Here is a 235,504-nt window from a genome sequence, read left to right as displayed (position 1 = left end):
GCTCTTAAAACATGATTTTTCTTGCTTTAAGTTTTGAAAATTCAGTCAGTAATTCTTTTAGATCCAGTTTTCCAGCTATTTCATGCTCTATTGACATTGTGGCAAGTCCAACAAGTCTCTCTTGCACCATTGTTGAACACGGATATGTTTTTATCAATTTTATCTTTGAGAAGCTATGTTCCCCACTAGCTACGGAAACTGGCAAAGTTAAAGAATGCGTAGAGCTATAAAAATGTTTGGAAAACTGTCTGTGAGTTTATTTTCACAAACAAACTTCAGTACTTCTTCAGGAGTGGAATGTTTCTTAAATCATCTTGAAAAAGCCTGAAGCTCACTACACAAATCTATAGCATCAATGTCTTTTGAATTTTCATGAGTCAATGCTGACTCCAGTTTTATACAAAATTCTCTTATCTGTTTTGCTGTTTTCTTTTGCAAGCTGTGGATCTCCTATAGAAAGCCAAATACTGACTCTCGCTGCTGCATCTGTTAAAATCTTTCATCAACCGAGTGAATAGCAGTATCAAGGACTGTGAAGTAGAAACTCACTTTGAACCTTTGTTTTGGGTTCTGAATGGGTGTGTCCCATCCTTCATACGAAAACTGTTGTTTCTTTTGCCGAATGCGAACTGGCTCTGGTTCAAATTCTGTTGGAAAGTCTATTTCTGCAGCAAGCTCAAGAGAATCTACCAGTGTTCTTTCGAACCCTTCATCACGTCTGAATTCCTCCAGAATATTTTTAGTTTGCTGAAGTTTTTGAATAGCAGAAGGTATGTTCAAGTTCTTTTCCTGAAGCTGCTTACTAGTGATGTTAATCTCGAAAAGGATATTATACCACAAAATGAGTGACGTCACAAATTTGAACTTGGAAAGGCCATTTGCAAGACCTTCTGCATCTGAACGTGCCGTATTGCCAGATGAGCCAGTAAAGTTAGTATCATTAGAAATTTCAATTAGGGCATCATGAATGTTTCCAAGTTCATAGAAAAGAGGCTTCAAAGCATCAATGCGACTCTCCCATCTTGTCTGACTAAGTGGTTTCATAGTTAGACAATTCACATGGCGAGTCAGAATCTCCCAACGGCATGTTGAGCTTGAGAAAAACACGTAAGCACGTTACACCAGGTCAAAGAAACCGCTTGCCTCCAAACAGCATCTAGCACAGGGGTGGGCAAACTTTTTGGCCCGAGGGCCAGATCTGGGTGGGGAAATTACTCAAATGCCATTCAAAATTACATTAGTAAAAGTTAATTTGCTTAACTCATTTGTCACCAAAATTGCACAAGTCCCCCTTCCTTACTGCAGAGTGTACGTCAGAAGTTTTTTGATAATAAATATGACAGACTAGAGACTATAAATTCTGGGAGACTGTGCCTAAAGGAATAAATGACTGCTGCACAGTTCTTAGAATTCATCTGAATCACTGACAAACACCTTCCCTACAGGCGCACTGGTTGCCAGTAGTGGCTGACAATGGGCTGAGGCGAGAACATGCAAGGAATTGAAAATATATTGTATTATCTCAACTAATGATAACAGGGAAAGATAAAACATTTTATAAACTTGTCATTTTACTTTTATATGACCACACAGCAAGCTTCATAAGGTGTTATTTAACAGCATCATTGAATAGATCCAGAAGCTAAACATTGAGCTTAAAGAAAAGGAGTACTTGTGGCACCTTAGAAACTAACCAATTTATTTGAGCATAAGCTTTCGTGAGCTGCAGCTCACTTCACCGGATGCATCCGATGAAGTGAGCTGTAGCTCATGAATGAAAGCTTATGCTCAAATAAATTGGTTAGTCTCTAAGGTGCCACAAGTACTCCTTTTCTTTTTGCGAATACAGACTAACACGGCTGCTACTCTGAAACCTGACATTGAGCTTAGCAACTATTTTCATGTGGCATTTTATGAATGAGTTAACATATACATGTGAATGCGAAAAGTACCTTAAAACTGACGAGTCTTGTAGTTTGAGAAAGTTGAAGGATTTGGGGTTAGCATCACATTAAAAACAAAAGTAACAACAAAATCCTGCTTCTTGATGTGGACTTTGCACATTAAGAGGTAGGCAGGCTGAGTGCTTAAAAATTATTTAATGCATGGAATCTGATGGCCGTTAACATTACATCATTCTCCTTTTAAATGTAAGCAGTATTGAAATGGGGTCCTGTGTAACCTTTAACTCCCATTTGGCCAGGAGCCAATAGCTGGAGAGTTCGATTTCATATTTGATCTGAAAGAGGAGCAGCACCTCTCCTTCAGTGCAAGCATTAGCGTTTTACCATGGAGTTGAAATCCACAGCCATTCTGCTCTGAAGGCATTGTGCCAGCAACTCTGCAACTTGAGCTCTCTTACTATTGACCTTAACAATAAGATGGCCCTTTAAAATAGCCGGCTACTCATCCTCAAGAAATGTATTTAAAGGATTTATTTTAGCCTGATTATTGCTCTGGCTTGGCTGTTACAGGAGTTTTCACCTTTCAAAGACTTTCTTTTACTATCACTACATTCTCTAAAACAGCAGCTTCCCCTATGCAGCTGCAGAGTTTTATTGTCGCCTTTCCTTACGGGCTTTTTAAGAAATCCTTTTTCTTCCAAACTGGTAAATGTGTTTTTCTCTTTCAGCAGAGCGCTGCTGAGTTTGAAACTGCAAGTACTAGAGGAAATGAGAGGTTGTCATCTTTTCAACTGCTCTGATGTGGGCAGATTAGTCTCCTCTTAAAGAAACAGCCACATTCCTGCTAAAATAGAAGCGTCAGACCAGCAGATGAAAATATCCAGGAGCCCCAAATTACCTGAATACAGTAATGATTTTGAAGAGACTCTTGTTCTTGTTTTTTTGTGAACTATAGTAAATGTCAAAAATAGTAATAATTACTTTTACATCCGCTCATCAGAATATAAAATTCTCCTGTGGATAATTAGGAATCATAATAATAATACCTTTGCATTGCTAACCTGGAGTTTAGAGTGAATGCCATTTTTAAAATGACAGTATCATCCTGTGGATAATTAGGAACGGGATGAGCCGTGTCTGGATCCAGAGTCACATTCACTAAGGTGGAGAGAGAGAATCAGAGCGTTAGGGGCAGAACTCAGCCCAGCGGGAAGTTTGGACCATTTCTCACACTCCCCAGCAGCCCTGTTCAGCTGGGACAGGCCTGGATCCCAGGGAGCTCCAGGGCACTGACTGATTCCTCAGTTTCACTCCCAGAAACTGATCAGTAGAGAGAAATGGAGGAAAGAGACTGAATCTGCAGGCAGGGGAGTTGAGAGGAGGTCAGAAACAGATTTAACCCACTTGGAAATCCTCCTCCCCACAGTTGGTCCTCCCTGCCTTGTCCTGGGTGAAGAGGGGAAGACATGGCATTGGCAGGGCCAATCAGAGGCAGGGCCAGGAGGGCCATTTGGCCTGGGCCTCAAGCTCAAAAGGAGCCTCAAATTTAGACAATTGTTAATTTTTTGAAATTTGATAAGTTTCACAACTTGTGCAAAGGAAATCCTTTCTTCAAATTAGTTGTTTTGAAATTCCAAGTAACATTCCACAAGATGAAAAGGAGTACTTGTGGCACCTTAGAGACTAACCAATTTATTTGAGCATGAGCTTTCGTGCTCAAATAAATTGGTTAGTCTCTAAGGTGCCACAAGTACTCCTTTTCTTTTTGTGAATACAGACTAACACAGCTGTTACTCTGAAACCTGATTCCACAAGATGCTGATCATCATGCTTTCCCGACTCGTTTGCTGACAAAATCTTTTTATTATGGCTAAGGGCCTCAAAAGCTGGAAGTGGGCCGGGCCTCTCTGGACCTCTGAGAGGGCCTGGGCATTGGGGAGGAGCCGCTCCAGGCCAAAGACTAAGAAGGAGGATGTGGCATTGTGTGAGGTAGCCTCTCCCCAGGCCAGAGAGAAGAGAGGCAGTGGCTGCATGAGAGGGAAATCTATTCCCCAACTCATGAAGACGTGAACAGCATGAAGAGAAAGGTCAAAAAAAGCCCGGCCCAAGGGAAAGGGAGGGGGATGCTGGAGAAGAACCATGGGCAGACTCCCTCACTCTACTCGTTCCTCTGGATTTAATACCCAACAGGCATGTGAAAGCCTCACAGAATCCCTGGGCAGAGTTAAGGGTGCCTGGATGCTGGACAATGAAAATGTTTCTGTTCCTCGTCGTGGGCATGAACTGAGCAATGCGGTTGGTGTCAGGATTGTTTATGTGACCGCAGCTGGGGGTCTCCTCAGTGCATGATGTGTTTCTTGTTAGAAGGGTCTGTTTGACTTGTTACTTTATCTACATGTTCATGACGATGTTTCCATGGGAATTTTCTCTTCCTATAAAGAAAATCTCCCTCTGGAGTCTCACCACGTCTGTGTGATCTGACGAGCTCCTTTTTCTCTCCAATTCAGCTGGTGGGACGTCTGGCAGGTGGGAGGGAGGCAGAGAGAGAAGATGAGATTTCATGCTTTCGTGTTTGTAATGACATCCCCACTCTTAACTGACATATTGTCTTGGCAAATCCCAAAGAGGCCTGTCTTCCTCGCAGACCGAGCATCAGCCAGATCAATCTGTAGCTTAGTTCTTAACCTGGCCCGGTTGGATATTCAGTTTATGTCCGTCAGTGGTGATTATATCACACCGCCAAAGGTTTTGATGACCATGTGATCCCTGCAGTAAACATGCTTGGGAATTCCTTGATCTTCCAGCCTAATAATATGTAGCTACTAAGAAAGCCACCAAAACCAAACCAGTGCTCATGGAGGTGATTATTGGATTCAGCTTTAAATATCCTTAAATATTTTCACTGATATAACAGTGTTTTATTTATGAGCCAGAAAAAGACAGAGAGGGACAGACACATTCAGAGAACTTTAATAAATATCTGGGACTCATCTGGGCTGAGATAAGGTGTTTGGGTGCTGGTTGGTGACAGTGTTTTTGGTTACTAGTGTCTTTTAGTTTTTATTCACGTTTCTTTAATGAAGATGTTTCCAAGAGAATTTTCTCTTAATTTAAATATAAACATCCCCTGAAACCTCACCCTTCATATGTGATGCCACATGCCAGAGATCTCCCACTATTCTTCTCCACTTCACATGGCAGAGGGTCTGGAGAGAATAAAAGGATCAATGAGATTTCATTCTGTGACATTTACAATGGTATAATCACCATTAACTGATATAATAATGTTCTATTTATTACAGAGGAATGAATGCACATTACACTCAGATGTTTCTGAAGAGGAGAGATACAAATTAAGCTGAGCCCTTGCACTTCTGTTTCCTCTTTCATTCAGATACCGCAAAGCTGCTGAATCAGCAGCCACTAAACCTCACAGCCATCTTAAGAAAGACTCTCTGTAGGAGGTTTCAGAGTAGCAGCCATGTTAGTCTGTACCAGCAAAAAGAAGGAGAAATACTTGTGGCACATTAGAGACTAACAAATTTATTTGAGCATAAGCTTTCGTGGGTTTTAGCCCACGAAAGCTTATGCTCAAATAAATTTGTTAGTCTCTAAGGTGCCACAAGTACTTCTCGTTCTTTTCTCTGTAGGAGAGATTTCCTGTTACCTCATCCTCCCCTGCCCCTCCACCCCCAGTTTGTTTCTCTTATCCTCCCATTGCAGCGTCTCCTAAGTGTAAGCGGGGGAACGGTCCCGCTATTGTGCAGAACTTTCCTGGCTTATCCACTACCCCGGTGAAATGGGCTAGCCAAAGGATCTGTGTCCTTGCTCCCACTTCCTTTACCCAGATGCCTGCCTGACCTCGATGGCTCCCCTTCCACTCTCCTGTGTGGCAGAATCCTCGTAACCCCACCAAGGCTGCACCCAGGATTCCTGGGGGGCTCCACCCCAAACTTTGTCGTGGTAACTTAGGGCAGGGGCCAGTGGGAGCCGCAATTGGCCGAACCTGCGGACACGGCAGGTAAACAAACCAGTCTGGCGTGCCAAGGGCTTTCCCTGAACAAGCAGCGGACCGGCTTTGAGAACCACTGTCTTATATGACCCATGTTGCATAAAACATATTTTAGTTACACCATAATCATATAATAATAACATTTCTATGAAGAATGCGGGGTGCAGTGTCACTATTAGTATTTCCAACCGATCACTTATTCCGGGACAGAACGTTGTTTGGTGTCCGGTCAGAACTCAGGATTCCTTAATGCTATTCTATTCTCTAACTTCTCTTTTCGGCCTCAGACTGAGTCTTGTCCACACGGAGAGTCAGGGCTTCAATCTTCTGATGTTACAGTCATGAAGAATGAGGTTCACCCTCTACCCCAGTTTCGCACTGCAAAGGTATTGTTCATATTATTCCTAACTGTCCACAGGGGAATGTTTATTCTGGTGACATAATGTAGAAGGTGATGATTATTTGTGACATTTACTACAGTTCACCCAAAAGCAAGAGCCAGTCTCTTCACAATCACTCCTGTATTCAGGTCATTTGGAGCCCCAGAAACTTTGACTCTTCCGGGCCGGCCAGTTCTGTCTCAGCAGCCACGTGGCTGTTTCTTTAAGAGGAGATTCTCAGATCCCACCCGGGGTTGCTGCCATTTCCGAGTCCCTCTGTTACTTTCGCTTTCACACTCAGTAGATGCTGCCGGCGGACAGTACGTTTATCCCTGTGGAACAAGAACAGGATTCTTTAAACACAATAAAATCAAAACCCAACCCTGCTAGAAAAGGCTGTGATCAAACGGCAGCTATTTGATACCCAGAAGTAGCTGGGCATCTTGATGAAATGAAATAACTTATAGTTTGAGGACTATCTCGGCAAAGCCTGAGGCTTTCAGAAGGACAGACCGCCCCCTACGCGCCATGAACCGTCTCCGGAGGATCAATCCGGTAGGTGAACTCTGGCTGCTTGACTCCATAACAGTCAGGGCTCTGTCTTGGGCAGATTGGTAATAACACAAAGACTTGAGAATCCCGTGAGAATTTGTTTTGCTCTTTATGGGAACGGTACCGCATGTGTGCGTTGAGAATGAGATGCCCTCCAATCCATTTCAGGTCGGTTTCCTAGCCCTGCCGGGTTTGTACAGTACAGGCACTAGGTAATTCCTTTCCTCTGTTCCTGTGTTTCACCAAGGATCCTGGGCCCAATCCAGTTTTTAGGGTCGTTAAGGGGAGATTTGTAACAAAGGAACTTCCTGTATTTAGAATAGAGGAAGAAACGTGGCGCTGCAAACTCAGCAGCAATCAGTAAAGTTTCCTGGCCTGCTTGTTGTCGGTAGTTTTCGAGCTGTCTGTGGGGCTGAGTCCTTTTGCTTCTGATGTTTTAAAGGAAAAAACGTCCAGTTTTGCCCAGAATCAATGGAAAGAAATTACTTTATTCATTTTGAGATCAGTGGGAATTAAGCATGTGCCTAAAGTGAAGCACCCTTTGAAATGTGCTGAATAGGAACGGACTTAATGACTGAATCTGGGCCAGAGTCTTTAATGCAATTAGACAATGAGGGGATGTCACCACTTGTAGCTTGGTACTGGTCTTCTGTATGCGTGTCAAGGGATCCACAACAACCAGAGTGATCAGTTTGTACACATTGCATTGTTGTCCTGTGATAACTTAATGTTGCCTCCTGTCTTTGTGGCCACAGAGCTGTAGAAGGGTGGCTCGCAGGGGTGATTTTATGGTCCTGTGTTTAGGGAAGACTTGATGGCATAATGGCAAGAAAGGCCCACGTTACAAACTGTGAGACAGGTTATTCCCTGTGTGAAAAGCTGTCAGCGGGGAGAATTCATGAGGGTATCTCTGGGCACGATTATAAAAAGGGGGATTATTTTTTTCACCCCAAAAATTGCGTGATTTTTGTTTGATTGACTTGAAATGTTTATGGAACTTTCCATTGAAAAAAAAACAGCTTGAAATAATTTGGAAAAAAAATGAATGGACACAAACACTTTGATTTTGGGGGAGTGGGTTTCGGGACTTTCCCATTTTCTCGCCCTCACTCTCATTTTTTAAAAGAAATGATGCATGAGAAACATAACAGTAATAAAAAATCTTTTCATTCCTTTTAGTCTGAACTTGTTTGAAATCTACTCGAAATAACATTCATTTTGAATTTTTTTTTTTAAATCAATCACAAGAAAGCTTTTGTGGTTATTTCTGCATTGTTCTGAACGCCATTTTTTCATTTATTGTTTAATGAAATATATTGAAATATATTCAAGTGGTGTCAATTCTCTCATAATTTTGTCTTGAGTCTTGAAATATTTGATATTTTCCTTAAAACCCCAGCTGTTCTTGTCCTGTGATTATGAGAGAATTTCAGTTTTAATGTTTAAAGAAAGTTTCTAGCCCTTGTGATTGCAGAAAAAAGCTAGAGAATATGACCTGAGTGTGACCTAAAATCTCAGATACCAAAAGGCAACTTTAAAAAAAACCCACATGTATTTTTTTGTGTGTGTGGAACAGTAGAGATCCATGAGCGAGGGGATCTCCTCCATGAGCAGAGATCTGGATTTTGTTACATGTTTTGTACAGTGCCTCGCTCAAAGGGGTCCTGATCAGTGACTGGTGCCTACATGCTTTGGCAATAAAAACAAACTATCATAACGTGTTCTGTTCCTATATATTTCCCACCTGCTATGTTTTTTATGTTCAGTGTATTCAACTTTACCTATTACATTCGCTAATTGTTTCCCATGATGGGAACAGAAAAATCTGTGTCTGGGGGGGGGGGCGTTATGGGATTGTTGTGAAGAAAAAATTCTAAAGCTGTCATTCTAATCACAAGAAGGAAATATGCTGACACCTACTATTTTAGGGTCAGATTATTTAAACCTCTCAGTATTGGTCTAACCTTGCTGCCCCTGTTAGTCATTTCAAGTTTTCCCATTAACTTCAGTGGGGCAGAATTAGGCCAGTACTCAATGATTTTCAAAATCCTGCCCTTAATTATCTTAATTCATATTCAGGGGAGTTCCTTCTCTCTCTCTCTCTCTCTCTCTCTTTTTTTTTCCCTGGGTCATGGGACATTAATATCATTTTACACTGATCTGCTCTTTTTTGTGCAGACAATGGGACGACTGCTGTCACTGCATAATATGCAAACGAGTTCACATAACAATGCATTTATCCCTATTTTTATTAAATGTGTCCTTTGCAATTTTCTGTTCCTCAAACTCTAATATCCAGCTTGTCCTAATCACTGCAGCCTACTCATTAAGTTATACTGTTGTTGTGTTCTTTTTATTCTTCCTGTTGTCTGGATGACATTTCAGTGAAGATAAAGGTTCTCTCGTTCTGCCACAGCTCCGGATTCATCTCCTCTCTGCCTGGTTTTATTATTTATTTTCTACCTGTTTATGTTCAGAAGTTGGAAACAGGTAGGAATCCTCAAGGCCTCTGCTGCTTCCTATAGGTTTTTGTTTAGGCCCCAGGCCTGCAGTGCCTTACAAATGGGCTGAGCTTTATGCACTGCGAGCAGTCCCATTGAAGTCAATGGAAGTAATCCCAGTGTGTAAATGTAAGCACAGAGCAGGAGCGGGCCCTTACTTGTTGTTCTTTAGCTGTGTTTCTGTTGTTGCTGGACTACTTGATCTGACCTTGGGGTAATTTGCAGTCTGCTTGTTCATCCATGTCTTTTGTAAAAATTGCCAAGAGGGCCCAGCTCATTGGATGGATGTTCTTTTACTGCGGGTAATACAAACCTAAACCATTAAAATGATTAGGTTTTATATTTATAAAAAGAGCCCATCACTCTCTCTTTAGTTGCAAATGCAAAGGTGAAGGGACCAGGAGCAGGTTGGTTGGTTGGTTGGTTATGTTTGGTTTGTTTTATAAACACCTTCCTGCCTCCCTAAGCCTTCAGGACTAATAACTCCCCAACACACTTTATCTCAGTTACATCCTCTTCCGTCCATTCCCTTCCCGACAGAGAATGGACTCTAGATGTGCCAGACCAATGGGGTGTTGCAGTGCTGAAGATCCTTCACTGAAAGCTTCCCACCACCATTCTTCTCCCACTAAAACCAGTGAGAGTGTAAGACTGAGCATCCCAGCTGCTCTCTGCCACCCTTGTATCACATCAGGAGAGAGGTGGTCGCTTGGTCCTAAACCATTCGGTGCTTCTTGTGTCAAAAACCAAACACCTTGAATTGCACCAGATATATACTGGGAGCCAGAGCAGATCCCAGCGCTAGGGTCACAGAATCCTGTTTGAAGAGCACAGACAAGGAAACAGGAGATGACAGTCTGCAGGAACTGCCAACTAGTCCTCAGGTGATAACGGGATTCCCACACTGCAAACCTGAGCACCGAAAGCTGGCAAGGCCCTGAGGTGCTGATCCAAATCCCATTGAAATCACTGGGATTCTTTCCATTGACGTCAGCAGGATTGGGATCAGGTTCCCAGCCACTTAAAAGATCCTCCACTTTCCCTAGTTTACCCGGCCTAATCCTACTCTCTAGGCAGAGCACGCTACTGCCAGTGGCAGCAGAATTGAGGGGGCAGATGTAAAATATTTTTTCTCTTTGAATGACTTTTCTTTTGTGTCCTGGTCAGGGCCGGATTTAGGGACAGGTGACTGCCTGGGGTGCCCGGCTTGGGGGGTGCCAGGCTCAGGGTGCTGTTTTTGTTGGTAGCGATAAAAGGGAAAATAGAATTTTTGAAGTATAATGCCCCTAATTGTGGCCCTGTTAACATTCTAAGTCTGTCACCTGCTGTCACACTGTTCAATACTTGTCCACCCAGTGTTGGTGCGCAGTTCAATTTCTTGATGTTAGTACATTTCGGTTATTCTTAAAACTAAGAAGTTTCTGTAAGATTTACAGATCCTAGTCTGCAAATGTATCATCTTATGTGAGAGAGAGAAATCGTGCATCAAAGTCATGAAATGAGCTACAAATGTGATTAAAAAATAAAGTATTTAAAGGTTTAACAAATGGAGGGGGGGGGTGTCAAAGATGCTCCTTACCTGAGGCGTCATTTGATGTGGGGCCAGCCCTGGTCCTGGTACTTCTAACAATGCAGGTTTCAGAGTAGCAGCCATGTTCGTCTGTATCCGCAAAAAGAACAGGAGGACTTGTGGCACGTTAGAGACTAACGAATTTATTTGAGCATAAGCTTTTGTAAGCTACAGCTCACTTCATCGGAACTGCCCCCCCCCCCGAACCTCCATCCCATCCAACCACCCCCTGTCCCCTGACTGCCCCCTGGGACCTCCTGGGACTGGTAATGATGGTTTGCCTGTTGAGTTTTGCAAGGCCTTTTGGACCCTTTTTGGGACTGACTTGCTCCAGGTTTTTCAGGAGAGCATCAGGGAGATGATATTACCACTTAGTTGTTGTCGAACAATTCTCACCCTTTTGCTTAAGAAGGGGTACCTTGGGGAGGGAAAGGATTGGAGATCTGTGTTCCTGTGTTGATCCAACTATAAACTTTTCTCAAAGGCCTTGGCCAACGGATTGAAAACTGTGATTGGGTTGTGTCATAAATATAAAGGGAAGGGTAAACCCCTTTGAAATCCCTCCTGGCCAGGGGAAAGCTCCTCTCACCTGTAAAGGGTTAAGAAGCTAAAGGTAACCTCGCTGGCACCTGACCAAAATGACCAATGAGGAGACAAGATACTTTCAAAAGCTGGGAGGAGGGAGAGAAACAAAGGGTCTGTGTCTGTCTGTAGTCGTCTTGGCCAGGGACAGAACAGGAATGGAGTCTTAGAACTTTTAGTAAGTAATCTAGCTAGGTATGTGTTAGATTATGATTTCTTTAAATGGCTGAGAAAAGAATTGTGCTGAATAGAATAACTATTTCTGTCTGTGTATCTTTTTTGTAACTTAAGGTTTTGCCTAGAGGGGTTCTCTATGTTTTTGAATCTAATTACCCTGTAAGATATCTACCATCCTGATTTTACAGGGGGGATTTCTTTATTTCTATTTTCTTCTATTTTTTATTAAAAGTCTTCTTGTAAAACACTGAATGCTTTTTCATTGTTCTCAGATCCAAGGGTTTGGGTCTGTGGTCACCTATGCAAATTGGTGAGGCTTTTTATCCAACATTTCCCAGGAAAGGGGGGGTGCAAGTGTTGGGAGGATTGTTCATTGTTCTTAAGATCCAAGGGTCTGGGTCTGTAGTCACCTAGGCAAATTGGTGAGGCTTTTTACCAAACCTTGTCCAGGAAGTGGGGTGCAAGGTTTTGGGAAGTATTTTGGGGGGAAGGACGCGTCCAAACAGCTCTTCCCCAGTAACCAGTATTAGTTTGGTGGTGGTAGCGGCCAGTCCAAGGATAACGGATGTAATATTTTGTACCTTGGGGAAGTTTTGACCTAAGCTGGTAAAGATAAGCTTAGGAGGTTTTTCATGCAGGTCCCCACATCTGTACCCTAGAGTTCAGAGTGGGGGAGGAACCGTGACAGGTTGGTTGTGCATCATGACCAGACCCATTGTATCTTCAATAGGTCCACTTTTAACAATCTTTGCCTATTGTGGGATGTAGAATGTTATTGAAAGTTACCTAGAAACAGAGAAATGCAATTAAGTTGAGTGCTGCAGGGTTTTGTTTTGTTTTGCCAATAATGTATCCTGTTCATAGTTTTCCATTTTCTCTGTATCCAGGTTGCCTTAAATCATTGTGACTGTGTTTACACTCAATCCATTTTTTTGGTTATTTTATCCCCTCTCACCTTGCCTGCGACCCCCCCCTGCCCCCGAGCCAGGCCCCCAGCAGGATCCGGGTTTGTCTGGACTGTGGCCGGGGGCAGGTGACATTTATCGATGCTGGTGCCGAGGCCCCAATCTTCACTTTCCTGCCAGGCTCCGTCCCTGGGGAGAGAATCCGACCCTGGCTTGGGGTGGGGCCAGGATCCCGGCTCAGCCTGTGTCCCTGAGGCACCAGTGGGGGATATCCCACCAGGGACCCTGAAATCAGACTCTTTCGCCTCAGACACCCACCAGTCTCTCTGACTCTGGAGGATTCCTATCTTCCTACAGACTTTCTACCCTGTGGTATCTATGGCTGTGTAGGCTCTGTGGAGTCTCTGGACTATCAAACCATATAGAGCAGGGAGTGATGGGTGTAGAGAAGCCAATCTCATTGCTTTAAGGATTTTGTAGCCTTTTTGTCTCTCTCCGCTATGGTCCGATAGGACTCTGACCATCCAGGCTCAAACAGTTTCATTGAATAAGTTAGAGTGATTGGAGGGAAAGGAATGAAAAAATGGGCTTCTTTAGTAAGTCATCCAGTCTCTGTGACCCTGCAGGACTCCCATCTGCTCAGTCCCCATCTCTATGGCCCCTGGGTACTCCACCTCCTCCCTCCCTCCCTGCAGCCCCAGGGATGGGAGGGGGGAAGAAGCCCTGGAGCTGCAGGAGGGGCAGAGGGGTCCTGAGGGGCAGAGGTGGGGGTTGGGCAGGGGGTAACACTAACAGCCGGTCTGGGGACAGGCAGATGTCGGGGTGGCAGGGACACCACATGAATCAATCAGGGTTTGGGGGGTTGGGGAGAAGCTGGAAGCTCTGCAGCAGAAGGGAACATTTTGTACAAATCTCTCTTTGGGGTCTCCCAGCCAGAGCTCCTGCCAAAGAGGCACAAGTCACTGTCCTGAAGAGCTGGCAAATTTGTAATTGTCACACAGATGGGATGGGCGGGGGTGCAGAGAGACCAAAAACCATTATATAACAGGTTTTTTAAATCATTTTTGGTCAGTCTCATGATATTTTAAAACTCCTGAGGTTGGCAGCCCTGGGGGAGATAGGGAGATAGGGTGGGTTTAACCAGAGGGAATTAGAAGAAGCAAGAAGGAAAAATGTGAATGAAAATAAAACAAGAATAAAAGGAGAGTCCTGGAGAAATGTTAGAAAACAGAAATGAAAAGAGTGATGGGAAAATATCCCTGACAGGGGTTCAGAAGAGGGGAAGGGATAAAATCGGGAAGGGGGGGGAATGGAGAAGCCAAAAGGAAAGATCTGTGGGAGGGAGGAGAGGAGAGTGGGAGAGACACAGGAAAATAAACAGGGGTAGTAAGTGAAGGCTAGAAAAATGCTGAGTAGAAAAGGGTGGTGTGAAGGAAAAGGGAGAAGGAAAGGGAACATGAGTGGGACAGAGAGATTTATGACCTGTTACTGTATGCATCCGATGAAGTGAGCTGTAGCTCACAAAAGCTTATGCTCAAATAAATTGGTTAGTCTCCAAGGTGCCACAAGTCCTCCTTTTCTTTTTGCGAATACAGACTAACACGGCTGCTACTCTGAAACCTGAAAATGAGACTGTAACTCATTAATTCCCTGTATTAATTCCTGGACATTGGTGCTATTTTTGTGCCATTAAGGAAACTGTTCTAGGAGCTGGGGATCTCCTTGCCATACGCTGTCATTATTAAAGCTCCTTCTCTGCTCCTTTTACTTCCCTGTTACTTCCTGTAAATAAAAGATTAAAAACGATTTGTTTTGTCTTGTTCCACTTTGCAGCTTTTGGGGGCAGTCCTGGTAGGGTGACCAGACAGCAAGTGTGAAAAATGGGGATGGGGGTAATAGGAGCCTATATACGAAAAAGACCCAAAAATCAGGACTATCCCTATAAAATCGGGACATGTGGTCACCCTAAGTCCTGGGGTTTGCTTCCTGACTTAGATTTGTCCCCCTAGCCTCCCCCTGGAATATCGTGGCTCTAGGATGAGAGTTTGGGTTTTACTGGGATGTCACTCTCCAGCCTGTGCTCTGTCTCTGTCCTGTACACCCCCATGTCAATGAGGAATTGCTCAGCTGTGCTCTGCGGAGAGGAGACTGGTTGCACAGGGGACAATCCGTGAAGGGACTCAGGTGTTACAATGCTGAGATCACAGGGCCTAGTTTTTAGGCAGGTAAAAAATCACAGGAACAGCCCTGTGACCCGCAAAGCTGAGTTAGGGGCCTAAACTCCCTGTACAATGCATGGGCATCACAGGCACCTTAAAGTGCGATTCACAAAAGCCAACTCAATAGGCAGGGACCAGATGGGAACCTAGCATAGGGTACTCCGGTCTATCCTTTCACCTGGGTAGGCCCACCTTTTTGATAGATGGTCCCTTACACCAAAAATCACCCCAATATTCAGGTTATGCCTAGTCCCAAAGGACTAGTCACTTTCCCATATTTCATACAGCATCACACAACTGACCTGGGGTGACACTTTATGGTATTCTTAACACCAACAGTATAAAATTGCAAGGAATCTGACCAGATATGCTGTGTGAGGTATCTGCAAAAAAGTTATAATTTCCCAAGTAGGATAATCTTGTTTATAAGTTTGCATCAGCTTTGTATTGGGAGTTATAGATATGTAGGATATATCTGTATTTCCCAACTTGTGCTGTGTTTCCGGGTAACACCCTCAGACAGATTGGCGTCAGCACTGCCTAGCCTGTTGATGGTCCATCAAGGGACATTGGCTGTACAATAAACCCATTGAAAGACCAGGGACTACGCCTGATAAGTCAGCGAGCCATGTAGGGTCATGTACTGTGAAGCTTGTATTTGGGACAAAGGAAGTACAAGCCTCGTGGCAAAAGAACTTTATTAAGGTGATGTTAAAATAAAAAGAAAACGGTACAGAGTTTAAGCATCGATGTTTCTGGTTATCAGGGAATAACGTACAGATTATCAAGGGGTGCGAAGTTCGGTTATGCCACATTTATTGTAAATATAATAAAAAATATAAACACACACTGCTATGTCACTACTTATTCCTTACTTATCTCTATATACATTCATACAAGTTCTGCATAGCAGTTATAGTTACCAGCCTAGAAGTTGCCAGGTAGCCTGTACACGAGAGTGGAGCCGAGTCCGTGTCAGATGCGCATCCGATGCTCCTGGAGGGTGGCGGCAGAACCAGAGACTCAAAGTTCTCCGTTCTTAGAGTCCATTTTTATTGGAATTTATTCTATGCCAGTCCATGGAAATTGCTTTGTCATATTGTTAGTCATGACGGCTCCAGGACGGCTGTCAGGTGCTCATCAGCCTTCTTCATCCATTGAATCGGTCGGGTAGATTCCAGTTTGCCCTCCAGGGTTTCTCTGGTTGTTTCCACCTGGCGCTTTCTTTGGCTGATTGATACCGAATTCCTAGGCTGGCACTTCCCTGATTATTCAAAACCAATCATTCATTCACATACATTCTTTACTTTTAATAAAAAGACATTGATCATTTCACTGAGTATTGTTATTTATTTGAGACTCCCTGTCTTTTAACATTCCTGATACAAACGATAGAGCGTGGGAGTCTCTATGTGATATTTCTATGAGCGCCGCACCAATTAACGGCTTTCCGCGGTTGTTGTTACAAAATGTGTCAATCTCCAGTAAAAGGTATCAGTTTACAAAGACTCAATTGAGCAGAAGCAATTGAGAGAGTAAAGTCAATTAAGTAGTTTACCTTCATAAGCGTCATCTCAGTTACAAGCAAGGGAAAGTATCAACTCAGAGAGAGTAGAGTCAATTGAGCGGTTTAGGTTTGCAAGCGCCAATCTTAATCACAAAGTATGGCTTAGAGTTAATTAACAGCTCACAGGGTACTTAGAGTCATTTGACAGTTTGCAAGCTTTAACACAGACACCATCAGCAGCTATGGAGAGCTGCAAATTAATATTGCAGAATTACAATTATTTCAAATAAGAGAATTACAATTATGATAACAATTAGTCCAAATAGGGGAATTACAAATATTAAAAATATGCTGACATCATCTCCATTTTGTCTTCATTCCTGCTTCTTATCTCTGGAGCAACTTTGCTACAAACCAAGTTCTGAACAAAGGACTGAACGACCCATTTAAGCTGTGCATGTGGTCCAGAGGGACTTTCAAGCCAGAAAACTCACCAATATTGCTAAGAATGTGATATATGGATGTAAACAGGGTCCACGCTGCCGCCTTGGGTATTCAGCCCCTTGGCCCCCCTCTTCACTGAGTCAGGGACACTTCAATCCGATGCAACACCCATGCTCTTTATTCTTGACAGGTTTCCCACTGCCAGTTCCCACCTATACACAGGCTTCACAGCTACTTTTCCTACAGGCCTGCCTGGCCACGGCCACGGCCACAGCCCTGGCCCCTCTTCTCTGGCTTCCTCCCAGCCTTTATAGCTCTAGGCTAATGAGGAGGGCATGTGTTGCCAGTTACCCAGGCAGGCACAGGGCTATCACCAAGCCCCAATCCATTCCCCTTGACTGGGGCTGGAGTGGCAGAAGCTGATGAAGGGGTTCCCAACCAGCACCCTGCCCCAGTGGACTTTGAAGTATTTGGGTGCTTAACAAGTGTCGTCTTGTTTTTTCTTTTTCTTTTTAGTTTTAGACACTAAAAGATTGGCTGGCAGTGAGGTATTATGGGTGACATCCAAACTCATATTGAACTGGTAATGTGGCTGGCTCTTTGGGGTCAGAAGAACATTAATAAGTTCTCTCTGTACTAGACCTTGCGGCTGATTGGGAACCAGGGAACTGGAATGCAGTAAAGAGGCTGTATGATTCCTTTTTTGTTGCTTTGTGATAATCAGTGTGGGGGATGAGAAGCATAGTTTGTGACTCTTGGGGAGTTGAACTTCAGTGTTACACACTAGTCCTGTGAGTATTTGCTCTCCTTTTTGCAGCCTGTTCTGACCATGGTATTTCCAGTGTGGGCTACCCCAGGCATCCCAGGTCACAAGTTGTACCTCAGATCTCGCACCAAAGACAACACTTGTAGCCAATCCTATAGTAAATGATCTGAGGATTTATGAACTAAGAAAAGAAATTTGAGCATTTTTTACAAGGTTAAAGCAGGTAAACATGAGAGCACAAATGCATCTAACAGAAGCTGCTGTAATATACAAGCTCCATATATCCTTCAGGGCTAACCCAGGCCAAGCCCTGGGGAACTCTTGCTTATGCTTAGAAATTACTCAAAGACTTTAAGGCCAAAAGTGACCATCATGATCATCCAGTCTGATCAGGAATCTCTCTCTCTCTCTAAGGATGGGACAAAATCAGACTTCTAAAGGAAACACATTTTCAATTTTAAGGCAATGGTTGTTCTAACTCCGTAATATGAAAGAGGTCACTTAATAATGTATTTATTCCTTTTTTATTTACTGTGTCCTCTTTAATGCTTGACTTTAATGATTTAATGTTAATTGGTGTTATGCTCACTATGATACTTTTCTTTCCTCCTTCTTCCTATTGTCTAGATCAAGTGACAGTGAAGAAGATGAAGATTCTCTTATTCTGCCACAGCTCCCGAGCCAGCTCCCCTCTCCCTGGTTTTATTGTTTTCTTCCTTACTTGTTATGTTCACAAGATGGAATCAGGTAGGAATCCGCCCTGTGTCTGCTGTTTCGTAGAGGATTTATTTAAGCCCCTGAAGTGTCTTAACAACATGCTTAACTCAAAGTCAGTGGAACTACTCACAATGTGTAAATTTAAACACACAGCAAGATCAGTGTAAGTGGGGAAATGGTCCTGCTATTGTGGGGAACTTTCCTGGCTTCTACACGACCCCGGTGAAATGGGCTAGCGAAAGGATCCGAGTCCTCGCTCCCACTCCCTTCACCCACAGGCCTGCCTGACCTCGAGGGCTCCACTTCCACTCTCCTGTGTGGCAGAGTCCTCATAACCCCAACAAAGCTGAGCCCAGGATTCTGGTGGGGGGGGGCTTGACCCCCAACCTTGTTGTGGTCACTTAGGGCAGGGGCTAGGGTGTCCCTACTCTGGGGGGCTCTCTCTGCACTGGACACTTCCCTGACCCACTGATCATTACATACAGTTTAAAGCAAATACAATTTGTTAGACAGCAATCAATTTTAAAAAACATAAGGAAAAATGGGAAAGGTTAAAGGAAAGCACATAACCCTGCTCTGTGGCAGGGAACATCACAACCAGCCGTCTCTGGAATGGAAGGGACGTTCACAATCTGTTCCTCACACGTCCCAGACCCCCTTCTCAGGCCCGGCTGTGCTGCAGGGATGCTGCGGGTTGGACACTTGCTCTGGCGGCAGCCACACACCTTCAGGCTCTAGGTGGCAAGACCCTTCTTCCCAGCATCTGGCCATCCCCAATGGGGTTATGACCCCTCTCCCAGTCTGGCCTGCAGGGACCCTTGACTGATGGGGTCTCCCTGCATGGGCCCTCTGCCCAGGGTCCCCTCTTCCCCTGCTGGCACTAGCTGCTCACTGCACCCGACTCCAGACTACACGAGCCCCCAGCTTCATTCTCCTCTGTGCTGTTGCTGCTCTGCCTCCAACCCCCTGGGCTGCTTCTCTGGATTCTCTGGCTCTGGTTGCTGAAGCTCTCCTCCCAGGACAGGTCTGCTCTGCGGGCTGCTTCTGTGACTCTGCCCCCAGCACTGACCTGCTCCCTGGGCTGGTTCTCTGGCTCCCCAGGTCAGCTTGGGCCCCTGCTCTCTCCTTAGCTCAGCCCCACTCTGTCTGTCCAAGGCGATTTCAGCTCACACGGAGGATGGGACCCCCTTGGCCACCTGACTCGCTCCTTAGCCTGCCCGCCCTGTCAGTCAGGCTGACCTGGAGCATTGGCCTTTCCCCATTGCTCCTGGGGACTGTCAGTGTCAGGGTCCTGATTTCCCATCGACCCTTCCCTTCCTTTTGATACTGGGAGCTAGCCAACCAAAAACCCTCACTGAGTTTTAGTAATGGGCCAACAATCCTCTTACATTCCCCCTTGCTAAAATTCTGCCACTACAACCACAATATTCACACCGGTACATCCAGGCCCCATGTTTGCAACGTGCTGTATACCAGCATCATGTCATATAAAAATTAACAAAAGAACATTCAACATATTTAACATTCTATGTCTACTTCTTCCTACTATATAGGATAATTTTCATTAAAACACTACATAGAACCAATAACAGAATTATCTCTAAATTTAACAGGCAGTACACCCTTAGTAGTTCTCTGGGACCTTCTTCAGACTGATGGTTCATTACCAACAATTTCTATTTCTCTGTCTCCAGGTAACACCAGGTCAATTTGAGGGATCTGGCCATTCTCGTTAGGGTTTGGGTTTGCCCACTCTGTTCCCCTCAATATTCAGTTTGTGGGACTAGAACCATCCCCCAGCTGATTTCAGTCTCCTCAGGGCACACTGACCTATGCCTCCTGTGCTCCCCGACTGGACTAAGAAGGCAATGTTCTAGCTGGTCCCTATGCACTACACTTTCAGGACCTCCTCATTCAGGCCGGATGGCGTAAACTGGCAGCTCAGGATTGTTCTGAGCAACTACAATGTGGGGATTCGACTCCCACTTCTGTATTTTATTAAGCCTTCGGTATCTATGGTTACGGACTGGTGCACAGTCACCAGGTCTGATGAGAGCTCCATTGTACTTGCGATCAAAAGTCCTTTTCCTACTTTGGGCTGTGTCTTTAGTTGTGCCGAGAGCAGCTTCGCCAGCTGTCTTTGGGCTGTCATGGACACCTTTGACCCAGTCATGGAAATTGGTCACCTCAGCCTTAGAAAAGAGTTCTTGATGCTTCTCTGGCAACGCCCTTAAGTTAGCCACTTGTGCAAGAACCAGCCCCTTGAGCGCTGCTTGAACTGGAACTGGCAGTCTCCCACCACATCTTTCCTGAGTAAGGGTAACTTGTTCTCCCTTCTCCCTCCTTGTCACCTGCAACTCATTTCCATTCTCCTCAAATCTTGCCTTCACCTGAGGGATCACCTCCTCGGGCTGGTGTACCTCTGCTGTTCCGTTCCGAGGATTCAACTCCAGAGCCTTCACGCTTGAGTTTAGAAGACTCACGGGTACTCTTCCTTTGATGGCACTAGTCAGAACATTAGCTGACTGGACTCCATGAGGTAGGCATGACCCAGATGTAGGCTCTACCAGCATTCGATATTTGTTGAACCCAGCAGCATTCATCAAGGATCTTCCATCTCCAAGGAGGGAATAGTGGTCTTCCCTTTTCTGCCCACTTTAACATTTCCAATCTGCATTGTGGGGACCAGGGAATGATTCTGCCTCTCCACTGGAGCCAGTAGTCTACTCAGAACAGCATTCTTCGTAGAGTGCTCATGACGGTTCATCCTCCTGGTTCCTTCTCCTGGCAAGAGCAGCTCCTTCAGCTCACTCATGTTCATTCCTAGAATCCCTGGGTCTCCTTCTTCCATATGGCTCTCTTCAGAGGCTTTGTCTTTCAGGATGAAGATGCATTTCCCTGGCAGTGTCTGGCCCATGTACTCTATGTCTGCTTCGAGGCACCCCACCACTGGGATTGCCAGTCCATTAACTGCTGTTAGACGTACAAACCTTGTGCTGTGCATAGTCAGCTCTTTGTCCTTCAAATATTTTTCAAAATGCGACTCAGAAATGGTGGTGACTTCTGAGCCAGCATCTAACAAACATCTGGTCTTCACTCCTACTGTACATACTTCAGCAGCTAGACAGTCTCCAAATACTCACTTAAAGAAGTCGCTAGATATGCTGGCACTGCCCACATTCCCCTCAATACTGTATGCAGAGTGATTTTCCATGAAGGACAGGTCTAGGAATCCTTCTGCCACTGTTTGGCCTTCTACTGTAGATGGACCATTCGCTCCTGGTGCCACATTGGTTTCGAGTGCCTGGGACTCTGCTCTCCTTCTCAGTGGACATTCTTGGCTAGTATGCCCTGGCTTTTCACAAATGTAACAGGTGTACCTTCCCAGCTCGTCCTTCAGTGGGGATCTTCGGGATCCCGATGTCCTTGGATATTTTGGCATACTAATGGGATTTTTTTCTTTCATCAACTCAGTCATCTCTTGCAGCATCTCCTCCTGTTGGACGGCTAGTTTTTGGATACCTTCACTTAAACTTCCCAATGTTAATTGTGTTTTGGGGCAGGACCTTTTCCCCATTAGTTGCATTCACTTCTTGTACAGGGGTTTGGCATGAGTTCATGGAACTTCTTACCAGGCTCTTCCTTAAACCTCCTTTTCATTTCACGGCGGAGGGAATCATCCCGGAGCCCCAGCACCAATTGCTCCTTTAGGACCAACTTGTCAAGGTTCTTGCCGCTCCACTTTGCTCATTCTCTCCTGGAGATCATATGCATATGCCCAGACAGTTTCACCAGGCTCCTGCTTTCACTCAAAGAACTCCTTTAGTCGGGTTCCAACCGTATCTGAGTGTGATGTGGTATGGAATATGGGTGACCATTTAAAATATCATTGACACCAATATTACAAAATCACAATAAATCATATACAAGATATGCCATGTAAGGCATCAGTAGCAATGTTATGGTTTGCTAAATATGATCATCATGTTTACAGGTGTGTATCATCTTTGTATCATAAGCTATAGATATGTGTGGTATATTTGTGTCTCAAAATTGTGCTGTGCATCTGGGTGACACTCCCAGGCAGACCAGCATCAGCACTATCCAGCCTGCTTGATGGCCCATCAAGGGCAATAAGCTGTACAATGAACCATTGAGAGAAGCCAGGGGCTCTGCCTATGAGTCAGCAGGACATGTAGGGATATGCCTGTGGACAGGGGACTCCAAATACCTTTCCATGCCCATGTGCTGGGAGCTTGTGTTTGGGACAATGGATGTACAAGCCACATGGCAAAGGATATAAAAAGGCAGCTATATCTTCTCCGTTTTGTCTTCAATCCTGATTCTCACCTCTGGAGTAAATTCTCTATAAACGGATGCTTTGAACAAAGGACTGATAGACCCATCCAAGGTGTGGATGTGTTCCAGAGGGACTTTACAAGCTAGCGAACTCACCAGTGTTGCTAAAAACCTTATATGTGGAGTATGTATGTATGTATCTGATTGCTTTCACCATTTAACAACTCTCTTCTCTTTCGTTTCTTTTCTTTTCTAATAAAACCTTTAATTTTAGATACTAAAGGATTCATAGAATCATAGAATATCAGGGTTGGAAGGGACCCCTGAAGGTCATCTAGTCCAACCCCCTGCTCGAAGCAGGGCCAATTCCCAGTTAAATCATCCCAGCCAGGGCTTTGTCAAGCCTGACCTTAAAAACCTCTAAGGAAGGAGATTCTACCACCTCCCTAGGTAACGCATTCCAGTGTTTCACCACCCTCTTAGTGAAAAAGGTTTTCCTAATATCCAATCTAAACCTCCCCCACTGCAACTTGAGACCATTACTCCTCGTTCTGTCATCTGCTACCATTGAGAACAATCTAGAGCCATCCTCTTTGGAATCCCCTTTCAGGTAGTTGAAAGCAGCTATCAAATCCCCCCCTCATTCTTCTCTTCTGCAGGCTAAACAATCCCAGCTCCCTCAGCCTCTCCTCATAAGTCATGTGTTCTAGACCCCTAATCATTTTTGTTGCCCTTCGCTGGACTCTCTCCAATTTATCCACATCCTTCTTGTAGTGTGGGGCCCAAAACTGGACACAGTACTCCAGATGAGGCCTCACCAATGTCGAATAGAGGGGAACGATCACGTCCCTCGATCTGCTTGCTATGCCCCTACTTATACATCCCAAAATGCCATTGGCCTTCTTGGCAACAAGGGCACACTGCTGACTCATATCCAGCTTCTCGTCCACTGTCACCCCTAGGTCCTTTTCCGCAGAAAAAGCCCCCTTTTATTGGCTGGCAGCGTGGTCTTTTGGGTAAGATTCAAACGAGTATTGATCTGGTAAGGTGGCTGGTCTTTTGCGGGAATCAGAAGAACATTTTGTAAAGTGAACAGAGTTTTAAGTAACTTCTCACTGTACTGAACCTGTTCACTGATTGGGAGCCAGAGACTGGAATGCAGTAAAGGGGGCTGTGATTTTTTTTTTTTTAGCTTCTTGATAACCAGTGTGGGGGATCAGGAACAGTGTTTTTTGACTGGTTGGTGAATCTAATTATAATGTAAACCACTGCTTTTGGGGAGAATCTGCTCTCCGTTTTGCAGCCTGCCCTGCCCTTGGCATTTCCAGTGTGGGCTGCCCTAGGCACCTTGGGTCACACTGAACATCCTACTTTACATGCTTGCATCCTCTGTGACCCAATCCTTTCTCAAACACCAAGGGAGCCTGGCCTGAAGCTGAAGAGATTTTTGGCTCAGTGAGGCCAAGGCAAAAACCGAGTCCCAGAGTTGGAGACTCTTTACTGAAAATGTCCCAGCCATGACTCAGGCCCACTAAAATCAGCAGGAGGGGGGCAGAGGAGGAAAATTGTGTCATAGAAGGTGAGAGGTGATGTCCAAAGAGGCTGGATCCTAAAACACAAGGGTGATATCCGAAGAGATCTCTATTGACTTCAGTGGAGTCAGGTTTTCATCTTTTCATCCTTCTCATATTAAAACCAACAATGAGAATTACATCAGAAATAAAGTGAAAGCCGGAAGAGATCACAGAGCTCAGGTACACAGTGTATATACTCTGGTCACCCTGCCTGTTCATAGGGCACTAAAATGGTTCTATGGCATATCAAATTAATATAAAGGGAGTTATCAGTGACACCCGTACCTGAGCTGGCCTGCCACTTTCTACTATAAATGCCTTTTTCGTTTGCTTGTAACTTTGTCAAAGTTCAAATATTCAGGTTGAAAATCTGCATGCCAGGTGTCTGCCTCACGCTGAATTTTGGAAAGTTTGAACGTATTGAATCAGTCATTAATATATTTTTTTCCCCGTCTAAGCTTGTTCTCTTTTTGCTTTGGTGTATTTCACAGCCCAATTCAGCGTGACCGGTCCTGGTCACCCTGTCACTGCCATTGTGGGTGAGGCCATTGTGTTACCCTGTCACCTGTCCCCCAGGATGAGCGCTGAGAACATGGAGGTGAGATGGTTCCGATCTAAGTTCACTTCAGTTGTGCACCTGTTCCAGCATGGGAAGGATCAATATGGGCAGCAGATGCCAGAATATCGTGGAAGGACGGAGCTTTTGAAAACTGGCATCACGGATGGGAATGTTTCCTTGCAGATTGTTAATATCAGAAGCTCAGATGAAGGACAATACAACTGTTTTGTTCAAGATGGTCCTTTTGATGAAGAAGCCATATTGGAACTGAAGGTAGCAGGTCAGCGGCTCTTGTCTGTATTATCTCAGCCTGGGCTGCAGTTTTTGTTCTTTTCTACTGCAACAACTGTGACTAGCAACTTCTGAATTATTTCAGAGTAACACAGTGTGACTAGATTTCAGCACACGACCACATTCAGACACTTTGGAAAATATGCTGAAAACTTTCCCAACATTTTATTAAAGACATTTTCAGAATGGTCAAGAGACTTCCTTGCCCAAAAGATGTTCTTGATTGACTTCAAAAGGAGGGAGAGAAAGGAGGGAAAAGACTTTTCTAGGCAAATATAGGCGTGGTTTACACTAGAAAAGTAGGTCAGCTTAACTATGTCACTCAGGGATTTGAAAAATACACGCCCCATGAGCGACAAAACTAAGCTGACGTAAGTCCCCATGCAGGTAGGGCTGGGTCAACAGAAGAATTCTTCTGTCAACCTAGCTCCTGCCTCTCAGAGAGGGGTATTACCTGGGACACCAGGAGAAGTCCTGCCCTTGGTGGAAGTAGTGTCTACACCAGGGGTGGGCAAACTACGGCCCACGGGCCACATCCGGCCTGCAAGCCCGTCCTGCCCGGCCCCTGAGCTCCCAGCTGGGGAGGCTAGCCCCTCCCCCCTCCCCTGCTGTCCCCCCTCCCTTGGAGCCACGCGGCCACGCAGGCAGCTCTGGGGGGCGGGGCGGCGCGCTCCAATCGGGCCGCGCGATTCCCAGACATGCTGCTCTGAGCAGCGGGGTAAGGGCAGGGCCGGCTCCAGGCACCAGGGTTCCAGGCAGGTGCCTGGGGCGGCTGTTAGAAAGGGGCGGCGCTGTTCCCCTGGCGGCGGCAATTCGGCCTTCTGACATGGTCACTAGTGGTGGTTATTTAGGGGTGTAGTCAAAATCAGTTGCAGCTTTCTCATTGGCTGAGGCCTCATAAAGGTGGGGTGGGGGGGGGAGGAAGAAGTTATGTATTTACCGCTAGCAGATGAGGCCGAGCGTTTGTCCCCTGCTGCTCTGACACAGGAACCATGGAGCCAGTTAGATTTATTTATTTATTTTAAAAGAGAACAAACAAAATGTTTGTCCAATATACTAAAAAATGTCTTTTTGAAAAATTCATATCCCATTAGGTATTTAAATGAAGTGGCCAGATTTCCAAAGGTGTTCAATGCTCCCTTGCTCTTGGGTGGAGAGGACAATATCTCTCACTTATTCAGTGAAATTATTTTAAATATTTGTTCACATGTTTTCCTGTGTCCATGCGTATTGGGAATTCTGAAATTCCAGTGTTCATTTATCCCTTCTGTATGAGCAAGTGATCTCGAGTGGGAGTAATAGATCCACAATGTATCACTCATCCTTTTAACTTTTAAGTTACCCCATTGGTTTATCACACATTTATGTAATTTTCCTCTAGGTTTGGGCTCCAATCCTCTCATCTCTGTGGAGAGTCAGCAGGATGGAGGGATCCGGATGGTTTGTCAATCGGCTGGTTGGTATCCAGAGCCCAAGGTTCTATGGCGAGATCTCAGTGGGCAAGAATTACCATCGCTCTCTGAAGCAAAATCCCTCGGGGATAGTGGCCTGTTTGAAACAGAAAATTCTATTATTATAAAAGAACGTTCAAACCAGAACCTGTCCTGTTGGATCAGGAACACCGTTCTCAATCAAGAAAAGGAATCAACGGTTTATATAGCAGGTCAGTTACCAGCTAAACCCACACACTGAAATCCCCTCCATCAGAAACAAAACAAACCATAGGAAACAAAGAACTGAAGCATGTGTGGTGCATATTTTACAACCTACCTAAAAACAAAGAAGTTCAGAAACTGGAACCTTAACAGGGTCACAACTCGGGCAATCTGATTGCCTTAATTTTGCACATTCAGAGTTATCAGAGTTTTGGATTTCATGTAAATTTAATCTTAACTCTGATACTCCTGAAACTCTTTCTTTAAAAAAAAAGAGAGAGAGACTGATTTTTGAGAAGAAATATTCACCAAACCTTGAAAGAGTTTGTTCCTAAAAACTTAACTTCCCCTCAGTGATTTTTTTGAATGTAGCAATTTTTATACTATGGTTTGTTTGCTACCTTTTCTATAAGTGAAATGCCACCAAATGATGTGGGCTTGTTTCTGTTGACATTCAGTGGGACTTGTGCTCATAACTCACTTTGCCTTTGTCTACACACAAAAGCTGCCCTGATTATCTCCTGAGTTATTGATGAAACCCCTTGTTTGAATGCTCTTATTTCAGATTGAATGTCCTACATATTTAGCGTAAGTCAGTTCCTTACTGATTTATACTAAATGGATAAAGGACACTATTAAGCTGATTGACAAAACCTTAAATTGTAAATCAGTTTAGTTAAATTGGGGCAATCCTCTTACATGGTCAGCTGTGGAACCAATGTAAGAATGACTGAATGAGTTATACCAATTTCACGAAACCAGTGCACAAACCCTGTGTGGAGAAGGCCTTAGGCATGTTTGAAATGCCCACCCTGGCTAGATGATGTAAATGCTGTAAACACAAGAACAGCAAAAGAAGATGAATCAATTTGTAGCACTTAATGTTTGGTTTAATTGCAATTATGATTCATTGAAATAATTGGGGAAATGATTAGTGATGCACCAAAATATTCTAATGACTTCTGCAATTTCTGAATGTTGCTGGCATAATTCCAAATAATTCCAATAAACAAAAAAATTGTTTGCTGGCATAATTCCACTGAAGTCAATGCAGTTTTGTGAGCAGAGAATTTGCCCCTGAACTCAATAAAGCTCTGAATAGCATGAATCAAACCAGGCCTGTTCATTCACTGGTTAATCAGTGCTAAAGCTGTGTTGGTTGGAGTAATTTTTAAAATCAGGTCTTGGTCTTTTGTGCAGCATTGGGGGGTCATGTTTTCACTCTTATCTCACATACGTCCTGCTGGGGACTATTTATGTATTTACGTGCAATACGAAAAACATTAGTTTTGTCCCTGCTTCCAAACTAATGCAAATCCTGGTGGGGTGTATTTTTCAGATTCCTTTTTCCCGAGGGTGAATCCATGGATGGTGGCTCTGAGTGTGATTCTCCTGGTTTTGTTTGGTTTCATTGGCCTCACTGTTTATCTATTTAAAATAAAAGGTAAATGTCACAGGGGAAAATTTAGAAGAAAATTTCTTGTTAATTTCACTAATAAATGGAAAAAGGGAAGAATGAAATTTTACACTGGGCCAAGCAGGGGAAGCACGGACCTACCCTGTGCTTCCCTCAGCAGCACAGGGAAGAAAATGTTACTAAGATTCCCATTTGCTCTAGGGGGCAGTGATCTTCATCAGCCCTTTACAGGCACAGAATATTTCTCCCCCAGAACTGCCTCAGTTAAGCTGAATGGAGCACTTGGGGAAGATTGATCCAAAACCTTCTCCACTCCTCACTCTTTTCTGCCCACTTTCCACCCAACTGTGCAGTTATTCCTCCTCAGTCCCCATGGACTTTGGGAATTAGTTAATGTCTTTTTCCCTCCTCTGATAAGTAAATATTTTGTACAGAGTTGGGTCCCCATAAAGATTGTGTGTTGTTTTATTTTGGGAGCAGTTGTCTGTGATTTCATTTACTGTTAAAAAGAAATTGGAATGAGACAAAGCCTGGCAAATTTCATCCCAATAGATAATATTAAAAAAATATACACAGTAGAAAAGAGGGTTCTGAATAGACATGAGCTCCGAGCCTTAACCTGAGTTCTGACTATGGTGAGAAACAAGAAGTCAGAGATGGAGAAGGGAAACCTTTTTCTCCTGGTGTAGAGAACATGAAACCCCTCAAAGGCTCATGAATTGTATAATCACTGTGCAACTTTCACTAAATGCAGACAACTGTATAACCAAGGCAAAAATGCTCCTAATAATTTATATTTATTTCTGTTTATTTTTAATGGAACGGGGTGTAGAAATCTGTAAATGTTGTGCTCTTTCCTCCAACAAGTAAAACTTTTGTCCAAATTTGTCTCTTCATAAGGGTATTTCTTTGTTTATCTGTGAATTTTTGGGGTGGAGTTTTTTTAACCAGAAAAAGATGAAAGCCCAGATACTGCGTCACTAACATCAGTTAGATCTTTGCCATTGACTTCAATGAGTGGAGGATTAAGCACTGAAAGCACAAGTCATATCGTTAAAAAATAATGGTGATAATTTGAGGGCCAGAAATTCCAGTCTGCATCCGCAGAGCTCCCAGCACAGCCAATGGGAATGTGAGAGAGAATACAAGGAAGCAGGATTGGGCTCTAATGGCTAGATTTTTAAAGGTATTTGGTCAGTTAACTCTCACTGAAATCAATGAGAGATAGGCTTCTCAATGCCTTGAAAAATCAGACCCTAATTCCATAAGAAATTCAAACCTTTCAGAATTGTAAATCCTTGAAAATAGTCAGTTACTGTTGGACACTGAACTCTAGTGTGGCCACATGGTTAGTAAAACATGAATGAAATGTTTGGTATTTAGGGGCCAGGCGTTCATATCATGAAAACACTCCTTGAAATCCCCATTAACTGGAAATCTTCTTAAATAACTTGTATTTACATCTGTTTGCTTTATTTCATTTCTTCAGGGAAACATCTTGGAGAAATCAGTAAGTTCAATTTTTCTCCACATAGAACCTTTTCCATTAAGTTGTTTGCTGTTTATTATTTATGATGATAATTATTAAACAGAGATCAATTTGAAAATCACATGAAATATCAGGGATAATATTTTGATAATTATTCAGTATGTGGGTAAGAGGAAATCAGAAAGAAAATGTTCTTTGAAATGTATCTTCTCTGAGGGTGAAATCCACATGGTGCTGGAGGCACCATGACATGGGGGACCAGAAAGACTCTGTGCCCTCAAATGTCCTCTTGCCTCATCTGACAAGTAAATAATTGGGTCCAATGTGGATCTTGTGTGTAATTATATTGGAGGAGGAGTTGTTCATTTTTTCATTTAATGTTAAAAGGAAACTAGGATGAGATTAAGCCTGATCAATTTCACCCCAACTGGTAATATGAAAAGTGAGGCACGATGTTCAACTTTCACAAAACTCAGACAACCGTATATCCATGAGAAAAATGCTCCAAACAATAATTTATATATATATTTTTTTTTTACGGAAACGTGATACAGAAATCAGTAAGTGTTGTGCCCTTTTCTCCAACAAAAAAAGTCGTACAAATTTGTCTCCTCATGTTTTATTTTTTAAATGAGAAAAACATGAATGCCCTGATGCTGCACCAAGAACATCAGTTAGAGCTGTGCCTTTGATTTCAACGAGTGTAGGATCCAACACTAAATGCACAAGTCACATCACTAAAAGAATAATGTTGATAATTTTAGGGCCCAATATTACATTCCGTGCACACCTAAAGCTCCCAGCAAAGTGAATGGGAACATGTAATATGCAAGGAAGCGGGAATGGACTCTAAGGGTAGCTTTTTAAAGGTATTTGGACACCTAATGCCAATTGAAATCAGTGGAAGTTAGAAACCTAAATACCTTTAAAAATCTGGCCCTAATTCCCTTGGGAATTCAAAACTTTCAGAACTGTAAATCCATGCAGATAATCAGTTATTTTTTAATACTTTACTCTAGTGTAGACACAAAATGAGCCCAAATGTCCACACCCCAATTTTACAGGCCCCCAGCCCATGTCTTGTGAGCCTAGTTAGCTGCCATGGGTCAATTGGGGGTATTCAGCTGCTGTGTAGCCACACCCTATGGGGCTTCGCAGGTGCTCCGTGCCCTGCCTGTGGGTTGGAAAGAGACTCTTCTCCCCAGATCTGAGTAGTTTCCCTGCCCATTGCCTGGATCAATGGGTTTGAGAGGAACAGGCTGCATGATGGGAGGCTGCAGTTGATTCCATGGGTGTTTATTTGTTTCTGATTCTGTGTTACCTAGATCAGTGGCTCTCAAAGTTTTTTACTGGTGACCCCTTTCACATAGCAAGTCTCTGAGTGCGTCCCCCCCTAATAAATTAAAAACATTTTTTTATATATTTAACAACATTATAAATGACTGAGGTAAAGGGGGGTTTGGGGTGGAGGTTGACAGATTATGACCCCCCCCCCATGTAAAAACCTCGTGACTCTGACGGGTCCCGACCTCCAGTTTGAGAACCCCTGTCCTAGATGATCTTCAAAGAGAAGTTAGTAAGTGTTTCTATTTCGCGAATGCAGCCTTTTCCGTGGTGTTGAAACTATCTCTGGATCTATCGATCTCTCACCCTTGTGCCAGGTGGAGTCGGCAGCACCAAGGACTGGGTTCAATGTCAGGGGTTCCTCTTAGCAATACAAAACAGAAAACCCTTAAGAAGAACCCACTCAATAATCTGGGCAAATTTAACTCCTGAGCCTTTTTAAGGCTCTACAATGGCCCCTTTAAGGATTATAGCGGCACAGCCATACCCCTGCAGCTGCCCTGCAATGGACTCTCCCGTGTAGCCGCTCTATGCCGACCTCCCACCAGCATAATTTAACCCCCCCCAACGAGCGACAGTAGCTATGTCGGTGGGAGAGTGTCTCCCGCCAACATAGCACTGTCCACACCGGTGCTTTTGTCAGTGAAACTTTTGTCAGTTGGGGGCCTGCTTTCTTCATTCCCTGACTGACAAAAGTTTTACCTACAAAAGTGCTAGTGTAGACACAGGATAAGAGACAAAACTTCCCACTCACCCACCCTGAGTGTAACAAAAGAAAACTTTTATTACAAGGCAAAGGGAACCCAGCATTGTTTTGGGGAAACACCACAGCCATGATTCGAAAGCATGTTACCCTAAGCAAACCCCCACCCCACAGTACATTGGGCAGTGTCCTTTGCCTCAGTTTCCCACCTTGCTGTGTGAAAATCCAATGAGTGAATGACCTGTAACATGCCACTCCCCTCTCCCGCCACTGCAGCCCACTCACAGGTGGTTGTTCTTAATCAGCCAAGACCCAGAGTTCAGAGGTGCCCTCACATGGATTCACCTCCCACCCCTGAAAGGTGTGTGTGGGGTGTGGGGGGCATTGAGCAACACGTCCGCTGCTGCTTCCACCTCTGCAACTGGCTTGCTGCTGCTGCTGTCGCTGTCACCACTGGCCATAGGTGCCGACAGCCCCGGAGCACCCATGGGGAAAAGTTTGTGGGTGCTCTGTACGCACCCACAGCCAAGCTTCCCCCTCCCACCAGCGCATCTCACCCATTGATGGCCTCGCTGACCAACTCTTCCCCCTCCCTCCCAGTGCCTGCTGCAAAACAGCTGTTTCACGGCACTCAGAATTCTCTAGGAAGAAGGGGGAGGAGCGGGGATGCGGCACGCTTGGGGGAGGAGGCGGGGAAAAGGCGAGGTGGGGACGGGGTCTTCGGGAAGGGAGTGGAATGAGGTGGGGCGGGGGCGGAGCAGGGGTGGGGACTTGGGGAAGGGGTGGAATGGGGGGTGGAGCAGGGGTGGGAAGAGGTGGGGTAGGGGTTTGGGGGAAGGGGTGGAGTGGGGGCGAGGCCTGGGGTGGAGCAGGGGGTCGAGCACCCACCGGCCAGAGGGGAAGTCGGCACCTAGGCCCCTGGCTGCTCACTGCCTCCCATCCCTGAAAAAGGGTGAGGGACATCGAGCAACGCCTCTGCTGCCACTCCTGCCTCTGGAACTGGCTTGCGGCGGCTGCTGTCTCTGCCCCGCTGGCTGATGCCTCTGCCGCGGGTTCTGCTGGTTTCTCTGCTGCTGTTCCCTCTGCCACCGCTCAGCTCCACTGGGGTTACCACGGCTGCTGCTGGCCACCCACTGCCACTTCCGCAATGGCGCCTTCTGAGGTTCCCCGACCTGCCCAGGGGCTCCAGCAGGCCGTGTCTCCTGCTGCGTCTCCATGCTGTTCCCTGCAGCCCTGTCCCCACACCAGGTCTGCGACTTGGCCCCAGGCCTGCTCATCACTAGTTTCAGCTCTTGCAAACACTGAACTGAAACAAGGGCTCTCCATGGAGTCTAATCAGCTCTGGCTTTCAACACAGGAAAGGGGAGGGGAGGGTGAAATGGTACCTAGGGCTCTCGAAGGGGAATTCACAGCATCAGGCAGGAACACCTGTCCCCACCCGTTCTGATTTTCACTGGGCTTTGGCATCTCTGCCCCCTGCTTAGCCAGTGAGTTTTAATTCAGGGTGTGACTGTTGTTAAGGAAAAGTTAGCACATGTGACCCCATTTTGCTTTGGGGCCCACCATTGTCTAAAAGCAAGCACATCATGCACCAGGAGGAGTGTGTCTCCTGCATTCCTGTAAAAATCCTCCTCCTTGTCTCCAGCCTGCCTTGACTCCTGGTATCTGTTTTTTTGTCAGTCCCTAACTCCCTATCTCCTGGCCTTTGATGTGAGGCCTCCCAACCTGATAATAAAAGTTACTGATGCATGGCTTTAGGACCATACTGTGTAATTAACATGCTGGTATAGCACGAGGAATGCACCAAGCAGGGATAGGTGGTAGATAAGAAAAGGGTTTGTTTATTGGCTAAGGTTTCCGATGCACGAGGGCAACGAGGGCAACGTGCTTTGCTAAAAAGTATATAACCTTTGTATAATCTGTATTCAGGGTCCCCTCCTGGCTAGCAGGGGGGCACCACGCTCGAGCGTAATAAACTTAGTGTTTTTTGGGAACTCTGCAGTTGTGGACTTTGTTTATGTGCCTCAGCCTAGATTCGAACTGTGCGTGTCCTATCAGGTATAATTCGCAGCATTGGTGTGCGTGTCCTACCAGGTGTAATTCGCAGCAGTTGTGTGCGTGTCCTATCAGGTGTAATTCGTAGCATTGGTGTGCGTGTCCTACAAGGTGTAATTCGTAACACTGTGACATACCCAGGGTACAATCCAGAGTAATGGGTAGCTGTGTCAGTCCCACCCTGCAACCTGGGTGCCCTATACAACACTCTGCCTCTGTAGCCTCCTACCCGGTGGCTCACAAACAGCCTCCAGTGGGGCTGGATTCTTTAATTGATTTGCCATTTAACACTGAGGCCTTAGACTGGCATCAGAAGGGGACTGGGAGCCAGTGAAGGGACTGGAACATGGGCCTGATGGGTTCACTGTGGCCTAAGCCCTGGAGAAGGCGGCAGCTGCATTAGGTACCAGCTGGAGCCTTCACACTCAGCTGTAGATTCAGTGATCGACAGTAACCCGGCCTGGCGGTGGCAGAGGCAGGGATCACTGTGGCCAGATTCTTGCCCCCAGGATGGTGCAGCGTTTCCCAGTGAGCTGAGATGTTTAGACACTGATGCTACCTGGTTACCTAGGCCTAGTGAAGGGTCACATAGGACCTGAGTCTTTGCACCTCGACTTTGGTGAATGTGGGGCTGTACAAATTGACTGGAATGAAGGGGAGAGTCTTATCTAGTTCTACAAAATGTGTCTCTGCTTCTGAATCACTTTGCTCTTGCCTGGGTTCAGCTTAAGCCAGCTGCTCGTCATTCCAGAGCCCTGGTGTTCCTGCATTTGTAAATCCTTGAAAATAGTCAGTTACTGTTGGACACTTAACTCTAGTATGGCCACATGGTCAGTAAAACATGAATGAAATGTTTGGTATTTAGGGGCCAGGCGTTCATATCATCAAAACACTCCTTTAAATCTCCATTAACTGGAAATCTTCTTAAATAACTTGTATTTACGTCTGTTTCCTTCATTTCATTTCTTTCTTTAGGGAAACATCTTGGAGAAATCAGTACATTCAATTTTTCTCCACATAGAACCTTTTCCATTAAGTTGTTTGCTGTTTTATTATTTATGATGATCATTATTAAAGAGAGATCAATTTGAATATGAAATATCAGGGATAATGTATTGATAATTATTCAGTATGTGGGTAAGAGAAAATCAGAAAGAAAATGTTCTTTGAAATGTATCTTCTCTGAGGGTGAAATCCACATGGTGCTGGAGGCACCATGACATGGGGGACCAGGAGGACTCTGTGCCCTCAAATGTCCTCTTGCCTCATCTGACAAGTAAATAATTTGGTCCAATGTGGATCTTGTGTGTAATTATATTGGAGGAGGAGTTGTTCATTTTTTCATTTAATGTTAAAAGGAAATTGGGATGAGATTAACCCTGATCAATTTCACCCCAAGTAGTAATATGAAAAGTGAGGCACGATGTTCAACTTTCACAAAACTCAGACAACCGTATATCCATGAGAAAAATGCTCCTAACAATAATTTATATTTATTTCTGTTTTTTAGGGAAACGTGATACAAAAATCAGTAAGTGTTGTGCCCTTTTCTCCAACAAGGAAAACTTTGTACTAATTTGTTTACTCGTGTTTTATTTTTTAAAGGAGAAAAACATGAATGCCCTGATGCTGCACCACTAACATCACTTAGAGCTGTGCCTTTGATTTCAACGAGTGTAGGATCCAACACTAAATGCACAAGTCACATCACTAGAAGAATAATGTTGATAATTTTAGGGCCCAATATTACATTCCGTGCGCATCTAACGCTCCCAGCAAAGTGAATGGGAACATGTAATATGCAAGGAAGCGGGAATGGGCTCTAAGGGTAGCTTTTTAAAGGTATTTGGACACCTAATGCCAACTGAAATCAGTGGGAGTTAGGAACCTAAATACCTTTAAAAATCTGGCCCTAATTCCCTAGGGAATTCAAAACTTTCAGAACTGTAAATCCATGCAGATAATGAGTTATTTTTTGATACTTTACTCCAGTGTAGACACAAAATGAGCCCAAATGTCCACACCCCAATTTTCCAGGCCCCCAGCCCATGTCTTGTGAGCCTAGTTAGCTGCCATGGGTCAGTTGGGGGTATTCAGCTGCTGTGTAGCCACACTCTATGGGGCTTCGCAGGTGCTCCGTGTCCTGCCCGTGGGTTGGAAAGGGACTCTTCTCCCCAGACCTCAGGAGTTTCCCTGCCCATTGCCTGGACCAATGGGTTTGAGAGGGACAGGCTGCATGATGGGAGGCTGGGGTTGATTCCATCCTAGAAGAGATGCACTTAATTAGTGTGTATTTGTTTCTTTTTCTTTGTTACCTAGATGATCTTCAACGTGAACTTGGTGAGTGTTTCTATTACTCAAATGCAGCCTTTTCCGTGCTATTGAAACTATCTCTGGATCTCTCGATCTCTCACCCTTCTGCCAGGTGGAGTCGGCAGCACCAAGGACTGGGTGCAGTGTGAAGGGTTCCTCTTAGCAATACAAAGCAGAAAAACCTTAAGACCCCACCCAATAATCTGGGCAAATTTCACTCCTGAGCCTCTATAATGGCCCCTTTAAGGCTTATAGCGGCACAGCCGTACCACTGCAGCCTCCCTGCAATGGGCTCTCCCATGTAGCCGCTCTATGCTGACCTCCCACCAGCATAATTTAATCACCCCCAAAGAGCGACAGTAGCTATGTCGGTGGGAGAGTGTTTCCCGCCAACATAGCACTGTCCACACCGGTGCTTTTGTCGGTGAAACTTTTGTCAGTCAGGGACATGCTAGTGTAGATACAGGGTAAGAGACAAAACTTCCCACTCACCCACCCTGAGTATAACAAAAGAAAACTTTTATTACAAGGCAAAGGGAACCCAGCATTGTTTTGGGGAAACACCACAGCCATGATTCAAAAGCATGTGACCCTAAGCAAACACCGCTGGGCACAGTACATTGGTCAGTGTCCTTTGCCTCAGTTTCCCACCTTGCCGTGTGAAAATCCAATGAGCGAATGACCTGTAACACACCACTCCCCTCTCCTGCCGCTGCAGCCCACTCACAGGTGGTTGTTCTTAATCAGCCAAGACCCAGAGTTCAGAGGTGCCCTCACATGAATTCACCTCCCACCTCTGAAAGGCATCTGTGTGTGTGTGTGTGTGTGTGTGTGTGTGTGTGTGGTGCTGGGGGGGACATTGAGCAAGGTGTCTGCTGCTGCCTGCACCTCTGCAACTGGCTTGCTGCTGCTGCTCTTGCTGTCACCACTGGGCATAGGTGCCGACAGCCCTGGAGCACCCACAAGGAAAAATTAGCAGGTGCTCTGCACCCACCCACAGCCAAGCTCCCCCCTCCCCCCAGTGCCCAGTGGCGGCCTCGCTGACCAACTCTTCCCCTTCCCTCCCAGTGCCTCCCACCTGCCGCAAAACAGCTGTTTCACGGCACTCAGGATGCTTTGGGAAGGAAGGGGAGGAGCGGGGATGTGACATGCTTTGGAGGGAGGAGGGGAAGAGGCAGGGTGGGGCTGGGGATTTCAGGAAGGGGGCGGAATGAGGTGGGGTGGGGGCGGAGCAGGGGCCTCTGTAGCCTCCTACCTGGATGGCTCACAAACAGCCTCCACTGGGGCTGGATTCTTTAATTGATTTGCAGATTAAAACCAAGGCCTTAGACTGGCATCAGAAGGGGACTGGGAGCCAGTGAAGGGATTGGAACATGGGCCTGATGGGTTCACTGTGGCCTAAGCCCTGGAGAAGGCCGGCAGCTGCATTCGGTACCAGCTGGAGCCTTCACACTCAGCTGTAGATTCAGTGATCGAGAGTAACCCGGCCTGGCGGTGGCAGAGGCAGGGATCACTGGCCAGACTCTTGCCCCCAGGAAGAGGCAGAGTTTCCTAGGGCAGATTGGTGGGTAGCGATTGATATATCGGGGGGTCAATTTATCCCATCTAGTGTAGACACGATACATTAATCCCCGAGCGCTCTCCCGTCAACTCCAGTTCTCCACTGCCACGAGAGGCGCAAGCGGAGTCGATGGGGGAGCAGCAGCGATCGACTCGCCACCGTGAGGACGCCGAAGTAAGTCGACCTGAATACGTCAACTTCAGCTACGCTATTCCTGTAGCTGAAGTTGTGCATCTTAGGTCGATCTCCCCCCCTTCCCACCACAGTGTAGACCTGGGCCTAGTGAGCTGGGATGTTTAGACACTGATGCTACCTGGTCACCTAGTCTTTGCACCTCGACTTTGGTGAACGGGGGCTGTACAGATTCAATGAAATGAAGGGCAGAGTCTCATCTCGTTCTTCAAAATGTGTCCCTGCTTCTCATTCACTTTGCTCTTGCCCGGGTTCAGCTTAAGCCAGCTGCTCTTCATCCCAGAGCCCTGGTGTTCCTGCATTCGCTCAGCTGAGTTCTCATCCCTCTCTCTGTGTTTGGTTTCAGACTGGAGAAGAAACATCGTCTGCCTAGGTAACTACAGCTCCTATTGCATCGATATCCAAAGCTTCCCTGCCCTGAGACTTCCAGTCCCCTTTTGTCATACAGTTAACATTTTACACTAGCTCTTTGGGGCAGGGATGGCTCTGTACTAAGGTGAAAAGACTCAAAAGTTTGTCTGGCCAACATTGTGATTTTGGGTGCCCAAGGAGCTCTTTTGTGCCCACTGGAAGCTCAGAGGATTCTCAGCGAGATGCTGTTAGAGTCCCTGATGGGGCTGGAGGCTCAGGGAGGGAGGGGTGGACAAAGGGCTTGGCCAGGGCCATTAATGTCTAGGCTGCTCATTTCAATTTTCAGAAGCCCTAACAGGGTTGCATGTGCCCAGACAGCTGCTGTTGCCGCTCTAGCCGTGGCACAGGTACATGGCAGCCAGCAGGGCTTAGCACATTCACTGCACACAGACCCCCATAGGTCACACACAGAGATACTGAGACCCCATCACACACTGACTGCAACCCCCCAGACACACGGCAGGATCCAAGCTGCATGACAAGCCAGTAAGGGCACAGAGAGAGCCAGTGTGCGCTCTGGAATTCCTTGGGGAAGATGGGGCAGGAGAGGAGTGGTATGGGGAGGGGTGAGGTTAGGGAGTGGGAGAGGAATAGAGGGATGCACAGGGGATTTCGGGAATGGTCCCTGTGAGGAATGATTCTTCTTCCAGGGGCCACAGCTGAGGTTGGCTAGTCAAGTCCAGTGAAGGCTGTGAGGCGGTTCAGAGGGACCTCTCTCCTGCCAAGTTGTGTGAAAGGAAAACCTGGTGGGATACGAAGTGCCCTGGTGATAAATGAACATATCATGGAGGGAAAAAATTGAACAACTCGTTCACATTACAGGGTTTGAAAATAAGTGCATCAGCAGCTCAGGGCTTGGCCACACTGGCAGCTGTAGAGCGTTTTGGGTTAAACCAGCCTTCGGAGAGCGCAGTAGGGGAAGCGCCGCAGTCTGTCCACACTGAGAGCTGACAGCGCAGGGGCGTGGCCACATTGGCGGCAGCATTGGGAGCGGTGCATTATGGGCAGCGATCCCAGCATTCAAGTGGCTGCAGCGTGCTTTTCAAATGGGCGTGGGGTGGGGTGGAGTGTGTTGTGTGTATGTGGGGGGAGAGAGAGTGGGTTTTGGGGTGCTGAGAGTGTGTCAGCACGCTGTCTGTAAGTTCAGACCCCGCCTCTCTCTCCAGTTACTCAAAGCAAACAGTAGCTGTTTCTCCGAGCTGATAAGCAGCCGGGCCTCCAAAATGGAGCATTGAAAGGGCCACTTCCGCATTCCAGCCGGAGTTTACAACAAAGACAAGAGCGGTCACTTCAGTTAATGGGATGATGGGACGTTTCCGGAGGCCAATCAGAGCGCTGTAACGTTACTCCTCGTCCACACTGACGCTGCAGAGTCTCACCCAATACGCAGCAAACCTTATCCCTGCCGGGGAGGTGGAGGACCAGCCGCGCTCTAGCCAGGGAGTCGGAGCGCTCTTCGTGCCTTGCCAGTGTGGACGGGGAGTGAGGGAGAGCGCTCTGGGCGGCTCTATTGCGCTGTAACGTGCAGGTGTAGCCAAGGCCTCAGTCATGCAACCTGGAATTCACTGTGGCCAGCTTGACAAAACCCTCTGCTCACTGCACAGCTCTGGGGAAAAGGTCAAACAAAATCTGAGAATCCATAAAAGGGGGATGGTGAACAACATGGAGATATTATACAGCCGTTATAGAAATCAGTGTTTTGCCCTCATCGGGAGTACTGTGTTGTGTACTTCTCACCCCACCTCAGAAAGGGTACCGAAGAAGAAAAGGGGGCTCAGAGAAAGGCAATGAGAATCAGCACGAGGAGAGATTGAGAAAACAGGGGATTTTTACCTTTAAAAGAGAGGAGCAAGAGGGGACATGATACAAGTACAGAATATTGCACAACCCCCCTGAACAGAAGATGATTTAAGTTGAAATGTAAAACACTTGGGAGTTAGGAAATGCTAGTTTTATGCTGCCCTGTACGCCCTTAATTCTCACCCCTTGTGCATCCATCCTGGGCAGTGAAAGAATGAGGCAGGGGTCCTGTGGCAAAAACAGTGTGTGATCATGGAATTGGAGATTGTATCATAAAACACACACACGGGACACCGGCTAATGGGCCAACCCCAGGGACACAATATGTTGCCAGAGAACAGCAGGGTAGCGGGAGTGGAGAAAGGAGCTTTACAGGTAATAACAGCAGAGCTGAAAGGAAGCCGATACGCCCTGTTACGGCCCTACTGGCAAGCCGCAGCGGTGAGTTATATGGGCTCGTGGCTCCAGCAATATTGAGGGCCCGGCTCCACCAATGTTCGGGGCCAGGTCTCCCCCTGGCCCCACCCCGTCCCTGTGCCCCCTCCGAGTGTCCCCTGTTCCCCCCTTGTTGCCCCCCTTGCACCTCCCTGGGCCCCAGAGCAGAGTGTCCCTGTCTCTCCCCTGCAGCTCCTTGCTACCTCCCTGCATCATCTGCTGCCGCAGGGTCCTAGTGCCCCCATTTCAAGAGTGGCAGGGCAGGCTGCCCTTCCCCTGCCCTTCCTGCTCAGACCCTTTCATTTCCCGGCTGGACCCTCCACCAGCACAGGCCCTCCCTGCCCCCAGTCACCGCTCCTGCTCCACGCTGGGCAAGGGCTGAGTGAGTGAGGGGTGTGTGTGTCTGTTAATATGTGTCTGCTGAGTTAGTCTGGTCTTTGCCAGATTCAGATGGGAAGATGAACTCGTGCTCCTTCTCCCCCAGCACTCCCCTTGCTCTCACGTAGGCTGAGGGTGCAGGGATGGGAGGCATCTATTCTCTCCCCATAGCAATGCTCTCTCTCATCTGGGAATGTGGGGTTTAAGATGGGAAACTGCAGGGAGAGGTGAGGCGTGTCAGTGAGCACTCAGGAGAGGGAGCTCAGTTTCTCACCACTCTGTGGGGCCCCCCATGAAACCTGGGTCTCTAGTCCCCTCCCTGGAGAGATGTGGAGCAGGACAGGAAAGAGCCTGAGTCCCAGACCTGGCTCAAGTGACCCTTTGGCTGCATGGCTGGTCCACCTCTGCCAGGGGCGTGACTCTCCGCTGCACTGTGCTGACCTCTCAGAGCTGCTCCCCATTCAGAGCTGAGGGGTAAATCCTGGAGGAAGGAGATTCCCTGAGTCACTCCCCAGCTGGGGCAGATTCTGTCACTGACCCCATCAAACCCTCCCCCAGGGCCGAGCTCTGCCCCTCACACTCTGATTCTCTCTCCCCAGCGAATGTGACTCTGGATCCAGACACGGCTCATCCCATCCTCGTCCTGTCTGAGGGTGGGAAAAGTGTGAGATGTGGAGACACAGAGGAGGATCTGCCCAACAACCCTGAGAGATTTGACTATTGGGAATGTGTGCTGGGCTGTGAGGGATTCACCGCGGGGAGACATTGCTGGGAGGTGGAGGTGGGGGGTGAGGGATCCTGGGCCGTGGGGGTGGTCAGAGAGTCTGTGGGGAGGAAGGGAGGGATCAGCCTTAGCCCTGAGGGGGGGATCTGGGCAGTGGAGCGGTGGCGGGATCAGTTCCGGGCTCTCACCACCCCTGAAACCCCCCTGCCCCTGAGCCGGGCCCCCAGCAGGATCTGGGTTTGTCTGGACTGTGACCGGGGGCAGGTGACATTTATCGATGCTGGTGCCGAGGCCCCGATCTTCACTTTCCCGCCGGGCTCCGTCCCTGGGGAGAGAATCCGCCCCTGGCTCTGGGTGTGGCCGGGATCCCGGCTCCGACTGCGTCCCTGAGACCCACAGCAGAGGGGGGAACCGGAAATCAGCCTCTCTAGCCTCACGGCTCCTAGTCTCTATGACCTTGGAGGACTCCCATCTACCCAGCCCCTGGCTCCTCATCTCTATGACCCCTGGAAGCTCCTCCCCCTCCCTCCCTGCAGCCCCAGGAGGCAGAGGGGGAGGGGGAGGAACCCCTGGGGCTGCAGGAGGGGCAGAGGGGCCCTGAGGGGCAGAGGCGGGGGCTGGGCAGGGGGCAGAACTAACAGCCGGGCTGGGGGCAGGCAGGGGGGCAGGGACCCAGCATGAATCAATCAGGGTTTTGGGAGAAGCTGGAAGCTCTGCAGCAGCTGGGAGTATTTTGTGCAGATCGGTGGGATTAGATCTCGCTGGGGCAGCAAGAGGGGAAGGCAGAAAATCAGGGGAAAGAAGGGAGCAGCCAAGGGGGATGATCTGTGGGGGGGAGGAGAGTGGGAAAGACACAGGAAAATAAACAGGGATCACAAGTGAGGGCTAGAAAAATGCTGAGTAGAGAAGGAGAGTATGAAAGAAAAGGGAGAAGGAAAGGGAACCTGAGAGGGACAGAGGGATTTATGATGTGTTACTGAAAGTGAGACTGTAACTCATTAATTTCCTATATTAATTCCTGGGCATTGGTGCTATTTTAGTGCCATTAAGCAAACTGCTCTGAGTAGCTGTGGATCTCCTTACAATATGCTGTGGTCATTAAACTCTGTCTTAGCTCCTTTTCCTTTCCTGCTTTCCACCTACTTATTGTAAAATAAAAACATTACAAACCATTCTTGTTTCCTTCACCTTCATGTCCCAGCCGTAATTATTGTGGGCAGCTCAAGAACGTGAGGTCCAACCTCAGGGCAGTTACAAAGCAGGGCACAAACCCCCCACTGGTTGTCTGTTTTGTATTTAGATTTCACTCACCAGGTATCAACCGTGAACCCCTCAAGCACTAAAACAGCCTTAACACGGGTGGTGGGTGAAGCTTCCCCTGGGGGAGGCTAGTTCCCTGTCCCACCTCTTGCACCCCCATTCCACCCCCGTGCCCCCCCAGGCCCTGTCCCCACTTCACTGCAGGCCCTGCCCAGCCACCACCATTCACTGCATCACTCTCCTGCCCATGTGAGGGCAGCGTTGATAAGGGATGCGGCAAGGGGGGAGGGCTCTTGACGGGGAGGAGGGGTGAGGAAGGATGCGGAGCAGGTTGGGGGTCTTGCGGGCAGGGGATGGGTGAGAGGAGGGACACGGCAACGTGGGGATCTCACGGGGCGATGGAGTAGAGGAGGGACATGAGTGAGGTATGGGGAGTCTCACGGGCAAGGAGATGGAGGAGAGGAGGGACACAGTGAGTGATGGGTAGAGGCATCTTGTGGGTAGGGGGGTGGATGAGAGGAGGGACAGGGTGCGCTGGGCAGTCTTGCAGGCAGGGTGGAGGAGAGGAGGGACACAGTGACCCGTGGGCTGGGAGATCTTGCAGGGGCTGGGGGATGAGGAGGGATGGGGCAAGTGGCAGTTGGGGGGGGGATTTTGTTGGGGGGGTGAAGGAAAGGAGGGTCATGGAGAGCAGTGGGGGAAGGATCTCACAGGGGATGGGGTGGAGGTGAGGAGGCACACTGAGCAGTGGGCAGGCATTTCACGGGGGGGGTGAGGAAGTATGTGGTGAGTGGCAGGCGGGGGGGGCGGTCTCGCGGGGCTGAGGAGGGATGTGGCAGGCAGGGCCCTCTGAATGAGACACCCATGTGGAAAGTTGGGGGTAGTTAATTCAGATAGGAAAGCAAGACGTGATATGGATAGTATCAGAAACCACCACTGGTAGCTAAACCCGATGGCTAAATTTGATGGGGCTGTTTTTCACACAACCCCTGGCAAAGAGCTATGAAAATTTTGTGGGCGGGGGAACCAAGGTTGGAGGGGCACCAGCAAACGATACCCCTGTTTGGAAGGGAAAAAAAGTAAACTTGTGAGAATGAAGGACAGCGAAGGCTTTGAAATAGGGTGGCCACCACTGAGGTACAAAAAATCAGGATGTCCTCAGGCCATAAGCCTGGCAGTATCTACTGATCACCTTACACATGTCCCAGGGCAGCTACCTCCAAAAAGCATATGCTTCAGTGTTCACAGAATGGGAGGATTAGTTACAGACATTAGGTTTATTATTTTTAATTAAAAGGTATAAAAACTTCATAACATTGGAAGTCCAAAATGGTATTAATTGTCATAGGAACATAAAGCCATTTCAGGTATATGGAACCTTTCAGAGCAGTAACAGTCAATCAATGGTTGCAATTTCAGCTTGCAAGCTACAGCCTGGTATCCAGAAACATAATGTAACCATGTCCTTAGCTGTATTCAGTGCAATTGTCATTGATACCAGTGTCATGTGTGTCTAGATAGCCAAATACATATCACCAGTGTTACCGACTCTTGCCATTTTACCATGAGGGTGGCAGTATTTGGTGTTTTTATTCTGAAAGCACAAGCTTCTGGAATCAAATGATTGCTTGAGAATCACAGTTTTCACTAAGTATACCAATAAAAAATTTTAACTTGCGGTTTTGGAAAAAAAGTGAAAATGTGAATCTAATGCACCCCTAAAGGCTCAGAAACAAAAAATGAAAAGAACCCCAAACTTACTTGGTTTTAAATCATAATTCTTTGAGGCATGATGTACCATATGATTTCTTGGGGTTATCACTACTGTATATCTATGTTTAGTTAAAATTACAGTAGAAATTTGCCTCTGAGAGAGATTTCATACAAGAGTGTGTTATTAGGTTGACCCGAGTGGATGGCTGATGTTGAAGGCCCTGCGCACTGTTCTAGTTGAGAGCAGAATTTGATGATGAGTCTGGTATCTTTCATACAATCTAGTGTATTTACAAAGTATGTAGGAAGTTCTGTTTCCATTGTCTAAGGAGGCACCAAACCATCCCACCCATCCAAAAAAAACCTCAGAAATCTTCCTTTGCTCACTGCTCCAAACTCTATCAGTCAACTTGTGACTGGGTGCGCGTGTGGACACACACACACACAACACAAAAATTCCAGAGTGGCCTCGGGTCTTCTCTTTGCTATTGTGTCTTGCTCTCATGTGTAACCGTTAACCTGGACAAAGGGAAGCTGCTACATTCATCCGTTTAAGGGGCTTTAAACCAACAATAGGCCAGTGCCCTTAGTGAACACGGGCGAAGTAAGTCAATTGTGAACCAGGTAGCACAAGGACATACCTCTACACAGTCTTACCCAAAGTGATGGTGAACTAAGAACAATGAGAGTAATAAAATAAATAATTAAAAGGGGTGAAACTGCATTTACCGGGGATTAGATAAAAGGGAGAGCAACACAAGCCATCAAACACTGCTCAGGGGATTCTGTGCCCCTGCGTAGGCACAGAATTCATGTGCCATCCAGAATTTTCTTTTTCTCTGCAGAAAATACATTCTGCCAGAGACGTGCTGCAGTTACACCTTTCACCCACCAAGGGCCACTGGGGGGGGGGGCAAGTGGGCAATTGCCTAGGGGCCCAGGAGATTTCAAAGGGCCTGGGGACCCTGGCTGCCACCACTGCGGTGGTCCTGGTAGCGGTGGCTGGGATCTCCAGGGTGTTTGAAATCACCCAGGCGTGCTGCAGGGCTCCTACGCACACAGGCTGGATGGGTGCAGTGGCAGATTAGGGGGAGGAGAAGCTCCAGACCCCAGCAGGCGCTGCGCTGGGCAGGGTGGGGATAAAGGAGAAACCCCGGACCTAAATTCCCTCTCAGCTACGCCCCTTCCCTGACCCCCACCAAGCCTAGCCCAGACCCCGGGGACAGATGCCCCCGGCCGAGCCACTGGAGATGCTGTGACCATGGAGAGGCACCTCTCAAGTGGCCCCAAGCTGCTTCGGTGAGAGAGGGCTGAGGGTAGTACCCGGGGCAGCCAGCACCCCAAACCCTTCATCACCAGCCTGACCCCTAACCCCACATGCACAGCCAGAGCCCTCACCTGCCCCGCACTCGAACCCTATGCCCCAGCCCTGAGCCCCCCTGAGACCGCTTGGCCCCAGCCCTACCACACACCTCCATATTGGTGCACATAACAAAAGTCATTCCGCACATGGACATAAAAAATTACAGGGAACACTGCCACGGACCCCGGCAGAAGCCGCGCAGGGTGGGTGGGAGAAGCCCTGGACCCTGGGAGAAGACGTGGGGCTGAAGCCCCCAGTTCAGGACCCCCAGATGCCCTAGCGGCAGAAGCTGCAGGGCTAAAGCCCTGACCCCCATCTATGCGGAGCTGGCCTGAGTCCCTCACTCTCCCGTGCCCCCTGCAGGGAGCTGGCTCTCACTCTCAGACTGTGGAGTAATTCAGCCCAAATCTACTCACCTTGGTATCGCCATTTCTCCCATCACCACACAGCCATGAATGGATTCAGCCTAGGAGGCAGGGTCAGCATTAGCCCCATGTGGCAGGTGGGATCGAGGACACCCAGAGGTGAAGTGAATTGCAGCCTTGGGAAACAACGGAGAGGGGCTGCCGCCGAATTGCCGCCGGGGCTGCTGCCGGAGTGCCGCCCCTTCAGCAGGGCCACCCCAGCCACCAGCTTGCTTTGCTGCGCCTGGTTCACGGCAGGGAGGTTGTTGGTTGGGGGGGGGCGGGCGTTGTGGTTTGAGGGGGGGATAGCAGTACCTGCAGCAGGGCAGCATCGATTTAACCTGCCCTTGCCCTGCTGGCCTGGCAGTTGCAGTGCACCGGGGCGGGGGGGCTGTTGTGGGGCAGCTGGGGTCGGGGGGACACACAGGCTGTGTGGGGGAGGGGCAGGCGGAGGCTGCAGCAGGGTTTGCGCGAGTTGGGGGGGTTGGCACAGCTGGGCTGGGGGTGGCTCGACTGGGCTGGTGGGGGGAGGGGAGTGGCACCCACTGCCCTGTGCTAATTATTGGTCAGTCTTTGGTTATCTGGGGTGCACCAGCCTGGGAGGGGGTGTCTGCTGGGGATCTGCTCTGGGTGTGTACTGGCTGCACCTCGGGTCGGCTCCCCTGCTTTTTTTTTCTGTTTCTTTTTTTAAAAAAATATTAAAAGTTCTGCTCGGTGTGTTGGCCTGTCTTTCTCTTAGTGTTGGTTGGTGGGTCCTGGTGGGCACACTGGACTGGTGGTATCGTGTGGGGGGGAGGGGGTAAGAGGGGCAAAGGGGACACTGGCTGTGTGGGTTTCTGGCGGGGCACAGAGAGGTGTTGCTTCAGGGGGTCCCCAGAGTGTATGGGGGGAGGGATTTGAATGCAGAATGAGTAGGGGGTGCTGGTATATACAGTGTGTGGGGGTGTATGGTGGAGGCCTTAGCATGGACAGTGTGTGTGTGTGTGGGGGGGGGTGTTGCATGGGGCCCAGAGTGGGGTGGAGGCGTGGGGGTCTGGCTCTGGCATTGTGGGGGCCCTGGCTGGGGCAGTTGGGGGGCAAGGCTTTTGTTTTTTGTTTTTATTTGGATTTTTTTCACCATCAGTGCTGGTACAGCACCCCCACCCCCAGCCTGCCCCTCTTTTCCTGATCTTACGAAAGTGAAAGTAACCTTGTCCCACTGCCCAGAGAGAGGGAGCCATGGCTGCAGAGAGCCCCGTGGAAAGTCTCCAGGAGGAAGCGACATGTCCCGTCTGTCTGGAGTATTTCACAGACCCTGTCACTCTGGAGTGTGGGCACAATCTCTGCCGAGCCTGCATCGCCCAGTGCTGGGAGGGACCCGACACAGCCGCCTCCTGCCCTCAGTGCAGAGAAACTGTGCAACAGAGAAACCTCAGGCCCAACAGGCAGCTGGCAAATGTAGAAATAGCCAAAGGGGCTGACTTTTCAGGCAGCGAAAGGGGGCAGGGTGTGTGGGGAACACCAGGAGGCTCTGAAACTGTTCTGTGAAGAGGATCAAACCCCCATCTGTGTGGTGTGCGACAGATCCCAAGTGCACAGAGCTCACATGGTGGTTCCTACAGAGGAAGCTGCCCAGGAGTACAAGGTAGGGAGTTGCTGTCAAATTTAATGGTAATAACTTTGGTTACAAGGTTCATTTCACCGGAAGTTGCCTGTTGCAAGTGTATCTGCATCATTCAGCTCTCCAAAGCCTTCACTGAATGGGAGATACTACTGAAAAATAGATGATCTGGGAGAGTGGCAAGAAGGGCAAAAAATACTCTTTCAAGATACCTGACATGGGAGACTTTTATCTAAGAAGCGGAATCCTTATTAAAACCAGCTTCCCCTGGTGAAATAAGGGAACTTTTTTATCATAGGTGCCGACCGCGTGGGTCCTGCTGTCAGGCCCTGCTGATCAGTGCCTCTCCGTGCCTCCCGCCTGTCAAGCTCAGCTGTGGGGGCTATTGAGGGGAGAGGAGGAGGAGTAAGCATTGGCACCCTCCGGGGATGGGGCAGAATGGGGTGAGTAGAATTGGGGTGGGGCCTTGGGAAAAGGGGTGGAGTCGGGGTGGGGCCTGGGCAGAGCCAGGTGTCAAGTCCCCTCCCCCCAGCACATTGGAAAATTGCTTTTTACAGAACAGAAGCGGTTAAATGATCAGTGAGGCTTGACTCACAAGAGCTGCAGGCCGGTCTATGTGAGAATGCTGCCTTCAGGCTGGAGATGGGGAAGTTACAAGCTGTTGATCTTGTTCCTGATTTGTATCATAGAACTTATTATTAGTTTTATTTGGATCACAGCAGTCCCCACAGCCCCCAAATGAGATCTGGGCCCTGCATAAAACACAATGAGGGACAATGCCCACCTTGAACAGGTTGCAGACGAAGTAGACAAGAGGTGGGGAAGGGAAACTGAGGCACAGAGAGGGCAGTGACTTGTCCAAGGTCATGCAGTAGGTCAGTGGCAGAATTGGGAATACAACCAAGATATCCAAGGTCCAGTCCAGTGCCCAAACTGCTCGACCAGCCTGCCACCCCACAACAGCACTGAGCAGTGATGAAGCGCGGCCATTAGGAAGGAAAGACTCTTTGACAAACATCCCAGGCCCAGCAGGGAGATGAGGTTTCTCATTGGGATGAAGGGGTTAAACTCAGATGCCGGCACAGGAGGTGACTGTGCTAAATAATGCAGGGACCTTCCCCCCCCCCCCCCCAGCACCTTGAATCCACACACAAAAGGGCTCCAGACAGCTCAGGGGTTCATGTCATTTACCACTGGGATTACACTGGATTGCAGCAAAACTAACCCCTGGGCTGTGCTGACCTGGGTCAGTCTGACCTGTTCTGCGGTGTACATGGGCAAGGACCAACCACAGCGGTTCCATGAGTCCCACAGTGCAGCATCTTCAAATCTCTCAGGATCCACTGCTTCGGTGATCTTTCTAGGGACTGGGACTGTAGATACCTACCCGGAAGGCATTGCTGCTGAGAGTGTTCAGGACAGCACTAGGGCAAAGCCCAACCATTCTTACAACAAATCAGCCTGTCTAATGGGGCTTGGCCCTAATGCTTCTTAGACCACGTCTGTCCAACCAGTGCAATCCCCAGGGCTTCAGGGCAGGAATTCAATGGGGACTTGGCTCCTGAGAAAATCCCAGCCCATAATTTGAGACTGATGTTTTCAGTCTGGAATACCAGGATTTCAGGGCACATTGCCCCTCAATCAATTGCTTATAACATTTTCAACGAGCGGGTGAATTAAATTATATATTTTAGTTTTCTTTTTTTAATACCCCATGGAACCCCTCAGTCCCCACTCCCACAGCAGCAGGATTTATAACATGGCCTCTCTGGTCCCCCACCATTATTTCTGAGGCCAATCACTGTTGGGGGACTTGACACATTGTTCCATCACGTACACAAATGCTTACGAGCCAGATTAGAGGTCAGAGCTCCAAGGTTCTGTGCCTGGCTCTGTTGTGCAGTGGTGCTAACCAGATCATATCTATTTTATGCATTCAACCCAAAGGCAGTAGGAATGAGTGGCTAGCACCTGGGTTTTCCATATTGGAGAGCTGGGTTCTTTTCCCAGTTCCACCTGAAGTGACCTTGTGCAGCCTCTCAAATACTTTGTAATCAGGGGGAGAAAGTGTCTGATACTTCTCTGCTATCTCAGGCAGGGGATCTCGTGTTGTATTTGTGACACGAGTTGTGATGTGCATGGAAATATAAAGAACAAAAAAGAGAGGTGACATTTGAAGTCAAGGCTTCTAATGCTGACTTTGCTGCATGTTTGCTGGCAGAAGAGTCACACGTGTGTCTGTGAATACCTGTCTCCTTTTGAAGCACGACAGCAAAAGCAATGGAAATCAGGGAAAATAGTGAATTTTCCACTAATCCAGTAATTTGGGAGCTCTGCTGGCCACATGATGCTGATCTTCCTTCTTGCCAGTTGGGAACTTGTAATTCAAAGGCAATTACAGTGTGCAAAATGCATTGCCTATGTGACTCTGACAGACCAGCTCAGAGCAGAGCAATAGTTCACTTGTGTCCGAATATCAAAGAAGGGTTAAGTGTATCAATGTGTATTCAGGCCAATTCACTGGTGCAGACAGAGATCAAACCAGAGATGTTAAGTGTATTGTTTTTACTTGTCTAAATCTTGTTGTTTATTATTACATTACCTTTCCATTCTGTAGGCCTTGGTAATTAGATTAACACACACTTCAGTTTAGGGTTGTGTTAAGATGAGAAGATGTCTGATGTGGAAACTTCATGAAAACTAATAAAGGCTGTTTGTTGTTATCTTACATGTAGATTGCATATACCCCTGTAATTACATTTCCATTGTATATTTCTTTGCAACTAAATAACCCATTAAATGTAGATGAAACCTTGTGGGATACAAATAAAGAAGCGGCCACCTTCCCTGCCAGGGGTGAACCCTGCAGAGCTGTGACCTAGACTTTGAAAACCGCTGATTTAAATCATGTCTCTTCAGATCCCCACCACACCACTTCAGCTCTGGGAATAATTGTTGGGCTGTGTGTGGGCCAGCTGCTGGAGGGAACATGACACAGGCTGTGCTAATGGCTTAGACCAGTGTTTGCCAGTCATCAGCAGAACATTTGCGATCAGGGCTCTGGTCTCCTGTTGCTGGCTCTGGTGTGGTGTAACCGTTAGCAACAGGTGAACCAATGAACAGATACTTGACACTTTCAGCCAAGGCCGTGGGGCTGAGTAGCTAAGACCTGGGATTCCATTTGGAGACCCTGATTCTGTTCCCCATTTTGACTTCAGTGACCTTGTGCGACTTCTGTTCACTTATTAGCAAAATGGGCTGCAAAGGTGTCCAATCCTAGGTTGCCTTCTAGGTCTGTGAATAGGAGGTCATGGTCAGTCATAAGGGCTGGGAGGTGCCTGCAAACACAAACAACACTCCAAGAAAAGGAGGACTTGTGGCACCTTAGAGACTAACCAATTTATTTAACCAATAGTCTCTAAGGTGCCACAAATACTCCTTTTCTTTTTGCGAATACAGACTAACACGGCTGTTACTCTGAAACCACACTCAGTAGAAGTGGGATGATTTGTACTCATGGCCTCTAGCTTGTTTCACTTTCCCCCAACCCTCGTTTTGTGTGTGTGTGTCCTTGTTGGAGAGTATTCCCACTCTCCCATCCCGCTGTTACACTAAACAGTCTGGGAACTGTCTCATTGGCACAGTCAGCTGCAAGTGACATGGGATGAGGGATTCATCTCTCCAACTTCCACCTCAGCCCCTGGAGGCCACTTCTGTTGGCCAAAAATAACTGCATGTCACATGTATCTGATTGAAGACTGCAATTCTCAGGCAATACGTTCACCAGCAACAAAAACCCAGCAGCAGTGGGATCCTCCCCCTGAGCCCATGCACCAGAGCTGACAGCATCTGGATGCCATGAAGCAGCAAGGCTGGTTAGAAGCAAGTTTACAACCATGTAACCAGTTTGCCTTACACAGGGGTAACAATGTATCTCATCACAATGTGAGTAAGGATCTGTAACAACATTGTATCTGGTTGCTCAGGAAGTAACCAGCTGCTTCCCCAGGATGCCTCTGCCCAGCACGCCTTTCCCATCGCAGCTGCAGCTCCTGTTCTGGCTCCAGAAGGCCACTCCCCAGATTCCCTCTTGATCCTGATCTCAGATCCACTCTGCTATAAAAGAGTTCTGGCTGCAGGGCCCAGCCACATGAAACAGCAGCAGTATGAAGGCGAGTGACTGATGGCTACAGATCTCCAGACATGCATTCCCCAGCAAAACAAGGAGCAATGACAGCCTTCCCCTTAAGGAAAATAATTTCAGCTCACACCATCCAGCTGCAAGAACATACAAATTCCACAGTGTAGTGCATTAAATAGTGCAACATTGTATCCAACTTTACAGCAGCCCTGGTAACAAGCCACATCTCTGGCAAGCTCTCCTTTCTCACCTCAGCTGGATTTCCATTTCTGGCTGGTGCATGTCCTCTCCACACTGGGCAATAAACTTACACTGGGGTGCAAGGCTGGGGAGCTGGGGGATATTGGCTGGTGTCTTTCTCTGTGTGATGTGTGAGTGGCTCTGGGAGAATTCAGGCAATCCAGCTGGGTGTGGGGCTCCACCTACTGTTGAGCTGAGTGACGACAGCTCCCAATGGGGTTTACTGCTTCAAAGCATTGTGAGAGACAGCCCAGGCTGGAGACGTAAGGGGCCACAGTGGTACCCCGGATCCAGTTTGCACGCGGGGGATCCTGTCACAAGGGGAGCACTATGTCTGCTGACCAGTCAGAACTTAGAACTAACAACTTACACAGTTTGGTCCCTGTTTGATTTGTACCTGAGAACAGAGAGAGGTTGGGCTTTAACCTTGGACCTTACAGCAATAAAGACGCTCCCTTCACCATAAACTCCAGTGTAGCGTACAAGGGCTGTTTATTACAGAAGTAATTAAAAGGGGAGTTTTCATTTGGCACAGCAGATGAAAAATATAATGGTTATTATGATTGTATTAAACAGGGCCGGATTAGCTTTTTGTGGGCCCGGCGCCAAACATATTTGTGGGGCGCCCTGGGGAATGAAGGGGCCAGGGGCAAGAGCACAGCGGGCAGGGTGCATTTGATTTAAATCATGATTTAAATCACTAGTCAGGAAGTCTCGATTTAATCATGGTTTTCTATATAAATGTGCATTCTTGTTTGTTGTTACAACCTTAATACATATTCTTCACAACTCAGAGATCGATGTAGGTTTCATTTTTAGAAGGTACACACTATACATTTTTAAACAGTGATTTATTTTGAAAACTTTTCGGATTAGTTTTACAGCTATATTAGAAAATGAATGATTGGTTATTTCATTTACCAAAGGTAATTGAAGCAGATATTTATTGTCATTGGGAGGTGAACGATCTCCAATTCAACAGGTTAATCATTAATAATTGGAGGATTTTCTTGCCTGGCTGTATTAGGAGGAGAACATCACCAGACAGACATTTAAATTGTTTTATTTAACGAAAACAACGTTAAGTATTCTGGATTTTTTTCTTCAACAGCAAACATATAATATTTTAACAAAAAAGCATATGTCCCTCACTTCTCACATTTATCTCCAGACTTCTTCTCCTTGTCCAGATCTATTCTGCCCCCAACAGTCTTCTAGTCATTGAACTTTTTGAAACTTTGCACTTTTAGAGAGAGGTACAAAGGGATTGACTCCATGTACACAAATTTGCAAAGGGACAATAGAGGTGAGGTCAGTTATTTCTCACCTTTACATATTATTTATTTATTTTAAAACATTTTTGCTGTTAACAAGCATGTTACCTCTGGAGACCCAAATCCGCAGTCTGAGAACTGAAAAATTAAGCATCTCTGATGGTGTCTTCTAGACTGAGCACTGAGTCCCATTGGGTAGATGGAAAGATTAACCTAAATAATCTATAGAGAAACCTGTGGAACCCCATAAGATTGGGTCCCTAATCCATCAACTATTAGAACTCATTTACAAAACTTTTCTCAAACATTACATGAATATATTGTCTCATACTATAGAAATATAATGTATCATCCCTATTCTATGATAGGTTATAGCTCAAAGATATCTCATCTTTAGATAGGTTTTTTTCTCAAAAAGCATTTTCTCAAAAAAATCCAATTTAAATGAAAAAATCCAATTTTTTAATTTTTTTTAAAAATCATTGATTGTTATCTACCCTGACAGCGAGACACAGTGGGGTTGGAAGGATTGGTCCCCAGCTGGAAGGAGGCAGGGGCCAGGGGCAAGAGCACAGGGAGGCATGTGTGTGGGGGGAAGGATTGGTCCCCAGCTGGAAGGAGGCAGGGGCCAGGGGCAAGAGCACAGGGGGGCATGTGGGGGGGGGAGGATTGGTCCCCAGCTGGAGCGAGGCAGGGACCAGGGGCAAGAGCCCAGGGGGGCATGTGGGGGGTGGAAGAATTGGTCCCCAGCTGGAGGGAGGCAGTGGCCAGGGGCAAGAGCCCAGGGGGGCATGTGGTGGGGGGGGAGAGGATTGGTCCCCAGCTGGAGCGAGGCAGGGACCAGGGGCAAGAGCCCAGGGGGGCATGTGGGGGGGGGGGAAAGATTGGTCCACAGCTGGAGGGAGGCAGGGGCCAGGGGCAAGAGCACAGGGGGGCATGTGGGGGGGGGGGAGAAGATTGGTCCCCAGCTGGAGCGAGGCAGGGACCAGGGGCAAGAGCCCAGGGGGGCATGTGGGGGGGGGAAAGATTGGTCCCCAGCTGGAGCGAGGCAGGGACCAGGGGCAAGACCAGCACAGTGGGGCAGGGGGGGAGGATTAGTCCCTGCTGACTGGAGCGGGGCAGGGCCTGGGGCAAAAGCACAGCGGGGCGGGAGCTAGGGTTGGTCCCTGGAGCGAGGGAGGTGCCAGGAGTAAACTGCAGGCGCAGCAGGGCTGGGGAGGGGTAAACAGGATCCCCCCCCGCCCACTTTCTCCCTGGTCCTAGCGCTCCTCTCCGGCCCCCCACAGGCTGCTTGCCAGTGACGGGCGGGGGGGGGGGGATGAGAGGAGCCCTCAGCCGCCAGCGGAGAGCAGGAGCGAGTGGGCGGGGTGGGGGGCGGAGGAGAAGCCCCGGGGCCGGTCCTAGGGGAAGGGGCTGGAGAGCGGAGCCGGCGCCGCGGCCGCTGGGCTGCAGCAGAAGTGGAGCGACCGAGGGGCCCCTGATGCGTGTGAACCCAGCGCCGTCAGAAATCCGGTCCCGCATGTAGCAGGTCTCGCGGAGCAGGGAGCCGAGTCTCTGCGAAATTCTCACGGGGCTTCCGCCAAACTGGGGCCCTTGGGTAGATCTGAGTCAAGACGGGACCCCTGGGTGGACTTCTCCGGGAGAGGATCCTTCACCCCAAAGGGCAATGTGGGGGTGAAGGGACGGAAACCCCCCCCGTGCCCCTCCCTTTCCTACTTTCGCTTTCTAGCGCGGTGGAGGCATCGAGAGAGACACATCTCGCTTCAGTGTCTTGACAAAAAAGAGACACCGTTTTGGCAGACATTTGGAAGCAAAGCCTGGGATCCAGCTCCTTGTCTCTGTCATTTCTCCTCACTTAATTTGTCCTCACTGAAATCATCACTGAAAATGTAAACCCCCCAGAGGAGAATGGATGAGGATTGTAGAAAACCTGGAGATGCCAGGGAGAGCTCAAAACTGTTCCAAAGCTGATTTCCAGGGGTCATCAGGTAGGTGAGCTTCTGTCACTTGAGTACTCTCTCCACTGCTCTTAGATATCTCCTAGGAGACATTTAGTCTTTGAGTGAATAAATAGCTGCAAAATGATCCAGTAATCCCAGATAAATGTATCTGACTCTGAATATAAACTTTGCTTTTGAACTATATATTCCAAATTTTATCTGAGCTATTTTGTTTCCTCCCCTTTCATTGGAATTTAACATCAGACTATTGTGGCTATTTGATGTAAGAATTTTTTGTCTTTCCTCTTTATATTTTATTCAGGAAAACTGGACCTGATCCTGCTCTCAATGCATTCAAAGGGAGTCTGGCTATGAATTAACTTATTGTAGATTTCTGTTTTGAAAAGTAAGTTACAAACGCTTGCAAATCCAACTTTATGGGCAGCCTCTTTCTATGTTACCTCGGATACTTGATAATTCTGTTTATGGGACTGAATCATTTTGCCTCTGATATGTTGAAAGAAAAGAAATGGGTAAAAAACAAACAAAAACAAAGAATCTTTCTGTCTCACACACAAACACACATGCATCCGATGAAGTGAGCTGTAGCCCATGAAAGCTTATGCTCAAATAAATTGGTTAGTCTCTAAGGTGCCACAAGTCCTCCTTTTCTTTTTGCGAATACAGACTAACATGGCTGCTTCTCTGAAACCTGACAAACACACAGTTTCTCATTCCTTAAAACTTTTTTCTCCATTGACGGAATTACTACCAACTTCTACACCGATCTGACTTTTTTAATGTGGATTTTGTAGGGATGGGACAAATTCAGACTCATAAAGGAAACACATATTCCGTTTATTTAAATGGCTGTTCTAACTACATAATATGAAAAAGTTCACTTAATAATGCATTTATTCCTTTCTTATTTAATGTGTCCTCTTTAATGTTTGACTTTAATGATTTCCTGTTAGTCTCAGTGTTATGTTCACTAAGATGAGTTTTCTTTCCTCCTTCTTCCCGTTGTCTAGATCAAGTTACAGTGCAGATGAAGGTTCTCTCATCCTGCCACAGCTCCCGAGCCAGCTCCCTTCTCCCTGGGTTTATCATTTGCTTCCTTACCTGTTCTGTTCACAGGATGGGATCAGGTAGGAATTCGCCCCGTGGCTGCTGTTTCTTAGAGAATTTATTTAGGCTCCTGAAGTGTCTGAACAACATGCTCCACTCAAAGTCAATGTAACTACTCCCAGTGTGTAAATGTAACCACGCAGCAAGATCAGCACCTTCATTATCCATTGTTTGCTCTCATTCTGTTGCTGCTGCGGGGTTATTTTATTTGCTCCTGGGATAGGGCTCAGGTCTGTTTCTTCACACGAGTCTCTTGAAAAGGTTGTCAAGGATACCCAGAGCATTGACTGGACACCTGTTGAAGAGTTTAACAATAACAAGAATAATTCATAAAGTACATAAATTATCTTAGAGGATCTGAGATATACCAGAGATCGGAGCCATAGTTAGAGCCCCACATGTGCACAAAAATGTAATAAGAACTAGAATATTTGAGAGAGGCTGGGGACAGGTATTAATACCTGATGGTGTGGGCCCCTGGTGAGGGCCCTACATGACAATTGCACCGCCTCCTGTCTCCACTGTGGAATATCAGAGCTAGTTTTGATTCCACTAGGAGTCTATTTGGGGGAGGGAGCTCAGTGGTTTGAGCATTGGGCTGCTAAACCCAGGGTTGTGAGTTTAATCCATGAGGGGGCCATTTAGGGATCTGGGGCAAAAATTGGAGATTGGTCCCCCTTTGAGCAGGGGGTTGGACTAGATGACCTCCTGAGGTCCCTTCCAACCCTGATATTCTATGTCATGTGACTTTTTTTATTGGACCTGTTAGCTAAAACATATATGTTAGGTGTGGTATACACCACCTTATTATTAGGTATTATATGCACAGTAATTCTCTCTTTACATATGGTGTTGGGAAATTAACGGAATGTATTATGCTCTTCTAACAATTCTGTTCACCCACATCAAATATCCCACCAAACTTTGCTAAAGTTAAGTTAGTGTTCAGAATAGAACATCGGAAGCCTATCAAAGCCAAGAGACATGAATGGCATGTCCTAGCAGTGGCTGGGATGTACGTCTACTCCCACCTGGTTTGGAATGTTCTGTCCCAAACAGCAATAAGGAACGTACAGAACAAGATTAAGAAATGGGGAGTTGGATGGGGTGATGGATAAAGTGCTTTTTCACTTGCGAACACCCCTGGTATAAATATAAGTGGTTTTGGTGGTGTATTTTTGAAGCACAATTTCTGTGTAAGGTGAGCACACTGCAAGGTAAGGATTGCTTTCCAGAAGGAGGATATGTATGTCTCCTTTTCACAGTGTACTGATTTGTCCTTAGGCAATACATTTGGCAAGGTTTGGTTAATTGGTCTCTTGATCATATGAAGTATTGAACCACAATAGTACAACAATTGCCTAGAGCAACAGGCCTAGATCTAAGGAGCACCGTGGTGAAAGAACACCAGATATGGCCCACCAACCCTCCCCTTGTTCCTGGTGAGGACCAGCAAATCTCATGCCAATGTCAGTAAGCGTGTCAATTTGAGAGCACTTAGAAAAAGAGGCTACTTGAATAGCTTGTCTCAACTATACGCCGAGCACGTCCATTCCCAGTTCTCTGCCTCACCAAGGTGGTTGTTGTTGTTATTGCTGTCCCGGTGCATTTTCCAGCAAAATTCACAGTGATTGGACCCCCTGACCCTGTCGCTGCCATCCTGGGTCAGGAAGCTGTGTTACCCTGTCACCTGTCCCCCCGGATGAGCGCTGCAAACATGGAGGTGAGATGGTTCCGACCTGAATTTGTATCCTTTGTGCACCTGTACCGTGATGGGAAGGATCAGTATGAAGGGCAGATGCCAGAGTATGAGGGAAGGACAGAGCTTTTGAAAGCCGGACTCACAGATGGAAATGTTCCCTTGAGGATTCTCAATATCAGACCCTCTGATGAAGGACAATACCACTGCTTTGTTCAAGATGGTACTTTTTATGAAGAAACCGTATTGGAACTGCAGGTAGCAGGTCAGTAACTTGCGTCAGTTTTAACTGTGTGTGGTCTGCAGGCTTTGTTCTTTTCTATTACACCAGCTGTGACTCCTTGCTTGTGAAATATTTTGCAATAACACAGTGTATCTAACTTTCAGCAAACAGCCACTTTCATACTTGGGAAAATATGCTGAAAACTTTCCCAACGTGTTATTAAACACATTTTCAGGATGGGCAAGGCACTTTCTTGCCCAGTCTTGATTGACTCCCAAAGGGGTCTTTAATTAAGAGGGAAAGGCCTTCTGGACACATAAAGCCTTCCAATTGCTCTGCAGTCATTTCTAGGGTGTGTGGCTAAGGTGGGGCTGCCAGACTTTTATGGCCTTCTTATGGGTTGGTTGTTATGTAGGGGTGTAGTTAAAATCAAATGCAGCCTTATTTGCTGAGACTCTATAGTGGTGATGGTGGTGATGGGGAGCTACATATTAACCACTCTTAGACAAGACTGAGTATTCATTTATCCCTTCATTTATCCAGTATTCATTTATCCCTTCTCCTGACTACCCCCGTGAACAAGTGCTTTCTAGTGTGAGTAAGGGATCCACAAACTGTCCCTCATCCTTTCTGCTTTATAAATTAATTCATGGAATTGACACCTTTATGTGTTTTCCCCTTAGGTCTGGGCTCTGCTCCTCTCATCTCTGTGGAGGGTCACCAGGATGGAGGGATCCGGGTGGTTTGTCGATCAGCTGGCTGGTACCCAGAGCCTGAGGTGCTGTGGAAAGATTTCAATGGGCAGCGTTTACCATCACTCTCTGAAACAAAATCCCGTGGCGATAACAACCTGTTTGAAACAGAAACTGCTCTCATTGTAACAGAACATTCAAACCAAAACTTGTCCTGTTGCATCACGAACACCGTTCTCAATCAAGACAAGGAATCAGCCGTTTATATAGCAGGTCAGTCACCATCCAAACCCCACACTGAACTCACCACCACCAGAAACCAAACAAAACATAGGAAGAAAAGAACGGAAACATCTGTGGTGGATATTTCAGAATACACGTACAAACACAGAAAATAGGAGACTGGTATATTTACGGGATCACAGTTTAGGTAATTTGATTCCCTTAGTTGTGAGTATTCAGAAAATCAAAGTTTGGGATTTCATGTAAATTTAATGTGAAGTCTGACTTTCCTGATACTAGCCTGCACACATGTATGCACACACACAAAAATCTTCCAGCATTTTTTAGGAGAAATTTTCACTCAATCCACTGACACAATATGATCCTGCAACCTTAACTTCACCTCAGTGATTTTTTTGAATGTGGTAAGTTTTGTCATGTGGCTTCTTTGTGATCTTGTTGCTGCACCAACTCATTGTTCATTGCTTGTTGTGGGAAACATCACCTACGTCATGTGATGTTGTTTCTAATGACATTCAGTTGGACTTGTGCTTCTTACATCACTTTGGTCAAGATCCACAAATGGACTCATTTTACCCTCGTGTAGTGGTGCGGTGGTCGTCCCTCCCGCTCTGGATTGGAGGGAGGCCACACCGCCTCACTATACCACTGGCATTGCTGCCTCGTCTCAGGGGAAATTAGCAAACCGATGTTAGCATCCCAACCGGTGTAATGGGGCTGAACACCAAATAGTCAAGGGGTTCTGGCCCTTAGGCAGGAACAGGGCCTCCCTGGAGTGTGTATGCTCTGGCCCTTAGGCAGGGGCCAGAGCAAACCCAGCGATCTACACATTTTTGTGTAGTGTACACATGGCCATTCTTTCACTCTTGTCTTGCACAAATCCTGCTGGGCACCATTTATGTATTTGTATGAAATAAAAACATCTGACTGTAATCAGCCAAATTAAGACAAGTTCTGGTGTTTTGTTTTTCAGATCTCTTTTTCCCGAGGGTGAATCCCTTGATGATGACTTTGAGTGTGATCCTGGTGGTTTTGTTTGCTTTCATTGGCCTCACTGTTTATCTCTTTAAAATGAAAGGTAAATATCAGAGGAAGAAAAATACTGTAAATAAAGATTTTGTTCGAATAAATAAATTAGAGCAATTTAGGAATTTAATATTAAAAGAAGGTGTGATCTGCTGACCTTGTCCTGTATAAAGAAGAAGAATGCATGTGAATTTGTTGATAGAGGGTAGTGGGGAGGGCTGTGGGGGGGAGAGCGGAAGAGGACTGTGTGTGTAGGGGATGGGGAGTAGAATAGGAGAGAGGAGAGTCTTGGGCAATAGAACTGAGTCAGAGAATCGGATCATAGCAGATACATCTGTGTTCTGCTTGGTCCTTCATCTCCCTCTGCTGCTAGTTCTCAGGAGATTACCACTGTCTGTCTCTGGTCCCACTTGAGAGAAGGTTCTGCAAAGCCTAGCCTCTCATATTTGTCCTTCAAATCTCTTTTCTGCTAATAAAGTGTAGTGCACCTGGACATTACAGTGAGAGGCCCTGTAGAAATGTCCTTGTGGTAAATCAGTAAAGAAACACATTTCTTCCTCAGTGAGGAAATTAAAAAATCATACCCACTGTCACATAACTCAGGCACAGCTGTCCTTAACCTGCTGAACTTCATCCATAAAGAATATCTGCCTGATTTCCAAATCAATCAGACTTCCTTCCTAATGAATTGTGTACCTATAGGAAGTCGTCTTCAAACACTTTTAATGAAGCAAGGAGATGATATTAATTTACATTTATTTCTGTACTTTTCAGCGAAACTTACTGAAGAAGTTGGTAAGTTTCAATTTCCCTTTTTTCCACAAATACAGACTTTGACCAAGTTACACAATTGCATATACGCTTGTTGGTTTCTCGGATTTATTTTTATTTCTGTGTGTTTGCTGGGTGGGGGAGGGTTAGTATGTGTAACAGCTTGGACCATTTCAGGGCCTGTTTGGATGTTTCCAAAGACCCTTTCCCCTTAAAAGTCCTTTGAATTAGGGGGTTAGGTCAGCATAGCTACGTGTACGAGGAGTGTAAGTTTTCAATGCAAACCAGCCTCAGTCTCAGAGTCTTTGAGAAGAATCTATAGAGATCTGGCTTGTCAATGAAGGTGTGCTGAAATGGGAATTTTCTGCATTACTTTAATGAACTTTTTGTGCCTCAGTTTCCTCTAATGTGACATTACTATCCATTGGGGTAAAAGGACTGTTTGCTCTCAGGGCAGGCTAGAAGACATAAGTCTGGGTGCTGCTTAGTTGTCTGGGCCTTAGACCACATATCGATGGAGCATCTGAGAAAATAATGGCAAGTCCAGTCACCAGCGAGTGTAGCATCGATCAAGTGAATTCATGACAGAAGTTTAAGAACAGCTGAACCCCATGACAGGATTTATCTTCAGCCGCTCCTGCTGCAGTCAGCTTGTACCCAGGGTCATGCATGGGGGGGAGGGGGGTCAAGCAGAGGCACGGGGCCCCAAATAATCATCGAGGGCACAGAGCTTCTACAACCCCAGGGCTGCAGAGGCAGGGAAGAGTGACCTGCTGCCAGGGCCAGGGCGGAGGCAAGGTAAAGCGAACTCCTGCTGGTGTGGGGGAAAGAGCAAGCTCCTGTGTGGGAGGGAAGAGTGCTCTGCCAAGGTGGGCATAGGGGAAAGAGCAAAGTCCTTCCCTGGCCAGAACAGTGAGGGGAGCGAGCTCCAGGGATGGGTACAGAATGTGCCCCTCCAAAAGGGGTCAAATTTAAATTTCTGCACACATCCCTGTTTGTACCTGGTCTGAAGGGCCCTTGTGAGTGGCAGAGGGTCACACGTTCTCTTCCTCCCAGTGGTTCTGTTGCAGAAATCAGCTCCTCTGAGTTCCAGCAGCCTTTTTGCTGGTTGCGGCCCCCTTCCTGTGACAACCTCTCTCTTTTGAGATCATTTCCTCCAAGTGGAGCAGGCCCTGCAGGAATGAGGCCACTTGAGCCCAGAGGCGTTTTCGTCTTTTCCTGACTAGGATGGGGCTGTGCCCCAGGACAGGGTGTGTTAAACAAGTTTAATAAAATTTGGGGTAAGTCTAAATTAGATAAACTTTCCCTTTTGATGGGGAAGCAATAGAAACAAGGAAGTTGAGTTAAAATAATCACCCAGCCTTAACTTTGTATTGATGATAATGAGAAATAACACATAAGGCAAGAAAAGCTTATAAAAAAATTTATAACATATTTCTGTTTATGTTTTAGTGAAACGAGATCTAGAAATTGGTAAGTGTCATTTTCTTCCTTCTGAGAAGAAATTTTTTGTACACAATTGGATCCCCCTATAGGAGCGTGATAGGGTCATCGGTGGGTTATGTGACCTAGTGGTTAGCACACTTAGTGCCCCCTCCCAGTGGGCAGATCTTGCAGTCCTGGCCCTCTTGAATCAGAAGGGCAGGGAGGTGGGCAGTGGAAGGGGAGCCTGGGCCCACCCACTCTTCTGGGCTCTGAGCCAGGGCCTTAGGAGGGTCAACAGTGTCTGGTCCGCAAAGTTGTCTTCCGAGTTACCCTCCCTGGGTCACTTCCAACCAACTGCTGGTCTCCCCCCCGGTTCCAATCCAAGATAAGGTGAAAAGAAAAAGAAAAGGCAATGAAACCATCAGCCCTGATGGGGCTAAGTATACGGTCAGTCCTTTGTCAGGAGCCTTCAGGGCAGGTCTGTCCTCCTCCCCAGCCTCTCCCGTCTGAGCTGGGTTGCTCCCTTTCCAGCCCTCTCTCCAATTGAAGCATGCTCTGCAGGGCTGGATGGGTGGGGCTACCTGGGCCCAGTACTGTCCTTTCACCACGTGAGACGCAGTGTGGGGTTTGTATACTCCCTCGCCCACCCTCCCTCTCAGACCCTGGGCTGGGGTGTCCTGGGGCCAGTTCATGTCCCCACCGTCCTGTGAAAAAGAAGTCCACGCTTTTACCACCCGAAAGCTGTATGGCTTCATTGAGTGAAGCCACTGAATAATGCCTGGATTATGGCCTGTCATTGAGCGCAGCCAGTGGATTGGTGCACGGTCAGTTACTAGGTAGAAGGGCTAACCCTACAAGTAAGGGCATCAATGGCTCATTTCACCTCCAGGGCCTCCTTCTTGATGACTGATTAGGCTACCTCCTGTGGAAATAGCTTCCTGCTGGGATAGAGAACAGGATGTTCCTCTTCTCCCAATGCCTGACATGGGTGCAGTGTCCTTAACCTGGTCTGTCAACTGGGCAGCCATGGTAGCAAAGTTTGGGATGAACCGTCAATAGTATCCTGCTAATCCCATAAACCACCGGACTTGCTACTTTGTGAAAGGGAGGGGGCAGCCCACTAAGAATTTTGTACCAAAGGTCGTATCTCCCCCTCCCCCACCCCGCCCCCCACTCCCCTGACATCCTACCCTAGGTAAGTGACTTCTTGGGTGGGCAGCTGACACTTGGTTGGGTTGGCCGTCAAACCCGCCTCTTTGAGAGCCCCAGATACCGCAGGGACATGCTCCATACGCTCGTCCCAGCTCTCCCTGCAGATGATGATATTGTCCGTGTAGGTGGCCGTGTCGGATCCCTGCAGCCGCAGCACTCTGTCCATTGGCTGCTGGAAAGTGGCAGCGGCCCCATGTCGTCCCAAGGGCATGGTTCTAAACTGCTGTACTCCATCATCGGCAGATTGTTTAATTGTTGTGGAGTTGTTTGCTTTTACATTTACCCTTTTTATTTATTTTTGCATTATTAAACCTGGTTTTTTTTGGTTGCTTACTTGTTTTTTATGATTATTCTCATGGGGGGAGGTAATATGAATTTATAAAATGGGGGAAATGACTAACCTGGATCAGTTTCACGCAAAAAGCTAATTTGATTAACTGGTAAGCAATAGAGTAATTGGGTTTGTTTAGTTCGGAGAAGAGAAGGCTGAGGGGGGACGGGATAACAGTTTTCAAGTACATCAAAGGTTGTTACAAGGAGGAGGGAAGTAAATTGTTGTCATTAACCTCTGAGGATAGGAGAAGAAGCAGGGGCTTAAATTGCCATGAGGAAGGTTTAGGTTAGACATTAGGAAAAACTTCCTAACTGGCAGAGTAAGTAATAAATGGAATAAAGGAGGATGTGGAATCTCCATGTTTGGAGACTTTTAAGAGCAGGTTAGACAAACACCTGTCGGGGATGGTCTAGATAATATTTAGTCCTGCCACGAATGCAGGGGATTAGACTTCCAGTCCTAGGATTCTATGATTCTAACAGAATCACAGAGTTTATGAGCAGAAGGGACGACCAGATCATCTAGTCTGACCTCCTTAAGAGGCAGCGGAGTAGAAAAAAATTCTAAGCCTTATTTATCACATTGATGATAATGAGAAATAAAACATAAGAAAAGGGAAACACCTAACAAACAATTTGTGTATTTCTGCTTCATTTTTAGGCAAACGAAATATAGAAATTGGTAAGTGTCATTATCCTTCCTCTGACAAGAAATTTTTTGTATGAAATTGGATCCTCATGTGGGAGTTTGTTTAATTGTTGTGGAGTTGTTTGATTTTCAATTGAACATTTACAATTCAGTTGCAACATTTAACCTGTTTTTGTTTGTCTGCGTGTTTGTTTTTTTATTTATTATTATTTTTTGGTGGAGGGAGGTTACAGTAACATGATAAAATGTGGGAAGGAGGCACTAAATTGGAGAGATTTCACACCAAAATTTAATTTGAAAAACTGATAAACAATAGAGTCACAGAGTTTAAGACCAGAAGGAACCACTTGTCCCTCTCTTGTCTGACGTCCTGAAGAAGAGAAATAAAACCTAAGAAAAGGGAAACGCCTAACAAATGTATATATTATTTCTCTTTAATTTTTAGACCTACGAGATAAAGAAATAAGTAAGTGTCATTCTCCTTCCTCTGACAAGAAACTTTTTGTACCAGTTTGGATCCTCATGTGGAAGTTTGTTTTCAAATGGAACTTTCAAAATTGTTGCAATATGAAATCTTTTATGTTTGTTTGCTTGCTTTTTATTATTACTAGAATTATTTTGGGGGCAGACAGGGGTTTGTTTTGTAATGTAACTTTAATCAATGTGGGGAAAGACTAAACTGAATGAATTTCACAGCAAAAGCTAATATGAAAAATTGATAAGCCATAGAATCATAGAGTCACACAGTTTAAGAACAGAAGAAATGACTGGATCCTCTAATCTGACCTCCTCCAGCGGAGATTGAATAGAAAAAAATATCTCTCAGCCTTAATTTTCATATTGATGAGAAAGCGAAATAAAACATAAGAAGAGGGGAAGTCCTAACAAACAATATGTGTCTGTCGGTTTGATTTTCAGGCAAAAGAGATACAGAAATTGGTAAGTGTCATTATCCTTTCTCTGACAAGAAAATTTTAATACCAAATTGGATCCTCATGTGGGAGCTGGTTTAATTGTGGTGGGGTTGTGTGCTTTTAAATTTAACTTTTACAATTTTGTTGCAATATTAAACTTTTTTTTTGTTTGCTTACTTGCTTTTTATTATTATTCTTTTGTAGGGGGTATTGTAACTTAACAAAATGTAGGGAAAGACTAAACTGGATAAATTTCTTGCAAAAAGTTAATATGAGAAATTGATGATCAATAGAGTCATAGAGTAACAGAGTTTAAGACCAGAAGGGACCACTGGGTCCTCTAGTCTGACATTTTGAGGATGAGTTTGATGTCTTTCAGCCTTCACAGTCATATTGGTGATAAAGAAAACTGAAAAATAAGAAAAGGGAAATGCTGAACAAAAATATGTATTTATTTCTGTTTAATTTTTAGACCTACGAGATAAAGAAATAAGTAAGTATCATTGTCCTTGCTCTGACAAGAACGTTTTTAAATGTAACTTTTAAAGTTCTTGCAATATGAAACCTTTTGTTTGTTTGCTTGTTGCTTTATTATGAATGATTTATTATTAATTATTATTATTTTATTATTATTATTATTCTTTTGGGGAAGAATGGCGGGTTGTTTTGTAATGTAACTCTATACTATCTGGGGAAAGACTAAAGTGGATAAATTTCACACCAATGAAAAACTGAGAAGGAATTAATTATAGAGTCACAGAGTTTAAAACGAGAAAGGGCCACTGGATCCTCTCACCTTACTGTCCTGAAGAGGAGGTTGAATAGAAACAATCTCTCAGCCTTAACATTAGTATTGATGATAAAGAGAAATAAAATATAAGTAAAGGGACACTTCTAACAAACAATATGTGTATTTCTGTTTAATTTTTAGACAAACGAGATATAGAAATTGGTAAGTGTCATTGTCCTTCCTCAGACAAGCATTTATTTATTTTTGGTATCAAATTGGATCCTCATGTGGGAGCTTGTTTCATTGTTGTAGAGTTGTTCAATTTTAAATTTAACGTTTACACTTTTGTTGCAATATGACATCTTTTGGTTTCTCTCCTTTCTTTTTATTATTATTCTGGGAAGGGTTACTGTAATTCTGTAAAATATGGGGTAATGGTAAATTGGAGAGATTTCACACCAAAAGCTATTTTGAAAAACTGATAATAGAGTCACATAGAGTCACAGAGTTTACCAGAAGGGACCACTGGGCCCTCTAGTCTGACATTTTGAGGATGAGTTTGATGTCTTTCAGCCTTCACTGTCATATTAGTGATAAAGAAAGCTAAAAAATAAGAAAAGGGAAATGCCGAACAAAAATATGTATTTATTTCTGTTTAATTTTTAGCCATACGAGATAAAGAAATAAGTAAGTATCATTGTCTTTGCTCTGACAAGAAAGTTTTTGTAACAAAATTCGATCTTTGTGTGGCAGTTTGTTTAATTGTGGTGGAGATGTTTGCTTTTAAATTTAATTTTTAAAGTTGTTGCCATTGGAAACCCTTTTTTGTTTGTTTGCTTTTTTACTGTCATTCCTTTGGGGGATGTGGGTGGTTGCTTTTTCATGTAACTTTATAAAATATGGGGAAAGACTAAACTGGATGAATTTCACACCAAAAGCTAATTTGACAAATTGGTAAGCAATACAGTAGTAAAGTGGGTAGTGGCCAAAAAAATATGGCCCGGGAGGAATTGTCAGAAGGCTCTGGTGAACTATCAGCCCCTGAGATGATTAACCTCCCTCCACACTGCAAAGTGTGGGACCTAACCAACCTGAAATAAAGTGGACCCTGGGCAATAGCCTGTACCCAAAGTCTTGCCAGCTAGCCTGGGTGTAAAACACCACCAAACTTGAGTCAGAGTTTTTGGGCTTGCACAAGTAACAGTTTGGGGAAGCAGACAAGTAAGATCCTGGGCTAACTCTGCAGTGAAGATCCACCCTGGGAGAGAGACACTCATGCAACCTAATGGAGGTTCTGATGCTTTACATTTTAGTATATGTCTGGAAGAACTTTCTTTTTCCCCTCAGTGTATTAGTTTGTACAATATTGAATCATGCAATACGTGTTCAGATCCGCTCTCATCTCTAATTATGTGGCTGGTTTTAGGGTGGAGAAGATCTGTGGCACCTATAGAAGAAGGTAATTTAAGATCATATTTTATCAATGTCCAAATATCTGTTCCCATGAGGCAATGTGCCCCTTTTTTCCTCGAATGTGGGGGTTGATGTGATCGTTCAGGGCAGACCTCCCCAGCACCCTGCATTTCACTGCGCATCATGAGGCAGGGTTTGTGCCTATGTCCTACCACACCATACTGAATCGACATCATATCGCATCTGCTCTTCCTTCCCCTCCACTGCCAGCATGTGCGCTGCACGCTGCAGAGATCTGTGACAGCAGCTCCTACTCATTGTACAGATCCAGTCCACAGCCACTTCTCCAGGGGGAGTTTGTTTAATCTTCCTGTGCTGATGGCTGATCTCCAGTGTCTCCCTGTTTCTTCCTTCATCTTTTTCCCATTGAAGAAAGCCAGGAGCTCTGCAGTGACCCCACACTGATGGGGTGAGCAGGGACTGTGTCTGTGTGAGACCCTTGCTCCAGCCTCAAGCCTTGATCACAGAGAAGGATTCCCTTGGATCCATTATAAAGATGTAGGAAGCTCCTGTGATCAGAGCTGTGAGCTTGTCTCTTTTCTCTTCTCTCTATCAACCATGACCCAGGTATGCTCCTGTCTCTGGTAAACAGGACGTCACTTCAGTCTCCACATCACTGGCATGACCCTCTCCTTATTTCCACCTGCCACCTGTTCCACACATCCTCCTAGTGGCGGATTAGCCACTGGGCTAACAGGGCCTGTGCCCAGGGGCCCCAGCCAATTGGGCGGCCCCAGAAAAATGGACGCCTCTGGGCCCCAACCTGTTCTGCCTGCCCAGCAGTCCTGCCGAGGAGCAGGGTCAGAGCTCAAGGGCTTGCCCCACTCCACCCACCTGGCACTTCAGCCGGGGAGGGAAGTTGGGGGTGCAGGGGCTTGCCCTGCTATCCGGCTGGAGCGCCAGGTGGGCGGAGTGTGGCAAGCCCCTGTGCCCTGACCCCATTTCCCTGGAAGAAGCGCAGGGGGGGATGGCGGACTTCAGGGAGAAGAGGTCGGGAGAAGCCCCCACTTGCTCTGGCCCAGGGCCTCACAAAACCCTAGTTTGCCCCTGCTCCCCCCACACGCATTGCTTCTGCCTCGTTCCACCATGAACCCCCTTCAGTGGTGCTGACCCCTCCCTCCCCCAGGCTACTGGACCTTTGTGCTGTGATTGCTGCTGAGCAGCGACATTCTGGGCAGGTTCAGTCCTGGTACCGTGTGGCCTGTTGCTGTCCGAGCTGTGACATTTCAGAGCAGGCCGGGTGCAGTGGGGAGGCCCCACAGCAAAGTCCAGCACAGGGGGAGCTGGGCCACAGTGAGATTGAAGATGGGGTGCGGGGAGGCTCTGCCAATGTTCACTGAGTTGTACCATCTGCTGGGGCTGCCAGAGTCTCTTGTCCCCTCCCTGGGGAGAGGTGGGCGCAGGAGGGGAAAGATCCTTTCACTCCATCACGGACCCGTCTCTGCATTGGGGAGGGAGCTTCCCTCTGGGGTTTAAAGCTGGTTCTTGCCTCCTCTGTTCCCTCCTCAATAAAAACTTCTGACACCTTCCTGGCTGTGTCTCTGCCGCTGGGAATGGAGCAGCCCCAGCAGAGGGAGCTGGCAGCTGAAGAGAAAAAGACTGAGGAAGTGCAGTGACATCCCTGCTCAGTCTTAGGAGCCCAGGTCAGAGGCAGCTCCCTGGGATCCAGGCCTGTCCCAGCCAGAATAGGGCTGCTGGGGAGTGTGAGAAATGGTCCCAGCCTCCCCCAGGGCTGAGCTCTGCCCCTAACGCTCTGATTCTCTCTCTTCCTAGTGAATGTGACGCTGGATCCAGACACGGCTCAGTCCCAACTCGTCCTGTCTGAGGATGGGAAAAGTGTGAGATGGGGAGACACATGGCAGAATCTGCCCGACAACCCTGAGAGATTTGATTCTCGGGCCTGTGTGCTGGGCTGTGAGGGATTCACCGCGGAGACACATTGCTGGGAGGTGGAGGTGGGGGATGGGGAACTCTGGGCTGTGGGGGTGGCCAGAGAGTCTGTGAGGAGGAAGGGATGGATCAGCCTTAGCCCTGAGCAGGGGATCTGGGCTGTGGGGCAGTGCGGGGGGCAGTTCCGGGCTCTCACCTCCCCTGAGGCCCCTCTGCCCCTGAGCCAGGTCCCCAGCAGGATCCGGGTTTGTCTGGACTGTGACCGGTGGCAGGTGACATTTAGTGATGCTGGTGATGGGGCCCCGATCTTCACTTTCCCACCAGGCTCCATCCCTCGGGAGAGAATCCGACCCTGGTTCTGGTTGGGGGTGGGGGGATCAAGGCTCAGCTTATGTCCCTGAGACAGCGGGTGGAATATCCCACTGGGGGCCCCAAAATCAGCCTTTCTATCCTCGCATGCCCTAGTCTTTATGACCATAGAGGACTTCTGGCTACCCAACCCTCTGGCTCCACATCTCTATGACCCCTAGAATCTCCTCCCTGCCCTCCCTGCAGCCTCAGGGATGGGAGGGGGAGGAAGAAGAGCCCCTTGGAGCTGCCAGAGGGCCCTGAGAGGCAGATGTGGGGGCTGGGCAGGAGGTAGAATGAACAATCGGGTTGGGGACAGGCAGAGGTGAGGGTGGTACAGAATTAATCAATCAGGGTTTTGGGAGAAGCTGGAAGCTCTGCAGCAGCAGGGAGCGTTTTGTACAGATCTGTGTCCTTAGATCTCATTGGGGCAGCAGGAGGAGAAGGGATAAAATCAGGGGAAAGAATGGAGCAGCCAAGGGGGATGATCTGTGGGAGGGAGGAGAGGAGAGTGGGAGAGGAAAATAAACAGGTATCACAAGTGAGGGCTAGAAAAATGCTGAGTAGAAAAAGAGACAATGAAGGAACAGGGAGAAGGAAAGGGAATGTGAGAGGGACACCTACAAGATCTCTGTCAAGCTTTTTTACAACTACAATACCCACCTGCGGAAGTGAAGAAACAGATTGATAGAGCCAGAAGAGTTCCCAGAAGTCACCTACAACAGGACAGGCCTAACAAAGAAAATAACAGAATGCCACTAGCCGTCACCTTCAGCCCCCAACTAAAACCCCTCCCACGCATTATTAAGGATCTACAACCTATCCTGAAGGATGACCCAACACTCTCACAAATCTTGGGAGACAGGCCAGTCCTTGCCTACAGACAGCCCCGCAACCTGAAGCAAATACTCACCAACAACCACATACCACACAACAGAACCACTAGCCCAGGAACCTATCCTTGCAACAAAGCCCGTTGCCAACTGTGCCCACATATCTATTCAGGGGACACCATCACAGGGCCTAATAACATCAGCCACACTATCAGAGGCTCGTTCACCTGCACATCCACCAATGTGATATATGCCATCATGTGCCAGCAATGCCCCTCTGCCATGTACATTGGTCAAACTGGACAGTCTCTATGTAAAAGAATAAATGGACACAAATCAGATGTCAAGAATTATAACATTCATAAACCAGTCGGAGAACACTTCAATCTCTCTGGTCACGCAATCACAGACATGAAGGTCGCTATCTTACAACAAAAAAACTTCAAATCCAGACTCCAGCGAGAAACTGCTGAATTGGAATTCATTTGCAAATTGGATACTATTAATTTAGGCTTAAATAAAGACTGGGAGTGGCTAAGTCATTATGCAAGGTAGCCTATTTCCCCTTGTTTTTTCCTACCCCCCCCCCCGCCAGACGTTCTGGTTAAACTTGGATTTAAACTTGGAGAGTGGTTAGTTTGGATGAGCTATTGCCAGCAGGAGAGTGAGTTTATATGTGTGTGTGTGTGTTCCGAGGGGGGGTGAGAAAGCCTGGATCTGTGCTGGAAATGACCCACCTTGATTACCATGCACATTGTAGGGAGAGTGGTCACTTTGGATGAGCTATTACCAGCAGGAGAGTGAGTTTGTGTGTGTATGGGGGTGGGGGGGGGGTGAGAAAACCTGGATCTATGCTGGAAATGGCCCACCTTGATTATCATGCACATTGTATGGAGAGTGGTCACTTTGGATAAGCGATTACCAGCAGGAGATTGAGTTTGTGTGTGTGGTTTTTGGAGGGGGGTGAGGGGGTGAGAGAACCTGGATTTGTGCAGGAAATGGCCCACCTTGATTATCATACACATTGTGAAGAGAGTGGTCACTTTGGATGGGCTATTACCAGCAGTGGGGGGCGGGGGGGCGGAGGGTGAGAAAACCTGGATTTGTGCATCTCAAATAAATTGGTTCATCTCTAAGGTGCCACAAATACTCCTTTTCTTTTTACCTTAACTCTGTATTTCTTGGTTTTCAGAAGTTTGAGTTTTGTTGAACTCAGACCAGGTGGGGGAGATAAAATCTTTTACGGGACCAACTCCTGTTGTTGAGAGAGAGGAGCTTTGGAGCTACACCGAGTTCTTCTTTAGGTCTGTGTTGCTGGAAAGCTTGTCTCTTTCCCCAACAGAAGTTGATCCAGTAAAAGATCAAACATCCTCCACCTTGTCTCTCTCATAGACCGGGGGCCAGCAGGCGGCCACAACAGAGCAAATCACTTCTGATGACCTTGCTGTTTTGGAAGGTCATGATCGTCAGTGGGAAACTGTCACTTTATGTTAACAAAAGGGGATTTGTTGTTGGTTGGGGGGGCGGGGGGGTTGCCATTTAGTTTATGATATTCAGCAAAAGCTTTTCTCTTTTTGAAATCCGGACTGGGCTGAGAGTCCGCTGTTCAGGTGACCCAGTTACCTGAATCCAGGCCTGATTTCAGAGAGAATCTGCTTCCTGCTTTTGCTGAATCTAATAAACTAAATAGAAAAAAAAACCAACCAAAAACAACAATCCCCCCCGCAACAACAAACCCCCTTTATGTTAAATTTTAACACAAAGTTCCGGTCCCCCCCCCCCCACTGGCGGCCCCGCGGGACTGGGGCTGTGTCTTTCAGAGAAGACTCTCCCCTCCCCCGCGGGACAGGGGTTGGACTGAGGCAATTTCCAGTTTTACTTTCACTGTCCCCGGGCGAAGGCTGCGAGCCCAGTGCACGTTTATCGATCGGAACAAACCCCCGTTTCTGTTCACAACCTTCCCCGGAGAATCCCCGAGACAAAACTGCAGCTCCTCGATCGCCAGAGTGAGCTGAGCCGCCTCCGTGACCGACGGGAACAGTCACCGAGCATGGGACTGTCCCAGCCAGAGGAGCCAAGTCTGGCCACACCCGGGAGATGTTAAACTTCTCAGAAGACCCAACCAGGTGGGTTAATTTTGCTCCAGAAGGACTGTTTCTAACGTCTAATGCACCAGCCTTATTGCTGGGACAGATTATTCAAAACACAAGGAGTAAATAATCCTGTGAGAATTTGTTTCTCTCTTTCTGGGAACTTGACAGTACGTCTACGTTCAAAGTGAGGGACTGTCACATACATTGCGGATTGTTTTCACAGCAGTGTAACACGAGACTTTTACAGCTTGTTGAATTTGTCATGTCTTTGTTTTGCTGAATTTTATTCAAGAGCAGTGGGCCCAAGACTGTTCTTGGGGGAGATCTGTAACTTCCTCTATTTTGAATACAGAAAATTTCCTGCACCAAACCCAGCGGCCATCAGTCTAGTTTTCTGCCTCTGCTGACATGGCAGTTTCCCACTCTTGGCCCCATGTCCGCCACCAGCCTCAGCCCCTTGACCCCTGTCTGTGTCCCTGCACCCCTGGAGACACAGCCCTGGTCCCAGCCCCAGCTCTGAGGGGAGGGGGTGGAGGCCATGGAGAGAGGTAAGGGGGGCATGAGGTGAAAAGTGTGGGGGCAGTTTCACTGGCTTTCAGCACCCACACTTTAAAAACTGTTCAAGTGCCACTGCAGACAACACAAGACAACACACGAATCTTTCTCTCTCTCACACACACACTTTCTCATTCCTTAAAACTTTTTTCTCCATTGATGGAATTACTGCCAACTTCTCCACTGTTCTGACTTTCTTTTTTTAATGTGGATTTTGTAGAGATGGGAAAAAATCAGGCCCATAAAGGAAACACACTTTCCATTTTAATGCAATGGCTGTTCTCACTCCAAATATGAGGGAGTTCACTTAACAATGCATTTGTCCCTTTTTTATTCACTGTGCCTTCTTTAATGTTTGACTTTTTAATAATTTAATGTTAGTCAGTGTTATGCTCACTATGGAAAGTTTTTTCCTCCTTCTTCCTGTTTTCTAGGTCAAGTTCCAGTGAAGAAGATGAAGGTTCTCTCATTCTGCCACAGCTCCAGAGCCAGCTCTCCTCTCCCTGGGTTTATTGTTTTCTTCCTTACTTCTTATGTTCACAAGATGGAATCAGGTAGGAATCCGCACTGTGTCTGCTGAATCTTAGGGGATTAATTTAAGCCCCTGAAGTGCCTTAACAACATGCTTCACTCAAAGTCAGTGTAACAACTCACAGTGTATAAACTTCACCCCACAGCAAGATCAGCACCTTCATTATTCAATTTTTGCCCTGATTGTGTTGCTCCTGGGTGATTTTATTTGCTCCTGGGACAGTGCACAGGTCTGTTTCTTCACACAAGTATTTTTAAAAGATTGTCAAAGATGCCCAGGGAATTCAGAGGACACTTATTGAAGAGTTTAAGAATAAGAATAAGAAATAAGAAAATCAAATAACTTAGTGGGTTTCAGATGTAAAAAAAACCCAAAAAGATCAGAGCCATAATTTGAGACTAATGTGCACAAAAACAAAAGAAAAACCAGAATATAATGATGTTGCGTGACTTTTTTTTAATTGGGCCTGTTAGCTAATCCATATATGTTAGGTGTCGTGTACACTGTATTATTAGGCATTATATGCACAGTAGTCCCATAATACACATATGAGAGAGAGAGAGGGAGAGAGTTGGGAAGTTAACTTGAGTGTTTTATGTTCTCCCCACAATTCTGTTCACCGATATTGAATATCCCACTTTACAATTCTGAAGTTAGTGTTCACAATAGAAAATAGGAAGCCTATCAAGGCCATGAAAGGTGTGTCCTAGCAGTGGTTGGGATGTACCTCTACACCCACCTGGTTTGGAATGTGGTATCCAAAAAAAGGGGTTAAGGAAGGTACCGAACAACAAGTTAAGGAACTGATGGGTTGGGTCCCAGGTGACGTATAAAGTGCTTTTTCACTTGTAAACAGCCACGGTATAAGTGGGTTTGTGGGGGCATGCTGTGAGATAAGAATTGCTTCCCAGGAGGAGGGTATGGATGTCTGGTTTCCGAAGTGCACCGTTTTGTCTTTAGGCAATAATGTTCACAAAGTCTGGTCATTTGGTCTCTTGAGCATGTGAAGTATTGAACCATAATAGCCCCCAAATTGGCTCTAGCAATAGGGCCATGCCTCAGGAACATCTTGGTGAAAGAACACCAAATATGGCTCACCAACCCTACTCTTATTCCTGCTGAGGCCCAGCAAATTTCATGGCAATGTCAGTAAGCGTGTCAATTTGAGAGCACTCAGAAAAACGGGATGTTGAATAGTAAGTTTATTTCAACTATACACTGAGCATGTCCATACTCAGCTCTCTGCCTCAGTTTCTCTGATGTGTGACTGTGACATGGACTGAATACACTTGTCTTCAGCTTCTCACCCCATGTCAGCACTGTGTGCCTCTGTCATGCACTGAACCTACCAATTCTCAGCTCCCCACTCTCTGTCCCATGATCTGTGTCTGGGTCATGCACCAAGCTTGCCTGTTATCAGCTCCATGCCCCATCTCAGTGCTGTGTGCTGTGCCATACACACAGGCTGAGTATTCTTATAACAGAGCCCCAGTCCAACTGCCCATGAGCGCTGCTTTCTCTTAGGCATTCAGGCTGAAATGTTCCATGCCAGGTGTCTGTCGCTGGCTGAAGTTTTTGGAAAGTTTATCTGAAATGGAACCTCTTGACTGTGTCCTTCATATCAAATTGACATTTTCCTCTGACCTGCTTTTTGTTGTTTTTGTTGTCCTGGTGGATTTCCAGCAAAGTTCACAGTGATTGGACCTCGTGACCCTGTCACTGCCATCCTGGGTCAGGAAACTGTGTTACCCTGTCACCTGTCCCCCCGGATGAGCGCTGCAAACATGGAGGTGAGATGGTTCCGCTCTGAGGTTTTAACCATTGTGCACCTGTACCGTGATGGGAAGGATCAGTATGAAGGGCAGATGCCAGAGTATCAGGGAAGGACAGAGCTTTTGAAAGCCGGACTCACAGATGGAAATGTTCACTTGAGGCTTCTCAATATCAGACACTCTGATGAAGGACAATACCTCTGTTTTGTTCAAGATGATACTTTTTATGAAGAAGCCGTATTGGAACTGCGGATAGCAGGTCAGTGCCTTGTGTCCGTTTTAGCTTTGTGTGGTCTTTCCTATTACAACAACTGTGACTCCCTGCTTGTGAAATATTTTACAATAACACAGCATATCTAAATTTCAGCAAACAGCCACTTTCATACTTGGGAAAATATGCTGAAAACTTTCCCAACATGTTATTAAACACATTTTCAGGATGGCCAAGGCACTTTCTTGCCCAATCTTGATTGACTCCCAAAAGGAGTCTTCAGTTAAGAGGGAAAGGACTTCTTGACAACTATGGCCTTCCAGTTGCTCTGCAGTCATTTCTAGGATGTGTGGCTAAGGTGGGACTGACAGACATTTGTGGCCTTCTGATGGGTTGGTTGTTGCTTCGGGGTGTAGTTAAAATCAAATGCAGTGTTCTTATTTGCTGACACTGTATAATGGTGATGGTGGGGGTGGGGGTGATGGGTTCCCCCCCGGTACCACCGGGAACTGGGGTACAGCTGAGACCTCTGTCTCACCAATCTGGGTTCCCTCTTGCACTGTGACATTATGGCAAGCTGTAAAGCCCTCCACACTTGCACTCACACCAACATCCAGAGGCGGGACCACACCCAGCTGTGTTCATGAATGCATCTGGCCAGGCACTCATGAACCAACAATAGCGAGGCTTCAGCCAAAACACACCCCAGCACCCCAACCTAGGACCCACCCTGGTCAAAAGCCTGACCAGTAAAGATTATTACAATTACCCAGTTTTCCCCTCCCTCAGTGTGGAGAGGAATATGCACAAAATCTTTGTTAACTGAGCTGAGATTTTGCCCGAACACTTCACTCAAACCACACTGTTTTACGTTAAATTTAAAAAAAAAAAAAAAAAGAGATTTATTAACTACAGAAAGATAGATTATAAATCAAAGCAAACGGATCAAACAGATATTAGGCTTAGACAAAAACTCAGTCTAAGCCTAATATACCACACAGGGTTTGAATCAAACAGTGTCTCACCCTGTTAAATATTACAAGCAGTTTGTAGATGTTTCATACATAGGCAGGGTTTCCATCTTTCCCACCTGGGACCAGCACTTCCCCAGTTCAAAGTCCGTGCTCTTCCAGAGGTATATCCAGGAGTTTAGTTATGGGGAAAGTGAGGCCCATTGGTGATGTCACTTCAACCTTTTACAGTTTCTTTCATATGGCGGGAACCCCTTTGTTCCAAGCCAGGTTCCCAGCCCAGTTTGTGGAACAGTATAGGTACCAAAAAGGAATTCAGTATCATGTTATCTAGTCATATGCGCCTGCATTCTTGATGAGTCATGGCAGCATTATTCATAGGCTGTCTGAAGTGTCTCCCGGTGAGGACAAGACTTTTCCATGGCTCATTGTTTTCGCTGATGGGCATTCACCCTGTCTAATTTCTTCACTGTTGTACCTGAAAGGCTAGTTGTGGGTGTTACCCAGAACAATAACATTTAAAATACAGATGGATAGTCAATATTCATAACTCCAGATACAAAAGTGATACATGCATTCGAATAGGATTATCTTATTCAGCAAATCATAACTTTTCCATTGACACCTTATTTGACACATCTTGCACAAGATGCTACATAATTATATCATAATCATACCATAATCATATGATGTATATGGATTGCAGAGTGTCCTAGTGGGAAGGGGAAATTATGTATTTACCACTCTTAGTCAAGACTAATTATTTCTCCCTTGCTGCTTTAACAACGTAACCATGAAGCCAATTTGATTTTAAAAAAATAATTAGTGCATTAGATAGATATATTTATCAGAGTTTCAAATGTTCAGATCCTATTCAGGTATCTACGTGGTCATATCTCCAAAGGTGCTCAGCACTCAGTTGCTCCTGTCTTGAGCCAACAATATCTCCCTCTGACTCAGTGAAATTATTTTATATATTTGTTCACATTTTTATGTGTCCATGAGCACTGGGATATCAGACATTCCAGTATTCATTTATCCCTTCTACTGACTACCCGCATGAATTAGTGCATTCTCATGTGAGTGAGGGATCCCCAAACTGTCCCTCATCCCTTCTGCTTTATAAATTAATGTATGGCATTAACACCCTTATATATTTTCCCCTTAGGTCTGGGCTCTGCTCCTCTCATCTCTGTTGAGGATCACCAAGATGGAGGGATTCGGGTGGTTTGTAGATCAGCTGGTTGGTACCCAGAGCCTGAAGTGCTGTGGAAAGATTTCAGTGGGCGACGTTTACCATCACTCTCTGAAAAAACATCCACAGGAGATAACAACCTGTTTGAAACAGAAACTGCTCTCATTGTAACAGAACATTCAAACCAAAACTTGTCCTGTTGCATCAGGAACACCGTTCTCAATCAAGAAAAGGAATCGGCAGTTTATATAGCAGGTCAGTTACCATCCAAATCCCACACTGAACTCACCACCACTAGAAACCAAACAAAATATAGGAAGAAAAGAACGGAAATATCTGTGGTGGATATTTCATAATCCATGTACAAATACAGAATATGGGAGGCTGGTGTCTTTACAGGGTCACAGTTTAGGGAACTTGATCCCCTTAATTGTGAGTATTTAGACTATACACATTTTTAGAGGAAATTTTCACTCAATCCACTGATTCAGTAGGTTCCTGTAACCTTAAATTCACCTTAATTTTTTGGAATGTGATAAATTTTGTACTCTGGCTTGATTGTGATCTGTAGAGCCCTGTAAACCCACAGATATATATATGCAGATACCCTCATCATTTTGGGGGGTTTGCAGATTGGATGCGGATACCAATTTTGTATCCACGCAGGGCTCTAGTGATCTGTTCACTTCCCAACTTCATTACTTGTGTGAAATGTCACCTAAGTCATGTGATATTGTTTTTCTGATCTTCAATGGGACTTGTGCTCCTTAATTACTTTGGTCTGGATCCACTAGAGGACTCATTTTACCCCTTGTCTACACACAAAAGATGCACTGATTAACTAGTTAAGTGATGCTATCCGCTTGTGTGAAAACACCTTGTATAAATTTCAGAGTGCCCTTAATAGATTTAGTTTCAGTCAATTTTTTATCGACTTTAACTAAATGGAGATAGAGCGCTATGAAGCTGATTTATGATTTAAGGTTTTGTGCATCAATTTATTTAAATTGGTGCAACCCTGATATGTTGTCAACTCTTGAACCAATTTAAGAATGACTCCATAAGAGGGTTGGCCCAGGTTCACTAAATCAGAGCACAAACCATGTGTGGAAAAGACACCAGGCACATTTGAAAATTCCATCCTGTTTAGATGACCGAATCACTGTGAACACAAGAAGAGCAAATGGAAATTAGTTAATTTGATGCACAAGTGCTTGGACAAATTGTGATTATGGTTTTTCCCAATATTAGGAGGTAACAGTGGATTTTTCAAAAATATGCTAATTAATCTGGCAGTTTCTGAATATTGCTTACTGTTAAGGGCCAAATCCTTTTCTGGTATAAGCCTATTGGAATCAATGGGGTTTTATGAGCAGAGAATTTGCCCCTGATCTCTATGGCACTCTGAGTAGCAATGAATCAAATCAGGGCTGTGTTTTCAAGGATAAATCAGTGGTAAAGCTGTGTTGATTGGAGCCATATTTAAAATCAGTTTCTGGTCTTTTGTGTCATGTGGGCATGGCCATTCTTTCACTCTTAGCTCACACAAATCCTGCTGGGCACTATTTATGTATTTGTTTGAAAAAAAAATCTGCTTTTAGTCACCACTTCCGAACTAAGGCAAGCCCTGGGTGTTTTCTTTTTCAGATCCCTTTTTCCCGAGGGTAAATCCCTGGATGGTGGCGCTGAGTGTGACCCTGGTGGTTTTGTTTGGTTTCATTGGCCTCACTGTTTCTCTCTTTAAAATGAAAGGTAAATATCAGAGGGAGAAATATACAGTAAAGGTTTTATTCTAATAAATAAATAAGGGCAATTTAGAAATTTAACATAAAAAGAACGTGTGATCTGCTGATCTGGTCCTAAAAAAAGAAGAAGAATGCTCCACTTTTCCCTCAGCCCAGCTCCCACCCAATTGCAGCTCCCCTCCCCGCCTGCCCTGCCTCCAGCCCAACTCTGCCCACAATCCCTCGCCACTCCCAGCCCTCTATTTCCAGCTCTTCCCTTATCCCCAGCTCTGCTTTCAGCCCAAGCTCCTGGACTCAGCCAACTGTGATGTAATGGAGGGGGGAGGAGGGGCTGAGACAGACGCTGCTACTGGTAAGTGGGGCTCGTGACAGGAAAAGTTTGGGCACCACTGGTCTAGTCTGATCTCCGTAAGAGGAGTTTGAAGAGAAATAATCTCTCAGTCTTAACTGTCGTATTGATGATAATGAGAAATAAAAGATAAGAAAAGGGAAACTCCTAACCAACAATATGGGTATTTCTGTTTAATTTTTGGGCAAACGAGATATAGAAATTGGTAAGTGTCATTATCCGTCCTCTGAAAAGGATTTTTTTTTTTTTTTTGGTAATTGGATCTTCATGTGGGAGTTGGTTTAAATGGTTTGGAGTTGTTTGATCTTAAATTTAACTTTTACAATTTTGTTACAATTCAAAACCCTTGTTCGTTTACTTGCTTTTTATTATTATACTTTCTTGTGGGGTTTAATGTAATTGTATAAAATGTGGAGAAGCTCTAATTTGGGTAGATTTCACACCAAAATCTAATTTGAAAAACTGATAAGCAATGGAGTCACCGAGTTTAAGAGCAGAAGAAAGCCCTGGATCCTCTTCTCTGATGTCCTGAAAAGGAGGTTGATTTCCCTCAGCCTTCATTGTCATACTGATGATAAAGAGAAATAAAACATAAGGAAAGGGAAACACCTAACAAAAATATCTATTTATTTCGCTCTCATTTTTAGACAAACGAGATAAAGAAATAAGTAAGTATCATTATCCTTCCTATGACAAGAAACTTTTAGTACCAGTTTGGATTCTAATGTGGGAGTTTGTGTAGCAGTGGTGGAGGTGTTTGATTTTAAATTTAACTTAACATTGCTACAGTACGAAGCCTTTTTAGTTTGCTAACTTGGTTATTATTATCAGGCTTTTGGGAAGGTGTGTGTGTGTGGGGGCGTCAACTTCAATATAGCTTTATAAAACATGGGGAAAGACTAGAGAGGATGAATTTCACACCAAAAGCTAATTTGAAAAATTGATAAGCAATAGAGTTATAGAGTCATAGTGTTTAAGACCACAAGGGATGACTGGATCCTCTTGTTCAGAGGTCTGCAGACTGTGGGGAAGGCCCCTAGGGGCACGTGGAGGAATGTTCAAGCGGGCGCAGGGCCGGATTAACTCTTCTGGGGGCCTGGGACTATTAGAGTTTGTGGGGCCCCCTAGGCTCCGGGGTACGGCTAAAAATGAGGGATTCAGAGTGCAGGAGGGGGCTGTAGATTGGGGCAGGGTGTGGGTGTGGAAGGGGGTGAAGGCTCTGGCTGGGGTTGTGGACTCTAGGGTGTGGCTGGGGATGAGGGCTTTCAGATGCAGGAGGGGGCTCCAGGCTGGCGCCAAGGGGATTGGAGTATAGGAGAGGGCTCAGGGCAGGAGGTTGGGAGTGTGGGGTCTGGGAGGGAGTTAGGGTGCAGGAGGGGGCTCAGGGCTGGGGCAGGAGGTCCCTTACCTGGGACAGCTCCCCTTAGGTGGTGCAAGCCCTGGGGAGGAGGGGCAGGTGGCTCCATGCTCTGTCCTGTGCTCGCCTGCAGGCACCACCCCACACAGCTCCCATTGGCTGTGATTCCTGGCCAATGGGAGCTGCGGGGGTGGTGTCTGCAAGTCAAGGAAGCGTGTGGGACTGAGCTTCCCGGCACGCGCAGCTCCAGCCGAGGGGAGGGGGGAATGACATGCCAGTGTGTAGAGCCACCTCCCCGCCAACGCCGGGCTGGGCTGGAATGCAGGGGCTTCAGTGGCTGCAGCCCACAGCCCTGGGCTAAGGCGGCCCTGAAAAAAGATCTGCACTTTTGGCGGTCTGAAGATCTTTTTGCGGGGGCCCCCCTTTGCCTGGGGCCCTGGCCTGCAGCCCCTAAATCCCCTCTCTTAAACCGGCCCTGAACAGGTGCAAGGCAGGATCCCTGCTAGCCCCCATGGGGAGAGGGGAGGGAGCCCCACCCAGCCCCGCTCTGCCCCCAGCCCAGATCCAATCCCATCTGCAGCTGCGCTCCGCCCCCTGTCCCCCACTAAGCTCCGGCTCCTGCCACAGTTCCAGTCCTCCCCCTGCTCCGCCCCCAGGTCAGTTCCTACCAAATTCCCTCCCCTCCCCCAGGCCACCTCTGCCTCTAGCCCCAGCTCCTCCCCCATCCCCAGTTCTGCCCCCAGCTCCCCCTTCAGCCCAAGCACCTCTGCTGAGTCAACTGTGCAGTAACGGAAGGGGGGGCGCCGACAGATTCCATTACTGCAAGGGGGGAGTGATCGGAAAAGTTTGGGCACCACTGGTCTTATCTGATTTCCTGAAGAAGAGATTGAATAGAAATAATTCGTCTTACCTGTCACAGTGATGATAAACAGAAATAAACCATAAAAAAAGGAAAACACCTAACAAACATTATGTGTCTGTCTGTTTAATTTTTAGGCAAACGAGATAGAGAAATCGGTAAGTGTCATTATCCACACTCTGAAAAGGATTTTTTTTTGGCGGGGGCCGAGAATTGGATCTTCATGTGGGAGTTTGTTTAAATGGTTTGGAGTTATTTGATATTAAATTTAACTTTTACAATTTTGTTGCAATACAAATGCCCTTGTTTGCTTACTTGCTTTTTATTATTATTCTTTCTTGTAGGGTTTAATGTAATTGTATATAATGTGGGGAAGTGCTAAATTGGGTAGATTTCACACCAAAATCTAATTTGAAAAACTGATAAGCAATAGAGTCACTGAGTTTAAGAGCAGAAGAGAGCCCTGGATCCTCTTCTCTGATGTCCTGAAAAGGAGGTTGATTTCTCTCAGCCTTCACTGTCATATTGATGATAAAGAGAAATAAAGCATAAGGAAAGGGAAACACCTAACAAAAATATCTATTTATTTCTCTCTCATTTTTAGACAAACGAGATAAAGAAATAAGTAAGTGTCATTATCCTTCCTATGACAAGAAACTTCTTGTACCTCTTTGGATTCTAACGTGGGAATTTGTGTAGCAGTGGTGGAGGTGTTTGATTTTAAATTTAACTTAACATTGCTGCAGTACGAAGCCTTTTAGTTTGCTTACTTGGTTATTATTATCAGTCTTTTGGGAAGATGTGTGTGGGGGTGGCGGGGGTCAACTTTAATATATCTTTATAAAACATGGGGAAAGACTAGAGAGGATGAATTTCACACTAAAAGTTAATTTGAAAAATTGATAAGCAATACAGTTAAAGAGTCTTACTGTTTAAGACCAGAAGGGATTACTGGATCCTCTAGTTCAGAGGTCTTCAGACTGTGGGGCAGGCCCCTAGGGGCACGTGGAGGAAATTCAAGTGGGCACAGGTCCGCAATTAACTCTTCTGGGGGCCTGGGACTATTAGAGTTTGTGGGGCCCCCTAGGCTCTGGGGTAGGGCCAAAAATGAGGGATTCAGAGTGCAGGAGGGGGCTGTGGATTGGGGCAGGGTGAGGGCTCTGACTAGGGTTGTGGACTCTAGGGTGTGGCTGGGGATGAGGGCTTTCAGATTCAGGAGTGGGCTCCAGGCTGGCACCAAGGGGACTGGAGTGTGGGAAGGGGCTCAGGGCAGGAGGTTGGGAGTGTGGGGTCTGGGAGGGTGTTAGGGTACAGGAGGGGGCTCAGGGCTGGGGTGGGGATGGGGTCTGGGAGGGAGTTAAGGCGTGGGAAGGGGCTCAGTGCAGGAGGTTGGGAGTGTGGGGTCTGGGAGGGTGTTAGGGTACAGGAGGGGGCTCAGGGCTGGGGTCTGGGAGGGAGTTAGGGCGTGGGAAGGGGCTCAGGGCAGGAGGTTGGGAGTGTGGGGTCTGGGAGGGAGTTAGGGTGCAGGAGAGGGCTCAGGGCTGGGGCAGCAGGTTGTGGTGCGGGGCGCTTACCTGGGACAGCCCCCCTTTGGTGGTGCAGGCCCTGGGGAGGGGGGGCACGTGGCTCCATGCTCTGTCCTGTGCTCGCCTGCGGGCACCACCCCACACAGCTCCCATTGGCTGTGATTCCTGGCCAATGGGAGCTGCGGGGGCGGTGTCTGCAAGTCAAGGAAGCGTGTGGGACTGAGTTTCCCGGCACTCGCAGCTCCAGCCCAGCGGAGGGGGGAATGACATGCCAGTGTGTAGAGCCGCCTCCTCGCCAACGCCGGGCTGGGCTGGAATGCAGGGGCTTCAGTGGCTGCAGCCCACAGCCCTGGGCTAAGGCGGCCCTGCAAAAAGATCTACACTTTTGGTGGTCTGGAGATCTTTTTGCGGGGGCCCCCCTTTGCCTGGGGCCCTGGCCTGCAGCCCCTAAATCCCCTCTCTTAAAACAGCCCTGAACAGGTGCAAGGCAGGATCCCTGCTAGCCCCCATGGGGAGAAGGGAGGGAGCCCCACCCAGCCCCGCTCTGCCCCCAGCCCAGATCCAATCCCATCTGCAGCTGCGCTCCGCCCCCTGCCCCCCACTAAGCTCCAGCTCCTGCCACAGTTCCAGTCCTCCCCCTGCTCCGCCCCCAGGTCAGTTCCTACCAAATTCCCTCCCCTCCCCCAGGCCACCTCTGCTCCTCCCCTATCCCCAGTTCTGCCCCCAGCTCCCCCTTCAGCCCAAGCACCTCTGCTGAGTCAACTCTGCAGTAACGGAAGGGGGGGCGCCGACAGATTTCATTACTGCAAGGGGGGAGTGATCGGAAAAGTTTGGGCACCACTGGTCTTGTCTGATTTCCTGAAGAAGAGATTGAATAGAAATAATTCGTCTTACCTGTCACAGTGATGATAAAGAGAAATAAACCATAAAAAAAGGAAAACTCCTAACAAACATTATGTGTCTGTTTAATTTTTAGGCAAACGAGATATAGAAATTGATAAGTGTCATTATCCACACTCTGAAAAGGACTTTTTTTTTTTGTAATTGGATCTTCATGGGGCAGTTTGTTAAAATGTTGTGGAGTTCACTGTAAAATTTAACTTCTACAATTGTGTTGTAATATGAAACCTTTTTTTGTTTACTTGCTTTTTATTATTATTATTTTGTGGAAGGGTTAGTGTAATTGTATAAAATGTGGGGAACCACTAAAGTGGAGAGATTTCATACCAAAAGCTAATTTGAAAAACTGAGATGTAATAGAGTCACATGTGTGTGAGACCAGAAGGGACCACTGGATCCTCTTGTCTGATGTCCTGAAGATGTTGATTTCTCTCAGTTTTTACTGTCGTATCGATGATAAAGACAAATAAAACATAAGAAAAGGGAAATGCCTAAAAAAATTCGATTTATTTCTCTTTCCTTTTCAGAGAAACGAGATAACGAGATAAGTAAGTATCATTATCTTTCCTCTAAAATGAAACTTTTTGTACCATTTTGGAGACTCATGTGGCTGTTTGTTTAATTGTGGTGGGGTTGTTTGCTTTTAAATTTAAATTTTAAAATTTTTGCAATAGGAAACCTTTTTAGTTATTTGTTTGCTTTTTTATCAGCATCATCCTCATCATTCTTTTGAGGTTTGTTTGTTCATGTAACTTTATAAAACGTGGGGAAAGACTAAACTGGATGAATTTCACACCAAAACCTAATTTGAAAAATTGATAAGCAATACAGTAGTAAGGTAGGTATTGGCCAAGAAACTATGGCCCAGGAGGAATTGTGTGAAGGCCCAGGTGGACTATCAGCACCTGAGATGATTATCTTTCCTCCACACTGCAGAGTAGGCATGTAACCAACCTGAAGTAAAGTGATACCTGGGCTCTAGCTTCTACCCAAAGTCTTGCCAGCTAACCTGGGTGGAAAGCACCACCAAACTTGAATCAGAGCTTTTGTGCTTGCGCATTAAACAGGTTGGGGCAACGGCCAGGTAAGATTCTGGACTAACCCTGCAGTGAAGATCCACCCTGGGAGAGAGACACTCATGCAGTCTAGTGGAGGTTCTGATGAACGAATAACTTTTTTTCCCTCAGTGTATTAGTTTGTACAATATTGAATCATGCAATACGTGTTCAGATCTGCTCTCCTCTCTAATTATGTTGCTGGTTTTAGGGTGGAGAAGATCCGTGGCACCTATAGAAGAAGGTAATTAAAGATCATATTTTATCAATGTCCAAATACCCGTTCCCATGAGGCAATGTGCCTCATTTTCTTTGTATATGGGAGTGGATGTGATTGTTCAGGGCAGATCTCCCTAGAACCCTTCATTTCACGGCGCATCACAAGCTGAGGTGAGGTTTGTGCCTATGTCCTACCACACCATACTGAATCCATAGCATATCGCATCTACGCTTCCTGCCCCTCCACCGCTCGCATGTGCACTGCACCCTGCAGAGATCTGTGACAGCCGCTGCCACCCCTTGTACGGAACCAGTGGGACATGCACCTCCACAGCCACTTCTCCAGGGGGAGTTTGTTCTGTCTCCCCGTGCTGATGTCCGATCTCCAGTGTCCCTTTGTTTCTTCCTTCATCTTTTCCCCCATGAAGAAAGCCAGGAGCTCTGCAGTGACCCCACACTGACCGGGTGAGCAGGGACTGTGTCTGTGTGAGACCCTTGCTCCTGTCTCAAGCAGAGGAACTGAGCCTTGATCACAGACAGGGGCTCCCCTGGCTCCATTATACAGGTCTGGGAAGCTCCTGTGATCACTGCTGGGAGCTTGTGTCTTTTCTCCTCTCTCCATCCACCATGACCCCAGCATGGTCCCGTCTCTGGTAAACAGGACGTCAAGTCAGCCTCCCCATTACTGGCATGACCCGCCCCCTCTTTCCATCAGCCACCTATTCTGTACCTCCTCCCTAGTGGCGGATTTGCCACTGGGCCAATGTGGCCTGTGCCCAGGAGCCCCAGAAAAATGGGCGCCTCTGTGCCCCAACCCGCTCTGCCTGCCCAGTGCTCCTGCCAGAGAGTGGGGTCAGGGCTCGGGGGGCTTGCCCCACTCCATCCGCCCAGAACTCCAGCCAGGGAATGGCGTCGGGGTGGGGGGTCTTGCCCTGCTCTGCAGCTGGAGCACCAGGTGGGCAGAGCAGGGCACGCCCCTGCACCCCGGCCCCATTTCCCCAGCAGGAGTGTGGGGAGTGGGGGTTCTGCAGGGAGAAGGGGTGGGAAGGGGCCTTCACTTGCTGTGGCCCAGGGCCTCACAAAACCTTAATCTGTCCTGGCCCCGCCGACATTCATAGCTTCCACCATGAACCCCCTTCCCTTGTTTAGCCCCCTCACTCCCTGCCCCAAGCTAATGTACTTTGTGCTGCGACTGCTGCTGAGCAGTGACATTCTGGGCAGGTTCAATCGTGGTACCGTGTGGCCTGTTGCTGTCCGAGCTGTGACATTTCAGAGCAGTCCAGGTGCAGTGGGGAGGCCCCATAGCAAAGTCCAGCACAGGGGCAGCTGGGACACAGTGAGAGTGAAGGTGGGGTGGGGGGAAGCTCTGTCAATATTCACTGAGTTGTACCATCTGCTGGGGCTGCCAGTCTCTTGTTCCCTCCCCGGGCAGAGGTGGGGGCAGGAGGGGAAAGATTCTGAGTCCCAGGCCTGGCCCAGCTGCTCCTTTCACCGTCACTGACCCGTCTCTGCGAGGGCAGTGACTTCCCCAGCCCGGTGCTGAGATCTCTGAGGTGACGATGGGTAAATCCTGGAGGAAGGAGATTCCCTGAGTCACTCCCCAACTGGGGCAGATTCTGTCACTGACGCCATCAAACCCTCCCCCAGGGCCGAGCTCTGCCCCTCACGCTCTGATTCTCTCTCCCCAGCGAATGTGACTCTGGATCCAGACACGGCTCATCCCGACCTCGTCCTGTCTGAGGGTGGGAAAAGTGTGAGATGTGGAGACACGCGGCAGCGACTGCCCGACACCCCTGAGAGATTTGACACTGTGCGCTGTGTGCTGGGCTGTGAGGGATTCACCGCGGGGAGACATTGCTGGGAGGTGGGGGGTGGGGGATCCTGGGCTGTGGGGGTGGCCAGAGAGTCTGTGAGGAGGAAGGGATGGATCAGCCTCAGCCCTGAGGAGGGGATCTGGGCAGTGGAGCGGTGCGGGGGTCGGTTCCGGGCTCTCACCTCCCCTGAGACCCCCCTGCCCCTGAGCCGGGCCCCCAGCAGGATCCGGGTTTGTCTGGACTGTGACCGGGGGCAGGTGACATTTATCGATGCTGGTGACGAGGCCCCGATCTTCACTTTCCCGCCGGGCTCCGTCCCTGGGGCGAGAGTCCGCCCCTGGCTCTGGGTGTGGGAGGGATCCTGGCTCCGCCTGCGTCCCTGAGACCCACAGCAGAGGGGGAACCGGAAATCAGCCTCTCTAGGCTCACAGACCCCGGTCTCTATGACCTTGGAGGACTCCCATCTACCCAGCCCGTGGCGCCTTTTCTCTATGACCCCTGGAAGCTCCTTCCCCTCCCTCCCTGCAGCCCCAGGCATGGGAGGGGGAGGGGGAGGAACCCCTGGGGCTGCAGGAGGGGCAGAGGGGCCCTGAGGGGCAGAGGCGGGGGCTGGGCAGGGGGCAGAACTAACAGCCGGGCTGGGGGCAGGCAGAGGGGGGGACCCAGCATGAATCAATCAGGGGTTGGGGGGCTGGGGAGAAGCAGCAGCAGCAGGGAGCGGTTTGTACAGATCTGTGTCTTTAGATCTCATTGGGGTCTCCCAGCCTGGGATCAGCAATTGGGGAAGGGATAAAATCAGGGAAAGAAGAGAGCAGCCAAGGGGGATGATCTGTGACCGGGAGGAGAGACACAGGAAAATAACCAGGGTTTGGAAAGTGAGGGCTAGAACAATAATGAATAGAAAAGGAGAGAATGAAAAGAAAGGGAATGTGAGCCGGACGGGGAGATTTATGACGTGTTACTGAAAGTGAGACTGTCACTCATTAATTCCCTATATTAATTCCTGGCCATTGGTGCTATTTTAGTGCCATTAAGAAAACTGTTCTCAGTAGCTGGGGATCTCCTGGCCAAGCTCCTGCGGTCATTAAAGCTCCTTCTCTGCTCCTTTTACTTTGCTATTTTGCAGCTACTTACTGTAAATAAACCATTACAAACAATTCTTCTTGTTTGTTCCACTTTAATGTCCCAGCTGCAGTTGCTGGGGGCAGCGTCATGGGATTTGCTTCCCAACTTGGTTGTGTCCCCGCAACCCCGACAGGGAATGTTGCACCTCCTGGAAGAGAGTTCGGATTTTACTGTGTGATGTGTCACTCTCCAGCCTGTGCTGGGTTTCTGTCCTGTGCATACCCGTGTCAATCAGGAATTGCTCAGCTGTGCTCTGCGGAGAGGTGACTGGTTGCACAGAGGGCAATCCATGAAGGGACTCGAGTGTTGCAATGCTGAGCATCACAGTGAGTAATTTTATGCAGTGAGACAATCACAGGAACAGCAGCACTGTGACCCTCAGAGCTGAGTCAGGGGCCTGAACTCCCGAGACAATGCATGGGCAACACAGGCACCTTACAGTGGGATTCACAAAAGCCAGCTCAGTAGGCGGGGAGCCATGTAAGGTAACCAATGGGAGATGCCGACGAGGGGGGAAGGGGTGTCCTGAGCCACACCCCTCTCATGAATAGGTGCCTAAATCTGGGGTGCAGAGGGGTGTCTGTCTCTGCTTAGCAACCCACAAACAGGAACCCACCCCCTGACATCCAGGGCCTCCAGTCGCGGCTGCTGCCAATGCCTGGTAGTGCTGGTGGCAGCTGGCTGCCCCGGGCCCTTTGAAATCGCCCCAGCAGCCTGCAGGGCTCCTCGGCGCACGCGCTGGAAGGGTGCAGTGGCACATTAGGGGAAGGAAACGCCCCGCGTCAGGAGCCACGCTGGGCGGGGTGGGGGGAAAGAAGAAGCCCATGACCGCAGAAGAAGGTGCAGGGCTGAAGCCCTGACCCCCCTGTATGCGGAGCTGGCCTGAGCCCCTCCCTCTCCCGTGCCCCCTGCATGGAGCTGGCTCTCACTCTCAGGCTGTGGAGAAATTCAGCCCAAATCTACTCACCTTGGTATCTCCATTTCCCCCATCACCACACAGCCATGAAGGGATTCAGCCTAGGAGGCAGGGTCAGCAGTAGCATCATTTGGCAGGTGGGATCTAGGGCACCCAGAGGTGAAGTGACTTTCCCAAGACTAAGCAGGGAGTCAGTGGCAGAGCAGAGAACCAAACCCAGGACACCTGAGCCCCAAGCCTGTGTCTTAACCACTAGGCCACCCTTCCTACCTGAGGAGGGGGAACCTCCTCTGCGGGCACTAGACAGAGCCACCAGGAGGTGGGGAGCAGAGAGAGATGGGTAAAAGGACATGGGTGGGAAGAAAAGAGTGGGAAACACCAGGAAAGGGAGGGAGCAAGGACTTAGAGAAGAAATAAGAGGGAGGGAAAGGGGCAGGGAGACCGATAGGAAGGGAGAGGAGAAAAGAAGAAGGGAGAGGGGAAAGGCTCCCCACTGCTTGTGCCTCCCATCCACCTTCTTCCCACAGCCAACAGTGGTATTACTGAAGACAGCTTGTAGCTGAGTGTAATGATTTTAATACGCTGTAATTCATGATAACGTAATGATGTCATTCATTACTATTTTAATAATGATGACATTGTTAGGATACCAATGATAGAAACACATTCAATAACTAGAATATGAAGGAAGTTTGTGTATAAATATGCTGAAAATTGTCAGTTTTGCGGGGAGGCTGAGCCAAACACACACACTTCTCACGCTTAAGGCAAGAGAGGGCAGAAAGGAGTGAGCAGTGTGCAGGAGTCACTCGGGGAAGGGGATCTAGGGGGAGGGGGCAGAGCGGGGGCAGGAAGAGGTGGAGTGGGGCAAAGTGGGGGCTTGGCCTTGGGGAAGGGAGTGGAGCCGGGATGCGGCACTCACCAGCACAACCAAAAGCCAGCACCTATGGTGTGTGGGGTGGTATCGATGGTGGCGAAGGCAGCCAGGTGGGCATGTGGAATCCCTGGCCATGCCGGAAGAGCGCCCCCCGCAGGGCAGCCGGCATCTCGCTGGGCACCAGCCAGCAAAGGTGCAGCACCACCCAAATATCCAGCAGACAGAGTCCATGTGGGTGCAGCTTGTGCATGTGGGTACCAGCACGGGCCCATTGACTGTTCTGCCCTGGGGCCCGGAATTGCCTGGGGGGACTGCGCTCATGTCCTGCTTGGGGCCTACAGCCCGGCTCCATGTGCATTCCCATAGCTTGTCCTCTCTGTCCATTTCCCTGTCAGCTCACTGTGCTGTTTTAGATAAATGATGGCACTCATTTAGGGTGCTTCCCTTGGGTAACTGATAGAGATTTATGGTGTGAATTCTCACTGGCACAGTACTTTAAAAATCTTAAGCAGCCCAGCCCCCCCCCAAATTATGAGATTTAATAATAATAATAATAAATAGTAAATATTTGTATTATTTTATTTGCCTTTTGGTGTCTCAGAGGTTTATACTGCACTGGGGTGAAATTTTTAAGTGTTTCTCTGCAACAAAGAAAGCTAGATGCTTCCTTTGTTTAGAAAACAAAAGCCGAGAGTCTCACCTCCTCACACGCTTCCAGGAGCTGGGGCTTCATCAGACACACGAAATATTGCAAGACTCGTGATAAAATCATGAAAGTTGGTGATGCTTTAGCCCCTTTCCACTGAGCCAAAGCAGCATTAGTGTAAATGAGAATTGGGTCTTGAAAACACTGATTGCAGCTTAACCAAGCTTTTAGCCTCTGAGTTTATTATCACAAGGCTTGGAAGGATGAGCTTTTATTCATAAATGTTGGCAAACCTTGCTTTTGCTGTCTACACACAGACCAATGAAAAAATATTTCAATTGATAATAAATGATAATTACAGATATGCAAAGTAAGAACAAGGCTGCTTGAGAACTTATTCGAGTTTGATTGAAGGTGAGTGACTCTGCAAAGATGTGACCATCTGTGTTTTCATGGTTGTAAAGCTTCAACTTTTTGAATCTCGGTGTCTAGGGGCATTAGATCACTGTGCTCTGACTCGCTATTGACGTATCCCCCCATAATTTCCCGCAACTGTGAAAACTGAAATGGAGAACAATTGGAAAGAAACGCTAAAACCGAAATTTTTGTGCAATTGTCAAAATTTAACTCAATAAATAAGGAAAAAAATGCTTAAAACTAGCTGTAATGCTATCCATTAATATTCTATACATATATCTCAGTGATTTCTGCCAAGCCTGACTATCCCTCCTTAGACACACAGACTCTGGTCCTTCAAGGGCATCGCCCTCGGGGGACGCCCACCCGCCACAGGGCCCGAGGGGCCCATGTCACAGCGACGCCTGCAGGCTGGAATGTTCCCCGTGGGCTCCTCCCTGCCCAGCAGCAACCGAGTCAGTCCCAGGAAAGGAAACCCCTGGTTCCGGCTGCAGGAGCGACCCAGGCAGAGCCGGGCCGGCCTCACTCGGCTCCTCTCCTGCAATTCATGTGGCCGGTTCCATCCTTGGAGGAGCCTGGTGCGTGACCTGGGGCGGGCCCCTGGGGGCGGGGCTTCTGCCTTGTTTGGTGGGTTGGGTTTTAATTTCCCTCCCGAGAGCGCGATTGGCTCCCGGTTCCCCAATCGGCTTTAAAAAAAGCTGTAAAGGCTCGTTACTGCACCTGCGCAATGTTTGGTTTCGCTTTCGGGATCCCCTGGGTGCTGCTGGCCCCGCCCCTCGCTCCTCCTGCAGCGCCGTGTGGCTGCGGGCGCCGGGCTCCGGTGCAGGGGCCTTGACTTGTTCGTATGGGGGTGGGGGGTACTGGCTGCCTCAATCCTGCACTCCCCACCCCCACGTGGCTGCATCTGGCTCACTGCAGGGGGGTTCTTGGTTTGAGGGAGGGGGAACAGCAGTAGCTGCAGTGGGGCAGTATCGATTTACCTGCCTTTGCCCTGCTCCCCTGGCAGTTGCAGTGCACCTGGGGGGGACACACAGGCTTTGTGGGGGCGGGAGGACACACAGGCTTTGTAGCAGGGTTCGGGGGAGTTGGAGGGACTGGCCCAGCTGGGCTGGGGACAGAGGGGGTGGCCACACTGGGCTGGGGAGGGGAGTGGCACCCAGTGTCCTCTGCTAATTGTTGGTCAGTGTTAGGGCGTCTGAGGTGCCCCAGCTGGGGGTGGGGTCTAGTGGGGGTCTGCTCCAGTTGTGAAATGGCTCTCTGTGTGCTAGGTCAGTTCAGAGTGGGGATGCTTTATAAATATGGAAGCAGGAAATTTGTCCTCATAGAGAATATCCTGCCCTAGGAGGAGAGTTTGGGGTTTACTGGGATGTGTCACTCCCCAGCCTGTGCAGCTCCTGGCCACAGGTATCTGGTTAAAGCAACCAGCTGCTCCATCCTGCCCACAGAGAAGGGTGGAAGATGTGGAACAGGAGACAACCTCTCCCCTGCCCAGGAAGAACCATTAATAGAAACCTTCCCACCCCAAGGCAAAGGAAGGAGGAGGTGGCAGCCTTGGAGGTAGAGCCTCTCCCTAAATACAGAAACAGGGAGAAGCATCCAGGAAAGAGCCCCCCTCAGCCCAAGGCAAAGGGATGTGACAGCCCTGAGGGGGAGATCTCTCCATTCATATCTTTGAATTTAATATTTCAGACATGTAGAAATATTCACCAGAACCCACATGGTCAGAGTTAAGGATGTTTGGATGCTGGGCCAGGAAAAGGTTTCTGTTTACTGGTGTGTGTGTGTGTGTGTGTATCCCAGACCTGGTTAGGTGCCAGTGGACTGTTGTAAGGGGAATGCAAGCATCTGAGCCCTAGGATCTGCAGAGAAGTCAAGCCTCTGGGACCGGAACAGAGCCCATCCACTGCCCCAATCTTGGGGTCCCTGGGCACATTCTTTAGGGACTCTACCCCTATCTCAGCTGTGAAACCCACTGCCTAATCCCCTGGTGTAGAGCTGACCCTCCAGACTGTCGCGTGCTTAAACTCGCATCTCCCAAACTCCACGCCAAGGGGAGAGCATGCTGGTTTCAGCTGAACTCTCTCTGGAGGCACGCAATAGTTGTGAAGCATTTCACACACAGAGACAGACTCTTTGCACAATCTAACACACTATTGCTCTTTCACTTAACCAGATAAAGCCCAAGAGAGTTCAGATCACATAGCACAAAATGACCAACCTAACTGCAGTGTCCCTCACTAGCTCATCCTTCCCTTAGGAGTCCTGGGGGCCATCTGGGACCAGGAAAGCAGGCAGGGCCCCCAGCCTCATGAGGCTGCTGCATGCTGGAGGACTTTGCTCTCTCCTTCTTATTTGGAGACAAAGAGTGAGATATGTGAAGGGACTCAGGTATTACAATGCTGAATGTCACTGCATCTAAACTAGCTGCCTAGAAAATCACTGGAATGACACTGTGAGCCAGAAAGCCTGAGTTATGGGGCGATGTAAGTGTCTTAGAATAGGTTACACAAAAGCCAGCATATTAGGCAGGGAGCTGCCTAAGGTAGCCATTTGGAGATGCTGAGCATAGGGGAATTGCATGGGGAATCTAGGCCCCTCACTCAGCTTTGTGGATTGCAGGGCTGTTCCTGTGACTCTCTGGAGCCCGCTGTCTCTTGATAAATTTTGTTTGTGAGATAAATTCCCCAAAATACAGAAAATTCAGAAGCCATTTTTCTCTTCTAAGCCCTGGTCTACACTAGGACTTTAGGTCGAATTTAGCAGCGTTAAATCGATGTAAACCTGCACCCGTCCACACGATGAAGCCCTTTTTTTCGACTTAAAGGGCTCTTAAAATCGATTTCCTTACTCCACCCCTGACAAGTGGATTAGCGCTTAAATCGGCCTTGCCGGCTTGAATTTGGGGTACTGTGGACACAATTAGATGGTATTGGCCTCCGGGAGCTATCCCAGAGTGCTCCATTGTGACCGCTCTGGACAGCACTCTCAACGCAGATGCACTGGCCAGGTAGACAGGAAAAGGCCCGCGAACTTTTGAATCTCATTTCCTGTTTGGCCAGCGTGGCAAGCTGCAGATGACCATGCAGAGCTCATCAGCACAGGTGACCATGATGGAGTCCCAGAATCGCAAAAGAGCTCCAGCCTGGACCTAACGGGAGGTACGGGATCTGATCACTGTATGGGGAGAGGAATCCGTGCTATCAGAACTCTGTTCCAGTTTTCGAAATTCCAAAACCTTTGTGAAAATCTCCCAGGGCATGAAGGACAGAGGCCATAACAGGGACCCGAAGCAGTGCCGCGTGAAACTTAAGGAGCTGAGGCAAGCCTACCAGAAAACCAGAGAGGCGAATGGCCGCTTCAGGTCAGAGCCCCAAACATGCCGCTTCTATGATGAGCTGCATGCCATTTTAGGGGGTTCAGCCACCACTACCCCAGCCGTGTTGTTTGACTCCTTCAATGGAGATAGAGGCAACACGGAAGCAGGTTTTGGGGACGAAGAAGATGATGATGAGGAGGAGGTTGTAGATAGCTCACAGCAAGCAAGCGGAGAAACCGGTTTTCCCGACAGCCAGGAACTGTTTCTCATCCTGGACCTGGAGCCAGTACCCCCCCGAACCCACCCAAGGCTGCCTCCTGGACCCAGCAGGCGGAGAAGGGACCTCTGGTGAGTGTACCTTTTAAAATACTATACATGGTTTAAAAGCAAGCATGTGTAATGATTAATTTGCCCTGGCATTCGCGGCTCTCCTGGATGTACTCCCAAAGCCTTTGCAAAAGGTTTCTGGGGAGGGCAGCCTTATTGCGTCCTTCATGGTAGGACACTTTACCACTCCAGGCCAGTAACACGTACTCGGGAATCATTGTAGAACAAAGCATTGCAGTGTATGTTTGCTGGCGTTCAAACAACATCCGTTCTTTATCTCTCTGTGTTATCCTCAGGAGAGTGAGATCATTTATGGTCACCTGGTTGAAATAGGGTGCTTTTCTTCAGGGGACACTCAGAGGTGCCCGTTCCTGCTGGGCTGTTTGCCTGTGGCTGAACAGAAATGTTCCCCGCTGTTAGCCAGGGGGAGGGGGGAAGGGGGGGAGGGATTAGCCACGTGGTGGGGGGAGGCAAAATGCGACCTTGTAACGAAAGCACATGTGCTATGTATGTAATGTTAACAGCAAGGTTTACCCTGAAAGAGTGTAGCCATTGTTCTATAAAATGTGTCTTTTTAAATACCACTGTCCCTTTTTTTTTCTCCACCAGCTGCATGTGTTTCAATGATCACAGGATCTTCCCCTTCCCAGAGGCTAGCGAAGATTAGAAGGCGAAAAAAACTCACTCGCGATGAAATGTTCTCTGAGCTCAGGCTGTCCGCCCACACTGACAGAGCACAGACGAATGCGTGGAGGCAAATCATGTCAGAGTGCAGGAAAGCACAAAATGACTGGGAGGAGAGGTGGCGGGCTGAAGAGAGTAAGTGGTGGGCTGAAGAGAGAGCTGAAGCTGAAAGGTGGTGGCAGCATGATGAGAGGAGGCAGGATTCAATGCTGAGGCTGCTGGAGTATCAAAGTAATATGCTCCAGTGTATGGTTGAGCTGCAGCAAAGGCAGCTGGAGCACAGACGGCCGCTACAGCCCCTGTGTAACCAACCACCCTCCTCCTCAAGTTCCATAGCCTCCACACCCAGACACCCAAGAACGCGGTGTGACAAATGAATAAAGAATGCATGAATGTGAAGCAACAATGACTTTATTGCCTCTGCAAGCGGTGATCGAAGGGAGGAAGGGAGGGTGGTTAGCTTACAGGGAAGTAGAGTGAACCAAGGGGCGGGGGGTTTCATCAAGGAGAAACAAACAGAACTTTCACAACGTAGCCTGTCCAGTCATGAAACTGGTTTTCAAAGCTTCTCTGATGCATACCGCGCCCTCCTGTGCTCTTCTAACCGCCCTGGTGTCTGGCTGCGCGTAACCAGCAGCCAGGTGATTTGCCTCAACCTCCCACCCCGCCATAAACGTCTCCCCCTTACTCTCACAGATATTGTGGAGCGCACAGCAAGCAGTAATAACAGTGGGAATATTGGTTTCGCTGAGGTCTAAGCGAGTCAGTAAACTGCGCCAGCGCGCCTTTAAACGTCCAAATGCACATTCTACCACCATTCTGCACTTGCTCAGCCTGTAGTTGAACAGCTCCTGACTATTGTCCAGGCTGCCTGTGTACGGCTTCATGAGCCATGGCATTAAGGGGTAGGCTGGGTCCCCAAGGATAACTATAGGCATTTCAACATCCCCAACGGTTATTTTCTGGTCTGGGAATAAAGTCCCTTCCTGCAGCTTTTGAAACAGACCAGAGTTCCTGAAGATGCGAGCGTCATGTACCTTTCCCAGCCATCCCACGTTGATGTTGGTGAAACGTCCCTTGTGATCCACCAGAGCTTGCAGCACTATTGAAAAGTACCCCTTGCAGTTTATGTACTCACCGGCTTGGTGCTCCGGTGCCAAGATAGGGATATGGGTTCCGTCTATGGCCCCACCACAGTTAGGGAATCCCATTGCAGCAAAGCCATCCACTATGACCTGCACATTTCCCAGGGTCACTACCCTTGATATCAGCAGATCTTTGATTGCGTGGGCTACTTGCATCACAGCAGCCCCCACAGTAGATTTGCCCACTCCAAATTGATTCCCGACTGACAGGTAGCTGTCTGGTGTTGCAAGCTTCCACAGGGCTATCGCCACTCGCTTCTCAACTGTGAGGGCTGCTCTCATCTTGGTATTCATGTGCTTCAGGGCAGGGGAAAGCAAGTCACAAAGTTCCATGAAAGTGCCCTTACGCATGCGAAAGTTTCACAGCCACTGGGAATTGTCCCAGACCTGCAACACTATGCGGTCCCACCAGTCTGTGCTTGTTTCCCGAGCCCAGAATCGGCGTTCCACCGCATGAACCTGCCCCATTAGCACCATGATGCATGCATTGGCAGGGCCCATGCTTTCAGAGAAGACTGTGTCCATGTCCTCATCACTCACGTCACCGTGCTGACGTCGCCTCCTCACCCGATATCGCTCTGCCAGGTTCTGGTGCTGCATATACTGCTGGATAATGCGTGTGGTGTTTAATGTGCTCTAATTGCCAATGTGATCTGAGCGGCCTCCATGCTTGCCTTGGTATGGGGTCTGCACAGAAAAAAGGCACGGAACGATTGTCTGCCATTGCTTTAATGGAGGGAGGGGCGACTGATGACATGTCTTACAGGGTTGGCTTACAGGGAATTAAAATCAACAAAGGGGGTGGGTTTGCGAGAAACAGAATGGCCCCCTCAAGGATAGAACTCAAAACCTCAAGGATAGAACTCAAAATTGGGTTTAGCAGGCCGTTGATTTCACAGAGGAAGGGAGGGAGGAGAAAATGAATACAAAAAAAATCTCGTCTATTTCTTGTTTTGAGCCACTTCATCTATCTTTATACACCTTGCTGGCAGCAGACTGTGCAGTACGACCACTAGCCATCGTCATCTCCTGGGTGCTCGGCAGAAAATGGTGCAGTATGATGACTAGCCATCATCTTCTGCTGGCTGGAGGTTAAAAGACAGTGCGCTGCCGGTAGGCCTGAATCGCCACGAGACGAAACAAGGGAAATGACCTGGCTGAGTCACTCCCATGTTTGCCCAGGCGCCCGGTTAAAAGAGCACCCAGGACTACGTCGATGACGGCTACCAGTCATACTGCACAGTCTGCTGCCAAAAGGCAATAAACTGCTGCTGTGTAGCAATGCAGTACCACGTCTGCCAGCACCCAGGAGACATACGGTGACGGTTACCTGAGCGGGCTCCATGCTTGCCGTGGTATGGCGTCTGCACAGGTAACTCAAGAAAAAAGGCGCGAAACGATTGCTGCTGTTGCTTTCACGGAGGGAGGGAGGGAACGGGGGCCTGACGATATGTACCCAGAACCACCTGCGACAATGTTTTAGCCCCATCAGGCATTGGGATCTCAACCCAGAATTCCAATGGGCAGCGGAGACTGCAGGAACTGTGGGATAGCTACCCACAGTGCAACACTCCGGAAGTCGACTCTAGCCTCGGTATTTTGGAAACACTCTGCCGAGTTAATGCACTTAATGCACTTAGAGCATTTTCTGTGGGGACACACACACTCGAATATATAAAACCGATTTCTAAAAAAACGACTTCTATAAATTCGACCTAATTTCGTAGTGTAGACATACCCTATGAGTCATTTCTTACTTTCTAACTGTAATTGAAAAGCGTGTTTCTGGTGCAAACAAAGGTTTGAATTAATCAACCTGAGTGTCTTGGACCCAAATGTCTGGCCTTCTCACCCAGCAATTAAATAGAAGCATCATCTAAGTGTGAACCAATTGACCAGCACCATTCTCTTCCCACAGTCTCAGAGGCTCTTCCCAATTTCCATTCCTAGATCCCTTCTGGGTACCTTTGAACTTCCTCAGAGTCTCCATTAGCACAATAGTTTTCTGGGAGAAATCGCTGACTCGCTCTTCCTGTTCTGGAGAAATCTCCTCTGGCTGCTGGAACTTCCCCTTCTCACACCTGGAGAGAAACAATTTCCCGTGATTATATTTCACTGTGTGACTCATGATAAGTTCTGGCGAGCGAGTCGCTGCTCTAAGGGGCCTGGAGTTCGAATTCCTCGACTTCTCCCGGCCTCAGAGCAGGTGCAGCACAGCCCATGGCCGTACAACCTTCCCTTCTCAGGACTCCTTAATATTCTTCAGCTCTGGTCTGGTGAGATCAGCTCTGGGGACAAAAGGGGAATTGAGTCTCCATGGCCAATTCACTCCTTGGCCTCCACGCTCTGAGGGACAGGAGGTTCCGATGTAAAGTGCTGTAGAAATCTGTCCACTAGGAACTAAACTGAGACACCAACTCCCCCCTCCCCAGCTCACTCCACACAGGTCTCCAAACAGTCCTCAGGTGGGAAAGACTCAGGTGGGAAAGACTCTTGACCACTGCTGCCTTGGGCTGAATAGTAACCAGGGCCCCAGCAGTGACAGGCCCATATTCCATCCCCACAATCCTGAGGCAGCCACTCCCCCAGGGATGTGACATCTCAACGAAACACTTGCGGTCAGTCTTTCCCACTGAATGGAGAATTCCAGAGTCTTCTGTACCAGGGTGAGAACCTCAGCATTAAGTTTATCTGAGAGATTTGTATCCAAAATCCCCCACATGTTGCTGTGGAGATGCGTTAAAAACATCATCTCCATGCTCTTTCCCAGCATTGCCAAGTATGTGTGGGAGTGAGAGAGAGCCACGTACGTACTCAAGGTGCTTCTGACATCCTAGAGGGGAGAGAGAGATTAAAAAAAATCTCAGTACCACCTGACAGACACTTGGGATTCCAGGAAAGGGATTTTGCAAATACAGGGAAAATCAGCCCTGCCCTGGCCCCGGGGCAATGGTTTCACTGAGCTAATGGGGCTTTTCCTTCTCTAATATCAATGTGTCTGTGAGTCTGCAAAGAACAATAGTCATTCACATTTCAGCAATGCACACATTGAGTTACACTGAGATCTCTGACTGCTGGACCCTGGTGCCCGTACTTCAGGAGCTGTCCTGTCCCTGTGTTGGGATTTGGGATATTTCTAGCTCAGTCTCACTTGCAGGAATTCACTTGCTGGCTTCTGACACTTCCCCCCCATCTCACTGATCAGCTCACTGAGATGGGAAATCCCCTCTGAGAGTTTGGTGATATTTTCATTCTGTATCTTCACAATCTCCTTGTCCAGCTTTTCCAGCTGGGCCAGCAGGAGTCGCTCTTGTTCCTCCAGGAGCTGCCGCAGTTGCTGAAATGCAGACACAATCTTCTGCCTCTCGGTTTCTGTCTGTTTCTAGAAGAAATAAGGAAAGGGCTGGTCAGGAACATGGATGGAGCGTGAAGACCTTTCATACAGTCTTACAAGAGAGAGTTTCTTTACAATCTCTAACACATCTGTGTAGAGACCAGGCGCTCAGAGCTGCAGTCAGAAGTCAGGAACTACAGCCGAAGTCAGAGCTGGAGTCAAAGTCAGGATCTCACCAAGGGTTGGGGCTACAGTCGAGCTCAGAAGTCATGCCAAAGGCTGAGCCAGAATCAGTGTCTGGAGTCACACGGGGGATCAGGACTGGAGTCGGAGTCAGGCAGCCACGTGAAGGGTCAAACCAAAGTCAGACAGCAGTACTGCAGGTCAAACCTGAGTCAGGAACAACACCGGGCCAAGCCAGCGTCAGGGTCCAGTCCAGCAGCAGATCAGGAGTTCACTCAGTTGTTTGGAGAACTTCCCGTGACTCCTGCTGGCGTAATTCATGCAGCCGAACGTCTGCTCCAATCAGGAGCTTCGTAGGCAGATCCGCTGGTGGGCCAGAGTTCCACTAGCCCCTCCCCTGCTGGCTCTGGAGAGCGGTCGGGTTGTCATGAGAGTCTCTGTGGGCTGAGGTTCCAAACCCACCATTCTTCACATCCTGACACTTGACTCTACACTGTGATCACAAAGGAGAGGATTTTCTTACCGCTTTCCATCTGGGCCCAATCTCTCTGCAAGGGCTGTCTCCGTGTCTACCGGGATATAGTCAGTGTGGTTTGGGAGAAATTTTGTGAAAGCCACAAGGGGTAGTAATTAACTCATTAACGAAAATGCATCTTAGATCCTGCAGAAGATGCTGTTGTCCTTCTCTAGGGAGAGAACACTTGTGATATGAACATCTGCAGACACACACGGAGTATCCCATGATCATGGAGAAACACACACAAGGCCACAGAGAAATCTACCAATAAACATCCCTCCCAGCTCCATGTCCCAGCAGGCGAAGAACAACAGGCACCGACCAGATACTCCCGGCTTCTCTCCTCTCCAGGCTTCTCTCTTTCAATACCAGCAGCTTTTCTCTCTCTTCCCTCAGAGTCTTCAAATGGGCTTGTATTTTTTCCTGACAGACAGAAATGATTTGGTGGGTTTATTTTCAGGGTTGTAGGGGGTGGATGAGGTGTTTTTCCACCCAAAATTCTACACAACAGTCAGTCTTCCTAGATTGACTAGGTGGGTAAGGCAATACCTTCTGCTGGCCCAGCTCCTGTTGGTAAAAGAGTTACACACAACTCAGCTCTGGGGAACACACTCTTTCCCAGGCCTGAAGAAGGGCTCTGTGTAAGCCTGAAAGCTTCTCGTTCACCACAGAAGCTGCCCTTGAGCAGATATTACTTCACCTACCTTGTCTTTCTAATAGCCCGGGACCAATACAGTTACAACAATATTGTGTACAACAGTGGGTCTTTCTCGAGGTAGGACATCCGAGACACCAAGGAAATGAAACCTTATTTATGGAAATTGGCCGTGTTTTGTATTCAGATTGTTTGAAGTTATTCCATCCACTTTCTCCATTGAGTCGAACCAGTGGAAAACTGGTGTCCCATGATGGTGAATCTATAAAGCTGTTTTTGAGAAGATTTAACAAACAGTGATACCAATCCCAGAAGCCACCGGGGCAGCCATGTCGGCTGGGATGCTCAAAGGAGTCCAACTCCATTGACTTTCAGCCCTGTACACTGGGGGATGGGACGGGATGGTCAGCACTGATCTAAGGACTAGGGCAAACCCCATTAGATGTGTTGATTTGTGTTAGGAACAGCTGGGGTTTGCCCTCGTGCTGTCCTAGCCCCTTTCCCTGCAATGGCCTCTGGGTAGCTACCCCAAAGTCCCTAGCAAAGATCCCAGAAGCGGTGGATTCTGGCAGATTTCAAAGGGCTGCCTGGTGGGACGAACGGACCCATGTTGGCTGGTCCTTGCCCATGAACACATGAGAAGAGATCAGAGTGGCACTGGTCCGCACTGCCAAGGGGTTAGTTTTGCTGAAGATAAGTCTGATCCCAGTGGCATGTGGCATGGACCTGCGCTGACTGGAGCCCTTGTGGGTGTGGACTGAAGGCGCTCGGGGTCCCACACCATGTTCAGCCCAGGGATCTCCTCTAGTGCAGGCCGGGAGCATCTGAGTTTAACCCCTCATGGAGCAGGACAGGAGTTCAGAATCACAGTGGGACACCTCCTCTCCCTGCCAGGCCTAGGAACTGTATCAAGGAGTCTTTTCCTCCTACTGTCTGTACTTCATCACTGCTCAGTGCTGCTGAAAGGGGCAGAGTAGCTAGTGGTTAGAGCACTGAAGTGGGCCTTGGAAAAGCAGATTTTTAAATCCAGCTCTGCCACTGATCTGCTGAGTCACCTTGGACAAGTCACTTCCTCTCACTTTGCCTCAGTTTCCCCTCCCTCCCTTTGTCTGTCTTGTCCAGTTAGACTGTAAATGACTCGGGGCAGGGATTGGCCCTCACTGGGTTTTGTGCAAGGCCCCCACAATCGAGGTCAGATCTCATCTGGGGTCTCCAGGGGATGCAAATAACAATAAACACTGTGATACAACCAGTAATACCAGCCACAGCTTGTAACTCCCCCCATCAGCTTTCATGAAGTGAAGGCTACACACAGCTGAATGACAGGGTCACACCATTAACCTGTAATTAACATCCCAAGTTATTACCCATTAGACTGGGCAGCAACTCCCTACCTTGTACTCCTGGGCAGCTTCCTGTATGGGAACCACCGTGTGAGCACGGTGAGCCCGGGATCTGTCGCACACCACACAGATGGGGGTTTGATCCTCTTCACAGAACAGTTTCAGAGCCTCCTGGTGTTCCCCACATACCTCGCCCCCTCCTGCTCCCTTCACTGCCTGGAAACTCAGCCGCTTGGCGATTTCTAGGACATTTGCCAGCTGCCTGTTGGGCCTGAGGTTTCTCTGTTGCACAGTTTCTCTGCACTGAGGGCAGGAGGCGGCTGTGTCGGGTCCCTCCCAGCACTGGGCGATGCAGGCTCAGCAGAGATTGTGCCCACACTCCAGAGTGACAGGGTCTGTGAAATACTCCAGACAGATGGGACATGTCGCTTCCTCCTGGAGACTTTCCACGGGGCTCGCTGCAGCCATGGCTCCCTCCGGGCAGTGGGACAGACTTTGGTTCCATTTCCTGAGTTCACACTATGCCCCGCCTGCAGCAGCTGGCGGGGGTGGGGGGAGGTTTCCTTGCCTGAAAGTGACTCATGCTGTTTGCTGGGCACGAAGAACCCGACCAATTTCACCCCGGGAGGCTTTTGTGAAAAAATGAACAGTCATACCCCTGACAGGTAACTTTCAGTGAAATTAGCCTGTAATTAAAACCCCAAAGGGCTCCCGGCCTCCAATCAGCCCCTGTGCTGGTGGGGAGGGTCACTGAGGCATCCCCCTGTGAGGATGAACCTGGAGGAGCAGCAGCTGTGTGTCTAAGGCGTGATAGTCAGGCTTGGCAGACATTTTTTATAATATAGAATTGTGACAGATAATGTTTATTTTAAGCAATTTTTATATTTATTGATTTAAACTTTCACCGTTGCACAACAATCTGGGGTTTAAGCATTTCATTCCAATTTAAATTTTCACAGTTGTGGGAAATTCTGGGGGGATCAGACAATATTTTGGTCAGGCCAGAACTAATTAATGACACTTGACACCGAGATTCAAAAAGTTGAAGCTTTAGAACTGTTAAAATTGTCTGTGAGGAGCTAAATCTCCTCCCTCCCCCAGCAGCTCCCCCAGGGCAATGACCCAGAGCCTCCCCCACCACCACAGGGACCGAGGCTGAGAGTCCATCTGCTGGCGGCTCAGGGGCCTGTGGAATGTGCTGGGATCTCAGCCTGGGCCCTAGGGGGGCAGGTGACCCTGTAACACAACCAGACCCAGCAAGGCCTGCTCCCATTTTCTCCCAGTTTGTCAGTCCCAGCAGAGAGACCAGGGACTGCAGGGAGACCAAGCTCCTGTCCCCCACGTGAGGGCTGGGGCCCAATGGCCGAGGGCAGCCGGTGTGAGGGGAGCTCGCACTAGGGGCCTGCAGGGTACGTGGTGTGGGATAAACACAGACCTCTCAGGCCACTTGCCATTGTGGCTGCAGGAGGGGATGTGGGGACAGACTGAGTAGGCCTGGGGCAGTCCGGGAAGCCGCCATCGGGGACACGGAGAGGGAATTCAGCTGTGGCGGGGAAGCCGTGCTGCGCAGAGATGTTGCTGCGGATGCAGCTGGTTACCCGGGTCCAGCGTTGCAGCAGGTTAACAACATGGTTACTAGACGTTGCAGCTCAGCGGAGTGAAGTGCTGACCTTTTGCTGGTCTCCGTGTGGCTTGAGATTTGCAGGCATCCCTCAAACACCTTTCCCCTGCTGCTGTCTCAGGTACCCGGGTCTTCACTCAGCATTGCAGATCAGAGCAGATTCAGTGCTTTGGTACAGGGTTACGGAAAGGAAAGAGACTGGCATGGTACATATAGTACCTGTAATTTCTCTCCCCTGGCTGTCAGATGCACCGTGTGCAGCTGGTTACTTAGAGACATTCAGTCAGACAGCTGGGGTGGCCTTTTTCTGCTCTGCCCCTTTCGCGGTAAATGGTGGCTGTAACTTTCCCCACTCCGGTTCCTTTGGCATCACTGGGACGCTGAGACCTTTCAGGATCAGGACACTGAATTGTAAGCTTTCCGGGTCTATTTGCTCAGCGTCTGCTCAGAGCTCAGCACCCTGGGGCCCTCGTCCTCCGCAGACTGTAATGCGAAGAGACACACAGGCATTGTATAGATGGGGAAACTGAGGCAGGGAGAGGGCTGGTTCAATGGGCCCCCTATTCAGTGGCTACAAGGGCCAATGCAGACCTTAGCCAATGAGAAATAATTTCCTGCCTCTAAGCTTCTGTCTTTCCCTGTGGTGGCAGGTCATGGACATGTGGAGACTCATTGGCAATTTCATCACCCTCGTGCTCCCCTAGCCCGTACATAGCACTTCTCATCTGTAGAGCTCAATCACTTTACAGTGAAGGTCAGTGACGTTCTCCCCATTTCACAGATGGGAAACTGAGGCACAGCTCGGTGAAGACCCAGATCCCCAGTGGGACTTAGGTGGCTAAAGCCCAGGTTTCAACCCCTGACTCCCAGAATTAGGTGCCACTGAAATCCAGAAAACCTCTGCCTGGCTGCTCCTAACTCTGCAGGGGCCTCAACTCACTCAGCACCAACATTTCGATGGGAAAATTTCCCAAGGTTCCTGAATTTCTGCTTCTGGGCCTGGGCCCTGCTGCCTCCTTCTCAGCGTCCAGACACCTGCCTCATGTCTAAACCCCAGAAGGATACTCCAAGCAGAAGGCCGGCAGTGGATAGCCTCTCTTGCCTGTGGGGCCCAATCCTGTAGCAGTGCGCTGAGCACCCCTTTTGGATCAGGGCTCAGACAAAACCAGAGGAGGTGCTGGCAGAGGCTCCTTTATAACATAGAGCCCACTGGTTAGGACACTCGCCTGGCATCTGGGAGATACAGGTTCTACTCCCTGCTCTGCCTGATGGGGAGGAAGGGTTTGAACAGAGCTTTGCCACATCTCAGGTAACTGCCCTAACCACAGGGGTCTGGGATATTCTGATGTGAGGATCCCCCTCAATCTTTTTTGATCAAGCTGCTCCACATTGGCTAAATAATTAAATAGCCCCTGGGTCAGAGCAAGAGGGTGACAATGAGTCTATAGCAGGGGTGGGCAAACTTTTTGGCCTGAGGGACACATCAGATACCAAAACTGTATGGAGGGACAGGCAGGGAAGGCTGGGGGAGGCTGTGCTTCCCCAGCCAGGCGTGACCCGGCCCCTGCCCCCTATCCAAGCCTGCCCCTCTCCCTGCCCCTTGATTGACCCCCAGATCTCCCACCTCCTATCCACTCCCCTTGCCCCCTGACTGCCCCCTGGGACCGCGACCCCCATCCAACCCCCCCCCCCCCGCTCCCTGACTGCCCCCCGGGACCCCCAACCCCATCTAACCCCCCCGCTCCCTGACCATGCCTGGGACCCCCACCCCCATCCAACTATCCAAATTTTGTTTCTGGTTTTCATGTTGCAATTTTAGTTTTTCCAATTCCTGTTCCAAATTTTCCTTTTCATACTCACAGGCATGGTGCTTTTCTGTGAACTTATTTACAGCCTGAGACATAGCACAGGTGACTCGTGCTGCTGTTTGGACTTTCTTGGGGGAATAGCCCTGTTGATTCCCCAACGAGAAGTTGTCCAGAACTTTCTTGTGCAGTATAGAGACTGCAGCAGTCACACATGGATCAGACCCCAAGCTTTTAAACACCTGTCTTAACAAGCACTCATCAACCATAGCTGGAGGCCTCAGGGTGTCCCCCTTCTTCTCAGGAGTAAACCCGCCTTGCTCGCACTTGCAGAACATCATAGACTTGAAGATAGCACGAATTCAACTCCACGTGCCTGTGTATTTCCCTCTCTCCCAATAATCTGTAACCAATCTGATCCCAATCTGATCCAATCCTCAGTTCCCCGGTCACTGAGTCTAATATCTTAAGACAAGATTTTAGCTTATCCAACCAGTTCAGAAACAGTTGACTTCGTCACTGGCACGGTCACCATCCTCTACTACCAAATGTTGAAATGGATCTTTAACTGCTCACAGCTGGGCAGAATGTTCCCGGTACCCGTCAACAAGTCAGAATCAGTAGACTCCATGCAAAACAGTTTATTTGAGAAAGAATCACAGACGCAGTATAAGGTTATCTAATGCACGTCTCCCTAGTGAGCCTCAATTCCCCAAGCACAAACCCTCAGTATTTATACTGGCCCCACACAGTATTCTGATTGGCTAGCAAAGCAGGTATAACTATCAATCTAGATGAGGATTTGTCTCTTTCATTGTCTTCTATTCTCAGTCACCTGATCTATCAAGGATTCCCCCGAGGCAGTGGTTTTCAAAGGAGTTACATGCCCTGTGGACATTTTATTACTAATTTTCTCCTAATTAATACTTTGGAAAGGACTGCAGAAGGGGTACCGACCAGACATAACCCCATGTTTGCGCTCTCATCAATCATTCACTCAAGCTGTCAGTGCAATGCCTTCCAAAGGGGTCATTTTGCCCCGGGTCAGCTCGTGCCAAGCTCACTGATCTTGTGTCTGTACGTTTTCTTTACCTAGTGAGCCGGCATATTGACTGATAAAGGTTGGTAACAGAACAGATACGCAGAATAGAGAATTTCCACTTTAACCGTTTGAAACTAAGGAGGCCCTGCTCCCAGAATCCTCTAGCAAATTCAAACATGTCAAGCCGTACCACATTCATGTTCACCACATTCATTAATAAGAAGCACAGTAATTCATAATAATTCAGCACCGTCCCAACACCCTGGACAGTGAATCTCCTTGTTTCCACCCCTGTCTCAGTGCGAGGGAGTCGTGCTTCTCCTTCAATGGGTGTCAGTTCCCTGTCACTCCCAGCCTTTTACCTCCCCACAAAAACTCATCAGGGCTCTGCCAGTCCTAACTTTGCCTTGCAGACTAACACTGGGCGCAACCTTGTCTCCAGCCCCTGTGATGTGTCCTTCTGTAGCGGCCAGCCCCCCTCCACTGGACACTCAGACATTCCCAGGTAGGCCATCGGGACAACACCAGCTTCTTTGATTCAACTGAGGGTCAGCGCCAACAGAACATCACAGCACTGAGATATATTTTTAGTGAAAACAAACAGGAGTTTATTAGCTAAGATTGAAGAGATAGTGAGCGAAGCAGTAAGACCAACAGGTTACACACCAAACGCCAGGTATAACAGGATTCAGATAGGCTGAGTTTAACTTTAACAGGTAAAATCCATGGCTAAAGCATTCTCCCAGGGCCACCAGCCACCACTGATGAAATCCCCCTTTTCATGAATGCAAAGCATGCTCTCCTTTTGGCTTCCTGATGGACTGCAGGGTGCTGTTCTTGTCCCCCAGTTATAGTCCAGTAAACCGCTGAAGTGGTCCCCCCACCATGATCTGTTCTCCAGTGTGCTCTTTCTGTTGGTCCTATATTCCAGTGGCTCTCAGCCTTTCCCCACCATGGTACCTCTTTCAGGAGTCTGATCTGTCTTGCCTCCTTGGCTCACTGAAAAATGACGTGCTTCCAAAATCCGACAGAAAAAGACAAAAGTGTCACAGCTACTATTAGTGAAAAATTACTTCCTTTCTCTTTATTATCATATCATTTTAACAAAGAAATCAATTGGAATCAGGGATTTCAAGTGATTAAAAAAATTAATCCTGATTAATCACATGATTATTTGAACTGTTAAACAATAATAGAATACCATTTCTCTAAATATTTTTGGATGTTGTCTCCATTTGCAAATATATTGATTTGAATTACAACACAGAATACAAAGTCTCCAGTGCTCACTTTATTTTTTATTACAAGTATTTGCCTGTAAACCCCCCCAAAAGAAATAGTATTTTTCAATTCACCCATTACAAGTAGTGTAGCTCAATTCCTTTATCATGAAAGTTGAACTTACAAATGTAGAATTATGTAAAAAATACCTGCATTCAAAAAATAAATAAATAAAATAAATAAAACAATGTACAATTTCAGAGCCTGTAAGTCCACTCAGTTCTACTTCTTGTTCAGCCAATCGCTTAGACGAACAAGTTTGTTTCCATTTGCAGGAGGTAATGCGGCAAGTGAGAAGAGGCAATCTGATAACACGGTTGCAGCCGGAGTCACAAGATATTTACATACCAGATGCGCTAAAGATTCCTCTGTCCCTTCATGCTTTAACCACCGTTGCTTAACGTCCCTTCCCCTGGCCTGTTATATCTGCTGGGGGAAGACATGGCCAGTCATGTGAAGCGAGCTAAGAGGGTGGGAATGGTCACCCGCAGCCAGGCTAAACAAGCCGTCACACCTAACTCTGTTCCGGAAACTTCTACCAGGACCCGGTCAGAGGTGATGGACCCGGATCCCAGGCCAATGTCTGCAACAGCAGTTGTGGATCCAGTCCCAGAGACCCAAACAGAGCCAGTCCCAGAACCGGAACCGGCAGAACAACCAGCACCAGACCCATTGTCCTCACTGAATCCAGTACTTGCAACCCCAACACCAGAGGGCCCCACCGAACCTGAACCGGCAACAGCCGATAACCCTACACAAGAGGCTCAGCCAGAGCCTGAACCCCAACATGTCAATGGAAACAGCCCCATCCCCTACATCGCTTCCAGAGGGACCAAGCATAGGTCCACAATCCAATGAGGAACTGATGTCTCCAGCATCAAAGGAACAGTTCCAGACTGAACAGGAAGCAGATGAAAGCCTCCAGAGAGCTTGGACGGCGGCACAGAGCAACCCACCGCCTCTCAGCTCTTCTAATCGATCCAGGTGTGTTGTAGAAAGAGGACTTTTATACAAGGAAACTCTTTCTGGGGGACACCAGGAAGACTGGCATCCTCAGAGACAGTTGGTAGTTCCAACTAAATACCGGGCCAAGCTCTTGAGCTTAGCCCGTGATCATCCTAGTGGCCATGCTGGGGTGAACAGGAACAAAGACCTGTTGGGAAGGTCATTCCACTGGGAGGGAATGGGCAAGGATGTTTCTACCTATGTCAGGTCTTGTGAGGTATGCCAAAAAGTGGGAAAACCCCAAGACCAGGTCAAAGCCCCTCTCCAGCCACTCCCCATCATTGAAGTTCCATTTCAGCGAGTAGCTGTGGATAGTCTGGGTCCTTTTCCAAAAAAAAGAACCAGAGGAAAGCAGTACATACTGACTTTCATGGATTTTGCCATCCGATGGCCAGAAGCAGTAGCTCTAAGCAACACCAGGGCTAAAAGTGTGTGCCAAGCACTAGCAGACATTTTTGCCAGGGTAGGTTGGCCCTCCAACATCCTCACAGATGCAGGAACTAATTTCCTGGCAGGACCTATGCAATGCCTTTGGGAAGCTCATGGGGTAAATCACTTGGTTGCCACTCCTTACCACCATCAAACAAATGGCCCGGTGGAGAAGTTTAATGGGACTTTGGGGGCCAGGATACGTAAATTCGTAAATGAGCACTCCAATGATTGGGACCTAGTGTTGCAGCAGTTGCTCTTTGCCTACAGAGCTGTACCACATCCCAGTTTAGGGTTTTCACCATTTGAACTTGTATATGGCCGCGAGGTTAAGGGGCCATTACAGTTGGTGAAGCAGCAATGGGAGGGATTTACACCTTCTCCAGGAACTAACATTCTGGACTTTGTAACCAACCTACAAAACACCCTCCGAACCTCTTTAGCCCTTGCTAAAGAAAACCTACAGGATGCTCAAAAAGAACAAAAAGTATTAATTGGTATTAATTCTCTAAAGCCCTTTTATTCCAGAGAATTAAAGGTTTGTCAGTTTACAGCCCAGGGAGGAGACGACGCTGAGTGGCCTGAAGGTGTCTACTACGAAGGGAAATGTGCTGGTGGTGTGGAAGAGGTGAACCTCTCCATGACCCTTGGGCGTATGCAGCGACAGCAGATCCAGGAGCTGTGCACTAGCTACGCGCCGACGTTCTCAGCCACCCCAGGACTGACTGAACGGGCGTACCACTGTAGCTCCCGAAAGCTCATGCTCAAATAAATGGGTTAGTCTCTAAGGTGCCACAAGTCCTCCTGTTCTTTTTGTGGCTACAGACTAACACGGCTGCTCCTCTGAAACCTGTCATTACTGCTCACAGAAGCCTGAAAGGCAAAAACATCCGGTGGGAACGTCCCCCCAGGCAAACTCCTGGCCTCTGTTTGCCCGTCCTCTGTTCACTGTTGCTCATTCGCTTCATAACTGGCTGCTTTTTTTGTAAGGCTGCTGACTTGAAGCAGTTGGTGCAGCTCAGAGCTCAGTAATCCACACAACAGAGAGACCTTGAATCCTGCAAGTGGAGCTAACGCCATGTTAGACATCAGAGCAGGGAAATTCTCTCAGGGCCCTGACTAGGGCTGGCCATGGTGACAAACCCATTTCCTCGTTCCCACACACATCAGGGGCGTTTGGCTCCCAAGGATCCAGCTGCCCATTGCTGGGGTGAGGATCCAGCAGCAGCCGAGCAGCAGCTGGTCAATGATCCTCTGGCTCTGCCTGGTCGAAGCAAACCCCAGGCAGAGGAGGAGAAGCCCCGATCAGCCCCTCCTCCCTGCTGCAGCCCTGGCTGCCGAGCAGGTAGGCCACAGAGGGGAAGGGAGAGAAAGAAACTCTTCCAGCCACTCCCTCTGCCTGGCTGAAGTTCCCCCCTCTCCCTTCCCCTCCCAACCAGGATCCCCCAGCCATGGAGATGAGGAGAAGGACACTTGGGCCAGGCCCCACCTTAATTCTACATACCTGTCCCCATCCCCCATCTTCCACCAGCCCCTAGACTGGGCTCCCCCACTTTCCTGGAGCTGTTCCCTACAGGGGGAGTGTCCCTGGCGTCTAGTAACCCCTCCCCTCCCCAAATCCCCCAGGGCGCTGTGTTCTGGGGGATCAAACATTCAGGGACCAGAGTGATGGGTTCTGGGGAGGACACTGGGAACTGAATTGTTGTGGCTGGTGGAGCTGGGTAGCTGGGTGCTGGGATATCGAGCGTTTGGGGATCATGGGATAAGAGGCGAGGGAGAGCACAGGGGTAGCGAGGTGCTGCCTCTCCTCACTCACCCACTTTGCCCCTTCTCCCTGCCCCCGCTGCATTCAGACAGCACCACTGGGAGGGGCTGATTCCCATAGGGCCCTTTGTGGCAGGCCTGGAGATCCCACCTCTGCCTCCACAGCATCACTTAGCGTCTCTCTATGGTAGGAAACATGGTCGGGATTAGCCGGCGCATCTCTGTGACCCTGAACCGGATTTCTGAGTATAAACGCACCATGAGCATCTTACGTGTAAGGCTAAGATTTTTTCCTGGATGTTTTTAGTAATATCAGGAACAGCTCACGGGCAATAAAGCTAAATTTGCATAAGTCTGTGACCTGTCTGTGACATATACTAATAATATCCATGACGATATGGGGAGGGAGGAGGCTCCAGCACCCATGGCTGCTGTGGCTCTGGGGTCCCATGGTGGCTGGGCAGCTGTGAGGGTCTGGTAGAGAGCTGCAGAGGCCCCGTGCCACCCATGGCTGAGAGCCTCAGAGGCCCCCAACACCGCTCGTGACTGCTAGGAACTGCAGGACCCCTATGGCCTGCAACAGCTCCGAGCTCTGGTGGGCAGCTCTCGGCTGCAGCAGGTGGCAGGGGGACCCCGCAGCTCCTACCTGCCATGGTCTGAAGCCACCGAGCTCTCTGGAACTCACAGATTCCATGACTTCTGCGAGCTCCATAGCAAAATTGTAGCCTTACTTATGTGTTCTGACCCTCTCTCATTAGCACAGTGATTGCTAGTCCCTGACTTCCCCCTTTGGGGCCTGATTGTCTCGTTCTCAGATAGTCTGACATTTTTCCAGGCCACACTGAAAAGCATTTACTGTTTGTACATTTTTCCCTTTACGGGCCAGCATTAACTAGATGCTAAATAAATGGGGAGCAGGGACAATAGAATGTGGTGTTTGGGCTTCTGTGCTATTTCAGGTCGATGCAGTGAGTCTGAGGGATTCCCTCGTTCCCCCCTCACCATCATCCTCCACTCTTGACACTGTAACATCTGCCCAAGCGATAGAGAGATTTATCCCATCCCCGTTCTACCCCCCGCCTCCCAAGATGTAACTTATCACTGGGTCCCTGGTTCTCCATGCTAAAGAATCACAGTTTTGATGTCTAGGATCCTAAGTCGGACTCCAGAGGGCTGGAGAAGAAAGTGTCCCAGACCTGGGAGTGGGTGGGGAAATCCCAATGAACCTCAAAGCACAGTTTGTCCTTTCAGATCTCAGAGCTGTATCTAGCTGTTGGTAAAATTGTTTCCTCGCTTTTTCTAGGCTTAGTCCAGATCATTTGTAGATGGGAAGGTTTCTCTTTCTTTTCTTTTAATATAATGGTGCTAAAACTTTTGCAACTAATACAACTGAAAAATGAAAGCGGTTTGGTCTCTTCAGAAGAAAATGGGTCTGTTTATTTTCCTGATTTTTTGAGTCTTGAAGGATTCTCTGAGATTTCTCTTTATGGATGGGAAAGTGTTTTATTGCCCACTTTGGACTGTGGATTTTTTTCTTTTCATGAAGACTGTTAGGTCACATACTTTGATATTAGTTTAGTTTGGCAGATGTAGCTCGGATTTATTGAGAATTTCATGAGACAAGTGATCATTTGCCAAATCATCCTTTTTTAGATTTTATTTTATTTCAGTCTTTATCTAACTCTTTGTCATGAGATTCTTTTGTGTGGTTTGAACAATGACAGTGATCAGTGTCTCTCAGCATGAACATAGATGGTGCAAACTAGATTGAGAGGCAGAGACTGAAACAGAAATGAATTTATTGCCTGATCCCTGCAGTGATGTGAGCTACTGTTGGGAGGAGGAGAAGGTGAAGGGGAACGGAGCTGGGAAACTGCTGGATTTTCTCCGTGGAGCCAGACGGCTGAGACTGAGAACTGTGCACTCACTGCACCTGTGCTAGAGAGTGACTAGACTTGGCCTGTGTAGTGTGACGCTGGACCTGAAATCTAACGGCCCATGAACGACACCCCAAGAGAAATTATGGGGGCAGCATCTCCCTATTGCTAAGATGCTGAGGTTGGGAGCAGGCAAAAAGGGAGCCGGGGATGTTAGGAGACCTGGGCAGCCTTGAAGCCAGGCCGATCCCTCACTGAGCCCAGAGGGAGATGCCCTCCCCATGTACCACCATGTCCTGTGTTGGGATGACAGAGTTTCTTTGCCCCACTCACCCCACACTGCATCCCTCTTGTGACTGAACCCCTCCGTCGGGTGTGGATATATTGTGTGCAAAGTGTGCCTGGTGAGGGATCACTGGAAAACTCATGATCTGCTGAATATTGTGCTGTTGAAATGCAAGTAACACCAGTGCATGTAGAATGGTGAGATTTTAATGTATGTTTGTTGCTAGGCTGAATGTATTCCAGGTGCCCCAAAAGAGGACACTGATGGGGGGGGGGAGTTGGCGGGAGGGTGTAGAGTTAGGGGTGTTGGAGGGGGTACTCACAAGGTGAGGGCAGTGTTGACTGCTGTCACAGTGGCAGGGGGGTGGCAACACCTGTCCCTCAGCGTTGACTGGTGGGAACCCCTCCCCAGGGCTGGGAACCTGGGCCTGGGTGGGCGGGATCTGGCAGCAGTCAATCAGCTGTGGATGCAGGAGAACTGGCTAGTTGGGAAGGTGACGAATCAGGGCTGTTTCTATGCTTCAGCGCTTGTGCTCTGCAAACACCCCCGGCCATTTCCTGTTATGGGAAAACCCACTTGGCAGCCTCAAAAAAGTGGATCTGTCTGTAAAAATCCAGATATATGTCAAAGTTTTTGTTCCTGAAATATGTCATAGTTCTGGGGATTGTCCCACTCAAACTCCTCAGGGATGATGAAGGACCAACCATTGGTGTTAGAAAACTCTTATCTGGCCGACCATCACCAACGGGAAGAAGGGGGGAAACAAAGAAATGTATAATTCACCTGAAGGATGCTTTGGAGCTCACATACACCATGAAGATGCCTGACCCCATAATTGTTGGCCCCTTACTGAAACTTAATGGGGGGTTTTGGTTGGCCCTCTCTCAGTACCAAAAGACAGGAAGGGCCAATGAGAAATGAAAACCCTGCGACTAGTCCCCAGGGCCAAGGGAGAGAGGCCAAGGCTCTAGGTCAGCCTCATTGACAGCACAGGCAGGCCAATGAGGGAGTCAGGAGCCCGTTCTCTGAGTGAGCTGGAGCTGCCTGCCAGAGAAGGGCAGAGCTAAGGGGAGAGGAGCAGCCAGAGCTGGGGTGGAAGAAGAGCAGCACAAGCCCTGAGACAGAGGGAAAGTGGGGCCTGAGCAGTCCAGAGCTGGGTGCGGTGAGAAGCTGGGGAGAGCAAGGGGGGACCCTGGGCCGTGTGGGATGACATCATGTTTTCCTTTCCCATTTCTTCCTGAATTTTTTATTACTTGCTGTTTAATAAATCGTATTTGTTCTAAATTCTGTGCACTCCTGAGTGACGACATCAGGGAAGCGTCCGGAGTGAAGAGAGCGCCCCAGACCGGGGATACGACACCCTAGCCTCTGTCCTGAGTGATCGCAACAAGAGTGGGGGTGAAGCCCCCTCAGGAATGCTGGGCCCAGCCTTGTGGGGGTTTAGGGACTAGAGTGGAAGGGGCATCCTCAAGGTCAGACAGGCCTCTGGGAAAAGGGAGTGGGAGAGGGGACTCCTGTACTTCTGTTATTCGATCCCATCAGGGTGGTGCATAAGCCAGAAAAGTTCCCCACAACAGTAGGACCCTTCCTGCCGCCTACCTCTGTACATATTTATTGGTTTCTCCTAAAGTTAGTGCAGATTATAGAGGAAAGTATCAGAGCGGCCACCAGTGACACTTGCTGGCCACACTCTGAGGTCACCAAATGTGGCCGTGAGAACCCCTGGGCAAGATGCTCAGGACGGGCCCTTCAGACCTTAGAGCCTGGGAGTGTAACAGGAGCCGGGCACAGAGATGCCGCAGCGCGGTGGGTTGATCGCTAGGACCCAGGAGCGGCTGGGGGGCGGCTCTGGGGGGAGGATCGCGGGGCTCAGCCCGGCCGCAGGAAGTGACTCGCAGCCGCTGCGGGGACTCTGGCTCCCGGCGAGATCCCCGAGCCCCGGCGGCTGGTGCTGGGAGCCCGGAGCCCGGGCTGCAGCCGGGAGAGGGGAACCTCCAGCCGGGCCCTGCCCGCTGCTCCCCGGGAGCCTCTCCCAGGGCAGAGCCCCCAGCCCGGCCAGGGCCCCTTCCCGGCCCGGCCCCTGCCCCTGCCCCGGGGGGCCCCGCTCGGAGGGAAGTTAAGAGAGACCCGCCCCCCCCCGTCACCCCCGGGCTGCAGGAGCAAGTGGGGAGGGAGGTTCCCAGCCCCGCCCAGATCCATTCCCTGCCCCCCCACCCCGGGGCAGTCCGCTCTGCTGGGAACAAGGGCCGGAGCTGAGAGAGGAAAGGCCCCTTGCTCGCCCTGTTGAGCACCGCACTACGGAGGGAGACGGGGGAGAGCTAGAGGGGGTCACAATACACTGTAGGGCGATACCCTGAAGTGACTCCTTTGATCTGCTCTTTTTCCAGCGTTTGGCTCGGAGATGCTGCTCTGGGGAGGTTGAGAAGGGACGTGGTGGGTTAGATCTAAGCGGGGGGGGGGGCTGGCCGGGGAGGTAACAAAATAATTAGGTTTGTTCCCGGCATGGCAGAGTCATAGAATCAGAGCGTCTGTCTGCAGGGAGAGAGCCTGGGGGGAATCGGGGAGTGACATGGACTCCAGCCCCTTGTGAAACCTGCCCAATCTCCCTGCTCCTCCGACAGGCTGCGGAATCGCGTCCACGTTTCGCTCCAGATCATCCCGTCTTGCAGGGGACAGGGACGGGAAATGGCCGTGACGGAGCCAGCTCAGGTAGGGGATTTTCAGGGAGCTTGCGGTGGTGGGGGAGGGGGAGTGTAGAGGGGTTAAACACACAGGGTGGGACGGGGTGCGATAAACCTGCTGGAACGTGATCAGCCTGGGCCTGGTTTTCTGAACAGGCCCATTGGAGGATTGGGGGGAGCGGAAACATTCCCCAATTTCTGACCAGGAAACACCCCGCTGGGCAGGGCTGGGAAAACGGACCAGACTCCCAGTGCTGAAGCCTCACCCCACTGGCCAGAGGCTGCTGTGAAGTACGAAGGGAAGCTGTCGGGATTCCTGTCCCCGTCCCCGGCTCAGAGCTCTGCTTCCCGTCTCAGCCTGTGGCTGGCAGGCATGTAGGAAATGAGAAGACCCTGCCCTGCTCCGTGTGCTGGGGGGACAAGGAGCTCTCACCGTCTCCCAGCCCCTGGAGCCTCCTGGCTGCTCTGAGCAGGGTGCGGGGAGGATTCTGCTTCTCTCTCCGTCCTACCCCATGAGTAGTGGGATTGTGGCTGGGGCAGCAGGTGCTGAGTGGGGGACTCTTGTTGTTTCAGACGCCGGTGACCTTCGAGGAGGTGGCTGTGTATTTCACCCAGGGGCAGGGGGCTCTGCTGGACCCTGCTCAGAGAGCCCTCTACAGGGACGTCATGCAGGAGAACTACAAGACGGTGACTTCGCTGGGTAAGGGATTCCTGGTCCCTTGGTTATTGGAAGCTGGGGGGGTCTGCGTGTCTGACACCGGTCAGGTTCTTCCCTCATCACGCTCCAATGAGAAGAGGGTGTCAAAACATAAGGCACATACTGAATCATCCCCACCCAACCCCCATAGCTTGCATGGTGGAGAAGCCGTGCATTGTCCTGTCTGTGTTGTTTCTCGGTCGTACACAGAATCCCTCTTCTCCCTCCTCCTTGGCAACAGCTCCAGCCATGTGGAGGGCTCTGGGCTTCGCAGGTTTAGAAATAGGCAGGGGTTTAACACGAGAGCTGGGTGTGCGTCACAATTGCCCTCACCTCCTCAGACGTCTGCCTCCCCCGAGGGGGCTCAGTGACCACGTTCCCGTCCTCTTAGATTCCACTTTCCCCAGCACAGCAAAGGGACAGGTGCTGCCCATGGAATATCCTTTCTGACAGATGCTCTCTCAATCCTCCACAAACCCTGATCTGGTCTGATTTCACTCCCTGCACAGGATTTCCCCTTCCCAAACCTGACCTGATCACCCGGCTGGAACGAGGGGAAGAGCCGTGGGTGCCCGATCTCCAGGCCTGTGAGGAAAGAGAGATCCCGAGAGGCTCCCACATAGGTGAGGACTGATACAGAAGCCATCAGGTGAATGAAGGAAAAAGTTGAGAATCCCCAAAATGACGTATTAGTAAGTGCCCTCAGTTCCTTTCTCATCTCACCCAGAGCAGGGCTGCAGGCAGCAGATATCACTGACATCGCTTCCTGCGTGTCCTGTTCACTGCAGGAGTTTCCTTCCCAACTGGGAAGTGGAGGCAGAATCCAATTGCTCCATCTCTGCAGCTTTAGTATGTTGGGTTTTCCCTCGGTTCTATTCCTCTTAATTTCTCCTCAGCAGAATGACTCCTGTCTGCATTGTCTCTCTCCCAGCAGGTGATGAGAGAGTGAGTGAGAAGAAGGAGGGGAATCAACATCAGGAAATTCCTGGGCACGGGGAACCACAGGGGATTTTTGTGGGAAGAGCTGAAGGGAATTTTTCCCAGTGCTTGGCACAGGGAGAAGCCTGGGGAAATTGGCAGAGGTCAAAGAGGCTGCTGGGAAACCACTCAAGGGAGCAACTGGATGGATCTATTTTATGTGGGGAAGGACACAGGGATCCCACAGCCCGGCAGACAACCCCCAAGGAAGACAAACGCTATGAATGCCTCGGTTATGGGAAAGGATTCATTCTGAGACCGGTGCTTCTTACGCTTCAGGCAATAAATACTGGAGAGAAAACACTTCAATGCTTGGACTGTGGGGAAAACCTCAATAACGACTCAGATCCTACTAACCATGGGAGAAGCCACATGGGAGAGAAACCCTCTGGGTGCATTGAGAGCAGGAATTGTTTGAATTGGAAGTCAGCACTGATTACACATCAGAAAATCCACACAGGAGAGAGATCCCATCAGTGCTTAGACCGTGGGAAAAGTTTCACAGAAAGGCCAACCCTTCTTAAACATCAGGTAATCCACACAGGAGGGAGACCCCATAAGTGCTTGGCCTGTGGGAAAAGTTTCACAAGGAGATCAGTCCTGGTTACACATCAGAGAATACACACTGGAGAGAGACCCCATAAGTGCTTAGACTGTGGGAAAAGTTTCAGAGAAAGGCCAACCCTTCTTAAACATCAGCTAATCCACACTGGAGAGAGACCCCACGAGTGCTTAGACTGTGGGAAAAAATTCGTACGGAGGTCAGGCCTAATTAAACATCAGAAAATCCACACTGGAGAGAGACCCCATCAGTGCTTAGAATGTGGGAAAAGTTTCATACAGAGGTCAGACCTTGTTAAACATCAAGCAGTCCACACCGGAGAGAAGCCCCATAAGTGCTTAGACTGTGGAAAAAGTTTCACAGAAAGGCCAACCCTTCTTAAACATCAGGTAATCCACACAGGAGAGAGACCCCATAAGTGCTTGGACTGTGGGAAAAGTTTCACATGGAGATCAGCCCTGGTTACACATCAGAGATTACACACAGGAGAGAGACCCCATAAGTGCTTAGACTGTGGGAAAAGTTTCATACAGAGGTCAAACCTACTTAATCATCAGGCAACCCACACTGGAGAGAGACCTCATAAGTGCTTAGACTGTGGAAAAAGTTTCACATGGAGATCAGCTCTGATTACACATCAGAGAATACACACAGGAGAGAAATCCCACAAGTGCTTAGACTGTGGGAAAAAATTCGTACGGAGGTCAGGCCTAATTAAACATCAGAAAATCCACACAGGAGAGAGACCCCATCAGTGCTTAGATTGTGGGAAAAGTTTCATACAGAGGTCAGACCTTGTTAAACATCAAGCAGTCCACACCGGAGAGAGACCCCATAAGTGCTTAGACTGTGGAAAAAGTTTCACAGAAAGGCCAACCCTTCTTAAACATCAGAAAATCCACACAGGAGAGAGACCCCATAAGTGCTTGGATTGTGGGAAAAGTTTCACATGGAAATCAGCCCTGGTTACACATCAGAGAATACACACAGGAGAGAGACCCTATAAGTGCTTAGACTGTGGGAAAAGTTTCATACAGAGGTCAAACCTACTTAATCATCAGGCAACCCACACAGGAGAGAGACCTCATAAGTGTTTAGACTGTGGAAAAAGTTTCACAGAAAGGCCAACCCTTCTTAAACATCAGCTAATGCACACAGGAGAGAGACCCCACAAGTGCTTAGACTGTGGGAAAAAATTCGTACGGATGTTTGGCCTAATTAAACATCAGAAAATCCACACAGGAGAGACACCCCACCAGTGCTTAGACTGTGGGAAAAGTTTCATACAGAGGTCCCACCTTGTTAAACATCAAGCAATCCATACAAGAGGGAGACCATAAGACTCTTGGAAAGGTTTCAGAAACAGATTAGCCCTTCTAAAGATCAGGCAATCCACACACGCGAGAGAACCCCGTAAGTGCTTAGACTATGGAAAAATGTTTCAAATAGATGTCATCCCTTGTTTTACATCAAAGAATCCACACGCAGGAGTAACCGCATAACTGCTTAGCCTGTGAAAGACCTTGTAAATGGAGGTCAGAACTTGTTTCAAATAAAGCAGTTCACACAGGAGGGACCCCATAAGTGTTTGGACCATGTGAAAAGTTTCACACAAAGATCAAATCTTATAACACTCAGAGGATCCACACAGGAGAGAGACCGCATCAGCACTCAGACTGGAAGAAGATAGCAGTGCTGTTGATTAATTGCTGTTAACTCGTGTGTTTAACTCAAAAAAATCCATTGTGGTTAGAAAAATTAATCTCAGTGAATCACATTGTTAAACAATAGAATACCAGTTGAAATTTGTTAAATGTTTTTGGATGTTTTTCTGTGTTTTCATATCTATTGATTTCTCTCACAACAAAGAATAGAAAGTGTACAGTGCTCACTTTATATTATTTTTGATTTCAAATATTTGTACTGTAAACATGCAAAACAAAAATAGCATTTTTCAGTTCCCCTCATACAAGTGCTGTCGTGCAATCTCTTTATCAGGAAAGTGTAACTTAGAAACATAGATGATTTTAACTATATAAGTGCACTGAAAAATAAAGCAATTAAAAAGTTTAGAGCCTCGAAGTCAACTCATTGCTACTTCTTCATCATCTGGATCCATGGAAAAGAAGCCCTTGAGGAATTCCACCATGATTTCAACAATTTCCATCCCACCATCAACCTCAGCCTGGATCAATCCACACAAGAGATCCACTTCCTGGACTCTATGGTGCTAATAAGCGATGGTCACATAAACACCACCCTATACCGGAAACCTACTGACCGCTATTCCTACCTACATGCCTCCAGCTTTCACCCAGACCACACCACACGATCCATTGTCTACAGCCAAGCTCTACGATACAACCGTATTTGCTCCAACACCTCAGACAGAGACAAATACCTACAAGATCTCTCTCAAGCATTCTTACAACTACAATGCTCACCTGGTGAAGTGAAGAAACAGATTGACAGAGCCAGAAGAGTACCCAGAAGTCACCTTCTACAGGACAGGCCCAACAAAGAAAATAACAGAACGCCACAAGCCATCACCTTCAGCCCCCAACTGAAACCTCTCCAACGCATCATCAAGAATCTACAACCTATCCTGAAGGACGATCCATCACTCTCACAGATCTTGGGAGACAGGCCAGTCCTTGCTTACAGACAGCCCCCCAACCTGAAGCAAATACTCACCAGCAACCACACAACAGAACCACTAACCCAGGAACCTATCCTTGCAACAAAGCCCGTTGCCAACCGTGTCCCCACATCTATTCAGGGGCACCATCATAGGGCCTAATCACATCGGCCACACTATCAGAGGCTCGTTCACCTGCACATCTACCAATGTAATATATGCCATCATGTGCCAGCAATGCCCCTCTGCCATGTACATTGGCCAAACTGGACAGTTTCTACGTAAAAGAATAAATGGACACAAATCAGACATCAAGAATTATAACATTCAAAAACCAGTCAGAGAACACTTCAATCTCTTTGGTCACTCGATTACAGACCTAAAAGTGGCAATTCTTCAACAAAAAAACTTCAAAAACAGACTCCAATGAGAGACTGCTGAATTGGAATTAATTTGCAAACTGGATACAGTTAACTTAGGCTTGAATAGAAACTGGGAGTGGATGGGTCATTACACAAAGTAAAACTATTTCCCCATGTTTATTCCCCCCCCCCCCCACTGTTCCTCCACTGTCAACTGCTGGAAATGGCCCACCTTGATTATCACTACAAAAGGTTTCCCCCCCCCCCCCCCCCAGCTCTCCTGCTGGTAGTAGCTCATCTTAAGTGATCACTCTCCTTACCGTGTGTATGGTAACACCCATTGTTTCATGTTCTCTATGTATATAAATCTCCCCACTGTATTTTCCACTGAATGCATCCGATGAAGTGAGCTGTAGCTCAGGAAAGCTTATGCTCAAATAAATCTGTTAGTCTCTAAGGTGCCACAAGTCCTTTTCTTTTTACTTCTTTTTCTGCCACTCGCTAAGACAAACAAGTTTGTTTACATTTACGGGAGCGAATGCTGCTTTCCTTCTAATTCATGATGTCACCTGAAAATGTGAGAAGGTGTTCGCATGGCATGTTTGTAGCTGGCAGCGCAGGTATTTATGTGCAAGATATGCTAAACATGCCTATTGTCCCTTCGTGCTTCGGCCACCATTCCAGTGGAGGATGCTCGTTTAAAAAAAAATAATGCATTAATTACATTTTTGACTGAACTCCTTGAAGGAGACTTGTATGTCCCCTGTCCTGTTTTACACACATTCTGCCAAATATGTCATCATATCGAAGTCCCGGAGAATGACCTAGCACATGGGGGGACACTTTCACTGCAGATTTGATAAAACGCAAATAAAGTAACTATCTGAGATTTTGAAAGATAGCTACAGCATTCGGCCCAAGGTCTAAGAATCTGAAGTATCTTCCAAAATCTGAGAGGGACGAGGTGTGGAGCTTGCTTCCAGAAGTCTTAAAAGAGGAACACGCTGATTGGGAAACTACAGAACCCAAACCACCAAAATAGAAAATCAACCTTCTGCTGGTGGCATCTGACTCAGTTGAAGAAAATGAGCATGTGTCGGTCCGGTCTGCTTCGGATCGTTATCAATTAGAACCCGTCATTAGCATGGAGGTATGTCCTCTGGAATGGTGGTTCCAGCGGGAAGGGACCTAGGACCCTTTAGAGCATCTGGCACGTAAATATCTTGCAACGCCGGCTGCAACAGTGCCATGAGAATGCCTGTTCTCACTTTCAGGTGACCTTGTAAACAAGAAGCGGGCAGCATGATCTCCTGCACATTGTAACCAAACTTGTTCTTCTGAGTGACTGGCCGAACAAGCAGTAGGACTGAGTGGAGTTGTAGGCTCCAAAGTTTTACATTGTTTTATTTTTGAATGCAGGTATTTTTTGTACATAATTCTACATTTGTAAGTTCAACTTTCATGATAAAGAGATTGCATACGGTACTAGCAGTTGGTGGATTGAAAAATACTGTTTCCTTTGTTTTTTACAGTGCCAGTATTTGTAATAAAAAATATAAAGTGATCACTGTACACTTTGTATTCTGTAAAAACAACAAGGAGTCCTTGTGGAACCTTAGAGACCAACACATTTATTTGGGCATAAACTTTTGTGGGCTATAACCCACTTCATCAGATGCATGGAGTGTATTCTGTGTTGCAATTGAAATCAATATATTGAAAATGTATAAAACATCCAAAATATTTAAATAAATGGTATTCTATTATTGTTTAAGAGCACGATTAAATCACAATTAATTTTTTTAATTGCTTGACAGCTCTAGAACATAGTAATTGTAGTAGTCTATGTTAATCTGTAATGAGATATAGATTAACAATATAACCAAAGAGTTCCTGTCTAGAACTGTATTTTGTTAATTCCGAAGTCAAAAGGAAATATTAACATTTAAATGAAACTTGGGTGTAATAATGTCATAGTATATATTTCTCTTTTTAAAGTTTGTGGTAAACTGTCTGTGAATGGCTTTATGGATAATTACCTTATGTTAATCCGTGTAGTTTTATTACCTGTGATGTTTGGGAAATAGGAGGTTACTTCCAAAACCTATTGTTCACCCAAGGACTGCCTGCTGTCGAGAGGCTGCAAAAACGTCTATATAAACGCTTGGGACCTGATCCTTTTATCTCAGATCTTCTTAAGCTTTATTCAGGGGGAGTTCGAGTTGTAAGACTGAGATCTCCAGTCCTCTCTGGACCTCCCAGATATTGGACATTGGACTAGAACGTGATGAAATGATTCTGAAAAGGACTCTTTTCAATTTAATGCGCCATCTCGATGGTGAAACTGACCTATGGACTCTATTCGCATTTGTATGTCTAATGACCTTTTAGCCAATACTGTCTTTTCTTCTTTTAATAAATCCTAGTTTAGTTAACAAGAATTGGCTGTAAGCATGTATTTGGGTCAGAACTGAAGTATTCATTAACTTGGTGGGTAACATGTCTGATCCTTTGGGTTTGGTAGAATTCTTTATATGATGAAGATTTTCAGGAATCCCCATCAGAATCTCAGAGGACATTTTCCCGTATCAGGTCTCGTTAAAGACTTGCCTCTGTTGCCACTCTGTCAAATCAGTTATTTTGTTACAGCATCTCCCATACCATGAAGGGTTTACAGAGCTGAATGATGCCTCATGTCTGTGCCAGGTAACTTTCAGTGAAATTAGCCTGTAATTAAAATCCAAAGTTAATTCCCATTAAACTTGACAGCAGTTCCCTCCCTTGTACTCCTGGGCAGCCTCCTCTGGGAACCACCGTGTGAGCTCGATGAGCCCGGAACAGATGGCAAACCAGACAGATCGAAGTTTGATGCTCTTCACAGAAGTTTTGGAGCCTCCTGGTGTTCCCCACACACCCTGTCTCCTCCTGCTCCTTTTGCTGCCTGTAAACTCAGCCGCTTGGTGATTTCTACCATGTTTGCCAGCTGCCTGTTCAGCCTGATGTTTCTGTGTTGCTCAGTTCCTGAGGGCAGGAGACGGCTGTATCGGATCCCTCCCAGCACTGGCTGACGTGCCGACACGCCAGAGTGACAGCTTCTGTGAACTACTCCAGACAGACGGGACATGTAGCTTCCTCCTGGAGACTTTCCAGGGGGTTCTCTGTGGCCATGGCTCCCTCTGGACCATTTAGTGAAAAATGTACCACTAGGGCTCTGGTCTTGCAATGAGAGGCATCCCCCTGTGAGGATGAGCTCTGGAAGGGGTTACCTAGGGAGGTGGTGGAATCTCCTTCCTTAGAGCTTTTTAAGGTCAGGCTTGACAAAGCTCTGGCTGGGATGACTTAGTTGGGAATTGGTCCTGCTTTGAGCAGGGGGTTGGACTAGATGACCTCCTGAGGTCCCTTCCAACCCTGATCTTCTACGATTCTATGAGCCTGCAGGAGCAGGATTTGTGTGTCTAAGGCGGGATAGTCAGGCTTGGTAGAATTCTTTTTTTTTTTAATATATATTTTTAAGCAATTTTATATTTATTGATTTAAACATTCACAGTTGCACAAAAATCTGGGTTTTTAGCATTTCATTCCAATTGTCCTCCATTTAAATGTTCACAGTGGTGGGAGATTTAGGGCGGGCTTAGACAATATTTGGGTCAGACAATAACTGTAATGACAGTAGAGACAGATTCCAAAAGTTAAAGCGTCACAACCATTAAAATAGAGAATGTCAACATCACATGTCCAAATACATGGCTTCTCCACCTTGCAAGCGAGGGGGGTCGGGTGGGGATGATTTAGTATGTGCCTTGCGGGGGAGGGATAGCTTAGTGGTTTGAGCATTGGCCTGCTAAACCCAGGGTTGTGAGCTCAGTCCTTGAGGGGGCCATTTAGGGATATGGGGAAAAAAATCTGTTGGATGATTTAGTTGGGGATTGGTCCTGCTTTGAGCAGGAGGTTGGACTAGATGATCTCCTGAGGTCCCTTCCAACCCTGAGATTCTATGACTAGGTTTTGATACCCTGGTCTCATTGCAGGGTGATAAGGGAAAAACCTAACCAGTATCAGACATGAAAACAACGCCAGCCCTCCAGCTTCCAATAACCAAGGAGCCAGGAATCCCTTATCCAGCGAGGTCACAGTCTTGTAGTTCTCCTGCATGACCTCCCTGTAGAGGGCTCTCTGAGCGGGGACCACCAGAGCTCTCTGCCTCTTGGTGAAATACACAGCCACCTCCTCGAAGGTCACCAGCATCTGAAACAAAAGTCCCCCACTCAGCATCTTCTGCCTGAGCCACAATCCCGCTAGTCATGGGGGAGGAGGGCTAGAGATGCAGAATCCTCCCCACACCCTGCTCAGAGCAGCCAGAACTTCAGGGGGATGGGAGAAGGTGACCTCCTTGTCCCCCCAGCACACGGAGCAGGGCAGGGTCCTCTCATTTCCCACATGCCTGCCAGCCACAGGCTGACACGGGAAGCAGAGCTCTGAACCGGGGACGAGGACAGGAATCCCGACCGCTTCCCTTTGTATTTCACAGCAGCCTCTGGCCAGTGGGTTCAGGCTCCAGCACTGGGAGTCTGGTCAGTTTTCCCAGCCCTGCCCAGGAGGCTGTTTCCTGGTTCAGAAATGGGGGAATGTTTCCCTTCCCTACACCACCAATGGGCCTGTTCAGAAAATCAGGCCCAGGCTGATCATGTTCCAGCAAGTTTATCACACCCCGTCCCTCTACACTACCCCTCCCCCACCACCAAAAGCTCCTTGAAAATCTCCTACCTGAGCTGGCTCCATCGCAGCCATTTCCCTGCCCTGTCCCCTGCAAGACGGGACGATCTGGAGCGAAACATGGACGCAATTCCGCAGCCTGTCGGAGGAGCAGGGAGATTGGGCAGGTTTCACAAGGGGCTGGAGTCCATGTCACTCCCCGAGTCCCCCAAGGCTCCCTCCCTGCAGACAGACGCTCTGATTCTATGACTCTGCCATGCTGGGAACAAACCCAGTTAGTTCATTACCTCCCCGGCCAGCCCCCCCCCCCCCCCCCCGCCCCCCACCACGTCCCTTCTAAACCTCCCCAGAGCAGCATCTCTGAGCCAAATGCTGGAAAAAGAGCAGATCAAAGGAGTCACTTCAGGGTACTGCCCCACAGTGTATTGTGACCCCCTCTAGCTCTCCCTCGTCTCCCTCAGAAGTGCGGTGCTCAGCAGAGCGAGCAACTGGCCTTTCCTCTCTCAGCTCCTGCCCTTGTTCCCAGGAGAGCGGACTGCCCCGGGGGTGCAGGGAATGGATCTGGGCAGGGCTGGGAGCTGGGAACCTCCCTCCCCACTTCTTGCTGCTGCTGCCCTTCAAGTCTCTCTGCTCTCCCTTTTTATCATCTTCCCTCTTTGTGGGCGAACGGGTGACTGTCCCATTGCCATGGGCCTCTGCTCTCATTAGGCAGCTCAGGCACTGACACTGGTAACGGGGGTTGAACCCGGCTGTGACATGGAGGGCAGCAGCTCTGGGACTCGCAGACACAGGGAATCCCCTCCCCACGTAGGCCAAACTCCCCACCCAGTCCCTGAAGGGGGCCGTTTGTGCAGCACCACTTTCCTGTCCAGCCCCAGCCCCTTCCCCAGGTTTCTCCAGGTTTCTCCAGGCTCAGGCTCAGGGGCTGGTATGGGCAGAGTGGTTCCAGCCACTGGAGAAAGTGCCCCTGGGCTGGTCTCAGAGGGGTGTGATGAAGCAGGAATGTTCTTAATGTTTTTTCTGAATACTGTGTGTGCGTGCCTCAGTTTCCCCATGTGTTACACAAGTATCAAGTTGGTGGGATACAGGGGTGTGATCATTGTGGAGACCTCTAGAGGGCAGGCGTGATGGCAGAGTGGTTGCCTGGGTGTAGAGAATGGCCAAAATTCTCTATCCTGGCAAGTGATGGCCAGAGCTCATCCTTTGCAAGGAGCCAGCCGAAGATGTTGGAGAACAAAGAGAGAGGGGGAGGCCAGGTGACCTGTTTTCCTGGGAAAGAGAGAAAGCATGGGGGATGGGCAGCTGGGTGTCAGTGAGGATGGGGGGCTGGAAGCGGCTCAGTCTCCTGGTTTGGGACTCAGCGGGGAGAGCCCAGGACTCAAGACTCTGGATTCCCCCCAAGCCAGACGTTGCCGAACGCTCTTGGTTTCTGTGCTAACAAGCTCTGTTCTATGCCGCCTTCCCAGCGACCAATAAACCCTTCTGTTTTCCAGGCTGGCTGAGAGTCACAGTTGACTGCGGAGGTGGGGTGCACGGCCCCTGTGAGGAGCATGTCAGGCTTCTCCTTCGGCTGCCCCTGGGGTTCAGACTAGGGCCATACGCCCTCCCTGGGCCCCAGGACCAGGAAGGCTGGGGCCACATGCTCAGTGGGGGGGATGTTGGGGGTGCTCAGGGGTTGGGGTCCTGTCCCTACAGTGGGAGAGGGGCTCATCCCCCACCAGCTGTACCCATTTTTATCCCCGGCTCCTAGTCCCAAGCAGAGGGCCTGAAACAATCTGTACCAGGGCGGGGGGTGGGGGGAGCACTGAGAGCCATTGAACCAAACTGTAAAGCCTGGATAGGATGGAAACCCCTTCAAGCCAGGGGGTGTGGCAGGGCCCCGCTAGCCTAAATCCAGAGCCTGTGCTGCTCCCCCTCCCTGATTGTGCCCCTGGGCCCCCCTCCTTCCCTGGCCCAGGATGGGGCACCCCACCCTGCATTCAGTTTGGCCTCAGCCCACCTTCTGCCCCTCCGATCTCCCTGAGCTGCAGCCTCCATCCACACCAGCCCAGCCAGGGGCAGGGAAACAAAGCAGCACATGGGGTGGGGGCGATCCCCAATGCCCGCAGAGATTGCATTCCCCCACACTCATGCGGAATAGGGAGCTTCAAAAGTTCTCCTCGCTGCACCTTGCACTGGGGAGCTGAGGACAGATTCCTGAGCAGGATTCCCAACCCCATGGCCTCTGGAAAGGTTGAAGGGGGATTCCCTCCCATCCGCAGGGCCTGAGGAGCCGCAGGAATTCCCCCAAAGCCCTGGGTGGAACTGGGGAGCAACAGGGGATTCCCCCCCCAACTCATGGGGACTGGGGAGCCATTTCCTCCCTGCCCCCAGGGAAATTCCCAAACATTCCCAAGCTCTGGGGAGCTACTCAGGATTCCCCCCTTTATCCATGGGCCCTTGGGAACTCCAGAGGTCCCAGACACACATGGCAACTGGGGCACTGAGGGGGATCCCACGATGCCCATGGGTAGTGGGGAACCACAGGGCATTCCCCAGTGCCCAGGAGGAGTGGGGAGCTGTGGGCCAGCGAGGACTGGGGACCATTGGTGGATGCCCCCACTCCGTTGGTGGCGGCTTGCGAGCCCTGGTCTACACTACAAGTTTAGGTCGAATTTAGCAGCGTTAGGTCGATTTAATGCTCTATCTGTCCACACGACCAACCCTGTTTTGTCGACTTAAAGGGGTCTCAAAATCGACTTCTGTACTCCTCTCCGGCGAGGGGATTAGTGCAAAAATCAACCTTGCTGGGTCGAATTTGGGGTAGTGTAGATGCAATTCGACGACATTGGCCTCTGGCAGCTATCCCAGAGTGCTCCATTGTGACCACTCTAGACAGCACTTTCAACTCAGATGCACTAGCCAGGTACACAGGAAAAGTCCCGGGAACTTTTGAATTTCATTTCCTGTTTGATCAGCCTGGCGAGCTCCGCAGCAGAGGTGACCATGCAGTCCCAGAATCGCAAAAGAGCTCCAGCATGGACCAAACGGGAGACACTGGATCTGATTGCTGGTGCAGGCAGAACGCCGATCAAAAAGACAAAATGCTAATATATATGCCAAAATTGCACAGGGCATGGTGGACAGAGGCTACCCCAGGGACACACAGCCGTGCCGCGTGGAAATTAAGGAGCTCAGGCAAGCCGACCAGAAACAAAGGAGGTAAACGGTCACTCCGGGTCAGAACCTCAGACATGCTGCTCCTAAGATCAGCTGCATGAAATTCTAGGGAGGGGCCCACTACCCCACTACTGTCCGTGGACACCTGCAAGGGGGGAGTCTCACGCAAGAGGGAGGAGGATTTTGTGGATGAGGAAGAGGAGGAGGAGAGTACACAGCAGGCAAGCGGAGAAATCATTCTCCCCAGCAGCCTAGAACTTTTCACCTCACTGGAGCCAATACCCCCCCAAGACGTGCTCCCGGACCATGAAGCCGGAGAAGGCACCCCTGAATAACCGCCTACCCTCCTCTCCAAGTTCCATATCCTCCTCACCCAGATGCCCAAGAACGCCAGGGGAAGGGGAGGCTCCAGGAACCCACCCACTCCACCCCAGAGGATTGCCCAAGCAACAGCAGTCTGGCATAAAATAAGTTTTGATTTGTCGTGTGGCCTTGTCCTTCCCTCCTTCCCCACCCCACCCGGGCTACCTTGTGAGGTATCTCCCTATTTTTTAAATCAATTAATAAAGAATACATGGTTTTGAAACGATAGTGACTTTATTTCCTTTGCAAGCTCTGATTGAAGAGGGGAGGGTGGTTGGCTTACAGGGAATTAGAGTCAACCAAGGGGGTGGGTTTGCATCAAGGAGAAACAAACAAATACAACTGTCACACCGTAGCCTGGCCAATCATGAAACTGGTTTTCAAAGCTTCTCTGATGTGCAGTACGCCCGGCTGTGCTCTTCTAATTGCCCTGGTGTCTGGCTCCACAAAATCGACTGGCAGGCGATCTGCCTCAACCTCCCACCCCGCCATAAATGTCTCCCCCTTACTCTCACAGATATTGTGGAGCACACAGCAAGCAGCAATAACAATTGGAATATTAGTTTCACTGAAGTCTAACCTAGTAAGCAAACAGCTCCAGCAAGCTTTTAAAGGTCCAAATGCACATTCTACCACCATTCTGCACTTGCTCAGCCTATAGTTGAACTGCTCCTTACTACTGTCCAGGCTGCCTGTGTACAGCTGCATGAGCCATGGGAGCAAAGGGTAGGCTGAGTCTCCAAGGATAACTATGGGCATTTCAACATCTCCAACAGTAATTTTCTGATCTGGGAAGTCCCTTCCTGCAGCTGTTCAAACAGCCCTGAGTTCCTGAAGATGCGAGCATCGTGCACCTTTCCCGGCCATCCCACGTTGATGTCGGTGAAACGTCCCTTGTGATCCACCATTGCTTGCAGCACCATTGCAAAGTATCCTTTGTGGTTTACGTACTGGCTGCCAAGGTGGTCCGGTGCCAAGATAGGGATATGGGTTCCGTCTATTGCCCTACCACAGTTAGGGAATCCCAGTGCATTAAAGCCATCCACAATGGTCTGCACATTTCCCAGAGTCACTACCCTTGATAGCAGAAGGTTAGTGATTGCATTGACTACTTGGACCACAGCAGGCCCTACAGTAGATTTGCCCACTCCAAATTGATTCCCGACTGACTGGTAGCTGTCAGGTGTTGCAAGCTTCCACAGGGCTATTGCCACTTGCTTCTCAACTGTGAGGGCTGCTCTCATCTTGGTATTCTTGCGCTTTAGGGCAGGGGAAAGCAAGTCAGAACATTCCATGAAAGTGGCCCTACGCGTGCAAAAGTTTCACAGCCACTAGGAATCATCCCATACCTGCAACACTATGCGGTCCCACCACTCTGTGCTTGTTTGCCGGGCCCAGAATCGGCGTTCCAGGGTATGAACGTGCCCTAATGCCACCATGATGTCCCAATTGCCACATCCCATGCTTTGAGGGAAGTCTGTGTCCATGTCCTCATCACTATCGTCATCGTCCTGGTGTCACCTCCTCTCCAGGTTCTGCACATACTGCAGGATAATGCGTGAGGTGTTTACAATACTCACAACTGCTGCGGTGATCTCAACGGGCTCCATGCTTACAATGCTATGGCGTCTGCGTGGGTTATCCGTGAAAAAAGGTGAAAAATGATTCTCTGCCGTTGCTTTTATGGAGGGAGGGAGGGGAGACTGATGACATGTACCCAAAACCACCCACAACAATGTTTTTGCCCCATCAGGCACTGGGAGCTTAACCCAGAATTCCAGTGGGTGGTGGAGACTGCGGGAACTGTGGGATAACTACCCACAGTGCACCGCTCTGACAGTCGATGCTAGCCACGGTACTGTGGATGCACTCCACCAATTTAATGCGCTTAGTGGGGACACACACAATCGACTGTATAAAATCGCTTCTGAAAAATCGACCTAATTTCGTAGTATAGACTTACCCTTAGATTCACCAGGCCAGCAACAAGACAGCTTCTACAATACCGTACTGCTACACAGAAGCCAAAACACAGATCCCTTAAAGCAACCCCGCCTTGGGCTCCCTCCCAGACAGCCCACTTCAACATGATGGGGACTGCTGAAAATCTTATTCATCACATTAAAAAGTTCCACCAATCCCAAAGGATCCTATACATTATCCACCAAGTTAAGGAATATTTCAGTTCTTACCCAAATACATGCTTACAGCCAATTCTTATTAACTCAACTAAGATTTATTAAAAGAAGAAAAGAGAGAGTGTGCTGGTGAAAAGATCATTATACACAGAGACATGCATAGAGTCCTTAGCTCAGTTTCATTGTACAGCTGATGCTTTAGAATTGCAAAGAATCCTTTACAGAATCGTTTCATCAAGTTCTAGTCCAATTTCAATGTCAGGGCAGTCCAGATAGGACTGGAGATCTCCATCTTCTGACTCACACTCCCCTCGGTATAAAGGTTCGGCAGATCAAAAAAGAAAGGATCATTTTTGCAGCGTCATGACAGCACACAGTCCTTGGCTGAACAATAGGCTTTTGAAGTAACCTTCTATTTCCTAAAGATCACTGGTAATTAATTACATGGATTATCATAAGGTGATTCTCCATAAAGCAGTTCATAGACAGTTTACGACAAACTTTCAGGAGACAAACAATGACATTATTACAAGCAAGTTTTATCTAAATGTTAATATTCCCTTTTGATCTCTGAATACAGCCCTAGACAGGAACCGTTTATTTCCATTGTTAACCACTAACAAGATATAGCTAAACAAAGACTACTTCAGGTACCATCTTCTTCCATGTCTTTAACAATACACGTTTACCTTTCGAAGCTCTAGTTTATCTAACGAGGACACACTTTTCGAACATGTCTCTAAAGGCTGTATCTTGGTCAATTACATGCAATTTCCTTAACACCTTCTGTCCCTGTGACAGAGAATTTTAGATCCTGTGTGGATTCTCTCATGTTTAATGCGGTGTGATCTCTGTGTGAAATTTCCTCACAGTCCAAGCACTTGTGGGGTCTCTCTCCTGTGTGGATTGACCCATGTCTAACAAGGTTTGACCTCCATATGAAACCTTTTCCACAGTCTGAGCACTTGTGGGGTCTCTCTCCTGTGTGGATTCTCTGATGTTTAAGAAGGTCTGAGCCCCATGTGAAACTTTTCCCACAGTCTAAACACTTATGGGGTCTCTCTCCTGTGTGGATTCTCTGATGATTAACAAGGACTGACCTCCGTGTGAAACTTTTCCCACAGTGTAAACACTTATGGGGTCTCTCTCCTGTGTGGGTTCTCTGATGTTTAACAAGGTCTGACCTCCATATGAAAGTTTTTCCACAGTCTAAACACTTATGGGGTCTCTCTCCAGTGTGGAATGCGTGATGTTTAAAAAGAGCTGACCGCCGACTAAAACTTTTCCCACAGTCCAAGCACTTGTGAGGTCTCTCTCCTGTGTGGATTCTCTGATGTTTAAGAAGGTCTGACCTCTGAATGAAACTTTTCCCACAGTTCAAGCACTTATGTGGTCTCTCCCCTGTGTGGGTTCTCTGATGAATAACAAGGACTGACCTCCGACTGAAACTTTTCCCACACTCCACACACTTATGGGGTCTCTCTCCTGTGTGGATTGCCTGATGATTAAAAAGGTCTGACCTCTGTTTGAAACTTTTCCCACAATCAAAGCACTTATGGGGTCTCTCTCCTGTGTGGCTTAACTGATGTCTAATTAGTTCTGACTTCCAAATGAAACATTTCCCGCAGTCGAGGCATTGAGAGGGTTTCTCTCTTCTGTGGCTTCTCCCATGGTTATTCAGGGCTGAGCGATTATTGAAGCTTTCCCCACAGTCCAAGCACTGAAGTGGTTTCTCTCCAGTATGGATTGTCTGATGTGATCTCAGAATGAATCTTTCCCCATAACCGAGGCATACATAGCGTATGTCTTCTTTGGAATTTGTCTGCTGGGTTGTGGGATCCTTGTCCCCTCCCCCACATTTAATAGATTCATGCACTTTCTTCCTTGGGTGGTTTCCCTGCATCTTCTCTGACCTGTGCCAATTTTCCCAGGCTTCTCTCTGTTTCCAACACTGGGAAATTTCAGCTCTTCCCACAAAGGTCCCCTGTGATTCCACTTCCCCAAGAACTTCCTGATGGTGATTCCCCTCCACGCTCTCACTCACTCGCTCAGCACCTGCTTGGAGAGAGAGACAATCCAGACGGGAGTCATTGTGCTGGGGAGAAAAAGAAATAACACCGAGGGAAAACCCAACACAAAGACTGAGCTATTCGATTCTGCCTCCACTTCCCACCCAAAAACTCACAGGGAAGGAGAGATGGGAAGGAAACTCCTGCAGCTAACAAGACGGGTGTAGAGCAGTGAGTAATGTCTGCTCACTACAGCCCTGCTCTGGAAGAGGTGAGGAAGAACTGAGGGCACTTACTGATACCACACTTTTGGGATTCTCAACTTTTTCCTTCATTCCCCAGATGGTTTCTTTGTCAGTTCTCACCTGTGTGGGCCTCTCTCAGGCTCTCTCTTTCCTCGCAGGCCTGGAGATCCGGGACCCACGGCTCTTCCCCTCGTTCCAGGCGGGCGATCAGGTCAGGTTTGGGAATGGGAAATCCTGCGCAGGGGGTGAAATCAGACCAGATCAGGGTGCATAGAGGATTGAGAGCGCATCTGTCACAAAGGACATTCTGTGAGCGGAACCTGTCCCTGTGCTCTGCTGGGGAACGTGGAACCCAAGAGGACGGGAACATGGTCGCTGAGCCCCCTTGGGAGAAGCAGACATCTCGGGAGGTGATGGGAATTTTTACACCCTCGCTAGGAGTTCCTAGGATCTGAACAGTCTAGGGGCCTTGGTGACACACACAGCTCTGGCATTAAACCCATGCCTCTTTGTAAGCCTTCCCAATGGCTGGAGCTATTCCCAAGAAGGCAGGTAAATAAGGATTGTGTATGTGAATGGGAATCAATACAGTCAGGACAATGAATGAATTCTGCCTCTTTGAAAGCTGGAGGGGTGGGGATGAGCTAGCATGTCCGTTAAGTTTTGACACCGTATCTCACTGGAGAGGGCATGGAGATGCAAGTCTCTCTCACATGGCAGCCGTGCATTATGGAACCCGTTCGCCTCTGATCTAAGGGACGATGGAAGAACCTGACCAGAGTCAGACATGCAGACTACACGGCCTCTAATAACCAAAGGGACGGGAATCCCTTACCCAGCGAGGTCACTGTCTCATAGTTCTCCTGCATGACATCCCTGTAGAGGGCTCTCTGAGCGGGGTCCAACAGAGCCCCCTGCCCCCGGGTGAAATACACAGCCACCTCCTCGAAGGTCACCGGCATCTGGAACAACAAGAGTCCCCCACTCAGCACCTGCTGCCCCAGCCACAATCCCACTATTCACAGGAAAGGGGGGAAAACTCAAAGCTCTGGGAGGGCCAGAGTAGCAGAAACTGACTCCTATTGTTCAGAGCAGCCAGGAGGCTTCAGGGGGTTGGGAGAAGGTGAGAGCTCCTTGTCCGCCCCAGCACACGGAGCAGAGCAGGTTCTTCTCATTTCCCACATGCCTGCCAGCCACAGGCTGATACGGGAAGCAGAGATCTGAGCCGGAGGCAGGGACAGGAATCCCGACAGCTTCCCTTCGTATTTCACAGCAGGCTCTGGCCAGTGGGTTCAGGCTCCAGCACTGGGAGTCTGGAAAATGTTCCCAACCCTGCCCAGGGGGTTATATCCTGTTTGAGAAATGGGGGAATGTCCCCTCTCCCCTCCCTCACCACCCATGGGCCTACTCAGAAAATCAGCAGGTTTATCACACCCTGTCTCCTCCCTGCCTCTCCCTCCCCCCACCCAGCAACTCCCTGAAATCCCCTACCTGAGCTGGCTATGTGGACGTGATTCCTCAGCCTGTCGGGGTGATGGGGGAGGTTACAGAAGGGGCTGGAGTCCATGTCACCCCCTGATTTCCCCCAGGCTCTTTAGACCCTCCCAGTAACAGCATCCCTGAGCCAACCGCTAGAAAAAGAGCAGAATCAAAGGGGCACTTTGGCAGATTTCCCCCCATTGCAGTGTAAACCCCTCTCCCCCTTAGCCATAGCCGGAGCCCTCTGGTGGCAACACCTGAAGAATGAGCTGCCCTCGACTCCCACAGCAGCCCCCAGGGACAGGCAGGCGGAGGCTGATCCCATTGGCCCATCCGCACTCCCCCCTGCCAGAGCGAGCAGTGACTCCGGTCTGACTCCGGTGTGGGTGAAATCTAAAACCTGTCTGGAAATCAGACCAAGACCTAGGGAAGCCCTGAACACTCAAGAATCAGAGCCCCAAAGATCATGAGTTTGTCTCTTTTAAAAAAAAATCCAATGTAAACTGGGAGCAGTGTGTGCGGGAAGGGAGGGGGTTGCCTGTGGATATTTGCCTTGTAACTAGGCTCTGCCAGGGAAATGTAACTTGGAGAGACAGCATTGTCTGTTACCCCTGTTGTACATGGGGATGGTCATGTCGGTGAGTCTGTGACTGCGATGCTCACAAAGGTGTGAGGCACAGTCTGGCAGGTGTAATAAAAATATACTAAGCTCACTTCACGCATTGTCATGCTGTGTCTCAGCACAGGGCTGATCTTGCTCCAAAGCATCCAGAAGTAGGGTGGGGCAGTTATCAGACATGCTCTGTATTTGTTTCCAAAGCTGCATTGGATGTTTTCACTGGGCACATGCCACCTGGCCCGGCCGCTCCCTCTTTATTCACCTGAGAGCTGAGGCCATCAGAGCATGGACAGGAGACAGGTGTTTAGGGCAGTCACCATCTCCATGCTCTGGAACGGCTCTGAATGAAGCCAGGTAGGACTCTGGTGCAGCGTCTACCCCTCAGGGCACACTCTCACCAGGGCAAGAGACCAAAGGAGTCTTTATAGTTCATTCCCATGGGACAAGAGTGCCGCCATTTGGGCTACGTTCCTTACAAAGGGGATCACCGAGCAGCCAGGCCAACACTCTCCATGCTCACAGCAGAATCTGCCTGACACTGTCCTGCCTTCGCCCTCCTGCTCAGGAAGCATGTCCTGTCCTTTGCAGGAGGCAGCAGAGGAGCGAGATCACCTTACACATTTCCACCTCAACCCATCTACTGACATTCTGTTGGACCAAAGCTGTGAAATATCTTAATGGCGTTTCTACTCAAGGCAACAGCCAGGGAAGATGAGATGAGCGCCCCACTGTTTCGCTCCTTCTCTTTAGGCTTGAAACATCGCATGTGGGTTACACCTGGACTATCCAAAACTTAAAAATGTTCAAGAAGCGATCAAAGACCTGAAGATTTATAATGTTTGGGGGAAGGTCTCCTGCCCTGGTCTGTGGCTGTCCTGACTGCCACTGTCTAAATTAAGGTTTCAGAGTAACAGCCGTGTTAGTCTGTATTCGCAAAAAGAAAAGGAGGACTTGTGGCACCTTAGAGACTAACCAATTTATTTGAGCATGAGCTTTCGTGAGCTACAGCATCCGATGAAGTGAGCTGTAGCTCACGAAAGCTGATGCTCAAATAAATTGGTTAGTCTCTAAGGTGCCACAAGTCCTCCTTTTCTTTTTGTCTAAATTAAGGCCACTTGACTTCTGAACGAGAGCGTCCACACAGGGGTTTAAAGCCCTGGAATTCATGTGGATTAACGTCACACCTTTAACATCAGACCACGCAGACAAGACCTGAAGAAGTAAAGGGAAGGGAATGAGAGAAATTGGTGAGAGGGGCTGTGTGTGTGTGTGTGGGGGGGTCTCTGCTAATTCCTTTAGTTTTAAAAGATTTAATTTGTTTTCCGTGACACCCCCACAAATGGACGCAGACATTCAGAGGCAGCACCTGGCACAGGAGCAGAATTAGGAGACACACACTCAGTATCAGAGTTTTCAGCCCATGAACAATAACGGGTCATTTAACATCGGAGTCAGCAGCACAGTCTGTGTCTATAAGAAAGAGGGTGTTTTTCCCATGGGGTAACTCACCTGCATTAGCTAGCCCGCCGCAAAAACAGAGCAGAGGCAAAGTACCTTAATCTCACCAAAAGGTAAACAGGGTGAGGTCACCATGGTGTCCCCCGGCCTGATCAATGCCAAGGAGAAACTGTTAATATTTCCCGTGATGATTTGCCGTTAAAAATAGGAATACCCGGGCACCGTGACGACCCTCCGCACAAGGCTAATGAAGTTTAGGATGAAGCGCTCAGAGTAAGAAGAATATTTTTTTAAAGAACGAATGTGAAGGAGTGAAACTGCCCAGACTGGATTCCAAGGGGAGTCAAACTCAGAGGGACAGGGACTAGGACACATGGATGAAGCGCTGGGCGGCTTGACACAGACACAGAAACTGAGACCCGGATTCTTTTAAACGCTCAAAGCAGGTGTGACCGTGAGATCTGGGGGAGGGGAGGGGGGTGTCTGTCAATAGTTCACTGGATCAAGTCCCCTCTAGCACCTCAGTAACATCTTATACAGGAGGGGAGAGGGGCCCTGTCCGGGCACTGCGATGAACTGGGAAATGGGAGCTAAAATCCTAGGAAAGGGGGAAGGAAAAGCCCCACTCCCCCCTATTTTTGCAACCACTGCAGCTGGCTCGACCTATCTGGGGGGAATTTTTATTCCCTCTGCTCACCTCATTCCTGGGTTTCCCCCTCCGCCCTGCCTGCCAGGGCCTGTGCCAGGGTTCCCCGCCCGCACACACCGGGGGCTGGCGGCGGCTTTCCCGGGCCCGGGGCAGGGAATCGCAGCCGGCTCCGCGGGGAGCAGCCCGGGGCCAAACCCGCCCCCTGCAGCCCGGGGGTGCCGGGGGGGGGCGGGTCTCTCTTACCTTCCCTCCGAGCGGGGCCCCCCGGGGCAGGGGCCGGGCCGGGAAGGGGCCCTGGCCGGGCTGGGGGCTCTGCCCTGGGAGAGGCTCCCGGGGAGCAGCGGGCAGGGCCCGGCTGGAGGTTCCCCTCTCCCGGCTGCAGCCCGGGCTCCGGGCTCCCAGCACCAGCCGCCGGGGCGCGGGGATCTCGCCGGGAGCCAGAGTCCCCGCAGCGGCTGCGAGTCACTTCCTGCGGCCGGGCCTGAGCCCCGCGATCCTCCCCCCAGAGCCGCCCCCCAGCCGCTCCTGGGTCCTAGCGATCAACCCACGACACTGCAGCATCCCTGTGCCCGGCTCCTGTTACACTCCCAGGCTCTAAGGTCAGAAGGGCCCGTCCTGAGCATCTAGCCCAGGGGTTCTCCCAAACAAAGTTTTGGTGGCCTCAGAGTGAGGCCAGCAACTCTCGCTGGTGGCCGCTCCGACACTTTTCCCTAAAATATTTAATGAACTTTAGGGGAAGCCAGTAAACATGCATGGAGGTAAGCTGGGAAATGGTCCCGTTACTGTGTGGAACTTTCCTAACTTAGACACCCCCTGGGTGGAATCGAACAGCAGAAGGATCTGAGTCCTCCCTCCCTTTTCCTTCACCCGGAGCCTGCCTCACCTTGAGGGCTCCCCTTCCACTCTCCTGTGTAGCAAAGTCCTTGTAACCCCAACAAGGCTGGGCCCTGGCTTCCTGAGGGGCTTGGCCCCCAACCTTGGTGTGACCACTCAGGACACGGGCTGGAGCATCCCCACTCCAGGGTATTTTCTCCGCTCTGGATGCTTCCCTGACCTCCTCCCTGACCATTGTCTATACTCCAGAACAAATGCAATTTACTAAACAGCAGCTAATAAAAAAAAAAATCACTAAACAATGAGAAAGGAGAAAGGAAATACTTAGCCCCACTCTGTTGGCACGGGGGCAGTTCACAGTCTGTCCCTCCCACGTCCCAGGCCTCCTGCCCAGGCCCTGTCTGTGCTGCAGGGATGCCGCGGGTCAGACACGTGCTCTGGTGATGGCCACACGCCCTCAGGCTCTAGGTGACAGGACCTTTCTTCCCAGTGTCCCCAGAAAGGTGCAAATCCAGAGGACAAACAAAAAGCATCCAAATTTGGTAATCTCTGTAACTGATTGGGAGTAGGGGGTTGGACTTGTGATCTTTGAGCACTTCTGGCTGCTGACCTAGTTCTGTCCCTGCCCTCCCCCTGGGTTCCACAGGACGGAGGCCTTGATCTGGAACACCGCCGGGGGGCAGGGGAAATGCCAGTATGATGGGGATGACTTCATCAGCTTCCACGTCCAGCCTCGGGCCTCTTACCCCTGTCTGTGTCCCAACTCCAACCCTCCCAGAGCCATGGCCCTGCTCCCGGCCCCACATCAAAGGGGTGGGGGGCACAGACAGGGACAAGGGGGGCACCACACCCCTACTCTAAAATCGTTCCACTGGGCCCAGAGCAATTCCAGCTGTTCTGTGTGTGCTCTGCCGGGCTAAACCCGTCATGGCGGCAGCCGGGATGCTGGGCAGATGCCCATGTTGTGAACTCCTTAACGTGTTACCAGTAGAATTGTAATAGTTGAAAGGGTTACTTTTTACATGCTATTTTCATCCCTAATCTGGATACCTGCCTTGTAACTTCTGAGCCCTTAGGTGGAAGCCTCCACAAACCCCCAAAGCTTCCTTAACTATTTGCAGTAAAAGAATTCTCCTTTGGCTGCTGGGTGGGGCAGCCCCTACCCCTCTCTTGCCCCGTGGGGTGGGAGAGCTGCTTTTGTATTCCGCCCTCTCCTTCTCCCTGACCCCCACCCTCTTTCCCTCCCTTCCCCAGCCAGTCTGCTCTTGCTCTCAAAGCCTCCCCTCCCCATGTTCCCCCTTTCCTTCTCAGTGACCCCCCCACTGATAGTTTCCCTCTATTGAAGTCCTGTTTCCATCTGGCCCCTAAGTCTTCCCTGATTCCCCTGCATCACCCCATCCCCACTTCAGCCATTCCCTGCCTCCTGCATCTGCCCCAGACCCATCCCTCATCCCCCTAAATCCCACCTTATCTACACCCTCTTCAGCCTTCTTTCAGCTCCCCCCTTCCCCCCCCAGATGTGGCTGTCCCAGCCCCCAGTGCAGCATGGGCTGACCTCCCTCTGCTCTGCACACAGTGGCAGATGGGAAACCTCCCTGTAGGAATATGCTACCTGCACCAGTTGCTGATGTGTGAATGGTTCTTAAGCAACTGCTATTGTGTAAAAACTGCTCTCTGAGGGAGCAAATGAGGACAGAGAGCAGTTTGTCCCCTGCACTCTTCTCTTGTCCCCTGCACTCATGGCAGGACTAAGTATTACCTGGACAATTCCTGGCAGGTGTTTGTCAGGTTCATGACCCCCCGACCAGTCAACTTTTACCCCCTGCTCAGACCCTGGCTGCCCCCCTCCTCCCATTTGCCCCCTTTGCCCCTTTTTAACCCCTGTAAAAAGCACTCAGCACAATCCTATGCTTAGTAAGGGCAGGGTGAAGGACAGTGGTTTCAGCAGATGTTACTGAGCATGCTCAGTTCACCATAAGGAGCACATTCCTGCAGGGAGCAGTTTTCTGTACTGCACCTGCGGGAGAGTTAATTAATCCACCCCAATGGGCGACAGCAGCTACGTCTGTGAGAGAAGCTCCAAAAATAAATAAATGCCAATTGACTCTCCTTCGGCAGGAGGCAGGCAAATGGGAAATGCCAGCCAGAGCGGATTTCCCTGGCACATAAGATTTCCAGCTCTCCCGGACCAGACGCCATTGCCACAAACGGCATCCGGTCCAGGAGAGTTGGGAACCCTACTGGCAGATGAACAATTTTCCCCACACACTCTAGAAGAGTCTGAAAAGCTGAAGAATGATCAGCTCTGGTCTGAGCATGGACAGCAGGTATAAAACAGGCCAGGGGAAGGGATATTAAGCAATGGTGGTTGAAGCATGAAGGGACAGAGGAATCTTTAGCGCATCTGGCATGTAAGTATCTTGCGACTCCCGGCTGCAACAGTGTCATCAGATTGCCTCGTCTCACTTGCAGCATTACCTCCTGCAAATGGAAACAAACTTGTTTGTCGAAGCCAGGGATGAGCAAACTTTTGGGCCCCAAGGACGACATCGGGGCTGTGAAACTGTATGGAGGGCCAGGTAGGGAAGGTTGTGCCTCCCCAAACAGCCTGGCCCCCACCCCCATCCACTCCCTCCCACTTCCCGACCCCTGACTGCCCCCCTCAGAATCTCCAACCCATCCAACCCCCCCGGCCCCTTGTCCCCTGACTGCCCTTACCCCTATCTACACCCCTGCCCCTTGACAGGCTCCCCAGGACTCCCACACCTATCCAAACACTCCCTGTCCCCTGACTGCCCTGATGCATATCCACCCGCACCTAACCACCCCCCCAGACCCCACCCCCTATCCCTCCCCTGCTCCCCCTCCCCTGACTGCCCCATCCAACCACTTCCTGCTCCCTGTCCCCTGACGGCCCCCTGGGATCCCCTGCCCCTTATCCAACCCCTCCCTGGCTCCATAGCCGGGAGCTCAGGGGCTAGGCAATCGCCAAGCGGCTGAGTTTACAAGCAGCAAAGGGAGCAGGAGGGGGCGGGGTGTGTGTGGAACATCTGGAGGCTCTGAAACAGTTCTGTGAAGAGGATCAAACCCCCAACTGTGCGATCTGCAGAGAGTCCCGGGCTCATTGCGCTCACACGGTGGTTCCCATACAGGAGACTACCCAGGAGTACAAGGTAGGGAATTGCTGTCAGATTTAATGGGTTAACTTTTGGGTTTTAATTACAGGCTAATTTCACTGAAAGTTCCCTCTCATAGATGTAACTGCAGCATTCAGCTCTGCAAAGCCTTCACTGTTTGGGAGATGTCATGACAAAATAAATGATCTGGCAGTGTGGCAACAAAGGCAAAAAATGGAGTCTTCAAAGATATCTGATGAGGGAAAATTATTGGAGATGCTGAATGCTTTTCAAACCCAGCTTCCACTGGTGAAATAAGGGAACATTTTACTGAGTGGAAGCTGTTAACACCAGTGACGTTTAAATCACATGAGCTGAGACCCAATCTGTGAGAGTGCTATCTTCACATTGCAGGAGAGGAAGGTACAAGTTGGTTTGTTTAATAGAATTTATTATTACTTCTATTTCCATCACAAGAGCCCTTACAGACCACATATGAGATCTGAGCCCTGCACAAAACCCAGCCAGGGGCAATCCCTGCCCTGAGCAGGTTACAGCCTAACTAGGGTGGGAGGGAAACTGAGGCACAGAGAAGAGCAATTACTGGCCCAGGATCACCAGCACAGACGGGACTCGAACCCAAAACTCCCCAGTCCCACTCCACTGTGCTAAGCATTACACCCTGCTGCCACCTCAACATCAACCTCCTGTGAAGAAGTGTGTCTATCGGGAGGGAAAGACAACTTGATAAAGGCCCCAGGCTCAGCAGGGAGAGGAGGTTTCCCACTGGGATTCTGAACTCCTGTGCTGTTCCATGAGGGGTTAAACTCTGACTCCTGTCTGCATGAGAGGAGATCACTGGGCTAAACACTGTGTGGGACCCCGAGCACCTTGAGTCCACCCATAACAGGACTTCAGACAGCGCAGATCCATGCCAAGTCCCACTGGGATTACACTGGAGTGTAGCCAACCTAACCCCAGGCTGGAGCTGACGGGTGCCAGTCTGACCTGTTCTGTGGTGTACGTGGGCAAGGCCCAGTCAGAGTGGTGGTCCCACCAGGCAGCCTTTTGAAATCTCCCAGCTAGAGAACTGCAGGGCAGGTGCTCCAGAGCCGAGTAGCCTCCATAGCTGCAGGAGACTCCTCCTTGTTTTTACAGAATACAACGTATACAGCGAGCACTTTATATTTTTTTATTATAAATTATTGTAAAAAACAAAAGAAAGAGTATTTTTCAATTCACCAACTGCTAGTACCGTATGCAATCTCTTTATCATGAAAGTTGAACTTACAAATGTAGAATTATGTACAAAAAATACCTGCATTCAAAAATAAAACAATGTAAAACTTTGGAGCCTACAACTCCACTCAGTCCTACTTCTTGTACAGCCAGTCACTGAGAAAAACAAGTTTGGTTACAATGTGCAGGAGATCATGCTGCCTGATTCTTGTTTACAAGGTCACCTGAAAGTGAGAACAGGCATTCTCATGGCACTGTTGCAGCCGGCGTTGCAAGATATTTACGTGCCAGATGCTCTAAAGGGTCGTAGGTCCCTTCCCGCTGGAACCACCATTCCAGAGGACATGCCTCCATGCTAATGACGGGTTCTAATTGATAACGATCCGAAGCAGACCAGACCGACACGTGCTCATTTTCTTCAACTGAGTCAGATGCCACCAGCAGAAGGTTGATTTTCTATTTTGGTGGTTCGGGTTCTGTAGTTTCCCAATCAGTGTCTTCCTCTTTTAAGACTTCTGGAAGCATGCTCCACACCTCGTCCCTCTCAGATTTTGGAAGACACTTCAGATTCTTAAACCTTGGGCCGAGTGCTGTAGCTATCTTTCGAAATCTCAGATAGTTACTTTCTTTGCGTTTTGTCAAATCTGCAGTGAAAGTATCCCCCCATGTGCTAGGTCATTCTCCGGGACTTCGATATGATGACATATTTGGCAGAACGTGTGTAAAACAGGACAGGGGACATACAAGTCTCCTTCAAGGAGTGTGGCGGTTCAATGATCAGACAGAACACAGCTTTATGCAAGCAAACAGGCTGGTCAGCGGAGATGGGCTGTTCTGCCCCCCCGCCTTCCACCTTCTCCTTTTATTATATTTCTCCCCCTAAGCATTACACACTGCTACCCAAAGGAATGTATGACGTTGATTAATATACTTAGTTACCATCCTTTATCTACTACAATCCTGGTTCTCAGGCCTTGAGCCCAGGCTAAGAAAGCCTCCCACAGTTGCTGTCCAAACAATCAAGTTCTCATGGTTCATATCTAGCCCTTGTCCTTGGATAGAGCAATGTGTGCATTGCTTCTACAAAACAGTCAGGGTGTGCCCTGCCTGCTTCCAGGTGGAATAGCTAAACATGAACTCTACATCCCCCCGTTTTTATTTAATGATATTTGGCCATGTCATGGTAGCCGACAATTTGTTTTGTCATGCTATTTAACTCCCAGACAGACAAGGACATAACCTGGGGAGCTTTCCAGGGCGAAATTTTACAAAGTCTTAACAAGGAAGGAATACATTGTACACAGCAGCAGCAAAAAAATAAGCCCAATGATTACAAACACAGAATAACCAAAAAGCTCAACATCTGCAATATAATCATCTAAAAGGGGTACACTTCTTTTACTACAATTGTGACCAGCAAAAGGCAATATAAGTGTCATTCTACTAAGACAGCAAAGGGTGCCATCACTTAAATTTGCAGGAATATAATTAAAGGTGCGTGAACCGCAAATAAAAAACCATCCTGATGGTAGGATGATATGGCCATAATTATATGAAACATTAACAGCATGGGAACCATTTAAAAGGGGTTGAGAAATTTTTCGACAGCCCAAGGGCACCTTTGTACTAGTGCAGTTAACTACACGCGCACAGGTGACACTGTGAGCCCCGGCCGGGTACGGTGTGTGGAGGGATACAGCCGTGCGAGGCAGAGTATAGTTGGCCGGGCCCCAATTAGCCATGCTAGAGTACTGGGAGGAAAGATTCGCATAAGCAGAGAACAGTGTCTTATTCTCCATCTCCTCAGGGTGATGACATACTGGAATAAGGCATGTACCTAACAAATCTCCGGCTGCTACAGAATTAGTAACATTTGCTATTGAAGCCAATCTTTCCCATAGGTTATATGTCATTCGGGCTTGTAACAGGGGAAGCGCTTCCAAGCCAACCCCTACAGGAAATAGCAGGCACAAAAGGCACACAATCATCACAGAATTAGCAGTGATTTGGGCGAGAATTGCCACAAAGTCTCAGAAGTCTCTGGCTGTTGGTTTGCTGCCAGTCTTCGTTGGGCCGCGGCGACCAATGCTTTTACTGCTCCCCATGTCACGGGCCGGTTTGGGACACTACGCCTCCTCCGTCTCCGTCCCACTGTTGTCGACCCGGGGGGCAACGCGGTCTCCTCCAAGGTCAGCTGAAACTCTGGTATGGGATTCGACAGCCCCTGGTGCCATGCCATGTTGTTTAAGTGCCGGTCGCACACACCGAGCTGGAACCCACAACGGTCCTGCAGGGAGAGACACAGCAGCATATCCCCGACCCCAAGTGATTAGAGGTACTGGGCCCAGCCACTGTGGATCGGGCAGCTGACGGTAAAAGACACGCAGTCTTTCCAGTACCTCAGATTTGTGAAAATGCCGATCTGCAGGGGTCTGCTGATCTGCGTTCAGTGTTAAATTATTTAAAGTAAACAAGAGGATATGCATTTGTTGTTGAATGTCTCCTAAGGTTCGGAGACGCAGCTCCCCTTGTTTTAATTATTTATCTAGCAAGGTTTTGAGTGTGCGATTGGCACGTTCAACAATGGCTTAGCCCGTGGAATTATAAGGGATTCCGTGTTTAAGACGGACGTCCCAGCGGGCACAAAAGGTGGAGAGGGCTGCAGAGCAGTAGGCTGGGGCATTATCTGTTTTAATTTGGCAGGGGCGACCCATAACAGAAAAGCAGGCCAGCAAATGGTGAATAACTTTGTTAGTGGCTTCCCCACATTGTGGGGTTGCCCAAAGGAAGCCTGAATAAGTATCAACGAAAACATGTAAAAACGAATAGGGGCGAAATTGTGGCACATGAATAACATCCATCTGCCACAGCTGATTTGCTGCGGTACCTCGGGGGTTAACGGCATAAGAAAAAGTAGGAGCAGCAGCAGCACAGTGGGGGCAGGAACGGACAATGGAACGTGCATGAATGATCAGCAGGAATGTGAAACTGCCGGGCCAAAACAGAGGCAGACTGATGAAAAAAGGCATGGCTTTCAATGGGGTCAGAAAAAAGGGAATTTACCTGACCACGCAACGCGCGATCGGCGCATGCATTGCCCTCAGTGAGTGGCCCAGGCAGAGGGGTATGACTGTGAATATGAGCAACAAAGTAAGGGAAATGACAAGTGGCAAAAAGGTGCTGCAAAAACAAAAACAGGCGAAGGAGGTCTGCATCAACCTGAGGGGTAATGAGGGCAAGGGGTAAATGATCAATTACCTGATAAACATAATGGGTATCCACAATTAAATTAAAGGGACAATCAGCAAAAAATTGAAAGGCCAAAATAACAGCAGCTAATTCTGAGGGCAAAGGGGGATGGTGAAAAAACAATCTTTTAAATCTAACACACAAAATTGATTGGTTTGAGGAATTAAATTTGGATTTGGTAAGCCAAATTGCAAGGGGCCCATAGGTTGGATGCGTTTATTTATTTCCCTTAAATTATGTAACAGCCGCCAAGCACCCGATTTTTTTTTTTTAATAACAAACATCGGGGTGTTCCAGGGACTGGTGGAGCTCTTTAATCGCTGTGCTTGCAAATGCTGCTGCACAAGTGAATGAAGCGCTTTTAGCTTTTTTAGAGGGAGGGGCCACTGGTCAATCCATACGGGCTCTAAGGATTGCCATACCAAGGGTAAGGCGGAGGGCACGGTGGGTGAGGGAGGGTTTTGGGCCATCAGATGTTAATATCGAGGGTGGTGTCTAACTTTGTAAGTAAATCACGGCCCCAAATATTGAGGTGGACAGGGAGCACAAAAGGGCGGATAGTAGCAAGGGTACGGCCTCCCGGTTTAGAGACCGTGACCCAAGACAAACTTTGGCGCCCGGGTTTACTACCCCCGATCCCCCACAATTCTCTAGAAGGAACCGTAGGCCAACTAACCGGCCACTCCAGATCATGAATCACCGTAACGTCAGCTCCAGTGTCCACCAGCCCTGTAAAAGGAACATCATTTAAGAGAAGTGTTAACTGAGGTTTCGAGGGGCGGACTGAAATTGTCAGAGCAACAAGTGGAGAAGACGCGCTGTGAGACGGCGAGTGAGACATCGTCGATCCAAAGCCGCCTCCGCCCCGAGTTCGATCCTCGGCAGCTGGCACCTGATAGGGGACTAAAATCAATTGTGCAATTGACTGTCCACGCGGGAGCGACTGTGGAAGATGAGCCCACACCTGAACCTTAATAATGCCAGTGTAATCAGCATCAATGACCCCTGGAATGACAAAAAAGCCCTGTTTCCCAGCATGTGAGCGAGGGAGAACAAGACCTACAAAGCCGGCAGGGAGAGGTCCCGTCACCTGTGTAGGTATGGCACAGACCTCCCCTGGCAGCCGAAAGTCAGTGTCCTCCTGCATGATCAAATCAAGCCCTGCACTTCCAGCAGTCGCCGCCCTCATAGAGTCTATGGATTTTAAGGCAGAGGAGCGGTTGTCTGAGTAGGAAACACCCCCATTTGGCCCTGGGTTCGGGGGGGGACCCGTCGCACGGTTTCCCGACCCGCTACGACACTGATTAGCCCAGTGATAACCTTTCCCACACTTGGGGCACTTCTTTGAGGGTCAGGCTGGTGCCTTAGATGAGCGGCACTCCCGCTGAAAATGACCCTCCTTTCCACAGCGGTAACAACGCTTCCCCTCCTTCCCAGTTTTTCTGAGGGCGGCAGCCAGAACTCCAGCCTTGTGGGCTTGTGTGCCAATGTTCTGGCACGCCCGCAGCATGTCTGAGAGCTCTAAAATACCAGAGGCTTGTGCTGCCTGGAGAGCACGGTGGCAATCCTCGTTTGCATTTTCAACTGCCAATTTTAACAGGAGCTCGTGAGCTGCCTCAGTGTTATCCACCTGTCGGAGGATAGCCTCATGCAATCTGTTGGTAAAATCCAAAAAGGACTCTGAGGCACCCTGACGGATACTGACAAAGCTTTTGGTAGGCTTGCCTGAATCCGGGACCTTCTTGAAAGCATGCTGGGCACAGGTGGAAATAATGGGGAAGACGGCCTGAGGGAGTTGAGACTGCATCTCGATAGTAGCAAACGGGCCCTCCCCTGCCAAATGCTCATAAATGATACCGTGCTCTCTATGTACCTGAGCTTGGCGTTCTGCCATCTGCCGATACTCACTAAGCCAAATAACATACTGACTGGGTGACAACATCATGCGCAGCAGCGTTTTCCAATCCTCAGGAATTAGGGAGTACCCAGTACCCATCCCTTCAATGAGACCACGCACAAAGGTGCTAGTCAGGCCAAATGCACGAATTGCTTTCTTTACCTCTCTAACCACCGAGTATGGCAAAGTGGTCCAGGTGCCCACGGGGTTGCCCTGCTCATCATTCTGCCAGGTCACCGGGCAAACGGAGACCAGATCAGCCAGCTCCTCCGCTGTAAGATCTGATCGAGCTTTCGCTGCGTGAACCATTTGTTGCACCAGCGAAAGCTTCTGAGCAGATGCAGATGACCCTCCGGGGGGCCCCACGGGGGGAGGGTGATCACACACCAGCTCCGGTGGGGAAGGCCAGGGAGGCGGTGGTAATAGAGGCACTGGGGGCGAAGCAGGGGGAGGGATGGCTGCAGGAGCGGACGGGGGTGGCGAGATCACCAGCCTCGCGAGGGAGGGCCTGTCGGAGGCGACACGCTGTATCGCGTCACGGCAGAGGTGCCAGGCATGTAAAGCCTGCACGGGCGCCCGAGGCTCTTCGTGCAATGTCTGGCCCAATCGCTCCCAGTCCGCTAGCTTAAGGCTTCCGGCTTCAGGATACCACGGGCACTGGGCACGCACCTCCTGTAGCAGGAGAGTAAGTGCTCGAGCCGGGCAGTCATGCTGAGCCTTACGCAGCAAATACTGCAGCTCATTGCGGTGTTGCACTTGCAAAACAGAGAGGGAGCTTCCCATACTTACCACAATAAAAAACACTCACTGGGATCCACGAAGCGGATGAGTGACGCGTCTGAAACCCTTGCCGGGCGAGGTGAGTGCTGAGGGCCCCACGTTGGGCGCCAGTTGTGGCGGTTCAATGATCAGACAGAACACAGCTTTATGCAAGCAAACAGGCTGGTCAGCGGAGATGGGCTGTTCTGCCCCCCCGCCTTCCACCTTCTCCTTTTATTATATTTCTCCCCCTAAGCATTACACACTGCTACCCAAAGGAATGTATGACGTTGATTAATATACTTAGTTACCATCCTTTATCTACTACAATCCTGGTTCTCAGGCCTTGAGCCCAGGCTAAGAAAGCCTCCCACAGTTGCTGTCCAAACAATCAAGTTCTCATGGTTCATATCTAGCCCTTGTCCTTGGATAGAGCAATGTGTGCATTGCTTCTACAAAACAGTCAGGGTGTGCCCTGCCTGCTTCCAGGTGGAATAGCTAAACATGAACTCTTCAAAGGAGTTCAGTCACAAATAGAATTAATGCATTATTTTTTTTAAATGAGCATCCTCCATTGGAATGGTGGCCGAAGCATGAAGGGACATAGGCATGTTTAGCATATCTTGCACATAAATACCTGCGCTGCCAGCTACAAACATGCCATGGGAACGCCTTCTCACACTTTCCGGTGACATCATAAATTAGAAGCAGGCAGCATTCGCTCCCATAAATGTAAACAAACTTGTTTATCTTAGCGAGTGGCAGAAAAAGAAGTAGCACTGAGTGGACTTCTAGGCTTTAAACTTTTTAATTGCTTTATTTTTCAGTGCACTTATATAATTAAAATCATCTATGTTTCTAAGTTACACTTTCCTGATAAAGAGATTGCACGACAGCACTTGTATGAGGGGAACAGAAAAACGCTATTTTTGTTTTGCATGTTTACAGTACAAATATTTGAAATCAAAAATAATATAAAGTGAGCACTGTACACTTTCTATTCTTTGTTGTGAGAGAAATCAATAGATATGAAAACATAGAAAAACATTATAAGCATTAATAACATTATAAACATAAGCACTTATGGGGTTTCTCTCCGGTGTGGATTTTGTGATGTTTAACAAGGTCTGACCTCTGTATGAAACTTTTCCCACATTCTCAGCACTTATGGGGTCTCTCTCCTGTGTGGATTTTCTGATGTTTAATTAGGCCTGACCTCCGTACAAATTTTTTCCCACAGTCTAAGCACTTGTGGGGTCTCTCTCCTGTGTGTATTCTTTGATGTGTCACCAGGGCTGATTTCCATGTGAAACTTTTCCCACAGTCAAAGCACTTATGGGGTCTCTCTCCTGTGTGGATTATCTGATGTTTAAGAAGGGTTGGCCTTTCTGTGAAACTTTTTCCACATTCTAAGCACTTATGGGGTTTCTCTCCGGTGTGGACTGCTTGATGTTTAACAAGGTCTGACCTCTGTATGAAACTTTTCCCACATTCTAAGCACTTGTGGGGTCTCTCTCCTGTGTGGATTTTCTGATGTTTAATTAGGCCTGACCTCCATACAAATTTTTTCCCACAGTCTAAGCACTTATGGGGTCTCTCTCCCGTGTGTATTCTCTGATGTGTAACCAGGGCTGATCGCCATGTGAAACTTTTCCCACACTCCAAGCACTTATGGGGTCGCTCTCCTGTGTGGATTACCTGATGTCTAAGAAGGGTTGGCCTTTCTGTGAAACTTTTTCCACAGTCTAAGCACTTTTGGAGTTTCTCTCCGGTGTGGATTGCTTGATGTTTAACAAGGTCTGACCTCTGTATGAAACTTTTCCCACATTCTAAGCACTTATGGGGTCTCTCTCCTGTGTGGATTTTCTGATGTTTAATTAGGCCTGACCTCTGTACAAATTTTTTCCCACAGTCTAAGCACTTATGGGGTCTCTCTCCTGTGTGGATTCTCTGATGTGTCACCAGGGCTGATTTCCATGTGAAACTTTTCCCACAGTCCAAGCACTTATGGGGTCTCTCTCCTGTGTGGATTATCTGATGTTTAAGAAGGGCTGGCCTTTCTGTGAAACTTTTTCCACAGTCTAAGCACTTATGAGGTCTCTCTCCTGTGTGGGTTGCCTGATGATTAAGTAGGTTTGACCTCCGTACAAATTTTTTCCCACAGTCTAAGAACTTGTGGGGTCTCTCTCCTGTGTGGATTGCCTGATGTTTAAGAAGGGTTGACCTTTCTGTGAAACTTTTTCCACAGTCTAAGCACTTATGGGGTCTCTCTCTTTTGTGTATTCTCTGATGTGTAACCAGGGCTGATCTCCATGTGAAACTTTTCCCACAGTCCAAGCACTTATGGGGTCTCTCTCCTGTATGGATTACCTGATGTTTAAGAAGGGTTGACCTTTCTGTGAAACTTTTTCCACAGTCTAAGCACTTATGGGGTCTCTCTCCCGTGTGTATTCTCTGATGTGTAATCAGGGCTGATCGCCATGTGAAACTTTTCCCACAGTCCAAGCACTTATGGGGACTCTCTCCTGTGTGGATTAGCTGATGTTTAAGAAGGGATGGCCTTTCTGTGAAACTTTTTCCACAGTCTAAGCACTTATGGGGTCTCTCTCCGGTGTGGACTGCTTGATGTTTAACAAGGTCTGACCTGTGTATGAAAGTTTTCCCACAGTCTAAACACTGATGGGGTCTCTCTCCTGTGTGGATTTTCTGATGTTTAGTTAGGCCTGACCTCCGTACAAATTTTTTCCCACAGTCTAAGCACTTGTGGGATTTCTCTCCTGTGTGGATTGCCTGATGTTTAAGAAGGGTTGGCCTTTCTGTGAAACTTTTTCCACAGTCTAAGCACTTATGAGGTCTCTCTCCAGGGTGGATTGCCTGATGATTAAGTAGGTTTGACCTCTGTATGAAACTTTTCCCACAGTCTAAGCACTTATGGGGTCTCTCTCCCGTGTGTATTCTCCGGTGTGTAACCAGGGCTGATCGCCATGTGAAACTTTTCCCACAGTCCAAGCACTTATAGGGTCTCTCTCCTGTGTGGATTACCTGATGTTTAAGAAGGGTTGGCCTTTGTGTGAAACTTTTTCCACAGTCGAAGCACTTATGGGGTCTCTCTCCGGTGTGGACTGCTTGATGTTTAACAAGGTCTGACCTGTGTATGAAAGTTTTCCCACAGTCTAAACACTGATGGGGTCTCTCTCCAGTGTGGATTTTCTGATGTTTAATTAGGCCTGACCTTCGTACGAATTTTTTCCCACAGTCTAAGCACTTGTGGGGTCTCTCTCCTGTGTGGTTTAGCTGATGTGTAATCAGTGCTGACTTCAAATTCAAACAATTCCTGCTCTCAAGGCACCCAGAGGGTTTCTCTCCCGTGTGGCTTCTCCCATGATTAGTAAGATCTGAGCGCTTATTGAGGTTTTCCCCACAGTCCAAGCATTGAAGTGTTTTCTCTCCAGTATTTATTGCCTGAAGCGTAAGAAGCGCCGGTCTCAGAATGAATCCTTTCCCATAACCGAGGTATTCATTGCGTTTGTCTTCCTTGGGGGTTGTCTGCCGGGCTGTGGGATCCCTGTGTCCTTCCCCACATATAATAGATCCATCCAGTTGCTCCCTTGAGTGGTTTCCCAGCAGCCTCTTTGACCTCTGCCAATTTCCCCAGGCTTCTCCCTGTGCCAAGCACTGGGAAAAATTCCCTTCAGCTCTTCCCACAAAAATCCCCTGTGGTTCCCCGTGCCCAGGAATTTCCTGATGTTGATTCTCCTCCTTCTTCTCACTCACTCTCTCATCTCCTGCTGGGAGAGAGACAATGCAGACAGGAGTCATTCTGCTGAGGAGAAATTAAGAGGAATAGAACCGAGGGAAAACCCAACATACTAAAGGTTGGAGAGATGGAGCAATTGGATTCTGCCTCCACTTCCCAGTTGGGAGGGAAACTCCTGCAGTGAACAGGACCTGTGGGAAGCGATGTCAGTGATATCTGCTGCCTGCAGCCCTGCTCTGGGTGAGATGAGGAAGGAACTGAGGGCACTTACTAATATGTCATTTTTGGGATTCTCAACTTTTTCTTTCATTCACCAGATGATGTGTATGTCAGCGCTCACCTGTGTGGGCACCTCTTGGGATCTCTCTTTCCTCACAGGCCTGGAGATCGGGCACCCACGGCTCTTCCCCTCGTTCCAGCCGGGTGATTAGGCCAGGTTTCGGAAGGGGAAATCCTGTGCAGGGAGTGAAATCAGACCAGATCAGGGTTTGTGGAGGATTGAGAGAGCATCTGTCAGAAAGGATATTCCGTGGGTGGCACCTGTCCCAGTGCTGTGCTGGGGAATGTGGAATCTAAGAGGACAGGAACGTGGTCACTTAACCCCCTTGCGGGAGGCAGACGTCTGAGGAGGTGAGGGCAATTGTGATGCACACCCAGCTCTCGTGTTAAACCCCTGCCTATTTCTAAACCTGCGAAGCCCAGAGCCCTCCACATGGCTGGAGCTGTTCCCAAGGAGGAGAGAGAAGAGGGATTCTGTGTACGACCGAGAAACAACACAGACAGGACGATGCATGGCTTCTCCACCGTGCAAGCTAGGGGGGTTGGGTGGGGATGATTTAGTATGTGCCTTATGTTTTGACACCCTCTTCTCATTGGAGCATGATGAGGGAAGAACCTGACCGGTGTCAGACACGCAGACCTCCCCAGTTTCCAATAACCAAGAGGCCAGGAATCCCTTACCCAGCGAGGTCACTGTCTCGTAGTTCTCCTGCATGACGTCCCTGTAGAGGGCTCTCTGACCAGGGTCCAGCAAAGCCCCCTGCCCCTGGGTGAAATACACAGCCACCTCCTCGAAGGTCACCGGCATCTGAAACAACAAGAATCCCCCACTCAGCACCTGCTGCCCCAGCCACAATCCCACTAGTCATGGGGTAGGACGGAGAGAGAAGCAGAATCCTCCCCGCACCCTGCTCAGAGCAGCCAGAAGGCTCCAGGGGCTGGGAGACGGCGAGAGCTTCTTGTCCTCCCCAGCACATGGAGCAGGGCAGGGTCTTCTCATTTCCCACTCGCCTGCCAGCCATAGGCTGAGACGGGAAGCAGAGCTCCGAGCCGGGGACAGGGACAGGAATCCTGACAGTTTCCCTTCGTATTTCACAGCAGCCTCTGGTCAGTGGGTCAGGCTCCAGCACTGGGAGTCTGGTCCATTTTCCCAGCCCTCCCCAGGGGGGTGTTTTCTGGTTCAGAAATGGGGGATTGTTTCCCCTCCCTCCCCCCGTCAATGGGCCTTTTCAGAAAATCAGACCCAGGTTGATCACGTTCCAGCAGGTTTATCGCACCCCGTCCCACCCCGGGTGATTAACCCCTTTACAGTACCCCTCCCCCACCACCAAAAGCCCCCTGAAAATCCCCTACCTGAGCTGGCTCCATCACAGCCATTTCCCTGCCCTGTCCGCTGCAAGATGGGACAATCTGAAGCGAAACGTGGACGCGATTCCTCAGCCTGTCGGAGGAGCAGGGAGATTGGGCAGGTTTCATAAGGGGCTGGAGTCCATGTCACTCCCCGATTCCCCCCAGGCTCTCTCCCTGCAGACAGACGCTCTGATTCTATGACTCTGCCATGCCGGGAACAAACCCAGTTAGTTCATTACCTCCCCGGCCAGCCCCCCCTGCTTAGAACTAACCCACCACGTCCCTTCTAAACCTCCCCAGAGCAGCATCTCCGAGCCAAATGCTGGAAAAAGAGCAGATCAAAGGAGTCACTTCAGGGTACTGCCCCACAGTGTATTGTGACCCCCTCTAGCTCTCCCCCGTCTCCCTCCATAGTGTAGTGCGGTGCTCAGCAGAGCGAGCAACTGGCTTTTCCTCTCTCAGCCCCTGCTCTTGTTCCCAGGAGAGCGGACTGCCCCGGGGGAGCAGGGAATGGATCTGGGCAGGGCTGGGAGCTGGGAACCTCCCTCCCCACTTCTTGCTGCTGCTGCTGCCCTTCAAGTCTCTCCGCTCTCCTTTTTTATCTTCTTCCCTCAACCTGGGAGAACGGGTGACTGTCCCATTGCCATAGGCCTTTGCTCTCATTAGGCAGCTCAGCCACTGACACTGGTAACAGGGGTTTGAAGCTGGCTGTGTCACTGAGGGCAGGAGCTCTGGTACTCACAGACACAGGGAGCCCCTCCCCTTGTAGGCCAAACTCACCAGCCAGTCCCTGAAATCAGCTCTTTGTGCAGTCATTTCCCTGCCCAGCTCCAACCCTTTCTCCGTCACCTGGAGGTTCAGGCTCAGGGGCTGGTATGGTCAGAGTGGTTCCAGTCACTGAGAAAGTGCCCCTGGGGCTGGTCTCAGAGGGGTGTGATGAAGGGGGAATGTTCTTAATTTTTTCTCTGAATAGTGAGTGTGTGCCTCAGTTTCCCCATGTATTACTCAACTATCAAGCTGGTGGGATACAGGAGAGTGGTTACTGCGGAGACCTCAAGAGGGCAGGTGTCACTGCAGAGTGGCTGCGTGGTCACAGAGAATGGCCAAAATTCTGTATCCTGAGGTCTCTGAGGATGTGGGGCTGGAAGTGGGTCAGTCTCCTGATTTGGGGCTCAGCGGGGAGAGCCCAGGGCTCGGGACTCTGGATTCCCCCCAAGATGGACTTTGCTGAATGCTCCTGATTTCTGTGCTAACAAGCTCTGTTCCACACTGTTTTCTCAGCGACCAATGAACCCTTCTGTTTTCCAAGCTGGCTGAGAGTCACAGCTGACTGCGGAGGTGGGGTGCACGGCCCCTGTGAGGAGCATGTCAGGCTTCTCCTTAGGCTGCCCCCGGGGGTTAAGGCTGGGGCCATGTGCCCTCCCTGGGCCCCAGGACCGGGAAGGCTGGGGCCACATGCTCAGCAGGTTGGGGGAGATGTTGGGGGTGCTCAGGGTCTGGGGTCCTGCCCCTGCAGTGGGAGGGGGACTTGCCTCCCCCAGCCCTAGATTCATCCCCCACCAGCTGTACCTCGTTCTTCTTCCCAGCTCCTAGTCCCAGGCAGGGGGGCTGAAACAATCTGTACAGTGGGGTGTCAAGGTTCCTTCCCCACTCTGAACTCTAGGGTACAGAAGTGGGGACCCACATGAAAGACCCCCTAAGCTTATTCTTACCAGCCTAAGTTAAAAACTTCCCCAAGGTACCAACTTTGCCTTGTGCTTGAACAGTATGCTGGCACCACCAAATGTTTTAAACAAAGAACAGGGAAAGAGACCACTTGGAGACGTCTTTCCCCCAAAATAGCCCCCCAAACCCTACACACCCCCTTTCCTGGGGAGGCTTGAGAATAATATCCTAACCAATTGGTTACAAAATCATGAAAGACCCAAACCCCTGGATCTTGGAAGAATGTAAAAATCAGTCAGGTTCTTAAAAAAAGGATTTTATTAAAAAAAATAGAGAGAGAGAGGTAAAACTCATCTCTGTAAAATCAGGATGGAAAATACTTTACAGGGCATTCAGATTCAAAACACAGAGGATCCCCCTCTGGGCAAAACCTTAAAGTTACAGAAAACAGGAATAAACCCCCCTCTTAACACAGGGAAAATTCACATAAAACAAAAGATAAACGAATCTGCCTTGCCTGTACTTATACTGGTTGCAAAATTGGAGACTTGGATTAGGATGGGTTGGAGAAGATGGATTTCTGTCTGGCCTCTCTCAGTCCCAAGAGAGAACAACCACGTAAACAAAGAGCACAAACAAAAGCCTTCCCCGCCCCTGCAAGATTTGAAAGTTTCTTGTCCCCTTATTGGTCCTTTGGGTCAGGTGCCAGCCAGGTTAGCTGAGCTTCTGAACCCTTCACAGGTAACAGGATGTTGCCTTTGGCCAGGAGGGATTTTATAGCACTGTGTACAGAAAAGTGGTTTCCCTTCCCTTTATATTTATAACAGGGGGGCTGAGAGCCATTGAACCAAACTGTAAAGCCTAGATAGGATGGAAACCCCTTCAAGCCAGGGGGTGTAGCAGGGCCCCGCCAGCCCAGATCCAGAGCCTGTGCTGCCCCCCCCCCCCCGCCTGATTGTGCCCCTGGGCCCCGCTCCCTCCCCGACCCCCAGCTGGGGCCCCCCATCCTGCATCCAGTTTAGCCCCTGCCAACCTTCTGCCCCTCCCTATTTGCCCCCCTCAGATCTCTCTGATATGCAGCCCCCGTCCACGGGGAGCAGCCCGGGGGTGACGCGGTGGGGGGGGGCGGGTCTCTCTTACCTTCCCTCCGAGCGGGGCCCCCCGGGGCAGGGGCCGGGCCGGGAAGGGGCCCTGGCCGGGCTGGGGGCTCTGCCCTGGGAGAGGCTCCCGGGGAGCAGCGGGCAGGGCCCGGCTGGAGGTTCCCCTCTCCCGGCTGCAGCCCGGGCTCCGGGCTCCCAGCACCAGCCGCCGGGGCGCGGGGATCTCGCCGGGAGCCAGAGTCCCCGCAGCGGCTGCGAGTCACTTCCTGGGCCGGGCTGAGCCCCGCGATCGCTCCCCCCAGAGCCGCCCCCCAGCCGCTCCCGGGTCCTAGCGATCAACCCGTCAGGCTGCGCCTCCCCTCTCTGTGTCAGGTGTCCTGTTTTCAAGTGCTCCGCCTAGGAATTTGCTACCGGGAGCGGTTACCGATAGGTAGTGGAGGGTAAGAAACTGCTAGTGTAGTAAACTGCTACCTGATGTAGGAAATGCCTACGGGCAGCAGCTTCTTCCACTGCAGTGTAGGTGAAATTGCTACACGTAGAAAAGTGCTCGCTCGCTCTCTCCCTCTCGCTCCCTGTAGCAGTTATTTCTATGTGTAGATTGTAAGAAACAGCTTTTGTAAACAGAGGCTCCTTCCCGCACAGGTCATGTTTGCTAAACCTTAATTTTTTTTTCTCTTCTCTGGCCTCTCTCCAATTTTTACTCCAGCTGAGAGCTCATCAGCCCAGAGGAGAGATATCCCAGAGTGACGGTCTGTTTTCTTGCATAGGTCCCTTTCCACAGTACTCGGATTCAGCTTGTGGTCCACTATGACCCTCCGATCCCTTTCCGCAGGACTCCTTCCTAGGAAGTCGTTTCCCATTTTGTATTCTTCCAGCTTGTTATCATTCACAAAAGTTTATAATTGTACTCTCTGTGCCATTATCTCAATCATTCATTCAGATTTTGAATAGAAACTTATCCAGAACTGATCCCTGCAGAACCCCACTGGTTATGCCCTTTCAGCCTGACTCAGCCCTTTCAGCCTGTGAATCACTTGCACCCATCTTATTTTAGCTCCATCTAGGTGGCATTTCCATAGTTTGTTTATGAGAAGGTCATGGGAGACCTGCAGCACTGCAATCTGATGAAGCTAATTCCTCCAGATAGCAGTTTCTCAACACTGTAGGTAGGTGAGACTGCTCTCTGCAGCAATTAGCTACATCAGATGGCCTTTGTTAGCATCGTAGGACCTGTCGCTGCTGCAGGTAGCCTGGTCCTACAGATAGCACATCCCTGCAGGTTGCAATTTCTTACACGTATATGGGTGTGAAAATGCTATCTGTAACACTGCAATCTGATGAAGTTAATTCCTACAGATAGCAGTCTCACGTACCTGTGGTGTGAGAAACTGCTCTCTGTAGAAATTAGCTACATCAGATGGCCTCTTTTAGCAAAGTAGGACCTGTCGCAGCTGCATATGTTTCTGGATGGTACAAGGCCCTGTACGGTACAAGGCCCTGTATACACATTAACCCTCATGGGGCACATCACTATCACTCTCACAAGACAGGATACTAGATTAGGCGGACTATTGGTCTGACCCATGATGGCAGTCATTACAATATATTTTTTTCCATGGAGAAAGACATTATACGAGCTAATATACTGCCTTTATTCAATATTTGAGAATCAAGTTGTACACAGTGGCATGAGGAAAAACACTCAGGGCTAGACTGAGAGGCAAAATAACAGTTGCAACAATGCAATCCCCATTGGTGGCTGGACTCCAAAAGTTTTGACACTAGGCCAGAAATTCAGTGAGCTCTAAACTGAGAAGAAAAAAAATTAAATTTAAAAATTCAGGGAATTCAGGGAATCCCAGCAACAGACAAGACAACTGCGAGGAGACTCTATGCAATGAGATACAGTGATAAGGGATTCTTTGTTTCTGAGGGGATATATGTAAAATGTTTCACTGAATTAAGTCTCAGGGATTATTTATACTGACAAATTAAAGTGCTCTAACTTGCTGGCTCAGGAGGGTGAAAATCACCCCCCTGAGCGCAGCAAGTGTGAGCTCTTTAAAGCGCTCGTGTGGACAGGCTCAGCTCCCGGTGCTCGGAGCTAATCCCCTCGTTGAGGTGGATTACCAGGAGCACTGGCACCCACGGCAGCGCTTTGAACTTTCTCGTGTAGACATAGCCTCAGTGGGTTAGATCAGACCAAGAGGAGCGGCACTGACTAGGCATTGGGATGCCTGTGCCTTTAAGAACCCAGCCCTGGGAAGCCCATGCTGAGAGGTGCTGTCTGTGGGAGGGGAAATTAAAAAGCCCCTTTGCCCCCCAACATTTTTGCAAGCACTGGTGTCTCAGTCCCACTGGGGTAACTGTTACCCCCCGTGCCCCCGCCTGTGCCGGGTTTTGCCCTCTGATACCTTCTGCCAGCACCTCACCCCAAGCTTAACTCCTGCTCCACGCCCCCAGCCCTGATTTTGCCTTTTAGCCCCTCTCCTAATGCTGCCTCCAGCTGCTTGACCCCCCCAATCAGTCAATTTCCACCCCCTACGCAGACCCTGGCCACCCCCCTGCTCCAATTCACCCCTTTTGCCCCTTTTTAACCCCTGTAAATAGCAGTCAGCAGATTTTTACTGCTAATAAGGGCAGGGTGAAGGGCAGTGGCTTCAGCAGATGTACTGAGGACAGAAGGGAGGGACCATCTTCCATCTAGTGTGGGGAATGGGTGACACATTTTTCTAAAATACTGAATGAACTTTAGGGGAAACCACTAAACATGCGCTGAGGTAAGTGGGGAAATGGTCCTGCTATTGTGGGGAACTTTCCTAACTTAAACACCTCCTGGGTGGAATCAAATAGCAGAAGGATCTGAGTCCTCGCTCCCACTCCCTTCACCCAGAGCCTGCCTCACCTTGAGGTCTCCTGTCAAGGTTCCTTCCCCACTCTGAACTCTAGGGTACAGATGTGGGGACCTGCATGAAAAAACCCCTAAGCTTACTTTTACCAGCTTAGGTTAAAACTTCCCCAAAGTACAACTATTTTACCTTTTGCCCTTGGACTTTATTGCTGCCACCACCAAGCATTTAACAAATATATAACCGGGAAAGAGCCCGCTTGGAAACGTCTTTCCCCCAATCCTTCCAAGCCCTATGCTCCCTTTCCTGGGGAAGGCTTGATAAAAATGCTCACCAATTTGCATAGGTGACCACAGACCCAAACCCTTGGATCTTAAGAACAATGAAAAAGCAATCAGGTTCTTAAAAGAAGAATTTTAATTGAAGAAAAATAGTAAAAGAATCACCTCTGTAAAATCAGGATGGTAAATACCTTACAGGGTAATCAGATTCAAAACATGAATCAGATTCAAAATCCCTCTAGGCAAAACCTTAAGTTACAAAAAGACTCAAAAACAGGAGTATACATTCCATTCAGCACAACTTATTTTATCAGCCATTTAAACAAAACAGAATCTAAGGCATATCTAACTAGATTGCTTATTAACTCTTTACAGGAGATCTGACTTGCATTCCTGCTCTGGTCTCGGCAAAAGCAACACACAGACAGAGAGAAACTTTGTTTCTCCCCCCCTCCAGCTTTGAAAGTATCTTGTCTCCTCATTGGTCATTTTGGTCAGGTGCCAGCGAGGTTATCCTAGGGTATGTCTACACTACGAAATTAGGTCGAATTTATAGAAGTCGGTTTTTTAGAAATCGGTTTTATATATTCGAGTGTGTGTGTCCCCACAGAAAATGCTCTAAGTGCATTAAGTGCATTAACTCGGCGGAGCGCTTCCACAGTACCGAGGCAAGCGTCGACTTCCAGAGCGTTGCACTGTGGGTAGCTATCCCACAGTTCCCGCAGTCTCCGCTGCCCATTGGAATTCTGGGTTGAGATCCCAATGCCTGATGGGGCTAAAACATTGTCACGGGTGGTTCTGGGTACATATTGTCAGGCCCCCGTTCCCTCCCTCCCCCCGTGAAAGCAAGGGCAGACAATCATTTCACGCCTTTTTTCCTGAGTTACCTGTGCAGACGCCATACCACGGCAAGCATGGAGCCCGCTCAGGTAACTGTCACCCTATGTCTCCTGGGTGCTGGCAGACGCGGTACGGCATTGCTACACAGTAGCAGCAACCCCTTGCCTTGTGGCAGCAGACGGTACAGTACGACTGGTAGCCATCATCGTCATGTCTGAGGTGCTCCTGGTCGCCTCTGTGAGGTCGATCAGGAGCGCCTGGGCAGACATGGGCGCAGGGACTAAATTTGGAGTGACTTGAGCAGGTCATTCTCTTTAGTCCTGCAGTCAGTCCTATTGAACTGTCTTATGGTGAGCGGGCAGGCGATACGGACTGCTAGCAGTCGTACTGTACCATCTTCTGCCAGGCAGGCAAGAGATGAGGATTGCTAGCAGTCGTATTGTACCATCTTATGCCAGGCAGGCAAGAGATGAAGATGGCTAGCAGTCGTACTGTACCATCTTCTGCCGAGCAGCCATGAGATGTGGATGGCATGCAGTCCTTCTGCACCGTCTGCTGCCAGCCAAAGATGTAAAAGATAGATGGAGTGGGTCAGAACAAGAAATAGACCAGATTTGTTTTGTACTCATTTGCCTCCTCCCCTGTCTAGATCACACTGCAGTCACTCACAGAGAAGGTGCAGCGAGGTAAATCTAGCCATGTATCAATCAGAGGCCAGGCTAACCTCCTTGTTCCAATAACAACGATAACTTAGGTGCACCATTTCTTATTGGAACCCTCCGTGCAGTCCTGCCTGAAATACTCCTTGATGTACAGGCACACCCTTTGTTGATTTTAGCTCCCTGAAGCCAACCCTGTAAGCCGTGTCATCAGTCGCCCCTCCCTCCGTCAGAGCAACGGCAGACAATCGTTCCGCGCCTTTTTTCTGTGCGGACGCCATACCAAGGCAAGCATGGAGGCCGCTCAGCTCACTTTGGCAATTAGGAGCACATTAACCACCACACGCATTATCCAGCAGTATATGCAGCACCAGAACATGGCAACGCGATACCGGGCGAGGAGGCGACGTCAGCGCGGTCCCGTGAGTGATCAGGACATGGACACAGATTTCTCTGAAAGCATGGGCCCTGACAATGCATGCATCATGGTGCTAATGGGGCAGGTTCATGCTGCGGAACGCCGATTCTGGGCTCGGGAAACAAGCACAGACTGGTGGGACCGCATAGTGTTGCAGGTCTGGGACGATTCCCAGTGGCTGCGAAACTTTCGCATGCATAGGGGCACTTTCATGGAACTTTGTGACTTGCTTTCCCCTGCCCTGAAGTGCATGAATACCAAGATGAGAGCAGCCCTCACAGTTGAGAAGCGAGTGGCGATAGCCTTGTGGAAGCTTGCAACGCCAGACAGCTACCGGTCAGTTGGGAATCAATTTGGAGTGGGCAAATCTACTGTGGGGGCTGCTGTGATGCAAGTAGCTCACGCAATCAAAGATCTGCTGATATCCAGGGTAGTGACCCTGGGAAATGTGCAGGTCATAGTGGATGGCTTTGCTGCAATGGGATTCCCTAACTGTGGTGGGGCCATAGACGGAACCCATATCCCTATCTTGGCACCGGAGCACCAAACCGGTGAGTACAGAAACCACAAGGGGTACTTTTCAATCGTGCTGCAAGCTCTGGTGGATCACAAGGGACGTTTCACCAACATCAACGTGGGATGGCCGGGAAAGGTGCATGATGCTCGCATCTTCAGGAACTCTGGTCTGTTTCAAAAGCTGCAGGAAGGGACTTTATTCCCAGACCAGAAAATAACTGTTGGGGATGTTGAAATGCCTATATGTATCCTTGGGGACCCAGCCTACCCCTTAATGCCATGGCTCATGAAGCCGTACACAGGCAGCCTGGACAGTAGTCAGGAGCTGTTCAACTACAGGCTGAGCAAGTGCAGAATGGTGGTAGAATGTGCATTTGGACGTTTAAAGGCGCGCTGGCGCAGTTTACTGACTCGCTTAGACCTCAGCGAAACCAATATTCCCACTGTTATTACTGCTTGCTGTGTGCTCCACAATATCTGTGAGAGTAAGGGGGAGACGTTTATGGCGGGGTGGGAGGTTGAGGCAAATCGCCTAGCTGCTGGTTACGCGCAGCCAGACACCAGGGCGGTTAGAAGAGCACAGGAGGGCGCGGTACGCATCAGAGAAGCTTTGAAAACCAGTTTCATGACTGGCCAGGCTACGGTGTGAAAGTTCTGTTTGTTTCTCCTTGATGAAACCCCCCGCCCCTTGGTTCACTCTACTTCCCTGTAAGCTAACCACCCTCCCCTCCTCCCTTTAATCATTGCTTGCAGAGGCAATAAAGTCATTGCTGCTTCACAGTCATGCATTCGTTATTCATTCATCACACAAATAGGGCGATGACTACCAAGGTATCCCAGGAGGGGTGGTGGAGGAGGGAAGGAAAATGCCACACAGCACTTTAAGCACAGCACTTTAAAAGTTTACAACTTTAAAATTTATTGAATGACAGCCTTCTTTTTTTTGGGCAATCCTCTGTGGTGGAGTGGCTGGTTGGCCGGAGGCCCCCCCACCGCGTTCTTGGGCGTCTGGGTGTGGAGGCTATGGAACTTGGGGAGGAGGGCGGTTGGTTACAGAGGGGCAGCAGTGGCAGTCTGTGCTCCAGCTGCCTTTGCTGCAGCTCAACCATGCACTGGAGCATACTGGTTTGGTCCTGCAGCAGCCTCAGCATTGAATCCTGCCTCCTCTCATCACGCTGCTGCCACATTTGCGCTTCAGCCCTGTCTTCAGCCCGCCACTTACTCTCTTCAGCCCTCCACCTCTCCTCCCGGTCATTTTGTGCTTTCCTGCACTCTGACATTATTTGCCTCCACGCATTCGTCTGTGCTCTGTCAGTGTGGGAGGACAGCATGAGCTCGGAGAACATTTCATCGCGAGTGCGTTTTTTTTTCTTTCTAAGCTTCACTAGCCTCTGGGAAGGAGAAGATCCTGTGATCATTGAAACACATGCAGCTGGTGGAGAAAAAAAAAGGGACAGCGGTATTTAAAAAGACACATTTTATAAAACAGTGGCTACACTCTTTCAGGGTAAACCTTGCTGTTAACATTACATACATAGCACATGTGCTTTCGTTACAAGGTCGCATTTTGCCTCCTCCCACCGCGTGACTATCCCCTCAACCTTCCCCCCTCCCTGTGGCTAACAGCGGGGAACATTTCTGTTTAGCCACAGGCAAACAGCCCAGCAGGAATGGGCTCCTCTGAGTGTCCCCTGAAGAAAAGCACTCTATTTCAACCAGGTGACCATGAATTATATCTCACTCTCCAGAGGATAACACAGAGAGATAAAGAACGGATTTTGGTTGAATGCCAGCAAACATACACTGCAATGCTTTGTTCTACAGTGATTCCCGAGTACGTGTTACTGGCCTGGAGTGGTAAAGTGTCCTACCATGAAGGACGAAATAAGGCTGCCCTCCCCAGAAACCTTTTGCAAAGGCTTTAGGACTACATCTAGGAGAACCGCAAATGCCAGGGCAAAGTAATCCTTTCACATGCTTGCTTTTAAACCATGTATAGCATTTTAAAAGGTACACTCACCAGAGGTCCCTTCTCCGCCTGCTGGGTCCAGGAGGCAGCCTTGGGTGGGTTCGGGGGGTACTGGCTCCAGGTCTAGGGTGAGAAACAGTTCCTGGCTGTCGGGAAAACCGGTTTCTCCACTTGCTTGCTGTGAGCTATCTACAACTTCCTCCTCATCATCATCTTCTTCGTCCCCAAAACCTACTTCCGTATTGCCTCCATCTCCATTGAAGGAGTCAAACAACACGGCTGGGGTAGTGGTGGCTGAACCCCCTAAAATGGCATGCAGCTCATCATAGAAGCGGCATGTTTGGGGCTCTGACCCAGAGCGGCTGTTCGCCTCTCTGGTTTTCTGGTAGGCTTGCCTCAGCTCCTTCAGTTTCACGCGGCACTGCTTCGGGTCCCTGTTATGGCCTCTGTCCTTCATGCCCTGGGAGATTTTGACAAAGGTTTTGGCATTTCGAAAACCGGAACGGAGTTCTGATAGCACGGATTCCTCTCCCCAAACAGCGATCAGATCCCGTACCTCCCGTTCGGTCCATGCTGGAGCTCTTTTGCGATTCTGGGACTCCATCATGGTCACCTGTGCTGATGAGCTCTGCATGGTCACCTGCAGCTTGCCACGCTGGCCAAACAGGAAATGAGATTCAAAAGTTTGCGGTTCTTTTCCTGTCTACCTGGCCAGTGCATCTGAGTTGAGAGTGCTGTCCAGAGCGGTCAGAATGGAGCACTCTGGGATAGCTCCCGGAGGCCAATACCATCGAATTGTGTCCACAGTACCCCAAATTCGAGCCGGCAACGTCGATTTAAGCGCTAATCCACTTGTCAGGGGTGGAGTAAGGAAATCGATTTTAAGAGCCCTTTAAGTCGAAATAAAGGGCTTCATTGTGTGGACGGGTGCAGGTTTAAATCGATTTAACGCTGCTAAATTCGACCTAAAGTCCTAGTGTAGACCAGGGCTTAGCTTCTTAACCCTTTACAGGTGAAAGGGTTTTTCCTCTGGCCAGGAGGGATTTTAAAGGTGTTTACCCTTCCCTTTATATTTATGACACTCCCCTTCCACTCTCCTGTGTGGCAAAGTCCTTATAACCCTGACCAGACAGGGCCCAGGCTTCCTGAAGGGCTCGGCCCCCTGACCTGGTTATGACCACTCAGGACACAGGTTAGAGCAAACCCACTCTGGGTACTTTCTCCGCTCTGGATGCTTCCCTGATCTCTTCCCTGACCATTGTCTATGCCCCAGAACAAGTGGAATTTACTAACCAGCAAGTAATTTAAAACAATCAGGAAGCAATGGGAAAGGTGAAAGGAAAACACTTAGCCCCACTCTATGGGCTCTGGGGAAGCACAAACAGCATCTCTGGGATGCCCGGACAGTTCACAGTCTGTCCCTCCCACGTCCCAGGCCTCCTGCCCAGGCCCTGGCTGTGCTGCAGGGATGCTGCGGGTCAGACAGGTGCTCTGGTGGTGGCCACACGCCCTCAGGCTCTCAGTGACAGAACTTTACTTTCCAGTGTCCCCGGAAAGGTGCAAACCAGAGGACAAATAAAAAGCCCCCCCCCCACTTGGTAATCTCTGTAAACTGATTGGAGGGGGGTCAGTGGGGCAGACTTGTGATCTTTCAGCACTTCTGGCTGCTGACCAAGTTCTGTCCCTGCCCCCCAGGGTTCCATGGGGTGCAGACCATGGACTGGGACACCCACGAGGGGCAGGGGAAATGCCAGTATGATGGGGATAACTTCATCAGCTTCCACATTCAGCCTCAAGCCCCTTACCCCTGTCTGCATCCCGACTCCCCCCTCCTGAAACCGTGGCCCTGCTCCCAGCCCCACCTCAATGGGATGCGGGGGGGGGGATTTTTAGAGCTACACTGCCTCCCCCTTATCCCTCTCTGTGCCCTTCTACCCCCTTGAGGTGCGGCCGGGAGCAGGGCCATGGCTCCGGGAGGGTGGGAGATGGGACACAGACAGGGGTAAGAGGCCCGAAGCTGGACGTGGAAGTTGATGAAGTCATCCCCATCGTACTGGCATTTACCCTGCCCCCGGCGGTGTCCCAGATCAAGGCCTCCGTCCCGTGGAACCCAGGGGGAGGGCAGGGACAGAACTAGGTCAGCAGCCAGAAGTGCTCAAAGATCATGAGTCCAACCCCTTGACCCCCTCCCCCCAGTCAGTTACAGAGATTACCAAGTGTGGGGGCTTTTTATTTGTCCTCTGGATTTGCACCTTTCCGGGGACACTGGGAAGAAAGGTCCTGTCACCTAGAGCCTGAGGGCGTGTGGCCACCGCCAGAGCACGTGTCTGACCCACGGCATCCCTGCAGCACAGCCAGGGCCTGGGCAGGAGGCCTGGGATGGACTGTGAACTGCCCCCGTGCCCACAGAGTGGGGCTAAGTGTTTTCCTTTCGCCTTTCTCATTGTTTCCTGATTTTTTTTTTTTAATTAGTTGCTGTTTAGTAAATTGCCATTTGTTCTGGAGTATAGACAATGGTCAGGGAGGAGGTCAGGGAAGCGTCCAGAGCGGAGAAAATATCCTGGAGTGGGCACGCTCCAGCCTGTGTCCTGCATGGTCACACCAAGTTTGGGGGCCGAGCCCCTCAGGAAGCCTGGGCCCAGCCTTGTCAGGGTTATAAGGACTTTACCACACAGGAGAGTGGAAGGGGAGCCCTCAAGGTGAGGCAGGCTCTGGGTGAGGGAAGAGGGAGCGAGGACTCAGATCCTTCTGCTGTTTGATTCCACAGCAGTGGGGGGTAAAGTCAGGAAAGTTCCCCACAGTAACAGGACCATTTCCCCGCTTACCTCCCTGCATGTTTACTGGCTTCCCCTAAAGTTCATTCAATATTTTAGGGAAAAGTGTCAGAGCTGGCCACACTCTGAGGCCACCAAAAATGTGGCCGTGAGAACCCCTGGGCTAGATGCTCAGGACAGGCCCTTCTGACCTTAGAGTCTGGGAGTGTAACAGGAGCCGGGCACAGGGATGCTGCAGCGCGGTGGGTTGATCGCTAGGACCCAGGAGCGGCTGGGGGGCGGCTCTGGGGGGAGGATCGCGGGGCTCAGGCCCGGCCGCAGGAAGTGACTCGCAGCCGCTGCGGGGACTCTGGCTCCCGGCGAGATCCCCGCGCCCCGGCGGCTGGTGCTGGGAGCCCGGAGCCCGGGCTGCAGCCGGGAGAGGGGAACCTCCAGCCGGGCCCTGCCCGCTGCTCCCCGGGAGCCTCTCCCAGGGCAGAGCCCCCAGCCCGGCCAGGGCCCCTTCCCGGCCCGGCCCCTGCCCCGGGGGGCCCCGCTCGGAGGGAAGGTAAGAGAGACCCGCCCCCCCCCAGGGTCACCCCCGGGCTGCAGGGGGCGGGTTTGGCCCCGGGCTGCTCCCCGCGGAGCCGGCTGCGATTCCCTGCCCCGGGCCTGGGAAAGCTGCCGCCAGTTCCCGGCGTGTGCGGGGCGGGGGCAGGATCACGTTACCCCCCCCCCCCCCCCACTTGCTGCTTTGTTTCCCTGCCCCGGCCGGGTTGGTGCGGACGGAGGCTGCAGCTCAGGGAGATGTGAGGGGGGCAAATAGGGAGGGGCAGAAGGTGGGCCGGGGCCAAACTGAATGCAGGGTGGGGGCCCCATCCTGGGCCAGGGAAGGAGGGGGGCCCAGGGGCACAATCGGGGGGGGGGCAGCACAGGCGCTGGATCTCGGCTAGCGGGGCCCTGCCGCACCCCCTGGCTTGAAGGGGTTTCCATCCTATCCAGGCTTTACAGTTTGGTTCAATGGCTCTCAGTGCTTCCCCCTCCGTACAGATTGTTTCAGGCCCCCTGCCTGGGACTAGGAGCCGGGGATAACAATGGGTACAGCTGGTCGGGGGTGAGCCCTCCTCGCATTGTAGGGACAGGACCCCAACCCCTGAGCACCCCCAACATCCCCCCCACTGAGCATGTGGCCCCAGCCTTCCCGGTCCTGGGGCCTAGGGAGGGCACATGGCCCCAGCCTGAACCCCAGGGGTAGCCGAAGGAGAAGCCTGACATGCTCCTCACAGGGGCCGTGCACCCCACCTCCGCAGTCAGCTGTGACTCTCAGCCAGCCTGGAAAACAGAAGGGTTTATTGGTCGCTGGGAAGGCGGCATAGAACAGAGCTTGTTAGCACAGAAACCAAGAGCGTTCGGCAACGTCTGGCTTGGGGGGAATCCAGAGTCTTGAGTCCTGGGCTCTCCCCGCTGAGTCCCAAACCAGGAGACTGAGCCGCTTCCAGCCCCCCATCCTCACTGACACCCAGCTGCCCCTCCCCCATGCTTTCTCACCTGGCCTCCCCCTCTCTCTTTGTTCTCCAACACCTTTGGCTGGCTCCCTGCAGAGGACGGGCTCTGGCCATCACTTGCCAGGATAGAGAATTTTGGCCATTCTCTACACCCAGGCAGCCACTCTGCCATCACACCTGCCCTCTAGAGGTCTCCACAATGATCACACCCCTGTATCCCACCAGCTTGATACTTGTGTAACACATGGGGAAACTGAGGCACACACACAGTACTCAGAGAAAACATTAAGAACAATCCCGCTTCATGAATCCCTCTGAGACCAGCCCAGGGGCACTTTCTGCAGTGGCTGGAACCCCTCTGACCACACCAGCCCCTGAACCTGAGCCTGCAGATGATGGAGAGACCTGGGGAAAGGGCTGGAGCTGGGCAGGAAAATGACTCTGCACGGAAGGCGCCTTTCAGGGACTAGCTGGTGAGTTTGGCCTACAAGGGGAGGGTCTCCCTGTGTCTGTGAGTACCAGAGCTTCTGTCCTCAGTGACACAGCCTGGTTCAACCCTCATTACCAGTGTCCGTGGCTGAGCCACCTAATGAGAGCAAAGACCCAAGACAATGGGGCAGTCGCCAGTTCTCCCAGGGCGAGGGAAGAAGATAAAAAGGGAGAGTGGAGAGACTTGAAGGGGCAGCAGGAGCAGGAAGTGGGGAGGGAGGTTCCCAGCTCTGCCCAGATTCATTCCCTGCACCCCCGCGGCAGTCAGCTCTCCTGGGAACAAGGGCAGGAGCTGAGAGAGGAAAAGCCAGTTGCTTGCTCTGCTGAGCACCGCACTACTTAGGGAGATGGGGGAGAGCTAGAGGGGGTCACAATACACTGTGGGGCAGTACCCTGAAGTGACTCCTTTGATTCTGCTCTTTTTCCAGCGTTTGGCTCAGAGATGCTGCTCTGGGGAGGTTTAGAAGGGACGTGGTGGGTTAGTTCTAAGCAGGGGGGGCTGGCCGGGGAGGTAATGAACTAACTGGGTTTGTTCCCAGCATGGCAGAGTCATAGAATCAGAGCGTCTGTCTGCAGGGAGAGAGCCTGGGGGGAATCGGGGAGTGACATGGACTCCAGCCCCTTATGAAACCTGCCCAATCTCCCTGCTCCTCCAACAGGCTGAGGAATCGTGTCCACGTTTCGCTTCAGATTGTCCCATCTTGCAGGGGACAGGGCAGGGAAATGGCCGTGACGGAGCCAGCTCAGGTAGGGGATTTTCAGGGAGCTTTTGGTGGTGGGGGAGGGGCATCGTAGAGGGGTTAATCACCCGGCGTGGGACGGGGTGTGATAAACCTGCTGGAACATGATCGACCTGGGCCTGATTCTCTGAACAGGCCCACTGGTGGGTAGGGGGGAAGGGGGAAATATTCCCCCATTTCTGAAACAGGGAACAGCCCCCCTGGGCAGGGCTGGGAAAACGACCAGACTCCCAGTGCTGGAGCCTGAACCCACTGGCCAGAGGCTGCTGTGAAGTACGAAGGGAAGCTGTCGGGATTCCTGTCCCTGTCCCCTGCTCCGGCTCGGAGCTCTGCTGCCCGTCTCAGCCTGTGGCTGGCAGGCGAGTGGGAAATGTGAAGAGCCTGCCCTGCTCCATCTGCTGGAGGGGGCGCGTTAATAAGTTCTCACCTTCTCCCCACCCCCTGGAGCCTCCTGGCTGCTCTGAGCAGGGTGGGGGGAGGATTCTGCTTCTCTAGCCCTCCTCCCCCGTGACTAGTGGGATTGTGGCTGGGGCGGCAGATGCTTAGTGGGCAACTCTTGTTCCAGATGCTGGTGACCTTCGAGGAGGTGGCTGTGTATTTCACCCAGGGGCAGGGGGCTCTGTTGGATCCCGCTCAGAGAGCCCTCTACAGGGACGTCATGCAGGAGAACTACGAGACAGTGACCTCGCTGGGTAAGGGATTCGTGGCTCCTTGGTTATTGGAAGCTGCGGGGTGCGGGGAGGGTTTGTGTGTCTGGCACCGCTGAGGTTCTTCCCTCATCACACTCCAATGAGACCAGGGTGTCAAAACCTAAGGCGCATACTAAATCATCCCCACCAGTACCCCGTAGCTTGCAAGGTGAAGAACTCTTGTATTATCCTGTCTTTGTTGTTTCTCGGTCACTCACAGAATCCTTCTTCTCCCTCCTCCTTGGTCTGACCTCCGTATGAGGGCTCTGGGCTCCGCAGGTTTAGAAATAGGCAGGGGTTTAACACGAGAGCTGGGTGTGCATCACAATTCCCCTCACCTCCCCAGACGTCTGCCTCCCCCGAGGGGGCTCAGTAACCATGTTCCCGTCCTCTTAGATTCTACTTTCCACAGCACAGAACAGGGACAGGTGCCGTCCACGGAATGTCCTTTCTGACAGACGCTCTCTCAGTCCTCCATACCCTCCTCTGATCTGAATTGACCACCTGTACAGGATTCCCCCTTCCCAAACCTGACCTGATCGCCCGACTGGAACGAGGGGAAGAGCCGTGGGTGCCCGATCTCCAGGCCGGTGAGGAAAGAGAGATCCCGAGAGTCAGCCACACAGGTGAGGACTGACACAGAAACCATCTGGGGAATGAAGGAAAAAATTGAGAATCCCAGAACCGTGGTATCAGTAAGTTTCCTCAGTTCCTTCCTCAACTCACCCAGGGCAGGGCTGCAGTCAGGAGCTATCACTGACATTGTTTCCCACATGTCCTGTTACTTGCAAGTGTTTCCTTCCCAACGTTCCTTCTCTGTGAAAGTTTGGGTGGGATTTGGAGGCAGAATCCAATTGCTCCATCTATGCAGCTTTACTATGTTGGGTTTTCCCTTGGTGCTATTCCTCTTAATTTTTCCCTAGCACAATGACTCCTGTCCGGATTGTCTCTCTGTCCCAGCAGGTGATGAGAGAGTGAGTGAAAACGAGGAGGGGAATCAACAGCAGGAGATTCCTGGGTACAGGGAATCACAGGGCACCTTTGTGGGAAGACCCCATAAGTGCTTAAACTCTGGAAAAAGTTTCATATGGAGGTCACAACTTGTTTTACATCATCGAATCCACACAGGAGAGAGACCCCACAAGTGCTTAGACTGTGGGAAAAGTTTCATACGGAGGTCAAACCTTGTTAAACATCAGGCAATCCACACAGGAGAGAGACCCCATAAGTGCTTAGACTGTGGGAGAACTTTCACACGGAGGTCAGACCTTGTTAAACATCAAACAGTCCACACTGGAGAGAGACCTCATAAGTGCTTAGATTGTGGAAAAAGTTTCATACGGAGGTCACAACTTGTTTTACATCAGGAATGCCACACTGAAGGGAGACCGCATAAGTGCTTAATCTGTGGGAAACGTTTCATATGGAGGTCACAACTTGTTTTACATCATCGAATCCACACAGGAGAGAGACCCCACAAGTGCTTAGACTGTGGGAAAAGTTTCATATGGAGGTCAACCCTACTTAATCATCAGGCAATCCACACGGGAGAGAGACCTCATAAGTGCTTAGACTGTGGGAAAAGTTTCATACGGAGGTCACACCTTGTTAGACATCAGGCAATCCACACAGGAGAGAGACCCCATAAGTGCTTAGACTGTGGAAAAAGTTTCATACGGAGGTCACACCTTGTTAGACATCAGGCAATCCACACAGGAGAGAGACCCCATAAGTGCTTAGCCTGTAGAAAAAGTTTCATACGGAGGTCACACCTTGTTAGACATCAGGCAATCCACACAGGAGAGAGACCCCATAAGTGCTTAGACTGTGGAAAAAGTTTCATACGGAGGTCACAACTTGTTTTACATCAGGAATGCCACACTGAATGGAGACCCCATAAGTGCTTAATCTGTGGGAAACGTTTCATATGGAAGATAGACCATGTTAAACATCAAGCAATCCATACTGGAGAGAGACCCCACAAGTGCTTACTCTGTGGGAAAAGTTTCATACTTAGATCATACCTAGTTTTACATCATCGAATCCACACAGGAGAGAGACCCCATAAGTGCTTAGACTGTGGAAAAAGTTTCATACGGAGGTCACACCTTGTTAGACATCAGGCAATCCACACAGGAGAGAGACCCCATAAGTGCTTAGCCTGTAGAAAAAGTTTCATACGGAGGTCACACCTTGTTAGACATCAGGCAATCCACACAGGAGAGAGACCCCATAAGTGCTTAGACTGTGGAAAAAGTTTCATACAGAGGTCACAACTTGTTAGACATCAGGCAATCCACACAGGAGAGAGACCCCATAAGTGCTTAGATTGTGGAAAAAGTTTCATACGGAGGTCACAACTTGTTTTACATCAGGAACGCCACACTGGAGGGAGACCCCATAAGTGCTTAATCTGCGGGAAACGTTTCATATGCAAGTTAGACCATGTTAAACATCAAGCAATCCACACTGGAGAGAGACCCCACAAGTGCTTACTCTGTGGGAAAAGCTTCATACGGAGGTCAACGCTACTTAGTCATCAGGCAATCCACACAGGAGAGAGACCCCATAAGTGCTTAGACTGTGGGAAAAGTTTCATACGGAGGTCAACGCTACTTAGTCATCAGGCAATCCACACTGGAGAGAGACCTCATAAGTGCTTAGACTGTGGGAAAAGTTTCATACAGAGGTCACGCCTTGTTAGACATCAGGCAATCCACAAAGGAGAGAGACCATATAAGTGCTTAGACTGTGGGAAAAGTTTCATATGGAGGTCACACCTTGTTAGACATGAGGCAATCCACACAGGAGAGAGACCCCATAAGTGCTTAGACTGTGGAAAAAGTTTCATACAGAGGTCACAACTTGTTTTACATCAGGAACGCCACACTGGAGGGAGACCCCATAAGTGCTTAATCTGCGGGAAACGTTTCATATGCAAGTTAGACCATGTTAAACATCAAGCAATCCACACTGGAGAGAGACCCCACAAGTGCTTACTCTGTGGGAAAAGCTTCATACGGAGGTCAACGCTACTTAGTCATCAGGCAATCCACACAGGAGAGAGACCCCATAAGTGCTTAGACTGTGGGAAAAGTTTCATACGGAGGTCAACGCTACTTAGTCATCAGGCAATCCACACTGGAGAGAGACCTCATAAGTGCTTAGACTGTGGGAAAAGTTTCATACAGAGGTCACGCCTTGTTAGACATCAGGCAATCCACAAAGGAGAGAAACCCTATAAGTGCTTAGACTGTGGGAAAAGTTTCATAGGGAGGTCAGACCTTGTTAAACATCAAGCAGTCCACACAGGAGAGAGACCTCATAAGTGCTTAGATTGTGGAAAAAGTTTTATACAGCGATCAACCCTACTTGATCATCAGGCAATCCACACTGGAGAGAGACCCCATAAATGCTTAATCTGTGGGAAAAGTTTCATACGGAGGTCAGATCTTGTTAAACATCAAGCAGTCCACACTGGAGAGAGACCCCATAAATGCTTAATCTGTGGGAAAAGTTTCATACGGAGGTCAGATCTTGTTAAACATCAAGCAGTCCACACTGGAGAGAGACCCCATAAATGCTTAATCTGTGGGAAAAGTTTCATACGGAGGTCAAACCTTGCAAAACATCAGATAATCCACACAGGAAAGAAATCCCATAAATGTTTGGACTGTGGGAAAAGTTTTACACAAAGATCAAATCTTATGGCACATCAGGCAATCCACACAGGAGAGAGACCTCATAAGTGCTTAGACTGTGGGAAAAGTTTCATACAGAGGTCCCACCGTGTTAAACATCAAGCCGTCCACAGTGGAGAGAGATCTCATAAGTGCTCAGAGTGTGGAAAAAGTTTCATAATGCGGTCAACCCTACTTAATCATCAGGCAATCCACACTGGAGAGAGACCCCATAAATGCTTAATCTGTGGAAAAAGTTTCATACGGAGGTCAGGCCTTGTTAAACATCAGGCTATCCACACTGGAGAGAGACCTCATAAGTGCTTAGACTGTGAGAAAAGTTTTATCCAGAGGTCCCACCTTGTTAGACATCAGGCAGTCCACACTGGAGAGAGACCTCATAAGTGCTTAGACTGTGGGAAAAGTTTTATTCAGAGGTCCCACCTTGTTAGACATCAGGCAATCCACACAGGAGAGATACCCCATAAGTGCTTAGACTGTGGGAAAAGTTTTATCCAGAGGTCCCACCTTGTTAGACATCAGGCAATCCACACAGGAGAGAGACCCCATAAGTGCTTAGACTGTGGGGAAAGTTTCATACATAGGTCCCACCTTGTTAAACATCAAGCAATCCATACAAGAGGGAGACCATAAGACTCTTGGAAAGGTTTCAGAAACAGATTAGCCCTTCTAAAGATCAGGCAATCCACACACGCGAGAGAATCCCGTAAGTGCTTAGACTATGGAAAAATGTTTCAAATAGATGTCATCCCTTGTTTTACATCAGAGAATCCACACAGAGGAGTGACTCCATAACTGCTTAGCCTGTGAAAGACCTTTTAAATGGAGGTCAGAACTTGTTTCAAATTAGGCAATTCACACAGGAGAGAGACCCTATAAGTGTTTGGACCATGTGAAAAGTTTCACACAAAGATCGAATCTTATAACACTCAGAGGATCCACACAGGAGAGAGACCGCATCAGTGCTCAGACTGGAAAAAGTTTCCTACATAGGTCAGACCTCGTTAAACATCAGCTAATCCACAGAGGAGAGAGATCCCATAAGTGCTTAGGCTGTGGGTAAAGTTTTATAAGGAGCTCAGCCCATGTTTTAGATCAGAGAATCCACACAGGAGACCCCATAAGTGCTCAGACTATGGAGAAACTTTCATACCGTGGTCAAGGCTTCTTAATTATCAGGCAGTCCTCAAAAGAGGGAGACTCCGTAAGTGCTTAGACTGTGGAAAAAGTTTCATACAGAGGTCAGACCTTGTTAAACATCAGACAATCCACACTGAAGAGAGATCCGATAAGTGCTTAGACCAGGGGTGGGCAAACTTTTTGGCCCGAGGACCATATCGGGGTTGAAAACTTGTATGGAGGGCTGGGTCAGGGAAGGCTGTGCCTCCCCAAACAGCCTGGACCCGCCTCCATCTGACCCCCTCCCACTTCCTGCCTTCTGACTGCCCCCCTCAGTATCCCTGATCCATCCAATCCCTCCTGCTCCTTGTCCCCTGACCGCCCCCTCCAGAGACACCCCACCCACCCCTAACCACCCCCCAGGACCTCATCTGAAGGATTCATGCAGGGTTCATGCACTTGGCAACATTTAGGGCACACCCTGAGTGTTGTGTAGGAGCAGTGCACACACGGCTCCTCTCAAGGGCATGAACCTTGGAAACTCGCCCAAAGGACATGAACCGTGGGAAGCCTCCCAGGACTGGGCTCAAGGCCCGAGAGCAAGGACTGTGATAGATAGAAATTGGTAAATAAGAATCTTAAACAAAGCCAGTGTATTCCTTTTATCTGTTGGAGTATGTAATGCGCAGGAGAAGGGGGAGAATAAAAGAGAGGGTGGAAAGCTGACAAGGCAGACCAGCCCGTCGGCAGACCAGCCCGCTTGCTTGCTTAAAGCTTTGTCTGTCTTGTATTTGGACCGCAACATTCATCCCCTATCTAAACCCCCTGACTGCCCCCTCCAGGGGCCCCTGCCCCAAACCACCTCCCCAGGACCCCAACCCCTTCCCAATCCCCCGTGCTTCCTGTCCCCTGACTGCCCCAACCCCTATCCACACCCCTGCTCCCTGACAGGCCCCCGGGACTCCCACACCTATCCAATCCCCCCATGTTCCCCATCCCCTGACTGCCCCCCCCCAAAACATCCGCCCATCCAACAGCCCCCATCCCCTTACTCCCCCCTGGGACTCCCTGCCCCTTATCCAACCCTCCGGCCCCGGCCCCCTTACCACATTGCTGGTGGCCCGGCAGGAGCCAGACACGCTGCACCACTCTCCCGGAGGAGCACGCAGCCCCACCCCTCAGAGCGCTGCCCGCACGGTGCGTTGAGGCTCCGGGAGAGCAGGGAAGGTAGGGGATGGGCTGGGAGCAGCCTCCCCCGCCGGGCGCTCAGGCGGGTCGGTCAGGACAGTCCCGCAGGCCGGATGTGGCCCGCAGCCCGTAGTTTGGCCACCCCTGGCTTAGACTGTGGGAAACATTTCAGAAACTGATGAGTCCTTGTTCTACATCAAGGAATCCACAAGACTCCATAAGTGCTTGGACTGAGCAAAAGTTGTACACAGAGATCACACCTCATTAAACATGGGAGAATTCACACACGATCTAAACTTCTGTGACACCTGGCCCAAAAGAGTTAAGAACCTTGCAGGCTAATTGACCCAGATTCAACCTTTAGAGACATGTTAGAAAACTGTGTAAATGGTATTTGGGGCCACTCCAAGTAATATAGAGTAGAACTTTGAAATGTAAACTGGTGTTGTTAAAAAATTGGAAGAAGATAGTAGGGCTGTTGATTAATTGCAGTTAATTCGCGTGATTAACTCAAAAAAATTCATTGGGGTTAGAAAAATTAATTTCAATGAATCACATTGTAAAACAATAGAATACCAATTGGAATTTGTTAAATGTTTTTGGATGTTTTTCTGCATTTTCTCATATGTTGATTTCTCACAACAAAGAAGAGAAAGTGTACAGTGCTCACTTTATATTATTTTTTATTACAAATATTTGTACTATAAACATTCAAAACACAAATAGTATTTTTCAATTCACCTCATACAAGTACTGTAGTGAAATCTCTTTATCAGGAAAGTGTAACTTAGAAACATAGATGATTTTAATTATATAAGTGCACTCAAAAATAAAGCAATTAAGACCTTTAGAGACTAGAAGTCCACTCAGTGCTACTTCTTTTTCTGCCAATCGCTAAGGCTTGGTCTATGCTACGAGTTTATGTTGGATTTAGCAGCGTTAAATCGAATTAACCCTGCACCCGTCCACACAATGAAGCCATTTTTTCGACATAAAAAGGGCTCTTAAAACCGATTTCTGTACTCCTCCCCAATGAGGGGATTAGCGCTGAAATCGACATCGCTGTTTCGAATTAGGGTTAGTGTGGACGCAATTCAAAGGTATTGGCCTCTGGGAGCTATCCCACAGTGCACCATTGTGACCGTTCTGGACAGCACTCTGAACTCGGATACACTGGCCAGGTGTACAGGAAAAGCCCCAGGAACTTTTGTAACTCATTTCCTGTTCGCCCCAGGCGAGTTCATCAGCACAGGTGACCATGCAGTCTCAGAATTGAAAAAGAGCTCCAGCATGGACCGAATGGGAGGGACTGGATCTGATCGCTGTATGGGGAGAGGAATCCGTGCTATCAGAACAATGTTCCAAAAGACGAAATGCCAAAACATTTCAAAAAATCTCCGAGGCCATGAGGGACAGAGGCTACAGCAGGGACGCAACACAGTGCCGCGTGAAACTTAAGGAGCTCAGACAAGCGTACCAGAAAACCAAAGAATCAAACAGACGCTCTGGGACAGAGCCCCAGACATGCCGCTTCTACGCTGAGCTGCATGCAATTCTAGGGGGAGCTGCCACCACTACCCCACCCTTGTCCGTGGACTCCAATGATGGGGTACTCTCCTCCATGCCTGAGGATTTTTCAGATGGGGAAGATGAGGAGGAGGAGGACGAGCTTAAGGAGAGCACACAGCACACCATTCTCCCCGACAGCCAGGATCTTTTTATCACCCTGACTGAAATACCCTCCCAACCCAACCAAGCCGGAGAAGGGACCTCTGGTGAGTGTACCCTTTTAAATATAATACATGTTATAAAAGCAAGCGTTTTTTAATGATTAAGTAGCCCTGAGGATGGGGGATGCATTCGTGGCCAGTATTGCTCCTGGAAAAGTCTGTTAACGTGTCTGGGGATGGAGTGGAAATCCTCCAGAGACATCTCCGTGAAGCTCTCCTGGAGGTACTCTAAAAGCCTTTGCAGAAGGTTTCTGGGGAGAGCAGCCTTATTCCGTCCTCCATGGTAGGACACTTTACCACGCCATGCTAGTAGCAAGTAATCTGGTATCATTGCATGACAAAGCCTGGCAGCGTATGGTCCCGGTGTTTGCTGGCATTCAAGCAACATCCATTCTTTATCTCTCTGTGTTATCCTCAGGAGAGTGATATCATTCATGGTAACCTAGTTGAAATAGGGGAATTTAATTAAGGCGACATTGAGAGGTGGCCATTCCTACTGGGCAGTTTGCCTGTGGCTGAAAGGAAATCCTCCCCACAGTTAGCCACGCGGTGGAGGTGGGGGGGAGTTTTGGCGCTGAGCTGTTCATGTTTGGCTAGCAGGGATCTTCCCTGATACCAGCCACACAGTGGGGGGAGAGATAAAGCAATCATCCCAGAAAATTGAATGGCGGGGCGGGTTAGTTTGGTTTTTGCTGCTGCATGTTAACAGGAAAACCGCAGCATTAAATGGCCAACTCAACCTGCTTTGCTTGGTATGGGAGAGGAGGGCGCTGCTGTTATGAAGGTTGCAGAAGCCGAAAAACTATGGCTTACCATGGCTGCCTGCAAGTCGAATTCTGTTGCCCGGCACTGCGTGTGTGATCTCTAACACCAAAGCTGCAGGCACTCAATATAAGATGCAAAATGCGACCTCGTACCAAAATCACATGTGCTATGTAATGTGAATAGTTTAGTTCACCGTGGAAGAGTATAGCCATTGTTCTGTAAAATGTATCTTTTAAAATACTTCACTCCCTTTTTTTCACTCCAGCAGCTGCCAATGTTTCAAGCCTCCCTCCTCCGTCCCAAAGGCTATCTCAGATAAGGCGGCGAAAAAAATGCATGCGCTATGAAATGTTCTCTGAGCTCATGCAGTCATCTAGCACTGACAGAGCTCAGCAGAATGTGTGGAGGGACACAATAGCAGAGTACAGGAAAGTGGCCGATGAACGTGAGGAGAGGTGGTGGCAGGAAGATCAGAGGAGGCATGAGGCAATGCTGGGGCTACTGCAGTATCAAACGGACATCCTCCGGCCTCTGGTGGAGGTTCATGAACGGCAGCAGGATCACAGACTGCCGCTGCAGCCACTGTTTAATTGCCCTCCCTCCTCCCCAAGTTCCATAGCCTCCTCACCCAGACGCCCAAGAACATGGGGAGAGGGAGGTGGGGAGGCTCCGGGCACCCAACCACTTCACCCCAGTGGACAGCCCAAGCAACAGAAGGCTGTCATTCAAGAAGTTTTAAAGTGGCCTTTTCCTTCCCTCCTGCCTTCTTCCCACACCTCACCTGGGCTACCTTGTGAGTTATCTCCCTATTTTTATAATCAATTAATAAAGAATACATGTTTTTTAAATGATAATGACTTTATTTCCCTTGCAAGCAAGCTGTGATCGAAGGGGGAAGGGTGGGTGGCTAACAGGGAATTTAGAGGCAACCAAGGGGGTGGGTTTTCATCAAGGAGAAACAAACAGAAGTGTCACACGGTACCCTGGCCAATCATGAAACTGGTTTTCAAAGCTTCTCTCATGTGCACCACTTCCTGCTGTGCTCTTCTAACCTCCCTGGTGTCTGGCTGCGCGTATTCAGCGGCCAGGCGATTGGCCTCAACCTCCCACCCTGCCATAAACGTCTCCCCCTTTACTCTCACAGAGATTGTGGAGCACACAGCAAGCAGCAATAACAATGGGAATATTGGTTTCGCTGAGGTCTGAGCGAGTCAGTAAACTGCGCCAGCGACCCTTTAAACATCCAAATGCACACTCTACCACCATTCTGCACTTGCTCAGCCTATAGTTGAACAGCTCCTGACTACTGTCCAAGGTGCCTGTGTACGGTTTCATGAGCCAGGGCATTAAGGGGTAGGCTGGATCCCCAAAGATAACTGTAGGCATTTCAACATCCCCAACAGTTATTTTCTGGTCTGGGAAGTAAATCCCTTCCTGCAGCCATTGAAACAGATCAGAGTTCCTGAAGACACGAGCATCATGAACCTTTCCTGGCCATCCCACGTTGATGTTAGTGAAATGTCCCTTGTGATCCACCAGTGCTTGCAGCACCATTGAAAAGTACCCCTTGCGGTTTATGTACTGGCTGCCCTGGTGGTCCGGTCCCAAGATAGGGATATGCGTTCCGTCTATAGCCCCACCACAGTTAGGGAATCCCATTGCAGCAAAGCCATCTCGTGTGACCTGCACATTTCCCAGAGTCACTACCTTTGATAGCAGCAGCTCAATGATTATGTTGGCTACTTGCATCTCAGCAACCCCCACAGTAGATTTGCCCACTCCAAATTGATTTCCGACTTACCGGTAGCTGTCTGGCATTGCAACATTCATTCATAAAATTGGTTACCCCAGAAACTAGCTAATTGAGTTTCACTTTCAATCCAATTGCTGCTTAAATCACTGAAACTTGAACTCTTTCAACATTGTAACTTCTGCTCACTGTTTGCCATTTCTTACACTTGTCCATATTGTAACTCAAACTCCATTTTAACTTGTCCCAAACTCCATTTTAAAAATGCTTACTCCATTTTGCAAAAGCCTAATGTAATCTTATTAGTTTAGTTTAGATGTGTGAATGAGGTATGTATGGATGGTGGAATCAACCTCCAGCCCCAGCCTGTCCTGATAAAATAAAGTGTAAACACCCAGTGGCTGAAGATGTGGACAACAGCCCTGACAAAGTAAGAGGAGTCCACCCTCAAAAGAAAAGAACAAAAGTACAATTGAAGAAACATCAGAGCCAGGTCCTAGGCTGAAAGTCATGTCTGCAATTGACGGGTGATCAATCACACCGAACCCAGAGGCAGCGTGACACAGCAAGACCTATAGACTCTAGATTGAAACTAAAGCCTACAAAAAAGGATGGATGAGATGGAAGACTTTGGGGAGGGTACCATTCTGCAGCCAACATGGAAGGGCATTGGTGCATGCCCAACAGAGACCCAGCTCTTCCTTGTGCCCGGCTTTCCTGGCCAGTTAGCTGTCACAGGCATCGAACCCAAGATATTAGTTATTGGTTATAAATCAAATTGTGTTATCATAATAAAAATGGCATTTTCTTGTCTTGTCCCCTGAAATGATCCTGTGTAGTTTTCTTGGCATAACAACCTTGAGAGATCATCAAGTCCAGTCCCCTGCCCTCACAGCAGGACCAAGCACCATCTAGATCATCCCTGGTAGATGTCTATCCAACCTGTTCTTAAATATCTCCAGTGATGGGGATTCCACAACCTCCCTAGGCAATTTATTCCAGTGTTTCACCACCCTGACAGTTAGGAAGTTTTCCTAATGTCCAACCTAAACCTCCCTTGCTGCAATTTAAGTCCATTGCTTCTTGTCCTATCATCAGAGCTCAAGGAGAACAATTTTTCTCCCTTCTCCCTGTAACACCCTTTTAGATACTTGAAAACTGCTATCATGTCCCCCCTCAGTCTTCTGTTTTCTAAACTAAACAAGCCCAATTCTTTCAGTCTTCCCTCATAGCTCATGTTTTCTAGGCCTTTTATCGTTTTTGTTGCTCTTCTCTGGACCTTCTCCAGTTTTTCCACATCTTTCTTGAAACGTGGTGCCCAGAACTGGAGACAATACTCCAGTTGATGCCTAATCAATGCAGAGTAGAACGGTAGAATGGTCTCTTGTATCTTGCTCACAACACTCCTGTTAATGCATCCCAGAATCATGTTTGCTTTTTTTGCAACAGTGTCACACTGTTCACTCATATTTAGCTTGTAGTCCACTATGACCCCTAGATCCCTTTCTGCAATACTTATATTTACTTAGTCAATAATCCAAATAGTTTTCTTTAAAACCATAGGCACCAACTTTTCCCGGCGCTGGTGGGTGCTCAACCCCCATTCCCCGCCCTGACTCCACCCCTGCCCCAATCCCATTCCAACCCCTTCCCCAAAGTCCCTCCCCAACTCCACCTCCTCCCTGCACCTATTGGACCCCTTCCCCAAATCCCTGTCCCGGCCCCGCGTCTTCCCCAAGGGCGCCGCATTCCCCCTCCTCTCCCTCCCTCCCAGCACTTGCCTCCGCGAAACAGCTGTTTTGCAGCGGGAAGCGCTGGGAGCTAGGGGGAGAAGCGGGGAAGGGACGCTCAGGGGAGGAGGCAGAGTAGAGGTGGAGGTGAGCTGGGGCGGGGAGCTGCCACGGGGTGCAGAGCGCTCACTAATTTTTTCCCCTGAGTGAGTGATCCAGCCCCGGAGCACCCATGGAGTCGGCACCTATGTTTAAAACATGAACAATTTGAACAATCTCTATTAGAGATCTCTATTCCTCCATAGCTAAAGCCCTCCATAATTACAGCTAGTTGACATTTTTCACACAGAAATGTTTCTCATCTGAAAGTGTGGCTTCAGGAAAATCAGGGTTTCCCTGGAAATGTTGCTTTTTACGACAATAGGTTAGATTCTGATCAGGAGAATCAACATGTAATTGCAAATTGTGGAATCATTTCAATTGCAGTCTAAAATGTCTGTCCACATTTTCTGTTTCCACATTTCTGCAGGGAAACATTAGAGAATATTTCGTTCCGGAAAACATCTTAACCCCTGTAGCTCAGCATCAGCTCATTTATAATTAAGGGTGAAAGATCAAGTTACAACACATAATGTGAAAATGTTCAGTCCATGACGAAACAGAAAGATCTCCAAAAATATCATGTCCAAGAATAATCTAGAGATCATGCAGCCACTGTGCTGGCCCTGTATATGATGGAAACCACTTCAAGCCAGGGGGTGCGGCATCCCCAGTACCCCTAGTTCCAGCACTTAAAACTTATTTTTAAAGGCTTTGTATCTGACTGAAAATATTTCTTAGACCAAGAGTCCTGGTCAGTGTTTGAAACCCAAACATTGGAGCATTAGGACATTGAAAGTGAAATGAATTAAAGTTGTAGAACTGCTTTCTTTCCAGTGTCTTGTGGTGTTTAGATGTTGCTTGTAATTATTAGAATTGGGAGCACTGGCTGTTGGGAGTCTGAAAGGACAGGAAACAGGAAGGAGGGGGAGGAGTTGAAGAGGCTGAAGGAGAGCTACTGGGGTGATATTTAAAAGTTTTTCTCTGCAAGGAAGAGAGCTAGAAACATCCTTTGTTTAGAAAACAGAAGCCGAGCACCTCACCTCATCACCTGCATCCAGGAGGTGGGGCTTCAACAAACACAACAAATATTGCAAGACTCATGATAAAATCATGAAAGTTGGTGACGCTGCAGCCCCTTTACGCTGAGCCAGAGCAGCCCTTATTGTAAATGAGAATCAGGTCTTGAAAACATGGATTTCAGCTTAACCAAGTTTTTAGCCTGTGAGTTTAATATCACTGGGGTGGAATGATTAGCTTTTTACTGATATAGCTGTATACACACAAACCAATGGCAAAATATTTCAATTGATAATAAATGAAAATTACAGATATGGAAATTAAGGACAACGCTGCTTGAAAACTTATTCAGGTTTGACTTAAGGAGAGTTACTTTGCATATTTTGACAGGGGATGTTGACAGTCTGTGTTTTCATGGTTATAAAGCCCTCACTTTTTGAATCTCAGTGTCGACTGTCATTAAAGAATTGTCGACTGACTCACTGTTGTCGTATCCCCCCATAATTTCCCACAACTGAAAATTTAAATTAATAAAAATTGGGGGGGAAATGCTGAAACCCAGATTTTTGTGCAACTGTGAAAATGTAACTTAATAAATATTGAAAAAATACTGTAAAATAAACATATATATATATAATTCTTTCAAGCCTAAATATCACTCCAGACACACAGCCTCTGCTCATGCAAGCGCTTTAGGACAGGGGGATGCTGGGTATATTTCTGAGCTCAGGAAAGTGAAGCCAACCCTGTTACACTGCCCAGAGGGAACCATGGCCTCAGAGAACCCTGTGGAATGTCTCCAGGATGAAGTTGCTTGTCCCATTTGTCTGGAGTATTTTAAGGACCCAGTGATTATAGACTGGGCACAATTTCTGCCCAGCCTACATCAGCCAGTGCTGGGAGGGATCCAATACAGCCGCCTCTTGCCCTCAGTGCAGAGAAACTGCGCAACAGAGAAACCTCAGGCCCAACAAGCAGCTGGCAAACATGGTAGAAATCGCCAAGCGGCTGAGTTTCCAGGCAGCGAAGGGAGCAGGAGGGGGCGGGGTGTGTGGGGAACACCGGGAGGCTCTGAAACTGTTCTGTGAAGAGGATCAAACCCCCATCTGTGTGGTGTGTGACAGATCCCGGGCTCACCGCGCTCCTAAGGTGTTTCCTATGGAGGAGGCTGCCCAGGAGTCCTGTCAAGTTGCTGTGAAGTTTAATGGGCAATAACTTTAGATTTTAATGACAGGTTAATTTCACTGCAAGTTGCCGTCACAAGTGTATCTGTATCATGCAGCTCTGCAAAGCCTTCACTGTATGGGAGCTGCTATTATAAATAAATAATAATAAAGAAAAATAAATGATCTGGCAGAGTGGCAAGAAAGGCAAAAAAATAAAGTCTTTAAAGATACCTGACATGGGAAACCTTTAACTGAGAAGTTGAATCCTTGTCAAACCCAACTTCCACTGGTGAAACAAGGGAACTTTTTACAGAACAGAAGCTGTTCAATGATCAGTGCAGCTTAAAACACAAGAGCTGCAGGCCTGTCTATATTTGCGAGTTGGGAGTTTGCCCTAACACTTAGTCCCGCTCTGTCACACCAGTGCAGTCCCCAGGGCTTCAGAGCTGAAATTCAACTGGGAGTTGGGCTCCTTGGAGAATCCCAGCTCATATTTGGAGCCCGGTTGGTTTCTGGGATTAGTATCACTTCTGTAATCTGAAAACCACCTTAATTGATTCACCACCATGTGACTCCAGTTTCCTGTTATGTGCTGTGCTACTAATTAGTGAATGAATAAATACCAGTCAAACTCAGATAATTGTGGTCTCTCTCTAATTTATAAAATGACTGAATTGGAAACAAGTTGGAATATGACACTCTCCCTATTTCCGTTGTTCGGTTTCATTCCCTTGGTGCCCCTGATGTCATAAATCCATTAGGACAAACAGTCACCTTGGGTTTGGGTGGAAAAACATCCCCCTACCCACCCTTCTGAACCCTCAGAATGAAACCTCCCAAATAATTTCTCTTTCTACAGGAAAAAAATCAGGCCCATTGCAAGACTTTGAGGGAAGAGAGAGAAAAACTGCAGGGATTTCAAGTGACTGGAGAGGGGGAAAGCTGGGAGTATCTGGTAGGTGCCTGTTGTTTCTGACCTGCTGAGACTTGTGGTGAGAGGTCTGTTTTTAGGCAGATTCCTCTGTGGGCTTGGTGAATGTGGGCATCAGTACATTTCTCCATGATCCTAGATTTTCTGTGTTAGGTTCATGTGCAGAATCTAAGCTCTTGTGTCAGTGAATGAGTTAATTTCTAGCCCTTGTGACTTTCCCTGTGTCTGCGTCATTTCTTGGGTTGGTGAATTCTTTGATTTCTTTTTTCCCTTGGAACTTCTGTCAGTGTAATGCTGAGTCCTGCCTCCTGCTGCTCTGGATCTCCATTCTCAGAGGCCATGAAAGTGGGATGAGCCCCTGAGACTGTGGGAGGGGATGGGCTCTGGCCACGGGGGTCATATCTATTGAATGACAGGAAAGCAATTGAGCTGGTGTAACAGGTGCCCAGGTGTCAGGACGTCTCACATTCATTCATGAGTTAACAAAGGTCACAACATTGAGGCCCAAATTTAGCAAAATGGCCTAATTTTGAGTCCCTGATTTTCTCTCCCAATCTTTCCGATCTTCAGAAGATGGGGGAATTGAACCTAGCACTCCTACATCACAGCGGAGTGCACTAATCACTCGGTTACGAGGTAAGCAGCACCAGCTCCCCTTCTGGTCACTTTGTAAGGTGTGGGCAGGCACCTGCGCTGTTCTGAGGCCCTTGGAATTGCAAGCTCTTGCTTCAAGAGCATAGGTGAGGAGAGGTTCTTTGGTCCTGCTTGCAACAGGGGCTCTGCAGCACTCCACTGAGCAGACGCTGACCGTGTTTTCCAGACAGCCAGCTTAGAGCAAGGTGGGGTGAGTTGTGTGGCTGTGGTTTAGGGAGCAGCCTGGTTTTCTCTCTCTCTATGCCCTGGTCTACACTAGGACTTTAGGTCGAATTTAGCTGTGTTAAATCGATGTAAACCTGCACCCGTCCACACAATGAAGCCCTTTATTTCGACTTAAAGGGCTCTTAAAATCGATTTCCTTACTCCACCCCTGACAAGTGGATTAGCGCTTAAATCGACGTTGCCAGCTCGAATTTGGGGTACTGTGGACACAATTCGATGGTATTGGCCTCCGGGAGCTATTCCAGAGTGCTCCATTGTGACCGCTCTGGACAGCACTCTCAACTCAGATGCACTGGCCAGGTAGACAGGAAAAGAACCGCAAACTTTTGAATCTCATTTCCTGTTTGGCCAGCGTGGCAAGCTGCAGGTGACCATGCAGAGCTCATCAGCACAGGTGACCATGATGGAGTCCCAGAATCACAAAAGAGCTCCAGCATGGACCGAACGGGAGGTACGGGATCTGATTGCTGTTTGGGGAGAGGAATCCGTGCTATCAGAACTCCGTTCCAGATTTCGAAATGCCAAAACCTTTGTGAAAATCTCCCAGGGCATGAAGGACAGAGGCCATAACAGGGACCCGAAGCAGTGAAACTAAAGGAGCTGAGGCAAGCCTACCAGAAAACCAGAGAGGCGAACAGCCGCTCTGGGTCAGAGCCCCAAACATGCCACTTCTGTGATGAGCTGCAGGCCATTTTAGGGGGTTCAGCCACCACTACCCCAGCCGTGTTGTTTGACTCCTTCAATGGAGATGGAGGCAATACGGAAGCAGGTTTTGGGGACGAAGAAGATGAGGAGGAGGAGGAGGTTGTAGATAGCTCACAGCAAGCAAGCGGAGAAACCGGTTTTCCCGACAGCCAGGAACTGTTTCTCACCCTAGACCTGGAGCCAGTACCCCCCGAACCCACCCAAGGCTGCCTCCTGGACCCAGCAGGCGGAGAAGGGACCTCTGGTGAGTGTACCTTTTAAAATACTATACATGGTTTAAAAGCAAGCATGTGAAAGGATTACTTTGCCCTGGCATTTGCGGTTCTCCTAGATGTAGTCCTAAAGCCTTTGCAAAAGGTTTCTGGGGAGGGCAGCCTTATTGCGTCCTTCATGGTAGGACACTTTACCACTCCAGGCCAGTAACACGTACTCGGGAATCATTATAGAACAAAGCATTGCAGTGTATGTTTGCTGGCATTCAAACAACATCCGTTCTTTATCTCTCTGTGTTATCCTCAGGAGAGTGAGATATAATTCATGGTCACCTGGTTGAAATAGAGTGCTTTTCTTCAGGGGACACTCAGAGGAGCCCATTCCTGCTGGGCTGTTTGCCTGTGGCTAAACAGAAATGTTCCCCGCTGTTAGCCACAGGGAGGGGGGAAGGTTGAGGGGGTAGTCACGCGGTGGGAGGAGGCAAAATGCGACCTTGTAACGAAAGCACATGTGCTATGTATGTAATGTTAACAGCAAGGTTTACCCTGAAAGAGTGTAGCCACTGTTTTATAAAATGTGTCTTTTTAAATACCGCTGTCCCTTTTTTTTTCTCCACCAGCTGCATGTGTTTCAATGATCACAGGATCTTCTCCTTCCCAGAGGCTAGTGAAGCTTAGAAAGAAAAAAAAACGCACTCGCGATGAAATGTTCTCCGAGCTCATGCTGTCCTCCCACACTGACAGAGCACAGACGAATGCGTGGAGGCAAATAATGTCAGAGTGCAGGAAAGCACAAAATGACCGGGAGGAGAGGTGGCGGGCTGAAGAGAGTAAGTGGTGGGCTGAAGACAGGGCTGAAGCTCAAATGTGGCGGCAGCGTGATGAGAGGAGGCAGGATTCAATGCTGAGGCTGCTGCAGGACCAAACCAGTATGCTCCAGTGTATGGTTGAGCTGCAGCAAAGGCAGCTGGAGCACAGACTGCCACTGCTGCCCCTCTGTAACCAACCGCCCTCCTCCCCAAGTTCCATAGCCTCCACACCCAGATGCCCAAGAACGCGGTGGGGGGGCCTCCGGCCAACCAGCCACTCCACCACAGAGGATTGCCCAAAAAAAAGAAGGCTGTCATTCAATAAATTTTAAAGTTGTAAACTTTTAAAGTGCTGTGCTTAAAGTGCTGTGTGGCATTTTCCTTCCCTCCTCCACCACCCCTCCTGGGCTACCTTGGTAGTCATCCCCCTATTTGTGTGATGAATGAATAAAGAATGCATGAATGTGAAGCAACAATGACTTTATTGCCTCTGCAAGCGGTGATTGAAGGGAGGAGGGGCGGGTGGTTAGCTTACAGGGAAGTAGAGTGAACCAAGGGGCGGGGGGTTTCATCAAGGAGAAACAAACAGAACTTTCACACCGTAGCCTGGCCAGTCATGAAACTGGTTTTCAAAGCTTCTCTGATGCGTACCGCGCCCTCCTGTGCTCTTCTAACCGCCCTGGTGTCTGGCTGCGCGTAACCAGCAGCCAGGCGATTTGCCTCAACCTCCCACCCCGCCATAAACGTCTCCCCCTTACTCTCACAGATATTGTGGAGCACACAGCAAGCAGTAATAACAGTGGGAATATTGGTTTCGCTGAGGTCTAAGCGAGTCAGTAAACTGCGCCAGCGCACCTTTAAACGTCCAAATGCACATTCTACCACCATTCTGCACTTGCTCAGCCTGTAGTTGAACAGCTCCTGACCACTGTCCAGGCTGCCTGTGTATGGCTTCATGAGCCATGGCATTAAGGGGTAGGCTGGGTCCCCAAGGATACATATAGGCATTTCAACATCCCCAACAGTTATTTTCTGGTCTGGGAATAAAGTCCCTTCCTGCAGCTTTTGAAACAGACCAGAGTTCCTGAAGATGCGAGCATCATGCACCTTTCCCGGCCATCCCACGTTAATGTTGGTGAAACGTCCTTTGTGATCCACCAGAGCTTGCAGCACTATCAAAAAGTACCCCTTGCGGTTTATGTACTCGGCGGCTTGGTGCTCCGGTGCCAAGATAGGGATATGGGTTCCGTCTATAGCCCCACCACAGTTAGGGAATCCCATTGCAGCAAAGCCATCCACTATGACCTGCACATTTCCCAGGGTCACTACCCTTGATATCAGCAGATCTTTGATTGCGTGGGCTACTTGCATCACAGCAGCACCCACAGTAGATTTGCCCACTCCAAATTGATTCCCAACTGACCGGTAGCTGTCTGGCGTTGCAAGCTTCCACAGGGCTATCGCCACTCGCTTCTCAACTGTGAGGGCCGCTCTCATCTTGGTATTCATGCGCCTCAGGGCAGGGGAAAGCAAGTCACAAAGTTCCATGAAAGTGCCCTTACGCATGCGAAAGTTTCGCAGCCACTGGGAATCGTCCCAGACCCGCAACACTATGCGGTCCCACCAGTCTGTGCTTGTTTCCCGAGCCCAGAATCGGCGTTCCACAGCATGAACCTGCCCCATTAGCACCATGATGCATGCATTGGCAGGGCCCATGCTTTCAGAGAAATCTGTGTCCATGTCCTGATCACTCACGGGACCGCGCTGACGTCGCCTCCTCGCCCGGTATCGCTTTGCCAGGTTCTGGTGCTGCATATACTGCTGGATAATGCGTGTGGTGTTTAATGTGCTCCTAATTGCCAAAGTGAGCTGAGCGGCCTCCATGCTTGCCTTGGTATGGCGTCCGCACAGAAAAAAGGCGCGGAACGATTGTCTGCCGTTGCTCTGACGGAGGGAGGGGCGACTGACGACACGGCTTACAGGGTTGGCTTCAGGGAGCTAAAATCAACAAAGGGGGTGCCTGTACATCAAGGAGTATTTCAGGCAGGACTTCACGGAGGGTTCCAATAAGAAATGGTGCACCTAAGTTATCTTTCTTATTGGAACAAGGAGGTTAGCCTGGCCTCTGATTGATACATGGCTAGATTTACCTCGCTGCACCTTCTCTGTGAGTGACTGCAGTGTGACCTAGAGGAATGAGTCCCCTAGACAGGGGAGGAGGCAAATGAGTACAAAACAAATCTGGTCTATTTCTTGTTTTGACCCACTCCATCTATCTTTTACATCTTTGGCTGGCAGCAGACGGTGCAGAAGGACTGCATGCCATCCACATCTCATGGCTGCTCGGCAGAAGATGGTATAGTACGACTGCTAGCAGTCCGTATCGCCTGCCCGCTCACCATAAGACGGTTCAATAGGACTGACTGCAGGACTAAAGAGAATGACCTGCTCAAGTCACTCCAAATTTAGTCCCTGCGCCCATGTCTGCCCAGGCGCTCCCAGCCGACGTGGCCAGGAGCACCTCGGACATGAGGATGACGGCTACCAGTCGTACTGTACCGTCTGCTGCCACAAGGCAAGGGGTTGCTGCTACTGTGTAGCAATGCCGTACCGCGTCTGCCAGCACCCAGGAGACATAGGGTGACGGTTACCTGAGCGGGCTCCATGCTTGCAGTGGTATGGCGTCTGCACAGGTAACTCAGGAAAAAAGGCGCGAAATGATTGTCTGCCCTTGCTTTCACGGAGGGAGGGAGGGAACGGGGGCCTGACGATATGTACCCAGAACCACCCGCGACAATGTTTTAGCCCCATCAGGCATTGGGATCTCAACCCAGAATTCCAATGGGCAGCGGAGACTGCGGGAACTGTGGGATAGCTACCCACAGTGCAACGCTCCGGAAGTCGACTCTAGCCTCGGTACTGTGGAAGCGCTCCGCCGAGTTAATGCACTTAGAACATTTTCTGTGGGGACACACACACTCGAATATATAAAACCGATTTCTAAAAAACCGACTTCTATAAATTCGACCGTATTCCGTAGTGTAGACATACCCTATTTTGATTTCTTGTGTGTTCTGAATTCTAAGACATAACTTCTCTATCTGTCTGCTGTGAACACAACAGCGCCAAACTCCTTTCCGTAAGATCATCTTAGGTACTTAAGCACACCCAGGAATCTGAGTTTAACCTGATGGGTTTTTTTAATTCTGTGTTCTCTGTAATGCTTCTCAGTTAACAATCAGTGTGCTGGCTTAGAAGGAGCCGTGCAATAACGTATAACTGCCGGCGATACACAGAGAACAAGGTGCAAGCCCTCCTCCAGCATCACACCTTGGTGTCTGTCTTCTGCTTGGCAACTTTCCATTCCTCCAGCGCCAGCCCCCAGCCCCCGCAGAGGGCAGGTGGAAAACAGGTTTCCCTTAGGACAGGGGCAGGGAAACTTTTTGGCCTGGGCTTCTCAGTTAACAATCAGTTAACTTTTGTTAACTTAACAATTGATGTGATTGCCTTTTATGAAACATACACATAATAATATATGTTGAATTCTTTCTATTTGCCTTCTGGTTTCTCAGACCTTTAGGCTGCACTCAGATCATATTTTCAAGTTTTTCTCTGCAATCAAGAAAGCTAGAAACTTCCTTTGTTTAGGAAAGGAAAGCCAAGAGTCTCTCCTCATCACATGCTTCTAGGAGCTGGGGCTTTAACAAACACAACAAATACAATGAACCTCATTAGAAAATCTTGAGTGCCGGTAACACCGCAGCTTCTTTACACTGAGCCAGAGCTGCCTTAGTGTACATGAGAATCAGGCCTTTGAAACATTGATCTCAGCTTAACCTAGGTTTTCTCCTGTGAATTTCATATCACTAGACTTCGAAGGATTAGACTTTATTGGTTGATGTCTGTAAATGTTGATTTCACTCTACACACAAAAACCAGGAAAAACTACTCCCACTGCTAATAACTGAAATTTACCAATAGGCACAGTAAGAACAATGCTTCCTGAGAAGTTATTAGACATTGATTTAAGAATATTTACTTTGCATATTTGGATATGTGATGTTGACATTCTCTATTTTAATGGTTGTGAAGCTTTAACTTTTGGAATCTGTCTCTACTGTCATTACATAGTTATTGTCTGACCCAAATATTGTCTGATCCCGCCCTAAATCTCCCACCACTGTGAACATTTAAATGGAGGACAATTGGAATGAAATGCTAAAAACCCAGATTTTTGTGCAACTGTGAATGTTTAAATCAATAAATATAAAATTGCTTAAAAATATATATTAAAAAAAAAAAAGAATTCTACCAAGCCTGACTATCCCGCCTTAGACACACAAATCCTGCTCCTGCAGGCTCATAGAATCGTAGAAGATCAGGGTTGGAAGGGACCTCAGGAGGTCATCTCGTCCAACCCCCTGCTCAAAGCAGGACCAATCCCCAACTAAGTCATCCCAGCCAGGGCTTTGTCAAGCCTGACCTTAAAAACCTCTAAGGAAGGAGATTCCGCCACCTCCCTAGGTAATCCCTTCCAGAGCTCATCCTCACAGGGGGATGCCTCTCATTGCAAGACCAGAGCCCTAGTGGTACATTTTTCACTAAATGGTCCAGAGGGAGCCATGGCCACAGAGAACCCCCTGGAAAGTCTCCAGGAGGAAGCTACATGTCCCGTCTGTCTGCAGTAGTTCACAGAAGCTGTCACTCTGGTGTGTCGGCACATCAGCCAGTGCTGGGAGGGATCCGATACAGCCGTCTCCTGCCCTCAGGAACTGAGCAACACAGAAACATCAGGCTGAACAGGCAGCTGGCAAACATGGTAGAAATCACCAAGCGGCTGAGTTTACAGGCAGCAAAAGGAGCAGGAGAGGACGGGGTGTGTGGGGAACACCAGGAGGCTCCAAAACTTCTGTGAAGAGGATAAACTTCGATCTGTGTAGTTTGCCATCTGTCCCGGGCTCTCCAAGCTCACACGGTGGTTCCCAGAGGAGGCTGCACAGGAGTACAAGGGAGGGAACTGCTGTCAAGTTTAATGGGTAATAACTTTGGATTTTAATTTCAGGCTAATTTCACTGAAAGTTACCTGGCACAGGCATGAAGTATCATTCAGCTCTGTAAACCGTTCATGGTATGGGAGATGCTGTAACAAAATACAGAGGAACAGAGGAAGGTCTTTAACGATACCTGATGTGGGAAAATGTCCTCTGAGATTCTGATGGGGATTCCTGAAAACCTTCATCATATAAAGAATTCTACCAATCCCAAAGGATCAGACATGTTACCCACCAAGTTAATGAATACTTCAGTTCTTACCCAAGTCCATGCTTACAGCCAATTCTTGTTAACTAAAGTACGATTTATTAAAAGAAGAAAAGGCAGTATTGGCTAAAAGATCATTAGACATACAAATGCGAATAGAGTCCATAGGTCAGTTTCACCATAGAGATGACGCGTTATAATTGAAAAGAGTCCTTTTCAGAATCATTTCATCACGTTCTAGTCCAATGTCCAAATGTTCAATATCAGGGCGGTCCAGAGAGGACTGGAGATCTCAGTCTTACGACTCGAACTCCCCCTGAAGAAAGCTTAAGAAGATCTGAGATAAAAGGATCAGGTCCCAAGCGTTTATATAGAAGTTTTTGCAGCCTCTCGACAGCAGGCAGTCCTTGGGTGAACAATAGGTTTTGGAAGTAACCTCCTATTTCCCAAACATCACAGGTAATAAAACTACATGGATTAATATAAGGTAATTATCTATAAAGCAGTTCATAGACAGTTTACCACAAACTTTAAAAAGAGATATATATACAATGACATTATTACACCCAAGTTTCATTTAAATGTTAATATTTCCTTTTGACTTCTGAATTAACAAAATACAGTCGTCGACAGAAACCCTTTGGTTATACTGTTAATCTATATCTCGTTACAGATTAACATAGACTACTACAATTACTATGTTCTAGGGCTGTCAAGTGATTAAAAAAATTAATCGTGATTAACCGTGCTCTTAAACAATAATAAAATACCATTTATTTAAATATTTTGGATGTTTTATACATTTTCAAATATATTGATTTCAACTGCAACACAGAATACACTCCATGCATCTGATGATGGGTTATAGCTCACAAAAGTTTATGCCCAAAGAAATGTGTTAGTCTCTAAGGTGCCACAAGGACTCCTTGTTGTTTTTACAGAATACGAAGTGTACGGTGATCACTTTATATTTTTTATTACAAATACTTGCACTGTAAAAAACAAAAGAAATAGTATTTTTCAATCCACCAACTGCAACTACTGTATGCAATCTCTTTATCATGAAAGTTGAACTTACAAATGTAGAATTATGTACAAAAAATAACTGCATTCAAATGTAAAACTTTGGAGCCTACAACTCCACTCAATCCTACTGCTTGTTTGGCCAATCACTCAGAAGAACAAGTTTGGTTACAATGTGCAGGAGATCATGCTGCCCGCTTCTTGTTTACAAGGTCACCTGAAAGTGAAAATAGGCGTTCACGTGACACTGTTGCAGCCGGCGTCACAAGATATTTACGTGCCAGATGCTCTAAAGGGTCCTAGGTCCCTTCCTGCTGGAACCACCATTCCAGAGGAAATGCCTCCATGCTAATGACGGGTTCTAATCAATAACGATCCGAAGCAGACCAGACCGACACGTGCTCATTTTCTTCAACTGAGTCAGATGCCACCACCAGAAAGTTGATTTTCTATTTTGGTGGTTCGGGTTCTGCAGTTTCCCAATCAGCGTGTTCCTCTTTTAAGACTTCTGGAAGCATGCTCCACACCTCGTCCCTCTCAGATTTTGGAAGACACTTCAGATTCTTAAACCTTGGGCCGAGTGCTGTAGCTATCTTTCGAAATCTCAGATAGTTACTTTCTTTGCGTTTTGTTAAATCTGCAGTGAAAGTGTCCCCCCATGTGCTAGGTCATTCTCCGTGACTTCGATATGATGACATATTTGGCAGAACGTGTGTAAAACAGGACAGGGGACATACAAGTCTCCTTCAAGGAGTTCAGTCACAAATTTAATTAATTCATTATTTTTTTTAAATGAGCATCCTCCACTGAAATGGTGGCCGAAGGGACATAGGCATGTTTAGCATATCTTGCACTTAAATACCTGTGCTGCCAGCTACAAACATGCCATGGGAACGCCTTCTCACACTTTCCGGTGACATCATAAATTAGAAGCAGGCAGCATTCGCTCCCGTAAATGTAAACAAACTTGTTTGTCTTAGCGAGTGGCAGAAAAAGAAGTAGCACTGAGTGGACTTCTAGGCTTTAAACTATTTAAACTTTAAAAATAATTGCTTTATTTTTCAGTTCACTTATATAATTAAAATCATCTATGTTTCTAAGTTACACTTTCCTGATAAAGAGATTGCACGACAGCACTTGTATGAGGGGAACTGAAAAATGCTATTTTTGTTTTGCATGTTTGCAGTACAAATATTTGAAATCAAAAATAATATAAAGTGAGCACTGTACACTTTCTATTCTTTGTTGTGAGAGAAATCAATAGATATGAAAACATAGAAAAACATCCAAAAACATTTAACAAATTTCAACTGGTATTCTATTGTTTAACAATGTGATTCACTGAGATTAATTTTTCTAACCACAATGGATTTTTTTGAATTAATCACATGAGTTAACAGCAATTAATCAACAGCCCTACTATCTTCTTCCAGTCAGTGCTGATGGGGTCTCTCTCCTGTGTGGATCCTCTGAGTGTTATAAGATTTGATCTTTGTGTGAAACTTTTCACATGATCCAAACATTTATGGGGTCTCTCTCCTGTGTGGATTGCCTAATTTGAAACAAGTTCTGACTTCCATTTCAAAGGTCTTTCACAGGCTAAGCAGTTATGGGGTTACTCCTGTGTGTGGATTCTCTGATGTAAAACAAGGGATAACATCTATTTGAAACATTTTTCCAAAGTCAAAGCACTTACGGGGGTCTCTCTCGTGCGTGGACTGCCTGTTGTTTAGAAGGGCTGATCTGTTTCTGAAACCTTTCCCAGAGTCTTATGGTATTATGGTCTCCATCTTGTATGGATTGCTTGATGTTTAACAAGGTGGGACCTCTGTATGAAACTTTTCCCACAGTCTAAGCACTGATGGGGTATCTGTTGTGTCGATTTTCTGATGTTTAGTTAGGCCAAATCTCCGTACCAATTTTTTCCCAGAGTCTAAGCACTTGTGGGGTCTCTCTCCTGTGTGGATTAGCTGATGTTTAAGATGGGTTGACCTTTCTGTGAAACTTTTTCCACAATCTAAGCACTTATGAGGTCTCTCTCCTGAGTGGGTTGCCTGATGATTAAGTAGGTTTGACCTCTGTATGAAACTTTTCCCACAGTCTAAGCACTTATAGGGTCTCTCTCCTGTGTGTATTCTCTGATGTGTCACCAGGGCTGATCTCCATGTGAAACTTTTCCCACAGTCCAAGCACTTATGGGGTCTCTCTCCTGTGTGGATTACCTGATGTTTAAGAAGGGTTGGCCTTTCTGTGAAACTTTTTCCACAGTCTAAGCACTTATGGGGTTTCTCTCCGGTGTGGACTGCTTGATGTTTAACAAGGTCTGACCTCTGTATGAAACTTTTCCCACATTCTAAGCACTGATGGGGTCTCTCTCCTGTGTGGATTTTCTGATGTTTAATTAGGCCTGACCTCCGTATGAATTTTTTCCCACAGTCTAAGCACTTGTGGGGTCTCTCTCCTGTGTGGATTACCTGATGTTTAAGAAGGGTTGGCCTTTCTGTGAAACTTTTCCCACAGTGTAAGCACTTATGGGGTCTCTCTCCTGTGTGTATTCTCTGATGTGTAACCAGGGCTGGTCTCCATGTGAAACTTTTCCCACAGTCCAAGCACTTATGGGGTCTCTCTCCTGTATGGATTACCTGATGTTTAAGAAGGGTTGGCCTTTCTGTGAAACTTTTTCCAGAGTCTAAGCACTTATGGGGTCTCTCTCCTGTGTGTATTCTCTGATGTGTCACCAGGGCAGATCTCCATGTGAAACTTTTCCCACAGTCCAAGCACTTATGGGGTCTCTCTCCTGTGTGGATTACCTGATGTTTAAGAAGGGATGGCCTTTCTGTGAAACTTTTTCCACAGTCTAAGCACTTATGGGGTTTCTCTCCGGTGTGGACTGCTTGATGTTTAACAAGGTCTGACCTCTGTATGAAACTTTTCCCACATTCTAAGCACTGATGGGGTCTCTCTCCTGTGTGTATTCTCTGATGTGTCACCAAGGCTGATCTCCATGTGAAACTTTTCCCACAGTCCAAGCACTTATGGGGTCTCTCTCCTGTGTGGATTGCCTGATGATTAAGTAGATTTGACCTCTGTATAAAACTTTTCCCACAGTCTAAGCACTTATGGGGTCTCTCTCCCGTGTGTATACTCTGATGTGTAACCAGGGCTGATCGCCATGTGAAACTTTTCCCACAGTCCAAGCACTTATGGGGTCTCTCTCCTGTGTGGATTACCTGATGTTTAAGAAGGGTTGGCCTTTCTGTGAAACTTTTTCCACAGTCTAAGCACTTATGGGGTTTCTCTCCGGTGTGGACTGCTTGATGTTTAACAAGGTCTGACCTCTGTATGAAACTTTTCCCACATTCTAAGCACTGATGGGGTCTCTCTCCTGTGTGTATTCTCTGATGTGTCACCAGGGCTGATCTCCATGTGAAACTTTTCCCACAGTCCAAGCACTTATGGGGTCTCTCTCCTGTGTGGATTACCTGATGTTTAAGAAGGGTTGACCTTTCTGTGAAACTTTTTCCACAGTTTAAGCACTTATGAGGTCTCTCTCCAGTGTGGATTGCCTGATGATTAAGTAGATTTGACCTCTGTATAAAACTTTTCCCACAGTCTAAGCACTTATGGGGTCTCTCTCCCGTGTGTATTCTCTGATGTGTAACCAGGGCTGATCGCCATGTGAAACTTTTCCCACAGTCCAAGCACTTATGGGGTCTCTCTCCTGTGTGGATTACCTGATGTTTAAGAAGGGTTGGCCTTTCTGTGAAACTTTTTCCACACTCTAAGCACTTATGGGGTCTCTCTCCAGTGTGGACTGCTTGATGTTTAACAAGGTCTGACCTCTGTATGAAAGTTTTCCCACAGTCTAAACACTGATGGGGTCTCTCTCCTGTGTGGATTTTCTGATGTTTAATTAGGCCTGACCTTCGAACGAATTTTTTCCCACAGTCTAAGCACTTGTGGGGTCTCTCTCCTGTGTGGTTTAGCTGATGTGTAATCAGTGCTGACTTCCAATTCAAAGAATTCCTGCTCTCAAGACACCCAGAGGGTTTCTCTCCCATGTGGCTTCTCCCATGGTTATTAAGATCTGAGCGCTTATTGAAGTTTTCCCCACAGTCGAAGCATTGAAGTGTTTTCTCTCCAGTATTTATTGCCTGAAGCATAAGAAGCGCCGGTCTCAGAATGAATCCTTTCCCATAACCGAGGCATTCATAGCGTTTGTCTTCCTTGGGGGTTGTCTGCTGGGCTGTGGGATCCCTGTGTCCTTCCCCACATATAATAGATCCATCCAGTTGCTCCCTTGAGTGGTTTCCCAGCAGCCTCTTTGACCTCTGCCAATTTCCCCAGGCTTCTCCCTGTGCCAAGCACTGGGAAAAATTCCCTTCAGCTCTTCCCACAAAAATCCCCTATGGTTCCCCGTGCCCAGGAATTTCCTGATGTTGATTCCCCTCCTTCTTCTCACTCACTCTCTCATCACCTGCTGGGAGAGAGACAATGCAGACAGGAGTCATTGTGCTGAGGAGAAATTAAGAGGAATAGAACTGAGGGAAAACGTACCTGTGGTGTGAGAAACTGCTCTCTGTAGAAATTAGCTACATCAGATGGCCTCTTTTAGCAAAGTAGGACCTGTCGCAGCTGCATATGTTTCTGGATGGTACAATGCCCTGTATACACATTAACCCTCATGGGGCACATCACTATCACTCTCACAAGACAGGATACTAGATTAGGCGGACTATTGGTCTGACCCATGATGGCAGTCATTACAATATATTTTTTTCCATGGTAAAGACATTATACGAGCTAATATACTGCCTTTATTCAATATTTGAGAATCAAGTTGTATACAGTGGCATGAGGAAAAACACTCAGGGCTAGATTGAGAGACAAAATAACAGTTGCAACAATGCAATCCCCATTGGTAGCTTGACTCCAAAAGTTTTGACACTAGGCCAGAAATTCAGTGAGCTCTAAACTGAGAAGAAAAAAAATTAAATTTAAAAATTCAGGGAATTCAGGGAATCCCAGCAATAGACAAGACAACTGCGAGGAGACTCTATGCAATCAGATACAGTGATAAGGGATTCTTTGTTTCTGAGGGGATATATGTAAAATGTTTCACTGAATTAAGTCTCAGGGATTATTTACACTGACAATTAAAGTGCTCTAACTTGCTGGCTCAGGAGGGTGAAAATCACCCCCCTGAGCGCAGCAAGTGTGAGCTCTTTAAAGCGCTCGTGTGGACAGGCTCGGCTCCCGGTGCTCGGAGCTAATCCCCTCGTCGAGGTGGATTACCAGGAGCACTGGCACCCGCGGCAGCGCTTTGAACTTTCTCGTGTAGACGTAGCCTCAGTGGGTTAGATCAGACCAAGAGGAGCGGCACTGACTAGGCATTGGGATGCCTGTGCCTTTAAGAACCCAGCCCTGGGAAGCCCATGCTCAGAGGTGCTGTCTGTGAGAGGGGAAATTAAAAAGCCCCTTTGCCCCCCACCATTTTTGCAAGCACTGGGGTCTCAGTCCCACTGGGGTAACTGTTACCCACTGTGGCCCTGCCTGTGCCGGGTTTTGCCCTCTGACACCCTCTGCCAGCACCTCACCCCAAGCTTAACTCCTGCTCCACCTCCCCAGCCCTGATTTTGCCTTTTAGCCCCTCTCCTAATGCTGCCTCCAGCTGCTTGACGCCCCATCAGTCAATTTCCACCCCCTGCTCAGACCCTGGCCACCCCCCTGCTCCATTTTGCCCCCTTTGCCCCTTTTTAACCCCTGTAAATAGCAGTCAGCAGATTTTTACTGCTAATAAGGGCAGGGTGAAGGGCAGTGGCTTCAGTAGATGTACTGAGGACAGAAGGGAGGGACCGTCTTCCATCTAGTGTGGGGAATGGGTGACACATTTTTCTAAAATACTGAATGAACTTTAGGGGAAACCACTAAACATGCGCAGAGGTAAGTGGGGAAATGGCCCCGCTATTGTGGGGAACTTTCCTAACTTAAACATCTCCTGGGTGGAATCGAATAGCAGAAGGATCTGAGTCCTCGCTCCCACTCCCTTCACCCAGAGCCTGCCTCACCTTGAGGACTCCTATCAAGGTTCCTTCCCCACTCTGAACTCTAGGGTACAGATGTGGGGACCTGCATGAAAAACCCCCTAAGCTTATTTTTACCAGCTGAGGTTAAAACTTCCCCAAAGTACAAACTATTTTACCTTTTGCCCTTGGACTTTATTGCTGCCACCACCAAGCATTTAACAAATATATAACCGGGAAAGAGCCCGCTTGGAAACGTCTTTCCCCCAATCCTTCCAAGCCCTATGCTCCCTTTCCTGGGGAAGGCTTGATAAAAATCCTCACCAATTTGCATAGGTGACCACAGACCCAAACCCTTGGATCTTAAGAACAATGAAAAAGCAATCAGGTTCTTAAAAGAAGAATTTTAATTGAAGAAAAAAAGTAAAAGAATCACCTCTGTAAAATCAGGATGGTAAATACCTTACAGGGTAATCAGATTCAAAACATGAATCAGATTCAAAATCCCTCTAGGCAAAACCTTAAGTTACAAAAAGACGCAAAAACAGGAGTATACGTTCCATTCAGCACAACTTATTTTATCAGCCATTTAAACAAAACAGAAAAGGAGTACTTGTGGCACCTTAGAGACTAACCAATTTATTTGAGCATGAGCTTTCGTGAGCTACAGAATCTAAGGCATATCTAACTAGATTGCTTATTAACTCTTTACAGGAGATCTGACTTGCATTTCTGCTCTGGTCTCGGAAAAAGCAACACACAGACAGAGAGAAACTTTGTTTCTCCCCCCCTCCAGCTTTGAAAGTATCTTGTCTCCTCATTTTTGTGTGTGTATGGGGGTGGGGGGGATGTGAGAAAACCTGGATCTATGCAGGAAATAGCCGGACTTGATTATGTAAAGAGTTGTCACTTTGGATGGGCTAGCACCAGCAGGAGAGTGAATTTGTGTGGGGGGGTGGAGGGTGAGAAAACCTGGATTTGTGCTGGAAATGGCCCACCTGTTGATCACTTTACATAAGCTATTACCAGCAGGACAGTGGGGTGGGAGGAGGTATTGTTTCATATTCTCTGTGTGTATATAAAGTCTGCTGCAGTTTCCACGGTATACATCTGATGAAGTGAGCTGTAGCTCACGAAAGCTCATGCTCAAATAAATTGGTTAGTCTCTAAGGTGCCACAAGTACTCCTTTTCTTTTTGCGAATACAGACTAACAGGGCTGTTCCTCTGAAACCTGTCTCCTCATTGGTCATTTTGGTCAGGTGCCAGCGAGGTTATCCTAGCTTCTTAACCCTTTATAGGTGAAAGGGTTTTTCCTCTGGCCAGGAGGGATTTTAAAGGTGTTTACCCTTCCCTTTATATTTATGACACTCCCTTTCCACTCTCCTGTGTGGCAAAGTCCTTATAACCCCGACCAGGCAGGGCCCAGGCTTCCTGAAGGGCTCAGCCCCCTGACCTGGTTATGACCACTCAGGACACAGGTTAGAGCAAACCCACTCTGGGTACTTTCTCCGCTCTGGATGCTTCCCTGATCTCTTCCCTGACCATTGTCTATGCCCCAGAACAAGTGCAATTTACTAACCAGCAAGTAATTTAAAACAATCAGGAAGCAATGAGAAAGGTGAAAGAAAAACACTTAGCCCCACTCTATGGGCTCCGGGGAAGCACAAACAGCATCTCTGGGATGCCCGGGCAGTTCACAGTCTGTCCCTCCCACGTCCCAGGCCTCCTGCCCAGGCCCTGGCTGTGCTGCAGGGATGCTGCGGGTCAGACAGGTGCTCTGGTGGTGGCCACACGCCCTCAGGCTCTCGGTGACAGGACTTTTCTTCCCAGTGTCCCCGGAAAGGTGCAAACCAGAGGACAAATAAAAAGCCCCCCCCCCCCACTTGGTCTATAAATATAGACTCTAAAAAGTGAGAACTTTGGGGTCTGATTCTGCAAACCAACTTCCAGGAGCATCAGATGAGCATCTGACAAGGCCCTGCTCCCTCCTCATGTCCAGGCCACCTGGCCAGTGGCTTGGCGTGAGCAACTCTAAGGCTGGTAACTATGATAACAACCTTGCAGAACCTGTGTGTGTGTGTGTGTGTGTGTGTTTGTATGAATGAATGTGTGAATAAATATGAGATTGAATGGAATGTTATAGCGATAACTAACTGCTTACTATGATTCTTTGTGTATTCACAATAAATGTGGTATTTTGCCTTTTTCCCTTTAATAAGATCCTGTTGGTTTTTATTTTATTGGTATAACACCAGATCAAGGCCTCCGTCCCGTGGAACCCAGGGGGAGGGCAGGGACAGAACTAGGTCAGCAGCCAGAAGTGCTCAAAGATCATGAGTCCAACCCCCTGCTCCCCTCCCCCCAATCAGTTACAGAGATTACCAAGTGTGGGGGCTTTTTATTTGTCCTCTGGATTTGCACCTTTCCGGGGACACCGGGAAAAAGGTCCTGTCACCTAGAGCTTGAGGGCGTGTGGCCACCGCCAGAGCACGTGTCTGACCCACGGCATCCCTGCAGCACAGCCAGGGCCTGGACAGGAGGCCTGGGACGTGGGAGGGATGGACTGTGAACTGCCCCCGTGCCCACAGAGTGGGGCTAAGTGTTTTCCTTTCGCCTTTCTCATTCTTTCCTGATTATTTTTTTAATTAGTTGCTGTTTAGTAAATTGCATTTGTTCTGGAGTATAGACAATGGTCAGGGAGGAGGTCAGGGAAGCGTCCAGAGCAGAGAAAGTACCCTGGAGTGGGCACGCTCCAGCGCGTGTCCTGCGTGGTCACACCAAGGTTGGGGGCCGAGCCCCCCAGGAAGCCTGGGCCCAGCCTTGTCGGGGTTATAAGGACTTTACCACAAAGGAGAGTGGAAGGGGAACCCTCAAGGTGAGGCAGGCTCTGGGTGAGGGAAGAGGGAGCAAGGACTCAGATCCTTCTGCTGTTTGATTCCACAGCAGTGGGGGGTAAAGTGAGGAAAGTTCCCCACAGTAATGGGACCATTTCCCCGCTTACCTCCCTGCATGTTGACTGGCTTCCCCTAAAGTTCATTCAATATTTTAGGGAAAAGTGTCAGAGCTGGCCACACTCTGAGGCCACCAAAAATGTGCCGTGAGAACCCCTGGGCTCGATGCTCATGAGGGGCCCTTCTGACCTTACAGTCTGTGAGTGTAACAGGAGCCGGGCACAGGGATGCTGCAGCGCGGTGGGTTGATCGCTAGGACCCAGGAGCGGCTGGGGGGCGGCTCTGGGGGGAGCGATCGTGGGGCTCAGGCCCGGCCCCAGGAAGTGACTCGCAGCCGCTGCGGGGACTCTGGCTCCCGGCGAGATCCCCGAGCCCCGGCGGCTGGTGCTGGGAGCCCGGAGCCCGGGCTGCAGCCGGGAGAGGGGAACCTCCAGCCGGGCCCTGCCCGCTGCTCCCCGGGAGCCTCTCCCAGGGCAGAGCCCCCAGCCCGGCCAGGGCCCCTTCCCGGCCCGGCCCCTGCCCCGGGGGGCCCCGCTCGGAGGGAAGGTAAGAGAGACCCGGCACCCCCGGGCTGCAGGGGGCGGGTTTGGCCCCGGGCTGCTCCCCGCGGAGCCGGCTGCGATTCCCTGCCCCGGGCCTGGGAAAGTTGCCGCCAGCTCCCGGTGTGTGCGGGGCGGGGGCAGGATCACGTTACCCCCCGCTCCCCCCACTTGCTGCTTTGTTTCCCTGCCCCGGCCGGGTTGGTGCGGACGGAGGCTGCAGCTCAGGGAGATATGAGGGGGGCAAATAGGGAGGGGCAGAAGGTTGGCGGGGGCTAAACTGGATGCAGGATGGGGGGCCCCAGCTGGGGGTCGGGGAGGGAGCGGGGCCCAGGGGCACAGTCAGGGTGGGTGGGTGGGGGGGCAGCACAGGCGCTGGATCTAGGCTAGCGGGGCCCTGCCGCACCCCCTGGCTTGAAGGGGTTTCCATCCTATCCAGGCTTTACAGTTTGGTTCAATGGCTCTCAGTGCTTCCCCCTCCGTACAGATTGTTTCAGGCCCCCTGCCTGGGACTAGGAGCCGGGGATAACAATGGGTACAGCTGGTCGGGGGTGAGCCCTCCTCGCATTGTAGGGACAGGACCCTAACCCCTGAGCACCCCCAACATCCCCCCACTGAGCATGTGGCCCCAGCCTTCCCGGTCCTGGGGCCCAGGGAGGGCACATGGCCCCAGTCTGATCCCCAGGGGCAGCCGAAGGAGAAGCCTGACATGCTCCTCACAGGGGCCGTGCACCCCACCTCCGCAGTCAGCTGTGACTCTCAGCCAGCCTGGAAAACAGAAGGGTTTATTGGTCGCTGGGAAGGCGGCATAGAACAGAGCTTGTTAGCACAGAAACCAAGAGCGTTCGGCAACGTCTGGCTTGGGGGGAATCCAGGGTCTTGAGTCCTGGGCTCTCCCCGCTGAGTCCCAAACCAGGAGACTGAGCCGCTTCCAGCCCCCCATCCACACTGACACCCAGCTGCCCCTCCCCCATGCTTTCTCACCTGGCCTCCCCCTCTCTCTTTGTTCTCCAACACCTTTGGCTGGCTCCCTGCAGAGGAGGGGCTCTGGCCATCACTTGCCAGGATAGAGAATTTTGGCCATTCTCTACACCCAGGCAGCCACTCTGCCATCACGCCTGCCCTCTAGAGGTCTCCACAATGATCACACCCCTGTATCCCACCAGCTTGATACTTGTGTAACACATGGGGAAACTGAGGCACACACACAGTACTCAGAGAAAACATTAAGAACAATCCCGCTTCATGAATCCCTCTGAGACCAGCCCAGGGGCACTTTCTGCAGTGGCTGGAACTCCTCTGACCACACCAGCCCCTGAACCTGAGCCTGCAGATGATGGAGAGACCTGGGGAAAGGGCTGGAGCTGGGCAGGAAAATGACTCTGCACGGAAGGCGCCTTTCAGGGACTAGCTGGTGAGTTTGGCCTACAAGGGGAGGGTCTCCCTGTGTCTGTGAGTACCAGAGCTTCTGTCCTCAGTGACACAGCCTGGTTCAACCCCCATTACCAGTGTCCGTGGCTGAGCCACCTAATGAGAGCAAAGACCCAAGACAATGGGGCAGTCGCCAGTTCTCCCAGGGCGAGGGAAGAAGATAAAAAGGGAGAGTGGAGAGACTTGAAGGGGCAGCAGGAGCAGGAAGTGGGGAGGGAGGTTCCCAGCTCTGCCCAGATTCATTCCCTGCACCCCCGCGGCAGTCAGCTCTCCTGGGAACAAGGGCAGGAGCTGAGAGAGGAAAAGCCAGTTGCTTGCTCTGCTGAGCACCGCACTACTTAGGGAGATGGGGGAGAGCTAGAGGGGGTCACAATACACTGTGGGGCAGTACCCTGAAGTGACTCCTTTGATTCTGCTCTTTTTCCAGCGTTTGGCTCAGAGATGCTGCTCTGGGGAGGTTTAGAAGGGACGTGGTGGGTTAGTTCTAAGCAGGGGGGGCTGGCCGGGGAGGTAATGAACTAACTGGGTTTGTTCCCAGCATGGCAGAGTCATAGAATCAGAGCGTCTGTCTGCAGGGAGAGAGCCTGGGGGGAATCGGGGAGTGACATGGACTCCAGCCCCTTATGAAACCTGCCCAATCTCCCTGCTCCTCCGACAGGCTGAGGAATCGCGTCCACGTTTCGCTTCAGATTGTCCCATCTTGCAGGGGACAGGGCAGGGAAATGGCTGTGATGGAGCCAGCTCAGGTAGGGGATTTTCAGGGAGCTTTTGGTGGTGGGGGAGGGGCATCGTAGAGGGGTTAATCACCCGGCGTGGGACGGGGTGTGATAAACCTGCTGGAACATGATCGACCTGGGCCTGATTCTCTGAACAGGCCCACTGGTGGGTAGGGGGGAAGGGGGAAATATTCCCCCATTTCTGAAACAGGGAACAGCCCCCCTGGGCAGGGCTGGGAAAACGACCAGACTCCCAGTGCTGGAGCCTGACCCCACTGGCCAGAGGCTGCTGTGAAGTACGAAGGGAAGCTGTCGGGATTCCTGTCCCTGTCCCCTGCTCCGGCTCGGAGCTCTGCTTCCCGTCTCAGCCTGTGGCTGGCAGGCGAGTGGGAAATGTGAAGAGCCTGCCCTCCTCCATCTGCTGGGGGGGCGCGTTAATAAGTTCTCACCTTCTCCCCACCCCCTGGAGCCTCCTGGCTGCTCTGAGCAGGGTGGGGGGAGGATTCTGCTTCTCTAGCCCTCCTCCCCCGTGACTAGCGGGATTGTGGCTGGGGCGGCAGATGCTGAGCGGGGGACTCTTGTTGTTCCAGATGCCGGTGACCTTCGAGGAGGTGGCTGTGTATTTCACCCAGGGGCAGGGGGCTCTGCTGGACCCCGCTCAGAGAGCCCTCTACAGGGACGTCATGCAGGAGAACTACGAGACAGTGACCTCGCTGGGTAAGGGATTCGTGGCTCCTTGGTTATTGGAAGCTGCGGGGTGCGGGGAGGGTTTGTGTGTCTGGCACCGCTGAGGTTCTTCCCTCATCACACTCCAATGAGACCAGGGTGTCAAAACCTAAGGCGCATACTAAATCATCCCCACCAGTACCCCGTAGCTTGCAAGGTGAAGAACTCTTGTATTATCCTGTCTGTGTTGTTTCTCGGTCACTCACAGAATCCTTCTTCTCCCTCCTCCTTGGTCTGACCTCCGTATGAGGGCTCTGGGCTCCGCAGGTTTAGAAATAGGCAGGGGTTTAACACGAGAGCTGGGTGTGCATCACAATTCCCCTCACCTCCCCAGACGTCTGCCTCCCCCGAGGGGGCTCAGTAACCATGTTCCCGTCCTCTTAGATTCTACTTTCCACAGCACAGAACAGGGACAGGTGCCGCCCACGGAATGTCCTTTCTGACAGACGCTCTCTCAGTCCTCCATACCCTCCTCTGATCTGAATTGACCACCTGTACAGGATTCCCCCTTCCCAAACCTGACCTGATCGCCCGACTGGAACGAGGGGAAGAGCCGTGGGTGCCCGATCTCCAGGCCGGTGAGGAAAGAGAGATCCCGAGAGTCAGCCACACAGGTGAGGACTGACACAGAAACCATCTGGGGAATGAAGGAAAAAATTGAGAATCCCAGAACCGTGGTATCAGTAAGTTTCCTCAGTTCCTTCCTCATCTCACCCAGGGCAGGGCTGCAGTCAGGAGCTATCACTGACATTGTTTCCCACATGTCCTGTTACTTGCAAGTGTTTCCTTCCCAACGATCCTTCTCTGTGAAAGTTTGGGTGGGATTTGGAGGCAGAATCCAATTGCTCCATCTATGCAGCTTTAATATGTTGGGTTTTCCCTCGGTGCTATTCCTCTTAATTTTTCCCTAGCACAATGACTCCTGTCCGGATTGTCTCTCTGTCCCAGCAGGTGATGAGAGAGTGAGTGAAAACGAGGAGGAGAATCAACAGCAGGAGATTCCTGGGTACAGGGAATCACAGGGCACCTTTGTGGGAAGACCCCATAAGTGCTTAAACTGTGGAAAAAGTTTCATATGGAGGTCACAACTTGTTTTACATCATCGAATCCACACAGGAGAGAGACCCCACAAGTGCTTAGACTGTGGGAAAAGTTTCATACGGAGGTCAAACCTTGTTAAACATCAAGCAGTCCACACTGGAGAGAGACCTCATAAGTGCTTAGATTGTGGAAAAAGTTTCATACGGAGGTCACAACTTGTTTTACATCAGGAATGCCACACTGAAGGGAGACCCCATAAGTGCTTAATCTGTGGGAAACGTTTCATATGGAAGATAGACCATGTTAAACATCAAGCAATCCACACTGGAGAGAGACCCCATAAGTGCTTACTCTGTGGGAAAAGTTTCATACTTAGATCATACCTAGTTTTACATCATCGAATCCACACAGGAGAGAGACCCCATAAGTGCTTGGACTGTGGGAAAAGTTTCATACGGAGGTCAACCATACTTAATCATCAGGCAATCCACACGGGAGAGAGACCTCATAAGTGCTTAGACTGTGGGAAAAGTTTCATACAGAGGTCACACCTTGTTAGACATCAGGCAATCCACACAAGAGAGAGACCCCATAAGTGCTTAGACTGTGGAAAAAGTTTCATACGGAGGTCAACCCTACTTAATCATCAGGCAATCCACACGGGAGAGAGACCCCATAAGTGCTTAGCCTGTAGAAAAAGTTTTATACGGAGGTCACACCTTGTTAGACATCAGGAACGCCACACTGGAGGGAGACCCCATAAGTGCTTAATCTGCGGGAAACATTTCATATGCAAGTTAGACCATGTTAAACATCAAGCAATCCACACTGGAGAGAGACCCCACAAGTGCTTACTCTGTGGGAAAAGCTTCATACTTAGATCATACCTTGTTTTACATCATCGAGTCCACACAGGAGAGAGACCCCATAAGTGCTTAGACTGTGGGAAAAGTTTCATACGGAGGTCAGACCTTGTTAAACATCAAGCAGTCCACACAGGAGAGAGACCTCATAAGTGCTTACTCTGTGGGAAAAGCTTCATACTTAGATCATACCTTGTTTTACATCATCGAGTCCACACAGGAGAGAGACCCCATAAGTGCTTAGACTGTGGGAAAAGTTTCATACGGAGGTCAACGCTACTTAGTCATCAGGCAATCCACACTGGAGAGAGACCTCATAAGTGCTTAGACTGTGGGAAAAGTTTCATACAGAGGTCACGCCTTGTTAGACATCAGGCAATCCACAAAGGAGAGAGACCCTATAAGTGCTTAGACTGTGGGAAAAGTTTCATATGGAGGTCAGACCTTGTTAAACATCAAGCAGTCCACACAGGAGAGAGACCTCATAAGTGCTTAGATTGTGGAAAAAGTTTTATACGGCGATCAACCCTACTTGTTCATCAGGCAATCCACACTGGAGAGAGACCCCATAAATGCTTAATCTGTGGGAAAAGTTTCATACGGAGGTCAGATCTTGTTAAACATCAAGCAGTCCACACTGGAGAGAGACCCCATAAATGCTTAATCTGTGGGAAAAGTTTCATACGGAGGTCAAACCTTGCAAAACATCAGATAATCCACACAGGAAAGAAATCCCATAAATGTTTGGACTGTGGGAAAAGTTTTACACAAAGATCAAATCTTATGGCACATCAGGCAATCCACACAGGAGAGAGACCTCATAAGTGCTTGGACTGTGGGAAAAGTTTCATATGGAGATCAGTCCTGGTTACACATCAGAGATTACACACAGGAGAGAGACCCCATAAGTGCTTAGACTGTGGGAAAAGTTTCATACAGAGGTCCCACTGTGTTAAACATCAAGCCGTCCACAGTGGAGAGAGATCTCATAAGTGCTCAGAGTGTGGAAAAAGTTTCATAATGCGGTCAACGCTACTTAATCATCAGGCAATCCACACTGGAGAGAGACCCCATAAATGTTTAATCTGTGGAAAAAGTTTCATACGGAGGTCAGGCCTTGTTAAACATCAGGCTATCCACACTGGAGAGAGACCTCATAAGTGCTTAGACTGTGAGAAAAGTTTTATCCAGAGGTCCCACCTTGTTAGACATCAGGCAGTCCACACTGGAGAGAGACCTCATAAGTGCTTAGACTGTGGGAAAAGTTTTATTCAGAGGTCCCACCTTGTTAGACATCAGGCAATCCACACAGGAGAGATACCCCATAAGTGCTTAGACTGTGGGAAAAGTTTTATTCAGAGGTCCCACCTTGTTAGACATCAGGCAATCCACACAGGAGAGATACCCCATAAGTGCTTAGACTGTGGGAAAAGTTTTATCCAAAGGTCCCACCTTGTTAAACATCAAGCAATCCATACAAGAGGGAGACCATAAGACTCTTGGAAAGGTTTCAGAAACAGATTAGCCCTTCTAAAGATCAGGCAATCCACACACGCGAGAGAACCCCATAAGTGCTTAGACTATGGAAAAATGTTTCAAATAGATGTCATCCCTTGTTTTACATCAGAGAATCCACACAGAGGAGTGACCCCATAACTGCTTAGCCTGTGAAAGACCTTTTAAATGGAGGTCAGAACTTGTTTCAAATTAGGCAATTCACACAAGAGAGAGACCCTATAAGTGTTTGGACCATGTGAAAAGTTTCACACAAAGATCGAATCTTATAACACTCAGAGGATCCACACAGGAGAGAGACCGCATCAGTGCTCAGACTGGAAAAAGTTTCCTACATAGGTCAGACCTCGTTAAACATCAGCTAATCCACAGAGGAGAGAGATCCCATAAGTGCTTAGGCTGTGGGTAAAGTTTTATAAGGAGCTCAGCCCATGTTTTAGATCAGAGAATCCACACAGGAGACCCCATAAGTGCTCAGACTATGGAGAAACTTTCATACCGTGGTCAAGGCTTCTTAATTATCAGGCAGTCCTCAAAAGAGGGAGACTCCGTAAGTGCTTAGACTGTGGAAAAAGTTTCATACAGAGGTCAGACCTTGTTAAACATCAGACAATCCACACTGAAGAGAGATCCGATAAGTGCTTAGACCAGGGGTGGGCAAACTTTTTGGCCCGAGGACCACATCGGGGTTGAAAACTTGTATGGAGGGCTGGGTCAGGGAAGGCTGTGCCTCCCCAAACAGCCTGGACCCGCCTCCATCTGACCCCCTCCCACTTCCTGCCTTCTGACTGCCCCCCTCAGTATCCCTGATCCATCCAATCCCTCCTGCTCCTTGTCCCCTGACCGCCCCCTCCAGAGACCCCCCACCCACCCCTAACCACCCCCCAGGACCTCATCTGAAGGATTCATGCAGGGTTCATGCACTTGGCAACATTTAGGGCACACCCTGAGTGTTGTGTAGGAGCAGTGCACACACGGCTCCTCTCAAGGGCATGAACCTTGGAAACTCGCCCTAAGGACATGAACCGTGGGAAGCCTCCCAGGACTGGGCTCAAGGCCCAAGAGCAAGGAATGCGGTAGATAGAAATTGGTAAATAAGAATCTTAAACAAAGCCAGTGTATTCCTTTTATCTGATGGAGTATGTAATGCGCAGGAGGAGGGGGAGAATAAAAGAGAGGGTGGAAAGCTGACAAGGCAGACCAGCCCGTCGGCAGACCAGCCCGCTTGCTTGCTTAAAGCTTTGTCTGTCTTGTATTTGGACTGCAACACTCATCCCCTATCTAAACCCCCTGACTGCCCCCTCCAGGGGCCCCTGCCCCAAACCACCTCCCCAGGACCCCACCCCCTTCCCATTCCCCCGTGCTCCCTGTCCCCTGACTGCTCCAACCCCTATCCACACCCCTGCTCCCTGACAGGCCCCCGGGACTCCCACACCTATCCAATCCCCCCACGTTCCCCACCCCCTGACCGCCCCCCCCAAAACATCCGCCCATCCAACAGCCCCCGTCCCCTTACTCCCCCCTGGGACTCCCTGCCCCTTATCCAACCCTCCGGCCCCGGCCCCCTTACCATGCTGCTGGTGGCCCGGCAGGAGCCAGACACGCTGCACCACTCTCCCGGAGGAGCACGCAGCCCCACCCCTCAGAGCGCTGCCCGCACGGTGCAGCTGAGGCTCCGGGAGAGCAGGGAAGGTAGGGGATGGGCTGGGAGCAGACTCCCCCGCCGGGCGCTCAGGCGGGTCGGTCAGGACAGTCCCGCAGGCCGGATGTGGCCCGCAGCCCGTAGTTTGGCCACCCCTGGCTTAGACTGTGGGAAACATTTCAGAAACTGATGAGTCCTTGTTCTACATCAAGGAATCCACAAGACTCCATAAGTGCTTGGACTGAGCAAAAGTTGTACACAGAGATCACACCTCATTAAACATGGGAGAATTCACACACGATCTAAACTTCTGTGACACCTGGCCCAAAAGAGTTAAGAACCTTGCAGGCTAATTGACCCAGATTCAACCTTTAGAGACATGTTAGAAAACTGTGTAAATGGTATTTGGGGCCACTCCAAGTAATATAGAGTAGAACTTTGAAATGTAAACTGGTGTTGTTAAAAAATTGGAAGAAGATAGTAGGGCTGTTGATTAATTGCAGTTAATTCGTGTGATTAACTCAAAAAAATTCATTGGGGTTAGAAAAATTAATTTCAATGAATCACATTGTAAAACAATAGAATACCAATTGGAATTTGTTAAATGTTTTTGGATGTTTTTCTGCGTTTACTCATATGCTGATTTCTCACAACAAAGAATAGAAAGTGTACAGTGCTCACTTTATATTATTTTTTATTACAAATATTTGTACTATAAACATTCAAAACACAAATAGTATTTTTCAGTTCACCTCATACAAGTACTGTAGTGAAATCTCTTTATCAGGAAAGTGTAACTTAGAAACATAGATGATTTTAATTATATAAGTGCACTCAAAAATAAAGCAATTAAGACCTTTAGAGACTAGAAGTCCACTCAGTGCTACTTCTTTTTCTGCCAATCGCTAAGGCTTGGTCTATGCTACGAGTTTATGTTGGATTTAGCAGCGTTAAATCGAATTAACCCTGCATCCGTCCACACAATGAAGCCATTTTTTCGACATAAAAAAAGGGCTCTTAAAACCGATTTCTGTACTCCTCCCCAATGAGGGGATTAGCGCTGAAATCGACATCGCTGTTTCGAATTAGGGTTAGTGTGGACGCAATTCAAAGGTATTGGCCTCTGGGAGCTATCCCACAGTGCACCACTGTGACCGTTCTGGACAGCACTCTGAACTCGGATGCACTGGCCAGGTGTACAGGAAAAGCCCCAGGAACTTTTGTAACTCATTTCCTGTTCGCCCCAGGCGAGTTCATCAGCACAGGTGACCATGCAGTCTCAGAATTGAAAAAGAGCTCCAGCATGGACCGAATGGGAGGGACTGGATCTGATCGCTGTATGGGGAGAGGAATCCGTGCTATCAGAACAATGTTCCAAAAGACGAAATGCCAAAACATTTCAAAAAATCTCCGAGGCCATGAGGGACAGAGGCTACAGCAGGGATGCAACACAGTGCCGCGTGAAACTTAAGGAGCTCAGACAAGCGTACCAGAAAACCAAAGAATCAAACAGACGCTCCGGGACAGAGCCCCAGACATGCCGCTTCTACGCTGAGCTGCATGCAATTCTAGGGGGAGCCGCCACCACTACCCCACCCTTGTCCGTGGACTCCAATGATGGGGTACTCTCCTCCATGCCTGAGGATTTTTCAGATGGGGAAGATGAGGAGGAGGAGGACGAGCTTAAGGAGAGCACACAGCACACCATTCTCCCCGACAGCCAGGATCTTTTTATCACCCTGACTGAAATACCCTCCCAACCCAACCAAGCCGGAGAAGGGACCTCTGGTGAGTGTACCCTTTTAAATATAATACATGTTATAAAAGCAAGCGTTTTTTAATGATTAAGTAGCCCTGAGGATGGGGGATGCATTCGTGGCCAGTATTGCTCCTGGAAAAGTCTGTTAACGTGTCTGGGGATGGAGTGGAAATCCTCCAGAGACATCTCCATGAAGCTCTCCTGGAGGTACTCTAAAAGCCTTTGCAGAAGGTTTCTGGGGAGAGCAGCCTTATTCCGTCCTCCATGGTAGGACACTTTACCACGCCATGCTAGTAGCAAGTAATCTGGTATCATTGCATGACAAAGCCTGGCAGCGTATGGTCCCGGTGTTTGCTGGCATTCAAGCAACATCCATTCTTTATCTCTCTGTGTTATCCTCAGGAGAGTGATATCATTCATGGTAACCTAGTTGAAATAGGGGAATTTAATTAAGGCGACATTGAGAGGTGGCCATTCCTACTGGGCTGTTTGCCTGTGGCTGAAAGGAAATCCTCCCCACAGTTAGCCACGCGGTGGAGGTGGGGGGGAGCTTTGGCGCTGAGCTGTTCATGTTTGGCTAGCAGGGATCTTCCCTGATACCAGCCACACAGTGGGGGGAGAGATAAAGCAATCATCCCAGAAAATTGAATGGCGGGGCGGGTTAGTTTGGTTTTTGCTGCTGCATGTTAACAGGAAAACCGCAGCACTAAATGGCCAACTCAACCTGCTTTGCTTGGTATGGGAGAGGAGGGCGCTGCTGTTATGAAGGTTGCAGAAGCCGAAAAACTATGGCTTACCATGGCCGCCTGCAAGTCGAATTCTGTTGCCCGGCACTGCGTGTGTGATCTCTAACACCAAAGCTGCAGGCACTCAATATAAGATGCAAAATGCGACCTCGTACCAAAATCACATGTGCTATGTAATGTGAATAGTTTAGTTCACCGTGGAAGAGTATAGCCATTGTTCTGTAAAATGTATCTTTTAAAATACTTCACTCCCTTTTTTTCACTCCAGCAGCTGCCAATGTTTCAAGCCTCCCTCCTCCGTCCCAAAGGCTATCTCAGATAAGGCGGCGAAAAAAATGCATGCGCTATGAAATGTTCTCTGAGCTCATGCAGTCGTCTGGCACTGACAGAGCTCAGCAGAATGTGTGGAGGGACACAATAGCAGAGTACAGGAAAGTGGCCGATGAACGTGAGGAGAGGTGGTGGCAGGAAGATCAGAGGAGGCATGAGGCAATGCTGGGGCTACTGCAGTATCAAACGGACATCCTCCGGCCTCTGGTGGAGGTTCATGAACGGCAGCAGGATCACAGACTGCCGCTGCAGCCACTGTTTAATTGCCCTCCCTCCTCCCCAAGTTCCATAGCCTCCTCACCCAGACGCCCAAGAACATGGGGGGAGGGAGGTGGGGAGGCTCCGGGCACCCAACCACTTCACCCCAGTGGACAGCCCAAGCAACAGAAGGCTGTCATTCAAGAAGTTTTAAAGTGGCCTTTTCCTTCCCTCCTGCCTTCTTCCCACACCTCACCTGAGCTACCTTGTGAGTTATCTCCCTATTTTTATAATCAATTAATAAAGAATACATGTTTTTTAAATGATAATGACTTTATTTCCCTTGCAAGCAAGCTGTGATCGAAGGGGGAAGGGTGGGTGGCTAACAGGGAATTTAGAGGCAACCAAGGGGGCGGGTTTTCATCAAGGAGAAACAAACAGAAGTGTCACACGGTACCCTGGCCAGTCATGAAACTGGTTTTCAAAGCTTCTCTCATGTGCACCACTTCCTGCTGTGCTCTTCTAACCTCCCTGGTGTCTGGCTGCGCGTATTCAGCGGCCAGGCGATTGGCCTCAACCTCCCACCCTGCCATAAACGTCTCCCCCTTTACTCTCACAGAGATTGTGGAGCACACAGCAAGCAGCAATAACAATGGGAATATTGGTTTCGCTGAGGTCTGAGCGAGTCAGTAAACTGCGCCAGCGACCCTTTAAACATCCAAATGCACACTCTACCACCATTCTGCACTTGCTCAGCCTATAGTTGAACAGCTCCTGACTACTGTCCAAGGTGCCTGTGTACGGTTTCATGAGCCAGGGCATTAAGGGGTAGGCTGGATCCCCAAAGATAAGTGTAGGCATTTCAACATCCCCAACAGTTATTTTCTGGTCTGGGAAGTAAATCCCTTCCTGCAGCCATTGAAACAGATCAGAGTTCCTGAAGACACGAGCATCATGAACCTTTCCTGGCCATCCCACGTTGATGTTAGTGAAATGTCCCTTGTGATCCACCAGTGCTTGCAGCACCATTGAAAAGTACCCCTTGCGGTTTATGTACTGGCTGCCCTGGTGGTCCGGTCCCAAGATAGGGATATGCGTTCCGTCTATAGCCCCACCACAGTTAGGGAATCCCATTGCAGCAAAGCCATCTCGTGTGACCTGCACATTTCCCAGAGTCACTACCTTTGATAGCAGCAGCTCAATGATTATGTTGGCTACTTGCATCTCAGCAACCCCCACAGTAGATTTGCCCACTCCAAATTGATTTCCGACTTACCGGTAGCTGTCTGGCATTGCAACATTCATTCATAAAATCGGTTACCCCAGAAACTGGCTAATTGAGTTTCACTTTCAATCCAATTGCTGCTTAAATCACTGAAACTTGAACTCTTTCAACATTGTAACTTCTGCTCACTGTTTGCCATTTCTTACACTTGTCCATATTGTAACTCAAACTCCATTTTAACTTGTCCTAAACTCCATTTTAAAAATGCTTACTCCATTTTGCAAAAGCCTAATGTAATCTTATTAGTTTAGTTTAGATGTGTGAATGAGGTATGTATGGATGGTGGAATCAACCTCCAGCCCCAGCCTTCCTGATAAAATAAAGTGTAAACACCCAGTGGCTGAAGATGCGGACAACAGCCCTGACAAAGTAAGAGGAGTCCACCCTCAAAAGAAAAGAACAAAAGTACAATTGAAGAAACATCAGAGCCAGGTCCTAGGCTGAAAGTCATGTCTGCAATTGACGGGTGATCAATCACACCAAACCCAGAGGCAGCGTGACACAGCAAGACCTATAGACTCTAGATTGAAACTAAAGCCTACAAAAAAGGATGGATGAGATGGAAGACTTTGGGGAGGGTACCATTCTGCAGCCAACATGGAAGGGCATCGGTGCATGCCCAACGGAGACCCAGCTCTTCCTTGTGCCCGGCTTTCCTGGCCAGTTAGCCGTCACAGGCATCGAACCCAAGATATTAGTTATTGGTTATAAATCAAATTGTGTTATCATAATAAACATGGCATTTTCTTGTCTTGTCCCCTGAAATGATCCTGTGTAGTTTTCTTGGCATAACAACCTTGAGAGATCATCAAGTCCAGTCCCCTGCCCTCACAGCAGGACCAAGCACCATCTAGATCATCCCTGGTAGATGTCTATCCAACCTGTTCTTAAATATCTCCAGTGATGGGGATTCCACAACCTCCCTAGGCAATTTATTCCAGTGTTTCACCACCCTGACAGTTAGGAAGTTTTCCTAATGTCCAACCTAAACCTCCCTTGCTGCAATTTAAGTCCATTGCTTCTTGTTCTATCATCAGAGCTCAAGGAGAACAATTTTTCTCCCTTCTCCCTGTAACACCCTTTTAGATACTTGAAAACTGCTATCATGTCCCCCCTCAGTCTTCTCTTTTCTAAACTAAACAAGCCCAATTCTTTCAGTCTTCCCTCATAGCTCATGTTTTCTAGGCCTTTTATCGTTTTTGTTGCTCTTCTCTGGACCTTCTCCAATTTTTCCACATCTTTCTTGAAACGTGGTGCTCAGAACTGGAGACAATACTCCAGTTGATGCCTAATCAATGCAGAGTAGAACGGTAGAATGGCCTCTTGTATCTTGCTCACAACACTCCTGTTAATGCATCCCAGAATCATGTTTGCTTTTTTTGCAACAGTGTCACACTGTTCACTCATATTTAGCTTGTAGTCCACTATGACCCCTAGATCCCTTTCTGCAATACTTATATTTACTTAGTCAATAATCCAAATAGTTTTCTTTAAAACCATAGGCACCAACTTTTCCCGGCGCTGGTGGGTGCTCAACCCCCATTCCCCGCCCTGACTCCACCCCTGCCCCACCCCCATCCCAACCCCTTCCCCAAAGTCCCTCCCCAACTCCACCTCCTCCCTGCACCTATTGGACCCCTTCCCCAAATCCCTGTCCCGGCCCCGCCTCTTCCCCAAGGGCGCCGCATTCCCCCTCCTCTCCCTCCCTCCCAGCACTTGCCTGAAAGTGTGGCTTCAGGAAAATCAGGGTTTCCCTGGAAATGTTGCTTTTTACGACAGTAGGCTAGATTCTGATCAGGAGAATCAACGTGTAATTGCAAATTGTGGAATCATTTCAATTGCAGTCTAAAATGTCTGTCCACATTTTCTGTTTCCACATTTCTGCAGGGAAACATTAGAGAATATTTCGTTCCGGAAAACATCTTAACCCCTGTAGCTCAGCATCAGCTCATTTATATTAAGGGTGAAAGATCAAGTTACAACACATAATGTGAAAATGTTCAGTCCATGACGAAACAGAAAGATCTCCAAAAATATCATGTCCAAGAATAATCTAGAGATCATGTAGCCACTGTGCTGGCCCTGTATATGATGGAAACCACTTCAAGCCAGGGGGTGCTGCATCCCCAGTACCCCTAGTTCCAGCACTTAAAACTTATTTTTAAAGGCTCTGTATCTGACTGAAAATATTTCTTAGACCAAGAGTCCTGGTCAGTGTTTGAAACCCAAACATTGGAGCATTAGGACATTGAAAGTGAAATGAATTAAAGTTGTAGAACTGCTTTCTTTCCAGTGTCTTGTGGTGTTTAGATGTTGCTTGTAATTATTAGAATTGGGAGCACTGGCTGTTGGGAGTCTGAAAGGACAGGAAACAGGAAGGAGGGGGAGGAGTTGAAGAGGCTGAAGGAGAGCTACTGGGGTGATATTTAAAAGTTTTTCTCTGCAAGGAAGAGAGCTAGAAACATCCTTTGTTTAGAAAACAGAAGCTGAGAAGTTGAATCCTTGTCAAACCCAACTTCCACTGGTGAAACAAGGGAACTTTTTACAGAACAGAAGCTGTTCAATGATCAGTGCAGCTTAAAACACAAGAGCTGCAGGCCTGTCTATATTTGCGAGTTGGGAGTTTGCCCTAACACTTAGTCCCGCTCTGTCACACCAGTGCAGTCCCCAGGGCTTCAGAGCTGAAATTCAACTGGGAGTTGGGCTCCTTGGAGAATCCCAGCTCATATTTGGAGCCCGGTTGGTTTCTGGGATTAGTATCACTTCTGTAATCTGAAAACCACCTTAATTGATTCACCACCATGTGACTCCAGTTTCCTGTTATGTGCTGTGCTACTAATTAGTGAATGAATAAATACCAGTCAAACTCAGATAATTGAGGTCTCTCTCTAATTTATAAAATGACTGAATTGGAAACAAGTTGGAATATGACACTCTCCCTATTTCCGTTGTTCGGATTCATTCCCTTGGTGCCCCTGATGTCATAAATCCATTAGGACAAACAATCACCTTGGGTTTGGGTGGAAAAACATCCCCCTACCCACCCTTCTGAACCCTCAGAATGAAACCTCCCAAATAATTTCTCTTTCTCCAGGAAAAAAATCAGGCCCATTGCAAGACTTTGAGGGAAGAGAGAGAAAAACTGCAGGGATTTCAAGTGACTGGAGAGGGGAAAAGCTGGGAGTATCTGGTAGGTGCCTGTTGTTTCTGACCTGCTGAGACTTGTGGTGAGAGGTCTGTTTTTAGGCAGATTCCTCTGTGGGCTTGGTGAATGTGGGCATCAGTACATTTCTCCATGATCCTAGATTTTCTGTGTTAGGTTCATGTGCAGAATCTAAGCTCTTGTGTCAGGGAATGAGTTAATTTCTAGCCCTTGTGACTTTCCCTGTGTCTGCGTCATTTCTTGGGTTGGTGAATTCTTTGATTTCTTTTTTCCCTTGGAACTTCTATCAGTGTAATGCGGAGTCCTGCCTCCTGCTGCTCTGGATCTCCATTCTCAGAGGCCATTGACGTCAGACATGGAAACATCCCTTTCCAGATACATTGGGGAGAAATGAAAGAGGTGTAAGAGAATCCTCTCCCAAGTAACCACAGGGTAGAATCAAGTGTCAGAAATCTTAGGTTTGCAAAGAAATTCTCCCTCCTGCACACTCAGCACTCCATAAAAGACCCCAGGCTGCTTCCTTGTCCCTGACCAGCCCTTTCCCTGTTGCTTTACAGAAACAGACACAAGAGGAGAGGCAGAAAATTGTTTCTGAATTTCAGCAACTGAGGCAGTTCCTGGAGCAATAAGAGTGACTCCTGCTGGCCCGGCTGGAAAAGCTGGACAAGGAGATAGTGAAGATACAGAAAGAAAATGACACCATACTCTCAGAGGAGATTTCCCATCTCAGTGAGCTGATGAGTGAGCTGGAGGGGAAGTATCAGAAGCCAGCAAGTGAATTCCTGCAGGTGAGACTGAGTTAGAAACATTGGAGATCCCCACACAGGGAAGGGAGGACTCCAGAATCATAAGCACAGGGGTCCAGCAGTCAGAGATCTCACTGTAACTTGGCGCGTACATTGCTGACATGTGAATGACAACTGGTCATTGCAGAATTAAAGACACAGAGATATGCGAGAAGGGAAAGCCCCATTAGCTCAGGGAATCCATGGCCTCTGTTCCCTATATTTGCAAAATCCCTTCCCTGGGAACCACTGCCTCTGTCAAGTGGGACTGACATTCTCTCTCTCTCTCTCTCTCTCTTCTCTAGGATGTCAGATGCACCTTGAGCAGGTACATGGCTCTCTCTCACTCCCCCTCACACTTCACAATGCTGGGAAAGAGCTTGGTGATGGTGATGGTGGTGGTGGTGATGATGTTAGCACTGCATCTCCCAAGGGCTCTACAGCAAAATGTGTAGGGAAGGTCACATTTTGGATAGAAATCTTTCTGATCTGTTTAATCCTGAGGTTCTCACCATATTACAGAAGACTCTGGAATTCTCCATTCAGTGGGAAAGACTGACCCAGTAGTTCCTAGAGATGTCACATCGCTGGGGGAGTGGCTGCCTCAAGATTGTGGGGATGGAATATGGGCCTATCATTGCTGGGGAACTGGACACCATTCAGCCCAGGGCAGCAGCGATCAAGAGTCTTTCCCACGTGAGGGCTGTTTGAAGCCCTGTGTGGAATGAGCTGGGGAGTGGGGAGCTAGTGTCTCAGTCTAGTTCCTAGAGGACAGATTTCTACAACACTTCACCTGGGAACCTCCTGTCCCTCAGAGCATGGAGGCCAAGGAGTGAATTGGCCACGGAGACTCAATTGCCTCCTTTTATCCCCAGAGCTGGTCTCTCCAGGACAGAGTTGAAGAATATTAATGAGACCTTTGGGGGAAGATTTCACGACCACAGCCTGTGTCCCACCTGCTCTGACTCCAGGCCCATTAGAGCAGCAGCTTTCACTAACAACAAATTATAACGTGTCACTAAATGAAATGTACAAATGTGAAGTTTTCTCTCCAGGTGTGAGAAGGGGAAGTTCCAGCAGCCAGTGGAGATTTCTCCTGAACTAGAAGCGAGACTCAACAATTTCTCCCAGAAAACTGTTGCCCTAATGGAGATTCTGAGGAAATGCAAAGGTGCTGAGAAGGGATCTAGGTGGGGAAAGTGGGATGAGCCCCTGAGACTGTGGGAGGGGATGGGCTCTGGCCACGGGGGTCATATCTATTGAATGACAGGAAAGCAATTGAGCTGGTGTAACAGGTGCCCAGGTGTCAGGACGTCTCACATTCATTCATGAGTTAACAAAGGTCACACCATTGAGGCCCAAATTTAGCAAAATGGCCTAATTTTGAGTCCCTGATTTTCTCTCCCAACTTGCAAAGCCCGTGGGGGTCACAGACACAGGGATGCTACTCTGGCTGCATCTCAGGACTTGCCTTGCCTGTGCCAAGGTCTGCACGGGCCTCTGGAGCCACTGACTGGGGGAGTCGCAAACTGCCCCCTCTATTTCTCTGCCAATTAGGGTGAATTTGGCCCATTGAGCCAACACTCTCCCAGCTCCAATCTCAACACTTATTAAACAATTTTATTATTCTATGGAGGACGAGGGCCCCATTGTGCTGAGCTCTGTAGAGATGCTGAGTGAATAAACCCAAGGGACCTACAACTACAAGCCCTGAGCCTGCAAACTCTTAACATCCCATTAATGTCAAAGGGACCAAATTTCAGAGTAACAGCCGTGTTAGTCTGTATTTGCAAAAAGAAAAGGAGTACTTGTGGCACCTTAGAGACTAACCAATTTATTTGAGCATAAGCTTTCGTTAGTACAGCTCACTTCATCGGATGCAACAAAGGGACCAAAGTCTGCTAAAGTCTTTGCAGGATCTGGGTCTAGGGTCTGAGAAAAGGCAATAGGCGAATGAGACAAACCAGCTGGAGTCTGGAGGTTGGGAGGGGCTGATGAGAGGAAAGGAAATCTCTCTGACAGATTGTATCTCCTAGGGTGGTTGTGAGACCTAATGGCTGTTGATTTCATTGCTGTGAGATGCCTGAATGAGAGAGGTAAAAGAAGGTTTCAGATTTGTTTATATTTATATTAAAGATCTGAGTGTGTCCCTGTCCCTCTCTGTTTCTCTGTCAAAATTCAAACCAAGTTAGGTCAGTTAAGAGTGGGGATATTGTTACAAACATGAAAGCAAGAAATCTCGCCTCTTTTCGCCTTTCCCCCTCCAGACACTCTGCCATTTGCACTGGGGACAAAAAGAGGGGAAACCCTAGGAGCACAAAGACAGGGTGAGGTTGCAGGTGAAAACGGTCTTTAAATTATAAGAAAATTCCCATGAAAACACACTGCACCTAAAGTTACCAACCAAACCAACACCAGTCATGACACACCCAGCACTACAATGAAACCATGAAATACAGAGGAGATCCCGAGCTGAAGTCACACAAAAGATCCTGACACCAACCTTAGTGCTGAGTTCATGCCTATGCTGATGAACAGAAACACTCTCCCTGAGCAGCATCCAAACACCCTTAACTCTGACCATGGGGTTCTCATGGACATTCACAGAACCTTTAATACTAAATTGAGAGCTCTCTGCCCTGAGGGCTGACACATCCCCCTCCTTTACCCCAGTTTCTCTGCTGCTGGGAATGGAGAAGGCCCAGCAGGGGAAGCTGGGAGCTGAAGCTTCTTCAGGCAAATGAGAAACAGAGTGGGGAACTGCAGTGACATCTCTGCTCAGTCTCAGGTGCCCAGCACAGAGGCAGCTCCCTGGGATCCAGGCCCGTCCCAGCCAGAACAGGGCTGCTGGGAAGAGTGAAAAATGGTCCCAGCCTCCCCCAGGGCTGAGCTCTGCCACAAATGCTCTGATTCTCTCTCCCCCACAGCGAATGTGACTCTGGATCCAGACACGGCTCATCCCAACCTTGTGCTGTCTGAGGATTTGAAAAGTGGGAAGTGGGAAGAAATGCAGCAGCATCTGCCCGACAACCCTGAGAGATTTCACACTGAGCCCTCTATGCTGGGCTGTGAGGGATTCATCTCGGGGAGACATTGCTGGGAGGTGGAGGTGGGGGATGAGGGATCCTGGGTTGTGGGGTTGGCCAGAGAGTCTGTGAGGAGGAAGGGAGAGATATGCCCCAAATAGGGGATCTGGGCTGTGGGGTATGCGCTGGATCAGTTCTGGGCTCTCACCTCCCCTGTGACCACTCTGCCCCTGAGTTGAGTCCCCAGCAGGATCCGGGTTTGTCTGGACTGTGACCAGGGGGAGGTGACATTTATTGATGCTGGTGACGAGGCCCCGATCTTCACTTTCCTGCCGGGCTCCGTCCCTGGGGCGAGAATCTGACCCTGTCTCTGGGTGGTGGGGGTAATTCCCGGCTCAGACTGTGTCCCTGAGACACGGGAGAAGAGGGGCAGGGCCATCCCTAGGGGGCTGTGGGGCCTGGGACAACTCCCCCTCAGCCCCAGCCCTGCCCCCACTCCACCCCTTCCCCTAAGTCTCCGCCCCACTTCTTCCTGCCCCTGCTCGGTCCCCTCCCCACTCCCATTCCACCCCTTCCCCTGCGCCCCTGCCTGCCCCTCGCCTCTTTCTGACTTCCACCCCCTCCCCTGGGGGCCCTGAGATCAGCCTCTCTGGCCTCAGACCATAGGCTCTATGACCTCCTCCTGTGGACTTTCTGTCAAGCTTTCTCTATGACCCTGGAAGTTGCATCAGGCCTCAACTCTGTGCAGTCTCTGGACTATCAAACCATAGAGAGCATTGAGTGAGGGAGGCAGAGAGGTCAATTTCACTGCCCCCGGGGACTGTGCAGACTCTTTGCCACCGTCCTCTGTGATCCAAGGGGACTCTGAGGATCCTGGGTCAGCCACTGCCACTGAGGCATGAGGGGGAACAGCCCCATGGGAAAGCAAAAATGGGCTTCTCTAGCCCCAGTCCTCCTAGCGCCTATGACCTGAACCATTCCCATCTACCCAGCCTTCTCGCTCATCTCTGTGCCCCTGGAGGACCCCTGTCTACCCAAAGCCGGATACCTCATCTCTATGGCCCCTGGAAGCTCCTCCCTCTCCCTCCCTGCCACCCCAGGGATGGGAGGGGGAAGAACTTTAATTTCCACCTGTGATGTTTGAATTTTGAAGGCAGATGTGGGATTGTTTCCCCTTAAATTGGTTGTGTGAACCCAACACCAGTGAGGAGAGCCGTGTAGGTCACTATGATGCTAGCCTGGGCCTTACAGTAGTATGTTACTGTCCAGCCTGCACACTGGGCCTTGTGCTTTGTATCAACATGTATGTCCAGGGCCAGCCCTAGGGAAAATGATGCCCTGGGTGAACTTGTATTTTGGCGCCGTTGGCCCCCGTGGGCTCCCCGCACCGAGCCCCCTTCATGCCAATCCCTGTAACCCCCCCCCCCTCCTCCCAGCACCCACCTGCAGAACCTGATCTGGATGCATGGTGCAGCTGGCATTGCTGCTCACACCCCCTCTCAAACACTGCTTCTCCACGCACCGCTAGGGGCTGTGGAAGTGTCTGTTGCCTCTCTGGTGTGGGGGTGTGGTTTTTCATTAGCGATAAGGGTTGTGAAGTGCATGGAAATATAAAGAACAAAAAGGAGAGGTGTATTTAACCACAAGGCTTCTAGCTCCTGCTTTGTAGCATCATTTTTACCGACTATTTCCTGGCAGAAGAATTTCTCACGGGTCCAAATGTAGGGGCAGGCGATCCAGGTGACTGCCTGGGATGCCGGACTTGGGTGGCGCTGAGCTCGGGGTACTGTTTGTGACAAAAGTTTAACAAATGGCGGGGGGCACCAAAGACGCAGTTTTACTTTATGTTAATAAAGTTTTGCTTCTGAATTTATGTTCACGTTATCAGTAGAAAATATGGTCCAGGTCTACACAGGTAGTTGAGCGCCTAAACCCCAGATTTAGGCCTCTAAATTCCAGTTTTAGGTTGTCGTCATGCCTCATCTGGATGCCTGTCTCTCATGTAAGCTCCAGCATGATCCACACACCAGGGGAAGGTATGCACAACTCCCCTGCCTGTAACCCCTGTGAGGACAGATCTGGTATGCATGCTCTGAGCACCTCTCCTGGAAGAGGTGCCATTAAAATCAAGGAGGACCTGGTGGGGAAGATGCCCATATTATAGTTTTCAGCCCACTGATTAAAGCAGTCACCCAGGATGTCAGAGACCTGCATTCAATACCCCCTCTGCCTGGGGAGGAGAAAAGATTTGGACATGGGCCTCCCACATCTCTCAAGAGCATGCCCTACCCACGGGCTATTCTCAGGTGGGGCTCCCTCACTCTCTCCTGTTGAAGCTGTTCCATTGAGAATAAATACTTAAAGAGTCATCGAATTCGGGGGGAGTGAGAATGAGAATTGTTCTGTTGCCTAAAACATGCACCTGGAAAATCCCTGCTCACATGCTTTCCGATCTTCAGAAGATGGGGGAATTGAACCTAGCACTCCTACATCACAGCGGAGTGCACTAATCACTCGGTTACGAGGTAAGCAGCACCAGCTCCCCTTCTGGTCACTTTGTAAGGTGTGGGCAGGCACCTGCGCTGTTCTGAGGCCCTTGGAATTGCAAGCTCTTGCTTCAAGAGCATAGGTGAGGAGAGGTTCTTTGGTCCTGCTTGCAACAGGGGCTCTGCAGCACTCCACTGAGCAGACGCTGACCGTGTTTTCCAGACAGCCAGCTTAGAGCAAGGTGGGGTGAGTTGTGTGGCTGTGGTTTAGGGAGCAGCCTGGTTTTCTCTCTCTCTATGCCCTGGTCTACACTAGGACTTTAGGTCGAATTTAGCAGTGTTAAATCGATGTAAACCTGCACCCGTCCACACAATGAAGCCCTTTATTTCGACTTAAAGGGCTCTTAAAATCGATTTCCTTACTCCACCCCTGACAAGTGGATTAGCGCTTAAATCGACGTTGCCGGCTTGAATTTGGGGTACTGTGGACACAATTCGATGGTATTGGCCTCCGGGAGCTATCCCAGAGTGCTCCATTGTGACCGCTCTGGACAGCACTCTCAACTCAGATGCACTGGCCAGGTAGACAGGAAAAGAACCGCGAACTTTTGAATCTCATTTCCTGTTTGGCCAGCGTGGCAAGCTGCAGGTGACCATGCAGAGCTCATCAGCACAGGTGACCATGATGGAGTCCCAGAATCGCAAAAGAGCTCCAGCATGGACCGAACAGGAGGTACGGGATCTGATTGCTGTTTGGGGAGAGGAATCCGTGCTATCAGAACTCCGTTCCAGATTTCGAAATGCCAAAACCTTTGTGAAAATCTCCCAGGGCATGAAGGACAGAGGCCATAACAGGGACCCGAAGCAGTGCCACGTGAAACTGAAGGAGCTGAGGCAAGCCTACCAGAAAACCAGAGAGGCGAACAGCCGCTCTGGGTCAGAGCCCCAAACATGCCGCTTCTATGATGAGCTGCAGGCCATTTTAGGGGGTTCAGCCACCACTACCCCAGCCGTGTTGTTTGACTCCTTCAATGGAGATGGAGGCAATACGGAAGCAGGTTTTGGGGACGAAGAAGATGATGAGGAGGAGGAGGTTGTAGATAGCTCACAGCAAGCAAGCGGAGAAACCGGTTTTCCCGACAGCCAGGAACTGTTTCTCACCCTAGACCTGGAGCCAGTACCCCCCGAACCCACCCAAGGCTGCCTCCTGGACCCAGCAGGCGGAGAAGGGACCTCTGGTGAGTGTACCTTTTAAAATACTATTCATGGTTTAAAAGCAAGCATGTGAAAGGATTACTTTGCCCTGGCATTTGCGGTTCTCCTAGATGTAGTCCTAAAGCCTTTGCAAAAGGTTTCTGGGGAGGGCAGCCTTATTGCGTCCTTCATGGTAGGACACTTTACCACTCCAGGCCAGTAACACGTACTCGGGAATCATTATAGAACAAAGCATTGCAGTGTATGTTTGCTGGCATTCAAACAACATCCGTTCTTTATCTCTCTGTGTTATCCTCAGGAGAGTGAGATATAATTCATGGTCACCTGGTTGAAATAGAGTGCTTTTCTTCAGGGGACACTCAGAGGAGCCCATTCCTGCTGGGCTGTTTGCCTGTGGCTAAACAGAAATGTTCCCCGCTGTTAGCCACAGGGAGGGGGGAAGGTTGAGGGGGTAGTCACGCGGTGGGAGGAGGCAAAATGCGACCTTGTAACGAAAGCACATGTGCTATGTATGTAATGTTAACAGCAAGGTTTACCCTGAAAGAGTGTAGCCACTGTTTTATAAAATGTGTCTTTTTAAATACCGCTGTCCCTTTTTTTTTCTCCACCAGCTGCATGTGTTTCAATGATCACAGGATCTTCTCCTTCCCAGAGGCTAGTGAAGCTTAGAAAGAAAAAAAAACGCACTCGCGATGAAATGTTCTCCGAGCTCATGCTGTCCTCCCACACTGACAGAGCACAGACGAATGCGTGGAGGCAAATAATGTCAGAGTGCAGGAAAGCACAAAATGACCGGGAGGAGAGGTGGCGGGCTGAAGAGAGTAAGTGGCGGGCTGAAGACAGGGCTGAAGCTCAAATGTGGCGGCAGCGTGATGAGAGGAGGCAGGATTCAATGCTGAGGCTGCTGCAGGACCAAACCAGTATGCTCCAGTGTATGGTTGAGCTGCAGCAAAGGCAGCTGGAGCACAGACTGCCACTGCTGCCCCTCTGTAACCAACCGCCCTCCTCCCCAAGTTCCATAGCCTCCACACCCAGATGCCCAAGAACGCGGTGGGGGGGCCTCCGGCCAACCAGCCACTCCACCACAGAGGATTGCCCAAAAAAAAGAAGGCTGTCATTCAATAAATTTTAAAGTTGTAAACTTTTAAAGTGCTGTGCTTAAAGTGCTGTGTGGCATTTTCCTTCCCTCCTCCACCACCCCTCCTGGGCTACCTTGGTAGTCATCCCCCTATTTGTGTGATGAATGAATAAAGAATGCATGAATGTGAAGCAACAATGACTTTATTGCCTCTGCAAGCGGTGATTGAAGGGAGGAGGGGCGGGTGGTTAGCTTACAGGGAAGTAGAGTGAACCAAGGGGCGGGGGGTTTCATCAAGGAGAAACAAACAGAACTTTCACACCGTAGCCTGGCCAGTCATGAAACTGGTTTTCAAAGCTTCTCTGATGCGTACCGCGCCCTCCTGTGCTCTTCTAACCGCCCTGGTGTCTGGCTGCGCGTAACCAGCAGCCAGGCGATTTGCCTCAACCTCCCACCCCGCCATAAACGTCTCCCCCTTACTCTCACAGATATTGTGGAGCACACAGCAAGCAGTAATAACAGTGGGAATATTGGTTTCGCTGAGGTCAGTAAAACCTCAGTCAGTAAACTGCGCCAGCGCGCCTTTAAACGTCCAAATGCACATTCTACCACCATTCTGCACTTGCTCAGCCTGTAGTTGAACAGCTCCTGACTACTGTCCAGGCTGCCTGTGTACGGCTTCATGAGCCATGGCATTAAGGGGTAGGCTGGGTCCCCAAGGATACATATAGGCATTTCAACATCCCCAACAGTTATTTTCTGGTCTGGGAATAAAGTCCCTTCCTGCAGCTTTTGAAACAGACCAGAGTTCCTGAAGATGCAAGCATCATGCACCTTTCCCGGCCATCCCACGTTAATGTTGGTGAAACGTCCTTTGTGATCCACCAGAGCTTGCAGCACTATCGAAAAGTACCCCTTGCGGTTTATGTACTCGGCGGCTTGGTGCTCCGGTGCCAAGATAGGGATATGGGTTCCGTCTATAGCCCCACCACAGTTAGGGAATCCCATTGCAGCAAAGCCATCCACTATGACCTGCACATTTCCCAGGGTCACTACCCTTGATATCAGCAGATCTTTGATTGCGTGGGCTACTTGCATCACAGCAGCCCCCACAGTAGATTTGCCCACTCCAAATTGATTCCCAACTGACCGGTAGCTGTCTGGCGTTGCAAGCTTCCACAGGGCTATCGCCACTCGCTTCTCAACTGTGAGGGCTGCTCTCATCTTGGTATTCATGCGCCTCAGGGCAGGGGAAAGCAAGTCACAAAGTTCCATGAAAGTGCCCTTACGCATGCGAAAGTTTCGCAGCCACTGGGAATCGTCCCAGACCCGCAACACTATGCGGTCCCACCAGTCTGTGCTTGTTTCCCGAGCCCAGAATCGGCGTTCCACAGCATGAACCTGCCCCATTAGCACCATGATGCATGCATTGGCAGGGCCCATGCTTTCAGAGAAATCTGTGTTCATGTCCTGATCACTCACGTGACCGCGCTGACGTCGCCTCCTCGCCCGGTATCGCTTTGCCAGGTTCGGGTGCTGCATATACTGCTGGATAATGCGTGTGGTGTTTAATGTGCTCCTAATTGCCAAAGTGAGCTGAGCGGCCTCCATGCTTGCCTTGGTATGGCGTCCGCACAGAAAAAAGGCGCGGAACGATTGTCTGCCCTTGCTCTGACGGAGGGAGGGGCGACTGACGACACGGCTTACAGGGTTGGCTTCAGGGAGCTAAAATCAACAAAGGGGGTGCCTGTACATCAAGGAGTATTTCAGGCAGGACTTCACGGAGGGTTCCAATAAGAAATGGTGCACCTAAGTTATCTTTCTTATTGGAACAAGGAGGTTAGCCTGGCCTCTGATTGATAAATGGCTAGATTTACCTCGCTGCACCTTCTCTGTGAGTGACTGCAGTGTGACCTAGAGGAATGAGTCCCCTAGACAGGGGAGGAGGCAAATGAGTACAAAACAAATCTGGTCTATTTCTTGTTTTGACCCACTCCATCTATCTTTTACATCTTTGGCTGGCAGCAGACGGTGCAGAAGGACTGCATGCCATCCACATCTCATGGCTGCTCGGCAGAAGATGGTAGAGTACGACTGCTAGCAGTCCGTATCGCCTGCCCGCTCACCATAAGACGGTTCAATAGGACTGACTGCAGGACTAAAGAGAATGACCTGCTCAAGTCACTCCAAATTTAGTCCCTGCGCCCATGTCTGCCCAGGCGCTCCCAGCCGACGTGGCCAGGAGCACCTCGGACATGAGGATGACGGCTACCAGTCGTACTGTACCGTCTGCTGCCACAAGGCAAGGGGTTGCTGCTACTGTGTAGCAATGCCGTACCGCGTCTGCCAGCACCCAGGAGACATAGGGTGACGGTTACCTGAGCGGGCTCCATGCTTGCAGTGGTATGGCGTCTGCACAGGTAACTCAGGAAAAAAGGCGCGAAATGATTGTCTGCCCTTGCTTTCACGGAGGGAGGGAGGGAACGGGGGCCTGACGATATGTACCCAGAACCACCCGCGACAATGTTTTAGCCCCATCAGGCATTGGGATCTCAACCCAGAATTCCAATGGGCAGCGGAGACTGTGGGAACTGTGGGATAGCTACCCACAGTGCAACGCTCCGGAAGTCGACTCTAGCCTCGGTACTGTGGAAGCGCTCCGCCGAGTTAATGCACTTAATGCACTTAGAACATTTTCTGTGGGGACACACACACTCGAATATATAAAACCGATTTCTAAAAAACCGACTTCTATAAATTCGACCGTATTCCGTAGTGTAGACATACCCTATTTTGATTTCTTGTGTGTTCTGAATTCTAAGACATAACTTCTCTATCTGTCTGCTGTGAACACAACAGCGCCAAACTCCTTTCCGTAAGATCATCTTAGGTACTTAAGCACACCCAGGAATCTGAGTTTAACCTGATGGGTTTTTTTAATTCTGTGTTCTCTGTAATGCTTCTCAGTTAACAATCAGTGTGCTGGCTTAGAAGGAGCCGTGCAATAACGTATAACTGCCGGCGATACACAGAGAACAAGGTGCAAGCCCTCCTCCAGCATCACACCTTGGTGTCTGTCTTCTGCTTGGCAACTTTCCATTCCTCCAGCGCCAGCCCCCAGCCCCCGCAGAGGGCAGGTGGAAAACAGGTTTCCCTTAGGACAGGGGCAGGGAAACTTTTTGGCCTGGGCTTCTCAGTTAACAATCAGTTAACTTTTGTTAACTTAACAATTGATGTGATTGCCTTTTATGAAACATACACATAATAATATATGTTGAATTCTTTCTATTTGCCTTCTGGTTTCTCAGACCTTTAGGCTGCACTCAGATCATATTTTCAAGTTTTTCTCTGCAATCAAGAAAGCTAGAAACTTCCTTTGTTTAGGAAAGGAAAGCCAAGAGTCTCTCCTCATCACATGCTTCTAGGAGCTGGGGCTTTAACAAACACAACAAATACAATGAACCTCATTAGAAAATCTTGAGTGCCGGTAACACCGCAGCTTCTTTACACTGAGCCAGAGCTGCCTTAGTGTACATGAGAATCAGGCCTTTGAAACATTGATCTCAGCTTAACCTAGGTTTTCTCCTGTGAATTTCATATCACTAGACTTCGAAGGATTAGACTTTATTGGTTGATGTCTGTAAATGTTGATTTCACTCTACACACAAAAACCAGGAAAAACTACTCCCACTGCTAATAACTGAAATTTACCAATAGGCACAGTAAGAACAATGCTTCCTGAGAAGTTATTAGACATTGATTTAAGAATATTTACTTTGCATATTTGGATATGTGATGTTGACATTCTCTATTTTAATGGTTGTGAAGCTTTAACTTTTGGAATCTGTCTCTACTGTCATTACATAGTTATTGTCTGACCCAAATATTGTCTGATCCCGCCCTAAATCTCCCACCACTGTGAACATTTAAATGGAGGACAATTGGAATGAAATGCTAAAAACCCAGATTTTTGTGCAACTGTGAATGTTTAAATCAATAAATATAAAATTGCTTAAAAATATATATTAAAAAAAAAAAAGAATTCTACCAAGCCTGACTATCCCGCCTTAGACACACAAATCCTGCTCCTGCAGGCTCATAGAATCGTAGAAGATCAGGGTTGGAAGGGACCTCAGGAGGTCATCTCGTCCAACCCCCTGCTCAAAGCAGGACCAATCCCCAACTAAGTCATCCCAGCCAGGGCTTTGTCAAGCCTGACCTTAAAAACCTCTAAGGAAGGAGATTCCGCCACCTCCCTAGGTAATCCCTTCCAGAGCTCATCCTCACAGGGGGATGCCTCTCATTGCAAGACCAGAGCCCTAGTGGTACATTTTTCACTAAATGGTCCAGAGGGAGCCATGGCCACAGAGAACCCCCTGGAAAGTCTCCAGGAGGAAGCTACATGTCCCGTCTGTCTGCAGTAGTTCACAGAAGCTGTCACTCTGGTGTGTCGGCACATCAGCCAGTGCTGGGAGGGATCCGATACAGCCGTCTCCTGCCCTCAGGAACTGAGCAACACAGAAACATCAGGCTGAACAGGCAGCTGGCAAACATGGTAGAAATCACCAAGCGGCTGAGTTTACAGGCAGCAAAAGGAGCAGGAGAGGACGGGGTGTGTGGGGAACACCAGGAGGCTCCAAAACTTCTGTGAAGAGGATAAACTTCGATCTGTGTAGTTTGCCATCTGTCCCGGGCTCTCCAAGCTCACACGGTGGTTCCCAGAGGAGGCTGCACAGGAGTACAAGGGAGGGAACTGCTGTCAAGTTTAATGGGTAATAACTTTGGATTTTAATTTCAGGCTAATTTCACTGAAAGTTACCTGGCACAGGCATGAGGTATCATTCAGCTCTGTAAACCGTTCATGGTATGGGAGATGCTGTAACAAAATACAGAGGAACAGAGGAAGGTCTTTAATGATACCTGATGTGGGAAAATGTCCTCTGAGATTCTGATGGGGATTCCTGAAAATCTTCATCATATAAAGAATTCTACCAATCCCAAAGGATCAGACATGTTACCCACCAAGTTAATGAATACTTCAGTTCTTACCCAAGTCCACGCTTACAGCCAATTCTTGTTAACTAAAGTACGATTTATTAAAAGAAGAAAAGGCAGTATTGGCTAAAAGATCATTAGACATACAAATGCGAATAGAGTCCATAGGTCAGTTTCACCATAGAGATGACGCGTTATAATTGAAAAGAGTCCTTTTCAGAATCATTTCATCACGTTCTAGTCCAATGTCCAAATGTTCAATATCAGGGCGGTCCAGAGAGGACTGGAGATCTCAGTCTTACGACTCGAACTCCCCCTGAAGAAAGCTTAAGAAGATCTGAGATAAAAGGATCAGGTCCCAAGAGTTTATATAGAAGTTTTTGCAGCCTCTCGACAGCAGGCAGTCCTTGGGTGAACAATAGGTTTTGGAAGTAACCTCCTATTTCCCAAACATCACAGGTAATAAAACTACATGGATTAATATAAGGTAATT

General features: G+C 48.8%; 11 protein-coding genes, 1 long non-coding RNA gene and 1 pseudogene across 40 annotated transcripts; 9 read left to right on the top strand and 4 right to left on the bottom strand.

Annotated features, from left to right (window-relative positions):
* Nucleotides 1-6,270: 6,270 nt before the first annotated feature.
* On the top strand, nt 6,271-42,077 carry LOC140898082 (butyrophilin subfamily 1 member A1-like). The gene is made up of 9 exons (XM_073311541.1): nt 6,271-6,851; nt 18,147-18,266; nt 24,601-24,948; nt 26,341-26,622; nt 27,954-28,058; nt 29,521-29,541; nt 35,942-35,962; nt 38,035-38,061; nt 41,312-42,077. The coding sequence occupies exons 2-9, from the start codon at nt 18,167-18,169 to the stop codon at nt 41,824-41,826; spliced, it is 1,419 nt and encodes a 472-aa protein (XP_073167642.1). The 5' UTR covers nt 6,271-6,851; nt 18,147-18,166; the 3' UTR covers nt 41,827-42,077.
* Nucleotides 42,078-47,723: 5,646 nt separating this feature from the next.
* On the top strand, nt 47,724-71,764 carry LOC140898048 (butyrophilin subfamily 2 member A1-like). 5 transcript variants are annotated; one of them, XR_012154905.1, is made up of 16 exons: nt 54,885-54,959; nt 56,403-56,519; nt 58,116-58,463; nt 59,105-59,386; nt 60,330-60,434; nt 61,157-61,177; nt 62,606-62,626; nt 64,785-64,805; nt 65,218-65,238; nt 65,691-65,711; nt 66,159-66,179; nt 66,618-66,638; nt 67,083-67,103; nt 67,843-67,875; nt 68,262-68,456; nt 69,663-69,730. XR_012154905.1 is itself a non-coding variant. In XM_073311481.1 (15 exons), the coding sequence occupies exons 2-15, from the start codon at nt 56,420-56,422 to the stop codon at nt 70,178-70,180; spliced, it is 1,554 nt and encodes a 517-aa protein (XP_073167582.1). In that variant the 5' UTR covers nt 47,724-47,800; nt 56,403-56,419; the 3' UTR covers nt 70,181-71,764. The 5 variants fall into 5 exon arrangements, 4 of the variants coding, with proteins under 4 accessions (XP_073167582.1, XP_073167584.1, XP_073167585.1 ...); XM_073311481.1 differs by lacking the exons at nt 54,885-54,959; nt 68,262-68,456 and adding an exon at nt 47,724-47,800 and having other exon boundaries at nt 69,663-71,764; XM_073311483.1 differs by lacking the exon at nt 68,262-68,456 and having other exon boundaries at nt 54,840-54,959; nt 69,663-71,764.
* A 1,004-nt stretch (nt 71,765-72,768) lies between these two features.
* On the top strand, nt 72,769-88,726 carry LOC140898053 (butyrophilin subfamily 1 member A1-like). Of its 4 annotated transcripts, XM_073311490.1 has the most exons (11): nt 72,769-73,086; nt 74,043-74,162; nt 75,824-76,171; nt 78,263-78,544; nt 79,937-80,041; nt 81,031-81,051; nt 82,737-82,757; nt 83,204-83,224; nt 85,553-85,573; nt 86,292-86,324; nt 87,988-88,726. In XM_073311490.1, the coding sequence occupies exons 2-11, from the start codon at nt 74,063-74,065 to the stop codon at nt 88,494-88,496; spliced, it is 1,461 nt and encodes a 486-aa protein (XP_073167591.1). In that variant the 5' UTR covers nt 72,769-73,086; nt 74,043-74,062; the 3' UTR covers nt 88,497-88,726. The 4 variants fall into 4 exon arrangements, with proteins under 4 accessions (XP_073167591.1, XP_073167592.1, XP_073167593.1 ...); XM_073311491.1 differs by lacking the exon at nt 81,031-81,051; XM_073311492.1 differs by lacking the exons at nt 81,031-81,051; nt 82,737-82,757.
* Nucleotides 88,727-96,758: 8,032 nt separating this feature from the next.
* Nucleotides 96,759-104,066, bottom strand: LOC140897511 (E3 ubiquitin-protein ligase TRIM39-like). The gene is made up of 5 exons (XM_073310230.1): nt 104,042-104,066; nt 103,650-103,954; nt 101,923-102,023; nt 99,532-99,647; nt 96,759-98,253 (listed from the first exon to the last, which is right to left on the bottom strand). Exons 1-5 carry the CDS (start codon nt 104,064-104,066, stop codon nt 98,108-98,110), a joined length of 693 nt encoding a protein of 230 aa, XP_073166331.1. The 3' UTR covers nt 96,759-98,107.
* A 12,508-nt stretch (nt 104,067-116,574) lies between these two features.
* Nucleotides 116,575-125,067, top strand: LOC140898035 (uncharacterized). Its single transcript, XM_073311437.1, has 4 exons — nt 116,575-117,417; nt 117,963-118,089; nt 118,596-118,709; nt 119,018-125,067. The coding sequence occupies exons 1-4, from the start codon at nt 117,394-117,396 to the stop codon at nt 120,964-120,966; spliced, it is 2,214 nt and encodes a 737-aa protein (XP_073167538.1). The 5' UTR covers nt 116,575-117,393; the 3' UTR covers nt 120,967-125,067.
* Nucleotides 125,068-131,076: 6,009 nt separating this feature from the next.
* On the bottom strand, nt 131,077-158,828 carry LOC140898077 (uncharacterized). The gene is given in 6 exon segments (XM_073311537.1): nt 131,077-134,754; nt 151,668-154,340; nt 154,650-154,763; nt 155,270-155,396; nt 155,942-156,141; nt 158,744-158,828. Coding segments are annotated over 5 exon segments (4,035 nt in total). The 5' UTR covers nt 156,065-156,141; nt 158,744-158,828; the 3' UTR covers nt 131,077-133,756.
* On the bottom strand, nt 134,964-139,956 carry LOC140898071 (zinc finger protein 707-like). The gene is made up of 5 exons (XM_073311530.1): nt 139,702-139,956; nt 136,745-136,776; nt 136,089-136,215; nt 135,374-135,487; nt 134,964-135,094 (listed from the first exon to the last, which is right to left on the bottom strand). Exons 3-5 carry the CDS (start codon nt 136,213-136,215, stop codon nt 135,087-135,089), a joined length of 249 nt encoding a protein of 82 aa, XP_073167631.1. The 5' UTR covers nt 136,745-136,776; nt 139,702-139,956; the 3' UTR covers nt 134,964-135,086.
* Nucleotides 158,829-169,301: 10,473 nt separating the features above from the next.
* LOC140898026 (uncharacterized) lies at nt 169,302-179,744 on the top strand. Of its 10 annotated transcripts, none has more exons than XM_073311402.1 (6): nt 169,470-169,556; nt 170,719-170,966; nt 171,642-171,729; nt 172,288-172,414; nt 172,924-173,037; nt 173,375-179,744. In XM_073311402.1, the coding sequence occupies exons 2-6, from the start codon at nt 170,929-170,931 to the stop codon at nt 176,743-176,745; spliced, it is 3,738 nt and encodes a 1,245-aa protein (XP_073167503.1). In that variant the 5' UTR covers nt 169,470-169,556; nt 170,719-170,928; the 3' UTR covers nt 176,746-179,744. The 10 variants fall into 10 exon arrangements, with proteins under 10 accessions (XP_073167510.1, XP_073167503.1, XP_073167500.1 ...); XM_073311399.1 differs by having other exon boundaries at nt 173,372-179,744; XM_073311404.1 differs by having other exon boundaries at nt 171,559-171,729; nt 173,372-179,744.
* A 134-nt stretch (nt 179,745-179,878) lies between these two features.
* On the top strand, nt 179,879-181,762 carry LOC140898085 (uncharacterized). Its single transcript, XR_012154907.1, has 2 exons — nt 179,879-180,194; nt 181,183-181,762. It is a non-coding gene; the product is annotated as an uncharacterized lncRNA (long non-coding RNA).
* A 4,521-nt stretch (nt 181,763-186,283) lies between these two features.
* LOC140898060 (zinc finger protein RFP-like) lies at nt 186,284-225,599 on the top strand (annotated as a pseudogene).
* Nucleotides 195,770-212,548, top strand: LOC140898029 (uncharacterized). 13 transcript variants are annotated; one of them, XM_073311413.1, is made up of 6 exons: nt 195,770-195,961; nt 207,049-207,425; nt 208,101-208,188; nt 208,749-208,875; nt 209,385-209,498; nt 209,833-212,548. In XM_073311413.1, the coding sequence occupies exons 2-6, from the start codon at nt 207,388-207,390 to the stop codon at nt 212,280-212,282; spliced, it is 2,817 nt and encodes a 938-aa protein (XP_073167514.1). In that variant the 5' UTR covers nt 195,770-195,961; nt 207,049-207,387; the 3' UTR covers nt 212,283-212,548. The 13 variants fall into 13 exon arrangements, with proteins under 13 accessions (XP_073167514.1, XP_073167526.1, XP_073167515.1 ...); XM_073311414.1 differs by lacking the exon at nt 195,770-195,961 and adding an exon at nt 205,932-206,018 and having other exon boundaries at nt 207,178-207,425; XM_073311417.1 differs by lacking the exon at nt 195,770-195,961 and adding an exon at nt 205,933-206,018 and having other exon boundaries at nt 207,277-207,425.
* Nucleotides 197,901-200,924, bottom strand: LOC140898038 (uncharacterized). The gene is given in 2 exon segments (XM_073311451.1): nt 197,901-198,365; nt 198,367-200,924. Coding segments are annotated over 2 exon segments (2,385 nt in total). The 5' UTR covers nt 200,661-200,924; the 3' UTR covers nt 197,901-198,274.
* Nucleotides 225,600-228,487: 2,888 nt separating the features above from the next.
* Nucleotides 228,488-230,226, top strand: LOC140898067 (uncharacterized). Its single transcript, XM_073311525.1, has 2 exons — nt 228,488-228,961; nt 229,550-230,226. Exons 1-2 carry the CDS (start codon nt 228,556-228,558, stop codon nt 230,068-230,070), a joined length of 927 nt encoding a protein of 308 aa, XP_073167626.1. The 5' UTR covers nt 228,488-228,555; the 3' UTR covers nt 230,071-230,226.
* Nucleotides 230,227-235,504: the final 5,278 nt, after the last annotated feature.

Source organism: Lepidochelys kempii, chromosome 14 (assembly GCF_965140265.1).
Source record: "Lepidochelys kempii isolate rLepKem1 chromosome 14, rLepKem1.hap2, whole genome shotgun sequence".
NCBI lineage: Eukaryota > Metazoa > Chordata > Testudines > Cheloniidae > Lepidochelys > Lepidochelys kempii.
This window is presented reverse-complemented; position numbering and strand designations above follow the sequence as displayed.

Bases quoted from the DNA above. Each gene is read 5' to 3' on its own strand.
- LOC140897511 (XM_073310230.1), bottom strand. From the start codon at position 104,066: ATGGCTGCAGCGAGCCCCGTGGAAA. The intron at 102,024-103,649 runs GTAGGGAGTTGC...TCTGTCTGTCAG, and splicing joins AAGCTGCCCAGGAGTACAAG to GAAAAAATACAAGCCCATTT. The intron at 98,254-99,531 runs GTACCCAGAAGG...TTTTCTGTGCAG, and splicing joins GACTCTGAGGAAGTTCAAAG to ACCCCATACCAAGGCAAGCA.
- LOC140898035 (XM_073311437.1), top strand. From the start codon at position 117,394: ATGGCCGTGACGGAGCCAGCTCAG. The intron at 117,418-117,962 runs GTAGGGGATTTT...TTGTTGTTTCAG, and splicing joins CCGTGACGGAGCCAGCTCAG to ACGCCGGTGACCTTCGAGGA. The intron at 118,090-118,595 runs GTAAGGGATTCC...CTCCCTGCACAG, and splicing joins CAAGACGGTGACTTCGCTGG to GATTTCCCCTTCCCAAACCT.
- LOC140898026 (XM_073311399.1), top strand. From the start codon at position 170,929: ATGACTCTGCACGGAAGGCGCCTTTCAGGGACTAGCTG. The intron at 170,967-171,641 runs GTGAGTTTGGCC...CTCCTCCAACAG, and splicing joins CGCCTTTCAGGGACTAGCTG to GCTGAGGAATCGTGTCCACG. The intron at 172,415-172,923 runs GTAAGGGATTCG...CCACCTGTACAG, and splicing joins CGAGACAGTGACCTCGCTGG to GATTCCCCCTTCCCAAACCT.
- LOC140898071 (XM_073311530.1), bottom strand. From the start codon at position 136,215: ATGCCGGTGACCTTCGAGGAGGTGGCTGTGTATTTCACCCGGGGGCAG. The intron at 135,488-136,088 runs GTAAGGGATTCC...CCCCCTGCGCAG, and splicing joins TGAGACAGTGACCTCGCTGG to GATTTCCCATTCCCAAACCT.
- LOC140898067 (XM_073311525.1), top strand. From the start codon at position 228,556: ATGAAGGACAGAGGCCATAACAGGGACCCGAAGCAGTGCCACGTGAAA. The intron at 228,962-229,549 runs GTGAGTGTACCT...TTTCTCCACCAG, and splicing joins AGGCGGAGAAGGGACCTCTG to CTGCATGTGTTTCAATGATC.
- LOC140898029 (XM_073311413.1), top strand. From the start codon at position 207,388: ATGACTCTGCACGGAAGGCGCCTTTCAGGGACTAGCTG. The intron at 207,426-208,100 runs GTGAGTTTGGCC...CTCCTCCGACAG, and splicing joins CGCCTTTCAGGGACTAGCTG to GCTGAGGAATCGCGTCCACG. The intron at 208,876-209,384 runs GTAAGGGATTCG...CCACCTGTACAG, and splicing joins CGAGACAGTGACCTCGCTGG to GATTCCCCCTTCCCAAACCT.
- LOC140898048 (XM_073311481.1), top strand. From the start codon at position 56,420: ATGAAGGTTCTCTCATCCTGCCACAGCTCCCGAGCCAGCTCCCTTCTC. The intron at 65,239-65,690 runs GTAAGTGTCATT...TTTGATTTTCAG, and splicing joins CCTACGAGATAAAGAAATAA to GCAAAAGAGATACAGAAATT. The intron at 67,876-69,662 runs GTAATTTAAGAT...CTCTCTTCCTAG, and splicing joins TGTGGCACCTATAGAAGAAG to TGAATGTGACGCTGGATCCA.
- LOC140898082 (XM_073311541.1), top strand. From the start codon at position 18,167: ATGAAGATTCTCTTATTCTGCCACAGCTCCCGAGCCAGCTCCCCTCTC. The intron at 26,623-27,953 runs GTCAGTTACCAG...TGTATTTTTCAG, and splicing joins ATCAACGGTTTATATAGCAG to ATTCCTTTTTCCCGAGGGTG. The intron at 35,963-38,034 runs GTGAGTGTTTCT...GTTTGGTTTCAG, and splicing joins TGATCTTCAACGTGAACTTG to ACTGGAGAAGAAACATCGTC.
- LOC140898053 (XM_073311490.1), top strand. From the start codon at position 74,063: ATGAAGGTTCTCTCATTCTGCCACAGCTCCAGAGCCAGCTCTCCTCTC. The intron at 80,042-81,030 runs GTAAATATCAGA...TCTCATTTTTAG, and splicing joins TTCTCTCTTTAAAATGAAAG to ACAAACGAGATAAAGAAATA. The intron at 85,574-86,291 runs GTAAGTATCATT...TGCTGGTTTTAG, and splicing joins GAAACGAGATAACGAGATAA to GGTGGAGAAGATCCGTGGCA.